The sequence below is a fragment of the Pantherophis guttatus genome, chromosome 7 (assembly GCF_059756535.1).
Source record: "Pantherophis guttatus breed Tessera chromosome 7, ASM5975653v1, whole genome shotgun sequence".
Taxonomy (NCBI): Eukaryota; Metazoa; Chordata; class Lepidosauria; order Squamata; family Colubridae; genus Pantherophis; species Pantherophis guttatus.
Genome location: NC_142069.1, coordinates 51,559,066 through 51,847,423, shown reverse-complemented (window position 1 = coordinate 51,847,423; position 288,358 = coordinate 51,559,066). Strand labels below are relative to the sequence as shown.

Genomic DNA, 288,358 nt, shown 5'->3' with positions numbered 1-288,358 from the left:
CTCTATCCAACAACGTGAAATTTAATGTGGAGAAAAGCCAGGTTTTACCCCTAGGCAGGAAAACCCAAGGGCACAAGTACAGATGAGGTGAGACCTGACTCAAAAACAGTAACTGTGAGAGGGATCTTGGAGTCTTAGTGGATGGTCACTTGAATATGAGCCAGCAGTGTGCAGCAGCAGCCAAAAAAGCTAATACAATCCTGGATTGTATAAACACAGGCATATAATCCAGATCATGTGAAGTATTACTGTGTTTCCCCAACAATAAGACCCAGACTGAAAATAAGCCATAGCCTGATTTTTTTTTGGGGGGGGTCTAATATAAGCCCTACCCCAAAAATAAGTCCAGGGGATGGGTGTAGTCAGCATGACAGGCAGAGAGAGCATGGGGGGCAATGGTGTCCAGCAGCAGCCGCAGCCCACTGGACCCATGGCACAATACAAATACCACTAAGTCTGAGCGTGGAGACACAGGCAGTGGGGAGAAGACAGGAGATCTGGACATGCTGCGCAGCTGCCTGACTCATGGGAGGCTCGCAGGAAGCTTGCATGGTGGCACCAGCAGCAGGCAGAGGCATAGGCATGGGGGATGAGGAGGCAGGCAATCTCGATGCCTGTGCGGGTGCGGCAAGCTGAGAGACAGTGGAATAGAGTGTGTGGCATGTTGGAATTGTCTCTGCCTGGCTCTGCTGCACACTTTTCACCAAGAGGAAGACGAAGATTCATCTGCTTGCAAAGGGGATGCTTTGAAACAGAGCTAATCACTCCATTTCAAACCATCCCCTTTGCAAGCACAAGCTTTCAGTCTCCATCATTTCTCCATCTGGGCAAAAAGTGTTTGGTTGCCAATTGGGTGCTTGGGAATACAGCAAATTGGAGATATGACAGAGACTCAAAACTTTGTATGCTTGCAAAGGGGATGGTTTGAAACAGGGCAATTAACTCCATTTCAAAGAATACCCTTTCCAAGCAGACAAAGCTTCATCTCCCTCTGGACGAAAAGTGTTTGAGCAGTTACCACCAATTTGGGTTTGGCTAGTCTAGAGAAAAGAAGAATTAGCAGTGACATGATAGCAGTATTCCAATATTTGAGGGGCTGACACACAGAAGAGGGGGTCAAATTATTGTCCAAAGCACCAGAGGGCAGGACAAGAAACAATGATTGGAAACTAATCAAAGAGAGAAGCAACCTGGAATTAAGGAGAAACTTCCAAACAGTGAGGACAATTAACCAGTGGAACAGCTTGCCTGAAGAAATCATGAGTGTTTCATTCACTAGAGGTTTTTAAGAAGAGACTGGACAGTCACTTGTCTTAAATGATATAGGTTCTCCTGCCTGAGCAGGAGGTTGGACTAGAAGACCTTCAAGGTCTCTTCTCTTCTCTTCTCTTCTCTTCTCTTCTCTTCTCTTCTCTTCTATTCTATTCTATTCTATTCTATTCTATTCTATTTTAATGTCTTATTACAGTACAGAATGAAGACCTATGATTATAATCAGATGAATATACATGAAGAAAAGATGAATTCTTGGGACTTTCACAGAACAATAGCAGATTGAACACAGCTCCAGAAGAGTAGAGCTGGTAGCCATGGCAAAAACAGGAAACAATGAATGGACTGGCTTCTCAAAACTCCACTCTAGATCAAGGAGAAGACTAAGATTACCCAGAGTTTTGCTCCACACAGATGAGCCCCATGAAGAGATAATAAAATAGCAATCTCCAGTAGTTAATTCTTCCAAGCAAAAGGAAGGAAAGAAGATCTGCATAAATATAATCCTATCACCAACTTTGCTTACTTCTTGGCCAGTGGTTCATTCCTATCATATCAGCTAAGCCAGGAATCTCGCCTTACAGATGTACTGGACTACAGCATTTACAATTCCCTTGTTACAAACCTTCTAGAGACTAGCAGCTAGCTTCCTTCTATGAGATATTTAGGCAGAAGATTGTTCATATTTTTTTCCCTTTCAGATTCAGTTTAACACTAAGTTATATTGTATCTTTTATATTGTAAAATGTTAATGCTGGCTATGATTACTCTTTTGTACAGGTGGTGCTACTATTTAATAAATAAAGAATATTATTTATCTTGACCAATAGATGGCACTGGAAGCATTTCACATAAAGCCACATTTTATCTATAAGTGCCCTGGTGTCTTTAAGAGAGAGAGAGAGAGAGAGAGAGAGAGAGAGAGAGAGAGAGAGAGAGAGAGAGAGAGAGAGAGAGAGAGAGAGTGAGAGTGAGTGGTGTCTTCGTGTGAAGGCCCTTCTGAGAAATGGTATGAAGAATATTATGTTATGAAGAAATAAAGTCATAAAATTCACATCAATTAAAACCAAGGAACGTAAAAATCCTTCCATTAAAAGCATATTTAAAATAAGGCTAATGGACTACAACATAGCGTATGGAACAGAATTCCTGGTAATATGAAAAGTTAAAATAGATTGCAGATTTATTAAAGAAAATTTGGTGGATGTGGAAACACAGCAGCAGTTTCACTACTTTGAAAATATTTACTCAGGTTACCTATTTTGAGATAAAAAATGGAATATGAGTGTATTAAATAAAGAAGTGTCCTTTACTAACTCACAATAGAAAATAATTAGAATGCCTAATAACCCAACAAAACAAAACAAAGCAAAAAAAAAAGAAAAAGAAAACAAGAGTCACACTATAGATAAACAGACTCTAAAAATATATCTGCCATGTTGGTTATTCTCCTCAATGTAATCAAAGCCTAGGAAACTATAATAAGAAAGAATTGAAATATCAGGGAACCAAAATACAAAAATAACACCTCTAAATTGATAGTATTGCTAATTCTCCATGATATCTTAAAAGAATAACCCAATTTACGTTTGTATAAGTTTTCCCATACACTTTAACACCACAAAATAGAATGTAAATGTTGCAAGTCTATCCTTCATAAAAAAGCTAATTTAACTCTATCCTTAGTTGGTTGGTCTCCATGATTTCAGATAAATCTACCACTAACCGAAACTAAATTTCTGATCAAAAAGGTTTTCACTATGGATTGTTTGTGGAAACAAAAATTAGTAGGATCGGGAATGGAAGAAACCTACTATCCAACAAGAGTTTCCATTAAATTAGGATGCCACAGTGCTTTTTCCAAGGAACTAAAATTGTTGAGTTGGGCGATTGAAGAGGCAGAAGCAAGGTAGTGACAACAGCTCTTTAATGTATAGTGTATAAGGATCGCCTCTCCTTCCAACTTAAGAAAGTACGAACTCTTGAAACGTAGTTGTTCAAAAGGATTCTTTTATTAAGCAGAAGTGAAAACCATCCAGCTAAAGCACAATCTGAATGCCCTTAGGCAAAGCAGTAGGATTAAAGTGGTAGAGACCCCTCCCTTTAGGTCAGAATGCGGATTTCAGCCAATACACAAGTGTGAAGATGTTTTCTTTACTATTTCCTTTGAGAACCCGAACATACATGCATTCCCACCACTTCCCTTTAAAGTGAGACAACCCACATGGCTATCATATAAATTCCTGCAGGTAAAGGGAATCTCAGGCTTCCTTGGCGCCAGGATATAGGTTGTAAAATATCTGATGACACAGGCCATCCAAGTCCCCCCTTCCTTCACTTGAATGGCAGTATCACTTTTAGGGATCTGACATGCTACCCTCCTTAGAAAACAAAAGGGTCCACCTGTAAAAAAAAAAAAAGAACAAATATACACAAAATTTCAAGATTTCATGATAGTAGATCAACAAGGTTTGTTAGGGTATTGGGAGTGAAATTTTCTCAGTAAGATTGGAGCCCTAACGTGGTGTTTAGCAACCCATTCATTGTGTGCTGATGGTAAATGTTTCCAAGCAACTAAGTATTGGACTTTCCCTCTGTGGATCCTAGAATCAAGGATTTCCTTGATTTCAAAGTGTTGTTCACCTTCAATCATGATGGGAACAGGTGGTGTAGATGCAGGTGGTCTGAGGGATGAGATTACTTTTCGTTTGAGTAAACTGATATGGAATACTGGGTTGGATCTGCCTGAGTGTCTTTGGAAGAAGTAGTTCAACTGCTACTGGATTGATGATTCTAGTGATGGGGAAAGGTCCAATGAACTTTGGCCCTAGTTTCTTTGATGGTTGTAATGATTTCAAGAATTTTGTAGATAAGTATACTCTGTCTCCAATATGAAAAGGTTTGGGTTCCATCCTTTTCTTGTCAGCTTGAATCTTAAAAGCTTCTCTAGCTTCCTGTAAGGCTAATCTAACCACTGGCCACGTGTTTTGCAAATTATCCATCCACTCCTTAAGTGAGGGGATGGTGGGTTCTTCTGTGGGTAGTTCAGGCATGGGGCTGAAATCCTGGCCTGTTGCTACTCTAAAAGGGGTAAAACCAGTGCTTGAATGTACAGCATTATTAAATGCAACTTCAGCAAAAGGCAAAAGTTCGGTCCAGTTATCCTGTTGAAAATTAATGAAACATCTTAAATATTGTTCTAGTACTGAGTTCAAAATTTCAGAATTACCATTAGTACACAGATGAAAAGATGTGCTCAACCCCTGGCCAGTACCAAGTAAGCCCAAAAACGCCCTCCAAAAGTTGGAGGTGAATTGAGCCCCTCTGTCGGAGATGATCCTTTGTGGAGCACCATGAAGTCGATAAATGTGTATTAGGAATAGTTTGGCTAAACTTTTAGCAGTTGGGATCTTTTGGCAGGGTATAAAATGTGCCTGTTTTGAAAATAGGTCTGTCACAACCCAAATAACAGTATTTCCCTCACTGTTTGGCAATTCCACAATGAAATCCATAGCGATCTCTCTCCAAGGCGCTGCAGGTTCAGCTACCTTCTGCAATAGACCTGGGGATTTCCTCTGGCGTCTTTTTGCTGCTGCACAAATGGGGCAGCTAGCTACATAGCTTTCTATGTCCTTTTTTAGTGATGGCCACCAAAATTGTCTTTTAATCAGGTGTAAAGTTTTCACAAACCCAAAATATCCAGCTAATTTGGAGTCATGACACCGTACCATTAAGCATAGTCTTTGGCTTGCAGGGACATACAACTTCCCCCCCACCCAAGCCAAGTCTTCTTTCATCAGACAGCTGGATTTGTTGTTCAAAAACCATTCATCAGTGGCCAATGCTTGTTTAAAATTTTGGGTGATGTCATTGTCTGTCACTGTTTCTTGTTTTTCCTAGGATCTGGTGACTACTTTAGCGGCTAGTTGACTGTTTTGTACTATAGGTTTGATTACATCTGACCTTGCACGAATGTATTGCAGTTTTCTGGATAGCGCATCCGCCAGAAAGTTTTTCCCCCCCGGGAGGTATTTTAGAGTAAAATCAAACCGTTTAAAGTACTGAGCCCATCGTACTTGTTTTGGGGAGAGTTTCCTTGGGGTCTTTAGGGCTTCTAGATTTTTATGATCAGTCCAGACTTCAAAAGGGGTCTTACTGCCTTCTAGGAAGTGCCGCCAGGTTAACAATGCCCAACGAACTGCATACGCCTCTTTCTCCCAAATAGCCCACCTTTGCTCAGTCTCATTCAACTTTTTGGATGTGTAAGCGCAGGGTTGTAGTTGGTCTTGCTCATTCTTCTGAAGCAGGACCGCTCCTATTGCCACATCGCTGGCATCTGCTTGTATGACAAATGGTTTCTCCGTGTCCGGGTGTTGTAGAATTGGTTCTGCTGAGAACAGCCGTTTAAGTTTTTCAAATGCTGCCTGGCATTCCATAGTCCAGTTCAATGGTTGCTTTGGTTTAGGGTTGTCCTCCCCCTTTGTTTTTAAGAGCTTGGTGATGGGGAGGGCAATCTGAGCGAACGCAGGGATAAACTGGCGGTAAAAGTTGGCAAACCCCAGGAAGCTCTGTAACTGTTTACGTGTGCGTGGAGGGTCCCAATCAAGTACAGCCTGCACTTTTAGAGGATCCATCTCAACCCCCTGGTGTGAAATCTTGAGAAGTCAATCTTCTCTTGATGGAATTCACATTTGGAAAGTTTGGCATAAAGTTTGGCAGCGCGGAGTTTGTTTAAAACTGCCCTGACTAGTTTTACATGTTCTGCTTTGGTCTCGGTATAGATTAAAATGTCGTCCAAATAGACCAGAACTCCCTTATATAAATGCTGATGCAGCACTTCATTTATTAACTGCATAAACACTGCAGGGGCTCCTTGTAACCCAAAGGGGAGCACCTTGAATTGGTAGCAGCCGAGGGGGGTGTTAAATGCCGTTTTCCACTCATCCCCTTCCTTAATTCTGACACGGTAGTAAGTCTCCCTTAAGTCCAGCTTTGAAAAATGTTTCCCTTTAGCGAGGTGTGCTAACATATCTTTCATAAGGGGGAGAGGATACACGTTCTGCATACTGATAGTATTAAGGTTTTGATAGTCAACACATAAGCGTTTTGAACCATCTTTTTTCTCTCTAAACAACACTGGGGCTGCAATTTTTGGTCGGGCTGGCTCGATGAAACCCCTTGCTAGGTTTTTCTCAATGAATGTTCTCAGCTCTTCCAACTCCCTCGGTGACATGCTGTACATCTTGGGTTTAGGGAGTTTCACGCCGGGTAAGATTTCTATTGCACAGTCAGTGGCACGGTGGGGGGGGGAGGTCATCTGAGGCTTTTTCGCTAAAAACCTCAGCTAAATCCTTGTATTCTATGGGTATGCCCTCAGTTGGTGTGGCATGACCAGGCATGGCTGTTTGTCGATTCTCTGCCCCCTCAAGTCCTTTATGTGGATACTCAGCAAAAGTCACCTTCCTCTGAAATTTTATGATGCCTTGTTTCCAATTGATTTGTGGGTTCCATCTTTTTAGCCACGCAAGGCCCAGAACCAATGGCCATTCCATGCCAGGTGCCACTATAAAGGTAAGCCTTTCCTCGTGGCTTCCAATGCCTATATGTAGAGGCACGGTGGCCAGAGAAGCTGGCTCCCCTCCTGCTATTGACCCATCTAGTTGGCAGAAAGCAATGGGGGTTTTCAGCTTTCTTACGTTAATCCCTAACTTCCCTACTAAGGTTGGGCTGATCAAACAACGGGTGCACCCCGAATCCACTAGGGTGGAGATACTTATCTCCCTGTCCTGGTTTGGGATAAATAGTCTTAAGGGGAGGGTAAGCAGTTTAATTGGTTTGCTTACCAGTGGCTCATCATCTGGATCACTTCCAAACGAGTGTGATTCCTCCTGTTCAGATGCCAGGGTTTCTTCCCCAAAGAGGGGAGGGGATGGGACTTCTACAGTCTCCCGGCTCCTCAGGGCAGTCTCCTTCCTATGCCGACCCGGTTTTCCAGGACCCTCCCTAGGTGGGTGGTTCCGGGCGGGTGTTTGCGAACGACACTCTGCAGCTCGGTGCCCTTCTTTTCCACACTTGAAACAGGCTGAAGATCTCGGGGAGAATGCGGTTTGTGGTTTGTGGGGCTCTTGCTTCCATTGGGGTGAGGATTTCTTCCACGCTCGCCCCTCGATACTGGTTTCTGGCCATATCGATCCCAGCTTCTTCGGCGGTGACATACCATTCATGTAGGTCATTCGGTGCCCCTCGGGCCACGCAGGCATTGTATAGATCATCACTCAGTCTGTCCTTGAAACAGCTCACCAAAATATCTTCCGGCCAGTGCACACGACATGCGAGGTCCCGGAATTCTTCAGTATACTCTGCTACTGGCCGTCGCCCCTGCCTCACCACCTTAATGCGGTCACATGCTTTGCGATCTGCCAGTGGGTCCTCGAACCGACATCGCAGGGCCATCATGAAATGATCAAAATTCCGCAGTTCTGGTGCGTTGGCATTATGTAGGGTCACCATCCATCTGGCTGCGGCACCCTCTAGGGCTAGGGTCACAACTCGCACTCGGGAGCCTTGGGTTTGGAAATCACACCCATACTCTTGCATGTAGGTGAGCACATGTGCCACAAAGAATCCTATTTGTTGCGGATTCCCATCAAACTTCACCCCAAGAGGGGGAGTTTCTCTTTCCAGCTGAGGAGCCCGGGATTGGTTGGGAATGGGCGCCGGTGTGCGTGCTGCCTGCGCGGGAGGGTTTGCTGGGTCTTCTCCCGCAGCTGCTGCACCATCTGCTCGATAGGCGGCCTCCAGGAGGGGGGTGCCTTCCCTGGCATCATCCATGACTGCTGCCCTTTCAGTGCTCTTTGGTTGTTGTCCTGGCTCCCTTCGGATGTTAAGATTTTCCAAAGTCTCCATCACCAATTGGGTTATATGCCTCTTCAGATAGTCCTCCCTCAGGGGTGCTTTGATCAGCCCCCCCTGGTCAGTAAGGGCTTCTAGTTCCAGTTTCCACCCTGGTTTTCAGTTGCCACGGTTGAGGGTGACTCCTCTGGTTCTCTCATCCCAGCCATCTTTCTTCCCAATGCCAATTGACCAGCGGGGCTTTTCAGGATTCTCCAGGGTTACCTCATCCTCTCCGATGGGTTGCACGAGACAGGCATCCGACTGGGTGGCGGTTGCTGTCTCTCCCCAGCAATCGGTTTCTCCCAGCTCTCTGCTTTGTTCAGACATGGTTTGCAAGGTCCTCTCAGTAGAGCAAAGATTGCTTCTCTGGGTTGACCGTTTTCCAGATTGTGCTTTCTGTAAGGATCGCCTCTCCTTCCAATTTAAGAAAGTACGAACTCTTATTTATTTATTTATTTATTTGTTTAAATTTCTATACCGCCCTTCTCCAATGTAGGACTCAGGGCGGTGAACAGCCAAAGTAAAAACAAGACATACATACAAACATACAAAATCTAAAAACTGTTTAAAATAATTAAATAATTTTGGCCGTAATTAAAACATTCCAATTTAAAATCCATTTAAAATTTGACTCAAGCCAGCCCAGCTAGTTGGAATAAATGGGTTTTCAGGGCCCGATGAAAAATCCGGAGGTCTGTTATTGTACGTAGCTCTGGGGGGAGGTTGTTCCAGAGGGCGGGCGCCGCCACAGAGAAGGCTCTCCCCCTGGGGGTCGCCAGCCGACATTGTCTGGCGGACGGCACCCTGAGGAGGCCCACTCTGTGGGAGCGTACTGGCCGGTGGGAGGCTATTGGTGGCAGAAGGCGGTCTCGTAAGTACCCCGGCCCTAAGCCATGGAGCGCTTTAAAGGTGGTCACCAACACCTTGAAGCGCACCCGGAAGACCACCGGGAGCCAGTGCAGCTCGCGCAGGAGAGGTGTCACGTGGGAGCGCCTCGTCGCCCCCAAAATCCCCCGCGCGGCCGCATTCTGGACCAGCTGGAGCCTCCGGGTGCACCCCAGGGGGAGCCCCATGTAGAGAGCATTGCAGTAGTCCAGGCGGGAAGTGACGAGTGCCTGAGTGACTGTGCGTAGGGAGTCCCGATCTAGAAAGGGGCGCAACTGGCGTATCAGGCGAACCTGATAAAAAGCCCCCCTGGCCACGGCCGCCAAATGATCTTCTAACGACAGCCGTGCGTCCAGGAGGACGCCCAAGTTACGAGCCCTCTCCGTGGGGGCGAGTGATTCGCCTCCAATAGCCAGCGATGGCGTCAGCTGGCTATATCGGGACGCCGGAAGCCACAGCCACTCGGTCTTGGAGGGGTTGAGTTGGAGCCTGTTTCTCCCCATCCAGGCCCGCACGGCCTCCAGGCACTGGGACATCACTTTAAGGGCATCATTGGGGTGGCCTGGGGTGGAGATGTACAGCTGGGTGTCATCAGCGTACTGATGGAACTCCACCCCGAAGCCACGGATGATCTCACCCAGCGGCTTTACATAAATGTTGAACAGAAGGGGCGAGAGGACCGACCCTTGTGGCACCCCACAAGCAAGGTGCCTCGGGGTCGACCGCTGCCCCCCTGTCAACACAGATTGCGACCGGTCAGAGAGGTAGGAGGAGAACCACCGCAAAACGGTGCCTCCCACCCCCAACCCCGCCAACCGGTGCAACATGATACCATGGTCGATGGTATCAAAAGCCGCTGAGAGGTCTAACAGGACCAGGATAGAGGAGCAACCCCTATCCCGGGCCCTCCAGAGATCATCCACCAATGCGACCAATGCCGTTTCCGTGCATTCTTGAAACGTAGTTGTTCAAAAGGATTCTTTTATTAAGCAGAAGTGAAAACCATCCAGCTAAAGCACAATCTGAATGCCCTTAGGCAAAGCAGTAGGATTAAAGTGGTAGAGACCCCTCCCTTTAGGTCAGAATGCAGATTTCAGCCAATACACAAGTGTGAAGATGTTTTCTTTACTATTTCCTTTGAGAACCCGAACAAACATGCATTCCCACCACTTCCCTTTAAAGTGAGACAACCCACATGACTATCATATAAATTCCTGCAGGTAAAGGGAATCTCAGGCTTCCTTGGCGCCAGGATATAGGTTGTAAAATATCTGATGACACAGGCCATGCTAGTAAATCGAATCCAAGTCCCCCCTTCCTTCACTTGAATGGCAGTATCACTTTTAGGGATCTGACATGGTGAGACTTTAGCAAAAGTTACAGGCAAACAGCCCTCCTTATATAGCCGGCCAGCCGGGCAGCTGACCAATCACAAGTGACCTATTGTTGTTTAAATCTCCCGCCAAAACTATATACATAACACCCTTCCCCTCCAGAAGGCACTTAGTCTATACATTTGCATACAAAATTGTGCAGGTGACCAGGGCATGTCTGGGCCCTAGTTGACCTGTGCAGTTCAGTCTGAGGCGTGGCGTTGAGCCGGTCGGAGGGACCCTTTGTTTCTCCCAGCTCCACCAATGGAACCTCCTGGATTTCGTCGGGGGCGTTGGAGTCTTCGGCTGGGAGTGGCGACTCACTGGGGTGGCGCTGGAACCCGGAGTCCGCAGCTAAGTCTTCTGACCTTCTCGGGCTTGAGTTAGCTGTTGTAGGAAAACTTTGGTAGTCAGGGCCTGGTTTTTCTGAGTACATTTTCTGGCTGTCCAGTCAACCTCTTTCTAAGTTGATTGATGTGCCTACGCCAGATCCTTCCATCTCCCACATCCACTATGTATGATTTGGGCCCCTTTATGTCAGAGATCACCCCTGCCACCCATAGGGGACCCTCTGAGTAATTCCTAGCAAACACCGGTGTTCCTATCTGAAACCCGCGTAACTTCTGGCCTGCCCCTCTAAACCCGTCCGGGGAGTAGTTGGCGTGCAATCGGTCCAAGGTACACCTGAGCTTTCTACCCATGAGGAGTTCGGCTGGACTGTGCCCCATGGTTGTACAAGGGGTGGTGTGTTGGACTGCTAAGAATTTATCTATTCGGGCTTGCCAGTCTCCCGCATCCAGCCGTGCCAGTGCCTCTTTGGCTGTTCTTACAAATCTCTCAGCCAATCCATTACTGGCTGGATGAAATGGGGCCAAGAGTGCATTCCAGATGCCTAATTCTGCCAAGTACCCCTCGAATTGTGTGGCGGTGAATTGGGGCCCGTTATCTGACACTAGGGTGTCGGGCAGCCCAGGGGTGGCAAAGAGTTTGCAGAGTGCCTTTATGACTGCTTCGGCAGTCATGGATGGCATGAGAATGATCTCGAGCCACTTTGAAAAGACGTTGACGATCACCATAAAGGTTTGGCCGTGGAAAAGCCCTGCAAAATCTATGTGAATCCTTGACCAGGGCCCCTGGGGATGCTCCCATTCCCTGACTGGTACTGTGGGGGGATCTGGCCTGGACTCTTGTCAGAGGTTACACTTCCCCACCCACTTGGTGATGTCGGTATTCATTTGGGGCCACCACACATAGGTCCTAGCTAGACCCTTCATTCATACAATTCCCGGGTGCCCTTCATGTAACAGTTTTAAAACTTTTTCCCTTAAGCGTAAGGGCACAATAATGCAGTCACCCCATAACAAACAACCCCCTTGCATAGACAGTTCATTTTTTTTTAGTAAAGAATGCTTTGAATTCCCCGCCCCCCCCATCTTTGCTGGCCAACCCCTCATGACCCAACACATGACAGTTCTCAGCACATGGTCTTTAGCTGAGGCTCTCGCTACTTCCATTAAAGTAAGAGGCCCCAAGTCCAAAACATCAATAAGGAGAACTGGTGCCTCCAGGGTTGGGTCTTCTAAGAGGTCCGGTAGTGAGCAGTGGCTGAGGGCGTCAGCATGTCCCAGACTCAGTCCTGGTTGGTGGACAAGTTGGTAGGAGTAAGCTGCCAGGAATATGGTCCACCATGTCATGCGTGGAGACAAGGCAGCGGGGGTGGGCCGATCCCCAGCCAGGAGGTCCAAAAGCGGGCGATGCTCCATGACCAATTCAAAATGTCAGCCGAATAGATATTCGTGAAATTTCTTGACCCCTGACACTGCTGCAAGGGCTTCCCTGTCCAGCTGGCTGTAGTTCCATTCCACGCTGGACAGGGTTCGTGAGTAGTAGGCGATGGGTGCCTCTAGCCTGTTCGGTAGTCTATGGCTCAAGACGACTCCCACGCCAAAGGGGGATGCGTCACAGACTAGAACAAGCGGTAGCGTCGCATTATACTGAATCAGGAAACTGTCCACGGATAGGAGTTTTTTCACTGCGTTGAATGCGGCAGCTTCAGCCTTCCCCCAGACCCAAGGTGCATTTTTGACCAGTAACTGGTGTAGCGGCTCGGCAACCGTTGCCTTGTCTCTTAGTAATATGGCGTAAAAGTTGAGGAGACCCAAGAAAGTCTGTAGCTCCGCTTTGTTTTTTGGTGTGGGCGTGTTCTGGATGGCCCTTATTTTGTTCTCGGTGGGATGTATTCCCGATCCGTCCACCTGGTACCCCAAGAATTCCACAGAGGGGACTACAATCATGCACTTAGTCCATTTTACATGCAGTCCAGCCTCCCTGAATTTGGCCAACACCCACCTTAGTCTGTCTTCTAGCTGTTTCTCGTCTGTTGCACTAATGAGTATATCATCAAAGTAGGGCACTACCCATGGCAGTCCTTGTAAAAGATGCTCCATGGTACTTTGAAACAGTCCAGGGGCTATGCTGACTCCGAATTGGAGTCTGGTGCACTTGAATGCACCTCTGTGGGTGACTATAGTCTGTGCTTCCACGGTAGCGCCATCTACCGGTAGTTGCTGGTATGCCTGCGCAAGATCGAGTTTCGCAAAGATCTTGCCAGGGCCCAGCGAATGGAGCAGATGATGCACAATCGGGACAAGGTATGCACTCTGCTGAAGGGCCTTATTTAAGGTACATTTGTAGTCTGCACAGATGCACACAGACCTGTCTGATTTGACCGGGGTCACTATTGGGGTCTCCCATTTAGTGTGGTCTACTGGGACTAACACCCCTTGCTTGATTAGCTTATCCAATTCCAAGTCAATTTTGGGTTTGAGTGCAAAAGGCACCCGCCTAGCCTTCAGTCTGATCGGAGCTACTGTACGTTGGGGTCTAGGTTTAAGGAAATAGGGGTCCCTATGTACTTGCCCAGCTAGTCGTCGAAGATGTCCTGGAACTCCTGCATGAGGTCAGCTTCAGGGTGCTGCCGCTGGCGCTGTGGACGCTGGTGAATCCCATTCCTAGGGCCTTGAACCAGTCCAGCCCTAGGAGGCTCGGTAGTGTCTCGCTGACCATGGTGAGGGGTAGCTCCTTCCGGTACTCACCATAGGTGACCTGGAATGTGCCGACTCCGGCCACATGGATGTTGTTTCCCTGGTAGTCTTGCAGCCAGATTCTGGAGCCAGCTCTTCTTGATGTTGGGAAGGGCGGGCTTCAGGGTAACCCAGGACATGATGGACAGGGACAACCTGGTGTCGATCTCCATCTCGCAGGGTTGTCCTTCGATCTCGACCGTTGTGTGGACTTTTTTCTCGATGGTCGCACTGGCCTGGCCGATCAAAGTGCTGCAGGCCTTGTGGCTTTGAAATTTGCACCTTTTCCTCTGGTCGCCATCTTTACTGGTCCGCTTGTGCAACGCCGGCTCTGATTGGCTGAAGCTGTCCCGGGGCTTGTGGCTGGCTGGTAGGCTTGCCCTGCAGACTCTCGCCAAATGTCCCTTCTTCTCGCAACGCCTGCAGATGGCATTCCTGAATTTACAGCTTTCCTCTGGTGTGTGCCCCTCCGCAGCTTGAACAGCTTCTGCGTCACTCTTTCTGCCCCCGAGTCTGCCTCTCAGTTTGGAAGACGTCCTCTTCCGACTCTTCCTCGCTGCTGGTCTGGGTGGCTTCTTGGTGTACCGGCGCCGACCTCGGGGTTTCCTTTGGGTTAGCTGGTTGTTGCAGTGTCTCTGCAGCCTTGGTTGATGACTCGTGTGCCCTGGCCTCATCAAGAGCGATGGATAGAGTCAGATTCTGTCTCGCGAGCAACCTTCTCTGTAAGCGTATATCTCTCACTCCACAGATTAATTGCTCTAGGAGCGCGTCATCGAGATCCTGGTATTTGCAGTGCATCACAGCCTTATGCAGGGCAGCCATGTATGCCCTGATCGGCTCTCCTTCATGCTGTACTTGCTGCCAGAGCTCGTAGCGCTGCACAAACTTCAATGGTACCGGGGCGTAGTGTGCCTTGAGTGTGGCTTGTAGCACTTCCCACAAGACGGTCTGGACTGGGGTCGGTTCCAAAAGTGACTCCACCATGTCAAAGACCTCTGGTCCGCAGTGGCTCAGGAACAGGGCCCTCTTTTGGTTCCCTGAGAGGCCCTGCATGTCGCTGGCTTCCAATGCGCACTCGAACCGGATCATGTACGACCCCCACTTCTCTCTGGCCAGGTTGAAAGGCTTTGGCAGTACCAATGCAGACATTGTGGTAGTTCTGCTGTGTACGGCTCGTCAGTCTGGCTGAATCCGCTGTAGTAGCTCTTCTTCAGCTTGCTTCTCAGTGCCTCAATCCCACCTTCGTCGCCAATGTTGAGTTGGGCGATTGAGGAGGCAGAAGCAAGGTAGTGACAACAGCTCTTTAATGTATAGTGAGACTTCAGCAAAAGTTACAGGCAAACAGCCCTCCTTATATAGCCGGCCAGCCAGGCAGCTGACCAATCACAAGTGACCTATTGTTGTTTAAATCTCCCACCAAAACTATATACATAACAAAAATGATAGTTGCTATAAATGTAAAAGTCTCAGAATTTCCCAATAGCATCACAGTATCCATTTCCCACATGCAGTTTGTATCCTGACTTCAAGGAAACCAAACTACAATAATGCAGATTTCCATCATAATAGGATATTTTCAGGAATTTTTCAAGGAACCAAAAACGTCAGAGGGACCCTGTGAATAAAGATCACCTAGGAATCCTTCTGTGATGTTTGTGTTTGTTTTTTTCTAAGAAAATAGTGAAAATGAACCCTAACCATAACCACAATTATTGAAATGGGATTTACTGTGCATTGTTGAAGAAAATAAAAGGCATCAGAAAAAGAAGAGACACCATATGAAAAATAATATTTCTATATATGACACTGATATTTCTTTTTCTTTTTGAATTAATGGAAGCCTAATCCTAGCCCTAAGAAGTTTTCAACAAGAGTTTTTCATACATTCTTCCAAGTCAGGAACCTAAGTAGCAGTAGTGGTTTTCACTTACCTTCGCTACCAGTTCGGAACTGTGAGCGCTCATGTGCGCACGCTCACTTTGCTCGCTCATGGTGCTTCTACGCATGCGCAGAGCATCCATGATGATGTCTGGGTGGGTGGGTGGAGTCTCCCGCCGCTGCCGCTACCAGTTCTCCCGAACTGGGGAAAACCGGTAGAAACCCACCACTGCTAAGTAGATTCAGCATGTAAGAAGCATCATATTCATAAAGGGCTTTTCCAAATTTCTCCATAATGTTGTTTTTATCTTTGATTTTATGGAAACCAGACTATAAATCTAAGTCGATTTCAAACCAATAATATTTCCTACTACATTTTTTTCAAACAAGAAATGGGAAGAGAATTGTAAATGTAAGAGGCTACCAATGCACAAAGAGCCTATTTTAATCTCAACCTCTCTTTCTTTCTCTCTCTCTCTCTCTCTCCCCTCCAAATCATAGAACCCTAACTACAATTCTAAAGGGATTATCAATATTATATAGAAAGTTCCCATGCATTTCTCCCAAAAACTAAAGTAAGGGGTATTGGAATTGGGAGAGGCCTCCTAAACATAACAAGCCTCTTCAAAATCTTCTGTCATGTTTGCTTTTCTCTTTGAATTCATGAAGCATAATCCTACCTCCAAGTGGATTCCGTACCTAATATGCTTTCCAACCATTTTTACAAATAATGAAAATAAAGGAGACTACAAATATGAGAGACCTACTAAGCACAATAAACCTCTCTGAACCTTTCTATAATTTTTCTCTGTCTCTGAATCTATATATAGTAATAGCATCTATATATACAGTAGTATATATTAGTAGTGAGATCTATATATCTGTCTGTCTGTCTATCTAGCCCTATCTATCTATCTATCTATCTATCTATCTATCTATCTATCTATCTATCTATCTATCATATTTTTATCCCTCTATGCAAATTCAAGAAAATGCAATCCCAACCCTAAATTAATTTCCATTCAAATAATTGTTCCCCATATATTTTTCTAGGGAAGTAAAATAGATGGTATTAGTAATGTAAGAGATATTTGGTCATCAAGACTTTGCTTGAAAAGGTAAAGAAGACTTCATCACTTATTGTCACAATTTGTTAACAGCTGCTATAATTAGGAAGTTATTCCCAGTATCTGGTCTGATGACTGTATATACAAATGCTTTCCATCGCAACTTGTTCAAGATACACCCTAGTGGGTCTTTCAATGATAGCTCTGTAATCTCTTTGATTTTCTCTACCATACTTGTTTCCTTCCTCCTCTGTTTCCCTTACCATGTCAAATAGTCTTTTTCTCAATCATCATCTACTTGCATTACATGACAAAAGCATAGGAATTTTGATTGTAGATCATCATTTTAAGAGACCATACAGTTTTTATTCAGTCCAGAATCGTGAATTGTTGTTGCAATACATAGGACTCTTCTCCAAATGCATAAAGACTTTTTTTCTGATGTTCAACTTTCACAGCTTTACATGCCTGCTGAAAAGACCGTTCTTTTAACTATTCTGATATTTGTTACAATAGATATATATTTAACCTTCATGATCAAATTTGACATTCTCTTGCTTTTTATTTCTCAAACATGCTATTTTATCTATTCTAAGTAATATTTTTCCTTTATGGAAAACTATAGGACCTGAACTGAACAAGTCTTCAAATTTAGATGGAAATAAGACAGTATATAGTAATATACAGAAAAGTTTATTATAACTGCACAGAGTTACTACCTAGCCATAAGATTTTTTGGAGTCTTTGAATTTTTTTTCCACTCATGTCAGAAGCACAAACACTTCCAGGTTGAAAGGATCAGCCAGTGACATAACCATTGCCCAGGGGCACCCAGTTGAGGGTTCCTTTCATGTCCCTAGAAGGAGCTGGAGCAAAGGATGGGAGCTCACCCTGCCCAAAAGCAGCAAATGTCAGGGTTCCAACTGATGCCCTAATTAAATAATGAGCCTTGAGCCAAGCTTCAAAATAAATCCAGTTATTTATTAGGAGCTTCATGTCGGCACTTTCCAAGTAAAGCCAACTCTGACCACTTAATTTATGTTCTGGCTCTGACCCTATTTTCCCCCTCCCCCAAAGGTGTGTCATCAGTCACATTCTCCAATGAAGCAATTTCGTGGGTTGTAGAGATCACTCCCCTCCGGCCACTGTGAGTAACCGCGGAGAGGGCCTTCAGAGAGATATGGCTGGAATGTGTTTTTGTTTTGACTGACATGCTTCCTTGCTGCGGCTGCAAAGTTCATTTTCCCATCCCCCCACTACCTATGGCAACTCGAAAGCAGGCCAGGGATGCTTTGCAAGTTGACATCAGGTCTTGAACATGAGCTTGCTACTCGTTTTAATCAGAATAAAGCTGGAAGGGACCTTGGAGGTCTTCTAGTCCAACCTTCTACTCAAGCAAGAGAGCCTATACCATTTCAGATATGTGGCTGTCCAGTCTTTCCTTAAAAACTTCCAGTGATGAAGCACCTACAACTTCTGAAGTTAAACTGTTCCACTGCCTACACACTGCCAGTGCCTTTCAACCCCAAAGAGGAGAAGTGGGGATCCTACATGTCCCAGTTCGAGTGCTTCATGGTGGCCAACGACCTGCAAGGGCTACCGGACATTCGGAAGAAGGCCCTGTTCCTGAGCCACTGCAGACCACGGGTGTTCGACACGGCCGAAGCCTTGTCGGAGCCGAATTCGGTCCACACCATATCATGGTCAATGCTGCAGACCCTGCTGAAAGACCACTATGCCCCAACGCCTTCAAAGTACATCCAGCGGTACGAGTTCCGGCAAAGGCTGCAGCAGGATGGCGAATCGATCAGCGAGTACGTTGCTGCTCTACGTAAGGCTGCAAACCAGTGCGAATACCGAGATTTGGATGAGATGCTCCTAGAGCAACTAATTTGCAGAGTGAGGGCCGGCCGGCTACAGAGGAGACTACTCACGAGATCAAACCTGACCCTGCATATCATGCTAGATGAAGCAAGAGCCCAAGAGTCTTCCATAAAGGCTGGTGAAAGACTGCAAGGGACCATCCATGGCCGGGCAGCGCAGAGGTCGACGACCGTGCACCGGGAAGCCATAAGCACCGAGAGTGAAGGGGAGTCCGAGGAGGAGGTCCACCACACAGAGCAGTCCAGGCCGGACCGGAGGGGACCCAGGGATGATTGCGCAGCTGCGGAGGACCCCATTCCCAACACAACTGTAAGTTCAGGGACACAATCTGCCATTTCTGTGAGAAGAAGGGCCACATCGCTCGAGTCTGCAGGGCCAAGCAGGCACAAGGCTATAAACCACGAGGCCAAGCTGGCCAATCCGAGACAGCACTGCGCCGGAGGCCCAATAAAGATGGCGGAAGCCGGAAGGGCGTGAAACTTGAAGACGTCGAGGCCTACACCAGCCGCATCGGCCAGACCTGCACCTCTCCCGGAGAAAAGACCTACACCGCGGTCGAGATTGAGGGACGTGAGTGCCAGATGGAGATCGACACAGGATCCCCCATATCCATCATGTCATGGGACAACCTCAAGAAAGCCATCCCCAGTGCACACAAGCGGCAACTCCAACCACAGCGGCGCTAAAGGACTATCAAGGAAACCGCATCCCCGTCGAAGGAGTAGGAGAGTTCCAAGTACAATATGGGGAATTCAGCGAGAAACTGCCCCTCACCATTGTCAGCGGCAAGCTCCTGAGCCTCCTGGGCATGGACTGGTTTCGAGCCCTGGGCATGGGATTCACTGGAGTAAGGAACATACAAAGCACCCTGAAAGATGATCTGATGCAGGAGTTCCAGGATGTGTTCGATGAACGGCTCGGCAACTTGTGATGCATCCCCTTTCGACATGGGAGCCGTCCTGAGCCATAGACTCCCAAACGGCCTACAGGCACCCATCGCCTAGTACTCCCAAACTCTGTCAAGCGCCGAGAGAAATTACAGCCAGCTTGACAAAGAGGCCCTTGTCACCGTCTCGGGAGTAAAAAAGTTCCACGAGTACCTATTCGGGAGGGACTTCGACCTGATAATCGACCATCGCCCGCTCCTGGGTCTCATCGCAGGAGACCGACCAACACTGGCAACCCTATCGCCCAGGATGACACGCTGGGCCATCTTCCTCGCAGCATACTCTTATCTCCTGGTACATCGACCAGGGGCGGACATGGGCAATGCCAACGCACTCAGCTGATGCCCACTACCAGACAAGCTGGAAGACCCCACACCCGGCATCCCCATTCTGCTGATAGATGTATTGGACTCGGGGCCTATTACATCAGCAGAAGTAGCGAGAGCCTCAACCAAGGACCATGTGATCTGGATGGTCGCAAGTTGGGTGACGAGGGGGTGGCTGGAGAAGACTGGGGGCGGGGAATTTAAACAATACGCGAGCAAACGGGATGAGCTAACCATGCAAGGGGGGTGTCTATTAGGGGCCATCGGATTATTGTTCCCTTGTGCCTAAGGGAAAAAGTCTTAACACTATTGCATGAAGGGCACCCTGGGATTGTACGGATGAAGGGACTAGCCAGGAGCTACGTCTGGTGGCCCAACATGGATGTAGACATTACTGAGTGGGTGGGGAGATGCCAGCCCTACCAAGAGTCTAGGCCAGATCCACCGACAGCACCGGTGCGGGAGTGGGAAAGACCCAAGGGGCCCTGGTCCAGGATCCACATAGATTTCGCTGGGCCATTTCACAGACAGATCTTTATGGTCGTAGTAGATGCATTTTCAAAGTGGCTAGAGATTAAGCTCATGAGGGCCACTACCACCGACACGGTTATTAGGGAACTGAGACAGTTGTTTGCCACTCATGGGTTACCAGACATCCTAGTGTCAGACAACGGGCCCCAATTCACGGCCACATAATTCGAGGGGTATTTAGCGGACTTGGGGGTCAGACACGTCCTCTTGGCCCCGTTCCATCCAGCTAGTAATGGGCAGGCTGAGAGATTTGTAAGAATGGCCAAGGAGGCCCTCTCACACCTAGGCCCCGGGGACTGGCAGGAAAGAATAGATCGGTTTCTAACGGCCCAGCACTCTACACCTTGTACAGCCATAGGCCAAAGTCCGGCAGAGCTATTAATGGGAAGGAAGCTCCAAGGGGTACTGGATAGGCTAAATCCCAACTATTCCCCCAAGGTTTTCAAAGGGAGGGAGAGGAAGCTCAGGGAGTTCACTATAGGGACTCCAGTCCACGCCAGGAACTACGGGAAGGGCCCACTCTGGGAGGCAGGAACAATCACAGAAATCACGGGGCCCAAATCATACAGAGTAGACATGGGGGATGGGAGAGTTTGGCGCAGGCACCTAGATCAACTGAAGAGACGAATCACCACAGACGCCGAGGAAAACTTCAACAAACCGCTCCCTGACTACCAGCCAGAACCACAAACTACATCAAGCCCGAGGGCAGCGGAGGACTTAGCTGATGATCCTGGCATCCGGAGCTGCCCCATCGAAGAGATTCCACCGACCGGAGAAGTCGCCACCCACAAAGAAATCTCGGAGGTTCCATTGGCGGAGCAGGGAGAGACAGGGAGTCCCTCCGACCTGCTCGATGCTGCCCCTCCAACTGAACTCCGCAGGTCGACTAGGATACGTACACGCCCTAGTCACCTGAGAAACTTTGTATGTAAATAACACCCAAAGTGACTTCTGGGAGGGGAGGAGTGTTATGTAAATAGGTTTTCTTGGCGGGAAGTTTGAACTAACTGACCATCAGCTGATTGGCTGACCACAACAGCTGCAAGGTCTATAAAGGGAGCTGTTTCCCTAGGTCAGTTGCTGGGTTCTCATCCTACAATAAAGAGCTGTTGTCACTCACTGCCTGGCTTGCTGCGTCCTCATTCACTCAATCTAACAAGTGTCATCTACAAATTTGATGAGTTCCATTTCTATTCCCTCATCTAAGTCATTTATGCCGTTTTTGTACATGGGTCAACTAGGCTTTTGAAAGATTGTTAGACCTGTGTCGAAAAATAGACCATTGGGTGGAGGAAAGATGAAACAGGAGGAGATGTCTCCAGAATTTTTTCTACTCTCAGATAGATTATTTTTGGGTAGAAATTTATCAGAATTTTAGGACACTGGTAGAAAGATTTACTAGTCTTTCTATGTCCTGGACTAATTGCTTCTCATTTCCACCCCAGCTCCCAAAATGCAAATACTGTACTTTTCAGAGTATAAGATGCACTCCCCCTCCACAAAAGAGGGTGGAAATGTTGGTGTGTCTTATACATCAAATACAGCCATTTTTGGCCTCCCGAAGCCCCACCCCATGGATCCCATTTTTGCAAAAAACGGGGCTCGCAGAGGGTTTGGGAGGCCTGCAGAGTATTTTTGAGGGCTTGGGAGGGCAAAAATGCCCCTGTTTTTGCAAAAAAAGGGGGGGGAATTGCCCCCCCCCTTTTTTTTTGCAAAAATGGGGCAGGCAGAGGCTTTGGGAGGCCTGCAGAGTGGTCCTGCGGCTGGGGAGGGCAAAAACACCCCAATTTTTGCAAAAAACAGGCCTGTTTTTGGCCTCCCAAACCCCCCACGTGTCACATTTTTGCCTTCCCTGCCCCCCAGGAACATTATGCAGGCCTCCCAAATCCTCTGCATGCCCCGTTTTTGTGAAAAACAGGACACGCAGAGGGTTTGGGAGGCTTGCAGAGTGCTCCTGCAGGGGCGGGGAGGGCAAAAACTTTTTTTTTCTTGCTTACCTTTTCGAAATCTTGGTGCCTTTTATACACCGGTGCATCTTATTGTCCTAAAAATATGGTAACTAAGTACTATACTAAACCTTTAACTCATTGGAGACAGATTTAGCAATAATTCTATTGGTGTTTAATGGAACATCTCCAGCACAGATAGTGAATTGTACAGAACAGCACATAGCATTTTCTAGTCATCCAAACAACATTGTGACAAGAAAACACCCTTTAACGAAGACATAATCTGCATCATTCCAGAAGTGGCTGTGTGATTCTATAATACAGTTTAAGTCATTGGTAAATAATCTGCTTTAATTAATTTCCTCCATTTGTAATCTCTTCAGAAAATGTTTCATTAATTAGCTATTGTTTTCATTATAGAACACTGTAATTAATATAGGCATGTGTTTATCTTCACGTCTTTGATTTTGGGACAGTAACTGCAACCAATTCTCATCCCACCAACATCTTACTCATTGATGTATCATTAGGGCAGTGTTTCTCAACTGTGGCAACTTAAAGATGTCTGGATTTCAACTCCCAGAATTCCCCAGCCAACCAATTCTGGGAGTTGAAGTCCAGACATCTTCAAGTTGTCAAGGTTGAGAAACACTGCATTAGGGTATTTGTCAATGCATCAAAGAGTTTTGAGAATGTTAGAATAGATCAGGATTCAGAGCAGATAAGCAGAGCAGTTTTGGAGTACTGGGGAGCAAGCAATATTGTAGATATGGCAAATAAGCCAGGTACCTTGAAAACCATGAACTGATTTTTATGGAATTTGAGATGCTTTTGCAGACTTTATTCCATTCTCAGGAACAGCAAAAATCTAATATACACGCTAATAAATCATATTTGAAGAGATTTTAATTCAAAAATCCCTGTATCATATTATATGACATTTGGTACACTTTGTCCTCTCAAGATGATCTAACCATATTGCAAATATGTTCATTCTTTGGGAAAACAAAAACATAATAAAAAAATATTTGTGCTCCAAATCTGGAAAGGGAAGTGCTTGTACCCAGACAATTTCAGAACAGATATGGTCATGGAGTAGGTAATCACTGCACAGCTGTATTATACAGAGGTGGTAAAATACTGAGAATCAAGAGTGAGTTTAACAGTATTCTGAGAGGGAAGAAACAGGAATGTGTCTATTAATTGTTTGATTTATTCCAAAACTGGAATCCAAAAGGTGTCTTTCAGCAAAGATAGATTTTGCTGCCAATTTGGAGGATCCAGTGATGATCATATTAAAGGTGACACAGCTTTATCCAAATCCCTGAAAAACAAAGTTCTTTGCTTCCATCAACTTCTTAGAAACTACTGAAATGGCCTCACTGGCTGTTTAGTCAATGCCAGTGAAATTCTAGCAAAATAACTATTTGAGTGTGCACAAGATACTTTCTTCTTTATTTCTTCATTATAGAATTTATATACTGCCCTCTAAGAGACCCTGTGCAATTCATTGTAAAACTTTAAGTCAAAATATAAACAAATCAATCATAATTCCATGACATTGTATTAAAAACAACATTAAAACCCCAGTTCCAAAGAAATAAGGAGAAAAACCTATCTGTGACTAGTTAGTGCTTAAGTGAATTCAATACTCTCTACCTGAGGAATGAAGAACAGTGGTGCAAGGAGTGTGAGTACAAGGGGTTCAGCTTTTCTTCCTAAATTCTAGTAGAAGCAGGTCTCATGGATTTTTGGAAATGTTTGGTTTTTAGTGGTAATCAGTAGGATATAATCAGATTATTGGTCAAATGAAACAGCCTTAGATCAGAGAGTGGTTTAATTTGTAGCTTTGTTAAGAAGAAAAATAATTAATTTCTACCAATAATTAATTTCTACCTTCTTATTTGACTCTGGAAAGTGATGCAAAGAGAGTCTGGGGTGTCTTGGGTAGGAAGCAAGTTGTTACTATGACAAACAAAGAAAAATATAAAGGGAAGAATTGGGCTATCTAACCTTCTGGAAGGGGAAATTTCAATTTGCTGCCAGCTCTCCCCTCTTTTCAATTGTGTCCAATTCTCAGACACTGCTGGACTAGTTCTTTCAGTTTCTGCAAAGTTTCTCAAAAGTGGTTTGTCATTACCTTCTTCTTGGGGCTGAGAGAAAGTGACTGGCCCAAAGTCAGCTGGCTGGCTTTGTGCCTAAGGTGGCACTAGAACTCACAGTCTCCTAGTTTCCCCTAGTTTCTAATCTGATGCCTTAATCCAGAGGTGTCAAACTCAATTTCATTTATATGAGCTATGGTGGTGCAGTGGTTAGAGTGCAGTACTGCAAGCTACTTCTGCTGATTGCTGGCTGACTGCAATTTGGCAGTTCAAATCGCACCAGGCTCCAGGTTGACTCAGCCTTCCATCTTTCTGAGGTGGGTAAAATGAAGACCCAAATTGTTGGGGGCAATAAGCTGATTCTGTAAACCGCTTAGAGAGGGCTGTAAAGTACTGTAAAGCAGTATATAAGTCTAAGTGCTATTGCTATTGAGGGCCACATCAGGGTTGTGTTTGACCTCAGGGGGGCTGGGGGGGCGTGGCCACAGTGGGCATGGCCAACTCGACGTCACTCCTGTCGGGGGCACCTGTGGTGGCCTGAGTGCTCTGCCAGTGAAAACAGGCTCCGTTTCGGGTACCACAGCCTCCTGCAACCCTCTGCCAGTGCCTGTGTGCAGCCCCCCCGAGCTCTGTTTTCACTGGCAAAGGGTTTTCACTGGCAGAGGGTTGCAGGAGGCCATGACACCCCTGCCTTAACCAATACAAACTGGGTCTCATCAATCCCCTTTTCTAATTGTGTGTCTTTAAAACAAACTGTACTGCTGTATTATATTTGTCATATTCCACCCTTTTTGTTTACATATATAAATGGTATAGGAAGCCAAAGATTTTGGGCTGTGGTTGAGAACCACAGGGAACCATTTTAAGGGAAATTCATTGGTTCAGATATCCCCTCATGAGGGGGCTTAGCTACCTCACTGATACCCAGTGGTGGGATTCTGCCAGTTCTAGGTGGTTCGGCCAAACCGTTTGTTAAATTGCTGGCTCGCCATGCCCCTTGCCCCGCCCCTCCACACCACTATTTATTGCCAATAAATAGTGGTGGGCAAGGGGCAGGCAAGCCAGCAATTTAACAAACGATTTGGTGTTTTTTTGTAATTTTATTGGCCCGCGGAGCTTCAGCATAGGCTAATTAGCCCGTTGATTAGATCGGCCTTCCAACTCTCAGCTGATTTGCTCTCAGCTGTTTTGCTCACAGCTCTGCTGCTTGCTTGCAAAGAGTGCTGGAGCAGTTTTTTTCCCCCTAGCTATGCTGAAAAATGAAACTGAAAGTAATGCAGACTGTTGGCTTTGCTGTTTGCTGCAACGTTGGAAAATTAGGCAGGCAGATTTCTTTTCTTTTTCTTCACCAAAAAAGGTAGGTGCAAACAATGGGAAATTTAGGGAAAAAGAGGAGAGTTCAAGATTTTAAAACACAAAAGAAAAAAAGCTCTATTTAACTAGGGAATTGTAATAATTGAGATACTATTAATTGTATATTGTGTTGAAAGCAGAAATGGTTAATATATTCCTCCATATATTTGGAGGAATATATGGGGGAAATTATTTGGTTTATTATTATTGGTAAATATAATTGATTTGTAAGAAATTGGATTGCATGGAAATAATTGGAATATTCATGTTCATATTGATTAATATATAAAAAAGATAGTTATATAACTAATTGATTTATATTAAAATGTTGAATTTATATTAAACAACTGTAATATTACATAATTAACCAATGTGAGGATGGATATAAAAATAGATGACAATGGGAAGGGGTATAATATAGAATAGAAGGGAAAAATGAATTTGATTAAGATTAGAGATGAGGATTGTAGGAAGTTAGCACCCACCCCTTTCCTAGAAGAATGAAATATTTTGGGAAATATTAAAAAGGCAGAATGTTATATTTCCCTGGATGAGAAATGGAGAAGCATATTTTACAGACAAAGCAGCTCCCACCTTCCTGCCCCCCACCCTTTGTTAATGGGCCAGAGGCAGAAACCCAATCCTTTGTTAAAGGACATTTGCAACACAATAGTAACAGAAACTAACACAATGGGCCCCATCTAGCAACTGAAACTCACCACATGTGACCTGGGAAGTATGTGACCAGGGAAGCACATGTGACCATCAGCTAGCAAGGCTAGCTAAGACCCCCACCCCCTTGGAGTCTGACAACCAATCAGGGTACTCTTTCGGGGCCCCAAGAAATGCAAAGCCAGAGACCATAAAAACCCGAGGATTTACTGTATCTGCCCTTTTTTCTGTTCAGGAACTCAAGCCATGTGATCCTGTCCACCATTAAACCATCTTTCCAAGCAGTATCCATGTTTCCAGTGTCTTTTTCCCCACTTGGAGCAGAACCCAGAAGGATATTTCTTCCTACAAGGATGAAGGGTAATATTGTTTTTTTTTAAAAAATAGATAAGGAATAAATATGGCAAAAAGGAAATATAGAAATTGTAATTTAATTGAAATGACTAAACACTGTTTAAATTTGTGAACCGGCCAAATACTCTGTTCAAAGAAAATAAATTGTATGTTTGTATGTGTGTTTCTAATTATTGCTATTTATTCATATTTGTTCTCTTTTATTCTTTAAAGTTTAACAATTCATTCTTTATCTTAATATCTTTATATTTGTTTGGGGTTGCCTTTCTTCCATTTCATCTTTTTTACTGTACAGCAATCTTTCTCCTCAAACCTACCACCTCTCTCTTTTCTTTCCTTCTTACTTTCTCCCCCCCGCTTCTTCTCCTCCCTACTTCCTCTTTCTTTCTCCTTCTCCTCCTCTCTTCCTCTCTTACCCTCACTCCTACTCTAATTTCCCTTCCTTCCTCCCTTCTCTTCCTTCCCTCTCTCTCCTTCTTTCTTCCATCTCTCTTCTCCTTCCTTCATCCCTCTCTATTGTTGTATCCTTTTGTGCATATGGATTACTCAGAGGGCTGAAAAAGTTATTTTTGACTGGTCCTCGCACTTTTGACCACTCCTTGAACTTACGACTGTCCTCACATTTTACGTTTTTCGCCCTATCTTGTCACCATGGTGAAAAGAAGCAGTTGTGAAATGAGTGACACGGTTATTAAGAATGCTACAATGGGAATAAATGATGACCAGTCATAAGGGTGAGGACCGGTCAAAAATGTGAGGACCAGTCAGAAATGACTTTTTTCAGCCCTCTGAATAGTCCCTATGTGCATATGGACTAGTCAGAAGGCTGAAAAAGTTATTTTTGACTGGTCCTCGCACTTTTGACCAGTCCTTGAACTTAAGACTGTCCTCACATTTTACATTTTGCGCCCTATCTTGTCACCGTACTGAAGAGAAGTAGTGGTGAAATGACCAACATGGTTGTTAAGAATGCCGCAACGGGCATAAATGTGAGGATGGTCATAATTTATTTATTTATTTATTTATTATTTCGATTTCTATACCGCCCTTCTCCCGAAGGACTCAGGGCGGTGTACAGCCTATTTAAAAACACAGAAACAAAACAACAATTAAAATTTAAAATCATTAAATAATTAGGCTCCAATTAAAATCCCAGAAATTTAAAATACCCCAATTTAAAACATTATGTTAATAGCCCGGCCTGGCGGAACAACAGGGTCTTCAGAGCGCAGCGAAACACCCGGAGGTCGGAGATCTTACATATTTCCGGGGGCAGTTCATTCCACAGGGCTGGGGCTCCCACAGAGAAGGCCCTCCCCCTGGGTGTCGCCAGCCGACATAACTTGGCCGATGGCACCCTGAGGAGACCCTCTCTGTGGGAGCGGACTGGTCGGTGGGAGGCTATTGGTGGCAGAAGTCGGTCTCGAAGGTACCCGGGTCCTATGCCATGGAGCGCTTTAAAGGTGGTAACCAACACCTTGAATCTCACCCGGAAGACCACTGGGAGCCAGTGCAGCTCGCGCAGGAGGGGTGTCACGTGGGCGCAACGAGTTGCACCCATAACCACCCGCGCGGCCGCATTCTGGACCAGTTGGAGCCTCCGAATGCTCTTCAAGGGGAGCCCCATGTAGAGAGCATTACAGTAGTCCAACCGGGAGGTGACAAGGGCATGAGTGACCGTGCGCAAGGTGTCCCGATCCAGAAAGGGCTGCAACTGGCGAATCAGGCGAACCTGATAAAAGGCCCCCCTGGCCACGGCCGTCATGTGCTCTTCTAAAGACAGCCATGCGTCCAGGAGGACACCCAGATTGCGAGCCCTCTCTGTGGGGGGCAAAGATTCACCCCCAATAGTCAGCGATGGCACCTGCTGACTATATCGGGGCGCCGGAAGCCACAGCCACTCGGTCTTGGAGGGGTTGAGTCTGAGCCTGTTCCTCCCCATCCAGGCCCGCACGGCCTCCAGGCAGCGGGACATCACATCAAGGGCATCGTTGGGGTGGTCTGGAGTGGAGATGTACAGCTGCGTATCGTCAGCGTACAGATGACACTTCACCCCAAAACCACGGATGATCTCACCCAGCGGCTTCACATAAATGTTGAACAGGAGAGGCTAGAGGACTGACCCTTGCGGCACTCCCCATGCGAGATGCCTCGAGGTCGACCTCTGTCCTCCTGCCAACACAAACTGCGAGCGGTCGGAGAGGAAGGAGGAGAACCACCGCAAAACGGTGCCCCCTATTCCTAACCCCCTCAACCGCTGCAGCATGATACCATGGTCGATGGTATCAAAAGCCGCTGAGAGGTCTAATAGGACTAGGACAGAGGAGCAACCCCTGTCCCGAGCCCTCCAGAGATCATCCACCAACGCGACCAATGCCGTTTCTGTGCTGTACCCCTGCCTGAAGCCCGACTGGTACGGGTCCAGATAGATAGCTTCATCCAGGTGCCGGGGAAGTGCGAAGACCAGTCAGAAATGACTTTTTTCAGCCTTTGAGTAGTCCCTATGCACATAGCCACACCCACCCGGTCACATGACCAGCTAGCCACGCCCACCCAGTCACACGACCAGCTAGCCACACCCACCCAGTCACATGACCACCAAGCCACACCCCCAACTAAGCCACGCCCACAGAACCGGTTGTTAAAAAAATTGAATCCCACCACTGCTGATACCTTAACAAAAAACCTGATAAAAGGCCATTTTCAAAGGAGAGCATATGAAAGAAAGCTCCATATCATATCAGTCATTGCTTAGGTCAGCAAGGTGCTATGGTTTCTGGCTATCAATCAGTAAATAAGCTATAGGTTTCAGCTTGTCCTGCAAGGAAACCAAGGCAGTCAGCTGCAAAGCAATAGAGGAACCAGGAAAGTAAAAGAAATGTGTCAGCTGAAAACAATTGAGCAACAATGACATGTTTTATTTTTCAACCTAAAACTATTTGAAAAAAGAATTTGAAATTTGGATATTTAATTCCCATACCCAGAACTGATGCACAGATCAATGAAAATTTATCCTTAGAACAAAAGTTTTTATGGCTATTGAAGTGATAAAACTGGAAGAGCTAGCTGAGAATGCTAATAATGTTGACAACAAAACAAATTAAATTAAAGATCATGCAATGAAGGAAACTGAAGAGAATCATAACGTTATATCATTTTTCAAGACAGATTAAAGTGATTATCAAAGACATGAAAACAGAAGAAAACCCACAAATATAAGGACTCTGGTAGAAAGCGTGAACATAAGAAAAATTCAAACAATAGAGAAGGGCTTATACTATTGCAAAAATGAGTAAAAATGAACTATTACAAGTTCTGAAAGGCACAAGGAGAAAATATTGAAACAACATATTAACCAAAACTAATCAACTAATTTATACCACAACAGCAGTAATAACACTAGACTTGGGATACAGATAGGATAACCAAAATAACATAATGATGATGCAGCAGATAAAGGCAATTGTGAAGAACATTGTTTCTCTCAAAAAGTGGTAGTATCATCATAATATTAAATAATTATGAAAAAGCAAGGAAAAAATTGGAGTGCAACTGAGGAAATAAATGGGGTTTGATTTAAGCATTTGACAACTCTTGATGAAATACTAAGTTCTTAATTTAATGATATATTATAAATTAGAAAACCTGAAGACCTGTTGGAGATGTGAATGTTTAGATGCTACGTATTATCATGTTTGGTGGACCTGCAGGAAAGTTAAGGCTTTTTGGATAAAAATTTGGTGGGTCATGCAGAATGTTTTGAGGAAAAAAATTCAATTTTCTCCACAGTTGTTTTTATTGGGTATAGTTAAGGGTTTTACACGGGGTGAAATAAAACTGATATTGTATATGATAACAGCAGCAAGATTGTTGATAGGTAAATATTGGAAGAATGAAGCTTTGCCCACTATCGAGGAATGGACTTTGAAGATGGCTAGTTTTGCAGAGATGGCGAAGATTTCAGCATATTTAAAAGACTGTTCACAAGAGACTTATGAATGGGAATGGAAAAGGTGGATAGAATATGTTCAGAACAAATACCAAACTAGGAAGTATCAAATAGCTTTTATTTGAAAATAATGTATTAGAAATATTTTAATGTAAAGAGACAAAGAGGAAAAATTATACAGGGGGAGGGATGGGTTCAAGCTTATATATCAGTGTTATTAGTTATGAGTACATAATAGGGAAGTCTGGGGGGGGAGGGTTAGGGAGGGTTAGGGAGGATGGGAAGTTTGGGGAGGGGGGGTGAAAAAAGGGGTGAAAATGTAATTGTAAAACTTTTGCAATAAAAGAAAACCTGAAGAATGAATGACAACTGATAGAACGTTTTCAAAAAACAGAGATTTGCAAACAGTTTATTATTTATTTATTTGCTTGCTTTGCTTACAATGTTATCTATTAGAATATAAATGAAATTAAGATACTGGATTCCAATTTACAGAATAAAATCTGGAGAAATGATAGTATTAAAAACTGATTAAGGGAGAGTGAGATGAGCTGGATCTTCAACTTAAAAATATAATTTTGTTTTCTTATAGTGATTTCTTCACTAGGGACAGGAAGAATTTTGTTCAACAGGCATTGTGTGAGTGTGTGAGAAAATGTAATTATCTTTGTCAAAGTTCACAAGGCAGTTATTCCATTCCAAAAGTGTTGAATTCAGCATTCTCTTTCTTCATAGAATAGCAAGAGCACCCTCTGCTGGTCTTCTTCTATGCACATCTTGCATTAATTCATAGATGTGATTCATCATATAGTAAAATGCTCTAAAATAACTGAAAGTAGAAAGTCTGGTTTACTGCTTCTGAGTCAGCCTCAGGCAATGCTAAGAAAAAAACAAATTAGTTGTGAATTTAGCAAGTTAGAAATCATTAAAAAAGTATAAAGGGTACCATGCCAACACATATAAATTTCAAGTCAGCTATTAAATAACTTCACTCCCCTGTCCTGCATTTTAAATATGAAGAAACAAATGAACACACATTTAACATCCAGATAATATCATCTTGCTGTTTGACCAAACAGCTGATGGGAGAAATTGCTTAAGAACAAATTCTTAACAGGTACAAAAGGTTCCTTGCTTCCTTGTTATTTAAGCATCCAGGGTTTTGAGATTATTGCAAGTGAAGACTTTTGTTTCCTTCTCTGCTCTTGCACTGACTTTAAACTAATACCATGGATTTTCTTGTTCTTCTGGTTTGTACTCATTCTTTGGTTGTAATCTTTGCTTCATTTCTTGCAATCTCCTTTGATCTTCAAGGGCTGAGATGGATTGGCTTTTCTCCAACACAACCTTTCTTAAAGCTTGATTTCTGATAATATATTAACCTTGAAGTTTAGCAGTGAGGCACTCACATTTTTGGAGTAAAAATGCCTTCAGACTGAATATTCTCTGTCTCTGTCTGTGTATGTATGTATGTATGTGTATATGTGTGTATATACATTATATACTCTCTTTCTCTCTAGATAGGATGGGTAGATAGATAGATAGATCGAGAGAGGGAGGGGGATCTGATTTTGGAAATTCTCCTCTCTCTCTCTCTCTCTCTCCAAAATCTGAATCATAATTAAAAAAACACAATCTCAGTGATATGAATTTTAATAGAAATATTTGCATTTGACTATTTCTGAAAGCATCTCAATTGATTTATGTTACTTCATAGGGAGATGTATGAGCTGGGCATCTATCAAACTTGTACAAAACTGACATATTCCAAGTCAAATATAACTCAGTCATATGTTGTGGCCACTAAGAATCAGATTAACCCTCCTGATTTTGCCAAGTGCCTCTGACTTAAAAATGAATTACTATATACCAGGGGTGTCAAACTCGCGTCATCATGGCATCATCACGTGATGTATTAGGACTTTCCTCCCCTTTGCTAAACTGGGCGTGGGCGAGGCTGCAAATTTGACAGCCCTGCTATATACAAGCAGGACTCAAAAGTTGGAGTAATGCTGGTGATTTCATGAATATAATCTTAGGTAAATTTTAGCAGCAATGAATAAATAATTTGTCTGGGATCTTTCCCTGGGATTTTTTAAAAAAACTCTCCAATATAATCTACAGTTCTGATACTCCGTGGAGTTTTTCAATCCAAGTCCTAATAAGGCCCAACCTTACTTTGTTTTTGAGCCCAGTCAATCCAGTCAGTCAACTACTGTCCACTGTTAAGATACATTTCACTTCTTATACTGGGAATTATCAACCGAGTTTATATCTTTAATGCTATTGAGACCAAAATCCATAGTGATCACAATAAAACAACACCTATCAAAATGCTACAAAGAATATAACTCAGGCATTCTAATAGGATTTGTTCAGATAATTCTGTTACATTAGCAGAATGCATCTCTATAAATGCTTTTCATATTACTGATGAAAGGCAGATTCTCACTCTAATGAGGAACTCTACATGATGCAGTCTGAAGAGGAAATATGTTAATAAACTTTCACTGAATGATCACCTGCTGCTAAGTGAAGAGGCTTGGCAGATGTAAGGAAGACATAGTTGTTTCCCAAACTATTAGTGAAATTTACACTGCAGTGCCAGGACTGCTACATAACATTATTAAGGGAAATGATTAGTAGTTTTCACTTATGGTAACTCAAAGAAAAGACTTTATCTCATGCTTCATTGCATCCTATCGCCAACTGCTAGAAAATCTTCAGAAAAATTTGGAACTCAGGTATATGTAGAAAAAATGTACAAGGGAAGAAGTTTCTTAAAGTTGCATGCAGAGGAACGTATGACACATTCTTGTGTTTAGTCACAGATATATGACCAGTAGTGGGTTGCTACCGGTTCACTCTGGTTCGGGCAAACTGGTAGCAGCGGCGGTGGGAGGCTCTGCCCACCCACCTGGACATCATCCAATACGCTCTGCACATGGGCAGAAGTGGCGAGTGAACCAGTAATAAAGGTAAGTGAAATCCACCACTGTGTATGAGTATTTCAGAAGTTAAATGTCTATGGAGATTCTCAGTCATCCAGGTCATGGTTGTCCCAAAGGTGCTTTTTCAAGAGGCAACTGGACTTTCTTGTTTTTCATTGAAGATGTTTTGCTTCTCATCCAAGAAGCTTCTTCAGCTCTGACTGAATGGTGGGGAATAGAAGGATTTATACCTTTTTTTTTTTTTAATTTGATTTATATGCCGCCCTTCTCCGGAGACTCAGGGCAGTTTACAATGCGTTAAGCAATACCTTGCAGACAGCTGGCCATTTGCATTCTTTTAGTGAGTCATTAAGGCCACCTGGAGATTTATCTGTGTCATCAGGATCACCTGAATAATGCAAATGGGTGTGGAGTCTTCTTGGAAGGACTGTTGAAAGGACTGTGTTGTAGACTGGAGATAGCTGATGTTGTATCCCTCTCCCTCTGTCAAAAGAGGGCTGTTCAATTTTGACATAGATGGTCTCTTTGACCCCTCTTTCAAACCAGTCATCCTCTCTGTCCAAAATGTGGACTTTGCTTCAAAAGGCCTTTGTCTTTTAAATACAGATGGACTACTGAATCTAATCCTGATGGGTGTGTTCCCAAAGAGGCCATACAATAAATGTGCAAACAAAAATATGTGTAGCTTTCCAAAGATTAGACACACAACAATGGAGCAAATTCTTTATTAAATCACACAACTTCCCCAACAGCTATTGCTCTGAGTCAATTCCAGCTTTTTAGGCTTTGTAAATTACTCTTGCCACATAAACATGTCAGGGAGGGAGGGAGGGAGGAAGGGAGGAAGGAAGGAAGATGTCTTATGCTGCTTACCAGTTTCCTACAGGGAAATGCAATGGGGAAGTCAGAAGTCACTCCTACTCTCACTGTTTTTTGCCCACCTGTGGTCATTCTGCTTCTCTGTTTAGATAATTAAATATCTGTCAAATGATGACCCAGCAGGGCATGGGTTGTCCAGTCTTTTAATAATTGCCAATCAGCAAAAAAAAAAAAAAAAATGAAGTAAGTATAGTCACAGGCATGTTGAACCACACACACATGAACCTATTCATATAACACACTTCTTCCTTTCTACATATGCCTAGCAAAATTAAAATTAACAATTTGCAGACAAAATCTTGAGATGACAAGAAGCCTTAATGACCTTTCCCAACCAGACATGTTTTGCTTTTTATCTGCCAAGTCATACACAAAAAACATTGCAGAGTTTAGGTAATAGCAAAGAAGTAGCTGCATTGGGACCAATATGAAAGAAGCTAGGAATTAACCTCTTCTGCTAGTGCTCCCAAAAACTGCTGTTCACAGGCAAAATAGGATAATATGCAGCCATAATGGGAAATAGTTATCAGAGGATAATTAGAATTGCAGAAAAAACAATTGCTACCAACCTGCCTTCCATTGAGGGCCTGTATACTGCACAAGTCAAAAAGAGGGCTGTGAAAATATTTACAGATCCCTTACATCCTGGACATAAACTGTTTCAACTCCTACCCTCAAAACGACGCTATAGAGCACTGCACACCAGAACAACTAGACACAAGAATAGTTTTTTCCCAAACGCCATCACTCTACTAAATAAATAATTCCCTCAACACTGTCAAACTATTTACTAAGTCTGCACTACTATTAATCCTCATCTTCTCATCATTCCTATCACCCATCTCCTCCCACTTATGATTGTATGACTATAACCTTGATTCTTATTTGTAACCTATGACTATCATTAAGTGTTGTACCTTATGATTCTTGATGAACGTATCTTTTATTTTATGTACACTGAGAGCATATGCACCAAGACAAATTCCTTGTGGGTCCAATCATTTGGCCAATAAAAATTCTATTCTATTCTATTCTATAATGGGAAATGAATAGCATTTTATATTTTTATTTACTTTAATACCACTTTTCTACTGAAAGGATTTATCCATAATTTTTTGTGAATATATCTACCTTCTTTTAAAGACTTCTGCACAATCTAATTATGTACTTCCTTTCATCTCTCCTGCATCTACCACCATGAACTTCGATTCCTATGATTATGAGATTATGAACAATTATGAGACAGGAAGAAAAACTCTCCCTATTTTCCATTTTAAGGATTGATTTATGAGTCATTACAAACTTCAATCATATCTATCTGTTCTTGTCTTCAGGCTAAACTAAACATCTCAATTTCCTTGTGTAAGAATAACAACAGCTCCTAGCTATTTTGTTTAGTCTTCTGCCGCCATTTCCAGATCTACAATAAACTTTTTGAGATGTGGCAATCATATTCAAACATAATAATGCTTCTATATCATTTGGAATTTTTCTCAGATTGTTAAATAATTATTGGAAATATAATACACGGCTAGTACACATTCATCAGTAGTATCCATACTCACATGTTGAAGTGCTAAACCTAATCCACACAACTACATTTTTGTATATCAGAGGTAGGAATCGTGTTGCTTTTCAGGTGCTACTAAAATCCTGGAAGCTCCAGCCAATATGAGAATACTGAAAGCTACTAAGAAATGTACTAGGTGAACACTGCTTTATCTTACAACCCTATTTTTCCTCTTCAATCAGGTAAATTTTTCTGTGTTATATGACTGAAAATAATCCATCTCTGTACCTGCACATACTGTATGAAATGTTAAGAACATTAACTGGTTCCATGTTATTGTGAAAACAAGATTTGGCAGATAAAGATGTTCTGGATCAGAAAATATATCAAACTTCTATATTTTCCTGCATCTCACAATTTGAAATGATTTGCTAATTGTGGTGTGCAACCTTTTTTTAAGTCTGGAAGCTTTCTCCCAACTGTAATTGTTTAATGATGACTTCAGTTGTTGGAGTAATAAAGCTTCATCACCAAACGTATTAGCACTTTTCCTCCATATGGTGCAGTGCATAGCATTGTTCTGTCAAATTGATTATGAATCATACATTCTTTGAAAATCATGGGAGAAAATTTGTTTACATCACACTGAATATTAGGAGACACTACCTATCAGACTCTGCAAAATAACATTTTTGTCAAACTCTTTTGCTGGAAACAAATTATTGTTCCTACTTCACCAATCATTTCGTGCAAGTAAGCCCTCCTCAAAATTGAAATTTCATTCATTATAGTCAATAATCCTTTGACTCAACCTTATTTATAATGTTTCTTAAATTTTACTGTTTATACTTCCATGCTCTGTGCAAGCAAAGAAATATATAAGCTACTTCTGCAATTTAGCACAGATATTTTAACAGAACTCTGCTTAGGTTTAGATAGCCTCTCAGGCAATTTAAATTCACACACACATAAAAAATCGACTGTTGGTGGTCATAATACTAAAAATATTAGTAAATCTGGTCAATTTAAGCAGTATTTTAAAGCTTGGTAATGGTGCTGCAAGGTACCATTTTAAAAAGCCTTACTAATCTACCTTATTTGAGGAACTGCTTCTGCTCAATATGGATTATTAAAGCTTGAGTGGAGTAATATTTCTGGACTGTTTTTATCACCAACAGATCAGAAAGGAGTTGGGTTTATGTCTTGACCTAATAACAAGCGGTATAGAAAATAATAATAGAAGAAATGGATCAGAAATGGATCAGGGCCTGGATAGCTGTGCAGACAAGGCACTGCAATTTAATACCAGCTGTCTGCAATTAAAGTAAGTTCGAATCTTGCCAGGCTCAAGGTTGACTCAGCCTTCCATCCTTTCTAAGGTAGGTAAATTGAGGAGCCAGTTTGTGGGGGCAATAAGCTGACTTTGTATAAAATATACAAAAGTATGAAGGCTATTGCTTAATGCACTGTAAGCCTCCCTGAGTCTCCGGAGAAGGGCGACATATAAATCAAATTAAAAAAAAAAAGAAGAAGAAGAAGGTCAGAAGATCAGCAAGATTCCAAATCAAGTTGTTGCAAATGAAGAAGCATTTTGAATATGATACTCAGTTCAGCAACTGCTCAATCACTCAGATGCATTTGAAGAAAGAAATTGGGGAAGATGAAATAGAGTAGAAAAAGACATAGAGACAATACTGAAAATATTTATTCATCTGGTATAAAGAAAAATTGCATATAACCAAGCTGAAGCTCCAGCTATACATACATTGCTGCACATGAGTGGATTAAAACTGAATGTTTTGGGGTTTGCAAATCCTACACTGAAGTATTAAATATTAAGTATTAAAAAAATGACTGCACCTGACTTTCAGCTTAGAAGCTAGGTCTAATTAATACTTAAGTAGAAGACTTTCATAGAATATTTGGGCTACAAATTAAATACTAAACAATAAAACAGAACAAAATTAGAATAAGACAACAAAAGATCAGTTCTTACCTCCCAAGAACATTACATGATGTTATGTATGAAATCATCAAGAATTGAGCTGAACTTGAAAAAAACTGTTTATGTGTACATGTTTTGTGTATATTATAATGTAATAAAATAATAATATATACAGTGGATATTAAAAGTCTACAGTGGATGTTAAAATGCCAGATCTTTGAGAAGTAAAAGTAAAACATATATATTTTAACCTGTAATATAACCTATAAGCCGTACAATTCAAGCTATACAATCTTTTAGGGAGAAAAAATAAAAATAATAAACTTACAACAATATGGTTGCATAAATGTGCACTCCCTCTTTTAAATAGGATGTGGCTATGTTCAGAATTAATCAATCAACCACATTCAAACTAATGTTAAATATTAGACAGTACATTAAAGTGATTCTGATCAAGCCCACATTAAATTTAGCTGTTCTAGCAGCCTTTGTCTGGCATTTAGTCAGGTGCCTCTTATAGCAAAAGGCATGGTCTTACAAAGATCAAAGTGAATTCATTGTTGGAAGGTATCTGTCAGGAGAAGGACATAAAAAAAAATCCAGGCATTGGGTATACCATGAAACACAGTGAAGACAGTTATCAGCAAGTGGAGAAAATATGGCACAACAGTGACATTACCAAGAACTGGCTGTCACTCCAGAATTTATGAGAAAAACAAGAATAAAACTGGTCTGAGAGGCTGACAAGAGACCTATAGCAACATTAAAGGAACTGCAGAAATTTCTGGCAAGCATTGTTTTAGCATTACATGTGACAACAACATCCTGTATTCTACATATGTTTGGGCTGTGGACTAGGTGGCAAGACAGAAGCCTTTTTTTTTTTTTTTACAAAGAAAAACATCCAAATCCAAGCTACCTTTAGAAAAGCCTACGTCAATATGTTTTTCTTCAACATGAACTGGGGCTTTAGTCAAGATAGAGGGAATTATGAACAATTCTAAATATCAGTCAATTTTGGCACAAAACTTTCAGGCCTCTGCTAAAATACTGAAGATGAAGAGGATTTTTATCTTTCACCAAAACATACCTCCAAATCAACAAAACAATGGCTTCATCAGAAAAATATCAAAATTTAGAAATGGCGCAATCATTCAGACATAAATCCAATTTAAAATCTGTGGGGTGACCTGAAGAAGGCTATGCATAGATGCTCCTTTCAATCTGACAGATTTAGAGTGCTTTTGCAAGTAAGAGTGGGCAAAGATTCCCAAGGCAAGTTGTGCCATGTTGATAGACTCCTATCCCAAAAGACTGAATGCTATCATAAAATCAAAATCTGCTTTAACAAAGTATTAGTTTAAAGTCATGCACACCAGTAGTAGGTTCCACTTACCTTCGCTAACGGTTTGGAATCGGGAGCGTGCGCGTGAGCGCACTTGCTTCACTCAATCGCAGTGCTTCTGAGCTTCTGCAAATGTACAGAGCGTCCGTGATGATGTCCGGGTGGGTGGGTGGAGCCTCCCACGTCACCACTACTGGTTCACCCGAACCGGGACAAACCGGTAGAAACCCACCACTGATGCACACTTATGCAACCATGTTATAAGTTTATTTTTATTTTTTCCCAAAAAAGAATTCAGGCTATTTTTCAACTGAATTATACAGCTTACAGCAGTGGTTCTCAACCTGTGGGTCCCGACCCCTTTGGGGGTCAAACGACCCTTTCACGGGTCGCCTAAGACCATCGGAAAACACATATTTTCAATGGTTTTAGGAATAATTTTATGGTTGGGGGTCACCACAACATGAGGAACTGTATTAAAGGGTCACAGCATTAAGAAGGTTGAGAACCACTGGCTTTGAGGATATATTAAGGCAGAAAAAAAATCTGAACTGATTTTCTTGGTCTGAATTTTTTACACCTCAGAAACCTGGCATTTTAACAGGGGTCTATAGATTTTTTTAAAGTATCCACTTATATCCACTTAGCTTCACCCATTTAGTATGGAAAACTTTTTAAAAAGTTTCTCCCAAGTTACATCAAGATTAGCATAGTTGCTAAATGTGTGCATTTTAAATAACCCAAGGGCAAATAAGGATTTATTAAGATAAGATTTATTTAGCAAAGCAGAACATGCATTTCTGACATACACAGAACAAAATTGAAGTAGAATGTCGATATCACAGAGCAGATAATTCCCAAAGCACATAAAATTGTCAAATATACAAAGCAGAGCATTAGTATTCCTCATGTTTTGATTACTATTCAAAGCCATCTTATTTTAATCCAATAGGAAAGACTCTGTAAGGTCTGCTTCCCCGCGCCTTTCAAGAAAGCACAAACTCTTGAAACTTCAACTTTTCAAAAGGAATCTTTTATTGAAAAGAAGGCGATTGCAAGAAAAAAGCAAAGCAGGCTCTAAGTTCCCCTTATGCAATTCCATTAGGATAAAGGAGTTAGAAACCCTTCCCCTCAGTCTGATGTTGAATGAGTCAATCCACAGGTGCGAAGATGTTGTAAGAACGGCTGTCCTGGGAAAGAGATAAGGGACAGTTCCCAGCTGCTTTTTTCAGGAGGTGTTGTGGCCCGCCAGTGGCCTGTACGGATTGTTGCTGATCCCGACGATGAGGAGGCTGGTGTGGTGTTGCGCCAGCAGCCTGTGCAGCCGGCACTCTAATCGGACAGCAAGGAGCTGAAGAAGATGTAGTGTCAGAGGCAGGGATTCAGCCAGGGCCTTCAGAACCTCCAGAGGCTCCTTTAAGTGAAGAGGATGAAGTGGAGGAGCCTCTTCTCAATGCACGGGCACGCAAAGCTGCCAAAAGGCAGGAGTGGTTACTCAGGAGGAGGTCTCCTTGACAGTAAGGCTTGGGGCTAATTGGCCACTCCCTTAGCCTATTTAAGTTTGCACACAGCTTGTAAAAATTGCAGGAAACAACGCATATTCGCTCAATGATCATTGAATCTGGATTTTCTTTGCAAACCTTGCTTCTGGGCTTTTTGCCAACTCTCGTAAGACTTTATCTTTCTGGCAGGTGGTTAAGGATGTTTTAGTTAACAGCCTGCATTTGTAAAAAACTACATTTGGAAGTAAATTGAGTTTAGTTTATAGTTTGTGTGTGCTGCTTTCTCTGGGATCCGTAGCTGGGCAGAACAGGAGGCTTCAGAATTGAGGCAAAACAGTTGGCCCTCCCCTCCTTAGATATTTCCCCAAAGGTAAATCAAAACAGGGCAAATTGGTGTCAGAGCTAGGATTATAAACTAAGGGATTATAGGATATGCAGGAAACAAGAAGAGGGCGATAAGTGAATAAAGGGATTCAGGCCCCCTCCACACAGAAATGGCAGTATCACAGTAGGGTTCTGACAGACTCAGACACACAAATGACTACTGTATAGTCTTAAAAGTTTTTTTGCCTGAGTCTGTTTCTTGTAGTACTTGTATCAATTATTCAGTAATTCCAATCTAGCAGAAATGATTATAGCTCTACTTTTCCTGACTGCTCACTAACTTTTTGAAGATTACTATTGGTGATCATAAAAAGTTATCTCAGCACACATTCCGATTTGTATTAAGTCCTTTGAAACATTGATTTATCAACAATTTAGCACACTGGAAATTATTTCTCCTGTTAAATTTTTGTATTATTTTCATCTCTCTAACTAGTTTTTAGTAGAGGTATAAACAGTGTGAGTTCCTATTGTAATCTAAATCTGTATTTCCCAAATGGTGTGCAACTGTATCCCAGGATGTGGCAGCAAACCCACAGGGTCATTATGAATTATTTTAAACTTTTGAGGGAAACATACTTGAGATCTATGAGATACAATGCAAACTCCTAGCACAAGGTAGTTCTCAATTTTGGCTTTGAGGTATTTAGAAAAAAAAACAGAGATAGTAAAGATGCTGTGAACATCTTTAGATGAGAAGAGTTTTGGAACCTCTGGCCCATACTTTGTTTTGAACATAAGCCATGTTTTTCCCCTTTGGTAATGGATCTGGCCTATCTCTGTCAAGGTCACCTTCTTGGTCAAGGTCATTTTGTGCAGAAACACATTCACGCATCCTTCATTTTACCAGAGCAATAATGTATCCATTAATATTCTGTGTTAATATATAGCAATGTGCAGTATACCTATATTAAATTAACTATCATGAACATATATGGTAGTTATGGATTTCACCTCTTATAGATCTGGACCTGCTGTTGTTTTGTTTTGAATCTAGTTCTGAAACTATCACACACTCAGCCTTGGGAGTTTTTCACCTAAGTGAAGCATACCACAATTTCCTACTAAAAGGTGAAATTGTGCTGTGCTATATAACTACTTATATGATATTTTATTTAAACTTATAATAGGATTTGTTTTCCATGTTCTGTCAAATAGTTCATTGTATTATAATGTGATCTGACACTTGAGGCAATATTATGAATTTGTGAACAAGTTGCATACAGAATTGCATAGTCCCTGAGGCATAACAATTTATTTAAAATTCTATGGTTTTATACAATGGAGTCTTCTCACATAAAAGAAAATCAAATGCATTAATGTGCAGCATCTTAGAAGAACCAAATCCGACTTGCCATTTTTGCTTATAGTTCTATAATACATAGTTCAAAATGCAGGAGTGCTTTGCCAGAAAGAATATAGTTCTGTATGCATGCAAGTAACCATTCCTATCTTGAGCTCAGGGGAACCTTACAATGAAACATAATTAATTATGTTAATATGAGCTAGAATGTAACAATCTAGTCTCTGGTTAATTTAATTCATGCTTTGTTCCAACTATAAAACTTTACATTTAAATTGTAATATATAATCAATTTTGCATTACTAAATTGGTTCTATTAGACTACTTCGATTATTTTTACTTAAATTTCTCTCCCCATTTTTCCTTTACTACAGTTGCTCCATATATGGTTGGCACTTGGGCAGGTGGACATGTATTTCACAACAGGAAAAATTTAAAAGTTCCCTTATCAAATAACATACAGTATAGCTGTTAATTCTGAAGTGTTTTTTATAAGGCATGCTTGTTATGATACACAAACATCTCAGGCAATCTATATAGAAGAGTATTATTTATTTGTTTGTTTGTTAATTGTTTTTTAATCCCACCTTTATTATTTTTAAGGTTGTGAACATACAACTGGCATGGTGGCACAATGGTTAGAATGCAGGTTAATTTTGTTGACTGCCAGCAGTTCGATTTTCACTGGCTCAAGGTTGACGCAGCCGTGGTAGCACAGTGGTTAGAATGCAGTATTGCAGGCTAACTCTGCTCACATTGCCAGGAGTTCAATTCCCTCAATCCTGACTGCCTCAAGGTTGACTCAGCCTTCCATCCTTCCAATAAAGCTCAATAAAATGAGGACCCAAATTGTTGGGGGCAATATGCTGATTCTGTAAAACCACTTAGAGTGGGCTGTGAAGCACTATGAAGTGGTATATAAGTCTAAATGCTATTGCTATGCCTAATACTTCTTTCTCCTCCCTATTTTCCCTACAACAATATCCCTGTGAAGTAAGTTGGGCTGAGAGAGACTGGCCCAAAGTCAACCAGCTAGCTTTTGTGCCTAAGACAAAACTAGAATTCACAGTCTCCTGGTTTCTAGCCTGATGCTTTAAACATTTAGTTAATGATATGAGATGGAGCAAGTCCTGTGGTGAGGTCATATTTGGAGTGATTGGGATGTACTTTTAGAAATAATGGAAAAGAACAGCTATATGACAGTTGGTTTGAACAACTCTAGTAGTATAGCATCACTTTTTCTATAGTCATAGTTCCATATGGCTACTGGCTACATAGTGTGTTAGCGTTTTAGTACTGTATGTAACTCAGTCAGTCTTTTGGCAGCTACATGACAAGAGCAAAGATTTGAAACAGCACGAAGAAAAGTGAAATGGGAATTCTGTAGCAGGACTGATACAATATAAAAATTACATGATTTTTCAAATTAAGTTACATGTATTTGGTTTAAAATTTGTCCAATACAGTCAGGAACCAATTCTCCCTCTTCCCTCCCCCCATGCAAAACAAAAAGCGCCAGACTGATTTTTAAATATTTCTTATCAGGCATGTTCTTATTGGTTGTACATAGATATGTACTGTTTTATTACAGGCTCACAGGGAAGTGTGCATATATGAGAGAGAAATTCAATAAAACAAGGACGAATAACATGAAGACATTTGAGTTTCTTACATTGTGGAATTTATAGAGAAGTCCAGGTAAGAAATAATTACAAATGAATATAGATGCAGATTGTACAGGTATTTTTTTACTTAGTAAAACAATCCAGTGAACCAGAATTGATTTAGGGAATAATATGGACCAGATTGTACAAGTTGTGATATCACTGAATGTGAGCCAATCATTAGGTTAGCAAGGTAAATATCTCAAGCAGCTGATTTTGAAAGTGTCATTAATTTTATTGATGTATTACAGTCATGAAGAAAACAGCCCTGTGATGTTTTCAGCCCCATCCTCTTTTGATGCCAAGCTTTCTTTCTTTCTTTATTTTATTTTATTGTATACCGCCCTTCTCCTAGTGGACTCAGGGTGGTGCATAGCCAGAACTAAAACACATACCAATACAAAATTTAAAATTATTAAAAGAATTACATGACTTTGGCCCAAATTTAAAACAATTCAAACTAAAACCCACTGACAATTTAAAAAGCTAAAAAACTAAAAAAGACTAAAAAGATAATTTTATTAGTCTTGATATTATTAATTTTGATTGGTGAAGTGTGACTACTAGGTTCACCATTTTTTGATAGAAGTGCTAACTCAATAATTTTGGTTTATGTTCCTGAAAACCAAATTATATTATATTCAAATTAAAATCCATTCATTTTTTTAATGAAAAAAATTCATCTTTACTTTTCCTTTACTAATTTATTTGGTGAAGATGGATCTTGCCAAGATGGATCAAAGCAAAAACTCCTGAGTCCTTCAGAACAGATATGCCAGACCTATCAATGCCCTCTTAAATAAGCTGTTTCCCATCCACTCCTGAGTTTGAATTACAGATAGTCCTCAGGGTGCAACCCTAATTGGGTCTGGATTTTCCATCATTAAGCAAAGTGGCTGTTAAGTGAAGCATCACATGACCACTCTATTTAGAAACAGCAGCTCTGGCAGTCTCAGATACAGTTTCAGTTGCATGGATTTGAAGTGGAAACTGTTTGCGTAGGTCAGAGAATATGATGGCTGGATCAGTGGTGAAATTCAGCTGGTTCTATCCAGCTTGGGCAAACTGGTAGCATCGGCAGTGGGAGGCTCCATCTACCCTCCTGGACATCATCACGTCCTGTTTTTGACCCTCTGCACATATGCAGAAGGTTCTGTGCATGCATGGAGGAGGTGCGTGCGTGCTCATATTTGCGAACCGGTAGCAAAGGTAAGTAAATTTCACCCCTGGGCTGGATGCTATGATGCAGACCAGTTGCCAAACCCCAAAACTTTGATCACATGGTTGTGGGATTGATGCAGTGGCTGCAACTTCAAGGAGCAGTCATGTATCCATTTTTTCAGCACTTTATAACTTTGAATGGCCATTGAACGGACTACCTGTATCAAGTCTTAAAATCCTATGATACATTGGACTGTCTTTAGCCCATCTTACCTCACTGGTAGGCCATAATACCTTTAGTTCTGGAGCAGTGTTTTCCAAACTTAGCAAATTTAAGAAGTGTGGACTTCAACTCCCAGAATTCTCCAGCAGACTGGGGAACTCTGGGAGTTGAAATCCACACATCCTGCCAAGTCCCCACATTTGAGAAACACTGCTCTAAAGAAAAGCTTATAGCATATAGCATAGTAGTAATTAACTTTTTAACTGATATAACAGCTTATTTTATATCAGGTATAAAGTTAGCCTAAATATGAATGCACATAATACTTTCATCTTTCAGGTTCTCCAAGTAATCTCCATTTCTCAATTTTTTGTCTCTGCATTACTACCACATAAATGTAAATTCCTAAAATATTACTTGATTTCAAAGCATTCCAATCTAAATACTTGCCTATTTGCAACAGAATTTGCAGAAGTTAATTACCTTAATTTAATCTCTCCCCATCTGTTATCAATTAAGTTTCCAACCCTGTGCTGTCTCAGGCCCAAATACTTGTGCATCTTCCTGGATGCCATTTGTAGAAGTAGTGGGTAATATGATCAAAGGATGATATTATAATTGCACCAGATAGTGCAGTAGAGATTTCTGTAAGATCCTCAGTTCCCTGAGGGTGGGCTCCAGTCCAGATGAGTCTGAAAGTTTGGAAGACAAAACCTTCTGGTCCCAGTGACCAACCCAGATTGGATCCTGCAACATTATCTGAACATATATTCGCCTTCATTTGGTAGATATTTCTGCTAAAATTCAAGCTTTTCTTAAAACTGTATCATCTCATGTGGACATCTCATATGTCCCTAAACTGACATATGGGAGATACAATACACTATTACTTCTCTGCAATTTTTGTAGGTTAAGATTGGCACTAAAAATAGATTTGAGTGTATGTCCTGATCAGGGGTGGGTTCTACTTACCTTTACTACCAGTTTGCAATGGGAGTGCACACACAGAAGCTTCTGCACATGTGCAGATCGTCCATTATGATGTCCAGGCGGGTGGGCAGAGCCTCCCGCCACTTTTACTACCAGTTCGCAAGAACCAGACAGAACCAGGAGCAAACCACCACTGGTTCTGATGATTATTAGCTAATTGGGCATTGTATTGCATTACTGGAACGTGGAAAATGGAAAATGTTTCTTTCCTCATTAACCTCTAAGTTATAATACAAGCCCAGGGTAGTAACTTACACTATGTATTAAATTTTGTCATGGCTTCTTTTACCTCTTTTCAACTCTCTGAATACACAACAGCAGTTAAATACTTTACATATTTTTAAAAGCAAGAACCAATTGGGGGTTCGTACATAGCAGGATTATTTTGCTAGCACAGAAAGGATCTGACAAATGGGAACTCAGTAATGATTGCTTTAGCTGCATAACAGACTAATACTGTTTTAATACTAATCATAGGCTAATATATGTCTTAGAAGTAAATAAAAACATAATTTATTTTTCTTTACATCAGTTAAATTCTCAGGAATAAACATGGATATATTTGTGAGGAAAAAACCAACTTGGCATCCATATATCCCTTGACTAGATGTCATTATTGAATTTATACCTAAATGTGGACAGTACACACAATTAAAGTAACAAAAACAAAACAATTAAAAAGCAAAACTGTTAAAATACAATTAAATAGTATTAAACACTATAAATGAAACAACAAACACAGTGTGGGAAGAAAAATTCAGTCTGGTTCCAAGCCAGGAGAAAGATGCTGGAAATAAAATGGAGGCTGGTTACAAGGAAAGAAGGTCTCGATTTGGTTTCCAGAAACTTCAATGACTGCAACCTGTTTCTGGGGTGGCTGACAAAATCGCTGAGTGAATGGATTGATTTTTATACGGTCCCGGGGTTTGGTGAGTGAGATGCTCCAGGGGGTTGTGCAATGTAGTGAGCCTTGTGTCTTTTTCTATTCCAATAGTGCTGGGTGTATATAATGTCCTATAATGTCCTATAATGTATATAATGTCCTATAATGTCCTAAAGGTCATGTCCTGTCCTTAGAATTTGGATGGGGAAATGTAAATTCTTAATACCCTCAACTCCAGCCTGGGGGAGCTGTGTATGAAGACGTTTTGTCTGTGAATAGATTGGCCCAGTCTTCCTGAATGGATGCAAAATCTGCATTCCTAAAGGTCAGCCTCTTCAAGTTTGTCAAGATGGGATTGAGGGTTGTCCCCGAACCGTGAACCAGCTCACAAGCAAACACACTAGGACTGAAATAAAACTAGCAGAGGAGTCTTGTATAAAAATATACTTTACTTCAAAACATTTAAAAAACACTATATCTTTAAAAAAAGGCACATTAACAACAAAGTCTTATCTTGGTTAAATGAAGCCAGGCCATCTCCCTAAATTCCTCTCCACAATACCAAAACAGTCCATAAGAAAAAACTAACATGACATTAAACAGCTTCAGTGTCGATACATCATCGAGGTGGTAGAAGGGCAGCAGCGTAAACTTCACAGCTAAAAGTCACCTGTGAAAAACAATTCAATCAGCAAATGTGACTTGAAGTTCCTGGCAGGGAAACTGTCCAGCTCTCCCTCCGATCGTAGCTCCAACAGCAGCAACAGTTCAGATGTTGGCTTGCGTGCTTCAACTCAGCAAAAGGCAAGCGGAAATTGGAGACTTCAAAAGGCTCCCAGCTATCTCAACTCAGAGTTGCAGCTAGCTCCATGGGAATATTTTTACACAGCTCTTTGGCTCCTTTTCTGCTGCTATCTCTGCTGCAGCCGTCAGGACTCCTTAGCTGAGTTCTCCTCCCTTCTGCAGCTCTGCTCTGGGCTCTGCATCCAGGTGCTTCAGCACTGGCTCTGCATCTAGGCCTAAACAGCGTCTAGGCCCAAATAGCAAGCAGAAAGGTCCGTTCTTATATGGGGAGTTAACCTGCAATTAACTAGGGTGGGGAAGGCTTGCAGTTAATTGCAAACAGGAGATGGCTTGATTGGGTCCATACTGTTTGTGACTGATCAAGTAGCTACAGCAATTCTGAAAACACTCGTGACAATCCCCTTCTCTGTGGCTATTTGATTTGATAACAAACATACATACATCATTGAATACATATGCACATCAATAGTCAGTACATTTTTTTATTTTTTTCATTTCATTTTATTAAATTTGTATACCGCCCTACTCCCGAAGGACTCAGGGCAGTGAACAGGCACAAAATAAAACACATAAATATAAAAGTTAAAACATGATTAAAACCCAATTAAATAATTTTTGCCCGAGACAATTTAAAACTCCCAATAATTTAAAACGAATTAAAATTTCAATTTAAAAACTTAAAAGAAGGGGAGAAAATTAGGCCAGGCCGGCCTGCTGGAATAGGAGTGTCTTCAAAGCATGGCAGAAAGTGCGCAGATCCAGGATCCTCCATATCTCCGGGGGGAGCTCGTTCCAGATAGTAGGTGCCCCCACAGAGAAGGCCCTCCCCCTAGGGGCCGCCAGTTGACATTGTTTACATAGCCATTGATATTTTACCCAGGAGATAATGATGTTGTTCACGGGGCAGCGGTTTAGTAAACACATCTGCCACCTGTTCCCTTGTTTCACAATAGATGGTTTTAATGAAACCTGTTCTCACCAATTGCCTTACATGTTTATTCTTAATATCAATATGGCGCGATCTCTGATCTACAGCATTGGCTTCCGATATGTTAACAGCAGCCATGTTGTCCTCATAGATATTTATAGGATACATGGGCTCCCTCCATAAACTCACCAAAAGATCATCAAACCAAACTAGGTTTGGAAGCTTTGGACAAACTCACATACTCAGCTTCTGCTGTGGAAGTTGCAATTAGCTTCTGCTTTCCAGAGTACCAATACACAGGGCTACCATTCAGATATACAATGTATCCCGAGGTACTTTTTCTAGATCTAACATCCCCTGCCCAATCGGCATCCGAATAACAACTCAACCTTAGTTCTCAGATTATTTCTGACTCCAACAACAATGAGTAATTCACAGTACCCTTTAAGTATCTTAGGACTCTTTTGATCCCATTCCAATGGTACTGTGTGGGATGTTCCGAATGTCTAGACAACACGTTTATGGTTAACCTGATATCCGGCCTTGTCCAATTCGCGATATACAACAGCGACCCAATCACGGATTTGTAAAGGGTCTTATCCTCAAACTCCGTACTCTCAGTGTACATGTTTTTAAGGAAATCTGTTGCCATAGGGGTATCACATGGTTTCGCCTCTACCATGTTGCACTTCTTAATTAATTCCAAGATCTTATCTTGCTGAGAGAGCCGAAACCTCTTCTAGGTTTTTATAAATTGCAGCCCTAGGAATTTGTTGATACGACCTAATGATTTTAGCGCAAAACTTTTGCTTAGGCCATCTAAGAACTTCTTACAACTGTCCTCAGACTTACAAATGTACAAGATGTCATCTACATACAACAGAATTGTTTCCCTAATGTCCTGATGGTCTTTAACAAAAACACATTCATCAGCCGATGATGGTGAAAAGCCCATCTGTTTCAGGCTTTTAGTGAGACACTAGTACCATCACTTGCCAGATTGTTTTAAGCCATATAGGCTCTTGTTTAACAACCAAACATCATCTTCCCGATGGCTTACTACCTGAGGAATCCTCACATACAGTTCTTTATCTAATTGGGCATGCAAATATGCAGTCTGTATATCAAACTGATATATATTTTCATCTTGCATGGTAGCAATAGTGAGAGCCGTTCTCACGCTCTCAGGGTGCACCATAGGCGAGAAGGTATCCTCGTAATCGTCAGGGAATCTCTGCAAGAATCCCTGCGCTACTAATCTCGCCTTATAAACAAAACCTCCATTTTCAATAGGCTTCTTCTTAAAAAGCCATCTGGTGCTGATCACCCTCTTATCCTTGGGCAATCTCGTTGGCATGAATACGTCTAGCTTTTTCAGGCTATCTAACTCCGTATCCATAGTGGCAAGCCATTTTTGTTGTTCATAATTAGGTAAGGCCAGCACATCCTCATATTTCTGAGGTGTGGCCAAAACCTGATTGACTGAGGTAATGAAATCATCATACCTCCTAGGTTTGTTGCCTCTGGTAGATCTAACTGGTCTGTCTCTAGGCGCATCATTCGCATCAGAATCATCTGATGGGTCATCTTCCTCGTGATCTTCATAGTGCATCTCTGAAGCTGGGTGCCTATCCTTCCCGGCCACCCCCATCTTACGCTTTAATATCCCTTTCAAGGGTACATGGGATGCACGCTTCCCAGAACTAGATGTATCCCTATCGTCAGGTAGGTTCTCTGATACATCCTCCGTCTGTTTACCAAAACTATGGGAAGGGTTCTGAGTGAGAATCTCATTAGCATAGATCTTACTCCAATTAGCCCCTTCATGAAAGGTAGCAGACCTCGATATAACCAGCTTCCTATTCGGGTACGCAAACCTAAGTGTCTTGGAGCCCTGCTCATAACCGACGAATCTCAGCTTAACTGAGATTCGATCTCCTTTCCTCCTGAGCGCCTTTGGGACATGAACATCAGCCATCACCCCGAAAACATGGAGGTGTGCCAAACTAGGCTTATGGCCATATAGCACCTCGTATGGGGTCTTCCGCACCATGCTAGATCACGCTCGATTTAAGGTGTAATTTGCGTATCTGACCGCCTCCACCCAGTACGCGAAGTTTAGTTCGGCATCCTCTAGGGCGCACAGCATCATCGTCTGCAATACGCCATTGCGTCGTTCTATGACGCCATTCTGAAACGCGGAGTAAGGCGCGGTGCGTAAATGGATTATGCCCTTACTCCTCAACCAGCTAAAAAACTGACTTGAATTAAATTCAGTCCCTCTGTCGATTAAGATCTTCTTAACCCTGACTTTATGTTGGTTCTCGACTAAGCTACAGAACTCTTTGAACTTAGCCAATGTTTCCTTTTTAGACGTTAAGGGAAAGATGAACCCAAATCTACTGTGGTCGTCAACTACGGTAAGGAAGTACCGTCTCTTGCCAATGGAAGGTGCAAATGGACCTACCAAATCCATATGGACAAGCTGGAACGCGTGTTCAGAGTACCGCTGAGACCTCTTGGGCACAGATTTCACTTTCAGTTTCGCACTCCTGCAAATTGAACAATCTAGAAACGTGTTACAATCATTGATCTTGGTTCCCCTTGAGTGTTCGGTTACCTTTTTCACTATAGGAAAACTCACATGACCTAACCTGCGATGCATCAGATGAGCACATTCATTGTGCAACGGTTCATCTATAGAAACTGTATTTGCATTCTCAGGTTCCTTATTATTTGATTTTAAATTAAAACTTACGAACCTTTTATTTTTAATATTAACTTTACAATCATTATTACAAGACTTCCTCTGTTGAAAGTCTTGATGCTCACTACCCAATTCTAGCTGGGATCCATTATTACTACCAGATGAGATAGTATAATTGCTAGCACCAAATGCCTCAGAATTCGCATTGGGGGAATAGTAAGGCAAACCACCTATCTTCAACACCTCCCCAATCACACATTTGTTATTTGTAATTACAGCTGTTTCTTCTGAAAACAGAATCTCTATTCTGGGATTCTCACATACCCTCATTAAGCTTAGCAAATTATGGTCTATCTCAGGTACATACTATGCTTCATTAATTTCTCCTATCCCAGGAATATAAACATCTCCAATGCCAACAACATTCACCTTTTTACCGTTTGCAACTTTGACCATGGATTTATGCCTTCTCATGTTAACAAACAACCTTCGGTCACTCACAACATGGTTACTAGCTCCACTATCCATTAACCATAGTTGTTCACAGTTCCCTCGTAAGTTCCGACTCAGTGGTTTCTACTATGCCTACAGAACCATCATTAAACCTAAGATCGTTCCTTTTGTTGCCTCTATTTGGCCATTTACCCCTTCTCTGGTTAGGAACATCTCCACTTGGTTTTCTGCCTGGAGGGAATGACCTCTTTTTGCACTTACTACCAGAAGGTGTCCTTGGACATGCCCTGGCATTCAAATTTTGTGGGCAATCCCTTCTGTAATGTTCTCTTGAACCACAGTTGAAGCATTCTCCGATAGTATATGCTCTATCTGAACTATCAGGCCTTCTTAAGGGTTTTTCTTTCTTGTGGAAAGATGCCCTACATTTTCGCAAGTTATCTTCTGCTATTAATTTACCAGATAGCACTTCTAGAGATAAATTGTTGTAATTGACATTATCCAATTGTGATATAAAATTATCCCAGCTAGAATCAAGGGAATTGATTATAATGGTAATGAGGGTTTGTTCAGACACTGTTTCCCCCCTCAACATCAACTCCTCCCTTTACCTTTTTAACTCACATAAGTGTTCATTAATATCTACTCCCGCCTTCAACCTTGCAGAATAAAACTCCCTGTAAATTCTGTTTGTGGCATGGGAGCTTTTAAAATAAAATAACTTATGCAGTTTTACCCAGACTTCCATTACAGTCAGGTTATAAGGTATACTGGGATATAAAGCAGGATCAATGGACATCAATAGGATACAAAAGGCCTTATGATGTAACAGATCAACTTCCAAGGACCATGGTCTAGATGGGGTTTTTAACAACAACGATAAAACATTCTCTTTCATTAAGATGACTTGAATACTCTTAACCCATTCCTTAAAATTTCCTCCACCCACACTTAAACTTTTAAAATTAGGAGGAAGAACCTGTACATTGTTAAACATAGAAACAGACATTGATTGATGTTCAGGGTGTGGTCCATCCTGGAACGGGCAATAAGGCATTGGAATGGAAGCACACAACACAGTGTCTTCCATCTGGCATTCTGACAATTGTTCCTCCCCAATGGGAGGGTTTAAAAACTCACATTGTGCAGATGCAAAACTTGTTCTGGTTTGATTACAAAAGTTCGAGGGTCCTCTCTGGTGCTCATCTCTAGGAAGTTTCGGACGTGCTCCTAGGTTCCTATCTCCAGTTGAGGCAGCCTCTGGAATCGCCCTGGATGTCAGTGTTGTCACGGATGGATATGTCCCACTCGTGGCGTGCGCTGAATTGGTCACGGACATCAGGGGTGCATTGGTACTATTCGTTGAGCTGATGGCGCCTGCGAACCATTGCCTAGAATGGTTGCTAGTGTTTCTATTGCATTTGCAACCCTACACTCAACATAAGAGTCTCTTGAGTTTTTAGCTGGAGTCATTGACGTCAAGGGAGCTAGAATTTTTTTTTTTATTGCAAAAGTTTTACAATTACATTTTCACCCCTTTTCCCCCCCCTGCCTCCCCCCCAGACTTCCCAACCTCCCTAACCGTCCCTAACCCTCCCCTCCCCCCAGACTTCCCTATAATATACTCATACTCATAAAAAACCCTTAATATAACACTTATATATAAACTTGAACCCCTCCCTCCCCTGTATAATTTTTCTCTTTACCTCATTACATTAAAATATTTCCAATACATTATTTTCAAATAAAAGCTATTTGATACTTTCTAGTTTGATATTTGTTCTGAACATATTCTATCCACCTTTTCCATTCCCATTCATAAGTCTCTTGTGAACAATCTTTTAAATATGCTGAAATCTTCGCCATCTCTGCAAAACTGGCCATCTTCAAAGTCCATTCCTCGATAGTGGGCAAAGCTTCATTCTTCCAGTATTTACCTATCAACAATCTTGCTGCTGTTATCATATACAATATCAATTTTGTTTCACCCAATGTAAAACCCTTAACTATACCCAATAAAAACAGTTGTGGAGAAAATTGAATTTTTTTCTTCAAAACATTCTGCATGACCCACCAAATTTTTATCCAAAAAGCCTTAACTTTCCTACAGGTCCACCAAACATGATAATACGTAGCATCCAAACATTCACATCTCCAACATTTTGGCTGAACATTAGGGTACATACATGACAACTTTTTGGGATCTAAATGCCATCTATAAAACATTTTATAGAAATTTTCCCTCAGGTTCTGCGACTGTGTAAATTTAACATTCTGAACCCAAATTTTTTCCCATGTTTCCAACATCACTGGTTCTTCAAAATTTTGTGCCCACTTAATCATACAATCTTTAACTAATTCAGTTTCTGAGTCCCTTTCTAGCAAAACATTATAAAGCCTTTTGATATGCATTGGACCTTTCTCTCTTATATGTCTAACCAATTCTTCCTCATGCAACATAATACCAGTTTTTTGGTCCTCTTTCCATCTCAATTGTAATTGATTATATTGTAACCAAGTTAAATTAATCCCTTCGTCCAACAGTGTCTGCAATGTCTTCAGCTGCCATCTGCCCGCATCTGTAAAAAGAACCTCTTTGTATAAAAACCCCCCGAGTGACATTATATTTGTATTCCACAAAGTATGACCAAGATCCAGCCATAGCGGTATTTTATAATCCCATTTGAGTCGATGCTTCTTCCAAACTCTCATCAAAGAGTCTCTAAGTATATGACTTTTAAATACTTTATCAACTTTGTCATCATAAAATAAGTAAGCATGCCATCCAAATTCAAGATCAAAAACTTTCTGCATTCAATATTCCAGCCTTTTTACTTCCAAACCAATCACTTGTTAAAGTTAAAGCTGCTGCATCATAATATAGCTGTAGGTTTGGAAGTTTAAGACCTCCTCTTTCTGGAACATCTTGCATAATTTTCAATTTCACTCTCGGCTTCTTCTCGTTCCAGACGAACTTATTCACTCCAGATTGCCAAACTTTCAATTGTTTATCACTTTTAAGCACTGGAATCATTTGAAACAAAAAAAGAAATCTTGGCAAAATATTCATCTTAACTGCTGCTATTCTTCCAAGTAGAGACAGCTGCAGTTTTTTCCAAGTCTCCATAACTTTCTGCACCTCTCGCCACAACACCTCATAGTTGTTTTGAAACAATTTCATATTTGATTCTGCAACCTGAACTCCTAGATATTTTACCTTAGGTACAGTCTCAAAACCTGCCCTCCTTTCAAGCTCATGTTTACGATCTTGTGTCATGTTTTTAGCTATCATTTTAGTCTTTTTTGGATTCAATCTAAAACCTGAAACTTTACCATAGTCTTGTATAATGTCCTTCATCAAGATTATTGATTCCATTGGTTGTGATAGGGTAACAACCAGATCATCTGCAAATGCCTTTATTCTGTAATCCTCTTGCCTAATCTTTATACCTTTCAAGATATTAGAGTCCCGTATTGCATTTAGCAAGACTTCTAGTGTTAAAATAAATAAAAGTGGGAACAACGGACATCCCTGTCTTGTTCCTTTTTCAATTTTAAAGTCTGTTGTCAGACTTCCATTAATAATGATCTGTGCCTTTTGCTCTTGATAAATTGCCGAAATCGCCTGTATAAATTGATCCCAAAGTCCATCTTTTTCAAAGTCTTTAATAGAAAATTCCAATCCACTCTATCAAAGGCCTTCTCTGCGTCCAAAAAGACCAGCACTGCAGGGATCTGTTTATTCTTCTCAAGATATTCCAATAAATCTATTACTTGCCTTACATTGTCCTTCATATATCTGCCCTCGATAAATCCCGCTTGATCATCATGAATCACCTTTTGAATTACTGGCATCAACCTGTTGGCTAGTACTTTCGCAAAAATTTTATAATCTGTATTCAAAAGAGATATTGGTCTATAGTTCTCTGGTTTTTTAGGACCGATTTGTTCTTTTGGTATCAAAGATATGTAAGCTGTTGTCCATGATGGGGGTATTTTACCCCCTTGCTGAATATTGCAAAATAAATCTCTAAGTTGTTCCACCATTTCAGCTTGCAAAGTTTTGTAATACACTGCAGTCAAGCCATCCGTGCCAGGAGCTTTGGCTGTTTTTAACTGTTTAATTGCTACTATTATCTCCTCCTCTGTTATAGGATAATTCATTCTTTCCTTTTGTTGATCAGTAATTTTTGTAACTCTTTTATCGTTTAAATATTTTTCTATAAGTCCATTCTGCACCTCCTCTTTAGCATATAATTTAGTATAATAGTCCACAAAAGCTTCTTTAATTAATTTTTGTTGAAAGATTTCTTTCCCTCCAATATCAATACTATCAATAGTCCGTATACTTTGTTTTTTCCTCAATGTGTAAGCCAACCATCTGCCCGGTTTATTAGCGTTACAAAATGTGTTATGCTTCGCATATTGTAAGTTTGTTGCAACTTGTTCCGCCATAAGCATTTGAAATTGGTCTTTCAAAAGTTTTATAGCACTACGTATTCTTTCATCTGTTGGATTTTTAATAAGTAACTGTTCTTTATTCTTTATTTCTATTTCCAGTTCAGATCTTTTCTTTTGTCGGAACAGTCTATGTTTAGAGTTCATGTAGATAAGTACCCCTCTCATATAAGCTTTACTTGCATCCCACACAATTTCAATTGGGGTACCTTTATTCAAATTTATTTCAAAAAATTCTTTCAAATGCTTTTTAAGTTCTGTTGTATTTTTTTCATATCTAAACAAATTCTCATTTAATCTCCAAGAATGTCTCTCAACCTTGTCCATCTCAATTTCTATCCATACTGGGCTATGGTCAGTCAAAGTTCTTGGAAAAATCTTTGTTCTTTTTGTCTTAACAAGTAAATCATCTGTCAACAAAATAAAGTCAATCCTAGAGAAGGATCTGTGTCTGTCAGAAAAAAAAGTATAGTCCAATTCTTTTGGATTATGTATTCTCCAAACATCTTTTAGTTCCATATCTTCTTTCATGTCAAAAAAGGTCTGTGGTAATCTGATTCTAGACTTTGCCAAACGTTTTTTATCTAATTTAGAGTCGATTACTCCATTCCAGTCTCCCATCATTAAAATAGATCTGTAATCCCATTGCAATATTTTAGTATGTAACATCTTATAGAAATAGTCCTGTTGTTGATTGGGAGCATAAATCCCAATCAGAAGAATTTGGCCATTTACTGTAGACAATTCAATTGCTACAAACCTACCATCTTCATCTGTTTCTATAACTTTAGCTGTTAACTTTTTATTTACATAAATTACCACACCATTCTTTTTTTGCGAAGTTGAAGATATAAAATGTGTTCCTAGTTTGGAGTTTATCAAATATTTTTGATCTTGAGTTGTGATATGCGTTTCTTGTAAACAAATTATATCATTATTAAATTGTTTCAAATATGTAAATAATTTCTTCCTTTTCTGTGCTGAATTCAACCCATTAACATTCCAGGATAAACACTTAAACATCATCAGCCTCTTTCTGGAGCAAAGAGCAAAATAATTGAAGATCATCCGAAAGCTTCGATCTCGCTCCTCCCATAGCTCCAGTCTCTTGTGCAGTACTCTTATCTGCCTCCTTGTCTTGTCTTTCCTGTTGTTGTTGTTGCTTTTGTTTAAGTAACTTAGCTTGAGCTCGAGTTATACGTTGATCCTTAACTTCAATCATCCGAACCGGGTCCAAGATTGGAGAAGATTCCAGCAAGGGCTCATCCAGAAAACCTCCTTCTGCACCTTGCACTTCTTCTAATTCCTGCTTAGACTGTTCTTGCAGTTCTCGTTGAGGTTGCTTCTCTTCACTCTCTTTAATCTCCAAAACTGTAGATGTACGTGGAGATGGTGTTCTTTCCTTAAGAATAGTAGTGTAGAAGTGCTGTGCCTTCTCCACGGTATTCAAACGGTATCTTTCTCCCTTGTATCTGAAAATTATGCCAACTGGTGCGTCCCACCGGAAAGGTATCTGTAAATTTTGCAATTCCTTAACAAGAAAGCCAAATTCTTTTCTAGCTTTCAGCATTTTAGGAGGCAATTCTTTATAAATTCCAATTCGTGAGCCCCCCACTTGTACAGAAGTGTAAAAGGATTTTTGCAGGATATCGTTTCTTATTTCTCTATCTGTAAAATATATGACCACATCTCTAGGTAATTGTCTTTGTCTGGCCACCCAAGAGTTCACTCTGTAAATTTTGTCTATTTTGTGAAAAACCACATCTGGATTAACTTGTAAAATCTTAGCCAGGGCCTCAGAACAAACTTGTCTCAAATCCTGTCTTTCCTCCTCTTGAATTCCTCGAAGCCGTATAGCAAACTCCATTGCCCTGAATTGTATCATGACAATCTCGTTTTCAACTCTTTGCATTTTATTGTCAACATCAGCAATTTTATAATCATTGTCTTTCATCTTAACATTAACTTCTGATTTAAATTCTTCAACTTTAAAATCAACTTTCCCAATAAATTCTGCCAGGCCAGATGCCACTTCTGATATTTTTTTGGTCACCTTGTTTTGATTCTGTTTCACCATATCTTTAACTTCATTAATTTCCTGCATAAACTCCTGATGTGATTTTTGAAGTTTATCATCTATCTCCTGTTGAGATTTTTGAAATTTGTCATCCAAAGTTCTAGAAATAAATTCTTTTAAATCTCCCACATCAATTTCTTTTTTCTGAGTCTGTAGCTGTTGAGCAGGGGGAAGCTGCGTTTCATGTTTGTGTGTAGGGGATCCCCCCCCTGTTGCCTTCCCTTCCTGCTTCTTTGAAGCCATCCTGCCACGTGATCTAGTTTTTCTAAAGAGGGAAGTTCCTTTTCCTTTCCCTCCTGCACAAAGACTTCTAAAAAAGTCCCCCAGATTTGATCAAATAAAGGTTGAAGTAAAGCAAAGTCAAGCATTAAAAAGGGAGAAATTTTCCACTTGTTTCTCTTATTACAAACAAGGCAACTTTGTAGCAACTTGGAAACTTTGTAACAAAACAAGATAACTTCACCAATCCACACTCGCTGGCTCGTTAACTCTAAGGCTGAGCGCCATGTTTTTTCAAAGCACTTTCACTCATTCGCATTTTTCTCAGTTTAAAAAGTCAACAAAGCGCTAATACTTGCGTTTCCAAGTTTCAGGATTCAGGTAATTTCGCTGTTTATTAAAGCTGGTTCTTTTCGCTTTGAGTTTCCTGCAGCCGGCTTGTTCTGCGAAAGCAGAATTGTCCCACGTCGCCCGGAGTTTCAGCAGGTTGGGAGGGAGCCACGCCTGTTCTCTCCCCCAGAAACTTCCCTGGGGGGTTGCAGGGGCTCGACCTGTGCCCTGCGATCTCTTCTTCCTCAATCCTACGGATTTGGAAGTTTTCGAGCCGCTTCTTCGTCTCGGAGCGGCTCTACGGGCAGCGGGGCTGGCGGAGCTTCAAAAGGCGCCGCCGTCGCCGAAGACAGGGAAACCGGAAGTCAAGGGAGCTAGAATTTTTATGGCCTGATCTATAATGGTTTTGACAGCAGGTGGCACTGTATCAACTTGGCCATGCTGGTCTAATGAAGAAGCAGGGACATTCAAATCAGGCAGTCTGTTATCCCCCATTCTCCACTTATAGTCCAAAATAGGGGTTTTAGAAAAGGATTGAAAGTCTCTTACCAGTCCGGTGTTTTCTAGGACTTCGATCTTCTTTCCTTTAGCTGTCATTATGGCTGGATTCTTCAATGATTCGCTAAAATCAGCAATCGGGTTCTCACTTATTACTGGCAAACCTAAAGCTTGAAGGATTGCCTTCCTGAGTTCATCATCCACCTCTAAGTTTGTTTTCGAGGCCTGAAGTGGCGTTCTTCTAGTCTTTACTTCTTTAGGTGATGGTGGTTTACTCACTGCCTTAGGCATTTCAAAAAATAAGGCTTCTGCTCCAAAACCTGCAGCTCCACTACACTCTTGGTCAATTAGAGTTTGGGGTTTTTCAGCCAAAACAGTTTTGGCCTGAGCCCCAGACAGTCCACTTTGTGACTCCATGCTTTTCACTGCAGTCCTAGTCAACATCTGTTTTTCCTGCTTTAATTCAATTGCAGACATTTCAGTCTAGCGTATCGCCACATGAGTGGAGGTTCGCTAAACCATCCTCTGCTACCAATTGTCAGGATGGGGTTGAGGGTTGTCCCCGAACCGTGACAAGCAAACACACTAGGACTGAAATAAAACTAGCAGAGGAGTCTTGTATAAAAATATACTTTACTTCAAAATGTTTAAAAAACACTATATCTTTAAAAAAGGCACATTAACAACAACGTCTTATCTTGGTTAAATGAAGCCAGGCCATCTCCCTAAATTCCTCTCCACAATACCGAAACAGTCCATAAGAAAAAACTAACATGACATTAAACAGCTTCGGTGTCGATACATCATCGAGATGGTAGAAGGGCAGCAGCGTAAACTTCACAGCTAAAAGTCACCTGTGAAAAACAATTCTATCAGCAAATGTGGCTTGAAGCTCCTGGCAGGGAAACTGTCCAGCTCTCCCTCCGATCGTAGCTCCAACAGCAGCAACAGTTCAGATGTTGGCTTGCGTGCTTCAACTCAGCAAAAGGCAAGCGGAAATTGGAGACTTCAAAAGGCTCCCAGCTATCTCAACTCAGAGTTGCAGCTAGCTCCATGGGAGTATTTTTACACAGCTCTTTGGCTCCTTTTCTGCTGCTATCTCTGCTGCAGCCATCAGGACTCCTTAGCTGAGTTCTCCTCCCTTCTGCAGCTCTGCTCTGGGCTCTGCATCCAGGTGCTTCAGCACTGGCTCTGCATCTAGGCCTAAACAGCGTCTAGGCCCAAATAGCAAGCAGAAAGGTCCATTCTTATATGGGGAGTTAACCTGCAATTAACTAGGGCAGGGAAGGCTTGCAGTTAATTGCAAACAGGAGATGGCTTGATTGGGTCCATACTGTTTGTGACTGATCAAGTAGCTACAGCAATTCTGAAAACACTCGTGACAAAGTTTCTTAATTTGAAGCTGTTTTCCTATGAAAGGAAGACAGGGGCTGTTTTCTGCCTTTGTTATGATTTTTTTCCAATTCTCCTCTGGGAAAATATAATATTCTGCCTGTTTTTAATATTAAGAATAAAGAATATTTTAATATGGGGGGGCACTTTCCTCTTTGTGCCATATAAGTCAGGGGTGGGTTTCACTTATCTTTGCTACCAGTTCACTCGCGCACACATGCTCACTTCGCTCGTGCATGAGCCACTTCTGCACATGCACAAAAGCTTCTGCGCATACACAGATCTTATTTGATGATGTTCAGACGGGTAGGCAGAGCCTCCCGCCACCACTGCTACCAGTTCACCTGAACCAGAATGAACTGGTAGCAACCCACCACTGATAAAAGTGTGGGTGACACACACACTTTTATTGGCACAAGATTAAGAATCGAGCTGATGAGGGAGACTTGATGGGTGCTTTTATTTTTTTGTGGGGGGAGTTCCAGGATGCAGGGAAGCAACTTCTTAGATTGTTAATCCAAAGGGAAAGGCATTGATAGAGGCAGAAGAAAAGGATCCCTACAGTGGCTCCCCAAAAGAGAGCTTTCAACCCATGGAGGTTTAGCAGCCAGGGCAAATGTTTTGTTAAGTAGAAAAGAAATTTATAGTATCCAATTTTCTATGCCAATTATTTTTAGATGTTTGATGTCACTTTCTGTGAGCTTTCAGTCAAGTTGAAGCAAGCATATGTCCCAAAATTCTTCACAGCCATGATTGTGCTCTCATGGCTGCCCATTTTCAAGAGTTGCTTCCTGAACCTGCCTTAACTCTTAGTTTAGTGCATCCACGGCTTGTGAGATCAAATTGAGATTAGCCAGTGTGCAAGCCCAGGCTATTAATATTTCTGAAATTGCACACAGTGCGTTCTAGGACTCCCCCTAATGAGATCGCCAGTACAATATATTCTGCCTTACTGGGCAGCATTATTTGTGAGTCACAATCAGGGCTTCAGGTTTGAAGATCTGTTTTCCGATACTCTTCAGTGAGGGCATAGGGATTGTTAATCACCTGAGGTGGGACATGGGCCCCCATTGAATTGGCAGGAAGGTATGCATGCATAGACCTTAGTGCCACAGAGCAAGAACCAGCCTAGGGAAAGTTTTATGTGGAGGTATATGAAAGGGATAGCCTTGGTGTGGTTCTGAATGGTCTGTGTGCAGTGGTGGGATTCAGCCGGTCCTGACGAGTTCGGGCGAACTGGTAGTAGAAATTATGTCTGGGCACGCCCACCCCACCCTGCCACTACTTGCAGAATCTAGCTGCTGCGTATTTCTGCTCACCGCTGCTCACAAAGGTAAGGCCGAAGGGCATGGGCCAGCAGGTGAATGGGGGAGGGCAAGCTGACGGAGGGGTGATACCAGCAGCAGGTGAACCAATGCGCGTGGGGAGGGAGGGAAGCATGCAGGACATTGTGGCACCGGAGCCCTTCCAGTGTGTTTCCCCAAGCCGGTCTGGCCTGTGAGGAAAGCTCGTGGGAGATCGCAGCATTGGAGCCCTTCCTGTGTGTTTCCCTAAGCCGGCCTGGCCTGCAAGGGAAGCGTGTAGGAGATTATGGCACCAGTGCCCTTCTGTGTGTTTCCCAAAGCTGGCCTACTCTGAAAGTGAAGTGTGTGGGAGATCACGGCACCGGAGTCCTTCCCGTGTGTTTTCCCAAGCTGGCTTGGCCTGCGAGGGAAGCACGCAGGAGATCGCGGCACCAGAGCCCTTCCTGGGTGTTTCCTGAAATGGCCTGGCCTGCAAGGGAAGCACGCAGATCATCATCACCTGGACTAGCAAGGTGGAGGGGGCTGGGTGGGCATCCCTTGGGAGAGTGCTGCGCTGGGGTGCTGTGCGCTCTCAGGCCTGTCGTCCATCTCTGTTTCTGCAAGGCAGAAAGAAAGCCGTAAAAGTCTTCGCCCGTGCCCTCCTGGGGCAGATGAGAATGAACATTGTGTTGTAGCCAGCGGTAGATCAGCCCCCTGCAAATTCTGTCTCTCGATGTTCTGCCCCAGCTACGGATCCCAAAGAATGCAGTACACACAAAATCTATAGAAAGCTTATTTTACTCAAATAACTCAGTCTTTTTCAACCAAAGGCTGTTAATAAACTGTTTTAACAGCCTACAAGAATTCTGAGATAAGGTAATCACAGTCTTACTAGGGTTGGCAGAAAGCCCAGAAGCAATTTTGCAGAGAATCCAGACGCGAAGGAGAATGAACTAAAGTTGTTCCCTACAGCTTGCTGCAATCGGCATTCCTCCTTAAATAGGCTAAGGGAGTGGCCAATTAGCCCCAAGCCTTACTCTCGAGGAGACCTCCTCCTGAGGAGCCACTCCTGCCTTTTGGCAGCTCTGCACGCCTGTGCATTGAAAAGAGGCTTCTCCTCTTCGTCCTCTCACTTAAAAGAGCTTCTGGAGATTCTGAAAGCCCTGGCTGAATCCCTGCCTCTGGCACCACATCTTCTCCAGCCTCCTCACTGTCCAACTCGAGCGCCAGCTGCACAGGCTGCTGGCGTAGCACCACACCAACCTCCTCGTCAGAAACAGTTACAACCTGCACAGGCTACCAATGGGCCACAACACTTGAGGAGCCCAGCCACTCACCAATTGCCGAGTCACCTGGACTCCCAGTTACAGGATGGGATCCTTCAGCCACTTAGTTTGGCCACCTGTTTAGTAGCTCCAGCCAGCGGCTACAACAGAAACATTCATTCCCATCTGTATTTGAGATTTCTAGATGCAGTTTACTTGTGAGCACCATTGGCTGGGAGAGGCAGGGGAAAAGGCCAATGGTGTTCACAAGTAAACTGCAGGTTAGAGGCAGCCAGCAGATCGCTGGCTTGCTCACTCAGCTGCTCGCCCCTCAGGTGAAGACGTTGTGAGCTGGGAGGTTCGACCCCCCTTAGGAGCCATGAAGTGCTCGCCACCCCTCTGACACCTGCCAACCCTCCTCCCACCGCGCTTCTCTTCCTCCTCACCATAAGCACTCGCAAGTGACAAGACATGTGTTATTTTTTCGGGATTGCCCCCATCTGGTCTTCAGTACATGGCTCGTTGGCTTCCAGACATCAGACTCCCACCATGCAGCACCAGTTAAGAAGTTCCTTCCCCCCATTGGGGATGGAGAGAGAGAGAGAGTGAGGGAGGGAAGGAAAGAGAGAGAGAGAGAAGAGACACAGAGAGGGGGGGAAGAGAGAGACAAGAGACAGAGAGAGAGGTGAGGGAAAGTGAGAGACAAGAGACACATAGAAGGGGGAGGGAAAGAGAGAGACAAGAGACACACACACACAGAGAGAGAAAGAGATGAAAGAGAGATGAGTGAGAAGAGATGTGTGAGAGAAAGATGAGAAAGAGAGAGATAGGGAGAAAGAAAGAAAGAGATGAGAGAAATGAAAGAAAAAGATGAGAGGAAGAGATGAGAGAGAGATAGGGAGAAAGAAAGAGAAAGACATGAGAGAGAAATGAGAGAAAAAGAGAGAGGAGATGAGAGAGAGAGGGAGAAAGAGATAAGAGAGAGAGGGAGAAAGAGAGAGATGAGAGAGGAAGAGAGGGAGAAAAGAGAGAGGCAGAGAGAGAGAGATACCTGTTTAAAAGAAAATAGAAAAATGGCTCTGAGTATTTAAGGTTGCAGATCCCTGGGTTAGGCAAACACCATGTTCATTAAATGAACCTTGTGGTCATTAAGTCATTAACCACATAACACTGTGGTTGTTAATCAAGTCCATTTTCCCCAATGGACATTTTTAACCGGAAACCAGATGGAAACTGACAAAAACCATAGAAAACCTCAGTCACATGACTGTGTGGGATTTGTAACTAGTCATAAATGTGTATTAATAACGTTTGGATGAATCAGTGCTTCCATTGTTGAAAGCCAAACTGGTATCCTCAAATAATGTTGTTCTCTACTTTTTTTCCCACACTAACAATAATGAATTCCTAATGTAATGTCTTTAGAAGTAACCATGTATTTTATTTTTCCCATACCACAAGAAGTCATGCCAGCCCAATTGCAAATCATGCCCCTCCAAAGTCAATAGTCTTGTATGCCTCAATACAGCCCATTTTTTCACCCATATAAGTACCGCAGTCTGATAATACAATTCCCAATTCAGTAGCCCAAAGCCTCCTCTATTGGTTGCATCTTGCAACATTTTTAAACTTATATTATATATATTAATATTATTTTATTGAGTTCCTCAAAGTATTTTTTCCCCCACTATTATTGGAATTGTTTGAAATAGATATAGTAATCTCAGTAATATATTCCTTTTATTGTAGCTATTCTTCCTATTAATGATAATTGCAAATTCTTCCATTTCTCCAGATCTGCTTTAATTTGTTGCATCAGTTTATAGTTAATTATCTTCTTTAATAGTTATACATCTTGCTGTCAGGTAAATTCCTAAGTATTTCACTTTCTTAGTAATCTGAATATCAATTCTTTTCTGCATGTCTGTAAGATTTTTAACTAATATCTTAGTTTTCTCTTTATTTATTTTCAATCCTGCCACTTTGCCATATTCCTCTTTTTAAAAAAAATTTAGGCCCTGTTTCTTGTGGATCTTCCAGAATGAAGACTAAATCGTCTACAAATGCCTGTAGTTTATATTTTTATCTCTGCGTCTTGTCTAATATTTCTATTTAATACTTCCAGTGTCAATATGGACAGTTGCACAGTCACTCAGGCACTCGTCACTTCCCGCCTGGACTACTGCAACGCTCTCTACATGGGGCTCCCCCTGGGGTGCACCTGGAGGCTCCAGCTGGTCCAGAACGCGGCTGCACGGGGGATTATGGGGGCGACGAGGCGCTCCCATGTGACACCTCTCCTGCGCGAGCTGCACTGGCTCCCGGTGGTCTTCCGGGTGCGCTTCAAGGTGTTGGTGACCACCTTTAAAGCGCTCCATGGCTTAGGGCCGGGGTACTTACGAGACCGCCTTCTGCCACCAATAGCCTCCCACCGGCCAGTACGCTCACACAGAGTGGGCCACCTCAGGGTGCCATCCGCCAGACAATGTCGGCTGGCAACCCCCAGGGGGAGAGCCTTCTCTGTGGTGGCGCCCACCCTCTGGAACAACCTCCCCCCAGAGTTACGTACAATAACAGACCTCCGGATTTTTCGTCGGGCCCTGAAAACCCATGTATTTCAACTAGCTGGGCTGGCTTGAGTCAAATTTTAAATTGATTTTAAATTGGAACAGTTTTAATTACGGCCAAGATATTTAATTATTTTAATCAGTTTTTAGATTTTGTATGTTTTGTATGTATGTCTTGTTTTTACTTTGGCTGTTCACCGCCCTGAGTCCTATATTGGAGAAGGGTGGTATAGAAATTTAAACAAATAAATAAATAAACAATATGAATAATAGAGGGGACAAGGGACATCCTTGTCTTGTACCTTTTTTAATGTTAACCTTCTCTGTCATATCTCCATTTATCATCAGCTTTGCTATTTGTTTATAATATATCACCTTAATCATATTAATAAATCTCTCCCCATATCGTTTAATTGTGCTAGCATAAATTGCCAGCTCATGTTGTCAAATGCTTTTTGTGCATCTAGAAAAACCAACATCATTTGCTTCCCTGGATGTGCTTTGTAGTACTCCAGTGTATTTAAAATTATTCTCATAGTCTTTGTCTCTTAGGTAAAAATCCATTTTGATCTGAATGTATAAATTGATTTAGGAACCTTTTTAGTCTTTCTTCAATTATTGAAGCATATATTTTATAGCCAGCATTCAGTAAGGATATCGGTCTGTAATTTTTTAGCCATTGTAAGTCTGAATCTTCTTTCAGTATGAGAGTAATATATGCTTCCGTCCATGAATTTGGTACTTTTGCTTCTAGCAGTACTTCATTGAACACTTCCAACATTGGTATACTTAAAGAATTTTGTGAGTTTTTATAGAGTTCTGCTGGTAGACCATCTGGGCCTGGTGTTTTACCATTCTTTTGTCTCTTAATTGCTTCTGTTAATTCCATCATTGTTATACATTCATATAACATAGCTTTCACTGTTTCAGGTATTTTAGGTAATTCCGCTTTTTTTAAATATTGTTTTATTTTATCTTCTGAAACTGTCTTTGATCATGCAATTTTTCATAGTAGTTTTGTATCACTTTCTAAACTAGACTAAACCTCTAATGTATGCCTTTGCTGTGTCCCATACATTTTTGTAATGAGGTCTCTTCTTTTCTATTCTCTTTAAAGAAAAAGTCTAATTCTTTTCCCATGAATTGAATAAACTCCTTGTCTTTTAATATTGATTGATTCAGCATCCATCTTGATTTCCTTTTTTGTCATTTCCATTTAACTTTTATTGGATTATAGTCTTCCCAATTACTTGTTTCTACCATGTTTCCCCAAAAATAAGACCCTGTCTTATATTTTTTTGAACCCTGAAATAAGCGCTTGACCTTATTGCTATGTGCTCAAAAGCCCAATTGGGCTTATTATCAGAGGATGTCTTATTTTAGGAAAACAGGGTATGTCTATTTCTTGTACATTAGATCTTAGTTCAGCTGTCATCCATATCATATCTATTCTTGAGCAAGACATATGCCAATTTGAATAAAATGAATATTGCTTTTTCTCGGGGTATACCTCGCGCCATACATCTTGAATACCTAATTCTTCTGCCATTTTAAGAAAAGCTTTTGGGAGTATCTTCCTAGCTTTTTTATTTACTTTCCTAGTTTTATAGTCCAATTCTGCATCCACAATTGCATTAAAATCTCCTACTGCACATATATTTTCATATTCCAATTCTATTATTTTCTTATGAAATTTACCATAAAAGTCCTCTTGGTTACTATTTGGTGCAACCAAAAGTATCTGTTTGTAATTCATTGTTATCTCCACCATCAAAATCTTCCCTTCTTCATCCGTAATAATTTGTTTAACATTTGTTGTTTCTTTTATGTAATTTCCCAATTTTAGAATATACCAACAATTTTTTATGTTGTTTTTTAATATGAACCTCTTGTAGGCAAATTATGTCCAACTTTAATTTTTCTAATTTACTAAAAGTCCTTTTCCTCTTTATAGTCAAATTCAATCCATTTATTGAATTCAATCCATTTATATTTATTGACAGTAATTTTATTTCTTCTTCCATCATTTTACTTATAGTTGGGTTTTACTGTTCTGGTTGTTCTTGTCTGTCTCTGATCTTTTGCCATTGCTCCTTCTCTCTTTGTTATTTCCTCCAACTCTCTTTCATCTTCTTTTTGTTGCGTTTCTCTCTCACCTATAGCTTCCTCTTGTTGCCTATCCTCTTTTTCCTCTCTTACTCTCCTTTCCTCTTGCAGCCCTAAATAGTGCTCATAAAATTGTTCTGCTTTTTCTATGGAAACCAATCTATGTCTTTGATCCATCTAGGTCACCAGTATTCCCTCTGGTATCAGCCATCTGAAATTTATTCCATAAATTTCTTGTAAATGTCTTGTCAAAAATTGATACTCCTTTCTTATTTCTCTCACTCTTTTGGGAATCTGTTTTAAAACTACTATTTCTTTCCCTTTATATTTTATGGGATCATCTCTCGCTCGTTGTAGTATCCCTGCTTTTATTGCTTTTTAAGTAAATCTCACATGTACCTCTCTAGGATGTCTATTTCTTCTCGCATATCTAGTATGAACTCTAAATATTTCATCCATCTCAGCAAGCACCTTTTCTTTGGTCATCTCTAAAGCATTTGCCAACAGTTCTGCCATTATCTCCACCAAATTTTCTCCCTTTCTTCCTCAATATTCTGAAATCGCATGTAATAATCAGCCTTATCCATCTCAAGTGATATTATTGTTCTCTCGTGACTTTTGTCTGCTAGGGTAAGTCTGTAATCAACCTCTTCCACTCTTTTCTCTGGCTGTTCAGCTTTCTCTTTTACTTTCTGGATGTGTTGTTCATTTTTAGCCATTGTTTATTGAAAATTCTCTATTTTATGCTCTACTTTTCCTATTCTTTCCTTAATATCTTCATGCATAGTCTGAATCATGGCTTGGATCATGTTCATTTTCTCTTGCTGCAACATAGCATCCAATGACCTTTGACCTGCTGGGTTAGATGCTGCTGCTGCTGCGGAAGATGGTGCAGATGTAGTTTTCTTCATTTTGAAATATTTTAACAAATTTAAGCGTAATTGTAACCCACAAAAAAAGGGAAAGTAAATCTATTAATTGTAATCCAAGAGTTATTAAACTGTTGACTCCTTTATTCTTCAAAAGATATTCTCTTCCTCTCTTGTTAAATTTATAATCCACATGCACCAAAATTCAAAATTCAACTGCCAACTATTTTATATCTTCTGAGGGAGAGTTCACAGGGCCAAAAATAAAAGAGAAATAAAATATTTTGCTGTTCTCAGCTTCTGTTCACTTTATCTGTTTAGCTTCCACTTGAGTTCCAAGAGCTACACTATTTTAAACAGTCTCAGTGTTTCACTCTCTGTCTCAGCTATCTAACATGAACAGCTTGTTGATACAATTATTCTTTGCTTTAACAGCCAGTCTTTATCTTTTTCAGCCTTTCCAGGTTATATTCCTTATTTCCTTCTGCCTGTAGGTGTTACCGTTGTTCTGTTTCTCTCCCCTTTCCTATCCAAATTTTCCAAAAAAAAAGGTTCTCTAAATCCAAATTTTATAATCCCCAAAATCTTCCAGGTTAGTCAATATTATATTTGAGGTCCCCAAATTTATATTATATTTGAGTCCAGTTTCCTAGTTTCAAAGTTCACTCTTTTAAAAAGTTCATTTATCTTTCTTTCTTCCAGTTTTAAAAATGGCTCTCAGGCTTGCTTGCCACTTTTCTTGGGAGATTGAAGGAAAACAATTCCACCTTTAGGGTCCCACCTTCACCCAAGCTAATTTCCAGGGGACTCATTTATCAGTATAAGTCGGAAATTAGAAATCTCTCACCCAGATCATTCACACTGTTTCTCAGCTCTTCTCAGCTCTTCAAGTTTCTTAGTTTGAAGTTGTTTTCCTATGGCAGGAAGACTGGGGCTGCTTTCTGCTTTTGTTAATATTTTTCTCCATTTCTGGGGAAATATTCTGCCTCTTTTTAATATTAAGAATAAAGAATATTTTAATCTGGGGGTGGGGTTTCCTACAACAGAATAGTACATCCCAAAACATATAGGGTATAACCATTTCACAGGATTCGTATTTTTATAGGATTCATGTGACAGATACATTACAATTAAATTTTTCTGGTACATAATTTGACGATACTGCTCCTTAATTATGTGACCTGGTAAATTCTTTAAAAAACAGGACATATCTTTTAAACCAATTAAGGTTTTTTAAAGATATAATACAAATAACTATTTAGTAGTTTCAATTCAATTGACTATAAGAGCTAGAAGGAGCCTTTTTGAATTATAGTAACTGATTTGACTTTATTTGACTTTGACTTAAGTTCTTTTTTCTTTTCAGGGATACAATTTTCTAGTAAAATTCATGCTATTTAAACTTTCTTCTTTCCACGCAAACTTTCTTCTTTCCATGCAACTCATAATTTTCTTAACTTTTTTTAAAAAATTAACTTTTCTGATATGCTTTCAATTTCATTCCTATTTTAATATGAGGATTCTGATTATTGTTCTGTAATAAATGCACTCTAACAAAACAATCAGGTCTTTTCTCAAAAATCTCTTCATTGTAAAATTAGGAATGTTGGCAAATATTTGAATTGAAACACAATTTTTGAAAATAATACCATTTGAAATGCTTATACTGTAAGTAGGCGAACAAAAATTTAAAAATATATTTACAGTATTTTGTGAAATATTGTTGTTATTTAAGGCAAATCAGTTTTGTGATGTGGCTCTTGCAAGAATTCCAGTTTTGAGTTTGTTTTAGCTGCTGTAAGCCAAAGATCCATAATGTGCAGAATGTTTATGAATAATCTATGGCCTGTAAATATATCAAAAGACAGACAGACAGACAGAGTAAGTAAGTAAGTAAGTAAGTAAGTAAGTAAGTAAGTAAGTAAGTGAGATTTGTTTAATTAGACCCAATGTATTTTCCATGGAGTGAAAAGATGTTTCTATAATTAGTTGTGGATTTTTAAAAACCCAATTATATGCCAGGGTTTATAGACAGTGCCACCTTGTAGATATTTATTCAGAAACAAGTTTTACTAAGCCCCACAGAATTTATTCAAAGTCAATCTATATAGAGATTTTTTATTTCATAGTCTTTCTGACTTTGGCCGTTTGTATGATTGTTTACCACCAAGGATTTTTTTCATTAACAGTTCGCAGGTTAGAGAGCCTGCAACCAGTTTCCTGTTGTCCACTATGTGAGCAAAAAGGTAATGAAGACAAATGACACTGTAAGCTCTCTTCTTCTTTCTTTCCTTGGAAGAATGCCATTTGCCTATTTTCTTCTGTTAGAGTTCTGTTTGTTTAATTGCCTTACAAAGTTATCCTTTGGCAACTTTGCCATCAAATGAATCTGACAGTTATTACAATTTTTTATGAAAAATGCAGTACGTGACGTGTGAAACCTTATTCACAAAACACATTTTCTACAATTAAGCAAGATCACTTAATTCAGAATTGATGTTTCTACATGCTCAATTCTTCTTCATATGTACAACATCCTAAAGTAGGATGAGAGTAATTTGTAGGTCAACATGTTATAAAAATTCAAATATTTTAGTTACATGAGGCTATCATGTTAAAGTTATCATATGTTTTATTTATTTTGGACATATCTTGTTATAGTAACTTGGAATTTATTAACCCAGGTTATAAACCTGAAAAAGACACGTGTATAGATATTAGGTCAGGGTTCTGCAACCTTAAACACTCAAAGAGCCATTTGGACCTGTTTCCTACAGGAAAAAAACAAACACTGGGAGCCACAAAACCTGGGTGGGTGTGGCCAACTCACGTAACTCATTCCCACCCAGTCACATGACCCCCTAGCCATGCCTACCCAGTAGGTCATTAGGGCAAAGAACCAGTTGTTAAAAAACACACAGGGAACCACAAAATCCTTCAATCTCTCTCTCTCCCCCTCTTTCTCTGTATCTTCCCCTCTATCTCTCTCCCCCTCTCTATCTCTCTCTGTGTGTATCTCTATCTCCCCCTCCCTATCCTCCCCCATCTGTATCTTTCTCTCTGTGTGTCTATGTCTCTCTCCCCTCCCCCTCCCCTCTCTCTGTATCTCTCTCCCTCCCTCTCTTCCCCCTCTCTCTCCTTCTCTCTATTCTCCTCTTTCTGTGTGTCTCTCTCCCCCCTCTCTCTGTATCTCTCTCTCTTTCCCCCTATCTTATCCTCTCTCCCTATCTCTGTATCTCTCTCTCTCTCTCTCTCTCTCTCTGTGTGTGTGTGTGTGTGTGTGTGTGTCTGCCTCTCTGTGTGTGTATCTCTGTATCTCTCTCTGTCTCTTCTCACTCTCTTGGAAAGTCCAGTGAGCTCTCCTTGGGGCTCTTTGCTACTCCTTTTCTTTCTTCTCTTTGGAAATTCGGGCTGGCTGAGGAACAAGCGCGAGCCATGGCGGAGGCTTCCCTCCTCTGCCTTCTCTCCCTCCTTCTCCTCTCGTGATCCCCTGGCCACCTGTGGTGGGGCCAGGAGCTTGTGCATGAGTGGGGAGACCCTCCTTAAGCAAGTGGCCACCCACCCTGCACACACCTTTGCTGCACTTTGGCCGAGCCCAGCCGCTCCTTGAGAAGGATCTCCCCACTCGTGTGCACTCTCCCAGCCCTGCCACAGCTGGCCAGGGGATCACAAGAGGAGAAGGAGAGGGAGAGGGAAGCCTCCACCATGGCTCACGCTTGTTCCTCAGCTAGCTTGAATTTCCAGAAAGTTGCCAAGAAGAAAGAAAAGGAGCTTCTCACTCTCTTGGAAAGCCCAGAGAGCTCTCCTTGGGGATCTTTGCTATTCCTTTTCTTTCTTCTTTTTGGAAATTCGGGTTGGCTGAGGAACAAGCACAAGCCACTTTCCTCCTCCTCCTCCTCCTCCTCCTCCTCCTCCTCCTCCTCCTCCTCCTCTTGTGCGCACCCTCCTGGCTCCACCACAGCTGGCCAGGGGGTGATGAGGGAAGGAGGGGAGGAAGGAGGAGGGACGCCCTCACTGCAACTTGCGCTTGTTCCTCAGCCAGCCCAGATTTCCAAAAAGAAGAAAGGAGTAATGAAGAGCCCCAAAGAGAGCTTGCTGGCTTTCCAAGAGAGAGAGAAGAGACACAGAGACAGGGAGCGCAAGATACACACACACACACACAAACATGCACACATACAGATATAGAGAAACACACGGGGGGGTGGATAACGGGTGAGCGTCTTTGGTGAGGGCCCTTCAGATTTCTCTGAGTCTGATCCCCGGGGTGGGCATGCGAGGTTCAGCAGGGCCAGCCCCCTTTTCCCATTGCCCTAAGCTTCTTAAAGCCACAGCTGGCACTGCAGGCCCATCACCCTTTCCGTCATCCCTTCCTCCCAGATCCCATTCCCATCCCACCAGCTGGCATTGGTCACGGCCAGGTCGGGCCAGTGTCTCAGGGCCGAAAGCAGGTTGCGCATCTGCCCAAGCGACTGAGGCATGCCCAGCACCAACATGGCTGGAAGAAGCTCTAGCAAGAGTGAGGCACCAGAGAATCAGCCCTGGCTGTTTCTCCATCCCCTGTTGCAGTGGTGGGTTGCTCCTGGTTTGGACCGGTTCACAAGAACTGGTAATAAAACTGGCGGGAGGCTCCACCCACTGACCTGGACGTCATCAGAAGTGATCTGTGCATGCGCAGAAGCATGTGCGCGCAGGCACAATGAAAACCAGGAGTAAAGGTAAGTAGAACCCACCCCTGCCCTGCTGTTACCTTCTCAGGCCAGACAAGAAATGACTGGTAGGGGAGGGTGAGGGATGGAGCCAGCCAGTGATGGTACAGGGAGACACAGCAGAGGGCCCAAAGAGCCACATGCAGCTCTAGAGCCACAGGTTGCTGACACCCAGTGTAAACAACTGAAACACTTTTAAATTCTGAACTGGTATTCAAGAAAGAGGGTTTTCTTAAAGCAGCTTATATGCTTCTGGCCAAAAACTGTTACTCATCTCAAGAATTTTGTTTACCTTGATAAAAAATGCTAACAAAATAATAATGCAGTAAAATGCATTAAAATTCTAAAGTTTGCCTGAAGTGTTTTTGGTAAAAACTCTTAGGTACATGTGTTTTACCTAAAAGCTACCTTATGGCAATAAAATGCTACTGAATAGTACTTTGAATTTGATCATCAGATGATGTTTCACAGCACACCAATCAAGAACATAACATTTGGCTGTCTTCATCTCTCCGACCTGTCACCACTTAAACCTATAAACAGAAACAATCTTTGGCTCCATTTGTTGAGAAAGGTATAGTTTATTAGCAGTCAAGTGTATTGCAGTAATGGATAGCCAGAACTGTTCCAAAATCCCTAAGTTCAACTTTTCTTCCCTTAGTTACCTCCTGTTTCCCACCCCATGTGACCAGACAGGTTGAGACAGGCTGTTTTTGTAATGGTCAGTCCAGGCACAAGATGGTATGCAGCTGGTATGTCAGATGACCTTGAAGCAGCGTCCCTAAGAGATACAGCTCTTACTTTCATTTTCCCCCTTGCCTTCCTCCATCCCCACAGTTCATGGCAGTTTGTCACCGTAATGTAGCGAAGCACAAGCAAGCATAAGGTGGCAGCTGACACTATCACTTTAAGGCAATCTTTTCCAAGATTGAATTATTAAAGCAACAACCTATTTTTTTCAGCCTTTTACATAAGTCTGAGGAAGACACACATACTTCAGTGATTAATTCTGGAAGTTTGCAAGCCCTACTATGCATTCAAAACAAACCACCACCACCACAACAAAAAATAGTGTTCTTTGCTTTGACCCAAAATTTCTCTTTAAGAGTTTTCAGGCTGCTGCAAATACTATAAACTGAATGCTGTTACAGGTTTAAGAATACCAGATTAGGAAAAGAAGACTAATTCCTGACACCCATGAATGTTAATTATTACTATTCAAACAGATTATGTCAAATATTTAAAGAATAGAACAGTTTTGAACACTTATGCTGTTGCTTCATAGCTGGAAACTTTCATAAAGCAACACTGTCATAGTAGAAAGGACAATGTACTTAAATGACAGGCTACCAGTTTCATAGACTGAAATATAACTATAATTTACTTTTTTTTCCCTTGGAAATTTAATGTAACATTAACAGAAAGTATTTCCAGAACAGAAATGCACTTCTTTTAATACATACACTCATATTGTATTTACTTCCTCTTTTTATGTTTCCCATTATACTGGTTTCTTTTTTAAAAAATAGTTAACCTTGCCTTTACCTTTGACTACAATTCTGTGGATCAAGTAATCAAGTTTTCTATTTTCCAGGAATGGCTTGCAGTTCTGTGCTATTCCTAATTTCCTTCAGAGATACACTCTGCCCAGCTAGTTATACAATGGAAAACAGCTGCCAATGCTTGTCACACCATCTGTGCAGTGTGACTTTGGGACATAAGCAGCAGCTCAGCAGAAAAGTTTGTGCCAGGTTCCATTCTTAGTTATAATTGCTGTCCCATTGACATCAGTGGGTTGGCACTGTTTCAACATGAAGGAATGGCCTATTGATTTTAGTAGTGAAAAAATATATGACCACTAAGGATAACTTTAGTATCAGATTTACTCTAAGTGTTTTACTATGGAAACACAGCAGCACATTCAGGTATCATTTTTTCATCACGTTCTTCATGAAACACTTTGTGGAAAGCAGTATGAACTGTTGGTAGAAAAGTCTGATGGCAGACATAGTTGTAAGAGATCCTACACAGTGCCATAAGACCAATATGTGTCTCACTGTTTATAGTTTTTCCTAATGCTCATGTAACAATATGCTGCAAAGTACAGATATTGGCAATCTGAAAAAAATATGGACCTCTACTCTTATCATCAAAGTAACTCTGGAAAGATTAGAAGTGATGGAAAAGGTTGCTTAGTTAAGTTCAGTTTCCATTTAGAAACTGGCTCTAAATAGACCACTATAACAGACACATAAATTGCAATTTCCCAGTATTCCCAGTGCTGACTGAATCCCATTATTCCTTTCCTCCACTTATATCTATGAGAGACACAGAACCAATGAAACAACTTCAATAATTGTACTATTTTCTTTTGTGTATCAATATGATTTAAGAAGCTTTAAGATATCTTGTCTGCCGTTCAGTCTGTCTTTTCCTTCTGCTTAGAAAACAAGTCAGTTGTTTTTATATCAAAGAAAGATGAAATTATTTTCATGAAGTCCAACCTCTAGATTATTTAACTCACAGTAGGAGCAAGGAAAGAGTTGTGAATAACCACACATTTAGGCTATCATCAGTTTAATGCAGAATTCAAGCCACCAGCTAGGTCAGTGATGGCGAACCTTTTCAGCACTGAGTGCCCAATTCGGAACATGCGTGCATGCACGTGCACACACTGGAAACCCAAAGATGAGCTGGCCAGTGCGCATGCATATGTTGGCCAGCTGGCCTTTGCACACACCAGAGCACCAGAAACCCAAAGACCAGCTCGCCGATGCACACATGCCTGTTTTGGGGGCTTTTTTTTTGGTCATTTGCAGGCCGTTTTCCAGGTCTTTTTCCAGCCGTTTTTCGGGTTTTCCAGCCTGAAAATGGCCCAAAAAACAGCCAAAAAACAGGAATGCATGCACCAGCCAGTTGGTCTTCAGGTTTCTGGCACTCCAGGCCGTTTTGGGCCATTTTCCAGCACTCTGGCACCCGCAAAGATCAGCTGACCAGAGAGCATGTGCGCGCTGGAAATCAGAAGATCAGCTGGTGACAGCAAGAATGCCCACATAGAGAGCTCTGTGTGCCACCTCTGGCACTTGTGCCATAGGTTCACCATCACAGACCTAGGTCATTGACCCCCAACAGCCACCAAATTAATGGACTCAATTCCAATCCTCACCTTGGAAACTCCTATCTCTTACTGGAAGGATCTTCATACATTTTACACTAAATCCTCCTAGAAGTTAAATTCCTTAGGTTCATAGCCACATAGGTGTTTGAAGTTCATTATCTTTTCACTACCTACATCAGCTTACTTTAAATGTAGGGTGTGTTAGTTGATTCCATTGTATGTTTGTTATGTTGCATTGGCTATTGTATTATTGTTTGCTCTTATTTTGTAATTAAGAGATTTTTGTTGTTGTTGTTGTTGTTGTCATTATATTTTGACCCATCTATGTAAGACGGATGCTCATACAAATTTTAAATAAATAAATTCCAGGCATCTCAGAGTCAGCCAGTTGTCATATGGTGACTATTCTTAGGGCATATTCATCAGCTGGCAAATAATGAGGCATCTTCTCTTTCATGCCTCAAGAAAAATTGTCATAATGCTAGCTTGCTCCTCAGAACTGGGTGGGACTTTTTCCAGAGGGGTCAACCAACTGGATGGATGAATTCTAGTGATATATTGGCCTCTTTGCTTGTCATGGTCTCCTGATCAAGACAACAGAAATAGTTTCAAATGTACTATTTGAAGTATTCCAGATGCCACCTTTAAAAAGTCAGCCCAGAATTTTAAAGCTCTATAAGAGTCTTAGGCTGTCTTAGGCTGTCATCAGGAAAATCCACGTGGCAGGCTGTAGGCTTAATTTGCTCCTTGAGTAAGATAAAAAGAATCTGAATATTGGACAGGATGTAGTTTCTCCTATCATGATAAGATACATGGTAACCTTTGGTCATTATACTATTCCTTATCTTTGGATGTTGGACATATATTATATAGCCTGCTGTCAGGTCATGTTTATGTGATCTAGTAGATTCTTGAATGCTCTGAGAAATTTTTGGAAGCCAGAGCTGATGGTTCTGTGAAAGGTTTTGTTAAATGTACAAACAGAACTGGCCACTGACATAATTTCTTCCAAGGTTAACTTCTTCCTGCTTTTTTGTGAAGCTGCAGGACATAAACAGGTCAGGAGAATAGGCAGATAGTTAGGATGATGTAAAATTTTCCAAACAGCTAATTATGAAATCCCATTATGCATGTAACTATGTCTATTGCATGACAGTGAAGACCACAAAAAAACAAAAACAAAAAAACACAAACTTGTGAAGATAAAATTATTTGCCTCTATGCTGTCTTGAACATTGTTTTTGACATAGTATGGGTAAAGTATCCAGTACACTTTTAAAATTTATATATGAGTTGTAGATGCAGATACAGCTTGTTCATCCTATTACATGCTCTCTTGATTCCTGTCCATTTTTCATTTACTTGAGTTAGTTGATGGGGTAGGCAGGGTTTGGGGAACACCTCTTTGCATTACTTATTGTTTATCAGATGTGTATGTTGCTTTTCCTCCAGCTATGGTCAGGCTTTCTAACATTAGCACAAACTAGCTATAACTGTCCAGAGACTTAGACAAATATGGGTAGGAATGAAATGTTTCTTGTGATCTAAAACTATAGCTGTAAAAGAGAGTTAACAGTCTCTCAGTAGGCAGAATTTATGATACAGAATTTATATCCAGCCCTACTTCAAATCTTGCATGTTTGCTCCTTATGCTTTCTTCCTCTTATATATAAAAATCTTAGCCTTTCTTTTCTCATATCCCAGGCTTTGTTGCTAAGCACTGCAGAAAGGCAGTGGCATTTCTGTTTTCATGCTAAGACAATTCCCTTTTGCTAGGTACTTCTGACATGAGCTCAAGGCAGCTTACAGAAAGATCTTTCATTTTAGCTCTACAACAACCCTGTGAGATAGACTGGATAAGAGGACTGGATAAAAGACACAGTGAATTTGCTGAAGAAGTTATGCCTGGATTCAGAAGATTTTGCCAACTACCACTGAAATATTAAATTTTTGAGCAAAATGCTCAACAGGATGGTCTCAGTACAACAGCAAACATCTTGGGAAGATACCAAGTAGTTTGATATTTTTTTTAGTTTTGGTTTGAGGACAATTTAACCAAGTTTGTCCTGACAAAGGGAATGTTCTGAAGCAGACATATTTTCCAGACTGATGAGCATCAATTTTTTTTACAGAGATCTCCAGAATGTTTTTATTATCAGTGTATATAATTTATTTCGAATCATTGCAGTAAGAACTTCACCGTGATAAGGAAATTTAATATATGTGAGATTTCCATAGGATAGGATTGCTAATTTAATAAAATGTTTACACAATTGAACAAGTTGTTTGTTAGAATTGACTAAGCCGAAGGGATTATTATTTCACACTGCCACATCTCATATTGGATGACTCAGTTACGAAATAAATGAAAAAGGCATTAAACAGTGAGTGATTTGTTGATAAATCTCTATATCTTAGTAGGACCCAAATGAATTTAGCAGAAAAGATATGCAGACATCCAGAAAAGGTAAGCGATGAAAATCCGAAAGGTTTTCTTGCCCCAAATTATACAAACATAATGTATCAGTTTGTACAGAAGGGTTCCATAAAGATTTCAATGATTTAGATTCCTAGTTCCTGATTTATCAATTGATTTATTGTGTGCATTATAAACCAGTACAGAATTAATCCAAGTTGGTCAGCATAAAAAGATTACACTCAAAAACAACTATGGGTAATAATATTTATGTACAAAATATGTACTTACTGTATAATCATATAGAAGATAATTCTGCACTCTTCATGGTAGTATTAAAAGGATCAATTGTAAAGCTAACTTTGGAAAAAAAGAAGTAGCATTATGTGCCAATAGTAATTTGGCATATGGACCAAAATGTACAATTTAAATGGACTCTTGAAGCACAGATACCTAACCAGAAAATTACAGAAAAACATATAGATGTTCTGCATTACTTACACTTTTTCACAACCAGAAGCATAATTACTTCCACCAGTAGTCTATTTAACTGATTTTACTTGTCTTGCTTTTCCTAAATGTTGAAGCATGGCAACTGGAACAAAATTTGTTAAACTGAGACATTTTGCTTCCCATTCAGGAAGCTTCATCAGTTAAAATAAAAAATTTACTTAGGCAGAGGGTCATGAGAGTCCTTGGAATGTACCAACTCTTGCAACACCAACTTCAGTGGTTTCTCCCCAAAAGTTTAACAAATTTTGGTCCAGTTACCATGATTCAATCTTTTACATACTTTTGCCCTGGATGATTGAGTCTTCATTGACACATTGCAATACATTTGGGGGGGGGGAAACCCTGACATTGGTGTGGCAATAGTTGGTACATTCCACCGATTTTCTCACACTCTAACTAACTAATTTTTTATTTTATTTTATTTTTATTTGACTGATGAAGCTTCCTGGATGGGAAGCAAAACATCTTAGTTTAACAAATGTTGGTCCAGGTGCCATGGTTCAACCTTTTAGATACCTTTGGCCTGGATGTGTCTTCATTGACATATTGTTTTGCTTTTAATTTTGATTTAGAATGCAATAGTTTTTTAGGTAGTTCTAAATGCACAACCATTCATTTAGCAACTGTTCAAAGTTACAATGGCATTGAAAAAAGTGACTTATGACTGGTCCTCACACTTATGACCATTACAGCATTCCCACAGTCATATGATAAAATTCAGGCTTTTAGTAACTGGCATGTATTTATGATGGTTGCAGTACCCTGGGGTCATGTGATCACCATTTGTGACCTTCCCAGCTGGTTTCTGACAAGCAAAGTCAATGGTAGAAGCCAGATTCATTGAATGACCTCTAATTCACTTAGCTGCAATGAGTTGCTTAAAAACTATGGCAAAAAGGATGTAAAATTGGGTATGACTCACTGCCTTGCTTAGCAACTGAAATTCTGGTCCCAATTTGGGTCATAAGTAAAGGACCACCTGTATATGCGATTTTATTATACTTGAGTAGAAAGAGTCTGTTGATATTTAGAAGCCCCATCCCTTTTGACTGCTTAAGGAACAGGTTCTGTACACCGAAAGAGTTTGAGCCAGGGGTGAAATCCAGCAGGTTCTGACAGGTTCTGGAGAACTGGTAGCGGAAATTTTGAGTAGTTCGGAGAACCGGCAAATACCACCTCTGGATGGCCCCAGAGTGTGGTGGGAATGGAGATTTTGCAGTATCCTTCCCTGGAGTGGGGTGGGAATAGAGATTTTGCAGTATCCTTCCCCTGCCACGCCCACCAAGCCACGCCCACCAAGCCACGCCCACATAAACGGTAGTAAAAAAAATTGGATTTCACCACTGGTTTGAGCCCCCACGTTTGAAGACTAGCAAGAATAAAAAATTGCCAAGTGATTTGGCAGTGTTAAATCTTAGTTTAAAGAAAGACAGCATATATTTAATGCTATTAGTATAGCAATGGCTCTGGGAAAATCCCATATGAAAAGTGTACTTCCAAAATAGAAATTAAAACAATACACAAAACCAATAGGATGGAGAGTTTCTTTTATATCAGATGTAGCTAATTGTAAAACATGCCTGGAATAACCTTTACATACAGTCAGTGAGGTTAATCTATCTAAAAATGTCTTGTAATATTTAGATCTCGATGCAAATAGAAGAAAATTTGAATCTATTGTTTTTTAATCCGTGGGAATTCTAAAGTGGATGGGGGAGAATAAATGTGATACAAAGTAAAGATAGTAAGGAGACAAGTCCGTTTTTTCCTGTGAGCAAAAGACAGCTTTCTATGATGTAACACATTAGGATTACTCCCACATCCATCCTTCAGCAGCTGAACCAGTTTCTTTTTGGCTCAACTGCTTTACACTTGAAAGCAACGTGAGGCTAGTTTAATTGCTTGATTTGCTGCCCTTCTGGGGAGCTTGCACAGAAGCAGTTTCTTCATTTCTGGAAATTCTTGTCTCCTGGAAGTTTGGCTGCAATGCTAAAAAGTCTTTCGAAGAGCAGAGCTGGATTGACTCTTCCAGCTCCCAGAAACTGGCACAGATTGTCAGACAAATAAACTTAAACCGAAATAAGGAGGTGGATTGGGGTGCAAGCACTGTAAAACATTTTACATCCCTTTATAACCTAGGATGCAGTTGGAAAAAGTGAAAAGCATTTCTGTACCCCAATCTCTCAAAGCTGTTGCACAAAATAAACTAAAAAGGCAACCCTGCTGTATCCTAGGATTGTTGGCAATGAAGGCAACAGCTAATCAGTTTAAAACAGCTTTGAAGGGATTGGGGACTAGAACTGATGGCAGAACTGTAGAAATATTTTCTACTAAGCATCCTCTAAAAAGATATTTAATTCTTCCCCTGATCTGAAATGGCCCTTTCTAACTTGGGAGGAAAGATCAAGTATTGACAGCAGCTTCAGTTTTCCTTTTCTCTCCTGCAGACCCTATGGGAGATAGAGGATGAAAAGCAAGAAACTCTCCCTAATCACTTGGAAGAGGAATCCTGCAAGAGGCGGCTCGCGATGAGGCCAGAATTTAGCCCCAAACATTGCTATAAATCAGGGGAAAGAGTACGAGTAATTTACAGTTGCAGTTTTAACATAAGTTTGCCAATAAGTCTGCCCTTTTGCTGCCTCTCAAGTGAAACCGGTACCCTCCCGCAAGCCGCGAAGAGCGGCTCATGAATTTTACTTCGCTTTACAACCTAAGATGCAGTTGAACAAGTGAAAAGCACTCCTATTTATCCTGACTCTGAGCAGGGAGATGCGGAGAACTGCTCTCCGGGATCTCAGGGCCCATCCAGACCATCGGAGGAAAACGCGGATACGCGAGAAAAGTAGGGTGGTGCTGTCTTTGCTCCGAAGTAGACCGATCGAGCGCAAAAGCGAGCGGAGGCGCTCGCTGTAACAACGGGACAGGTGGCTCCTCTGCCTTTGCAGCAGCTTCACCCTCCTAATAAAGGAAAAGGCGTTAAGCAAAGCGGCACCTCGAACTGTATTAGCGCAATCGGGTTACAGCCGCCCTGTCAACGGGACTCTCGCAGGGCTCTCCTGAGTCCCTTCGCAATTCCTTCGCCGCATCCTGCCAGACTCCGTCGTGTTTTTCACCTTTTCTTTGGCCGCCCAACGAGAAGGAAGAGCTGCCGGCTTAGAGACGGGAGCTCAGCAGCAGGCGCCTCCGCCTCCCTCCGCAGGCAACCTCCGCCCTACTTCGCCTAGGCGGGGGATGCTACTCGTGTTCCTGACTGCCCTTGACACCAATCCTTCGCAGCGGGAGCAACAGCAGCCGCAACAACAAAAGCAGGCGAGGACAGGTCGGGTGACCGCGAGCTGCTTCCCGCTCCTCCTCCTCGACCTCCGGTTGAAGGCAGCCTCAGACCGGCTGCACAAAAGGCCGCTCAGCCGCCGCCTTCTCCCCCTCACGTTGCGGATCACGTCACGGGAAATAAATAAATAATCCCATTCACCCAGTGACAGGGAGCAGGAACCGGCGCGGCAGCGGCAAGCTTAGAGCCAACTCAGCCCAAGCTAGAGAGAGAGAGAGAGACGAAGCCAGGTAACGTAAAAGAGATCCATGCAGTGGGTTCTTTAAGGCAAACCCTGTCCCCCTTGGCGCAGCTTGGGAAGGGCGGCTGGGGTGGAGGCAAGGGGCGGTAGCAGCAGCCTGCGATCTGTTTATTTCTAGCCAAGCGTGCCCGTTGCCTACCGCTTCGTGTTTCTGTCCATGCTCCTAAAACGCTGCTGACCTCGGAGTGCGTGTCACTGTATAGGAACGTTATGACCCGTCTGCCCACCGTTTCCCACCCCAGGCACGGAAGGCAGAGAAGAGTGTCCTTTTTGCCACCTCGCGGCGGCTGCTGCTGGGGTTGGAGCGCATTGCTTTGGATTGGTGGGCAAACCCCTCGTTCACCATGTGGATGCCTCCCTCATGGGCCGCTTTGCTAAGTGTACGTGTGGGCGAAAGCGGGAGATGCGTGGGAGAGGTTCTAGTGAACCGTTGGTAAAGCCGAAGGACTAAGGCTGCCACAAAATTGAACGAACAAAGAAACCCTCAAATCTTACCACCTTCTCCGGCACTTGCAGAACTGCTTGCCCTAGGACAGGGGAGGTAACCGCACAAACCCCGCCTCCCCCCTCCAATTTGATAGATGACCAGTGGCTTGTGAAATTGCCAATCGCCCCAGTAGACAAAAAGATACACCTTAGGCCGCGTACACGAGGGGGCATGGGGACACTTACTCAAGTTCCCCTTTTTTTCCCACCCCGACCCAGACATCACGCTATGGGGCGATACGGGAGCCTAGCCGAGGACCCTTTTGTTTCACGCCGAATGTCAGATTAACATCCCTCCTCTTCCGACTCCGCAACATTTTGCACCCGAATCCCCTATGCTAGGAAACTAAACAAAACCAGTTTTACCTTTATAAGAGGCCATAGCCTCTAGCATTGCAATTACGTTTCCCTCCACCCGGACCTAAAAGCAGCCATCTTGAAAGCACTTCTGAATGGGCTTCAATTTACTGGGATAAGCACCGCAGGTTGTTTGGGGACGGGTGACAAGGCCGGCGCACGCCGTCGTCTATACCTCTGGGGCCAGTCCGTTAATTGTGCGCTGCCGCAGGACCAGGACTAAGGCGGAGATTAAGGCGGCGACAGGAACAGCCGCAGCATCACGCGTCCTTTCTCCGTATCCAGTTCGTTGGAAAGTCCGGCCCTTTCCCCCTCCTCTTCAATTCCGGGAGAAACCGGTTGACCGTGATGGGCGAGGGGTGTATATTTCTGCCCAGGCCGATGTGTATCGAACCCTTTTGGGTCTGCTTGGCTTTAGTTCCTATCACATCCCAGGGTGGGTGGGTGGCAAAATCTCGGTGCCGCAAACGTATGATTTGGGCCACGATCGGGCAGTTCTTGTTTTCAGGCCCCACCTCGGACTTGGCCAATGGGAAACGCGCGGAAGCTGCCCAATGGAAAGGCACCGTCTTGATCCATCTGTGGAGGGAGGGATGCCGTGAGACGGAGGCTTGACTGACTTGCTGTCACCGGTTGGTTCTTGCTGGTTTGGAAGCGATCTGAGGCCACGTGGAGTGTCGTTGAACAGCTGGGATGCTATCAGCCAAAGGAGGTCAAGGGCATGTGGGGTGACCCGCTCATAGAAGGTTTTTCAATGCTACCCTTCCACCCAGGGTGGAAATTGTTGAAAGTACTACTTTTTAGGTAAAATGTTCTGGAGCTTTCAGAGAAAAGTGAATTGCCCTGTTTTTGGAATTTCTGTGTATGTGGATGAGGAAGAAGGATGTGTGTTTGTTCCTGTGTGTGTTACTAACTGAGAACACCCTGGTATATTTTTGTGACATCTTTTGTGACAATTTATGATGACATAAGCTTTCCTGCACTCAGTCTACCTTACAACCACCAAACCTGTATTTAGAATAGCAGTGAAAGAAGAAATGGGCAACATTGGTATTTTACTTAAATTTTAAGCAAAGCCCCAGCCATATTGTATGATACAGATATTTTTAATGAAAGCTCCCACTCCATGAGCACCTCAAATGATACGTCCATCATTAAACTATTTATTAATAATCAAATGATTGCAACTGGTTCAATTTCAACTCTGCTTTCCATTTTTCTCTAAACATACCACATACTCTGCAAGATTTCCAAACAAAACATTTAAGCACCTTAGCACCAGTTACATAATAGGTCGTATTTTTCGGAGTATGAGACGCTCTAGAGTATGAAATGCACATATGTTTTTGGGGAGGAAAACAAGAAGAAAAAATTCTGCCTCTGTCTATCAGCATCCATCGGTATTCATCTGACTACTGTCCTTGCAGCAAACAGCAAACAACCTGGTCAGCTTCAGCACGTTATCGCAGCCTGATTCAGCAGGAGCAGCTGATTGGCGGTTGGATCAGCTTCCTGGAATACCGCCAATCAGCTGTTCCAGGCTGCGGGGATCACCACAACCCATTGCCGCCACTGTGCATTGCATTTTTAGCCTCCATGTGTCGTGTTTTTGTCTTTCGCATGCCAGATTTTCAGCCTCTGCACTCCACGTTTTTGGCCTTCGCGAGCTGCATTTTCAGCTGGTTCCAGGTGAAAGGGATCAGGGCTACGATCATTTCACTTCACCTGTTCACATTGTTTGTTTGTTTTCTCAGTGAAGCAATATGAAAATGTGTTGACATGCATGAGAATATACTTTAGGAATAATGACCAAATAGGACTTTTTTGAAGAATTTGCAAAGCCCTTTCTGTTTCTCAGGATGAATATGATGGTCTTAATTTCAAAATCAGAATGCCACTAAATGGAGGAAAATAAGAACATAAGTGCAATATTGGTGGATCAGACCAAGGACTATTTTAGTCTAGCATATTATTTCTAAGAATTGTCAACAAAACTTGTCATTAAATATAATAAAGAGTATGATTTGATTAGTTGAATTATCAACCAGGTGTTGCAGAAGCTTTCCAGGAGGAGACATAGGCCTCTCCCTTTCAAGTAGTGTTTGCAGGCTTATATTTGTTTGTTTGTTATAACTCTTCTTCTAGTCTACATGATCCTTGTTCTGAAGTGTTTTGCCTCCCCTTTGCTATGAGCCTCTTGAGCAAAGGAGAGTATGGATTGTAGCCAAAGTCTGTGCCCATCAGCCATATTACACAAATGCACTTGAGCTGCTAACCCAACCAATTCAAAATGCACAAGCTATTACTAGAATTAACACAGGAAACTAAACATTAGTAAGAATCCAAATACTGATTATTTTCAAATCAGGACAGAGGAACAATCCATGTCCCGAGCCCTCCAGAGATCATCAACCAATGCGACCAATGCCGTTTCCGTGCTATACCCAGACCTAAAACCCAACTGGAACGGATCCAGATAATCCACTTCATCCAGGTGATGAGGAAGCTGTCATGCTACCACACTCTCAACAACCTTCACCACGAAATGAAGGTTGGAGACAGGACGATAATTTGATAAAACAGGGCACAGTAATGTGTTTGAAATAACTGATGTATCTAGATAATCAGCCCAGCTAGTAATAACTCAAGATTCTTCCTAATTCATGAGTCAAATGAGGGTTATTTTAATAGACTAAAAAGGAAACATGTTTTCTTTTCCTTTTTTAGGTAAGTCTGTTAGTATGCCCTTTATAGCCAAGGAATGTATATGTGAGTAGCAAGGCCTTGTCACTGTACTAAAACACCACATTTTATCGCTTTGTAAACCTACAATTGAATTTCCTTTTTAAAATATAATTGCTTAAGATGCCCCCTCTTTTTTCCTTCATCATCTCTGACCCTGAATGATAAATTGTTGCTATTGTTGGTTAATCATACTTAAGACTAAACAAACTTCTAGATTATGTTGATAGCCATATGGTATCATCAACATTTTAAATGGTTTGTTCAGGGCCGGATTTTCCTATAGGCTAACTAGGCTTCAGCCTAGGGCCTCAAGATCAAGAGGGGCCTACATTCCCTACATTCAAATTGTTAGCAAAATTAAAATTACACTTTCACTATAGGTGAAAGGGCCTCATAAGTGGAATAGCCTAGGGCCTCTTTTCATCTAAATCCGGCCCTGGGTTTGTTATATAGTTATGTCCTTAAATCCAGGATAGGATGGGGGACAGTTTGAAATATTGGTTATTAAGTCTTTTGTTAGGAATCAGTTAAAAAAAACCCTCTTTCTTCATTTATATTATATTGAAAAAATGTCACCCATTTCTTCATATCTTCAAAACAGGATGCTGTTTTTATATGCCCTTCTCAGGGTATGCAAGAATTTCTTTTTACTATGTTTTAACCTTTTTATTGCAAGATAGCAAAGGCTGTTGATGGCTCTGCCCTTTGTAAACCCACTGTGATTAACATGTATACAGATATTGCGTATCTCTCAGCATAGCAAGATCTCATAGGATATAAAATGACACACCTCTGAGTTATTAGTGGCTTCATTTCACCAGTGACAAGACCTCTGATGTATGAAGAAGGCCACAGTTTTATTACCATAACTTGTGCAGAGACTTCTTGGATCTTTCAATAGCAACTTGCTTTTGTTTCTGTTAATGGTTCAAGAATCTATCCAAAACTCCAGCACACACAGACTGAAAAAGATTCTGGAACCAGCTCTAGAAAAATGCTTGTCCTATCAAAAGCTATATTGTGATCTAAATTCTAGTTCTGTAGCAACAATTATAAATTCTATATATCTTGTTTTCTCCATTACTATACTCCATTCTTTTCCTATCCTCTATTTTAGAAGAATTATGTTAAGTGACATCTGTTCTTTCAGTGAAAAAAGGTTGTTAGCTAATTTCAGGATTTTGGTGCTTGAATTTAGGAATTGCTATTGTAGCTGAAGGAAGAAAAATGGTTCCCAGTAAAAACTTGAGCAGGAGTTTGCAGACTTTGAGGACTGAATGATAACCCACAGCAGAATAATCCAGATTTTTAGAGTGAAATTTAATTGATTTTATTGAAGAATAAAAGGTTGGAAGAAAGTTTCCATTATTCTCAATTGTTCTTTAAATTGGAAAAATATCACTGTGATTTAAGTGATTTGTGTAATTATATTATTACACAAATAATGCAAATCACTATACAAATTTAATAATTGGATATAAAGTTATATAAAGCGTTATAAAGGTAAAGTAGTCAAGGTTTCATAATATTGCAATTTTTCATGTCATACTAGAATATAAACATGTTAAAATTATTATGCTTCAATCCTACAGACTTCCATCCTATGATATAGCAATAGCAATAGCATTTAGACTTATATACCCCTTCGTAGTGCTTTACAGCACTCTCTAAGAGGTTTACAGAGTCAGTATAATTCCCCAACAATCTGGGTTCTCATTTTACTGACCTCGGAAGGATGGAAGGCTAAATCAACCTTGAGCCACTCAGGATTGAACTCCTGGCAGTCAGCAGAATTAGCCTGCAATACTCCATGTTAATCACTGCATCACCTTAGCTGTATGCATGATGGTATGATAGATAAATTTAGAGATGTCATAGTATGCACTGGATAAGATCAAGGAAACAGTTGCTACATAGGTGTCAGTAACTATCTTTCATGTTGGCTAATCCTCATTCATAGTGAGTTCATTGAGATGGATTTTCTTTGAATGATTTGAAATATTTCTTCCTAGGTTTCTTGCCATTTAATAAGTTGCCAATGGATTTGCCTTCTATCACTTGATTATTGTGCCTACTCTATTCCATTCCTTTCTCAAAATCCGCACGGTCTTTCCTGGCTAGGAAAGCAGATAAGTAGAACCTCTGATGGTACCCTTAACTTGTAAAGTGTTGATAAAGACTCAGTCATCCAGGCCAAGGGTATCTAAAAAGTTGAATCATGGCAACTGGACAAAAAATTATTAAACTGAGACATTTAGCTTCCCATCCAGGAAGCTTCATCAGTCAAAATAAAAAATTAGTTAGGCAGAGAATCAGAGAGTCTTTGAAATGTAGCAACTCTTGCCACATCAATTTCAGGGGTTTCCCCTCAAAAATTTAACAAATGTTGGTCCAGTTGCCATGATTCAACCTTTTGGATACCTTTGGTCTGAATGATTGAGTCTTCATTGACATAATACATTTTGGGGAGAAATCCCTGAAGTTGGTGTGACAAGAGTTGGTACATTCCAATGACTCTCTGACTCTCTGCCTAACTATTTCTTTTTTATTTTGACTGATGAAGCTTCCTGAATGAAAAACAAAACCTCCCAGTTTAACAAATGTTGGTCCAGTTGCAATGATTCAACTTTTTGATACTTAATTTGTAAAGTTTTACTGCAATTCACAAAATTAACTACATATTTACATGTGTTAAGAAGAACATGGTAACAATGACATACAACTACACTATGAATTTAGCAAATGGTATGGTAATACTATTAGTTCAAAAGTATTTAAAAATGGAAAAAAGTTAAAGCTTTAAAGGAACAGGTTTGGTGGAAATGAGAAGATAAGTTCTGGGAAGCTATATGTCAATGAAAGCCAAATGCTATATTTCAATGTGCTGAAATATAGTGGACGAAGTAGAAATATTTATTTAAATATAGAAATATGAAAAATTGTCGAGAAATTATAACTATTAAGCAATATGCAAAAAAATACAGTCCCTAGTTGATTAAAAATATTTGGAGGGACTTCAAGAGCAGTTGCTACTCCAGTCTGCCAACACTTGGATTTGTACTTAGAATCCATATTCACACAAACTAGGAACTATTGGATATTATGTTGTGTTGAAAGGTTATTGTATATATCAAAGTTAATTGGACTCTTGGACTTCTTACATGAAAGACTGGTAGGCCGGCTGCAAGAATTGGAGTTTGGAGCATACCTATTTACTATACAGATTTTCTACTTAGTTTGATTATTCTAAGATAAACAAAAGTAAATGTGAACAAAATTAGGCTTGTTTAGAATAAATTGTTGACCAATTAGTTGCACTGATTGATCCAACCTCTTAATAGTAGTCAGTAACAAAGTCCTAAGTTTCCTCTTTCACTTCACCATTAAATACAGAACTGGTAACTCATAATAGAGGATGCAAGCTACTGAGAAACAAAAATGATGAAAGGAGCTTATAAATTAACCTGTTTTATTTATGGAACAATCCCTTGAAGAAACATCATCAATAGGAAAAGATTTTGTCTCTGGTGTGACAAAATGTGGTATTAAAATACTTCAAGATACCAAATGTGGTATTAAAATACTTCAGGAAAGGTAAGGAAGACTTATATTAAAGAATTGGCCTAACCACCAGAATGAATTGTGCATGTGCACACAGCAGGTTAATGCTAGTATAAGATCTAAAAATGAGCCTACAAGCCAAGCTGATCTTATTTTGAACCACAAAGTAAGTGTGTTTGTGTTTAAACACAAAGACATGTTGATACCTAATCAAAATGAATCTGGATATATTTAAATTCAAAAGCAGTTACAGACTTCAGAACAAGAGACTCAGTGGCTATAAGGACTTTGATAAATTGAAACAAAGGGATAAATTGGTGAATTACTGGGAATGAAAACCATTCTGGGAGAAATTCCAGGTTACTTGGTTTTACTTAAACCTGTTAACTTGAATGCTGTAAGCCACTCTTTAGGAGAGTATTATAATATATATTATATATTATAAACATCCCCATGTTTTGATGGATTAACAAAAAACATTGGCAGTCAGATAGGTTTTTGTATATATCTGCAGTTCCATGAAAGTAACTACTTTCAAATTAATCAATAGAGGAAGTAAATCAACAATTAGATTCTGACCTTTTCAGGGCTCTCCTCTTGTGTCTGACAATCTTTGTATTGGTTGTGTTTTCCAGACTAGAATTGATTATTTAGCCAAACTGGGAGGAAATGTCAGTTAAATTCTGAAGTGCCAACTAACTGCATGAGATACAGTGTATCTGAAGTCTATTATAACCTTTTATTAGAATTCAGTCAGAACCAAATTGAAAATTATATTAGTTGGCTTGTCCATATGCAACTATTCCTGCTCAAGGCAAACTATAGCAAACTATAAAAGTTATAAAGGTTGAACATGGTTCGGTGATGGTCTTTGAGAATATGCTGTTCACATAGCACTTTACTATAGTAGGTTTATTTCAAGCTATTTCAAAGCTTATTGGAGTAAGTTATACTTTAATTATATGTTTCTATATTATATTCAGTATTAAATTATACATTATACTGGGAAGTAGAAGAAATAAGAAACTTATTTCATATTTCCCAAATATTAAATGCAGAAGCTCTTCTGAATCTCTAATTTTGCTATGCTTAATAAGATGTGTGTACATAAGCTGTTTTGCATGTATGGAAAAACCTTTGATTCCGTGTAATAACCGGAACATTCCTATGAGCAAAAAGCTACTGACATAATTTCTAGGGGTAGTTTTAAATACCACTTGAACAAAGTATGTATTCTAATTAAATTATGCAGGTACTTATTTCATGTGCATCCTGAGTTCTAGGTTAATTGGGATAGTCTTGAGAAAAAAAAATTAAATGACTATTGCATATATCAGAAATGATAATATTTTTTTAATTGCTAGCTGTGTCAGTGGGAGAAGAGTGCAGGAAAGTATTCATGTTCTAGAAGAAGCACCAAGTGCTTGTGAAAATGGAACTACTGGAAAATATATGGAAAATAGAGGCATTCAGAAAGGAGATCAAGAGAGTAAATATTTTATCAGTCTGAATTTATTTTATAGCTGCAAATAACAAAACAAATTAAGACTCTGTGATTGCTTACAAGTACCTATAATGTTGAACCACTAGTCAACAATATAAATTGTAAATGCCTAACATTAACCTCAGTATTTTACCACATCACAATACAGTTTCTGTTCAGAAGTGAAAAAAATAAATGATTTAGTTGGAATTGGGTATGTCTAGTCTAGTGAAAAGAGACTAAGGGACGACAAGATAACAGTGTTCCAATATTTAAAGGACTGTCAGAAAGAAGAGAGGGTCAATCTATTTTCCAAAGCCCCAGAAGGCAAGACAAGAAACGAAGGATGGAAACTAATCAAAGAGAGAAGTAATCTAGAACAAAGAAGAAATTTCCTAACAGGGAGAACAATTAACCAGAGGAACAAGTGGCTTGCCTTCAGAAATTGTGAATGGTCCAGCATGGGAGGATTTTAAGAAGAGACTGGACAGCCCCTTGTCTGGAATTGTATAGGGTATTGGACTAGAAGACCAAGGTCCCTTCCAACTCTTGTTCTCTTATAAATGGCATATCTGAACAATTCAATATTATTGTTCAGCTTACCTCTAACACTTGGTTCTGATTCTACTCACAATCAGTATTTCCTCCTCTTTAAAGACGCTGATGTTTGCAAAGGAAATAGTGGAAGGAACACTCTTCCCATTGGCTAAATTTAATGCTTTGCACTGCAGTTGGTGAATTATCTATTTGTTTTTCAAGTCACTATTTCCAGCCAATTGTTTTAGAGAAAAATAATGGTTCATAGGGACTTTGGTTTGGTACAAAAATCTTTCTTATTTATCAAACTAAAATCTGCTTTAGGTAATCACTCAAATGCATGTTTCTAATCTATTCTTATGATATCACTCAAGAAAATTCATTATATTAGGAACTATGTTTTAGGAACAGAGTTGCAAGGCTTGAAGGCATTTGTAACTTATTTGGATATGTCGCATATTGGGATATCTAAGAAATTTGTCCTTGATACTCAGCCTCTAATGTGTAAAATGTAGATAGTGAAAAGGACAAAGTATAATGCAGTCAGAGTCCTTATATTTCACATTGGCACCATTCATTATCTTTTTCAATGTTGTTTTTACATTTTTAGCCACATCATTTGTCCTCTCTCAAGCACCTAAATAACAACTCATTCCAGCTGGTGACGTAGGCCGAAATACGCTTCGTGTTTCATGAACAGGCTTATCAGCATGTCAGGTTATGTGGAACTTTTCAGATATGCAGCCTGACACAGTAATGCTCAATGTCATCTAGTGCCTGCCAGTATATATTTCTACATATTAAGGTAAACAATCATCAAATTGCCTTTTTGCTCAATTAGTAATCTAATTGAATCATGATGATATTTGCCTTTCTATTTCTTAGCATGTAACTTCAAATTAATTTAATTTCACATTTATTGTATACAGTGGAAATACAGCAATATGTCGGGTTACCAGTGACAGTAACAGAAACTTAAACAGAAATTAATTCACTAAAATAGACTAATGAAGTATTTATTTTACATGAAAACACCCAGTAACTATAAAGTGACGCTTAAATCACCTCTGTAAATTATTACTTTTATTCTGCTAATAGTGAGATAAACATGAAAGAGGAAATATATACTCATCTATGTATAGTTTATTATAATACATGTACTAATCTAAAAGGATGTATTTATATAAGCAATCTAAATTAGTGGGTTATAAATAAATGAGTTGTAAGTGGTGCCATAGAATATGCACAGCATCTTTTTAAAATAGCTAAGTAAGACACAGTTGCTTCAATAAATTGATTTCAAAGGTTAAATTTTAAGTCATTTAAATGACTACCATTTATAAATACTATCTACATCTAATGCATATCTATATTGAGTCTTTCTAAAACAGTGTCTTTCTAAATTACAGTTCAATATACGGAACTGATATTTGATTCTCCATTTATTTGAAATTGCAATGAAAATATATAGATAACATAGAATGAAATCAGAAAACATATTCATCTGTCTATCCATATTTTTAATTGTCTGTCATATTCAATGTTGTCTCATTTCTTTTTTTTAAATTACGAGTGTCTTTTCATAAGCTTTTCTGAACGCTATAAGAAAGTTTGAGTAGGAAGGATATATTGTTCTGATTACAGTTACCAATCAGTTTGGATGTTATTTTGCTTCATGTCAGTGACGGTATTGTGAAGTCTATAGTTGCTTTCCTGTGCTCATTTCCTTTCCAGTGCCAACCTCTTAGGAGGTTATCTAAAAGTTGACATTTGGCACTTTTGAAACTGTGGCACAGTATTGGGCTTTTTCATTGACAGTTAGATGGGATGAATGAATGGGCAAATACGGTGTAAAAAGAAATCATAAGAAGAAAGAAAGTACCTTTCTTAATGAAAAAAACCAGAAGAAAATATAATGAATATACTAAGAGACTTGGTGGCACAGCAGACTAAAGCACTGTTAAGTAACACCAGCTGCCTGCAATTACTGCAAGTTCAAATCTCACCAGGCTCAAGGTTGACTCAGCCTTCCATACTTTCGAGGTAGGTAAAATGAGGACCCGGTTTGTGGGGGCAATAAGCTGACTTTGTATAAAAAAGAACACCGCTGGGGGGGGGGTGAAAGCTATGAAGGCTATTGCTTAACGCATTGTAAGCCGCCCTGAATCTCCGGAGAAGGGCAGCATATAAATCGAACCAATCAATCAATAAATAAATAGATAGATATAATAAAAATGAACAAAATGAAGGGAAATAAGGAAAAACCATATAGTTACATACAGAACCTTATATGCCACCCTAGTTCATACAAAGTATATTGTGGATTACCATATAAGAAGAGAGATTCTGCTACAGCATTTCATGGAAAGCAGTCTAGATTCATATTCTTTTAGTTATTTACTTCATCTGCTTAAGATGAATTTTAGGCACTCACTTCTATGGGGTAAAAGTCCAGTTTTATGGATTTTAATTCAAAAGCAATTTTCCATAAAATACTATTTGTGTGATTCTGAGCCATATTTTCATTCCTGCAGAATGAAGGGGTTGGGGTCCCCCCCCTCAATTCTGTGTTTTGTCTGAACACACAGCATTTTTAGAAGTAGTGGACTAGAAACACTTCCAGAATTCTGTGATTTTTGTAAATTCTTGGCTGTTTTTCTGGAATTTACATCCAGTTATTATATAAGAGGACAGGTCACTTAAACATCTTTATATAAGAACAATGGAATGGAATGAGAATTAACTTTGTTGAAAATACAAGTTTGAGTTTCCATATTGCTGACCTATATTATCTTAATTTTTAAAGCACAAAACATATTTTTATATAATTTTTGGTAAAAGTAGGTAACGTTAGAAGCTATTTATTTAATTATGAGAGTTGTCCAACACCTGAAACCTTACAGCCTCTAGACCAGAGTTCCAGCCTTTCCAGGTCTGGTGGTGGTGGGGTTTTCCACGTGAGCACTCAGCAAATGTGCACAAATGGAGCACGCAATCACCTGCTGCTCATGCAAGTGGAGATGCATTTACGTGCCTATCACTTCTGGCTGCCCAGTTCTGAACAGCTCATGGCTTGGAGTGGGCCATGGCCTACTGGTTGAGAACCCCTGCTCTAGGCAACATACAGAATTTAGAAACTAAAATACAAAACTAACACTACAATTAATTAAAATAGTATCATCCATAATCTAATCTCTTAAATTAGGTTCTAAAATTAATTAGCTATTATTTTAAGCTGGTTATTATTAAGATCCAAAGGCCTTTTGAATAGTTACATTTTCACATGTCCAGAAAGTCACAAGGCCATTCTTGGTTCAAGGACAAATTACAAGGGAGAGGAGCTTTAGAGACAATGCCCACAGTTGGGTCCCTACCCATCAAACAGTAGATATAGAAAATCTACCACACCTCTGTTAAAAATTCCAAGTTTTTGAGATGTAAAAAAATTAGACCAAGATAAAACACTTCAGAATTTTCTCCACCTTTAATATTTTCAATTGCTTTTTTCAATGCTTATTTTTTTTCAATTTTTCAATTGCTTTTTAAGTTTAAATTCAATTTTTAATTTTTAAATCTTCAATTTTAAAATTCTTTTTTCACTTGTTTTAAAATTATTTTTTCAATTTTTCAATTTCCTTTTTCAACTAAATATTTGAAAAAAAACCAGTTTGCTTATTTTAATTCTTTTTAAAAAATTAAATTTTTAATGATCTAAGAGGAAAAAAATAAAAAATCACAGAAACGAGACAGACACTTAAAACAGAGAAGATAGTGATGAATTTTTCAAAACAGAGAAGAAAAGGGCCAAGAACTTTTGTAAGCTATTGCAAATTTTGTGACAGGGAAAATAATTTTTTAGAAATTATTTTCTAAAAAATGGCGCATTCCCCAACCCGTCGAGGCAAACAGCAAGTGGGAGGAGGCTCCGGGGCAAGGCCAGAGCTGGGGAATGGTGGATCCCTGGGCCCCAACCCAAGGTGAAGGATGAGTGGGCAGCATGCTTACCTTTGGTGAGCAGAGTGGGTGAGGCATGGAGGCGAGGCATGGAGATTAGCTGGGCCACGTGGTGAAGGCAAGATGTATAGGGTGGGGTGGGATGGGGCAGGACAGGGCGAGTGGGCAGGGTGAGCAGCAAGTGGGAGAGCGGATGGGTGGGGCGGGGCCAACCAGAGGTGGTATTTGCTGGTTCATAATTTCCGCTACTGGTTCACCCAAACTGGTTCAAACCAGCTGAATAACACCTCTGATGGTGGGATAAAACTCATGACTGGAATGCTCTGATGGAAGGATACAAACTATTCAAAAGAAACGGACCTAGCAAAAGAGGAGGTGAAGTTGCATTATGTTTAACTGATCACTACATCTCTATAGAAATCCAGAAAACCAAGGACTTTTCCTAGAGTCCATATGGGTCAATATAAAATGAAAAAAGAATAACATTGCTATAGGTGTATACTACAGGCCACCCAACCAAACAGAAGAAATAAAATGAACTTTTTGCTAAACAACTAACAAATGTACATAGGAAATATACCACAGTAGAAGTGAGAGATTTTAACTACCCTGATATCAACTGGGAGACAAACTCTGCAGCAACTGGGAGCTCAAACAGATTTCTAACCAACATAACTGACAACTTTGTCATCTAAAAGGTAGAGGAGGGAACTAGAGGAAAAGCTATACTAGACCTAATTCTTACTAATAGCAAAGAAGTTAAAGAGGGAATTGAAATTGCTTTCAACTTTGGGCAAGAGTGACCAGGTCATACTGGAATTCAATATAATGCAAACAAGCAATAGAACATAATACAGCCAGTGTATTAAACTTTAAAAGAGCTGATTTTAACAAACTCAGAGAGAGCCTAAGAAAAATTCAATGAATGAAAATCCTAAAGGGGAAAACAACTCAAGAAATGTGGGAAACTCTGAAAAATATGATCATAAAAGCCCAGTCCAGCAAAATACCACTAAAAAAGAAAAACAAGGAATCCAAGAAGAAACCAGCATGATTGCACAAAAATCTCTCTGATAAACTGAAAGACAAAAAGGACAACTACAAAAAATGGAAAGAGGGAAATATAACTAAGGCAGAATGCCAGCATATAGTCCGAATCTGCAAAGATGAAGTCAGGAAAGCTAAGGCTCAGAATAAACAAAGACTTGCAACAAAAGTCAAAGATAATTTTAAAAGTTTCTTTCAACATACAAATAACAAGAAAAAAGTGAAGGAAAAAACAGGTCTACTTAAGAGAGAAGATGGCAAGGAAGTAACAGGCAGTTGGGAGAAAGCAAAGCTGCTTAACTCACTCTTTGCATCAGTGTTCACTATAACCCAGCCTACTAAAAATCTAACTGTAAAAGACAGAGTAGAAATAAAAATTAAAATAAGCAAGAAAATGGTTAGAGAATGCCTATCTGATTTTGATGAATATAAATCACTGGGACCTGATGGTTTACATCCTGAGTTCTAAGGAGCTGGCAATTACCTTAGGAATTACCTGAGGACTGGAAAAGAGCTGATGTGGTTCCCATCTTCAAAAAAGGAAAAAAATAGTTCCAGGAAACTATAGATCAATCAGCCTAATATCAATACCTGGGAAGATACTAGAAAAGATAATCAATAAAGTTATAACTAAAAGCCAGCATGGGTTTGTTAAAAACAGATTGTGCCAAGCCAATCTTATTTCATTCTTTGACAAAGTGATTAAATTAGTAGACCAGTGAAATGCTGTGGACATAGTATACTTAGACTTCAGCAAGGCATTTGACAAAGTAAACCACAACCTACTTCCTGGTAAGCTAGAAAATATGGGATAGACAGCATCTTCACCAGATGGATTTGTAACTGGCTGACAAATCATACTTAAAGAGTACTTAACGGTACTACATGTACATGGAGGGAAGTAAGCGGTGGGATACCACAAAGTTCCGTCTTAGGCCCAATACTCTTCAATATCTTCATAAATGACTTAGATGAGGGAATAGAATAGAAAGGGAACTCATCAAATTTGCAAATATCCAACATCCCAGAAGTCCTAAAGACAAACTCAGGATCCAAAAATATCTTGACAGGCTTGATCAATGAGCTCTATCTAACAACATGAAAGTTAATGTGGAGAAAAGCAAGGTTTTACACCTAGGTAGGAAAAACCAAAAGTACAAGTACAGATTAGATGAAGCCTGGCTCAAAAACAGTAACTGTGAGAGGGACCTTGGAGTCCTAGTGGACAATTTCTTAAACATGAGCCGGCCGTGTGTGGAAGTGGCCAAAAAAGCTAATACAACCCTAGTTTGTATAAACAGAGGCATAGAATCAAAATCACGTGAAATGTTAGTACCACTTCATAAAGCCTTAGTAGGCCACACCTGGAATACTGCATCCAGTTTTGGTCACCACATTACAAAAAAGATGTTGAGACTTTGGAAAGAGTGCAAAGAACAACTAAGGCCTGGAGACTAAAACATATGAAGAATGGTTGCAGGATTTGGGTTTGGCTAGTCTAGAGAAAAGAAGGATTAGGGGTGACATAATAACAGTATTCCAGTATTTGAGACGTTAACAAAGAGAAGGGGGTCAACTTATTTACTAAAGCACCTATAGGCAGGACAAGAAATAATGGATGGAAGGAGAGAAGCATCCTGGAACTAAGGAAAAACTTCCAAACAGTGAGGACAATTAACCAGTGGAACAGCTTATCATCAGAAGTTGTTGGTGTTTTGTCACTGGAGGTTTTAAAAAAAAGACTGGAAAGTTATTTGTCTGAAATGATATAGTCTCTTGCCTGAGCAGGAGGTTGGACTAGATGACCTCTAAGGTCCCGTCCAACTCTATTCTGATTGACATATAAGCTGTTCAGTGATGAAAAAATAAAAATATAAAACTTGCAATAACATGGTTGCATAAAGATGCACACCCTTAAACTAATACTTTGTTGAAGACCTTTTGATTTTATGACAGTATTCAGTCTTTTGGGATAGCCTAGCAGCATTGCACATCTTGCTTTGGGAATCTTTGCCTTATGTTTCTTGCAAAAGCACTCCAAATTAGATAATGAGGCATCTCCTGTGCACAGCCTTCTTTTCGTTACCCCACAGATTATCAATTGGATTCAGGCTGGGCTCTGGCTGGGGCATTTCAAAACTTTGATCTTTTGGTGAAGCCATTCTTCTGTTGATTTGGAAATGATTTGGGTTGTTGTGTTGAAAGGTGAAATGCCTCTTCATTTGCAGAATTTCAGCAGAGGTGTTCTGACCCAGCTCCCCAAACACGACAAACCCTCTGACATGAACTCAAAAGATTCCTTTATTAGAAATGCTGGCAGCCCCAGCAAAAAGTTTATCTCGCAGGCTAACAAGTCCATCCGGCCAGAAGATGAATAGTTGTCTGCCACACCTATTCATCTCTGCCCCCTGCCTTTTATCCCCAGAGCTAGAGTGGGGCCTCGTTAGCAGCGGTGGCTCTTCCTTCCCCAGAATCGGCCCATGGCTTTCCACTGCTCCTCCCTTCTCTGCCTTCTGTGCAGCCACGCATCAGGCACTGGGCCCAGCTGTTCCTCTTCTTCTTCATCAACCACTCCAGACCTGGGGGCTATTGACTCTCCATCTGAGGGATGACAGAGGGCCCAGGCTCCGCTCCTGTCTCTCTCTCTCTCTCTGCCAGGTCCATTCCCTCTTCCCCCTCAGAGCTCCCAGGTTGCCATGATGCTGACCCTTCAGGCCACAACAAGAGGTTGTCTGAAGGTTTTGTGCTAAAACTAACTGATATTTGGCGCTGTTCATAATTTATTCCATTTTGATTAAAGCCTCAGTTCCAGTGGAAGTAAAGCAGCCCAAAAGCATAAAATCATGCTTCACTATGGGTATGGTGCACTTTTCATTGCTGTTTTTGTACCAAACCCACTTTTTGGAATTATGGTCAAAAGGTTCAACCTTGGTCTCATGAGAGATGCATGCTTTTGTCAGACTTGATGTAGGACTTTGCAAAATGTAGATGGGCTTGGATGTTTTTCTTTGTAAAAAAAAAAAAGGCTTCCATCTTGCCACCATACTTCACAGCCTAGACATATGAAGAATATAGAATATTGTTGTCACAGTATTAGAACTAAGTAATTAAATAAGATTCTTTATTTCTAGTAAAGTATTTCTTAAGTATTAGAGAAGATTGAGGCTTTTGGTCTATTTTTTTGTTTTATGAACAAAAAAGAATTCATAAATGTGTTTGCAACAAGAAGTATTAATATAAGCACAACTATATAGAATATAGCTTTCTATGAAACATGGAGGTATTAATGTAATTATTTTTGAATATATTACAATATGACAATTGCAGCTCTCTCCAGTGGATGTCATTTCCAATGTATGGAAGTGTTACAACTAATTGGATGAATCTATGAGTAGCTTTTTGGGACACACTCACCAGTTTGATAGATAGAATACCATTTTCATTTTCATATCTTACAGGTAGTTATAATACTGTGCAGGTGAACAAAATGGAGAAAATAAGAAAACTTACACATAATTTCAGTGACAATTTTTGTAACTAATTTTGGAGGAAAATATTGTTATTTAAAGACAGGATTACTGTAACAGAAAACATTTTCTATTTCGTTTCTATTTTCTAAAGTTACACAAGGACAGTGATGAAAGAATGGTTTCCTTATAAGTAAGAATTCATTGTCCTTAAAGTACAAGCCAAGTAAAATGTCAAGTTTCCAAGTATAGTATGTACCCTTTTTTAAATGAAGAACTTCAATTATGCTGATTCCTGCCTTTTGTTGCTTTCCCGCTCTGCTGCATACTATAGAGAAAAGAATTGTTTGCATTTGTTTTGCTAAAAGGGTGGACTTGAATTGTTGAATTGAGCCCTGCTGAGGATGGAACTTCTTGTGTTTGGTTGAATTCCACCACTGAAAGTGATATAGTTTTGTTTTGTTTTTAACTTGGATGAGAGAGAATACTATTTGTTTCTCCATCTGCAGCTATGGGTTTATTGATGCAGAAAAATGGACTCTCCTTCCTTGGTTAAAGCCCCAAGAAACAGTTCATTTTACAGAAGACAAAATGATGTTTTCTAGATGGATTGTATGTTTATGCATGTGAGGGGTCCCCTATATTTTAAGGATGACTGGAGCTCTGTATCATCCTTATTGTTTCCATGTCTTAATCTGTTACATGTCTACAAATCCTCTTAAAATGTAATGCTCAGCTTGGACATAATATTCAAAGCAAAATGAATACCAAAGCAGAACAAAGTGGAATAATTACATCCCATGATTTGGATTTACTTCTATTGATGCAACCTAAAATTGCATTTAACTGTCTTGAAGCAATCATTTGAGAAAAACCCTCATATTCTATTTCCAATTTCTATCTCAAATATCTGGTTAAATATAATTCTGTTATTTTAAACTACTTTTCTAGCTTGTTTGTATTATTTTGAATATTTGCATTTTCTAAAGCAGGTGCACTATTTAGCAATCCATATATGAAGACCAAAATATGATTCAGAGTTTATATCCTTTGCATGCATAACACCTGTTAGGAACACTTATATGAAATGCACGCTAGCTATGGGATCTCATTTATTTATCTTATATAACTATAATTCCTCTGAGTTGGTTTATATATACTTTCTTTGAAATCCAGGTCCAAATGCTTGAAAAAGTAGAAGCCTTTAAAATCAAGAGCTTCAGCATTATGGTCAATTTCCTGCACTGTTTCTGTTATTTTTATTTTCCTCAAGTAAAATCTTACTTAATGTTTAGTAAAGGATAGAAAATCTGCTTTTATCTTCCTCCATTGTCCAAAGGATAAGTTTGTCAATAAGATAAAACATTAATTTCCAGAAAGGATCCTACTTTGCAAATGTCATGCTTTAAGAACTTTTGTTTAGTAGTATACATTTGCAGAAAGTTTGGGAACATTGACATATCTCATGATACTTGGACACAGATCTTTTGCATCAACACTATCTTAATATTTTGGATATTCTTTATCATTCTGGTTCTTTTCCATGAGATGGATGTGCTAGATTACCATCTGAGATACAACACAGTGGCATGCAATACTGAAATACCATGTGTTAAGGATTTTATTTCCATGTATTGCTTTAGATAATTTCCAGACTCTTGGTAAGCCCAGCAGCAAGGAATTGGAATAAAGTCACTTGCTTATAAAAGTAGAGCCTAATTCTAGGTAGATATTCAAACCTGACCTTCAAGGAATGAACTGATTATTTAAGTTCTCATGAGCTTTGTGCTATTTTTAGAGGTACCAAAAGCAGCTACAAAAATCCAGATGACCACTAGATGACAACAATATCTTAATGCGCTGTCTCTACCACTTTGCTGCCATTTAATAGTGGAGTTTTTTTTTTGTTTTTGTAGGCCAGATAGGTTGACCTTACTGTTATTTCCAATATTATTTCTGCAATTCGTTTTTCTTTTTCTTTAATTTGAAATTTTATAATATTATTATATAGGATATTTCTAAAGAAGTTTTCTTTATGATTATGTAATTGTAGAAAATAAAATACTCTTCATCTTCAATATTTGCCCTTTGCCCTACTTAACAAATCCAAGAATGTTTTTAAGCATTCAGATATGGTTGTCCAGTTTTATTGCTCAGTTCTGACATCTCAGTATCTGAGCTAATAAATCTTCAGCTGTTTGTGTTAGAATTGTATTCAGAATTCATTAAAGCATTTTGTGGATTCCTTCCTTCCTTCCAAATTGTTGCAAAATTTCTGAATGGTAAAGCTAATTTTTATTGTGTTTTGCTTTGTGCAAGCCTTTAATCCAGGTTCCACCCAAATCCAATGGTAAAATGGTAATGTTCATGAAATTCTGCTACTGGTCCCATTGCCACTAAGGCCTTTATTAACTGGATATTACTAGTGATATCTAATTCATGCTGGCAGCTGCTGCTGCTGCTGATTTTTCACCCTTCAAATACTCTGTTAAAGAAATAATGCATATTATTTTATTTATTTAAGTTTATCTTCTTTTTCAAAATGTTTATTGCTCAAAAGGATTCCTAGATGGTATAGGGCAGTAATAGTTAACCTGTTTGGTGCCGAGTGCCCAAAGCGTGCATGTGCACGTGCAAATGCACACATACATGCCAGAGCCCCCAAAATGCAATGCAAGTGACCCCCAAGCATGTGCCCCACCCCCACGCCCTGTTTTAGCTTCCAGGTTGGTGCGGGAGGCTTTCCAGGCCCAAAATGGGGTGCGGGGAGCCTTGTGCCCCAATTTGGACCTGGAAAATCTCCCACACCAACCTGGAAGCCAAAATGGGGTACATAGGCGCTGCGCGAGGCTCTCCTATGCCCAGTTTTGGGCCTGGAAAGCCTCCTGCACCAACCTGCATCCCCCCACGCATGTCCCCCCATGCACCCCACCCCCCGCGCATGCACGGCAGTGACCCAAAGACCAGCTGGCCGGTGGGAGGCGCACATGCATGCACGGTGCAGCTGGGCTGGGGCAACAGCTGCCATGCCCACAGAGAGGGCTCTGCGTGCCACCTGTCGCACATGTGCCATAGGTTCGCCATCATGGGTCTAGGGCCTAGAAGGGAGGGAAGCAATCAGTTTGGACTTGCAACCATATATGGACAGCATATATAATGATTACTGTGAAGAAGACTTGTGTAATTGTAACATGATGGATTGTTAGGTGAAACTGGTCATGAAAGATCATTTACCAAAAGGTAACCCATTCCCTTAAGATGCTTCTTGTGATCTATCTTTGTGTTCTGGGAAGATGGGAAAAAAATCTAAATAAACAACAGTCACCTACCATTTTTGTTGTCTAAGAATGAATTTATTGATATCAATTTTTGTAAATAAGGATGATGTAGAATATTGGTATTTTTGTAGCATGACAGCCTCACATTTAATTTCAATTTTAAAAAATTAAAATTCTGTTTTTTTAAAAAAAAAAACAGTTGGGACAAGAAACCTAATGACAACACTTATGTCATTTCCCTAGCAAAGACAGCAAAGGCTGAAACTTTTATGGCATGCTTGAGTTTGACCTTCTGCTTTCACCAGCTCCACTAGAGATTTCCACAGTGGGGATTTCAGAAGGGAGCAAGTGAATAAAGCAACATGCGTCTGTCATGTTGCAAGCTCTGCTGCTTTATTATATGTGCACTGAGAGTGAATGACGTGCAAAAGGGTTAGAATATTTTTATCTTTTATTTGGAGGACATCAGTTTGACTATTTCTGATCTAATCTATTAAAAAAGGCTAGCTGATATGAATATTTTCACAACCAGTCAGAATCTCTTTAGGAGTATATTGGGCAAAGTTAAAACCAAAGCAAAGAAAACCCTATCACATGTTCTTATCACTGTATATTTGATTGAGGCAAAAAGAACATTCCTTTCAGTGTTGATATGAGTGTTCAACAGGTTTATTTAGGAAGAGATGTTTATTAAGATAACCTAGTTTACACTAAGGTTAGAAGTAGCTTGTGTTGGGAAATACATTTGTAGTGAATCAAGATGTAGCAATAATGCAGGAGTTATTTCCTTTCCTTTCCCCAGTTAAAGTTCGAACAGCTGCATATTGAATTACCTGAGGCTTCAACGATGGGTCATTCAGAGATGGGTTCTGAATTTCAGGATCTATCTACTTTTCCAACTACAGTAATTTAGAGCTCTAAAAACCATTAAAGTTCTTGGCATGTAAATATAGGATGGTGAAGTACACTTATATTTTCTTTTTAGGCATAAATATTTATGTTAGAGGTTTTCTTTATGTTAGATAAAAAAGAAATAAAAGCTGTTGAAATTAAAGAGAGAATCAGCCTACAAATAGGAGAATTTTTTTTTATTAGGAAAGTTTTACAAACAACAAATTTTTCCCCATTTTCCCCCCCTATCCCGGCCCAACCCCCCCAACCCCTTCCTTCCCATGACTTCCCCAAGGTGAAATCCATGGAGAATTTTTTTATAGACTAAATAATCAGTGGAATGGCTTTTCTTCAGAAATTGTGGATGCTCCATCACTGGAGGTTTTTAAGAAGAACTTAGACAATCATTTGTCTGAAATGGTATAGGTTCTCCTGCTTGAGTATGGGGTTGGACCAGAAGAACTCCAAGGTCCATTTCAACTCAATTATTCTGTTAAATCTGAATTGGTATAAATAACAATGTGCTTTTCATGCTTTATCACTAATTTGACTGATTACTTTTGCTAGACACCTTGCATTTAATGTCTGCTATTATTCATAGTATATATAGATAATTTTTATTTATAATTTATAGGGATATATATATATATATATAGGGTAATATTGCTATCAAACTTCTCAGGGTAATTTATCCTAGCCAGAGAACCATGCAATATGTTTGAACATTTCATAAAGAATTTGAAATTTGAATGTTTCTCATCATTTCTCATTCATCCTTACTAAAAGCACCCACCACACACACTTCGCTCCACAAATTATAATGACTTTCTCACTATTGCTTCTATGCTGCAATTGCCAAGTGATACAAAGCATGTCACAAAAATGTGTAGGACACATTGGTTGATTTCACACATCAGGCTACAATTTGTTTTTGCAATATAGTACCAAGGAGCTATATTAAATATCAGGCCATGAGGTTTGATTATAAATCTTCAGTATTTAGGTTCACACAATGCCCTAAACAAAACCAAATACCAACATTATGCAAATGAAGGATAATATTTTGCAGTTCAGGGTTGAAATGAGGAATCCTTGGTGCTCTCTGAACTTGGTTGTTTTCTTGCAGACATTTCATTAGCCAAACTATGTAACATCATCAGTGCTAGCACATTTTGAGTTGGCAACTTATGTTTTCCAGACCCTGGGAATCTTCATTACTGTCCCAGTTCAAGGAAGGTGGATATTCTTAGATGGAATTTCCTGTTTCCTAAATCTCAGGCTATTAGTAAAAACATTAAAATGACACACCAAACTCCTGTATATACATTGGCCTATTTCATGCATATCCATGTTGGGGATATATTGAGTCTTAGTGTAGAATATGAAAAGAAAATGGGAATAATTGACCAAGCAAGAATTAGAATTAGCCTTAAACTAACCAGTCTTGTTTAGACTAAAGTTATGTGTCTTAGCTATATAACACAAACTGTTGTCCACAGAGTTAAGTAGCATTTACCCTGTTTCCCCCCAAAATGAGACATCTCCTGATAATAAGTCCAATCGGGCTTTTGAGCGCATGGCAATAAAGCCAAGTGCTTATTTCAGGGTTCAAAAAAATATAAGACAGGTTCTTATTTTCGGAAAAACACGGTAGCTCAATATACTGGAAGAATATATCTAAGAATGTTGTTCCCATTGCATCCTGTTTTCTACTTCTCTGCATCTACATTAGATTTGGGTTAGAAATAGGGGCATGTAATTTTGTAACTCTTCGTTGCAAAATTACTCTAAAACGTAAATTGCTGTACTTAAATGCATGTAATAAAATGTATTTTTAAAAACCATGCTGGGACTAGAATTATTTGAACTTTTAACAAGAATAGCAGTCCAACTCTGTTTTTTTTTAAAAAAACAGTACAATTGTGAAGTAACACTTAAATATTTGACTAAGAAAAATCCTCATGCCCTATTTGCAATTGTCTCTATACAAATAAACAAACACCAACCAATGAGGATGGTGACTTTAAATACTCAAACTGTAGAAACTCCATAGCCACAAGAGTTAATTGTTTCATTTAGACAGGAATCTCTGTCAGGTAATCTATCACTTTCTTTTCTTGTTTTTGATAATTGCAGAATCATTTAAATGAACAGTTAAATATTAATTAGTAATGAAATGAGCAATGGATGTGCAATTTTGTGACTATTTTCATGCTGATGTTTAAGTTGCATATGTATAGTTTTTAACATTTTAAATCAGATTTAATCCTATTCTATTTCATTCATTATGAATTTAGTTGAAATCAGTCATAATAGTTCGTGTTTTGAACAATTTTTACTGAGCAAATGAAAGACCCAGTTAAGAAAGAACTGTTTCTTTCCAATTTCCTTTTTTGTTGTTTTTGTTTAAGTTACTTTTAGATATTGTTTGTGATGTAGTTTCATTTGTCAGTGAAGATGATCTTTTGAATGTTTGCTAGGTTTGTCAATTAAATGAAATCTCTGTGTAAAGGACAAAAAAACCCAAACCCAACCATTTTCATGAATTCTTAAAAGAAAATAAAGCATAAAGTTATGATCCTCTATCTCTTTCATCAGACTACAATACCTTTGAGTAATTAATGAAATGTTATTTCCTACAAGTACTTCACACATTTGACAAATGAGTTGCCAAATGCACCAGTTAACCAGGGGATTTGCTTAATTCTTTTTTCCTTGATTCCCAAAATTAGGCTATTCTTTTTCTTATTTCACAAATTATTAATTCATTGTTTGTTTTGTGAATTACATAAGGGCTTCATTTAAATGGTGGAGTTGAAATTCAGGGAGAATATTCTAACTATCAGACAACCAAACAGAAGGTCTTTTTAATTATTCTGCCACCACTGTTCAGACTTTTTCATGCATTGTTAAACAATATATAAGGCATAGAATAATTTTTTGTAAAACAATAATTTGATTATTTTACAAATAACAACACAATAGTAAACATTAATCTATGACATCAATTCTCCAAATTGTACTTGCTGAAAGGGCTACAATATGTTCATTTTCCTGGGACCAACTAAATGTAAGAGGATTTATAAGCATACATGAGATTATGATAAAAGGCTACTTTTAAATTATGTACACAAATATTTATACATTGTTTTCATAAAGTAAAAGCTCTATATTCAATGTATTATGTGTTTAATGAGGTGGAACAGGATAAAGAATTAGATTGGGTTGAGTGATGTGTGATAAAATGCATGTATATCCTACAATGTGAGGACTAAAAATAATAAATTTATAATGTGAAAAAGATAAGTGTGAATCATCAGCATTTGTGCTTGAAACAACATCTTATTATTTAATGATGCCACAGAAAAAGGCAAAACTCAAAATACAGCACACTTGAACTGCACAGTCTTTTTACATTTATACTACTTATACGCTGGATCAGAATTTTAATGAGTAGTCCTGTGTATCCCATTGAATAAATCTAAATGAAGTACTGAGGCAATAATCAAAGCATTGGAACTGAAAGATTCTATGGAAACTGGCTTATAAATAGACAGAAATCATACCATTGTTCTGAACTGATTCTAGAGAAACTCACATATGTTTTTGTAGATAATTATTGCTTTGGGGCAGCATGCTAGTTGGGGAATTCTGGAAGTTAAATTCCATACATTTTAGATTTGGCAAGATTGAAAAATATTGCTTTAGGATAAGAATAGTATGATCATTTCAAGTGGATGATCAAATGACTGCAGGGAATGACTGCTGGGAAGCTTGCAGAAGATACTGGGTTGTGTGGATCTGGATGTTCGGTGGACTTACATCTGATAGGTCTGCTTTGTTATTTTTCTATTATTTACTATCTGAAGTAAAACAGCTATTGCTAACACTGAGCACTGTCTGCCACCCTCAAAAATGGTACTCCCATTTACAAAATCAAAATGTTTTTTAAATGTCCTGATTTTCATAATATTTTATAATCTTATGAGTCTCTGGTTTTCTTGTTTGACATGAAAATTTCACCCTATTTGCATGAGACTGCACAAATCTAGTGAAGTTAAATTTAATCATATTTCCAGCTATAAGAAAGGCCACAAGGATTCTGCTTTAGACCATGCTATGGTATCTTGAAACAAATTTCAATTGAGGACATTTCTGGGAAAGCCAAGTATTTTAATGTTATAATATGCTCCCCAAAAGAAAATTAATTCCTTAGAAGGATGTATTACTTGAACATATGCAGTTCTACTAAGCAGTACTAGTAAAAATAAACTTCATAATAACTGAATAATAGTATTTTTAAAGTCATTTGATGGACAGTGAAAACATTTATTTATATCTTTATTTGATTCATTGATATCCTGCCTTTATTTACACACCTCCAGATAGTATACAATATTGACAGAAAGAAAAAACGTAATAAAATATGTGTGAGAATAATGAGTCTTAACTGACAAAGCATTTAAGTATTTTAGGCTACAGTCCTCTTCCAGGTAGTTAATCTCACTGAACCCAGTGAAGATTTTTTTTTTCCTGACTGAATTCATTGGTTTGAATTCCTACATTGTACTAGTTAGATTTGTAAATCATGGCTTATGGGTTAGCTTTAAATTGTGGCATGGTGTTAATATATTAATTTGGTCATTGTAATAAATCAAATACTAAGATGTATGTCATAGTAATTGAATGTGAATTTGGATTATTTTTCCTGACAGAAATTCATTGTCAGTCAGCATATTGTATATAATAGAGTAGAATTTAGGTCATTGTGTTTCTCACTAAATATACAGTCAGTTCAATTTGTCTTATTTTTTGACATAGGTATTCTACCAATCTTGTCCCTTAACTGTGCATACTATATAGCTACAATATTAAACATAATTAACATAGAAGTAAATCTATGATCTATCTCTCTCCCCTCACCCCTCCTTTCTCTCTCTTTTGCCTCAAATATATACATAATTTGCTTCCTTAATGAAAAGATTTAGATCAATAAAACTGTCAGTACATATGGATGACTGTACTTAAAATTGATATAATACATTGCAAATCAGTGAAAAGAAAAAAAATAGCATCATCCTGACTTGCCTTTTCAGTTAGAGCTTCATGTAGATATTGCCAAATTTGCCTTTGTAAATTAGATATTTTATTTTGACAATTGGTGGTAAGGATATGATAAAGGTGGACTTGAAGCAAGGAAGAAAAAGATCATCAGTGGGTTTTGCTGGGTTTTTTAAAAGATAAATTTTAAATCAGCAACTGTGTAAGTATTGTTTATTACGTTTAATGTATCAAAACATTGTGACCTACAAATTCTATTGCTCTTTAAAGTAATTGCTCTCAATTGCTAAACTTTCTTTTAAAGTAGTTATTTTAAAAAAATAACTATTGTTTTGAAGTCAGTCTTTAGGCAAATCTTTTAAAACCATCTCTCCGGTAAAAATAGTGGTTGATTGATCAAGACCAAAGTCTGCACATAATAAGTATTATGTTCAGTATGGAAGAATTTGATTAAACTATATGTTATTCAATTTGATATTCAATGTTATTATTCAATTTGATTCACAGTCTGGGTCTGGTAAAAACTTAACAGTTCAGGTCCTAACCAAAGATCTAAGAGCTGTTGAGACAACATCTAAGTATATAGGCAGTTTCGAGTAGAGTGTTTTTTTGTAAAGTCAGAATATTCAGGTCTAATAAGTTCAAAATGTTCATGTAGCTAGATAACCCTTTGGTATTGCTCCAAGGACTTCTATTACTATTGGTACAACCATTGATTTCTTCCTCCACAATTGCTCAACTTCAGTTTGTAAATCATGGTATTTCATTATTTTTCCTAGCTGTTTCTCTTCAATTCATGCATCCCCTGGTATTGCAATATCAATGAACCAGATTTTTTTCTTTTCCACAATAGTGATGTCAGGCGTGTTGTGGGCCAGATGTCTGTCTGTTTGAATCTGAAAGTTCCACAAGATCTTGACCTGTTCATTTTCAAGAACTTTGTCAACTTGGTGTTCCCAGTGACTTTTGCTGCATTCGAACCCAAACTTCTGGCAAAACTTCTAATGTCTGATTTTAGCAACTCAATTATAACATTGTAGATCAGGGGTGTCAAATTAGTGGCCCATGGGCCAGATGCGTCATGTGAAGGCCATGCCCACCCCAGCTCCACGAATGGGAAAAATGTCATGAAGCATCATATGACAGCAACATGATGCCACAAGTTTGACATCAAACTTGTGTTGTAGATCATCAATCTATGAGATTTTGCTGCAGCCACTGATAAGGTGATCCACTGTTTTATCTTTCTTACTGCATAAGCACATTTGCTGTTGTTGCTGATATGTTGAGTGTTTGTTTTCATGGAACTGGTCTGCAAGACTTGTTCTTGGGCAATGAAGATGAAGCCTTCAATTTCTTTCATCAGCACCCCTGATCTCAGCCAGCTCCGTGTTAGCTTTGTATCTGTCTTTCTTTCAATGTTCTTTGGGTATTGACCATGCATAGGCTTCTTTTTCCAGTTAGAAACTCGATGCTGAATTGTTTCTGCCACTCTGAGATCTTGCCTAGTACAATCGATCAATATCACTTTTTTGGGCGCAGAGCATAGTACATTGTTATTACTTTTCTTGCCTTTTGATCCAAGTTATCAAGTTCTAGCTGAGTCCCAAAAATTATTCCATCTGAGTATTGCATACATGCACTGCCCATTTGTTAATTGCCTTTATGATATTCTCTTCACTCACCTTTGATCTCAAGATTTTCTGAACTCGTTTTATGTATTTTGTTGAAATAGCTTCCTTGACTTGGTTATGCAACAGGTCAGAGGCTTCCAAAGTAAGTACTTTGGAACCTTTCTTGTACCTTTCTTGTAAGTACCTTTCTTGTAAGTACCTTTCTTCTGGTATTACTGCTTTTATCAACTCTTCATGATCAAGTTCAAATCCATCATCTTCAATAATTTTTCCTGCCTTAATATCAATTGTTGCACATTTGTCAATGCCAAATTTCATTCCAGTGTCCCCTCAGTGCTCTTGAGCAGTGAGTTCAATTCAGCTTTTGTTTTTCCAATTTTAAATCATCCAGAGCAAATGGAAAATTTTCAATTATGTTTTTTTTTTGCCAATTCATAGCCACAGTTTGTCTTGTTCAAAATGCTTGCTAGTGGCATCATAAATAGTACAAATAGCAGATGTGACAATGAGTCATCTTGAAAGATTCCTCATTATTATTATTATTATTATTATTATTATTATTATTATTATTATTATTATTATTGATCATTGTACAGTCAACCAGATGTTCAGACTGGGTTTGGCAATGTTGTCTACCTACTGTATCGAGTCCTTACCAAGGACCTGGGATAGGCAAATCTGGATGTTTGACAGTGTTACAGATATTGTTGCAGGATGGAAGCTGTTTCAAGTAAAGCCACCTTCTGCAATTGATTGATTGTGAATTTGACAATGCCAATGGTGTTGAAGTGGTGCTCCAGTTGTTTGCCTATTACTATTGGTACTGCCCTTGCTTGCCTTTGCCACAGTCATTCTAATTCTATTTGTGAGCCTTTGTATTTTGTTATCTTCTCCAGTTCTTCATCTTCTATTTTACTGTCTCCAGGCACTGCCACATCCACTATCCAGACTTTTTTGTCTTTCTTATTGATAATTGTTAAGTCCGGGTGTTATGTGGCCTTCCAATGCGCCATTGTTGCTATTTTGTCATGCCACTGCTTGTAGTCAGCCTGTGCGACCTTTTTGCAGCAGCTTACCAGGTGGTCTACTGTTTCTTCAGTTTGTTTGCTTAGGCGGCACTTACTGTCTATTGCTGTCTTCTCAATTCTGGCTTTGTATGCATTTGTCCTTAAGGCTTGGTCTTGTGCAGCCAGAATTAGTCCCTCGGTCTCTTTCTTTAACTTTCCTGCTCTTAGCCATTGCCAGATCTTGTTATTATCTGCTTTCCCTTCTATTTTTTTAAATATACTGGCCATGTATTGTTTTGTCTTCCCATGCCTTCATTCTGTTTTTCATTTGGGTCTTTCTTTAGGCTAGTTTGGTCTAAACTGGCCTAAAGAAAGGCCTTCCTGATTTATTATTATGTATTTCTTATTATTATTAAATAATAATAATGATAATAATAATACACTTTATTTGTATTTTCAAGCCACACATAAATTGGCTTGAAAATATAAATAAAGCATCTTTTCCTTGTGCCAGTAAAGATTCATGATAGTAGGTCCATCACTGACAAGAAGTATACAATCATTGCAAGAAGGACAATTGGACAGTTAGCAAGCAAGGTGATTTTAGGTTATACAAACAGCCAAGAAAGGAATGTGATGTATTAAAATACAATTTAAAAAATACTAACAAGAAATATCTGGTTATTGACTCCTAATCAATATAGTAAATATAGTATGTTAACATTATTCTCATTGGCTACAGTTTGTTAAATTGGTTATAACTATGTGTCCATTAATATTATCATGTCAGGAGGAGATATAAGGGAAAGAGGAAACAATTTGACACTGATTAGTAAGGTGTTGTATTACCAACTGATCTGCCAGAAAAATCCTACTTATATATTAGTTCTAGTGTTTCTAATGTCAGGGCCAATAACAATGGAAGGGGCTTTATAGTCAAAGAGTGAAAGAAAAATGGGTCATATGTGACAGGGTCCAATATGTACTAATTATGACAACATTCTTGCCTTAAGAATTCTGAAATAGAATAATCAGAAAATAAGCATTCTGTGAGAGCCAGTTTCATGTAGTGGTTAAGGCGTCAGGAGCTAGAAATGGGGAGATCATGAATTCTAATTCTGCCTTAGGCCCAATCTCTTTTTCATCAGAAAGAGTTAATGGCAAACCACTTCTGTAAATGTGCCAAAAAACCCTGCAAGGACATGTCCAGATGGTCTCTGAGAATTGGACACAATTGAATGCAAGAAAAAAATATGGCAATCCTTATAATCATTCTAACATGTTGTACACAAAAAGAATGTGTAAAGCTACCCTAAATCCCCTCCCTCTTTATTTTTACAATTTTCCATGAACAAAGGTTGATCACATGTATTGGAGAACCATAATTTCTTTGCAGACTTTTTTCAAGATTGACAGCCCTGATTATTCCAGTAGTCTTAATTCTGGAGTTCCGTAGAGGAAGCGTCTTACAAAAGGTTATTTCCCTCTGCTAATAATAACCTTTTCTCTCTATTTTTGTCAATTAGAAATAGATTTTTGAAATATGTCAGTAGATGTTATCATCATATTTTCTTATCTGTCTGTTTTTATTAGCCACTGCTAAAGGATGGCTTTTACCCATTCTATGGATATGAATCTCCAGATTGCCACAATGTTTGAAATGCAATTAATTTTGGTCCGAACTTTGGATATGGAATATCTCTGTCTCTGTCTCTGTCTCTGTCTCTGTCTCTGTCTATCTATCTATAATATGTAAATATGTAAAAATATATATGTGTGTGTATTACATATACCGTATTTTTTGGACTATAAGACACACAGGTGTATAAGATGCACCAAGATTTCGAAGAGGTAAGGAAGAAAAAAAAAGTTTTTGCCCACCCTGGCCCTCAGGAGCACTCTGCAGGCCTCCCAGACTCTCTGTGCACCCTGATATATATATGTTTTCTCAGGTTTTCACGGGTGTTTGTATGTAGGTCTTTGGTTATTCGGGTCTTCTCCCACGTAAAATTGGAAGTATCTTGGCGACGTTTCGACGAAGTCTCATTCGTCATCTTCAGGCTGGTGTTCTCGGCTTCGTGCTTCCAGGAGCAATGTGCTTCGTGCTTCCAGGAGCAATGTGAGATCGCAGCTGTCTCTTTAACTAGCAGTTAAAAGGAAGAGACAGCTGCGATCTCACATTGCTCCTGGAAGCACGAAGCTGAGAACACCAGCCTGAAGATGACGAATGAGACTTCGTCGAAACGTCGCCAAGACACTTCCAATTTTACGTGGGAGAAGACCCGAATAACCAAAGACCTACACACACACACACACACACACACACACACACACACACACACACATATATATATATTTCTTTTGATTCATAGGTATAAATGTGCGATATTTTTGCAATCAGGGTTTTTTCCTATGTTGAAAGATGTTAAAATGGCCATGGTGGGATGAAATCTCTATTCATCACTTTCATATCCCAGTCTCCCATAAGTCACAGAAGAAACAACATAAAATGTCTGACAGGTCTGAAAGTGATGAATAGAGATTTCATCCCACCATGGCCATTTTAACATCTTTCAACATAGGAAAAAACCCTGATTGCAAAAATATCGCACATTTATACCTATGAATCAAAAGAAATAAATATTTGACCTCTACAGGGAGGAGTCACAAAATATGGGTGTGTCTGGCTGAAGAGGTCTAAAAAGGCCGAAATAGTGCTATCCCAGTCTCCCATAAGTCACAGAAGAAACAACATAAAATGTCTGACAGGTCTGAAAGTGATGAATAGAGATTTCATCCCACCATGGCCATTTTAACATCTTTCAACATAGGAAAAAAACCCTGATTGCAAAAATATCGCACATTTATACCTATGAATCAAAAGAAATAAATATTTGACCTCTACAGGGAGGAGTCACAAAATATGGGTGTGTCTGGCTGAAGAGGTCTAAAAAGGCCGAAATAGTGCTATCCCAGTCTCCCATAAGTCACAGAAGAAACAACATAAAATGTCTGACAGGTCTGAAAGTGATGAATAGAGATTTCATCCCACCATGGCCATTTTAACATCTTTCAACATAGGAAAAAACCCTGATTGCAAAAATATCGCACATTTATACCTATGAATCAAAAGAAATAAATATTTGACCTCTACAGGGAGGAGTCACAAAATATGGGTGTGTCTGGCTGAAGAGGTCTAAAAAGGCCGAAATAGTGCTATCCCAGTCTCCCATAAGTCACAGAAGAAACAACATAAAATGTCTGACAGGTCTGAAAGTGATGAATAGAGATTTCATCCCACCATGGCCATTTTAACATCTTTCAACATAGGAAAAAACCCTGATTGCAAAAATATCGCACATTTATACCTATGAATCAAAAGAAATAAATATTTGACCTCTACAGGGAGGAGTCACAAAATATGGGTGTGTCTGGCTGAAGAGGTCTAAAAAGGCCGAAATAGTGCTATCCCAGTCTCCCATAAGTCACAGAAGAAACAACATAAAATGTCTGACAGGTCTGAAAGTGATGAATAGAGATTTCATCCCACCATGGCCATTTTAACATCTTTCAACATAGGAAAAAAACCCTGATTGCAAAAATATTGCACATTTATACCTATGAATCAAAAGAAATAAATATTTGACCTCTACAGGGAGGAGTCACAAAATATGGGTGTGTCTGGCTGAAGAGGTCTAAAAAGGCCGAAATAGTGCTATCCCAGTCTCCCATAAGTCACAGAAGAAACAACATAAAATGTCTGACAGGTCTGAAAGTGATGAATAGAGATTTCATCCCACCATGGCCATTTTAACATCTTTCAACATAGGAAAAAACCCTGATTGCAAAAATATCGCACATTTATACCTATGAATCAAAAGAAATAAATATTTGACCTCTACAGGGAGGAGTCACAAAATATGGGTGTGTCTGGCTGAAGAGGTCTAAAAAGGCCGAAATAGTGCTATCCCAGTCTCCCATAAGTCACAGAAGAAACAACATAAAATGTCTGACAGGTCTGAAAGTGATGAATAGAGATTTCATCCCACCATGGCCATTTTAACATCTTTCAACATAGGAAAAAACCCTGATTGCAAAAATATCGCACATTTATACCTATGAATCAAAAGAAATAAATATTTGACCTCTACAGGGAGGAGTCACAAAATATGGGTGTGTCTGGCTGAAGAGGTCTAAAAAGGCCGAAATAGTGCTATCCCAGTCTCCCATAAGTCACAGAAGAAACAACATAAAATGTCTGACAGGTCTGAAAGTGATGAATAGAGATTTCATCCCACCATGGCCATTTTAACATCTTTCAACATAGGAAAAAACCCTGATTGCAAAAATATCGCACATTTATACCTATGAATCAAAAGAAATAAATATTTGACCTCTACAGGGAGGAGTCACAAAATATGGGTGTGTCTGGCTGAAGAGGTCTAAAAAGGCCGAAATAGTGCTATCCCAGTCTCCCATAAGTCACAGAAGAAACAACATAAAATGTCTGACAGGTCTGAAAGTGATGAATAGAGATTTCATCCCACCATGGCCATTTTAACATCTTTCAACATAGGAAAAAAACCCTGATTGCAAAAATATTGCACATTTATACCTATGAATCAAAAGAAATAAATATTTGACCTCTACAGGGAGGAGTCACAAAATATGGGTGTGTCTGGCTGAAGAGGTCTAAAAAGGCCGAAATAGTGCTATCCCAGTCTCCCATAAGTCACAGAAGAAACAACATAAAATGTCTGACAGGTCTGAAAGTGATGAATAGAGATTTCATCCCACCATGGCCATTTTAACATCTTTCAACATAGGAAAAAACCCTGATTGCAAAAATATCGCACATTTATACCTATGAATCAAAAGAAATAAATATTTGACCTCTACAGGGAGGAGTCACAAAATATGGGTGTGTCTGGCTGAAGAGGTCTAAAAAGGCCGAAATAGTGCTATCCCAGTCTCCCATAAGTCACAGAAGAAACAACATAAAATGTCTGACAGGTCTGAAAGTGATGAATAGAGATTTCATCCCACCATGGCCATTTTAACATCTTTCAACATAGGAAAAAAACCCTGATTGCAAAAATATCGCATATATATATGTGTGTGTGTGTGTGTGTTTCCTCTAGCCAGGTTTTTCCTACGTAACCAAGGTTTTTCTGCAGCCCTAGCTCAGTGGAATCACATCCACTCGATTCTGGGCTTTTTTCTTTCTGGCAGCCAGCAAGTTCTTGCTGCCAGGTGAGAGACTTATATAGATCTATTTCTGGCTCGTTAGCCACCATCAGTAAGCCACACCCACATCTCATGTATCCTCCCTGTAAAGGTACAATATCTATTTTCTTACTTCTTCGTAGGATTTATGTGTGTTTTTCCTCTAGCCAGGTTTTTCCTATGTAACCTGGCTAGAGGAAAAACACACATAAATCCTAAGAATTGGGGTGAAGTGGAGGGAGGGATTTCTCCCCTCTCCATGAAGCTGCATGAAGGGGGTGTTGGTCAGTCTGCTGGCAAAAGTGAGAGGGGCAAGGAATTAAGTTGGTAGCACGATCAAAGCTGGGGCCAATGTAGGGAAAACTATGAGGTTAGTTTGGCCAGGCAAATTATTACACACACACACACACACACACACACACACACACACACACACACACACACTATCAAAGTGGATCCTGGGCGCTGCGCTGCAATGGAGAAATGGATAATGGAGCATCCACATGAGGGAAAGAGGAGGAACAGGGAGAAGAGGGAAATCAGCCTTCTCCTTCCCTCACGTCAGCTACTCTGTTGCCTGTTTCTCCATTGCAACACAGCGCAGAGCCCAGGATCCACTTTGATAGCAGGGAGGGGGGATAATTTAACAACTGGTTTGCCTGAACTGGTGCGAACCAGCTGAATCCCACCACTGTTAAAGGAGTGCCATATTATTCATTGCCTAAGGCAATAATATGTCTTGAACTGGTCCCTATGACCAAAGTCTTGTAAATGAAGAGAATGTAGGAAAAGTTATTCAACTTTTTTTATTGTCTAGTTTTCTTACATCTTTGCTACTCTGTACCTCCTTTTATTTTTATTTTTGTTTCTGGACAGGTCCAACTACTACAGAATTGCTAATAATTTGGACCAAAGAAAGTTTGACATTCCTCTGTTTGTCACTACTTTTCACTGGACATTTGTAAATGTACATGGTAGAATCCCCAAGGATTCTATGTATGTTTATCAAAATGCACATTTTTTAAAAAAAATTGAAAATAGGAGCATCAGAACTAGGTCTGCAGACAGGTTTGAGCAGTGGGCTGAAGTTAATAAGATGGAATTTAATGGGAGTAAAAGTATAGGATGGGGGAGATCTGTTTTGGCAGAAGTATCTATGGAAGGGATTTAGGTGTGCTTGTCAATAACAGTTAAACAAGAGTGAGCAGAGTAACTAGCTGTTAAAAAATAAATCATGTCTTGCAAAAAGTAAATGTTCCACTCTACTTTGATCAGATTTCACATGGAGTCCTGTGTTCAATTCTGGACATTGTAGATAAAAAATACAATAATGACCATCTGGAACAAAAGTTCAGAACAGATACAAGATGGTGAAGAATGCAGACAGCATATCCTGTGAAATATAATTTAAAAATCTAGATACATATACTTTACCAAACAGAGGATTCAACTAAGTAGTCTGTGGTTAGTTATACATTTTTGATTCTATGAATCGGATAGCATTTATCATGATTGCTCACTTATTATTGTATTTTTCATCAGGAAGGAAGTTATTAATGGCATCATTGGCTGCTTGTCTCTATTATTTAGGGTAAAAAGAAAAGAACCCATCTCAGCATCAGTTATGTACATAATATACTGTACGTTTGAGTTTCACGACACAATTCTAGAACACCAGGCACAGTTCTAATGTAAACTGAATTAAGAAACTAGAGCTATCTAAAAGCTGTTGGCATAATATATGAGACAGCAATTCAGAACTTGCTGTTGTGAAAATTAAAAAAAACCAGTAAAGCAGGATTTTTAAAGTATTAATACAGATTTTAGATTCTACTGTGCTTATATTATCATCACATATATTATCTCAGGCAATGTGCATGACACACTGAAATGTATTGATCTCTATGAATATGTATACCGAACATGGTATACATACTAAGTAGAATTTCAACAGACCACCTTATTGTTTCATTTTGTGTTCATTTTTCCTCTCTCCCTCAGTTCTGTTGTTAGCCATCACTTGGTCATCTGACTGGAAACTCATTATACTGCAAATTCTCCAGAGCAGGCACTGTGACTTTCATTTGTCTATGAGACACTTGTTTAAATAACAAAGAGTCTAAGTAATGTGTTTGAAGCTTAGAATGATTCTCTTGCAAAGTAGTACTGTTGATTCACCATAACCCTCCCCCTCAACACTCTTAACCCAGTATAGTGTTACAGCTTGATATTCTCATTCAACCCAGAACTTCCCTGAGTAGAACAGCTCCTCTATTGATTGCCATAGATGAAGAAAACTCTTGTGCATACAAATTAGTTATCTGATTATAATGAAAGAACACTTTGCACCAACCAGAGAGCTGTATCTACATCTGACTAGAACAATAATCTGGACTCAGCCTCAGGGTAGACTAGGATGGTATCACATATCAGTCCCAGAAAAAATAGGCTGTGATGCATTAGACCCTGATGTTTTAAGATATGTAATATAACCTTTGCATATGTTCAGGTGGAAAGAAATATGAAGGCAAATGTGAGGCTGATCATTACTATAACAATCTTGTGCCAAGTTCCCTGTTCTCTCCTTGCAGAATATAGTTATAGACATGTGTCATATAAAGGCGTCCATTCTATTACATCTGAGAAAAAAAAAACTAATGAAGGCTCACAATGTATTCAGATCATTACAATAACTACATAACTGCAGTATCTGTTAACAGGAAGTGGAAGAATTACTTCATAAGGAAATGGTATTTTTGGCAGCAGTCCTATGCTTACTGCCATCATTAACTCTGTCCTAGTCTTATTTAAGGTCACTGGGATTTTTGCAAGAAAGTATGCATGAGACCTAATATATATCATGCCTGTGAAGGCTGAAAAGGTAAACAAAAAGATAATGTACAATTTACATTCAAGTGCTTGCTGAAAATATTTCTGTTGATCTTGTCATTTTTCATCCCACAACACTACTGTTGGATTACTTCTGCACATTTTTATTATTTCTAGATTGTCTATTATTATTTTATTCCTAGAACATTTAATGTATTGATGTTTTTAATGGCATCCTTTGCCTGAAGTTGCTCTTCTATTGTCATTATGGCCTTATCCCCTTTGCCACCTTTAATTTTAAGGAAAGTTAGACTACTAGAATAAAAATATGGAGATCTTTATTTGGGGTCTTTTAAGGATTTTGTGACCTGTGTAACCTACTATAGTTAGAATACAGCTGATCCATGTGTGTGAAGCCTAAGAAATTCAAATGTGAAATTTACTTCATTTAAGTAAATTTTGAAATGATTTATAGCATGACAGAAGAGATTTCAGCTATCAGACCAATTCTAAGGTAAGTCACATAAAGGAAACATCCCTTTTTAAACGGTTAGTGCATTCCCCAGAAGGATCAAAACAGCTGCTTAAAGGCTTTTATCTGGTTATTCTCACCCATGAAATCCCAGCTGAAATATACATATGCCCCAAAGTGTGCAGACAACCTGGGAAGGTTTTTAAAGAGCCATGCCAAGATAAACTTTTCCAGGGAATGTACCATCTTCAACACATTTACTTTGATTGAGTCCAAAATCAGAAGGAAGAAGATAGCACCTTTTCAGGCTTACATATTTTACTAAAAGACATGCTTTGAACTACAGCTCATTTTGTCAAATTGGTGGGTTAGCTAAATTGATGTAGAATTTAAATTGAGATAAGGGAGGGAGATGAGGAAGTGGAGTCTGAGGGCAAGTACTTTATCAAATGACAATTGTAATGTTTAGAATCGAACAGAACACACCTTGAAGGTGTTCTAGTCCACTCCCCTGCTCAAGCTGGAGAACCTATACCAGTGATGGCTAACCTTTTTGCCATCACGTGCCAGGAGAGGGGGGGGCGGGGGAGATTCACGCGCATGCATTCTCATACCCATAATTCTATGCGCATGCGCACGCAACCCCCCCCCCCCGCTCCTGGCATGTGATGGCCCAGTAGGCCTGTTTTTCTTTCTCATCTGGCTCTCTATGCATCTGGGAAGGGCGAAAACAGCCTTTCCCATTCCCTCGGAGGCCCTCTGGAGGCCTGAAACGGCCCATTTCCCAACTCCCGGTGGGAGAGGAAGTGACGTTTTTTGCTGTCCCCAGCCTTTAGAGCCTCTCTAGGAGTCTCTGGAGGCTGGGGATAGCAAAAAACGTCACTTCCTGTCCCACCAGGAGTTGGGAAATGGGCCATTTCAGGCCTTTGGAGGGCCTCCAAGAGAGTGGGAAAGGCTGTTTTTGCCCTCCACAGATGCATAGAGAGGATCTGGAGCCAGATGAGAAAGAAAAACGGGCCTTCCCCACACCCCCAGGCCCTCCGGAGGCAGGAAACAGCCTGTTTCCCTACTTCTGGTAGGTGTAGAAGGCCCTAAAATCAGCTGGCCAGTGCGCACATGCGCGTCAGACCTGAGCTGGCGTGCCCATTGATATGGCTACATGTGTCACCTGTGGCACACGTGCCATAGGTTCGCCATCATGGATCTATACTATTTCAGATAAATGACTGTCGAGACTCTTCTTAAAAACATCCAGTGATGGAGTGCCCATGATTTCTGGAGGCAAGCTGTTCCACTGGTTAATTGTCTTCATTGTTAGAAAGTTTCTCCTTAATTCCAGGTTGCTTCTCTCTTTGATTAATTTCCAAGCATTTCTTGTCCTGCCCTCTGATGCATTGGAGAATAATTTGACCACCTCTTCTTTGTGGCAGCCGCTCAAATACTGGAATACTGCTAACATGTCACTCCTAATTCTTCTTTTCTTTAGATTAGCCAAACCCAAATCCTACAGCCGTTCTTCATATGTTTTAGTCTCCAGGTCTTTGATGACCTTAGTTGCTCTTCTCTGAACTTTTTCCAAAGTCTCAACATCTTTTTTTAATATGGTAACCAAAATTGGTTGCAGTATTCCAGGTGTGGTCTTACTAGGGTTTTATAAAGCGGTACTAATACTTCATGTGATCTTGATTCTATGCCTCTGTTCATACAACCCAAGATTGTATTAGTTTTTTTGGCAGTTGCTGCACACTGCTGGCTCATATTCAAGTGATCATCCACTAGGACTCCAAGGACTCCAATAAAACCTCTCAGTTTTATTATTATGTATTAAAAACCCATTGAATTTATTGAGACTTTTTGAGATGGTCTGAAAATGTTTGGTTATGTATATGTGACTTCCACAAACTCTTGCATACTTCAAATGCTTTGCCCTTATTTTTCATCCACTCTAAGAGGTGACATTATTTTCCATGAGTTGGTTAACCTCTGGCATGTCTGAAAAGTTGCACTGAAACCTGGGACCTAGAGGACACTTTATCCTATTCATTAATGATTCCTTATATTTATTTGGATAATACTTTATTATCCAAAAGGATGGATTTCATTTTCCACATTTTCAAACCTATCCTTGGTTATAAAATGAGAAAATTCAGAATTTAGCTTCTATTAGGTTCATTTGGGAAATTATTTTTGACATCATGGTAAAGACTAGTTTGACCTCAACTACTCTTGGCAATTATTTGTATCCTTGTTTGTTCAGGGATCAGTTTGATATTGATTTTTTTTTTATTCCTTGGCTTTCTCAGTGAGCTAGCATGCATCAGCAATAAATGTCTCTTGTTCCTTGGCTTTTTCTAAACCTGGCTGGAATCTGGCATCTTTTTTCCACATAGAAATGTAATCTGTGTGGGCTGATCCTAAGCATTATTTTCATAGCATATGAAATTTTGCTGATGCCTGAAATGTCAATGTGAAGCCAATTTATTTAATCCATTGCTCTGTTAAAGTTTCCCATGTTCATGCTCCCTATTTTCCATGTTTCCATATGTGTACAGCTTCGGGTTTCTTTTTTCTGTATTGCAACATTAGCAACTAAATGTCCCAAAGATTTTAATATAGCTGCATCATAAACACCAATAGTATTAAAAAAAAAATCCACAGCTTTTCCCAGATAGCATAGTGAATGCCATCAGACCTGAGAAGCCCATCATTTGGCACAATATTACAGTCACTTAATCTTGCTTATCCAGGTGGTTTTCCTGGTAAAACACAGGCATGTTTCACCATTGCTTTCTATTGTACAGCACACAACGATGCCTTTGCTGTTGTCCCCAAAGTGATCTTCAAGCATACTTGTATATTGCTGCTGCCCAATATACTGTAGGTGCTAGTTGCTTTAGCTAGCAACTGGGCTCACCTTCAGGTCTTGGGTGACCCAATGGAACTATAGCATGTACTCCCAGCATTTTTCATTTATATATCTCAAGAACAATTGCACATTCACATGCATCACAATGAGGCAACATAATAAGACTTGCAACAGAAAAAAAATGCCTACTAATAGATAAATAGGTTATATGAGTCTTATCATAGTATGTATAATTGAGAAGTAAACAGAACTGAGTCAAACAATGTTTTAATCCCTATTTATTGTAAAGTAAGTAAGGAGTTGACGAGTTTCAAACAAACCAATAAATGAACATGATTAAGAGAACAATGTAAATGTAAATAACTGGGCCTTAAAAAAGAATGTGGATGTTTTTTGATAAAAGTTGTAATAATAAGCAGTTTTAACAGAAGGCTATAATGTTGCAATGTGGTTTCCTCAAACTGTGACCTAACAAAAGTCACAGGAAACATAAAAAAAGCACAGCTTCCATGACTTCCAGAGTAACTTTAGAACAACCTTGAAAGAGAGATGTAGAATATCTGGCAAAGGGTCAGATAATAACAGACTATGCAGGTCATGAGGAAAGGTGAATGGCATGATAAGGAAGAGACAAAAATGTTTACATGGAACGGATGCTCAGCACTGCCAATATTTTAATGCTGATTTGGCAAACTTTTCAGCATCGATTGGATCCAAGATAACTAGGACTACTATATTCATAAAAAGCACAGTTGCATGGGACTTAGTTGATGCAGGATAAAAAATGAATTTACTTGGCTGAAATATTAATTTATTTATTCAACTAAACTCAACCAAGCTCTGGTTTATTAAAAAATAAGATGAACCACAGTTTGCTGATATAACCAATTCAGGCCACTTTGCATTTGAAGTGTTGCAGTGAAGGCATTCCAGTAAAAATAGAATAAAAGCATAATTAAAACTAGAAAGTCATACTTTATAGACAAAAATGACTTTACATTTTTAAAAGTAGCCTAAAAGATTATTAAAGAATCTAGCAATCTAGTTGGTTTGATATAAATCTATTTTCCCCCTTTTGGTGTCTTTTTCTACCACACCCATTTCTATTTATTTTGCTAGAATTGACTTCATTAGGTCACCGGTTCAAGACCATTAGTTTTGCGGAACATAATTATTTATTTTAGACTGGGTGGGAAATGTCATATTGTAAGTGTGAGCAAAACCAAGCAATAAATATTTAAAGAGCACCAGTTGAGCCCTTTTTTTCTATCTTAGAATAAATATTTATAACAAAAGGTCATCTGAGACCGTCACAAAATATTATGACTGAAACCTGATAAAGAAGTCAGTCCAAGTGGCAGTCATCTATCCAGTTTTCTAAGAGCAATCATCATTTAACTTAGGAGGATTTCTGTCATCATATATTATATCATATCATATATCATATATCATACATCATATATCATATATCAGATCATGTTATATTATATTTACATTTGCACTGAATGCTTCACAACAGCAATAACAAAAACAGTTGCATCCAATTCAATCAACTTTTTACCATTTACAAGTGATCCCATTCCTTTCCCAACAGGAAAGGAATTTATTCTTCAGTCCAATTCTAAACATATCTGTCAGCTTTAATAGTCAAGTTATGAACTAAACTGAAAAACTCAATTGAAATAACTTCAATCTTATGGGTCATGCATGTAAAATAAAAACAAAGCAGAAAGTAGCTTTCATGAGAATTCCAATTTCTTATTTTGTTCCAAAGCTTTTTTGGCTAGACTCAGGTTTTCTCTAAGCTGGGCAAAAGGAATCTGAGAAACCTGAAAAAATTGATGAGTCAGTCCAAGGGCTCAGAGGTGTGTCCATAGTCATAGCTACCTTTATTTTAGTCTCTAACCTCGTCTTCCACTTCTTTCCTTTCTTTCCTTATTAGTGGAAGTAATTGTAAAATTGCAGTGTAGGGGAAGAGATAAAGTATTTTAGCACCCCTGCTGGGTCGCCCAACTTTCCAGGAGCATGATGAAGATATACTATTAATGATACCACAAAAAAGAAATTTCCCTTTTGTAAAGGGAAAAGATTAGGTGAGGAAAATCTGTTGGGATATTATAGAAAAAAATAGCTTTGAAGATCGGAAGAAAACAAGGAGAGACAGATGGAATACTTAAAAAGCTGAGTTTTAAGGTGTCCTTAGTAAGTTTCTGTAGTACTGTATGTTTTCAGGCTTAGCTCAGGATTTCTCCAGCATTGTCTTATGCTACTTTTCTTATATGTCCATCAAATTTATGACTTCTTTTGTTATTTAGAAAAGTAGAATGCAAAGTAGACTAAAAAATAGAGAAAGACAGAAGACAAACTAAAGTAAAATGGATAGCAGGATTTCCTAAAAATTGCTTACTGAATTATTTGATAGGTAGCTCCTTACAGATTTTGGCAGAACTGTAAAACTGATAGGACTGTCTAATAATTGTAATTAAATTATTTGTCAAGATACAGATTGTACATTTTACTTTCTGTTTCTCTTCCTATTTCTACAAAGTCTGCTATGGGGTGATATTTTATTTATTTTAAAAGATTTGTAGGGCTGCCCACCTTGTGAGACACAATTCTGAGTGGCTAACAACACAAGAATAAAACAACAGAACATACAAAAACAACCAGTAGCCATATCCAAAGTATATCCTTTCAGTGCTCCAGGCTCCAATCTTACTACCTCAACTGCTCGGGGAGAAGCCAAATCTCAGTGGCTTTCTGGAAGGTTAAGAGAATGGGGCCTGGTAGATTTTAATGGGAAGGTGTGCCATAGGGTAGGGACCACTACAGAAAAGGATAGAACAGACAGTTGGCATGTTCTCCATGAATTCTTGCCATAACATAAGACAACTATTAACTTATCTTAGAACAACTTATACTTCCGTGACTCATAGTTTTTTTAAGTGTAAGCTATGCAATCAATTATTCTATATTTTCTAAGTTTAAGGGCTAAGGTAAAATATGGAGGTTTAACATTTAATTGCTTTGTGCAAAATTTAGTAAAAGTTCTTGGTCTACTACAATTTTTTTCCATAAATCATCATAAACAGTTCCCATTATATTGTAATTTGCTTTTTAGAACAAAACAGTGCAGTACAACTTTATACTCATGGCATTCAGAAATAACTTACACCGTGAAGACTACTTCAAGGAAACTGTGCATAAGATAGCAGTTTTCATTTAAATCTGGGTCAGATTTACTGTTTGCAGAAATTATACAGTGACCCCAAGAAAAACAGGGAAGATTTTTTTTTTCAATGCCACATCCATAGGAATTGAGAGGATATGAAATCATTTTGCCTTGGTCAGTGGATGGGCAATGCTTCTTTTCAAAATAAGACAGACGTCGAGTAGGCTAAACACGTGGCACAGCAGTACCTTGAACTGATGGTCCTTGTATCCTGTTTTATGGTGAAAATAATTCTAATATGAATTATTTGTAAACATTTTGTCTTGTGGTTTATATCTCAGTTCAGAAACATTAAACTTCATTTCCATTTCCATTCCCTAATGATCTCATGTTACCAATTTGGTAAGGATGATTTACATGAACAGCGTGTACCTAACACCTGGTTGTGAAAAGTTGCTTGAAAAATGTTATATGTAGCAGAGGTATGAAATGAAAACAGCAAGCTAGTTTATATAATTTGGGGGTCTAGTGCCCAGTTTTCCTAAACATACCTGGCCAGGCTAACAGATAAAGAAAACCAGCTTGAGTCATATTTGTGTGGGCAAATGTAATTAGCTTGAAATGAAAACACTAGCTAGCCCTAAGTTTTTTTGTGGATTATCTCTGGATGACTCAGGTTGGGTAGTTCAATCATCTTGGCCTCTTGGATCTCTAGGTGACTTTCTATACTAGTGATAGTGAATATTTTAGAGACCGAGTGACCAAACTGAAACCCATAACCCACTTATTAATTGCCAACACAGCAATTTAACCTGAATAATGAGGTTTTACTACCTAAAATAATGATAAAAAACACAGAGTTCAGATAATTGTTCTAAGAATAACATGATGAATGCACTTTTATGCCCCTTCATTTTTTTCCTGCTTTTGAAATATTACGTTTAGCAACAATAGCAACAAAAGTTTAGCAAGTTTAGCGGACAGAAAAGCTCTACAGAGAATAATTAAAACTGCCCAGAATATCATCGGGCTCCAGCTATCAGCCCTGGACGACATCTTCGAATCTCGCTGTTAGAGGAAGTTGCATAACATTCTCAGAGACTCTTCCCATCCTGCTTACAATCTTTTTGGACTGTTGCCTTCTGGCAGAAGATACAGAATAAAGACCACATGTTTTCTGAATAGTTTTTATCCCAGAGCTATAATTGCACTCAACAATGAACTAAAGGGCCACCATCAGTGAGCTGTTGGACAGAATTACTTGGTCTGTGGATGTTTTGGTGGTTTAGGGGAGGGGAATTTCTGGTGGATGTGGGGGCAGTATTTGGGGATTGTTATGTGTGTTGGACCTGGTCTTTGGGTATTAAGTGAATTTCGTTGTATGGGTATACTGTGTATAAATGTACAATGACAATAAAGTTATTATTATTATTATTATTATTATTATTATTATTATTATTATTATTATTATTATAAAAAAGAAACACTTTTGTAATATCATTTCTCTCTTTCCTTCCCTCCCTCTCTTTTTCCCCTCTCTGTCTTTCTCTCTCCCTCCCTTCCTCCCTCTCTCTTTCCCTCCCCCTCTGTTTTTCTCTCTCTTTCTCTCCCTTTCTCTCTTTTCCTCCCTCCCTCCCTCCCTCTCTCTTTCTCTTTTTCTCCCTCTCTCTCTTTCCCTCCCTCTCTCTTTCTCTCTCTCTGTCTCATCCAGGTATGTATGTATGTATGTATGTATGTATGTATGTATGTATCTGTCTATCTATCTATCTATCTATCATCTATCTATCTATCTATCTATCTATCTATCTATCTATCTATCTATCTATCCATGCTCTCCTGCCCAGCTTCATGTGTCATGTGAATCCAACCACTTGGGCTGTGGAGGGGGAGGGGAGGCTGGCAGGCAAAGCCAAGTGTTAAAGATCCACACAAAATAAGGTAACTCCAACCTGGATCCTGTCGAGGAGACCCTCGTGGTGGAGGCCCGGGCAGCCGGAGCGCAGCTCCCTCCTTGGAGGTGACCAGCAAGCAAACAAACCTGGCACTCTGGCTGGGAGGTGGCAGTGTGGAGCCTCACCTCTGGCCAGTGGGAAGCGGAGAGCGGAGCAGGTAGGGTGCGCACCTTCCCTGCCATTCTGCGGTGCTGGTGCTGGCGCCGTCCAGGAGGGACATTTGGATTGGAGCTGTGCGCTGGCGCCGTCCAGGAGGGACATTTGGATTGGAGCTGTGCTCAGTGGAATTTGCAAGCGGGCTTGGTGGGACCACTTAATGGGGGACCCCAGCCCATTTGGTTTGCTTCAGCACCATGTGGAAATGCAGAAGGCAGCATGGGGTGGGAATGCAGAAAGCAGAGGAAATCCATGCCTCTCAGCATTTGGCCCTCAAAGACTACTTTGGAGCGACTTTTTCTGCTTTTGAAACATTACGTTTAGCAACAATAAAAAAGAACTTTTGTAATATCATTTATCTTTCCATCCCTCCCTCTCTCTACCCCCCCTCTCTCCCTCCTTTCTCTGTTTTTCTCTCTCTCTCCCCTCCTCCTGCAGGGGAGGGAAAGGAACCCCTGAACTAGTGCTGAGTGGTGGGAATGACGTCTGAAGGCCGATGAGCCCAGGAGCGTGTCCAGGCCCACACTCAGCTAGCTGGCAGGGAGGTGGGGCATCCCAACATGGGCAGCTCTGCAGGAAATGAAACTGCTGTGTTTTGCTGAGCCAAAATGATGCAGGGTCACATTGTGGCTCTGCGTCATAATGGGCTTCAGGAGGAGGATGGGATCCCGTCTCCCCCATGGTGAAGCACATGAGTGAAAAAGTTCACTCAATCAATTCCAACTTCGTGAGATCTTTTTCTTTCACGAGAAGTTGGAATTGATTGAGTGAAATACAATGGAGAAACGCAATTGGAGCTGGGCTGGGGCAACTGCACGCATGCCCACAGAGAGAGCTCTGTGTGCCACATCTGGCATATGTGCCATAGGTTCGCCATCACCGTTCTATACCATCACCCATGATATATTTCTGGCACTGTTTTGAAATGCTTCTCCTCTTTCTGTGGACAGTTTCAGAGGTGTTGGTGGGGGGAAGAGGTCCAACCCTAGGTCTCTCTCACTGCTCATCTTTAACATTTATTTATTTTATTTATTTATTTGTTTAAATTTCTATACTGCCCTTCTCCAATATAGGACTCAGGGCGGTGAACAGCCAAAATAAAACAAGACATACATACAAAACATACAAAATCTAAAAACTGATTAAAATAATTAAATCTTTTGGCCGTAATTAAAACAATTCCAATTTAAAATCAGTTTAAAATTTGACTCAAGCCAGCCCAGCTAGTTGAAATAAATGGGTTTTCAGGACCCAACGAAAAATCCGGAGGTCTGTTATTATCCGTAACTCTGGGGGGAGGTTGTTCCAGAGGGTGGGCGCTACCACAGAGAAGGCTCTCCCCCTGGGGGTCGCCAGCCGACATTGTCTGGCGGACGGCACCCTGAGGAGGCCCACTCTGTGTGAGCGCACTGGCCGGTGGGAGGCTATTGGTGGCAGAAGGCGGTCTCGTAAGTACCCCGGCCCTAAGCCATGGAGCGCTTTAAAGGTGGTCACCAACACCTTGAAGCGCACCCGGAAGACCACCGGGAGCCAGTGCAGCTCACGCAGGAGAGGTGTCACATGGGAGCGCCTCGTCGCCCCCATAATCCCCCGCGCGGCCGCGTTCTGGACCAGCTGGAGCCTCCGGGTGCACCCCATGTAGAGAGCATTGCAGTAGTCCAGGCGGGAAGTGACAAGTGCCTGAGTGACTGTGCGTAGGGAGTCCCGATCTAGAAAGGGGCGCAACTGGCGTATCAGGCGAACCTGATAGAAAGCCCCCCTGGCCATGGCCGTCAAATGATCTTCCAAAGACAGCCGTGCATCCAGGAGGACGCCCAAGTTACGAGCCCTCTCCGTGGGGGCGAGTGATTCACCCCCAATAGCCAGCGATGGCATCAGCTGGCTATATCGGGACGCCGGAAGCCACAGCCACTCGGTCTTGGAGGGGTTGAGTCGGAGCCTGTTTCTCCCCATCCAGGCCCGCACGGCCTCCAGGCACTGGGACATCACTTCAAGGGCATCATTGGGGTGGCCTGGGGTGGAGATGTACAGCTGGGTGTCATCAGCGTACTGATGGAACTCCACCCCGAAGCCACGGATGATCTCACCCAGCGGCTTTACATAAATGTTGAACAGAAGGGGCGAGAGGACCGACCCTTGTGGCACCCCACAAGCAAGGTGCCTCGGGGTCGACCGCTGCCCCCCTGTCAACACAGATTGTGACCGGTCAGAGAGGTAGGAGGAGAACCACCGCAGAACGGTGCCTCCCACCCCCAACCCCGCCAGCCGGTGCAACATGATACCATGGTCGATGGTATCAAAAGCCGCTGAGAGGTCTAACAGGACCAGGATAGAGGAGCAACCCCTATCCCGGGCCCTCCAGAGATCATCCACCAATGCGACCAATGCCGTTTCCGTGCTGTGCCCAGGCCGGAAGCCGGACTGGAGCGGGTCTAGATAGACAGGTTCATCCAGGTACCGGGGAAGCTGTTGCGCCACCACACTCTCAACAACCTTCGCAACGAAGCGAAGGTTGGAGACTGGACGATAGTTAGCCAAAACAGCCGGATCCAGAGAGGGCTTCTTGAGGAGGGGCCTCACAACCGCTTCTTTCAAAGCGGCCGGCAGGACCCCCTCACTCAAAGAAGCGTTAACAATCTTCTGGAGCCAGCCTCGTGTCACCTCCCGGGAAGCCAGTACCAACCAGGAGGGACACGGGTCCAATAAACATGTGGTCACGTTCAGCTGTCCCAGGACCCTGTCCATGTCCTCGGGAGCCACAGGATCGAACCCCCCCCCAGATAACACTCTCAAGACCTGCCTCAGTCATCCCGTCCGGATATACCCAGTCAGAGGCCAGCCCTTCCCGAATCTGAGCGATTTTGTCATACAGATACTGCACAAAATCCTCAGCTCGACCCTGCAAGGGGTCATCCCGCACCTCCAGATGGAGGAGGGAGCGGGTCACCAGTGTTGGGTCAGATTCGGAGCGGCTGGTCCTCCAACTACTCTCCAGGCGTCTTTTCCGGCGCTTCATCTCCCTAAGCTCCTCGGTAAACCAAGGAGCTAGGTGAGTTCGGTGCTGGGTCAGAGGCCGCAAAGGCACGACTCGGTCCAAGGCCCCGGCAGCCACACTATCCCAGGCGGCCACCAGGTCCTCAGCCGAGTCATGAGCCAGAATCTCAGGAAATGGCCCAAGCTCCATCTGGAACCTATCAGGGTCCATCAGGCGCCTGGGGCGGAACCACCTGGTCAGTCCCGCCTCCCTGCGGCGGGGTGCAGCAGTTAGAAAGTCTAGTCGAAGGAGCGAGTGGTCAGTCCATGACAAGGGTTCGATGGCTATATCCCCTATATCAAGGCCACTCAACCACTGACCAGAGACAAAAACTAAGTCCAGAGTGTGTCCCCCTGTGTGAGTGGGGTCATGAATTAACTGAGTAAGGTCCATGGCCGTCATGGAAGCCATGAACTCTCGAGCCACTTCAGACGTTTCACCGATAGATGGCAGGTTGAAATCCCCCATGATGACAAGTCTGGGGGTGTCCACTGCCACCTCGGCTATAACGTTAAGCAGCTCGGGCAGGGCCGTTGCCACGTGGCAGGGAGCCAGGTACGTGACCAACAAGCCCATCTGTACTCCACGACCCCACTTCACAAAGAGGGACTCACATCTGGCTATCTGTGGAACAGTGGTCTCCCTTGGATCCAGACCTTCCTTTATAATAACCGCCACCCCCCCGCCCCTGCCCTGAGCCCTCAGCTGATGAAATGCACGGAAGCCTGGTGGGCATATATCCACGAGGGGGACTCCTCCCTCCTGGCCCAACCAGGTCTCCGTAATGCCCGCCAGGTCCGCCTCCCCCTCCTGAATAAGATCGTGGATGAGGGGGGCTTTATTAACAACGGACCTGGCATTGCATAACATCAGCCGGAGGCTCTGGCCCTGAGAATCTGGACAACCTGGGGAACAAGAAAAGCATTGGGAACCGGAGTGCGCAATCGCTCTAAGATAGCGAGTGCGCATTCCCCGAACATGATATGGTCCCCAGCTTCCGCCATATCTGCCCCTCCCACTCACTGTGTTGATGGAACAGCCCCCTTCAAATCGAACTCCAACCCCCTCCCCGACCTCCGGTTCTACGTCCCTAATGTCGCAGCCCTTCACTGAGGCTGGTCTTGCACCCGGTGGATTTCCCCCAGAACCCACCCTAATCCCCCCCAAACCGCTTAAAATTTTTGTTAAAAACCCACTAAAAAACCCACTTAAAAAACCCCTCAAGCTCTTCTTCGCCGCATGCCATCTCTCGGGGCTCCAACGCCCATCATCAAGATAGGCATTTACATAAAACTAGTGGATGAAAACATTTGGAAGCTTGAGATATGTAATATCATACACTGAGGTCAGTAAGAAACAAATAAAAAGGAACAAAGAATGCAAGGAAATTATCCACTAAAATTATTTGTGTGATTACCAGATCAGATATTATAAAATATTTTAAAATTGCAGGTTTATACTTGCTGTATGAATGGTACAGAACAGGAAGTGTATGGACCTGATATTATGGTTGTCTAAATTAGGCTCACAATTTTTTTTTTCTTCAGCATAAGAACAGTCACTTTAGGGATGCTTTCCCATTATCCCTCATTTTCCAATGATTTTGACTGGTTCTGAAAATCAGTTATGTAAAACTGAATAAAAATATACAAATAGGTTTTTGAGACCAATCTTTAATCCGAAGGCAGGTTTTTTTTAAAAAACTGACACTAATACATAGTAAAACTCCAGTTTTTAAGGAAAATTTACACTGACAGACAAGAATCAAATAAGAAGGTAGCACTTTTAAAAGAAATGAGTGTAGGAAAAATATTTCATCTATTGGATGATTCTGTTATTTCACCTCATTAGTTTTAATAATCAGTATGAAGGATCTAAGTCAGCCAAGCACTGTATAATTTTTTTTAAAAAAACTTGATCTATAATTGGATTTTACTTTTATATTATTATTATTATTATTATTATTATTATTATTATTATCTTTTAAACTCAGTCAATTGAACATTTAAAAATGTGTCACAAATATCATTGACTGGCTCTGATGGTTGATATAGGTTGCTGCCAGCATCCTTGATCAAGTATCTTCTTAAAATATATGTTGTTCTGAGTAGTACACTTTTTTTTCCAGTTCCACAGGTGTTATTGCAGGAAGCAGCAATTTCTTGATGTACTTTGTAAAATTCTTGGACATAGTGCCAAGTGCCCCGATGACAATGGGTATCACTGTCACATGTTTCATCCATAATCACGTAGTTTCGATGGCCAGGTCGTGATATTTCGTGATTTTTTTTCCAGTTCAGTTTCTTCAACTCTGGTGTCTCCTGGTACTGTGATATCAATAAATTGTATGTTTCTGTTTTCTACAACTGTGATATCTGGTGTGTTGTATTCCAAATGATGATCCATCTGTATTCGAAAGTCCCACAAGATCTTCACCTTCTTATTTTCGATAACATTTTCCACTTTATGTTCCCATGACTTTTCGGATATAGGTAAATTGTATTTTTTACATAATGACCAGTGCATTAATTAAGCAACTCGGTTATGTCTAGCTTTGTAATCAGTTTGCACGATTTTGCTGCACTCACATATTAAATGTGAAACAGATTCAACTTTGTTGTTGCAAAGTTGGCAGTTTTGTTGTTGTTGTTAAGAAATTGAAGAAAATAGTCAACAAACCCAATGAACAACTGGTTCTGAATAGCAGTTGTGCAGGCGGAGCTCAATTCTATTATTAAAAAGCTTCTAAGTATAGTCTGACTTTTTTTCTCCTTGAAAATTCTCATATGGCCTTCTGTTACTTCCTGTTAACAATCTCCAATTGCTCTGCTAGTTACTGATAATGAATCATTAATGGTCCACTGACTAAAGTGGGGTGGAGGGGGAAAAAATCACACATAAGAAATGAATAACAGTAAAATACCTGGCTAAGCCGCTCTCAGCCAGTTGCATCCAGATAAAAGAAAGCCTTGTTATTCTGTAGCAAAGCCAAGACAGTTTTTCCTACTTGAAAGCATGTGATGAACACAGCTTCGGGTTTCCAATACAGATCTGTTATTACAGCAACTGCAACATATGCTGAAGGATACCCATGAAAGTCATCACTGAGAAAATGACTGCAAACCAAGCATAGAAAAGGGCTTGCTTTGCAGTTTTCCCACTACCTTCCATTTTTGGCCACATGAGTCAATAAAAATGTTGGGCAAGCAGAAGCTGTGATTACACAGCAACCAATAAAAGACAATAGCCCAGTAAACATCTTTATAAGAATATGGATAAGAAGTTATTCCCACAGTGGTTGGGATCACATGCTACTCATTTCTCTTATCCAAATACAGAAACATCTTATGGATTGTGCAGGCTACATTTTTTTCCTCATGTTTCAGCAATAAAATGATTCATTGCATTGATCTCACAGTTGCATTCTATGTAAGGTAACAGCTTTCAAAGACATACATACAGAAACCATGCATGTTATGTGAAAACATACACTGCCTCTTGTACAATTTGCCCCTTTCTCAGTGCAAAGGTTTACTTCAAGCAGAAAAAAAATACTGGTACAGCTGGTCACCCACCATAAATATGTAAACAATATATCACAGGGTACTTTTTTCTGTAAATTTTTGGTGGCTTAAGGGGGCTTTAAAAAGAGATTGGCTCGCAACTCAGTCAACTCCAATGAAAGAGGGGGAGGAGGAGCAAGGCCGGGGCTGCTTCTGGTGTTACAGTTGGGGGGCTGGGGGCAGTCATGTAGGCAAGCAAACAGAGGTGGTATGCAGCTTGGGGGTGCCCTGCCATTGCCACTCCAGCCTGACACCTAACAGGCAGTTCGACTGCTCCCAAGGGCATGCCACCTCCATTCGCCTGCCGTGATCCCCCCATCCCTCTTGCAGTTGCAGAAACAGTGCCGGTCTTGCCACTCACCTGCATGAGCCCCCCAATGAGCCCTTGCAATTGCAGAAACAGCTTTGGTCTTGCTCCTCCTCTCTTTTTTTGTTGTAGCTGGCTGAGTTGTGAACCAAATTGTCTTTGGGAACCCCCTTGAGGTGCCCCTCCCTCCCTTTCTAGTGCCCCCCCAACACATTCTCACCTGTCCACCCCCCAGTGGCCCTGGTGGCTGCTAGTCTCCCTCCCTCTGGTTCTTGTGACAGATCTGCAGGGCCCCAAAATGTGCAAAGCAGCCACAATACTTTTTTAAAAAAAATCTTGCATCACAGGCTGCTCCCGCAGCACCCTTGCTTCTGCCTGCCACCCAGTTGGCTGGGGGCTATTTGTCCAATGCAGCCAAAGTCCCAGGTCAAAGGGTGTTTGGGTGAATGGGCAAGAATGAAGGGTAAGGGTGGAGGACCATTGGCCCATTGGCCATGGAGAATGACCAGGGGAGGGCCAGCAGAGGAGAAAAGCTGGCTGTAAATAGGCTGAGGCAGGTGGCTGCGGGCGAAGGAGGCATGGCCAGGGGTCCATGTCTAAACTTCCTATACCCATGAGGACAATTAACCAGTGGAACAAGCCTTCAGAAATTGTATGTGCTTCATCTACTGAAGGTTTTTAAGAAAAGATTAACCCTAACTTCCTATTAGAAGTAATTTCAGTTATTCAAAATTATTAGTAACAAAAATCGATAAGTCATGGCATGTTCCAAATTTAAGAAGGATTACATAATGCATGCATTCTTCAACAATTCTATACATATTGTTTCAGAAATTCCATAGAACTTATTCACTTGATAAATACATTGGGGATTGCAATCAAAATGAGCAATTCTTCATAAATTGACCAAGATGCTTAGCTGGATATAATACATGTGATAACCATGAATCACGTATAACATGCAAAATATAAAGTTTGTGCTCTGTTAATGTAGCTAAACATTAATTTCACAAATCACAAATCTTATACTATTTCTTATGAAATTGTTAAGATGCATTAGAGTTTTTCAACCTTCACAATGACACTACTTCATGCTATTCTCTCTTCCTGCCCCCTCCCCACTTTTGTTTCTGCTCTTTTGTTTTGAAATGAATGTTTTGATAACCCAGAAAGACCATACACTCTTCCTTTTTTAAAATCAGAAGTTTGTGTAGGCATAAAAACAAAGGGAACATTTTGTATAGGAAAATGTGTACAATTTCTTTTCAGGCATTAAGTAAGCATTGGGCTGGGTTATAAAAACAGTGCCATCTCTTATGAACAGCAAAAAGAATAATAATCCTCCTAATCCTCCAATGTGCTATGTGTTTTTTTAAATGTCAGTTGGAATTTCAGTGAAATAAAAGGCATTTATTTAACATAAATCAAGTCTAACCCTTCCCAAAATCAGTTGAATGTATCTATCCCACTTTCACATTGATTAGAAAAAATAGCTTATTTATTTATCCAATTTATATAATTAGTGTTTTCTTGGGCATCACTTTAAAATGTAAAGTGTAAGAGGGTGCCTGGGCTACTTTGCAAGGGAGCATTATTTCCTTCCCCCCATAAATCTGTGAAAGGGTAGGGGATGGACCCAGCATATTTCATGATCCTTATGGAACATCTGCAATGTAAGACAAGCATTGGATTTCATCATTGCGTTGATATAACCAGTCACCTGGCAAAGAGAGATGAGCCATATCCTTGAGTTACTAATAAAATATTCAGGCTGTTTTGGATATTAATTAAATGTAAAAATAGCAGTTTCTCATTTAATTGTAATCCTGGTTATGGTTTGATGTTTCCAAGTAATAGATTATCAATAGATATTCTGAAATTCTGGTTGTAAATAAATAAAATCAAGGTGTTCTTTAAAAATAACAACTGTGAACTCACGAGTCTTGCAGATGGAAAATCACTGCATCCTCTTGTTTCATTGAATCTAGTAGTTAATAAGGAGAAGGTCGAAAGATGTGACAGTTAAAAACTGAACAATGGAAACATGAAGAACATATGAATTTCTCTTTTTGACACTGACATCCACTATCTTATTCCAACATCATACAATTTGTGAAGCATAAGAAGTGGTTCTTTGTCATCCTGGTGAAGATGGGAATTACAAGTGCTAGGATAAAATATTCCTATATCTCAGTTCTTGCCTCTAAATTATTGTGTTAATAGGCAGTATGGTTGGGTGTAACATAGGAAGAGTGATTGACACAATGGTTAAGTTCTAAATAATGAAAGTAGAAGAATATTGAATTCCATAGAAAGATAATGTAACTAAAGTTTAAAAAACTTTCTATGTTATCAAGAGCAGAAAAGAGAAAAAATAATAACATGCTTATTGTTGATGTTATAAAGGATAGAATCTGCACAGTGATAAAAAAAATTGAAATCACTTCCATGACTGATAAAATGATTAGACAGAAGATAAAAACATTAATAGAAGTATGGCATCTCCCAAACTGATTCTATAATTAGATAATAATGGAAGTAGTCTATTTTACTTTTTGTATGGCTAAAGGGGCATGGCACTGGAATTATTTCAATCCATTAGATTACAATCTAATCAACAGAAATCTCTGAAAAACTGATCAACATTTGTAAATCTGATTCCTTATGCTGATCTATAACTATAATAAAGATTTGATTTGAAACTGATTCCACATAGCTGAAAACAAGTAATTTGAATATGGAACCCACTGTTGGGCTAAAAAAAGATGAACAGTTATCTCAATAATTATTGAATCTAGATTGGCCAGTCAGAGGAAATTGTTTTTTTAAGATCCCAACCTCTTGATTTCCACTTACATTAAATTAATATGCTACTGTATTTAATTTAAGTATTAAATTAAAAGTGCAGTGTGGCTTTTTTGACTTTTACAAAGTATCATATGAAAAAATAAGATTACAAAATGTGCAAATATTAGTGTTCCAATTATTAAAGCAATCCAAAAAGCAGTGACCTTTGAAATAAATACCAGAAAAGTAAGGTTGCCCTTACCTATTTCTTCATGCTGTGTTCATTAAATTATCTTAGCAATGATGTAGAATTTGAACTAGTTCAATTATTGATAATCTAAATCTCTTCATGGTATTTCTAAGTTTACATTCATCCTCTTTCTCTATCTTTAAGAGGAATCCCTACAATTTACATTTTATTAACTTTCAATGGAGATACAATTGATAAATATAACATTTGTGGGCTGACGACTGAAAAGATACATTCAAATCCTGTCAAATCCTGACTAAGTCAAGAGCCAGTCAAATCCTGACTAAGGGACAAAAAGAGACAAGTGGGTTAATGAATATAATGTAGTGGTCCTCTTTGCTATATTTGTGAAAAGGTCCACTGGTGTATCATCTTGCTAGTTGTATTTTGCCAAAGTTGTTTATGCATATGTTTATAGATGGCATGAATGTGTGAGAAACAGGCATTTAACAAATAAATAAATTTCAGGAATAAGTTATCCATCATTATTGAGGATCCATTTTAAATGGGCTTATTTTTTTTAAAAAAAATCTGTTCTGTTTTACATTAATGACAGTAGTTTATAATACTTCTCATGCTACTTGCTTATAATAGTTGAGGGAGATGACATATGTCAGGCAAAAGCAACCAGAAGCATTTGTGAAGAGTATCAACAGTAGTTTTATTACAAGTCAGCTATTGTATGTTACAAGAACCTCGCCAAACTGATTGCATTCCCTTGATAGCAAGATAAGGCTTCAAGGATTCTGGGGGAAGTCCAGCCTGTGCCATTTACTGCAGTGCAATGAATGTAAATTCAGGTCCCTCTTGATCCTTCCCTCCAGTCTAGCTGAGATTCTATCACACATAGCTGATCAGTTAGTGGTATATTGTATATTTTCCTTTTTAATATTTTATATTTGTTTTAAGATAGTTTTCTTGCCATTTATTTTGTAAGGAAACCCAGCACTTGTTCAAACAAATAAATAAAATGTCAGCTTCTTAAATCTTTGTCCAATTTATAGATGTTGTGGCTTTTTTTCTGGAAATAATCTTCCATCTCTTCCTTCTGCTAAAAATTGTATTCATGTTTTTTTTAATATGCATGAAGGAACATGAGAAACTTCTGATAATTGCAGGCCTCGTCTTAAGTATCATTATATGGGCATATTACTGAACTTTAGCAGGTCTGGATCTGAATTGGAGTTTGATTGGAAACTATGAAGATTAAAGGATTTATGAAGTTAGAAATTCCTCTTACCATTCCCTGTCATCAAGTCTGCCAAAAATGTGATTCCCCCCCCCCCTGTATTAAATGATAGTGCCAAGAAGATCAAAATGCAATATGCCCTAGGACATGCTGTTGATATGCTAAATTCTAAGGTATCTCTCTACCAGACCCCTATACTACAAGAAAAAACAGTGCTGGTGTGTACTGGTTTACATCATCATCTCCTTGCTCAAAATTGGAAGGAAATTCTTATATTGTTATTTTAAAATTTCATCAAGAAAGAAAGAAGATATATACTGGCCTGTGCTTAATATTAATTTTACATGACTTTGTTGTCCCTGATGAAATGGAATGCTCTAAAGGAAAAATTTAAATCACCCTGCCTAGTGCTGAAAAGCTGAATCACATGTTTAATGTTTCTCCATTGAATGGCTTAACATTTATTAGCCAATGAATATATAAACTCCAAAACCATCTCAGATAAACCATCCTTTGGCTTCTAATATACACTTATTCCATTAATAACAATGGATGTCATCTATGTAAAAATAAAAATTGTACAGTGATGGTGCAGTGATTAGAATGCAGTATTGCAGGCTAATTCTGCCAACTGCCAGCAGTTCGATTCTGTCCACCTCAAGGTTGACTCAGTGTTCCATCCTTACGAGGTAGGTAAAATGAGGAGCCAGATTGTTGGGCATAATATGCTGACCCTCTAAACCACTTAGAGAGTGCTGTAAAGCACTATGAAGAACCGAGGTGGCACAATGGTTAGAGTGCAGTACTGCAGTCTGCCGCAGTTGACTGCTAGCTGCAGTTCAGTAGTTCAAATCTCACTGGCTCAAGGTTGACTCAGCCTTCCATTCTTCTGAGGTGGGTAAAATGAGGATCCAGATTGTTGGGGGCAATATGCTGACTCTGTAAACCACTTAGAGAGGGCTGTAAAAGCACTATGAAGTGGTATATAAGTCTAAGTGTTATTGCTAAGTGCTAAGTATATAAATCTCAGAACCATGCCATAGATGTTTTTTTAGCTCAAAACCTTACATTGTACCTCGAAACCAATTAGTAAATAGTATAAAGCCTCCAAAATCCATGCCATGTGCTCCCAGCACTGAAACCTAGTAAACATGTGACCCATTGTATTCTGGACAAGTTGCAGATTCCAGGTAGTCTCTAATGGCAGTCTCATACGTAGCACATTGTAATAATTAGAGTGATAATAAAGATATTACTGTACTCAGGTTCTCCTGCATCAGATAAGATCACAACCAGATATCAACCAAAACTGGACATAGGTTCTCCGGCCATGGCTTCCACTTGCTGTTCAAGCAAGAACCGTAGCCATAACCATAAACTCTAGAAGTGTCTGCCTATCGAGATAACACTGGTGGCAATAAAGAATCCCAATATATCAACAGTAACTCTATCTTCTTGGGTTCAACTTTAGTCTGTCCTCTCCCATTCAGATCTCACAGCCTCCAAGCATGGAGAAAGGATATTAGCAGTATCTTTCCTACAACCTAGGGTTGAATGTACAATTGGGTATAATCTGTATTATCAGGTCCATATATGAAGGTCCAATTAAACTAATTTATACCTATGCACAAAAATCTTCTCGGCTAATAGCAACAGCACTTAGACTTATATTATTATTAGTTCAATTTATTATTAGTTCAATTTATATGCCACCTTTCTCCAGAGACTCAGGGCGGCATATATACCACTTCACAGTGTTTTACAGCCCTCTTTAAGCAGTCTCCAGAGACAGCATATTGCCACCAACTATCTGTCCTAATTTTACCAACTGCAGTCCTCATTTTACCAACTGCAGAAGGATGGAAGGCTGAGTGGGAATTGAACTGCCGTACTGCTGGCAGCTGGCAGTCAGAAGAAGCCTTCAGTACTGAATTACAACCACTGTGCCATCATGGCCTGCTTGGATTAGATAAGGGTCAATGGAATTCAAGGAAGGTTGGACTTAGTTCATAGGGATTCTAGTCTGATTCCACTTTAAACTCTAGCCCCAGGTTCTGCAACTCTTTCTCCTACACATATACTCATAATACCATATCCCCAAATGTCAGCTAATGGTCTTATATAGATGTTAAAGGCCAACCACTGCAGCACCCCACACATCAAAGGCTCTGGGCCATCCTCTCATGAAACTGTCCATTGAAGCACCATTGCAAAATAATGCATGTAATTTCGCCAGGTGAGTTGAGTTTACTTTATTGATTAGCCCTTGGGCCATATCGAAGTGCAGAGTTCCAGTTGCAAATTATTACTAAAATCTGATAACAATTTAAAATTAAATTGGATAAAATACAATAATTTAATATATAGATAAATAAAATATGATAAAATTATATTTCGGTTTCACCCCTACAATCTACCCCAATCAGTCCCATATATGCCAATCTTAACCAAACCATTTTGCTTAATACTCTGCTGTGTTAAATGTTATTTTTAGATTCTGGCCGCACATAAGTTATTTTGGTATATTTAGTTTATATATCAATGACTTGCCTAGAGTTAGTTATTTTTCCTCCAATGCTTCTAAAAGAAAGAAAATAACTGGCATAGTTTTTTACTTCTTGTGGATTCAATAAATATCACATCTTCATCCCTCATTACAACAGAGTGAAACTGTCCAATGAAGGTAGAGCAGCACCATTCAAAACAATGAATGTAATTCCACCAGGTGTATATGTTGTATCCCAGATTACTTGAAATAAGGCTATGGATACCATGGAGGCATTAACTCCTGGACCTTATTGGATCAATCACACAGAGCAGGAAAGGTTTATGGTTCCACCTGGTGCAATGAAATTATTTTCAGAAGTTTATAGATTATATAAGTAATAATTAAATCTTCCACACTGAAGGTTCTTCATCATAACCCAAAGATCAGATCCAGAAGCTTAAATAAGGATCCTGCTGGTCAGCAGGTAGTAGCTACATACAGTAAATAGGAGCCCATGTTTGTGTCTTCAGCTCAATATTTTAACAGAAGAATTCTTGATTACAGATAAGGCAGCCCTCATGTTCAAAGCCTTTCATCTTTCCTAACCATGTTGCTAAAGGAGTTTAAAAAAACTCTATACCTGGATGGACATCATGTATTGTTGCCTTTGAGAAACCACATTTTGTTAATAAATACTACATCTTCTGTCTCATCCAATACCAAATCATGGATGAGGATAGTCTTCTTGTGCACAGATTATGCTTTAATCATGATTATCTTGAGTCCAGGGTATCAGCAATCTGGTCAACTGATGCATAGAACGGGCTAATCAAATTAGAAGAGGAAATCAACACCAGTTTAGAGATCTCTCTTCTCCTGAAACAACCTATCCAATCCTTCCCACTATATTTTCTCCTGGTCAATAATACAGCACTACTTCAAGACTAAAAAGATTAGAATTGTTATGTTCATATAATGACTGAAATAGTTAAAGGGTTTTGGTGAACTTTAGCCTAGAAAAGAATAAATGCCAAACTGGTATATTTCTTTCATAAGCTGTATTTTTCTTGGCTGAAGATATGTAACAATCTATTAAAATGTATATTAGGAATATAAGATTCCTGCTGGGCCAGACCAAAGGTCCATGCAGTCTAGCATCCTGTTCCCCTGTAGTGATCAACCAGGTGCTTCCAGAAAATCTGCAAACAGGATTTGAAAGTAATGGCTGTCTCCTGCTGTTTGTCATTCATTACCCAGTTACCAGAAACATTCTGTCTCCATCTGAACATAGAAATCTGATGTACTGTAGCTATTGACAATGAAAAATGCTATCAAATAAGTCTGAAATTATTCTCCAGCTTGGTCTACTGCTTTATTGGATTATCACTTCAATATTCTCAGGCAGCATAAGTTCTGTAATACATGACTATGTTCTTAAATGTTATAAAATGGACAATTGGTGAAAAGTTCAAAAATACTTATCTTAGCATATGCTTATCTCTATATGGAATATGATAGGACATTCTGTTCAAAAATTTTAAGCACCAGTCCTCTTCTGTAAGGAGTATTTGGATTTGGCAGAGCTCAGAAAGGTACAATTGTGATTATTAAATTAATCATCATATTTTACTATAACAGCTATAGGACCTTACTGCATTTGTATGCCTTGCTAAGTGAAAATTTTAAATACAACCTTTCAAACTATTTTTAATAATCAGAATTAAGCTGGTATGGGGTTAAAAAGATAAAGGTTCCCTTCGCACATATGTGCTAGTCGTTCCCAACTCTGGGAGGTGATGCTCATCTCCGTTTCAAAGCCGAAGAGCCAAAGACTTCTCCATGGTCATGTGGCCATCATGACTAACGCCAAAGGCACACGGAATGCTGTTACCTTCCCATCAAAGGTGGTCCCTATTTTTCTACTTGCATTTTTTACGTGCTTTCAAACTGCTAGGTTGGCAGAAACTGGGACAAGTAACGGGAGCTCACCCCATTACGTGGCACTAGGGATTTGAACTGCTGAACTGCCTACCTTTCGACAACAAGCTCAGCATCTTAGCCACTGAACCACCGCATCCCCTCTGGTATGCAGTTAAGTGTGGTCAATTTTTAATACATTTAAATTCCTTTTACTGGCTGTTCATTCTATATTTATTTAGAAATGTATGTGGCCATTTGTTTTACATATGTAACTGGGTGACTATTTGTTGATTATATCTTTAAACTGCTCTTGAAAATTTTAAGTATACTGGAAATGAATTGGGAAAAAAACCCTGAAAATAAATTAGCATATTAATAAGCATTTTGTACTTTTATTCCTTTTATTTCATAAATTTATGCAGACCTATATTCTTTATCCAAATGCCACACCCTTTAAAATTTATTTGTTTTAATATTGTGAGCCACCTAAATGATTACTAAGATGGTAGTTATAGAAATCAACTAAATTAAGGCAAATAAATGGGAGGGCAAAGGAAATTCTAGAGAGTATAATTGTACCAAACTTTCAAATTTTCATTTAGGAGATTTTGTAGACATTTGGTTCTCATTATTCTGAACCTAGTGCCATTCTTTTTTTTTTTTAAATGTATTTTGCCTAGATTGCTCTGTGTTTTGCTTGGATTTTGCTTGGAAAGAACTGAGTATTGTGAAAGATATAAAATCAAGCAAACAACTAAACATTTGTGCAAATGCCCAAGATTCATAACCACATACTACGATATTTGCTACAGGAAATATCTGCATATTCATTTGAGGCACTGCTTTTATTAGTGGGCATAAATGCTGATTTACCATTCTAAAATTGAAGATTGTAGCTTCTGAAAAAATAATATTTATTGTCTCAGTACTGCTATTATGACTTGAACACAGAATGATAGTCACATGAATATTTTTTTATAATGCTCACAGCTCATATATGATATGAAGGGTAGAACACTTGTCTCTTTCATACCTGTTCAGTTTTACTTTAGTTTTTTTTTTTTTAACAGCAAAGAAGTTTTAGTTGTTTAAAAAGGCTGATCTCTTTCTCATCAGGCAAGTTAGAAGATTTGCCTATTCTAATTGCAATATTAGGCTGACATTGAAATGCATTTTCACTTTATAAATGACTTTCATTCACTTTCCGATTTGCAAAAACATTCAGATCTTTATCTTTATCTTTATTCAAATTTCTATACCGCCCTTGTCCTTTCGGACTCAGGGCGGTGAACAGCCAGAAATAAAACATTTTATATACAAAAGTTAGAATAAATTTAAAATAATTAAATAAATTTGGCCCATTAATTTAAAACATTCCAATTAAAAGCCATATCAAAATTTATTAAAACCAATCATAAAATCAGGACAGCCCCGCTAACTGAAAAAAATAGGTTTTGAGGGCCCGACGAAAAGTCCGGAGGTCTGGGATCACTCGTATGTCTGGGGGTAGATTGTTCCAGAGGGTGGGTGCTACCAAAGAGAAGGCTCTCCCCCTGGGGGTCGCCAGCCAACATTGCCTGGCCGACGGCACCCTGAGGAGGCCCTCTCTGTGGGACCAAACTGGCCAGTGGGAGGCAATTGGTGGCAGGAGGCGGTCCCATAGATACCCCGGCCCTAAGCCATGGAACGCTTTAAAGGTGATCACCAACACCTTGAAGCGCACTCGGAAGTCCACCGGGAGCCAATGCAGCTCGTGCAGGAGAGGAGTCACATGGGAGCGCCCCGTCGCTCCCATAATCCCCCACGCGGCCGCATTCTGCACCAGTTGGAGCCTCCGGGTGCACCCCAAGGGGAGCCCCATGTAGAGAGTGTTACAATAGTCCAGACGAGAGGTGACGAGCGCTTGAGTGACCGTGTGTAGGGAGTCCCGATCCAGAAAGGGGTGCAACTGGCATATCAGGTGGACCTGATAGAAGGCCCCCCTGGCCACGGCCGTCGTATACCCTTCTAAAGACAGCCGTGCATCCAGGAGGACACCCAAGTTGCGGGCCCTTTCTGTGGGGGCCAATGATTCGCCCCCAATAACCAGCGATGGCGCCAGCTGGCTATACCGGGACGCCGGCAGCCACAGCCACTCGGTCTTGGAAGGGTTGAGTCAGAGCCTGTTTCTCCCCATCCAGACCCACACGGCCTCCAAGCACTGGGACATCACTTCCAAGGCATTGTTGGGATGGTCTGGGATGGAGATGTACAGCTGAGTATCATCAGCGTACTGATGGAACTCCACCCCAAAACCACGGATGATTTCACCCAGGGGCTTCACATAAATGTTGAACAGGAGGGGCGAGAGGACCAACTGTTGTGGCACCCCACAAACAAGGCGCCTCGGGGTCGACCGCTGCCCCCCTGTCAACACAGATTGCGACCGGCCAGAGAGATAGGAGGAGAACCGCCGCAGGACGGTGCCCCCCACTCCCAGTCCCTCCAGCCGGCGCAACATGATACCATGGTCAATGGTATCAAAAGCCGCTGAGAGATCTAACAGGACCAGGATAGAGGAATAACCCCTACCCCGAGCCCTCCAGAGATCATCCACCAACGCGACCAATGCCGTTTCCGTGCTATACCCAGGCCTGAAACCGGACTGGAGCGGATCCAAATAGATAGGCTGAGAGAAGCAATGGAAACTACTTAAGAAAGAAAAAATACAGGCTCATACTATTTTTTGGAGCTACAATATGTTCTCATTATTGTAAGCTAATAGCATGCCTAATAGAATTTTGTTACCTAAGATAGTCTTTTTCATGTTGAAGAGTCCAGGTGAGAAATCCCTTGACATGGATATTAAAAGGCTTGAAGCTGCAGACAAAAGTTGATTAATTATATATGGACCATCCAAATAGATTAATTTTCTCAGTGGACTAATACAACAGTTCTGCTAGAAACTGATTCTGTGTATGAAAAAAAATCACATTTTAAGGATGAATGCCCAACTGCCACACTATGAAGGCCGAACTGCACACATTTATTTTATTGTCGGAGATTCTTTCAGAGATGTCCAGGAAGTGCCCTTGATCTATGCACAGAGTTTAATGTGAACAGACAGGGACAACCTATTCTCCAAAGCATCTGAAAGCAGGGCAAGAAACAATGGATGGAAACTAATCAAGGAGAGAACCAACCTAGAACTAAGGAGAAATTTCCTGATAGAACAATTAATCAGTGGAACAACTTGCCTCCAGAAGTTGTGAATGCTCCAACACTGGAAGCTTTTAAGAAGAGATTGGACAACCCATGTGTCTGAAATGATATAGGATTTCTTCCCTGAGCAGCGTGTTGGACTAAAAGATCTTCAAGCTCCCTTCCCACTCTGTGTTTGTTGTTGTTGTTGTTTAAGATTTAATCCAATTCAATTCACAGTCTGTGACTGATAAAAACTTAACTGTTCAAGTCCTAACCAAAGACCTAAGTGCTGTTAAGGTAATGTCTGCAGTATATAGACTATTCTGAGTAAGGTGGTTGGTTGGTTTGTTGTTGTTGTTGTTTTGCAAAGTCAGAATATTCAGGTCTAATAAGTTCAAAATGTTCATGTATCTAGGCAACCCTTTGGATATTGCTCCAAGGGCTCCTATTACTTTTGGTAGAACCTTTGATTTCTTCCTCCACAATCACTCAACTTCAATTTGCAGACTGTGATATTTTATTATTTTCCCAGCTGTTTCGCTTCGATTTGTACATTACCTGGTATTGCAATATCAACGAAACAGACTTTTTTCTTTTCTGTAATAGTGATGTCAGGCGTGTTGTGGGCCAGATGTCTATCTGTTTGGATTCGAAAATCCCGGCTGCTCCATTTCCCATTTATCCAGCGCATTGCCCAGGATCCAGGCAGAGAACTGGTTGTTAAATTATTTGAATCCCACCACTGGGTAAAGCTCCTTGGGAGGGGGGTTGTTGTTGTTATTAGCTTGCTATTCCTGTTACTTTAATTCCACATGATAAAGAACAGGTCAATTTTATTCTGCCTGACGTCTTTTGATATTAGAAGAAAACCTCCTCAGACTTCCCTTCTTAAAGCTAAGCATTTCCAGTACATTCATAGGCTCATCATGGGGCTAAGATTCTACTCCCCTGATCATCCTTGTTCACCTGATCAACTTGCCTATCTCAGGATTGGTAGGCAAGATCATTATTGCTTTTCTATGTGTTGCTCATCATTTCTTTAATAATCTGCTCAGGCCCAATTCACATGATGCACAGGTCATAATGTGGTTCTTTATTTAGTGGAAATTGTAAAAGAAACCTGTGATAGCTATGATAGATAAATAGGTATTTGACAGTTACAAGCGACTCATGCCTTTTTTATCTTTTTAAAATGGATCTCCTTAAACTGACAATAAAGTCATTATGCAGATAGATGTTCTCTGTCTCTAAGGTGACCAGACGTCCCGCTTTTGGCGGGACAGTCCCGCTTTTGAGCAATTTGTCCCACGTCCCGCAGCGTTTTAAAAAAGTCCCGATTTTTCATTCTGCCTCCTGAGTCCCGGCTGCCTCCTGAATCCCTGCTGATGGCTAGAGGGAAAAAAAACTGTTTAAACTCTTGCTGCGGGGCTTCAAAGGGCCGACCTACAGCTGATCAGTGTTAAAAAAAAATGAGTAGACCCATGCCTGCAAAAATAGAAAAAACAGCCCCTGTTAACAGCTTCTGCTAGGTTAATTAGCTGCAAAAAGCTGCGAAAAGCTGCAAAAAGTTCCTGGAGCAGATTTTTTTCCCCTAGCTATGCTGAAAACAGAGGCGAAAGCAAAAGTAAAGCTGCAACGTGACAAAATGAGGCAGAGAGAGATTTCTTTCTTTTTCTTTTTCTTTTTCCTCACCAAAAAAGGTAGGTACAAAACTGCAAACAATGGGAAATTTTGGGCAAAAGAGGAGAGTTCAAGATTTTAAAACACAAAAGAAAAAAAGCTCTATTTAACTAGGGAATTGTAATAATTGAGATACTATTAATTGTATATTGTGTTGAAAGCAGAAATGGTTAAGTTGTGGTTTGGAGGAATATATGGGGGAAATTATTTGGTTTATTATTATTGGTAAATATAATTAATTGATTTGTAAGAAATTGGATTGCATGGAAATAATTGGAATATTCATGTTCACATTGATTAATATACAAAAAAGATAGTTATATAACTAATTGATTTATATTAAAATGTTGAATTTGTATTAAACAACTGTATTACATAATTACATAATTAACCAATGTGAGGATGGATATAAAAATAGATGACAATGGGAAGGGGTATAATATAGAATAGAAGGGAAAAATTGAATTTGATTAAGATTAGAGATGAGGATGAAGGATAATATTGTTTTTTTAAAAAAATAGATGAGGAATAAATATGGCAAAAAGAAAATATAGAAATTGTAAATTTAATTGAAATGACTAAACGCTGTTTAAATTTGTGAACCAGCCAAATATTCTGTTCAAAGAAAATACATTGTATGTTTGTATGTGTGTTTCTAATTATTGCTATTTATTCATATTTGTTCTCTTTTATTCTTTAAAGTTTAACAATTCATTCTTAATCTTAATATCTTTATATTTGCTTGGGGTTGGCTTTCTTCCCTTTCATCTTTTTTATTGTACAGCAATCTTTCTCCTCAAACCTACCACCACTCTCTTTTCTTTTCTTTCCTTCTTACTTTCTCTTCCCCCCACCCTCTTTTTCTCCTCCCTTCTTCCTCTTCCTTTCTCCTTCTCCTCCTCTCTTCCTCCCTCTCTTACCCTCACTCCTACTCTAATTTCCATTCCTTCATCCCTCTCCATTGCTGTATCCTTTAATGCAAATGGACTACTCAGAGGGCTGAAAAAGTTATTTTTGACTGGTCCTCACACTTTTGACCAGTCCTCGAACTTATGACTGTCCTCACATTTTACATTTTTGCCCTATCTTGTCATCATGGTGAAGAGAAGCAGTTGTGAAATGAGTGACATGGTTGTTAAGAATGCTGCACGGGCATAAATGTGAGGATGGTCAAAAGTGCGAGGACCAGTCAAAAGTGCGAGGACCTGTCAGAAATGACTTTTTTCAGCCCTCTGGTTAGTCCTTTGGACTACTCAGAGGGCTGAAAAAGTTATTTTTGACTGGTCCTCACACTTTTGACCAGATCTCGAATTTATGGCTATCCTCACACTTTACGTTTTTGCCCTATCTTGTCACCATGGTGAAGAGAAGCAGTTGTGAAATGAGTGACATGGTTGTTAAGAATACTGCACGGGCATAAATGTGAGGATGGTCATAAGTGTGAGGACCAGTCAAAAGTGTGAGGACCTGTCAGAAATGACTTTTCAGCCCTCTGAGTAGTCCCTATACACATAGCCATGGCCACCCGGTCACATGACCAGCTAGCCACGCCCACCCAGTCACATGGCCTCCAAGCCACGCCCACACAATAAGTCACGCCCACAATGGTGTCCTTCTTACCAATGTTAAAATCTGTTCACCTTACCCTATACACATAGCCATGGCCACCCGGTCACATGACCAGCTAGCCATGCCCACCCAGTCACGTGACCAGCTAGCCACGCCCACCCAGTCACATGACCAACTAGCCACGCCCACAAAATAAGCCACACCCACAATGTCCCTCTTTACCAATGTTAAAATCTGATCACCTTATCTGTCTCCCATGTTTCAACCTATATTTTTCTTTGATTTATTGTATGTTCTGATACATGTGACTTACTTGGTTTATTGTGCGATTAATTAAATTGACTCTTTCTCTGTTAATCTGGAATCTAAAATATTGCCATCAATCTGGCAAAATTAGACACTTTTTGTTTCCTTCTTATTCACAAGAACTAATGTTGAAATCAGTGATTATTACTTTAGCTAGATCATGTCCTTAATGCAGAATTCCCTAATCTGCACTACTGTAACTCTTATTTCTAATAGTCATGCTGATTTAAAAATGACAGTTTCTATAATAAATTCAATGTATCATTTTTTAAAAGTATCTTTTTACTATGTATTAATCCTTTAAGGGCCGATTCAAAAGTCCTAAGATCAAATTGTTATTTTGTCTAATATGTTTTCTAAGAAACATTGAAGTATAAATTGTTTCTCAGTAATGGTGGCAAAATAGAAAACTACGCATAATTGATCAGTATTTCCAGAAAACCTGAGAAGAATACAATCCTATTAAATGGGACTGAATTGCCTTAAGCCCAAACAAGCTGACTCTAGATCAAGCTCATAGTAATGAGTAAAAGCCATATTTAGGGAAATAATGGAAAGGAATAAGCAGAATGTCTTGCTTACAATGATGTAATTAAAAATATTATCTCTTGTTTATGTTGCGCTGTCAATAGTGACTAAGACTTTCTAAAATATAAATGCTGCAAGGATAAGTGGGATTGACACAATTGTCACCCAAACAAGGTATCAATTCAAAATTCAACAATTTGATCTGAAAGTACTACTTTTGTCAGACAAAAATCAGCAACATCTATTGTTTTCTTAATGTGATTTACTGCTCCCTTACATTTATTCTTCATAGTCCAATTAAATATTAAGAAATATCTATCATGTAACTTTGCTGGCTTTTTCCCTTCATTAACCTGCACTGGTTGATAGCTGTGTGAAATGGGCCATTTTAAACTGTATCACAAATTTCTCTCCATTCTCTGAAAATATAAAGAAACAATTTACACAGACAGCACAGAAATAACCAACTAATGAAATTGAAATAAAACATTAACAGATCTACATGGACAAATTAGTGAAGATATTAAACTTAGCTGTGTTTGCGCATCCATATATGATGTGAAGTTACTATGTATCATAAGTATTCACTTTTCTTATACTCCGATTTTCTTCCTAGGTATGAGTCCTTATTTTCTCAATTATACTACTTTTGTAATTTAGGAAGAACCATAAACAATAATGGAAAAACTTGGCCTGTTTTTCATTGATCAATTTGGCCATTGTGCACGTGATAGGCCCATCTACCCACCTCCCACCTATAATTAGCTCTGTCGTTTTTACTTCAGACATGTTAATTGATGGAGGCTTAGCTCCTGTTGCTTCCTCCCCTATTGCACACCGTTTGGGCTAACGAAATTGCGATGTCTGTCTCTTCTTTTATAGCTACACCTGGAACTCGTATTTTTAGGATAGTTTGCAATATATATATGTGTGTGTGTATATACTGTATATATATTGTATATAATGCTCCACCTGGTGACGTTTTGAATGAAGTTGGAAGAAGCATGCTAAACTTCGACAATAGTGACTGAATCTTTTTTACAAGCGCTTAAAATCACTTCTGTTTATTTTCTTTTTCCACATATACCATTTCACTTCATACTTTCAAAAATATTCATTTTGATCAATAAAATAAAATGTACCATGTGATTAATGTGTGTGACAAAAATGTGTGTGTAGATTTATCATAGATGTCATTTTATTTTTTATTATATTAATTAATTAATTAATTAAACTTATTGCTATCCCATTGAAATTAAAAACCTGCTCAACAGCTAAGGTTTTTGGAACTAATGAGCCATTGTCTTCTTCCTAGGGCTGAGAAAGAATGATGGCCCAAAGTCACTTAACTGGCTTTGTGGTTAAAGAAGGACTGGAACTGAAACTAGCGTCCTAATTTTTAGCCAGCCGCTTTTAACTAGTACATCCAACTGGTTCCATTGTTTTTGAGAGAGAATTAGTTCTTAAAATAGTTTTCTATTCACAGCTTTTAATTTCTTCACTCTTACACATAGCTTTAGTAATTGAACTTAGATTGAATAAGGTGACAAAACACTGAAGTCCAAGGTTGGAATCTTTCAGAATCAATATCATGAAGAAGCCATTACAATAAACTATTTAAGCTGCCATTGTCAATTTTGTGCTAAGCATATGATTCACTCTAAATTAGATAGCTGGAATTTGTGGCAATTCAAATGTTGCTGAATGTGAACTACCAATGTGCCTTCTTATTGGTCTGTGCTGGCTATAGCTGTAAGGAGCTATAGTTAAGTGTGATCAGGCTTGCATATAAATGAGATGGGTAGCCATATAAATTTGATAAATAAATAAAATAAACATATCATGATGGCTATAATCTGAGGGACCAAAATTCTGAATAGTATTTGTTAGGAACAACAGTAGGACTGTGCTATTGTGTTTCTTTTCATGCTGCCCACATTTGGCCTGAAAATTAAATGCAGACATTATTTGTAAAATAACAAGGGAGTTCTTCTGACTTTCCTAAAAGATTAGAACGGTCTTTATCTTTTTTTTTTTAATTTATTTTTCAAACAAAAAACAACATAAAAGCATCATCCTTTCAAACAATTACAGACAGTGTTTCGGTCGGTTAAAATCTTTTCATGCTCACAAACTCTTCAAGATATCAATATATGACACATGTTTCTTTTTCACTAAGAAAAGAAAAACAAATTTTTACACATTTTATCTTAATTTCATTTCATATATCATATTTCATCTCCATGTTTTATTATCTATCCATTGATAAAATAAATCCCATATCAAATAATATTGTTTATCTTCCTGTTCTCTTATTTCAAATGTCAATTTACTCATTTCAGCACAATCCAACATTTTCTTAATAATTTCTTCATCAATAGATATCTTCTCTCCTTTCCAATTTTTGGCAAATACAATTCTAGCTGCTGTTAAAACATTCACAATTAAATATTGCAATTCTTTATTAAATGTCTCTGGTAAGATCCCTAATAAAAATGTCTCTGGTTTAAAGTCAATATGTCTCTTTGTCATTTTTTCCAACCATATATGTATCTTAGTCCAATACGCATGTCCACCACATATGGTAATATGATCCTGGGGTCTGATGACATTTCCAACACTTCTCCGATTTATTCTTAAACATTCTGGCTATCCTCGCCAGAGGATAGATGCCACCTGTAAAACATCTTATACAAATTCTCCTTATACAATGTTGTAGACATTGTCATTTTATAATTATATGACCACAATTTTTGCCATTTCTCTAAATCAATACCATAACCAAAATTTTTCCCCCACATTATCATTGATTTTTTAACTGTTCTTCTTCCAATTTTACCTCTAGCAAATATCCGTATAACTTTTTAATTACATGGTCATCCGAACCCATTAAAATCTTATCTAAATTAGTCAAAACATTATAATATCACTCTTGTTTGAGATCTACTCGATATCTAGAAAATATTTGCATATATGAAAACCAGTCCATCTTACATGCCTGATCTTCTAATTCCTGCTTTAATTTAAGTTCACTCTTTTCATCCAATAATTCACTATATCTAATAATTTGTTCCTTTTTAAATATTACTGGATATGAAAAAGCTTCAATTGTAGATACCCAGACTGGAATCTTCAGATAGTGATATTTTTTAACCTTCTCCCAATTCAACCGTATCTGATGTCTTCTAAAGTACCCCTGTATTTTAGTTCCTTTATACCATAGAAAGGCATGTTGTCCCATCAACAAATCATGTCCCTCCAAGTTCAATAATCTAGTATTTCTCAAAGTTATCCATTCTTTAATCCACATTAAACTTGTTGCTTGATAGTATAGTTCAAAGTTAGGCAGGCCAAAGCCACCCCTCATCTTGTAACAACTTTAATTTTATTCTCGCCTTCTTTCCCTGCCAAATATATTTCAATATCATTTTATTCAAATCTAAAAAGAATTCCTTACCCAACTTGATTGGGATTGTCTGAAATAGGTACAAAATTCTAGGCAAAATGTTCATCTTAATCGTTGAGATCCTACCAATCAAAGATAGCTGCAAATTTCCCCATTTCATCCAATCTTGCCCTATTTGTTGTTTAAGCTTCTTATAATTATTTTCTTTAAGTGTGCTACACCTTGCTGACAAATATATCCCCAAATATTTTACCTTATTTGTAACCTGCATCTTTGAAATCTCCATCAATTCCTCTTTTTGCCTTTTCAACATATTTTTAGTCATTATCTTCATTTTATCTTTATTAATTTTCAGACCAGCTACTTTCCCAAACTCTCCAATAGATTCTATCAAATTATTTATTGTTATTAATGGTTCCTCAATAATAAAGACCAGGTCATCTGCAAAGGCTTGTAATTTATATTCTTCTTCAGACGGCAAAAGTAATGATAAATGGTGAATTGAGTGACTCTATCGAAATAGAAAAAGGTACTAGACAAGGATGTCCGTTGTCCCCATTGTTGTTTATATTGACTTTAGAAGTTTTAAATAGAAATATCAGAGAAGAAAAAGAGATAAAAGGTATGAAAATAGAACGGTCTTTATCTTTTGTGTTCTCTAATGATAGCTTCTGCTGCCCTGTGTAAATAAAAAATGCTTTACTTAAAAGCAGAAAGAAAAATGCTTGTGGCTTTTTAAAGCCTCAATTTCTTACAGTGACAGACTATTTGAAAGTACTGTGTACAAAATGTATGAATATGTTAATTTAGTAATTTGGAAATAGGGGGAATACCGAAAGTTTCTGTGCTGTGTATTTACATTTGTCTTTGCCCCACTCCACAAACCCCTAAATATTTAATGCTAGATTATAGATTAGTTCTAATGAATGTTTTATATGGTCTTTTTTTTTAATTGAAAAAGTTTTACAATTACATTTTCTCCCCAATTTCCCCCCCCTAACCCTCCCTGACCCCCCTGACCCTCCCTAACTCCCCCTAGCCCTCCGCTCCCCCCCCCGGACTTCCACAAAATATAATCCAAATCAAAATCCCCTTTTTATAAAACTTGAACCCCTCCACCCCCTATATATTTTCACATCTTCACAAAATTCAATTATTCTATCCCTGTATAATACTTTCAGTTAAAAGCTATCTGATATTTTCTAATTTGATTTTTTTTTTAAATACTTTATTGAATTTTTCCAAAATATAAAAATAGTATACAATCTCTATCTTGATCAGAGGTACAGTGTTTATACAATTTGGTGCATCATACGTTGGATAAGTTCATCTTTAGCTATACAATGTTCTACGCAATTAAGTCCAATTCAAGTGCATAACAAGTCATATCCTATAATCATAATTTTATTTTGTTCTTCAACCAGTTGTACCAATTTCCCCATACTTCATAATATTTAGAATTCTCCTCATTTTTTAACTCGCTCGTCAATTTTGCCATTTCTGCGCACTCTAGAATTTTATTTATTAATATTTCTTCTGAGGGCGTAGATTTATTTTTCCAGAGTTTCGCAAAGGCTAGTCTAGCCGCGGTTGTAATCTGAATTATGAGTTGCGTTTTGTTATTATTGAGGCCGTCTTCAGTCATACCCAAGAGGAATGATTCTGGGGCTAGGGCTATCTCCTGTCCCGTTATTTCAGAGAGCCAGAGTCGGATCTTTAACCAGAACTTTTTGGTCTCAGGGCAGGTCCACCATAGATGATAGAAGGTGCCAACCGTTTTTCCACATTTCCAACATGTGGCTGGGAGATTTGGGAATATTTTCGCTAACCTAGCTGGGGCTAGGTACCATCTGTGTAACATTTTATAGTGGTTTTCTCTGAATGTTGCCGATTTCGTTATTTTGTAGTTCCTATTCCAGGCCATCTCCCAGTCATTGAAATTAAGTCTATATCCTAAATTTTTTTCCCAGATGCTTAACTGATTTTTTGCTATGGTCTCTGCTCTATCCTCATCTAATAGGAAATTGTAGATTTTCGATAGCATTTTCTTGTCTGTTCCCCAAATAATTTTATCAAAATGTCTGTGTTTCGCTTCAATACCAAATTTATCTCTATCTTTTTGAAATCTGGAATTTATCTGGAGGTAGTTCCACCAATCCAAGTTGAACCCCTGGTCCCTCAATACATCCAAAGGTTTGAGCTTCCCTTCTTCATCCAAAATGTCCTTATATGTGCCCAATTTATAATCATCTCTCCAATCTCTCCTGTTGGGGGCCACTAAAGCTTCCATGATAGACAACCAGCTAGGTACCTTGGTGTAGATCCTCTGTCTAATTTCCTCCCACGTACGGATAAGTGTCTCCCTAATTTTATGTTTATGAAAATAAGTTTTCCTCCTATTCTTTGTATCCCACAGATGAGCATGCCATCCTTCAAGGAGATCATGTCCTTCTAATGTCAAAATTCTCCCGTCTTGTAGCTTGATCCACTCCTTTATCCAGATTATTTTTGCCACCTTTTGATATAGTTCCCAGTCAGGGAGCCCAAACCCTCCCAAATTTCTTTTCCCTTGAAGTGTCTTAAAAGAAATCCTCAATTTCTTGCCCTCCCACAGAAAGTTCCTAATATGTTTGTTCAAGTCCAAAAAGAATTTTTTATCTAGTGGTATCGGAATGTTTTGGAATAGAAACAAAATTTTAGGTAGGATGTTCATTTTGATCGCTGCAATTTTGCCAATCAGGGACAATTTGAGCCTTTTCCATCTAGCAAGGTCTTGATAAGTTTTCTGCAATAGGGGGGTATAGTTATCGTCTTTTAATGAGGAGAATCTTGCAGTAATCCATATTCCCAAATATTTTATTTTCTTAACTGCCTGGAGGCCTAATAAATCTTCTAATTCTTTCTTTTGTAGATCTGTCATATTTTTCACTATTATTTTAGTTTTGTTCTTATTGAGTTTAAGGCCCGCCACCTCTCCATAATCCTGTATTTCCTGCATTAATTTTAAACCGGTTTCTAATGGATCTTCTATTATGAGGGCAACGTCGTCCGCAAAAGCTTGGGTTTTGAATGTTTCCTTCCTAATCTTTAGACCTTTAATATCTTTATTAGCTCTAATCTTTCTAAGTAGCACCTCTAGCACCAAGATATAAAGTAAGGGCAATAGGGGGCATCCCTGCCTCACTCCTTTTTGGATCTGAAATACCTGGGTTCTGTCTCCATTCACTAATATGTTTGCCCTCTGATTTTGGTAAATATTCTCTATCATCTTCCTAAAGTTGGTCCCGAATCCCATTAGGTCAATTTGGTTTATCATAAAGGTCCAATTCAAATTGTCGAATGCCTTTTGGGCATCGACGAACATTAAGGCCAGCTGTTTTTCAGGGTGTTGTTCATAATATTCTATGGTGTTAAGGACTGTTCTCAAATTATCTCTAATCTGTCTCCCTGGGAGAAAACCATTTTGATCTTTATGTATCCATCGATTTAAAATTTTTTTGAGCCTCTCCGCAATTATATTCATAAATAATTTGTAATCTGCATTCAGCAATGAGATGGGTCTATAATTTGATATCTGCTTCGGGTCGGCACCTTCTTTCGGTATGAGCGTCAAATACGCTTCCCTCCAAGAGTCTGGGATTGTTATACCAGCAAGAGCATCGTTTAGTATTTCTAGCAATTCTAATTTCAGGACATCATCGAATTTTTGATATAATTCCCCGGGGAGACCATCTGGGCCTGGGGTTTTGTTCTTCTTTATTTTAGATAGGGCAGTTTTTAGCTCCTCTATAGTGATCTTTTCATTTAACATTTCCTTTTCTTCTTCGGAGATTGGAGGTACTTTGGCTTCCAACAAATACTGTTCTACCTTAGTTAACTCAATTGCTTCATTTTTGTATAAACATTCATAAAATTTTCTTATGTTTTCTAATTTGTCTTCTTCCTTCGTCAGCAGGTTACCCTGAGGGTCTTCTAACACTAATATTTGGTTTTTTTCCTTCTCTTTCTTTAATTTATACGCCAGCCATCTCCCCAACTTGTTAGTGTTCTCAAAACAATAATGCTTGGATCTTTTTATTTTTTGCGCCATCTCCTCCTGGTCCAATAAATTCAATCTATGTCTCATCATCAACCACTGTTGTTTAATCACCTCATCTCCCGGGCATTGCTGGAGTTCATCATCAACTTGTAATAGCTTTTGAGTGAGTTCTTCTCTAATCTTTCTTTTTCCCTTATTTTTGAAGGCGGTATATGAGATGGCTACCCCTCTCACATAAGCCTTCATGGTGTCCCACACAATTTCTTTGGCTGTCTCTCGATTCCCATTTTCTATGAAGAAGCGTTTGACTTCTACATTCAATTTAAGTGTAAACTCTTTTTCATTTAACAAATTAATCCTTAAACTCCATCTCTGGTGTATTTTCTTGGTGTCATGAAGCCAACTGATTTCAAGGAGCTTATGGTCTGCCCAAGTATTCGTGCACATGTTAACCTTTTTAATTTCTAGAGCCAATTTTCTGGTAGCCCAAACCATATCTATTCTGGACCAAGAGTTCTGTGGCATTGAATAAAAAGTAAATTGTCTATCCTGGGGGTGTAAAGTACGCCACATGTCTGTTAAATTTATCTCGTCCACCAAATCAAAAAAGGTCTTTGGTAAGGGAGATCTTTTATTCTTTTTAGTTATGTCACACTTATAATCGTACTTTGGATCCACAATTCCATTGAAATCTCCTAGCATACATATTTCAATGTGTGCCCATTTTGCCAGCTGTTCATGGAGTTTCCGGTAGAATTTCCCTTGTTTTTTATTCGGGGCATAGACCCCTACCAATAACACCTTAGAATTGCCTCTCGTTATTTCTACTATAAGTATTCTCCCTTTTTCATCTTTGTATTTACATTCTGCCTCTATTCCTTTCTTGACATAGATAGCGACCCCCCTTTTTCTTTTCTCGGCTAAAGAAGAAAATACTTTACCAAATTTAGATAGTTGGCTTCATCTTTTTTTATATGGACCTCTTGAATACAAATTATATCGGGGTTTTGTTTCACCAGTTTCGACAATATTATCCTTCTTTTTTTATAATCATTTAAGCCATTCACGTTCAGCGATATGATCTTAGTATCGTTCATTCCTGTAATTGGTTTCTGGTCTCTTGTTCTTATTTACCTTTTAAAGTTACTGCTCTCACTGGTCTAGATTTTTTCCCTTTTCTTCTGTGTCTTCCTTTTTCTTCTCCTCTTCTATGTCTTCCCTTGTAATTTGTTCTTGGGATGTCTCTTCTTCTGTATTTACTATCTCGTTTTCCTCCTTACTGGTTTGTTCCTCTTCTCCTCCCCTTAGTTGGTCTAGGAAATCTTGAGCATCGCTTAAACAGTCAATTGTAATTTTCCTCCCTTGCCAAGAAATTAGCATTCCTTCTGGCAAAAGCCACCTAAATATTATGCTTCTCCTGTTTAATTGGTTTGTCAAGAATCTAATTTGATATTTATTCTGCACATAATCTATCCAGTTTTTCCACTCCCATACATAAGTCTCTTGTGTCCGATCTTTCAAATATGCTGAAATTTTCGCCATCTCTGCAAAACTGGCCATCTTCAAAGTCCATTCTTCAATAGTGGGCATAGCCTCATTCTTCCAATATTGGCCTATCAGTAATCTCGCTGCTGTTACCATATATAATATCAACTTTACTTCACCCAATGTAAAGCCCTTAACTATACCCAATAAAAACAATTGTGGAGAAAACTGAATTTTTTTCTTCAAAACATTCTCCATAACCCACCAAATTTTTATCCAAAAAGCCTTCACTTTCTTACAAGTCCACCATATATGGTAATATGTGGCATCTAGACATTCACATCTCCAGCATTTTGGTTGAACATTAGGGTACATACACGATAATTTCTTGGGATCTAAATGCCATCTATAAAACATTTTATAAAAATTTTCCCTCAAATTCTGCGACTGTGTAAATTTAACATTCTGAACCCATATTTTTTCCCATGTTTCCAACATCAGTGGTTCTGCAAAATTTTGTGCCCACTTTATCATGCAATCTTTAACCAATTCAGTTTCTGAATCCCTTTCTAACAAGACATTATAAACCCTTTTAATATGCATTGGACCTTTCTCTTTTATATGTCTAACCAATTCTTCCTCATGCATCATTATACCAGTTTTTTGGTCCTCTTTCCATCTCAATTGGAGTTGATTGTACTGTTTCTAAAGTCTTCAGTTGCCATCTGCCCGCATCTGTAAAAAGAACTTCTTTATATAACCCCCCCCCCCCCCGAGTGACATTATATTTGTATTCCACATGATATGACCAAGATCCAGCCATAGCGGTATTTTGTAATCCCATTTGAGTCGGTGCTTCTTCCAAACTCTCATCAAAGAGTTTCTAAGTATGTGGCTTTTGAATACTTTATCCACTTTGTTCTCATAAAATAAGTAAGCATGCCAACCAAATTCAAGATCAAAACTTTCTATATTCAATATTCCAGTCTTTTTCCTTCCAAACCAATCACTTGCTTGCATCAAAGCTGCTGCTTCATAATATAATTGTAGGTTTGGAAGTTTAAGACCTCCCCTTTCTGGAACATCTTGCATAATTTTCAGTTTAACTCTCGGCTTTTTCTCATTCCAGACAAACTTATTCACTCCTCTTTGCCATTCTCTCAATTGTTTATCACTTTTAAGCACCGGAATCATTTGAAACAAAAAAAGAAATCTTGGCAAAACGTTCATCTTAACTGCTGCTATTCTTCCAAGTAGAGACAGCTGCAGTTTTTTCCAGGTCTCCATATCTTTCTGTACCTCTCGCCACAACACCTCATAATTATTTTGAAACAATTTCATATTTGATTCTGCAACCTGAACTCCTAGATATTTAACCTTTGGTACTATCTCAAAACCTGCCTTGCTTTCAAGTTCCTGTTTTCGATCTTGTGTCATATTTTTAACTATCATCTTAGTTTTTTTCTGGTTCAGTCTAAATCCTGATACTATACCATATTGTTCGATAATGTCTTTCATCTGGATTATTGATTCCATCGGCTGTGTTAGGGTAACAACCAGATCATCTGCAAATGCCCTTATTCTGTAATCCTCTTGCCTTATCACTATTCCTTTCAGGGTACTTGAGCCCCGTATTGTATTCAACAAGACTTCTAATGTTAAAATAAATAACAATGGGGATAGCGGACAACCTTGTCTTGTTCCTTTTTCAATATTAAAGTCTGTTGTCAAACTTCCATTAATAATAATTTGTGCCTTTTGTTCTTGATAAATTGCTGAGACCGCCTGTATAAATTGATCCCCAAAGGCCATCTTTTTTAAAGTCTTTAATAGAAAATTCCAATCCACTCTATCAAAGGCCTTCTCCGCATCCAAGAAAACCAGCACTGCAGGGATCTGTTTATTCTTCTCAAGATATTCCAATAAATCTATAACTTGCCTTACATTATCCTTCATGTATCTGCCTTCTATAAATCCCGCTTGATCACAATGAATCACCTCTTGAATAACTGGCATCAACCTGTTGGCTAATACTTTTGCAAATATTTTATAGTCATTATTCAGAAGAGATATTGGTCTAAAATTCTCAGGTTTTTTAGGACCTACTTGCTCTTTCGGTATCAATGAAATATAAGCTGTTTTCCATGATGGGGGTATTTTACCCCCTTGTTGTATACTACAAAATAGATCTTTAAGATGTTCAATCATTTCTGCTTGTAAGGTTTTATAGTACACCGCAGTTAAACCATCCGTCCCAGGAGCTTTAGTTGTTTTCAATTGTTTAATTGTGGCAATAATCTCCTCAGCTGCTATAAGATGATTCATTCTCTCCTTTTGTTGACTAGAAATTTTTGTGACTCTTTTATTTTCTAGATATTTCTCTATAAGTCCATTCTGTGTATCATCTTTGGCATATAATTTGGTATAATAATCTACAAAAACTTCTTTAATTAATTTTTGTTGAGAAATTTCCTTCCCTCCACTATCAATACTATCAATGATCTGTGTACTCTGCCTTTTCCTTCCTTTTCCTACCACATTCATCTGCTTCTATAATTTTAGCTGACAGCCAACCATCTGCCCGGTTTGTTAGCGTTGCAAAATGTGTTATGTTTCGCAAATTGTCAATTTGTTGCTGTTTGTTCCGCCATAAGCATTTGAAATTGATCTTTCAGAAGTTTTATAGCTCCTCATATTCTTTCATCTGTTGGATTTTTTATAAGTAGCTGTTCTTTATTCTTTATTTCTGCTTCCATTTCAGATCTTTTCTTTTGTCGATTTAATTTGTGTTTAGAGTTCATACGAATGAGTACCCCTCTCATATATGTTTTACTCGCATCCCACACGATTTCAATAGAGGTACCCTTATTCAAGTTCATTTCAAAAAATTCTTTCATCTGCTTTTTAAGTTCTGCTATGTTCTTTTCATATCTAAACAAATTTTCATTTAATCTCCATGATCTTCTCTCGCTTTTTCCCATCTCAATTTCTATCCATACCGAGCTATGGTCAGTTAAAGTCCTTGGAAAAATCTTTGTTCTTTTTGTTTTTACAAGTAAGTCAGCTGATAGTAAAATAAAATCAATCCTAGAAAAGGATCTGTGTCTATCTGAAAAGAAAGTAAAATCCAATTCTTTTGGGTTATGTATTCTCCAGATATCTTTTAATTCCAAATCTTCTTTCATATCAAAAAAAGTCTGTGGTAGTCTAATCCTTGACTTCGCCGAACTCTTTTTATCTATTTTAGAATCAATTACTCCATTCCAGTCTCCCATAATTAAAATGGATCTATAGTCCCATTGCAATATTTTAGAATGCAAAGTTTTATAAAAATTTTCCTGTTGTTGATTAGGAGCATAAATTCCAATCACCAGAATTGGGCCACTTGCTGTGTGCAGTTCAATTGCTATAAACCTACCACATTCATCTGCTTCTATAATTTTAGCTGACAGTCTTTTATTTATATAAATAACCACACCATTCTTTTTTTCCAAATTTGAAGCTATAAAATGTGTTCCTAATCTTGAGTTTATCAAATATTTTTGATCTTGTATTCTAACATGAGTTTCTTGTAGGCAAATTATATCATTGTTAAATTGTCTCAAGTAATTAAATAGTTTCTTCCTTTTCTGTGGAGAGTTTAATCCATTCACGATAAAAACTTAATCGTCATGTACACTTTTTTGAAGCGACAAGCACATTTGCCGAAGATTTTCTGAGTCGGCAGTCTTCGGCTTTGCTCCCCCCATGGCTTCACATTCTTGTATATTACCCTTGACTCCTTTCTTATATTGCTGTGGCTTGGCCCTTTCCTGTTGTTGTTTTTCTTTAAGTTGCTTAGAAACTGCTCAAGTTATATGCTGGTCTTTAGCTTCACACATCCGGGCTAGGTCCAAAGCCACTTCTGTTGTAGTCTTAGGTGGTTCATTCACAATTTTCGAAGGAAGATCTAGCAGGGGCTCATCCAGAAATCCTCCTGTAGCTCCCTGCATTTCCATTACCTCCAGTTCCAGCTGCTTAGGTTGCTCTTCCATCTCTTGCTGAAATTGCTTCTCCTTATCACTCTCCTTTATCTCCAACACAGAAGATGTACGTGGGAATGGTGAACTCTCTTTAAAAACATTAGAATAGAATTCTTCTGCCTTCTCAACAGTATTTAATCGGTATCTTTCTCCCTTATACCTCAAAATTATACCAGTTGGAGCATCCCACCTAAATGGAATTTGTTGTTTTTTTAATTCATTCACTAGAAATCCAAAGTCCTTTCTTTTAACATCTTAGGTGGTAGCTCTTTATAAACTCCAATCTCCTTTCCATCCACTTGCACAGCAGAGAGAAAGGACTTTTGTAAAATATCATTTCTCATTTTTCTATCTGTAAAGTATATCACCACATCTCTAGGCAATTGTCTTTGTCTGGCCACCCACGAATTCACTCTGTACACTTTATCCATTTTGCAAAAGATCTCTTCAGAGCTAATCTTTAACAGCACAGCTAGAGCATCAGCACAAGTCTGTCTCAGGTCTTGTCTATCATTCTCTTTTAAGCCCCTCAGCCTTATGGCAAATTCCATAGACCTGAACTGCATCATTGTAATCTCATTTTCAAGTCTCTGCATTTTATTGTCAGCATCAAAGATTTTATAGTCAGTCTCCTTCATTTTGACATCCATTTCTGATCTAAGTTCTTCCACCTTATTATCAGTTTTAATAATTACTTCTGACAATCCAGTCACCACTGTCATTAATTTTTTGGTCACCTTATCATATTTTTCGTGCACCACCTCTTTGATTTCTTTGATCTCCTGCTTAATTTCCTATTGTGACTGTTTAAACTTCTCATCCAAATTTTCATCTTGCCTCATCAAAGCCTGAGTAATAAAATCCTTTAAACTTTCAAGATCAATCTCTTTTTTCTGGCTCTGCTGGCTGGGAGGCTGCTGTTCAGGTTTATGTGTGGGGGATCCCCCCCCCCTGCCGCCTTCACATCCTGTTTAGTCTGCTTAGAAGCCATCCTGCCACGTAGTCTGGCTTTTCCAAAAAAGGAAATCCTTTTTCCCTTTCCTCCACCACAAAGTCCTCTAAAAAATTCCCCCAGGTTTGGTCAAATTAAAGATGAAATTGAAGCAAAATCAGTCTTGTTTTAAAAGAGATTCCCTTTTCCTTCACTTATTACAGACAATGCTACTTTGTAACTTATTGAAATAACTTTGCTAATCCGCTCTCGCTTTCAGCACTTGTTAACGCTGAAGCCGGGCACCATTTTCAAGAGACTTTCACTCTATCACTCTTCTGTTTTAAAGTTAGTCACAGGGCTAGTAAATACTTGCAGTTTCATGGTTCAAGTTGTTATTCCACCCTGTTTGTTTGAATTTGCTTTGTTCTCAGTAGGAAGGTTGGTCCTGCCGCCTTGCTCTACGCTGTGTAGAGTCGTCCCACGCTGTCCGGAGTCTCGGCGAGCTGAATAGGGAGCTGCGCCTGTTTCCTCCCCAGAAGCAAAGGGGTGCTATCTGGGGGCTCACAGGGGCTCTACCTGCCTCTCGCTGCCTCTATTCCTCTAATCCTTCAGGATTCGGGAACTTCTGAGCCGCTTCTCTTGTTCGAAGCGGCTCTGACAGGCAGCGGGGCTGGCGGTCTGAAAAAAAGACCGTCTTTCGGCGACAGGAACCAAACCAGAAGTCGTTTTATATGGTCTTGAGGGGAATATATTAATTGCCAGTTTCAAAGTTTATCACCCCAAGTAAAACATTCCACCATTAAATTCATGGTTGTGATTTCATAATCCACAAAAATTGCATTCATTTTCTAAATTCAGATATTGCTAACAATTTAATTCTTAATTTTTGTTTAGTTTTATAGAGTTTGTCAGCCAATCTGTATTGTTTCTCTTTTCTTTAAATATTGCTGTGAATGTTTACCTGCGAATCCATTGCTACAGTACTGGTTGATGTGCTTCATGTTGATAAAGACCAATTAGAATTATTAATATAGACTAAATACAGGATCAGAATTTCTTTTTTATTGATAAATAATAGCTAGACCTATAAAAGTATGGTGAGCAAACTGTATTAAAACAAATATAGAAAATCTCTATGATCATTTTGGGGCCAATTTTAAAGCTTTTCAGAAAATCTTTGAATGAAAAAATGATGTTTTGTCAGCATTAATCTTAAACTATTTCTGACAACCTGGGATGCAAACATTAATTCATAAATAATTGCATTTATAATATGGCTACTGCTTAAAAGGGCCAAGGTAGATAATAGCATAGAATTCACAAGAGCGTTTGATATTAAGATCATAGAAGACTATGTACACTTTTGAATAATCAACATTACCATTACTATCATTGCCATAAAATTAAATTGAGTCTGAATCAAATAGTTCATTCAGCAGACATAGTATAAGCCATTACAATTAAAAATTAGAGAAGAAATCCTTCCTTGCCATTGATGAAGCTGAATCATAAGTAGTTGTATAATAAGTATATAACTATAACCATAAGTATACCATCAATCCATGGTATACCACAGGGAAAGGTTGGTCTTTGTACTTAGCTGGTATCCTCTTCTTGATTTTAGAATGGTTTTAAGTTTCTTTGTTGTTAATTAGCATTTTAAATTATTATTATAAAGTTTCTTTATATTACATTATATATCTATGTATTACATCTATATCATCTATCTAACTATCTATCTATCTATTTATCTATCTATCATCTATCTATCTATCTATCTATTATCTATCACAACTTCTACATCTTTATATTAAGTCATACATTTTCTTTACATCTTAATGAGTAATGAGTATAATGGTCATAAGTCAAGGACTACATGTAGTACTTTTTTCTCAATATAAATAACTAATAATTACATTTCTAGTTCTCTAGTGCTTTATTTGTGTTTAATTTCCTTTACATTGTGTGATGTGCATTATCTGTCCAAATGCTTGTTCAGAAAGGTAGTCTTGGCTCAGCTTGTATGACAATTTTGCCAGATGTTTCACTTTCACATCTAAAGGCACCCATGAACATTCAACCTGGGAAATTATCGTAATAGAACTAATAAATCCAAAGGACAGAGAGTTAGGAATTTTTAGTTTCTCCTGACAAGCTATTTATTGCACTGGGGGTTGATTTTGTCACTTGGCAAGCAAGGAATATTAATGAAGCATTTGCAAAAGAGGTTGACTATGATTGACTAAAATCTACAGTGCATGATATCAAGATGAATTATTTGCCATGACCTTTCCTCTGACCTTTTTATCACCACTTTCACCATTTTTAAAGGCAGAATATGTGTGCACATTGCTACTTGCCTTTGTCTACCAGGCCTATTGTATTTGCTACATACATTTGCACATTTTCAAGTTAGATCCAAATTGCATTTATTTGCCCTGATCCAGCTGGTGTTCATAGTATTCAATCATGATAAGAAAAACTCCAGGCAATATATGTACAGAATCTAACATACTGTAAGTATTGTAAGTTGCTCAAAACAGCATGTGCCAAAATGTGTTTATTATTTCCTCCAATCCTTGCATCCAGTAGCTGCTGTTTGGGATAAGGAACAGGGTGAAATTCATTTCCACTTCTCTCTTTTGTCCTTCAAACAGTTCAAAAGTGACATTTCTGTTCTTTTAAATAAAAATATTTTGCATGTACTGCTCTGTTCAATCAGAGGGTTTCAAATAAAATAATACAATGATAGCCCATTTATGATTTTGCAATTGTTCTTAAATTATTATTCACAATATTACTGGGGATTTAGGCAAGGTGTCTTCTGAACTTTTAGCAAAGTAAATGGAAGTCATCGTATCTATCAATGGAAACAGGAGAAAAAAAATATTTTCCATTAGCCTGCAGGGGATTATGAAACTAGAAAAGATGATTCCTATGAATGCTCCAATGGACTGATTCACACAGTGTTACTCTCCTGACAGTTTTAATTCTCACATTGGTAGTCTTGGGGGAGGGGGGGAGTCAGATGTCAATTTTCCACATGATATTCTTTTATCTGATACAAACAGTAGCTCTCAGTGAAAGCCAAATTTGGGGGGGGGGGGGGTGAAAACCAGTCTTTGATCTAATTAAATTTGAAAAAAAAATCAGAAAATCATGAGAACTAAAGTATCTTTGTGCTTTTTTGGATTTTGGCGTCCTAACTAGCCATACATTCCTAGAGCTATGTTTATTGTCCCTGATCATTATCCATCAATCATATGGAAAATACTTCTATCATAAAATGCTGCCAGCTGTGTATATAATTTAAAAATTATTAGCAATCATTTTTCTGGATCTGGACATAAAGGGAATTTTTTAATAATAACAGCTCATTTATTTGCTAGTACAGAGAATACTAACATGGGAGGAAAAAACTTCCTCCTATCCACCCCCCACAAACAGTTGCTAAACTGTGCAGAGCAAAACAAATGTGCTGGATCTAAAAGTCAACTTAAAAATTTGCAATTTAAGATTCTAGAAATATAAAAAGCTTCACACCTGGTACTGAAAAGCTCACACAAGGCACCAGAAACTACCTTCAGGGTAGATATTTCACAAGCAGAGTGCTATCACAAGCAGACACATTCTACATTGTGGTGATGACAGAAGAAAGGCTTTTAAAAGCAGTATTAAAATGTGGATGGCTATATTCAAAGACATTCAAAATTCCTTTAGTGTCACAAAAGTTGTATGATTTGCTTTGTTAGAACAAAGAAATAACACAATGTACCTCCACTAAGCAAATTGTGCCTCCTTCAACCACTTTGTGCCTTTAGTGTGAGATTCAGCCTTCAGGATAGCACTGAAATTGTCCTGCCTGAATGTGTGTAGAAAGTTTTGGTGTGTAGAAAGGTTGGCCAGTTTTGTGCAGGCAGAGATTCCCCCAATGTTTGCCAAAGTTGGCAAGCCTAGAAGCCGGATGGGGAGCTCTGGAGCAGAAGGATAGGAGGAATATAAAGGAGAATAATTCAAAGTAATAAACTTGCTCCACTCTCAGAAATGAGAATGCACATTGCTTTACCAAGCAGCTTAGTAGGTATTTCACTTGAATCTTCATAGAAGTGAATTAGCCCTTATGTATAACTAACCCTCTTCAATTTAGCTTGTCTGTGAGAATTCACCCTAACATAAATGGTAATGATTCAATAAAATGTATTCCACATATTTATCTCTAAGAAAAATAGGTTTTGATATTGACTTTGTACTGTTATAATATACATAGTAATATTAATAGTACTCTGGCCATATTGCACTATTCAGTACTATTAGTACCCTTCAGTACTAGAGTACCTATCTAAAGAAGAAGATACAATACCTATTTATTTTATTGGAAACATAAATATATTTATTGGACTTTTCCATTTTTTTATTTTTTATTTATTTTCAAATATGTCCCTTATTGTAAAATTGCTAAACTTGTGTATGTCAAGAAATAGTTGCACAACTGTTGCACTTTAATCCTGGAATCAACAACAGGTATATTTTATATAATGGGATTATGAAACTCCTATTGCTATTCTTCCTAATTCCTGTCTCCTTGTTTCAGGTAGTCAATCCTGAAAGCCCAAAATCAGTAACAAAAATTTGTAATATGTAGATACAAAATGGAGAATTTGGTATCAAAATTAAAATATGTATACCCAATTTTGAAAGTGTTTATCAATATTTGACTGCTGATGGCTTTACAGATTCACAAGACAAGTTGAAATAGTGGAGCTGATTAATAAAAGCCAAATAAGTTCAGGGTGCCACTGATCAAAAGACTTAATCAACTATGAGAAAGTGCATTTCACATTTTGTGCATATGTTTTGTAGGCATCACAGAAACCAGAAAATATTTTTGTAATATTATCACTTAGTCTAAATGGCACCTTGTACTAAAACCACATATTAGTATTTATCAAATAACTTGCAGATTACTGATATGAAAAAACAGAACAGTGGAGACAAGAATCTTCAGATTTAATTATGTTGTAAATTACTTTCTATTTTAAATAATTATGAGGTAATATGCTTCTTCAGGTCACGGGGAGTTCCAAAAAAATTGGTTATGAGCACTTGTCTGAGTAGAAAATCTGTGTGCATTGATCTTTCCCAAGAGATTTGTTACATTATGAAAGCAACATGAAATTCTCATTTCATAAGAATTTAGCAACTTGGTTCACAAACAGCAAAGTAAGCCATGGTTTGTTTAGCCTTCCTTCCTTTGTTAAACTTGTTATTTTGCTCAGTTTGTAAGCCATTGGCTATGGTTGCTAACTGCAACAGTTGGAGTTAGATCTCTAGATCCGCTTTGTGGCTTTCTGACAAATGCAAAGTATATGTCCATGTGCATTCCAAATCACTTATCTTCTTTCAAATAGAAAGCATTGCAGAGCTCCAAAGTGTGATATATAAAACCAGGTTTTCCATGGTTCTTTATGGCATTGTTATTTTTTTTAATGTAATATATTGAAACACTGCCCTGGATTGCATAACAATGCAATAACATAGAAGTTTATTAATGGTTCAACAAATACACTTGGAAATTCATATTAGTTGCTACTGCATAGTCTCTTAATGCAATATTGTTTGAGCTGTGTTTGATCATTATCTTTGAAATAAAGATATTTTTAAAATGAAACATAAAGCAATGGCTGAGATGGTAGGCTATATTGTCTATTCATAAAATCCTATTGAATAAGCCAATCTTACTTTGCCAGAAATAATTAAGGTAGATTGGTATTAGCAGAATAAAAGGATCCCTTTATCCCCTGTGATTAATTGCTAAATAATATTTTGGTACTGTGGATCAATGACCTGCAAAAGTAACATCCTACTTAAGAAGGATTTTAGCAGTTGCCAAGATTCATCTATTCCCACTCTTGAAGGCATCCTTGACTATTATAGACAAATAGTTGTACTTAATAATACAGTGATGGCAACTTAACAATGAATTGTCAATTCATGTGTGGGAAATAACAGCTTTTTGAAATTAAGTTTCAGTGACTGTGTGCTATAAAGGAAAACAGCTATTTAAAACACAATATCAACATTTTATTTCTCCCTACAGCATAGTTACAAGAAAAAAAAGAAATGCCACCTTCAACAACAGCACCGCAATATGCTCCCCCTGATGGAGGATGGGGTTGGGTCGTCGTCTTTGGAGCTTTCATCTCCATTGGATTTTCCTATGCATTCCCTAAAGCCATCACAGTGTTCTTCAAAGAGATACAAGAGATCTTTGGCACATCATATAGCGAGATAGCGTGGATATCATCAATCATGTTGGCTGTTATGTATGCAGGAGGTACCAGAAAACTTCTTGTTTTGTCTGATATGGGGTCAAAATAAAACAAAATTCACTTATTAGGTTTTCTGGCACACAACCCAAAGCCACTGAGCTATGTGGCTCCATCACCCAAATGCTTTGGTTGTGTACCTCAAAAATAATTGCAAAATTTACCACCTAGTTTAAATATGACTGAAATATAAATTATCTGCATTTGTCTCACTTACTTTGGTTTCTATTATACCATTGAAAAACTCAATGTGTCCTCAACTTGAAAAAAGAAAAATACCTTGCTTTTAGACTGTAATCCTATACCTGCTTAGCCAGAAATAATCTCTATTTATTGTAGAGAGTTGTTTATCAAATTGTGCTGTTTGGGAGAATAGCTGGTGCTTTTTCCTACTCTTTTTCAACCCCACCAATAACTTCTTTGAGGGGGAAAAAAGGAGGAAAAACCTACGTAGAATGTTTTGTCTGGGAAAATAAATTTATAAATCCAAATTTAATCAACGTAGTACACTTGTTAGAAAGAATCAAAATATCACAAAATATTGAACCCTAAATTTGAAAGCATTGGTTTTGTTGAGCAAAGGAGATTAAAAAGGGGCTAACAAGAATGGAAATATCATGCATACAGTAAAGTAAACCACACATTTTTATGTGCAAATGGAACTAGAATAGGATATCAGTGTCAGGGTTGCTTCCTTCAAAATCCAAGAAAGAATAACCCAAACTCCATTTTTTTAGAGATTAGTACTTTTACTGAAAATGAAGCGATCGCAACCCAGGTAAAGCTGGAACTAAGCAAAACGCGCGAAATTGCATGTAGAAAGCATCTCCCCCCCTCTTGTCCATCGTCCATTATCCAATCCAAAGGTCTCCCAAAGGTCAGGTGGAATCACGTCTGGCAACGTCATCCATCAGGAATGTAATGACGGTTGGTCTGACAGCTCCTTTGGAGAATCGGTTTCGTTTCGCCCTTCCCCCCCTTCGCCCCCCTGTTTCTTATGGCAGCTGAAGCAGTCAAAGCGGAGGCTGACAATCAGGATGTAATTTAGGATATTCTAAAGTTCTTTGGGCAACATCAAAAAAGCTTTAAGAGTTCTTGGAATCTTTATTTCAAGGAAGGAGATAGGACTCCAAGAGAAGGGCAACCTATCATTAGATCTCGCATCTTTTTTGTCCATCTGTTTACCAGTCTTTTCCTCCACTAATGTTTACCTGGGAAGATCTCTGAAACTGCTGTATTAAGGTAGAAGGAGATCAGTATCCAATATTGTTTTCCATTCTCTAATGTGGAAATCCCATTGCAGCTAAACTAATTTACCATTTTATTTAATAGTTTATATTGCCTGTGTAAATTAAATCTTGACTATTCATTTTGATAATTTCCACTTCACACAATAAACTGGGATTTCGATGGGTCCTTTGATTGTGGAAGACTGTGGAGATTATTAGAATGTTTTCACATCTCTTAAGATACCTAACATCTTGAAAATACTAGGATAACTCTTCTTTGGAAATTCATATTATAGTGCAGACATTTGAACTCTGTTCAAAATAAATTCTGCATCTCATAAATGAAATTAGAAGTACCTTCTACACTGTACATATAAAATAGGAATTGTAGCACAATTAAGCTGTGTAAAATTCTTTTGTTATCTTGCTGGAATCATGTGATTTTAACTGCTAGCAGCAGGTAAGTTTGCCAAAAGTAAACATTCTTTGAAGTTATAGTTACCACAAAATAGCTTCCTGTGAAATAAAGTCATTAAACAATCATTGGCAGAAGATGAAATAAGTAAACTATTCAAATAATGAAAGTTACTTCTTTGTGGGGCTTTTTTCTTATCAAAATCTGATTGTTTGATTTCAACTATTTGATGTACTATAGCTTGGAATAAAGCAGGCAGCACATATGGTGCAAAATGCCTTATTTATGGCAAAGCAGGACAGATATATTGGAAATGTTGTGGGCACACTCTGTATCTCTTAATACTAATTAAGAGAATCTGAAAAGCATTTGAGATCTGACACACTCATTATGATTTAGTGCTTTGCTTATTAATCTTCACAGTGGGGTCATCAGGTAAGTAAGAATCTAGCAGAGGATCTCCGCTTCAGGAGCATTCAACCTTCCGAGGTAATTAGCAGGCATCTGTGTTTCCATAACAAGGTATTAACTTACCTTTCAATATTAGGGAAAAAATGAAACTAATAAAAGACATCCAGTAAGGAGCTAAAGGAATGTTAATTATGTTTATCACTTACTTCATAGTTAGAATAAATGCCATTAAATTACATCAGGCCATCTGGCAAATCCATATGGCCTCCTAGATCATGGTTAATTCCAGCAAATAGGTCGAGCGTGGTGTTTACCCCTTCAAGAAAGCATAAACAAGTTCTGCTAAACTGCAATGAACAAGATTTGCATTCCTCATGTTCTTTCTTTAGCATGCTCTTGATGTGACCTCTCTGTTCAGATCAAACTCTTTCAATAACTGGAACATCCAGGAGTCTGTAGCAATGTGCCTCTATGAGCTTTCTTTTGCCATAAATGTGGAATGTATTGATTTGATATGTCATAAAACAAAATAAAGCTCAGGGATGCAGGCAAACAATAGTATTTGGAGTTCAGTACTGAAGTTTAGTCCAAAGAATCCTTCATTCTGGAAAGGAATAGTTAAGACTCCATGGAAACTCCTTGTTCTTTAGCCTGAAAAGCACAATTGATAACTTTGAGTCATTTTACAAATTGAAATTTAAAAACCCATTGAGTTTGTTTTATGAGAAATTTAGGTGTCACATATACAGATAGTCCTCCACTTGCAATCATTTGTTTAGTGACCATTTGAAGTTGTAACGGCACTGAAAAAAGCGAACTTAGAATAATTTTTCACGCTTACAATCGCTGCAACATTCCTATGATCACATGATCAAAATTTGGATAACCAGTTCATATTTATGACAGTTGCAATGTTCTGGGGCTATGTGATTACCTTCTGCAAGCTTTTACAAGAAAGGGAAGCCAGATTCACTTAACAACCATGTTACTACACTTAACTGCAGTGATTCACTTAACAACTTTTAAAAATCTTTTAAATATTTTAATTGGGGAATTTTATGGGTAAGGGGTTTTAAATTGGGGAAGCCAAAGATAAATTTAATTTCGTTTTTATAGTATTTTAATGTTTGTATTGTGTGTTTTTTAATTTTGGCTGTTCACCGCCCTGAGTCCTTCGGGAGAGGGGGCGGTATAAAAATTAAATAAATAAATAAATAATAAATAAATAAATAAATAAATAAATAAATAAATAAATAAATAAACAAACTGTGTCAAGAAAGGTTGTAAAATGGGGCAAAATTCACTTAACAACTGTGTCACTTAACAATAAAAATTTGGGGCTAAATTGTACTCAATGACTACCTGTACAATTTGATCTCTTAAGCGCTCTTTAATATTTTATTTTCTTACTATCTTTTATTCTTGGTTTAAATTCTGCATGATCCTGACTGTCAGAAACATGACATATGGAAAAGTAACTTTCTTTGTACATCTCCTTAGTGACTGTATCATTTCACCATAAAGTCAATAAAGAAACTCTCAATTAGTCAGATGATGCCCTTAATGAAATGTAAAGTATAGGAATTCAGTGACAGCTTGGTCATCTCATGCATATATGATCATTGTATTAGTTTAATGATAAGTCGAAAGGAAACCTGTTTTGCTGCTATTTTCTGCATCATTAACTTCAGCCATTTTCAACACATTGATTACTGTTGTGAGCTGGATAGTGGTTTATCAAGATAGAAAACTGCCACGAGGTTTTGGACATTCATTATGACACTTGACAGCACCGGAAAATGAATACAGATCAAAGGTTTTTTATTATTATTTTATATATTTATACCATATCTTCCTTTACTAAGAAAGTGGTTATTTCTATTCAATATTTATCAATATGTCACTGTTTCCAAAAAAAGGATACTTTGCAACTAATCTAGCCGTTTTATCTATTTGCAGTCAATGACCAGCATAGTAGATACAACACTAAAATAACCCATGGAAGCAGGCTCAAATGAGCAATAAAGTCACTATTTATAACTGCTAATTAAAATTATGGATTAGAAGAAAAGAGAATGAAATAAAACAAAGAAAAACAAAAGAGGAAAAATGAAATTAAGATAAAAGAATTAAAGGACTAAGACTAGAACACCTTAAACCTTGTTAGGTTCATAGTTGCCAGTAATAACTTGGCAATTCTGTTTCTTATAGCAGGTTCCAGTTGGAAAGAAGGAAATAAATCTCTTCTCCTTCACTGAAGACTTGATCTCTATTTGGAAGTGGTATAAGTTTACCAGCATGTACAGTACATTCTCATAGAAGAAGCAATAAAAAATACATGCACTAACGTCTCAGATTAATTTTGGTCACAAGGATAACTTTCCTCATTAAATGGGATTTTATGAAACCTCCACCCAAGGGTAGAATATTAAAGCAAGCCAAAAAGAAGGCTGAACAAACAAGATTTAACATATAATTTAAGAGGCTAAAGGTTTTCCAGAAAGGAACCCATCAATGTAGATTGCCTGTAGTGCTCGTTTGTCCATCATGTAATATCAAAGACTCTCAAAATCAAATTGTAGTCCTCCTCAACAATAACTTTATTTTAACTTTGAGGGGGATTGTTTAGTTTAGTTATTATGTATTGAGCAGTTCATTGAATTCCATGAATCAAAGGGCAAAAGGTAAATAAAATCATATAGCAAATGGTTCATTATTAGTCAGCCTGTTGTCTTCCTGTGGTTCCAAAGACTGAAAATGCCCATTTCTACAGGATATTGGGAGTTGGGAGTCATAAACTCATCCCACTGCTGGCTCACATCTTCGATAGGTATAAAAAAGCCCAGTGTGTCCTCAAAAATAATTTATTTGATAGTTGATGAAATACAAAATCTGCCTCTTGCCAAGGATATGTTAAGAGACATGGAAGGCCTTTTTTTTGGCAGAGCTATATCTTAAAATGGCAGTCCAAAATGACTATTTTCAACTACACTGCCATACAGTAGGTTTGAAATGCAGGTAGTCCTCAACTTACAACTACAATTGAGCCCAAAATGTATGTTATTAAGTGAGACATTTGTTAAGTGAGTTTTGCTTCATTTTACAACATTTCTTGTCACAGTTATTAAGTGAATGACTGCATTTGATAACTTAGTAACCTGGTTGTTAAATGAATCTGGCTTCTCCGTTGACTTTGCTTGTCAGAAGATCGCAAAAGATGATCACATGATTCTGGGACACAGCAACCATCATAAGTATGAACCAATTGCCAAGCATCTGAATTCTGATCACATGATCAAGGTGATGCTAGAAAGGACGTAACTATGAAAAATGGTCATAAGTTACTTTTTCCAGTGTCATTGTAACTTTGAACAGTCACTAAATGAACTGTTGTAAATTGAGTACTACCTGAGATGAACTGTTTCCTTTGATCTATATATTACATATGCCTAATGATACAGACAAGCATGGAAGCTGCACATGTAGTTTTTGAAATAAGGGAACTAATACATAGGAGTGATATTACTATATATCCTTGTTACTGTAGCAGGAGACTCATTTTCTTATGCTCATATCACTGTTACTGCAGTATTTTAAAGATAGATAGGAGTCCGTGTTACATGAGACATGCATTACTTTTTGTGTTGAGAATGTTCATTGTTGAAAATTTCTAGTTAAAAATCCCTAGTAGTATCAGGAAAACAGCTTTGAAGTACGTAGTAGCTGGACTGTATGTGTGTGTGTAGATATAGACACACATATATGCATACCTATATACATATAGAGCAAGGTGTGTTTCTGTGTGCATTTTCTTGCTTTGGCTTCTTGCTTTCGTTTAATTTTAATTTTGAGAGAAAGATGGCTCAACTTCACTGTTCTATATCTCATCTGTTTCCAGGAAAGGAAGAATCAACCTAAGGTTTTTGGAAGTCTATGTAAGATCTCTACATTTCTGTACTCTGGAAGTTTCCCCAATTTCTTTTTCACAGACATCTAAATTACATTATTTTAATATAAGAGGTAGAAAAGGAGAAAGAAAATTTTGCACTAACTTCTATTTTTTTGAGTCATCATGGATCATTAACTTTTTAATTATCTTAATCCCGTCATAGAAAATCCAGTAATTATTCTAATATAGCAGTATTACAAGCCCTTAAGATTTTATGTGACACAATTCTACCTCCTAAAACATGTACTAAGATGACTGCATGCTGAAAAATGGATAGAATTTAATTTTTGTTGTCCCAGTTTCACCCATGTAATTCTATTTACGTATACAACAGCACAACTGATAATGGAGATTTCTTTTATCATTCCACCAAGAATTATTGGGAAGTGGATTTAGTAACTAGATAACTTTTGACTGCATAGACCCAGGACCATACAGAGAATAACTTTCTAGTAGTTATTCTCTTGCAAATTACAAATGAGCTGCAAACCAAGTTGTCAGGAAAGTAGATATTGATTTCATTTGAAATTATGCATATGTGTTTGTTGCCTTCTTTTTTTCTGTATTTTCTTTACATTAATAAATACATTTTATATCAGTCTATTCATCATAAATACCCCATATTAAAAAATTCTTGGAAGAAAGTTTATAATGCATGACTATCTTACAGCCAAATTTAATATATTTAAAAAGAAAGAGTGTCATCAGGTCTTGTCAACATTGGAATAATCATATAGATTATCCCCACAATGATCTATCCTTAACTTGATATTTTAGTTCTTCTAACACACACACCAGAGGTGGGTTTCAGCAGGTTCTGACCAGTTCTGGAGAACTGGTAGCAGAAATTTTGAGTAGTTCAGAGAACCAGTAGTAAAAATTTTGACTGGCCCTGCCCCATCTATTCTCTGCCTCCCAAATCCCAGCTGATCGGGAAGAAATGGGAATTTTGCAGTAACCTTCCCCTGGATTGGGGAGGGAATGGAGATTTTACAGTATCCTTCCCTGCCATGCCCACCAAGCCAAGCCCACCAAACCATACCACGCCCACCAAGCCACACCCACAGAACCAGTAGTAAAAATTTTTGAAACTCACCACTGACACATACCCATTGCCAGTGTAATTAAGACCATCCACCTTACTGCTGTTCATCTTTTTCTCTTTCCTTTCATCTTTCCCAGGATTACAACCTTATCTATAGAGCTAGTTCTTCACATAATGTGTCTGCAGTAGGATAATCTGAGCTTTCTTGTTTGTGTTTCAAGTGAGAATTTTGAGATAAAAAAGGAGAAAGAAAACTATTTATTATGACTAAAATATCTTACTAGTATAAAACTAGTCAGCACAAGAAACCTAGAGAGAGAATGCAACCAGCTTCTGAGAACTACTCAGGTCATCAATTGTAGAGGAAGTACAACTGCCCTTCACCTATTCCTTCTTAGCTCACCAGATGGTCTCCTTTGTCATATAATAGCACAGTGCTCCTCTGCCAATTGTTCAAAAACACAACACTTTATGAAGCTTTTTCATGAGCCTGGGAAAAAAACCCAATTCATTTGACATCTCAGCTTTAATTAATGGATTTCTGTACTATGGTTCCAAATAATTTTCAAAGCATGCACAAGCCTACTTTTTGTCTTTGCAAGTCCCTGTAGAAATCCCTTGATGATAACACTATGTGTTACTGTGAATACATCCATGAATGCATTACTAACCTGCCTTATTAGATTACTACAGACTCCTAAAGGATTATTCCCATGGCAACTACGGAGTAGCTCACAGACAAATTCTTACAGTTTATTTTCATGTTAATTGGCAAAAAGAACTTTTGAAGGTCTATTCAAAATAATTACTGTTTTAAATTAAGGGACTATTTACCAATGAAGTAAGAAAATTTTCATATTACCAGTCTTTTCTTCCTGAAAGTAACATAGAATTTAATTTTACAAAAAGAAATGGTGACTTCAGTATCTAAAGAATATTAAAACAATAAAATTCACAATTAAACATATATTTTATGAATTAGTTAGTAAGCAGTTGAATCTTTTAGGATGTTTCTTTTACACTAAACATATGAAAGCACAGTCTCTATTAGAAGTAGAGCACATAGACTTAGATTTCTTCCCCCATCCAGTTTCCTCCCTTACCCACCCACTCAAACTTGGAAGAAACTTGGACAAAGTTGGAAAATCCCTATGGGTGACATCACCTTTTCTCTTTTTTAGACTGTTGCATGACATGGATGTTAGAGATGAAATTATTGAAGGAGCATTAGTTCCTGATTTGGATTAAAATTTGTTTACCTTTAAAAACCCACCAAAAGTCAAAATGCTGTTTGACTCCAGGTATATTGAATAAAATTGACATCAAGGCTGGAAAAATTATGAACTCATTACAATTCATTATCACAGGTGATAGTCACTATTATAGACTTATTATAGATTTATAAACCTACCATGTTTCCCTGAAAATAAGACAGGGTCTTATTTTCTTTTGAACCCCGAAATAAGGGCTTATTATTTTGGGGGTGCAGGAGGCCCTGGGTGGCCTGCCCACTCACAGCCGGGAGCCCAGCAGAGTGAGGATCCCTCAAGCCCCTCTCCTCCTGCAAGTGTAGAACTCAAGTGGCCCAAAGGCACCAAGCTGCGCGAGTGCCTGTCCCTACCACCTGCTTGCACTCCTCCCAGGCCTCACCACGTTGATGTGGGCGAAGTCGGTGAGCACGAGGTCCTTGAGGAGCTCGTAGCCAATGCCACCAGCGCCCACCACCAGCACCTGCATGGAAGCCTGGGCCAGTTCTTCCTGCAGGGTCCAACTCCAGCCATCCCCATAGAGTGGGAAGTGGCTGCTGCCACGGCTGGGGTTTGGAAGCTGCAGAGGCAGAGTTTGGGGGAGAGAAAGAAAGACTTCTTCTGCTTCTGCTGCTTTCCTTGCATGCAGATGAAAGAAGAAGCAGCAGAAATCTTTTTTTCTCTTCCCCAAATTCTGCCTCTGCGGCTTCCAAACCCCAGCCAGGGAAGCGGCCACTCTGGGAATGTGCTTCCCACTCTATGGTGATGGTTGCCGGAGGGCTCCCCTTCCCCCCTGCTCCTGTCCGCTCCAATTGCAGGTCCAGTTTACTCTTTACTGGCGCCCGGCAGCGAGACACCATGCAGCTGCGCCGAAGGCAGCCCTGACAGACACAGCTTGGCCAGCCCAGTCACAGCCAACACTTCTCGCCAGCAGCTGAGCTTGGCTGCAGGGGGCTTCCGGGCCTCTGTAGGCAGCGGCAGTGGCAGCAGCAACACTTGCAGCACCTCAGCCATCCCTGCCAAGACCCATACCCAGCTGCAGGGTGCGCCAGGCCTCCACGACTGCCCACCGTACATGGAAGCCTCTCTGCTGCCAGTGGCCACCCTGCCAAGGAAGCCCAGGCAGCAATGCTTGTACTGGGGCTGCTGTGACAGGCGTTCGGTAGCACAGGTTATGAGGACGTGGAGCCTGAGCACGGGGGTGAGAGCGGGCGGGCTGCCACCATGGCACAGGAACAGGAGCAGGCACTCGAGGTCTATGGTCGTTGCCGTGGGTGGCAAAAGGGGAAGGGGCGCAGGAGTTTGCAGGGATGTGGCTGCCTTGAGAAGGTGGGGGAGGGTGATGGACCTGTGTGTGCATGTGTATGTGTGAGAGAGGGGGGGCTTATTTTGGGGGGAGGGCATATATTTAGGCCCACCCTAAAAATCAGGCTTGGCCTTATTTTCATGACATGTCCTATTTTCAGGGAAACATGGTATATCTATTATAAGAGTCATTTCAGATTACTACAAAAAAAAGTTATTTAATATTTGGGATTGTGGTTTTAAATGATTTGAGACTATAGAAGTAATTGATACATTTTTAAAAAAATATAAACCTTTATTTGCAAGGATAGTGTATATTAGCAAAATTTACTAGCAAAAAAAATGATAAAGAAAGCGCTCTCATTTTTGTTGTAAGCTTTGGAAAATATGTGACAGACATTCTTCAACTCCAATTTCAAGAATGTTTTGCAGATTTTTTGGGTCTTGTTCTACCAAGAAAAAAAAATAGTAATATCAACACCAGATGGCTGCTTTTTTAAAACAAAACAAAAAAATTGCACAGGATTAGTTATAAGAATAATTTTAATAAAATAGCAAAAATAACTCTAATTGTTGAGACACGAGTTTAGAGAAAAGTAAATGTATAACAGTTGCAACCTTTTTTATATGTTGCTTGTGTCTTTAAGTGTGAGAGACAAACTTTTATTTACTGTTATTAGCTTATCCACAGCACTCACCTCATTTAATATGTTCTTGAAAACACAGCTTCCCATCTCATGGTCATTAGGGAATTCTTCACATTTAGGTTTCTTTTTAAAACATATGTTGCACTAATTTGAGATTTTGTTGGTAGAATAAAATTTTACAGAAGCAGGAATTGCAACTGTAGTTAATAAATCTAGGACAAACTTCTAAGAGTATAAAATGATACATTTACATTCTCAAGAATGGTACATTGAAAGGGAAAGTGCTGATTTAGTTCGGTACTATTTTTTCAATAATATTTATTCTAACACTTGACTAACTCTTATTAAAATTAACTTGCGTTGGCCTTGGTTAATAGTTGGACGAGAAATTATCAAATAATCTCAGGTAGCCTGAAAAGTCAAAAAGCAACCCAAAATAAGACAATCACAAATGTCTTCCCTATACTGTGGACAAAGTATCTCCTGGAATTATCAAAGGCTTTCAGCAGAGACTACTTTTTAATATAATATTTTTTTTTAGATCACAAATACAAAATACAGAACTAATCACAAAGATGCTCATGGGGAAGGTACGTAGGTGATGTGGAAAAGTGATACATAGACTGAAGGCTGGGAGAAAAAGAAACTCAAAATATATCTATCTTGATTTTGTTAATGCAAGATCAGATAGAAATTTGGACAGACTTTCATGCTTCCATTATTGTACACTACAATAAGTAGCATTCCTGGAATCCAGTTGTGTCTGTTTCTTGACTTGACTTAACTCACAAGGCTGATAAGATTATATACAAACCAGTAAAGGATCTATGTATTTAAATGTATTTAAAGCATTTATTTGTGTAAATGTAATTTAAAGAGTTAATTATGGTAGACCTACTTTGCTTTGTCTACTTTAGTCTCTTCTTCCTTTTTTTAAACAAGCAGAACTCTATTTAAACATGAGTTTCTCTATAGTTTGGGCAGATCTCTATTTAAAGGTGTTTAGAATGGCTTCTGGAAAGAAAAAAAAGTCTGTTTGAGCCATGAAATGGATTTATTTGTGTTATGTTTTGTTTTTGCTTTTTTCTTTCTTATCTCTTTATGTTGGATAGTTTATGAATATTTGATTGTTTTATTCCAGCCCAGCCAGTGGCACCAGAGATTTCATGCCATATATCCCATTTCCTGTGCACTAGTTTTGATAAAATGCGTTTGAACTCATAATCAGCAATTTCAAGTATATTTGCTTAGAACAGAGTTTTATTGAAATCAGCAGCACTTCAAAGGACATACATTGAAGTTATTTTATTTTAAGTCCATGCATCATTCTGTAAACAGTTTGTGAACAGCAGCAATAAATAAACAAGGGAAGATAAATTTAAAGACTATAATGCTTCCAATTTGTTTATGAAAGTTCAGGGGATAACTTGGTCTTTGATGAAAGTATTTCATTTTAAAACTGCTTTAAAGGTACGTAGACTATGTACAGACCAAGTTGGAATGCTGGATATATTCCAAGAAGAAAAAGACACAAAAATGGAACACATGGTGATTACAAAATGTTTGTCATAGTACTAAGAATTTATAAATGTTATAAATAAAATCTTTGGAAATTCAATAGATATATATGCAAGCACCTATAGAGTAAATTGGGGAGGAATAGACACTTTTCAGATTTTCTGAAATGAGGAGCAATACAAAGGAAATATAGGTGGCAATTTTAACCTATTTTCAAGGTTAAATGTCTTCTAATTACAGGTTTAATAGCTTGTCCAGAGATGAGAAATTCCTTCTCTACAGGCACTCATATCATTTAGAAAACTTTATGGCCAACTCAGTGCTACATTTTAATTTAATTAAAATCCCAATTAAATATATAGGTAGTTCTTGGCTTACAACTGGTCACTTAATGACTTTTGAAGTTACAACAGACCTCCTCAGAACTACTTACAACCCAGTGGATGTCCCCTACCACAGTCATGTAATTGCATTTTGGGTCTTGGCAACCAGCCCACATTTACACTATGACCAACACAAAAAAGGTTGTAAAATTAGTCTCAGTCAAGTAGTGATCCCCTTCATGACCAGCATGATTTTCCACTATAGATCTGGCCACAATTAGCATCATAAGTCACAGACTACCTGTACTCAACATCTTTTTGTCCAGCCTTCACTTCAGTTACAAAGTAGAATTCTCAGTCATAAAAGGATTACATAATATTTTATAAAGCAAAATAATAACAAAATTGTTCCCTCTTCTGTATGATAGAACCTCATGTATTTAAGTATGCTTTTCATGTCTGCCCTCTTTTAATTTTTCTCCATAGAATTTGGTTTTGAGACCTCATACCATCATGACTACAGATTTGCACACAAAGCAGAAAACACGTTTTATTTTTTCTGAAACCTAGGACAAATAGTCCCATTCAAAGCAATCAAAACATTTTGAGCTAGTTACATAATTCCAGAAGAAGACTCAAAACAGTTTTCATAGTCTGTGGAACATTTTAAATAATGGTCATAATAGATAGTGGGAACTCAATACAAAATCTTGTTTTTCACTTTGCTACAAGAGTAAGTGGGGTGGCTGTTTGTTCTTCTATTGGACACCTAATATTAAATGACAATTGTTCAAGAAAGTGATCTTATCCTTAGAAAAATATTTAAAAACACTTATGGCAGAACTGAAGTGATCACTGATTCTGTTAGCAAAAAAATCCATACCTTTGGCCCGATGAGATATATTGTTTCCTGGCATGTTCAATCAACATATTAGCACAAATTAGTTAATTATTCTCTTCAGCATTCTTTCAATTAGGACTTATTTAGTTATTAAACAATTTAGCAGCATCACATTCACCATGATGCTGGGAATTAAACCCAACCAGTTCAATTATATCCCTTTCTATATTTTTGTCACTATTTAAAACAAGTATTTAAAAAGCAGTTGCAGTTGTGCTGTTTAATTTATTGAACTTGATGGCATTCAAGATTGGGAAGGTTATAGCAGCAAAATCCTTTCTAAAAAGCTCATAGGACAAAAAAAGCAATTACACACACCTACAACTGAGTCAGTAAAAGGTTATAGACAACTAACACAGTTCTGCAACTGCCTATTGAAAACAAGTCCTCAAGCTTGACATTTTAAACTTTATTTTGAAAGTTTAAAGAGTCCAAAGCTCAACAAACAAGCCCCAGCCAACACTGTACTAATAGTTTTTGCCTTTATACAACTTTAATAGATTGCTAGCACAGTGTTGATTGGGACTTGTTTGTTGAGCCTTGGAGATTTTAAGTTTTCAAAATAAAATTTAAAATAGTCTTAGTTTTCATTTTAATAGTATCAGTAATGCTACCTGTGAAGCACAGCAATGTATACACATTATGAATGTAGGAGATGACCAGGTTGAGCCAAGGGAGGGGTCAAGCATGTCATCAGTCTTGAATCCCCTCGTGCCCACAAGAGATCCAAGTCCAGCCCACCTGGAATGCCTTTGTTAACTGCTGCTAATTTCCCTTGACCATTAGTAGCTTGTAGAGAGCTTAAGCTTGCAATAAATCTTTATAATCATTTGAACTGCCTGAATCTCCTGATTTCCCTGGTGCTTGACAATGAATACATTTCTTTCCTATTTGATACTTAGTGTCACTAAACTCAATGTATCCATCTACCTATACAACTTTTTCCCATAGCATTAAAAAAATGGAAAAGGATGACTTCAAGGAATCTTCTGGTGTCTGCCCTACTGCATAACTGCTGTTTTCCTCTCTATAATAAACTCTACAGCACCCATTCTAATCAACACCAACAGCTACAGGGAAATGACTGATCCCTGCTAAGCTGGAAAAAAATTGAAAATCTGCCATAATCAGATGCAGAAGTAACTGTTCACAGAGATAAAAATGTCCTGGGTGAATTGCCATTGGCATCCAGCTGGCCATTTTGGAAAAGTGATGTTTGTGAATTTGCTGTCAGCATTTGGTTGATATTGAAGAAAAAGTGGTATTTTTGCTCCATTTGAGTTTTACTTATGCTCTTTAATAAATGCCTTCTGTGTAGGACAATTTGGAATTTTTTGATTCCAAGAATGCATTCTTAGCAAGCAAATCTGTGTTATCATTGTAAGTCATAAAATCGCTGGCTTTGATAGATTCACAAAGGGGAACTTTAATGACTTTATCCTCTTCTTGTCTTTACCAAATATGTTTCTTGTGAAGTAATCCTCCATAAAGGATGTGTCAACTTCTTTGATCTTGTACTGCCTTCTACTTGTCATAGTAGGTAGTAGAATCAGGGGGGAAAAAACCTTAATAAGTTGGCACATCAGTACATGAAATGTTTTCATTTTGTGAAACCAAAGTATGAAAATATACACACATCTTTTACCTTTCAATTGTTTGGGGTTGGTAATTTTCAGGATAATTGACCCAAGGCTCAAACAAATATTTAGAATGAAATCTTCACCTGTTTCTATATTTTTATGTTACAAGATGGCAAGCCAGTTTCTATAGATCTAGCACTGAGAATAGTTAATCTGTCAGCTAAGTAACATTTATAGTTTTGGAAAACAATACGTCCAACAAAGAAGAAACAAAGTGATGTAAGTGTGGATGGTGCTATTTTTGTAGACAGGTAATAAATAAATGCAGTCCTGTTTATGGGAGTGCCTGGATTAAAAACAGATGGAAATTTACATTTCTAATATAACAAATTAATTACAGTGATTGCACATTGCAGGAACAATGAAAGCAATCATAATTGCAGGAATCCTTGCTTCAGGCTTTATGACAATGTGGAGGAGTGAATGGGATTATAGAGCAAATTCATAATACACCTCTAGAGATTCTGCATTCTATTGTCATACTCCTGAATTGTAGCATAAAAAACTAAAAAGAAATATAACTGTTCATTCTCTATAACTATAAAGCTGCATTCTAATCATAACCATCTCATTAAGAAGACTGACATTTATATACTTAATTAATTAGTTGCCTCTCACTTTTCTTTCTCTCTTTCTCAGACTCTGGGCAGAAAACAAAAAAGAAAAACAATTACAAAAACACACAATGAGGAAAAGTAAAAACTTTATATACCCTGTGATTTGAACTAAAACAGGGGTGAAATGCTCCCGGTTCAGACCAGATCGCCTGATCCGGTAGCGATGGCGGCAGGTGGTTCGGAGAACCGGTAGCAAAAATCCCTGCCCCCCCCCCACTACCACCATGCCCAGCTGAGCTGCAGGATCATCAAAGGCTTTTTTTTAACTTTTACTTTTAAAAGCATTTTTTCTACAACCTCTTCTGGCAAAAAAATGCTTTTAAAAGTAAAAAAAAAAAGCCTCTGATGCTTCCCTCACGCTGGCTGCTCTGTTGCCCTTTTCTCCATTGCAGCGCCATACCATAGAGCTTGCCCCACCCACCACCGCCCAGGCCCTTACTTCCCCCAAGCATTTCTTTGCCTACCTGATTTCTCCTCCGTTGCATTTTTCCATCGCATTTCTTGCTGTTTTATGCAGGGAAACAATTTTCTGGGACTAAAATACCACTTCAATCAACCAATTTTAACTTCACAAGATCTTTTTCTTTTGCGAGAAGTTGGAATTGATTGATTTAAGTTTTTTTTTAAAGTCCCACAAACTTTTGTTTCCCTGCACAGGACAGTGAGAAACATGATGGAGCTGGAAATCAGGTAGGGCAAAGAAAAGTGAAGGCCTGGGCGGTGGTGGGTGGGGCAAGATCTTCTGCCCACAAAAACCTCATCTTTGAGAGGCTTACACCGAAAGGCAGAGCAAGAGTTGCCTGGAAGAAGCCAGTCAGCCTGGGAGTCAGGAATACCCTTCCTCCCCTGTCCCACCTCCCCCACTCCCAAATTGCATCCAAAAAGGGGGCAGGTGACTAAGTGAGGGGCAGGAAGTCCTGCCATGCCCTGCGACGGGGTGGGTGGGAGAGAGACACCAAGAAGAGCTCTGTCTTGCTCCACGCATGCCAATGAAAAGCAGCGGCAGCCCATCCACTTCCCTTCCCTGCCCTCTCCAGCGCGGGAAGCCAAGTGTCAGCCACACACCCAGTTGTCTATGCAGAGATCAGCTGGGCCACAGGGAAGGCAGGTAAGCGGGCTGGGCTGGGCTATGGGTTCTGAATAGTAGGCTGCATGGAAGGCAGGCAAGCTGGATGTGCTCAGGATATCGGAGTTGCTCACAGGCAGCTCAGGGCCACTCAGTTGGGTTGCAGGGCGAGAGCCGTGTGGGATGCAGTTGTGGTGATGAAGGCAGGAAAGCTGGCAGCACCACATGGCATGGGACAGTGGGACACAGCTACCTAGGCCATGACTCGCAGGCTTAGCCAGGCCAATCAGGGCTGCTCAGTTGGGCCACAGGGCAAGCGCCCCATGGGATGCAGCTACAGCGGTGAAGGCAGGCAAGCTGGAGGTGCTCGGGATTTGTGAGTTGCTCGTCGGCTCCCAGGCAGATCAGGAGGGCCTGGGAGGGCCACTCAGTTGGGTTTTGGGCACTGCGTGGGAAGGCAGGGAAGCTGGCTGGCCCACAGAGAATGTGTGGTCAATGCAAGTTAGGAGCCAAACAGAAGCAACAGCTATGCCAGGGAGGTGAGATGAGGAGTCACTGGGCAGGGTGGGGCAGGGCAGGCAGGTGGTGACGGGGGGGTGGGAGCAAGCAGGAGGGGCAGGGCTAGCCAGCAATTTAACAACCAGTTTGGCTGAAGTGGTGCAAACCGGTTGAATCCCACCATTGTATGTATGTGTACACATCTTTCAACCCAGAATTCCCCATCTCTACTAATTCATTTGGAAATGTCAACCAATTGAGAGAAGAGGGTTACTAGTGCTTTTGGTAAAACTACAAACTATGCCAGTTCGCCACTTCGGCTGAGCCAGTTGTTAAATTGCTGACTGGCCCCGCCCACTCACCCCACCCTGCCCACTTGCCCCACCCTGCCTGACCCGCTCCACCCAGTCACTCCTCATCTCGCCTCCCAGGCATAGCTGTTGCTTCTGTTTGGCTCCTCACTTGCGTTGATCACACATTCTCTGCTGGCCAGCCAGCTTGCCTGCCTTTCCACATGGTGCCCGTGGGCCAACTGAGTTGCTGGGAGCCTGCAAGCAACTCCCGAATCCCGAGCACCTCCAAGTTGCCTGCCTTCACTGCTGTGGCTGCATCCCACATGGTGCTTGCCCCGCAGCTCACCTGAGCAGCCCTGATCGGCCTGGGTAAGCCTGCGAGTCATGGTCTAGCTTGCTGCCTCCCACCATCCCACACTACATAGCTAAGGTGACCAGATTTTAACATTGATAAAGCGGGACACCCATGAATTTGTGGGCGTGGCTTGGAGGTCATGTGACTGGGTGGGCGTGGCTAGCTGGTCATGTGACCGGGTGGCCATGGTTATGTGTATAGAAAAAAGTAATTTCTGACAGGTCTTCGCACTTTTGACTGGTCCTCACACTTATGACCATCCTCACATTTATGCCCATGCAGCATTCTTAACAACCATGTCACTCATTTCACAACTGCTTCTCTTCACCATGGTGATAAGATAGGGCAAAAAACGTAAAATGTGAGGACAGTCATAAGTTTGAGGACTGGTCAAAAGTGTGAGGACCAGACCAGTCAAAAATAACTTTTTCAGGACTTCCGGTTGGCTCCGCGAGCCTCGTTGACCCTCCTCCATGGGCGCCCGATCCCCGGCACCGTAAAAGCCACCAGAACAGCCAAAAAACAGCTGTCTGGCGGTTTGAAAACCCTCTCCCAGGCAAAGGGGAGAGAGAAGAGCCGACAGGCGAAGGTAGAGCCCCCCAAGTGCCCTAGGAGAAATCTTGGGGTGCGAAGGGTGAGAGCTCCCTAGAAGCCTGTCAGTCTGCTCTGGACCTGGGACGACTCCGCTATTTAGCGGAGTTAGAAGCCGCGACCAATTCTGCTGATAACAAGTGTGGGATTTTTAACATCTTCAATTGCTGCAGGCAGAACAAGCCAGGAGAAGTTAGACTGCAAGTATTTACACTTAACTCCAATGTTTATAGCCTCCTTCGGAAGTAACAATTTAGTAATTTGCAACAAAATGGCGATTGTCGCTTGAAAGGGCATGGAAAGTGAAAGTTACAAGAAAGTTTCATTTTGCTGGTAGCCTTTTGCCTGGAAAGAACTTTTGTGTTGAGAGAAGGAGGATTTTAAATGTTAATTTATGATTGGGAAAATCTTTTGACTTTGAGGAACTTTTCTTTTTGGCTTCTGATTAAAATATAATGACCAATTTAAACTGAAAATGGCCTCAAAACCTGTAAAGACCATTCCTATTAAAGGAACTGGGAGCGGTGGAAGCTCCCCAGCTCATACTTCTAGATTGCAAGCCTCTGCCCCCCCAACAGACCCACAGACTTTAACGTTTGAGATGATACAAGCCCTACAAGCCACACAAAATAAAATTGCTACTGTGATTAATGAAAAAATTAATGAAACTAATGAAAAAATTAATGAAACTAATGAAAAAATACAGGCTGTTTCAGAGGAGATCTTAACTCGGAATCGGCAAATTAGAGAAGACATATTATTGGCATTTAAATGTTTGGCAGGTGATATTGAAATGATGGATGATAAAGTGGAAGAAATTAAGCAATCCACGGAAATTTTGGATAATAAAATAGGAGAGACTCAGAACAGACTTGAAAGGGCTGAAGTTGATGTAACGATGTTACAATATAGAGATATGGAATTTGCTTTAAGATTCAGAGGGGTGAAGGAGAATAAACAGGAGAATTTGAGAGAAATGATGTCAGAGGCATTGGCACAGTTGCTGGGGGATTTTGATATATTTGAATAATAAATATAGAAAGAAACAGGGGGGAAAAAGAAAAGAATTAGAAGATGAGATTAATAAACAGGAACGGGCTTTAATAGCCAACCCAACAGATAAGAAAATTAAAGAGGCAATCAATTTATTGAAGGGTCAGTTTAATATGTTAATAGCAGATCAAGTGGCAACCAATTTACAATATGAAAAACATAATACTTTTTGTAACGCTAATAAACGAGGCAGGTGGTTGGCATATTTGTTAAGGAAAAAGCAGAAAGCAAGGACAATAGAGAAAATAAAATACAAGGGTAAGGAGGTTTACGAGCAAGAATTGATTAAAAAATCTTTTTTAGAGTTCTATTCAAGGCTGTATACTGGTGATAAAATTCAAGATACAGATATAGATAGATATCTACAGAAAGAGAATATTTATATAACTTCAAAAGAGCAGAGGGATAGGTTAAATCAATTGATAACTTCCGAGGAAATTATGTTTGCAATTAAGCAGTTGAAAGTGGGCAAAGCTCCTGGAACGGATGGTTTGAAAGCTATTTATTATAAAAGTTTACAGGAGGAAATGGTGGAACCATTGAAGGAATTATTCAATAATATACAACAGGGAGGAGAGGTACCTCCAACTTGGAAGACAGCATTTATTTCACTGATCCCAAAAGATGGGCAAGACTATACAGATCCTAAAAACTATAGGCCGATTTCACTTTTAAATACAGACTATAAGATTTTTGCTAAAATTTTAGCAAATAGATTAATGACAGTTATGCAGCAAATGATTCATCATGATCAAACTGATTTTATAAATGGTAGACAAATGAAAAGTAACGTAAGGCAAATTGTTAACTTATTAGAATATTTGGGAAGGAACAACCAGGTCCCCGCAGTGCTAGTTTTTTTGGATGCCGAAAAAGCTTTTGATAGATTGAATTTGGCAATTTTTATTAAAACTAATAGAAAGGATGCAATTTGGAGAACATTTTATACAATCTATTAAGGCAATATATCAAAAACAGTGCAAATAATAATCAATGGTGGCTTAACAGATAATTTCAATATAGAAAAAGGAACAAGGCAAGGTTGTCCCTTGTCTCCATTATTGTTTATTTTGACGCTGGAAATTTTATTAAATAAAATATGTGGGACGGATATAATAAAGGGAATTAGAATTAGACAGCAGGAGTATAAGCTACGAGCATTTGTGGATGACCTGGTGGTTACCTTAGCCCAACTGGTACAATCGATTACAGCCTTGATGGATATAATCTGCTCATATGGACAAGTATCTGGCTTTAAAATAAATACAGCTAAAACAAAGATAATAGCTAAAAACATGGACAGAAGCCAGAAAGAAGAGATAGAAAGGTTAACAGGATTTGAAATAGTTAAGAAGGTTAAATATTTAGGGATTTATATTATGACTGCAAATATGAAATTACATCACCATAATTATGAACCGTTATGGCAAAAAATACAGAAAGAGATGGAAAATTGGAAAAAATTGCAACTGTCTTTGCTGGGTAGGATAGCCACTGTAAAAATTAATATTTTACCAAAATTTTTATTTCTTTTTCAAATGATACCTATACTTAAAAAAGATGAAAATCTGAACGAATGGCAGAAGGGCATAAACAAGTTTGTGTGGGCAGGGAAGAAACCACGAGTTAATCAAAAGATAATGCAAGACACCCGAGAAAGAGGTGGTCTTAAATTGCCCAATTTAAGATTGTATTATGAAGCCGCTACCCTCTCAGCAATTACAGATTGGATAAATTTAACGGAGGAAAAGATATTGAATATTGAAGGATATGATCTGGTCTACGGCTGGCATGCTTATCTATTGTATGACAAGAAAGTAGATAAGACTTTTAAAAGTCACATATTAAGAAATGCTCTACTGCGTGTCTGGAAAAAGTATAAATATAAACTAAAGGATAAGTTACCAATATGGACAGTACCCAGACATGCGATAGAGAATATAAATTTGGAGCAAAAGCAAGATAAGATTACATATAAGGAACTCCTTTATAAGGAAGGAGTCAGATTAGAATTAAAATCTATGGAGCAATTAAGAGAAGAAGGAATTATTAGGACTTGGTTTCAGTATGGTCAGCTGCAGGCCAGATGGAGAGAAGATCAAAAAACTGGTATTTTGCAGCAGGATGAGAATTTGATAAAGCAAATAAGAGATAAAGGTCAAATGCATATTAAAAGGTTGTATAATATATTAGTGGAAATAGATTCGGAAACAGAGCTAGTCAAGGATTGTATGATAAAATGGGCACAAAACATAGGTGAACCAATAATGATGGATACATGGGAAAAGATATGGGTTAGAAATGTAAGATTCACACAAGCTCAAAACTTAAGAGAGAACTTTTATAAAATGTTTTATAGATGGCATGTAGACCCAAAAAACTAGCCTGTATGTATCCAAATTTACAACCTAACTGTTGGCAATGTGAGTGTGAAGATGCTACATATTTTCATATATGGTGGACATGTAAAAAAATTAAGGCTTTTTGGATAAAAATATAATAAATAAAAAAAATATTCAAAATATTTTAAGGAAAAAAATTAAATTTACACCACAGTTTTTTCTGTTGGGAATAGTCACGGATTGTACTGTAATAGAGACTAAGTTGGTTTTGAATTTAATAACAGCTGCCAGGTTACTGGTAGCACAGTACTGGAAGAAGGAAGATCCACCCACTATTGAGGAATGGACATTAAAAGTCGTGCATTTGGCAGAGATGGCAAAAATTTCATCATACCTCAAAGACCATTCAAATGAAAGATACATATCAGAATGGAGAAGATGGATTGACTATATACAAAAAAAGTATCCGAACAAGAAAATTCATATAGCTTATGAATGAAATATTTTTAAGTAGTTTATGTTTATAGTTTTGTGAGTTATAAGGAGTTAAAGACTTAGGGAGAATATGAATGCAATAATCTGTTAGCATATTTTAGCTTTATGTTTGTGAATGCTATACCCTGTGCTTGGGGGGGAAGGAGGGGAAGGGGGTGGGAGGGGTTGAGGGGGGAAGGGTGGGGGAGGGAGAAAATGTTTGTATTTCCTATAAAACTTTTCAATAAAAAAAATAACTTTTTCAGCCCTCTGAGTAGTCCATATGCATAAAAGGATACAGCAATAGAGAGAGATGAAGGAAGGGAAGGGAAATTAGAGTAGGAATGAGGGTAAGAGAGGGAGGAAGAGAGGAGGAGAAGGAGAAAGGAAGAGGAAGAAGGGAGGAGAAAAAGAGGGTGGGGGGAAGAGAAAGTAAGAAGGAAAGAAAAGAGAGAGGTGGTAGGTTTGAGGAGAAAGATTGCTGTACAATAAAAAAGATGAAAGGGAAGAAAGCGAACCCCAAGCAAATATAAAGATATTAAGATAAAGAATGAATTGTTAAACTTTAAAGAATAAAAGAGAACAAATATGAATAAATAGCAATAATTAGAAACACACATACAAACATACAATGTATTTTCTTTGAACAGAATATTTGGCTGGTTCACAAATTTGAACAGTGTTTAGTCATTTCAATTAAATTTACAATTTCTATATTTCCTTTTTGCCATATTTATTCCTCATCTATTTTTTAAAAAAAACAATATTACTCTTCATCCTCATCTCTAATCTTAATCAAATTCAATTTTTCCCTTCTATTCTATATTATACCCCTTCCCATTGTCATCTATTTTTATATCCATCCTCACATTGGTTAATTATGTAATTATGTAATACAGTTGTTTAATACTAATTCAACATTTTAATATAAATCAATTAGTTATTTAATTATCTTTTTTGTATATTAATCAATATGAACGTGAATATTCCAATTATTTCCATGCAATCCAATTTCTTACAAATCAATTAATTATATTTACCAATAATAATAAACCAAATAATTTCCCCCATCTATTCCTCCAAACCACAACTTAACCATTTCTGCTTTCAACACAATATACAATTAATAGTATCTCAATTATTACAATTCCCTAGTTAAATAGAGCTTTTTTTCTTTTGTGTTTTAAAATCTTGAACTCTCCTCTTTTGCCCTAAATTTCCCATTGTTTGCAGTTTTGCACCTACCTTTTTTGGTGAGGAAAAAGAAAAAGAAATCTCTCTCTGCCTCATTTTGCCACGTTGCAGCAAAGATCCTGCTTTACTTTCAGTTTTGCTTTTAAAGCATAGTTAGGGGAAAAAAATCTCCAGCACTCTGCAGCTAGCAACTACAGAGCCCTGAGCAAAACAGCTGAGAGCAAATCAGCTGAGAGTCGGGAAGTCGATCCAATCAACTTGTGCTAATTAACCTATGCTGAAGCTTTAAGGGGCTGTTTTTTCTATTTTTGCAGGCATCGGTCTACTCATTTGTTTTCTTTTAACACTGATCAGCTGTAGGGCGATCCTTTGAAACCCCGCAGCAAGAGTTTAAACAGTTTTTTTTTTCCTCTAGCCATCAGCTGGGACTCAGGAGGCAGCCAGGAGCAACCCACCACTGCGCCATGCATTCTTTCCAAAAATAGGGACTTTTAAAACGCCGCGGGACGCGGGACAAATTGTTCAAAAGTGGGACTGTCCCCCCAAAAGCGGGATGTCTGGTCACCTTATACATAGCATCACGCTTCAGATTTATTTGCTACAAAATTTATCTCTACTTTCTAGTTCTTGAATACTTATGAGATTTAAGCTAGGAATAAAAGTTATCTTTTCCATGAAAAATGGGCTTTTAGAACACTCAGATCTTCTTATTGTTTACTGAGAGTGTTCTACATTGCATTTCTTTTTATCTTTCTATGAGTTTATGTAGATATACAGATTATTATATATAGAAATACCGTATATACAAAATACAACACTGAAAAACATGTAAGCAAAAACATCTGGTATGATTGATTTTAAAAAGATCATAGTTTGCAAGAAATATTTTGTTAAACTGAGACCATATTTATATTTATAGGATATAGTGCAAATAAATTCTTGAGTGTGACTGTTAAATAAATAAAGCATCATCTGATTAAGAATTGCCTGTGAAGCAGTATATAAGTCTAAGTGCTATTGATATATACCTGCCCTGGGCACTTCTCCTAATTTTATCTAGCAATTTCTTAACAGGAGTTAAACTGATTCTGCCCCTTATACCTACTCACTTTGGTGGGTGTCCAAAGTAAAGTATTATTTACATGAGTCCTGTTCTAATGTCTCTTTGTAGGGAACTTGTTTAGACAATCAATGGTGCTTACTTTTTTGAGCTCCATTCATTCTGTTGAAAGTGCAGTTTATGACAAATAGTATGTTTTTCTTTTTTTTCTTTAAGCACAAATAATGGTTTTGGACAGTTTTGAAGCATATTCACTTCCAGAGATTTATGTATGCTAGGCTAAATTATCAAGTAGAGAATTATTCTGAACAGCATCATGATAGATAATTTGTAACACAATAGGGACCCTCAATGCATTATTACTAATATTATGGTTCATTGCATAATCAGCCAGGTGTTCAGACTCGACTTGGTATTTTTGTCCACCTATTGATCCTTCCCAAGAATCTGGGATAGGCAGATGTGTTTGATGGAGTTAAAGGTATTGTTTCAGGATGTAAGCTGTTCCAAGTAAAGCAGCCTTTTGTAACTGACTAATAGTGATTTTTGTCAATGCCAGTGTGTTCAAGAAGTGCTCCAGTTGTTTTGGGATTGCACCCAAGGTGTCAATTAATATTGGTACTACCTTTGCTTTCTTTTGCCACAGTCATTCTATTACTATTTTCAGGTCTTTGTATTTTGTTATCTTCACCAGTTCTTTCTCTTCTCTTCTGCTGTCTCCAGGTACTGCCACATCCACTATCCAGACATTTTTGCATTTCTTGTCAACAGCTAAGTTTGGAGTGTTATGTGGCAGTTGCCTGTCTGTTTGAATTCTAAAGTCTCAGAGCACTTTAGCTACTTAATTTTCTACTACTTACTGTATTTTGTAGTTATTATTATTAGTTTTAATAAGTAATAATAAAATATTGGGATGTGCATGTGTTCAATGGTATGAGGGACTGCTCTATTGTTATGATTTAATAAATAAAAGATTATGTAGAACAAGAGCAGGCAGAGTTGTGGGGTGGAGTTAAGTGAGTCATCAGCATAGAGTCATTATGTTTCCACAATCTAAGTCCAACCCCTTGTCAAACTTGACTCAACTCCATGTGAGTGGCCCATACCTGCTTTTGCTCACAGTTTGCAAAACGGTGATGGGAGGAGGGGTGGTGAATTCCTGGGGGTGGGGGAAGGCTATGGAATGCAAGAGAGCCTTCTGTTGCCAGAGAGATATTATTTACCAAGTTATGAAGAATGTTTGACTGGCACAGACAGTTTTTCTGAAAACAAAAGAACTGAACTCAGTTGGTGAACTATGAACTGAGATTGGCCCAGAGGGGAAAAGGGTTTTTCTATGTGGGTTTTCACAGGAAAATCCCAGAACTGACTTTGCTTCTGCTGTGCCTAGATGGAGCTTTCAATAAAGCTACACTCTTGGTCAATCTAAAGAGACTTATGCAAAGAACGAGTTAAGCAGCTCTGCCTTCTCCCTATTGCCTGTTACTTTCTTGCCATCTTCTCTCTTTAGTGGACTACTGTTTCCTTGAATTTTTTTCTTGTTATTGATATGTTGAAAGAAACTTTTTTTAATTATCTTTGACTTTTGTTGCACATCTTTGTTCATTCTGAGCCTTTGCTTTCCTGACTTCATCTTTGCATGTTCTGGCTATCTGCTGATAATCAGACATAGTTATGTGTCCCTCTTTCCATTTTTTGTACTTGTCCTTTTTGTCTTTCAGTCTGTCAGAGAGATCTTTGTGCAACCATGCTGGTTTCTTTTTGGATTTCTTTTTTCCCCCTTTTTCAGTGGTATTATGCTTTTATGATCATATTTTTCAGTTTCCCAAGCTTCTTGAGTTGTTTTCCCTTTTAGGATTTTCATTCAAGGAATCTTTCCCATGTTCTCTCTGAGTTTTTTAAAATAAATTCTTTTAAAATCTAAGACTCTGGAATCATTATGTTCTATTGCTTGTGTTTGCGTTATGTTGAATTCTAGTATGACATGGTAACTCTCACCCAAGTTTCCTGCAGTTTCAACTTCCTCTATCACTTCTCTGTTTGTAAGTATTAAGTCCAGTATGGCTGTCCCTCTAGTTCCCTCCTCTACCTTTTGGACAATGAAGTTGTCAGCTAGGTTGGTCAGGAACTTATTGGATTTCTCACTTAGTGTGGAATTAGTTTTCCTTCTATTACTGCTCCTCAATTTTTTTATTTAATTCCTAGAGTTGTTGACTTTGGATGCTTTTGTTTAAAAACAAATGTGGAGGAAAAATCATGCATAGTGCAAAATTTAAACCTGAACCTTCTCATGGCAGGTCTACAGTGCTAAAAGAAAAGTTAATGGATTATTGGAGTGGGTAAAATAAGTGGTGGAAGTTTAAAATCTCTCTTTTTCCTTCACATTTATTTTTAAATGGAGAGCCATGATATAAGGATATGAGAAGTGTCCAAATACCTTTTAAGCCTGCCCAATGGTACACATTGAATGATTTGAGCATTACTGATGTGCAATCAGTTGCTTCCATTTGCATGTTTGCAATCAGCTCTTACTTCTTGTTCCTAAAAGCTTTAAAAACAATATATTTTCTATATTTTCATTTGAAATCAAGGAAAATGTTGAAGTTAAATTCTCCTTGGAGAAGACAAATGTGCACATAGATATCTCTGGGACTAGACAGGACATGGATTATGAATGTAAAGCACCACAAAGAGTTGTGACTTTTGACTATTTAAACAGTCAATTATGCTGTCAATGGTATAGAATACATAGCAGCAGTTGATCAACTGTTGATCAAATGAATGAAAACATTTATTATAGCAAGATAATATTTATTACAGAAAGATATTTATTGGCAATTCATTACATTTCTTTAAGAAAGAAATTGATATGTTCAAATAAGTTGGTGTCAGCAATCATATGCACTATGTTCCACTACCCTTTAATATGTCCTTTTCAAGTCCCTGAATCCAATTTATTACTTGATCTCAGTTGGTAAGATATGATGAGCTTTTTCAGCAGCCATTTGAGGATCTAGAACAGGGGAATATGCTGGCTGAGGAATTATGGGAGTTGAAGTCCACAAATACTAAAGTTGCCAATGTTGGACACCCCTATTCTAGAAGATCTCACAACTTTGGAAACTTCCCTAGCAACTAAACTGCTTCTTGAGAGATGGTGGCCATATAAATGTGATTAATAAGATAAACTAGTTATCTCATATATCTCATGATGTTATCACTAGATCATGAGCCTTATTTCACTTCTTTGAGTGGGAAGAGAAGAAAAAATAGGAATGTGTGAGTGAGTAAGAGAGTGAGTGGGTGCATATGAAGTGTTTAAAAGTATGGTTTAAAATTCCTATTATTACTAGAAAATGCTGCATTCTTGGGACATGCCTAAGTAAAAAAATTGTATTTGAAATGAATATAATTTGTATATAATTAGATTCTTGGAGTCTCGTTCATTCTTTCATAAATTAATAGATGATCCTAATATATTTGGGCAGATAAATGTAATTCTAGCTGAGACTCATCAGAATATGGATTTGTTGTCACAGAAATCTTCCTTTATTGGTTTTTTTCTTTGTCTTTTTTTCAATCTGATCTCTCATTAACACAATTGTATGCAAAATTGTATGTTAAAAGAAAGCAGAAAATATTGTGCATCATTTAAACATATGGAAGCATTTCATACACCACTTGGGACTATTCAATATAAGAAGAAGGCAAACAGGAAATGTAATAGAGATCGGTACAAGACATGTTTTTGTTAATTTGGTGGGGCAGGTAAGAGATTAATGCAAGCTGTGTGTCACCAATTTGTTGGATTGGCATGCAAGCTGTGTGTCACCAATTTGTTGGATTGGCAAGCAGGGGTAAAAATGCAGCTTTAAGTAAAAGCTCTAGGAATTTAGTAAGAATGTTATTAAACTAATATTTCTAAGTAATAGCTTAGGCTACTTGCCAGAGCATATTTAATATTTTTGCAGACTTATTTTTGCTAATCCACTAGTAAGCTATCCATAGTTCAATCTTTCTGGTTTTCTGCTTTCTCAACCAGCACTGCACACAAGTGTGAAGACAGCACCAAAGCATTTCCTTTATATTTTAAAGGAAGCCTCATTATATACCAGAACTGCTCTTTGGCTGATGGAAAACTCTTTCTTCCGTATCTTTAAGTGAATCAATACAACTGCTATTTCTTGGATGACTGTGTGGATCAGAATAGAATTAGTTGTCCTTCAGAATTTCTATTTCTCTGGATATTCCAGTTTTTACAGAATAGTGTACAGAAAATTCTGTGTGTGTATGTTTGCGTTATATACATGCACACTCATTTCTAAGAAAAATAAGGAGCCCCAAATGATTCACTTTACCAGGGCCCTCAAAAAACCTTGGGCCACTGATGCTACTCTGTTGTCTCAGATGCTGCAGAAGGCACTGTTCAACTCCTAATGTTAAAGAAGGTCTCTTGTCAGCAGGTCAGCATCATTCATGCCTTTCTTTTATTTTGCCTTTGGCAGCAAAATATCTTGAGCCAGTCTTAGTTAGTTAGTTAGTTAGTTAGTTTATTAAACTTCTATACCGCCCTTCTCCCGAAGGACTCAGGGCAGGGTACAGCCATGTTAAAACACACATAAACTCACAAAACTTAAAAACAATTTAAAATGAATATATAAAATTTGGCCCACAAAGTTAAAACTTGACAAACAACCCAATTTAAAATTCATATTCTAAGCCAGCCCGGCCTGTTGGAACAAAAGGGTCTTAAGGGCACGGCGAAAGGTACGAAGGTCGGGGATCATACGAACCTTCAGGGGCAGGTCATTCCAGAGGACAGGTGCCCCCACAGAGAAGGCTCTCCCCCTGGGTGTCGCCAGTCGGCATTGTTTGGCCGATGGCACCTTGAGGAGTCCCTCTCTATGGGAGCATATTGGCCAGTGGGAAGCTACCGGTGGCAAAGGCGATCTCGTACAAACCCAGGTCCTAAGCCATGGAGCGTTTTAAAGGTGGTAACCAGCACCTTGAATCGCACCCGGAAGACCACCAGGAGCCAGTGCAGCTTCCGCAGGAGAGGTGTTACGTGGGTGCGCCATGTCGCACCCATAATTACCCATGCAGCCGCATTCTGGACCAGTTGGAGCCTCCGGGTGCTCTTCAAGGGGAGCCCCATGTAGGGAGCATTACAGTAGTCCAGATGGGATGTGATGAGGGCATGAGTGACCATGCATAAGGTGTCCCGGTCCAGAAAGGGATGCAACTGGTAAATCAGGCAAACCTGGTAGAAAGCTCCCCTGGCCACAGCTGTCATATGGTCTTCTAAAGACAGCCGTACATCCAGGAGACCACCCAAGTTGTGAGCCCTCTCTGAGGAGGTCAGGATCTCACCCCCAATAGTTTTTTTTTTTAATTTGATTTAATAGTCAGAGATGGAGCTAGCTGGCTATACCAGGATGCCAGAAACCACAGCCACTCGGTCTTGGAAGGGTTGAGTCTGAGCTTGTTTCTCCCCATCCAGATCAGCACAGCCTCCAGGCACCGGGACATCATGTCAAGGGCATCATTGGGGTGGTCCGGGGTGGAGATGTGCAGTTGAGTATCATCAGCATACTGATGGCACTTCACCCCAAAACCACGGATGATCTCACCCAGCAGCTTCACATAAATGTTGAACAAAAGGGTCGAGAGGACCGACCCTTGCGGCACCCCAAAAACAAGGCGCCTCGAGGTCGACCTCTGACCCCCTGCCAACACAAACTGCATATTTGCAGTTTGCAGTTGCTCTGCCAACTGCAAACTGCAGAGAGGAAGGAGAACCACCGCAACACGGTGCCCCCCACTCTCAACCCCTCCAATCGACGCAGCATGATACCATGGTCGATGGTATCAAAAGCTGCTGAGCGGTCTAATAGGACCAGGACAGAGGAACAACCCCTGTCCCGGGCCCTCCAGAGATCATCAACCAATGCGACCAATGCCATTTCCGTGCTGAAACCCGGCCTGAAGCCCGACTGGTACGGATCTAGATAGACAGCTTCATCCAGGTACTGGGGAAGTTGTCGTGCCACCACACTCTCAACAATCTTCGCCACAAAGCGAAGGTTGGAGACTGGACGATAGTTTGCTAATACAGCCGGATCGAAGGAAGGCTTCTTGAGGAGGGGCCTCACCACCGCCTCTTTTAGGGAGGGAGGGAAGAACCCCTCACTCAACAAAGCGTTAATAATCTCCTGGAGCCAGCCTCATATGACTGTCCAGGAGGCCAGCACCAACCAGGAGGGACACAGGTCCAATAAACATGTGGCAGCGCTAAGCCTACCCAGAATCCTGTCCATGTCCTCAGGAATCACAAGTCAAACCCCTCCCAGATAACATTCTCAAGACCCACCTCCGTTACCCCATCTGAATCTACCCAATCGGAATCCAAGCCTTCCGAATCTGAGTGACTTAATCATTCAGGAATTGCATAAAATTCTCAGCCCTACCCTGCAAGGGGTCTTCCCTCGCTCCCAATTGAAGAAGGGAGTGGGTCACCCTAAACAGGGCTGCTGGGTGGTTCTCTGCAGACGCAATAAGAGCGGAAAAATAATTTGATTTTGCCGCTCTTATCGCCACTAAGTAGGTCTTAATGTGGGACCTCACTAGTGTTCGGTCAGATTCGGAACAGCTGGACCTCCAATTGTCTCCATGCGTCTTTTCTGGTGCTTCATCTCTCTCAGCTCCTCGGAAAACCAGGGAACCAATTGAGATCGGCACTGGGTCAGAGGCCTCAAAGGCATGACGCAGTCCAAAGCTCCAGCGGCCATCCTATCCCAGGCGGCCACCAGTTCTTCAGTCGAGTCATGAGCCAGAGCCTCAGGGAATGGCCCAAGCTCTGTCAGGAACCTATCCGGATCCATCAGGGGTCAGGGACGGAACCACCTGGTCGGTTCTGACTCCCTGCGGCGGAGGTTAGCGGCTCGAAAGTCTAGTCGAAAGAGTGAATGATCTGACCATGTCAAGGGCTTGGTGACTATATCCCCTATTTCTAGATCATTCAACCACTGACCAGAGACAAAAATCAGATACAGAATGTGTCCCCCCATGTGAGTAGGGCCTTGAACTAACTGGGTCAGGTCCATGGCCGTCATGGAGGCCATGAACTCCCGGGCTGCTTCAGATGTTTCACCGATGGATGGCAGGTTGAAATCCCCCATGACCATAAGTGTGGGGGTATCCACTGCCACAACGGCTATTATGTTGAGCAGCTCGGGCAGGGCCGCCGCTATGTGGCAGGGAGCCAGGTACGCAGTCAGCAAGCCCATCTGCACCCCACAACCCCACTTCACAAGGAGGGACTCACACCCTGCTATCTGAGGTACAGTGGCCTCCCTCGGACAAAGACCTTCATTAAGAATAGCTGCCATCCCCCACCCCTACCCTGGGCCCTCGGCTGATGGAATGCACGGAAACCTGTGGACACATTTCCACAATGTGGACTTGAATTATCTTGAATTGCTACTTTTGACGATAAAGCACTAGGGTGTTTCATTTCCTGAAGTATTTTTCTTTAGATTCTTATGAAAACAATCCTCAGAGGTCACACATTTAATTTTGTAGCAGCACACACAGTTATTGAATTAACAACAAAAGTTAATCTCATAACTCATATTCTTAGCTCCTGGCTGCAGGATTAGGAATACGATGATTTCCCTAAAATTGTTGATCAGCATTTGATGGGACTTGAGGATTTGATTACAAGTAGTCCTTGACTTATGACATAATGAAGCCTGCACATCAGGATTGCAGGTTGTGATGGTTTTTAAGCAAGGTGCCATGTGATTATCCTGCTTAACAACTCCCATCCCTGCGGGCCCTGAAGTGGTCATTAAGGTCCTGGAAGACCTAATACAGGCCTATGCATGCGTGCTCTGGGCCTTTCAAGGCCTAGCCACCCCAAGCACCCCATACTCTGCTTCCTGGCCTATCAGGTCACTGGAGGTCAAATTTCATGCAGGGCATGAAATTCCAAAAAATAAAAATTAGTTTATAAAAAGAGGCAGACTAGATCATTATTTTTGAACAAATAATAGAAATTGTTAAATGTGCAATTGCATTTGGGGATAGCAATTATAACCTTGACTACAAGTTCATAATATAAATGTATATGATTTTATGTATTTGATAACTAGGCATAAAATTTTAGTATAATTTTAAACACTTAAAGAAGATACACAGTTTTTTACAAATCCAATTAAATGGACATACATTCTTCATTTTGGAACCTACGGATGCTTTTTAGAATCTACAGCTGCCATCAGGTATATAAATGGTTGATAACAGTTAGGATAATGACAATTATAGTGTCACCTCACCTGCAAACCCCTTTTGGAAAATATGGTTTATATGATCAGTAAAGTGGTATTATTCCTCTTTTTTTCTCAGTCTGTCTACTCTTGAGATAGAGATGAGAGACAGATGGGGGGGGAGGTGGGGAGAGATAGGCAATAAAATAGAGATAGATAGAATAGAAGGAACTTGTTTAATATTTTCAATTTGCTATCCCAGAAACACCCTAGAATGATTTCCTGTTGTTGGATGGTTCCTTCAATATCCCATATGTGGCCACCAAAATTTGATTGCAAAATGGTCAATTATTAAACTGCAATTTTTGCATGATTTGAAGGTTGCAGGCATTTGAAGACCATGAATGGGCAGGCGGGGGGGAAGGATAAACAGCTTCCATAATACAAAACACTTTAATTTCCATTTTAATCCCATCAGCAATTGTTCATATAGTGTAGAAAAACAGTTTGAAAAATTATGAAAATACTATTGGATGATCAAGTTTCCTATGATTCACCAGCAGAACAGAAGCTCCTGACCCAGAAAGTCTCTGTCCCCACGCATCTGAAATGAAAATTTTAGGCTACAGTAGAAAAATTGACCAAGTAGCTGGTACAGTTTAAGAATACTAAGAGAGGATCATGTAGCCTTACAAAATAAGCTGCCATGGAGCTTGTTTGTTCATATGGTGGATAACTGTTCACAAATCACCCATTGACAAAAAGGCAAACTAGTGAAATGGTTTTCTGCCTTCCCATCTAGTATGCTAGGATGTTCTTTCACTCCTTAATTTATCTTTTTTGTTTTTATGGATAAGTAGACACAGTATTGCTTTGCAGCTACAAACAAGTTTATTTTTATTTGTACTTATATGGCCAAGAAGCAGTATTGGGAAGATTGTGTTGATTATTTATTAATAATGCATCCCAAGAAACATTTGGCCCATGTAAATAGTGAGTTGTGACCATAGTAGCCTTAAAGAAGAGTTTAAAATTCAGGAATTCAGTCACTTTTATTATAAAGAAGAACCTTTTTAAACCCACACTACTGTACAGGTTACTTAACTTTCTATACAGTAGTGGAAATATTAACATAGTTCTTTGTCTAGAAGGGAAGAGATTAATGTAAAGCTTATGCCTTAGATAATATTGATGGGTTTCTTGTAAATCGAAAGCAGTGTTTGACATTTCACTTTATTCTAGAGTCATTTTCAGGGCTAGCTTTAAATGCTACAATCAATGCTTTGATTTCTTTTCATTCATTTCTACTTTAATTTAATGTAATTGATACAATACTCAGACTGATAATTCTGCTGCATTCTGAGAAAGCAGAACACAATGAAGAAGGTTTTCCAGATATGTCTGACAATAGGCCAGTTTGGATATTTAGCACACCCATTTCAGCTGGGCAATCATCATGCCAATCAGAGTGGTTTTATGTGCAGAAATATTTTGCCAATCTGTATGTTGAGATGCACCTGGGTCTGTTTATCACTCCTTTGCCTGAAGAAAGAACCACTCAAGCAGATCACTGAAGGAGCAAATAAAGATTCATTTTGTTCTATCCCAAGCCCTTGTGCTGCCTAAAGCAAATCCAAATATACATGCCACTCAAATTAATATTTCTTTGATTCACATACCTTGTCTTAAGTATCCATACCTAGTTGTAAGTTAGTTCTTTGTCTAGAATGAACAAAGGTAGAAAGAATGGAAAAAGAAGGAGGAAGGAGCGCTACAGCTAATTAAACCCCATGGAATGGGAAAAAACAAAGGGACATACTGCCAAATCTTATTATGCTTGATAGACAGTAAGGTCTTTGATGGAACACTTCTCAGGATGCCAATAGAATTGTTCTCCTGGTTCTAGGGGAGGAAAGCTGGCCACAGACACATATATGTAACCAGTTGCTTTATTCTGCTTCATAGAAGACTCCAGCATATATAGTTTGAGTTGCCATAGTGAATGCATGTTTATTTATTTATTTATTTTGTTGCATTTCTATGCCGCCCAACTCCCAAGGGACTCTGGGCGGCTTACAACAGAGAATAAAACAATGCAACAATATCTCATACAAAAGTTAAAAGAAGACATTAAAATGTTAAAACACATACACTCCAATTTGTCTATCTGATTTGTCTATCTGATCAGATAAACACAATCTGTTTATCTGATTGTGTCAATATTGAGTGATGTTAATAAGCATATAGTGAACATTTTGTGGGCTAAGGACAAAGTTTTTATTTCAGTCACTGAAAAGATCCATGCTTATTTTTTAATTTTCAGAAAATAGCTCAATTTTTGTTTTCCTGTCCACAGGCCCTGTGAGCAGTATTTTGGTGAACAAATATGGCAGTAGGCCAATCATGATTGCTGGGGGGATACTGGCTTCATTTGGAATGATTGCCTCTTCGTTCTGCAACAGCGTCTTGCAACTTTACATATGTGTTGGTGTAATTGGAGGTAATATAACAATATCCTTTTATTTTATTTTCTTGATGTTCTCCTTCAGCATACATCTTTGGATTCTGATTCTAATTGATTGATTGATTCATTCCTTTCTTCAGGTTAGGATGTTGTGTGTTTTGCATAATTCTTTCTGCAACATTTTGCAATTACAGGAAAATAATTGATTGGTTTCTGGCAGTAATTATCATAATCATCGACTTTCAATTTTATACAAGTTCTTTTAGCTTCTCATTATTCTACTGCAGGTATCCTTACAAAGTATTCAGAGTTTAGATAACATGCCAAAATACCCATTTTCCTTTTCCAAGTTATAAGTTTATTCTAAAAGTGGCCTATTGGGGCATTTGAAGGACAGGTAGTTCTAACCAAAAAATTTGAAGTAAACTTAAAGGGAATGAAACAATGTACTGAAGCTCAAATATAACTCATACTATATTGTCCTTAATAGAATTTCCTTTTCACTCAATTCTCAAAGTTAAAGCATTGATAACTTTATAAATATATTCAAAACATTTTTTTTGCTGATCAGCTACTATCTGGAAAATTGGATTAACCTGTTTACCAAACATACTTATGCAATAGTCACTGATCCACACATGATGATTATTTGACCATGATTGATCATTTATATATACCGTATATATTACATTATAGTTACAATTTTTGTGTCACTCCAAATTCACCATTCAGGCAAGTTGGATCATAACCAGCTTTAAGATTCAACTTAAACTTAAAATTCAGCCTTTTAAGCAATTCTTGCAGTACACTCAGCTGTTTACCAACTTCAGTCATAATGACTTGGTTGTCTGAAACCCCATAGGAGGAATACAGGTTAAGTTAATGCAGAACACATTTTATGATACCTTTCTATCCAAAGAAAGATATATAACAACTCTGATGAAAATTTGAATTATTATTATGACAATTAGAATTGAAAAATAAAGTTGACTTACCAAATGATAGGGCATATTATTAGCATATAAGCAAAGTAAAACAAAACAAAACAAAACTTGTTTCATTGTCACAAACATGTATTTTTTTTCATAAAATTGCCTTTAATAATAGAGGTTGGTAGAATAGGGAAAAAATAGATTTCCCCCATATTTTTATATCTAATGCTATATAATGATATATGGGGTAAATGAACTGTTTGCATGCTTGGGCCAATACCTTCTGCTCTTCCTGCAGAGATCCTTGTATCTGCATAAAGAAAACTACTGTGTATTTCCAGACTTCATGGTGAAAACTGAGGGTTGCATTTGCTGTGTAATAACCCATGTGTATTAATTATTTGAAGCTTATTTTATGTGTTCCTATTCAAATCTAAGTAAAGGATAAAACTAAAAGCAGAGGATTTAGACTTCTAAAATCTACCCTTTTTATAGAAAAGTGACATTTAATAACTCCTGTGCAATGAACCAAGAGCAAATTGGATTGTAGCATAGTAAAATATACAAACAGTGTCTTCAAGGTCTTGTTATCATTGTTCTCCTGTCATTCTGTTGTCTGCAACTTGGATTGGCCATTGCTAAAGCTTTTGCTTTTATTGCATCGCCATAGAAGAAAATGAGTGAGTGAAATGTACTGTGGCAGATTGGTGACATTAAAGCATGTGGGAAGCAATGCCTATTTGTTTTTATTTGCCAGTGTCAGTGGCTTTTTTGAAAGGCCTTTCTTCTGAATTACAGGTTGGCATTTTCACATTTGAGCAGGGGGAGATGGGAGAGGCAATTTTGATTGATTTGGAGAGATTTGTTGCAATGTATTAAATGCAGTAATTTTCTATTTTTTCTATTATTTTAGGTTTGGGTTTGGCTTTCAACTTGCAACCTGCCTTGACGATGATTGGCAAATATTTTTATAAAAAGCGTCCTATTGCTAATGGACTGTCCATGGCGGGAAGTCCTGTCTTTCTAAGTACTCTGGCACCCCTGAATCAGTTTCTTTTTAATGCTTTTGGTTGGAAAGGAAGTTTCCTCATTCTGGGAGGACTTCTTTTAAATTGCTGTGTGGCTGGGTCACTTATGAGGCCTGTTGGACCAAAACCTGTGCAGGCTATCAAAAAAGATGTGGAAAAAGCAACTGAAGATTCCACTTTGCACAAGAATGACAAGAAATCGGTCTGGCAAACCATCAACAAATACTTAGATTTAACCCTCTTCAAACACAGGGGCTTTTTGATTTATTTGTCTGGAAATGTTATCATGTTTCTTGGCTTCTTTGCCCCAATTGTGTTCTTAGCTCCTTATGCTAAGCACAAAGGAATTGATGAATATTCAGCAGCTTTTTTACTCTCTATCCTAGCTTTTGTAGATATGTTTGCCAGGCCATCAATGGGCTTAATTGCAAACTCCAAATACATCCGGCCCAAAATCCAGTATTTCTTTAGTTTTGCTGTTTTGTACAATGGGGTCTGCCACATCCTTTGCCCATTGGCTGAAACCTATACAGGCCTGGTTGTGTATGCTGTACTTTTTGGACTTGCATTCGGAATGGTTAGCAGTGTCCTTTTTGAGACATTGATGGATCTTGTTGGGGCGCCAAGATTCTCCAGTGCAGTAGGACTCGTCACAATTGTGGAGTGCTGCCCTGTCCTTTTAGGCCCACCTATGGGAGGTAAGTATGGAGATGATGAAGGTGATGATAATACAATTGACATTTTAAACTATTTGTACAATAAGAATGTGTACCCAAAACATTGATCTGGTACTTTGTGCGAAGATATGCAAAGAACACTGTTAGTATATATAATTTACTATTTATTTACACAAATTGAAATGAACAGATAGTAACAACAGGTAAGAAGAGAGTTGTCAGACTATAGGCTTGTTTAGCATTATTCATATAAAATTGATGGCATGCTCATCAGAAAGTTAACGTGAAAAATTGTTTGTTTTTTTTTAAAAAAAATTATATAAAGATTTATTTGGGTGCGGTTGCACCCAGAAATTCACACCACATAGCCTGGTCTGTCTTTTCATCCTTTTTGCATGTGAATCTTTTGTGAATCTTTTTATATCAATGCAGTCCATAAATCTGAACAAGTGCAACAATGTGCCTAGAATCTTGAGTGCACAGATTTCTTTTAATTCACATATTTACAGTGATTGCACAGATGTACTCATTGGGCAAAGCATGGATTTGAGCTCTTTGGTTGCCTTCCAAATCCTATTACTTTTTAAAACACCAGATTAGATTTATGAAATCCACTTTTTAGGTGCTACTGTTCTTCATTATTTTGATCTGAATTTCTTTGATTCTTCTTCAGCTATTTTTATCATTATTATATACTATATATGGCATATATTAGATTACTGTCAACTGTATATAGACAGAATCAATCTATCATGTACTTAGAAGATACCATTTTTATCGCTCATGCAAGGGAGAGAAATTAAAGGTTTAATTTACCTTGTCTATATTTCCTTTTTAATAATATAATACTTACCTAAAGTAAAGTAGGTTTAATACTTACTTAAAGTAAGCATGTTTGCATTAAAAAAGCACTTCTAATTAATTAATTATCATAGTGTTGGGGAGAGTCTCCTTTCAGTAGAATTTCACTACACAAGTTCTCAGTGTGCCACCTAGTGGAGTTAGTCCACAATGTGTACATTTAACAAGGCTCAGTCCCTCAAACATGTTAAAGCTGCTGTTTCAGAACCATTTAATTGGCCTGAGTGAGTTCCTGAATTTTTATGTAAATGTGCTTTTTTAGACTTCTCTGTTATACTCCAAACGTTTTACTAAAAGTTCCCAACTTCTTCTGTTATATTTCAGAGGAGGAGAATATACTATGTATGGAGAAGTCTTTTGTTCAGTCTTTAATATCTAGACTAAACTGCAAAAGCTCCTGCCTATAATTCTGGAGAGCTGCTACTGGTCTTTGTAGGTAATATTGTACTAATTAAATAAAAGTTAGACTAAGAATAAAGCATCTTCCTTGTTCCTATGCTCACCTTTGACTTTCTATTCCATTCTGATTGTGGCAGATAGAAGTTGAATAAAGAAATAACTAGGTTGGCTTTTAGTGATTCTGGAATACTGAGCCATCATAATGTTGGGTTATATTTGAAGACTTGTAGTAGTTCTGAATAGTCACAATCCAACTGCAACCTTACTATTCAGTCCCCACAAGCCTCAGCAGAATGGCAGTGGCAGTTTTCCACATAATAGCCAGCTGGGGACATACTCATCAGTGACGACAGAATGCAGTCCACCACATTATCTTCTCTCTGTTCCTGTGGCATCCAAAGGAAAGCCATGGGGCAGAACATAAGTTTCTCTTCCTGCCACTTCTTTTACTCAGTCATCCACTCAGATGGATTAGGATTAACTGATATCATCTTTTTTAAGGAGAACTTTGACTCCTTCCTTCCTTCCTTTCCTTCCTTCCTTCCTTCCTTCCCCTAATCCATCACAGATAAATCTAACCTTTCTGTTCAAGATGAACATCATTTATTGATAAATCAACGCAATTTTCTAAAACATTACTTATATGTATTTTAATATGTTATTTGCTATGTGTGAATATTGTATATATATTCACTATGGAGTACTGTAGTTAGGTTTACTTGAAAGCAGTACAAATTATAGCAGTTCTTATTATGACACTTCTTACTTTCAAAACCTTTTTAGATAGCAGCTACTTTCAAACATAATGGCATGCTTGCCACACATGGATCCTCTCTTCTCACTACTGTGCTTCACTGTACATGGATATATGCATATTAAAAACAGAAACATATTTTTGAAGGAAAAATTTGTATGCTTGAAACATCAAAAAACATTTTCTGCTCTGCACATACTGTTAACCCCTTCTTTCTAATTGTTAAGAAGGCAAACTTATCTTTTATGTTATCTGAGGTTACTTTCTGTTTTTTTTAATCTTTCAGGTTTGCTTGTGGACATAACCAAAGACTACAAATATATGTATTTTGTCTGTGGTATAATTGTTGTTGTTTCAAGCATTTGGCTGTTCATTGGAAATGCAATCAATTATAGACTTTTGGCAAAAGAGAAGAAATTAGAAGATGAAAGACAGAATGCCTTAAAGAATGCTGATTCCAAGGAAGTGGAGCCTTTGACCCACAAAGAGAGTGAAGAAGTTCTCAGCAGATCCAGCAAAATGCAAGACAGTCCTTCAGAAAAAGAAACAAATATTTAACATAAATATACATATTTATAATGTTCACAGTACATGCCAGATGTTTTGTAGTTATTATAATCAATTACAATACCAAATGGCAATAGGCATTTACAAAACCACATGTATTATAAAACACAGTAAATTAAATCACTGTTCTGTTCCTTCTAAAAAGAGAGAAGGGTACAGAAAGAGTCTTCCCAGAACTGCATTAAAATGTTTTTCTCTTCCATCACACTGCCCTGGTAACAACTGACTTCTGTTAAAATGTCTAGCTATTCATAGCTAGACTAAACTTTTTGGATCTTGCCTTCAAGCAACCTGTACCTGTCCAGGAGTGCACAATAATTGCAACAAGGAAATAATCTATTTCCTTGTATGTATCTGGTATAAGAAAGGAGGATTATGCTGGAGTCTTTCAAAATTCCATTGTTTATTCTGCTCTACATTAGTTGGAGCAGGATTTGGCATGGTATTTTATTTTGGTGTCATGTATGCTAGGGCTCCTGCAGAATTTGATGAGTTGCTTAAATATAAATCCCAAACAGGGTAGTGCCGTGACAGTAGGGTCTTCCTTTAACAAATATTCTTGCTCCAACAATGCCTCACCAAAAAAGTGCTACTATAGTAAAGGAAAAAAAATGACTGTATTGACCCATGTCTACTGATCGTTTCACAAGATTATTTTGTGTGGGAGGGGTTGTTTGATTTGTTGCTTTTTTATTGTCCACTAGAAGGAAACAGTTTAAAGTGATAAGTTAAAATATGAAAGTAAAAATGGAATAACTCTTAATAGCTACTTGAGTAAAAAGTGCACAAAAATGTATCACCACTGTTTTTATAATGCATTTTTGGTAGATCCAACTGGGTCTGTTATCTCTGATCAAACTTTTACTATGTGGCTTTTAAAGACGTATGAAATTGTAAGTTTTATTGCTAAATGCAATAATGTTTTCATTTTAGCGGATAAATAGGTTGTTCTCTCCGCTGTAAAATCATTAGACATTTAAATATATACAACCAGATATTAAATAATATCTGAAATAATACTTAGGATACATTGTCTCCTCATTGTATATTGTAGCTAGATATGCTCGCACAAATGTTAGCATCAGGGTATAACTTTTGAACAACGTATTGCCTTGTGATCATCACTTCACTCTGTTTGTATTCACACTTCTTGAAACAAGCTCCCTTACCTTATTAAATACTCTGCCCTTGGTGATCACTATTTTTTTCAAGATGTGAGTGTGAATCATTGCTGCAGACACACTGCTATCTATTAATAATGTTACTCTCAACATGGATTCAGAGTTTTCCTGTTGTAGACCATACAGTGTTTATAGGGATATCAGGGACCAGAAAAAATAATCAGGAGGGAGACTGCATCAGATTTGTGGATTGCCAACTGGCCATCTTTCAATTTTTTCCCATCTTTAGAAGCGAAAATATATATATCTGAATCTAAAGATCATAAAGCAGTAGAAGCTTTATTTTTTTTCTTTTCCTCTTCCTTTGTGCATGATTATCTGAAGAATAAATAATTGTTCTAATCGGTAACGTCCAGTTCCAGACTAGTCTACTCTGGAACAGTGGTCGTGCCTACACTGAATTTTGGTATAAAGACTCCAAAGATCTCCTGTCTGAAAATTAAAATTAGTTGATCAGTGCCTAGATCTAATCAGTTCCTCAGATCTGAACATCATCAGGCAGACCTTCTCCCTTTAAAATTCCTTTCCTTTTTAATAAGGCACCAAGAGATAGTAGGGGATTGTGGATCCCATGATCGTGGACCATGAATGATTCTTACGCCAAGCAAAGAGTTGAGATGGAGCTGGTCTTTCTCAATTGGCCAATATGCACATTAAGCAATGGCTTCTGTACATTTCTTGTAATTGTGCTGAACTACTTTTACAAAATGAAGCATTCATTCCACTATATTAATTAGAAATAGAACCCTTTGACTACCTACCCTTGTGAAGCTATTTTCAAGGGGCACTTCACTCAAGATCTTCATCTAAACAAAGTTTTCAAAAATCTGCACAGTCTAAATTGACATTGAATTTCATCATCTTACAATCATAATATAAAGCAAGATAATCAATTTTGCACATTAAGTGGTGAAATGCACATGCAGTCCATTGTTGATTATCTTATGTTTTCTCCTCATGAAACATAGTTTTAAAAAGATCTCAGACATTCAACTATCACTGATGTTCACTTTTCTTCTTGCTACATTATGACTATACTTTGTTCAAAAAGCAGTACTATAACTCAGCTATTTATAATCAATCCTAGTTGTAAAGATCAAGCTTGTTGTAATGGTTAAGGCATCAGGATAGAAATGGGGAGACAGTTTACTCTTGTCTCAATTTAGGCATAAAGCTAGCAGGATGACCTTGGGTCAAACCCAGTGGTGAAATCCAAATATTTTTACTACCTCTGGGCGTGGCTTGGTGGGCATGGCTTGGTGGGCATGGTGTGGCTTGGTGGGCATGGCAGGGGAAGGATACTGCAAAATCTCCATTCCCACCCCACTCCTGGGGGAAGGAAATTGCAAAATCTCCATTCCCACCCCACTCTGGGGCCAGCCAGATGTGGTATTTGCCGGTTCTCCTAACTGCTCAAAATTTCTGATGCTGGTTCTCCAGAACCTGTCAGAACCTGCTGGATTTCACCCCTGGTCAAACCCTCTCAGCCCTAGGAATTAGGCAATGCCAAACCTCTTCTAAAATCTTGCCAAGAAAAGTGACTGAAGGAATCATGCAAGTGTGCAGTGCACACACAGAGACATAAACAGAGCCATAAGAAATTATCCCTAAATAAGCCACAAGATATGCTGCTGCTTAATAGTTGACATCTACAACGCAAGCTGCTTAATTCAAACACAATAAAGCAAGGGGCAGTCTCGATACCTGGCTTTTTAAACTTTTAATTTTCTAACCAGATCAGAAACAGAGCAAGCAGGAAATAAATGTTGGTTCATAAAGAAATATTGATTTTATCATCCCAGATCACTAATGTAATATGAATTTGGAAGATAGCTTTTTTTTGTTCTATATGTAATTCTTGTTTCCATTCTACTCAACTATTCATATAGCTGCTACAATCCACTATATAATGAATTCCTACAAGATAAGTCTTCTATAATTAATTTGGACAGTTTCCTCCACTAAAACTGCATTTGCAATGAGATGTTAACATGATCTCTGTTCAGTAATTAAAGTCAGACCACTTTATTTTATCTCATATAATTCAATAAGATCCTCTAAAAGCAACTCAGATGTTAACTCATAGCTTCACCGTAGTTACCTTTAGTTCAGCTTCTTAATGTGTCACTATATACAGTAGCACTCAAATTCCATCCTACACAAATCTTGTTGGATTTAGCAGCAAGTCTGAAAGGATATTCTATTTCTATTCACTTCAGGATAACTAGAACATATTATGTCATCCACAACTTTGTGTTTCAAAATTCTTGATAGCAGAAGAGTATTACTTCTACTTGAATATTAAATATTACTTATATTCAAGGAAATGCCAGAGAAGCACTTTCAGGCTTCCTCGCTCATGCCCAATGGCCAAGAGCAGGATTTGTCAGGATAATTAGATGAAATTTCTTGTATTCATCTGAATAGGGCTCATACTGCTGTAGAACTTGTGTAAGGGTTCCATGAAGGGTATACAATTGTGAGGAATAATGAGAGCTATATTTATGTGTCAGCAGCTGGAGCTAGGATGAAGAAATAGAAGGTGTGTGGGGGATTTAAATTTGATTACATTCAATTTCAACCTAATTAGAATTAATTAAATGCACATGGGAATGCATGCATTTAGTATTTTCCTCCTGTCATAATAAAACATGCAATTCATTTCCAACTTTTGAAGATTTCTGTGGCCACACTCAAAGCTTTAGGAAGGTTTTACACATGCACTCTTCCTTATTTTTACATAATGGTAATTATATATTTTCATGCTATACAAAGCAATTGTCCATTGTAAAGTGCATATGGTATACAGGATGTACAATGTTGCCCATATAAGTATATGAAATTACTGAGGAGTGGTGACATCCCTGTCCCCTATGTCATGTTCATCTACCTAGATTGCACATAGATGAATAAAGAAATGTTAAAATTGTATGTAGATTCCATACAATTTCCCTGTGATTAGAACAGATAGTTCTGTAGGCAGACTTTTAAGTTAAAAATGACATGAAAACCTCTGTTTACATGCAGATAGCTTAAAAATAGTTATATTGTCTTTTTCATTAGCCCTAGAAATCTCTGAGGGTATAAGACTACCATCTGACCCTTATCAACTTCTTCCACAAAACAAAAACAGTTCTAAATCATTTCAACCCTGTCCCTTTCAAGAGGTTTTCAGGGCCATTACATTGGGGGGGGGGAGTGCAGGTGTTTGCATGTGGCCACAGTTGCCCATTTTTGCATGGAACACCATGCTAGTATATGGGCCATTTTAGGAGAGGTCAAGAAGCACATTCTGGTCAGAGGTAAGAATGCTGTCCTTGTGAGTGGTGTGATGCCTTCTGTGCATGTAAATGGTGATGAGCTTGGATAAATATGAAGTCCTTAAGGAAAGAAAAGTCTTAACAAATATAGCAAAATACATTTGTTGATTAACTAAGAGTGGAAAAAAAGACACAAACTGCCCATAGTTGGACATTTTGCCATAAATGTCTTCAAAATGAAAATTAAGAGCTTAGATTCTTAAAATATATGTTAGGTTTATGTAGCATATAGGCAGCTTGCTATTAGTGAGGCAGAATGTTTTCACATTTCAAAATTATTTTCTTATATCAAGAATTTGTGGTTATTTGGCAGATTTTGAAGCAAATTAGAGATAGAAACACTTCTAGGTATTTGGTTGGGTTTTTTTTTTCAACAACAATGAACTGTGGTGGCACATTTATCTCAGTTGTTTTTTCCCTCCCTGCCTTCTTTGCCTTAGTGTCTTTCTTTGTATCATTCGCCATTCTAACATTTTTCTGCTTAGCTTATAATTAAAATTGAAAATGTGTGCCATGAACTATTGCCATTTCAAGACCTTTGGCATTTAAAATACTGGCAGTTCAGTTTACTAGTAAAACAGCAAATAAAATTAATTAGCCAAACAATTGGTATTCTAGAGCAGGTTTGTATGTATGTATGTAAAAGGGACACGGTGGCTAAAGAGATGCAGTGGCTCAGTGGCTAAGACACTGAGCTTGTCGATCAAAAGGTCGGCAGTCCAGCGGTTCGAATCCCTAGTGCCGCGTAATGGGGTGAGCTCCCGTTACTTGTCCCAGCTTCTGCCAACCTAGCAGTTTGAAAGCACATAAAAAATGCAAGTAGAAAAAGCCTTTGGTGGGAAGGTAACAGCGTTCCATGTGCTTTTGGCATTTAGTCATGCTGGCCACATGACACGGAGACGTCTTTGGACAGCGCTGGCTCTTCAGCTTTGAAACGGAGATGAGCACTGCCCCTTAGAGTCGGGAATGACTAGCGCATATGTGCGAGGAGAACCTTTATCTTTACCTTTATGTATGTATATTTAGCAGTGACTGATTATAGATTGGTCAAGCTTTGTGTTATTGCTAGAGACAAAATCTAAAAATGGCACCATTTCTTGAGATTGAGTGGTCTTTGTGCTGAATTTTTAGAAGCATTTTCTTCTAGGTTTTGGCCATATGATTCTCTGCAGGTAACAACTGTTTGAGGATAGAAGTTATACTTAACCTTCTTGATGGTGATGGTGGTTGTGTAAAGGGTACATTATAGAGCTGGTTTGGTGTAGTGGTTAGGGTAGAAACCAGGAGACTATGAGTTCTAGTCCCACCATAGGCACAAAACTCACTGGGTAACTTGGGGTTAATCACAGTCCCAGCCTCAGGAAGCAAGCAATGACAAACCATTTTGGATAAACCTAGCTAAGAAAACTGTATGGATTTTTCCAGACAGTCACCAGAAATCAAGACTAACTTGAATACACACACACACACACACACAGAGGGAAGAAAGGAGGAGAGCAAAGTAAGCAGGAGAAAGAAAGGAATGGACAAAGCTCCTTTATTCTTCAATAAAGAAGAATATTTGTAACTCAGGATTGAAATAAAAAGTCCTTAATGCTCCTAAGTGCTGAGCTTGGTTGTTTTCTTACATATGTTTCATTACCCAAACTAACATCCCCAGTGCACATGATGATGTTACCCAATTTGGATAATGAAATGTCTGCAAAAAAACAAAAACAAAAAAAACAACAACAACCAAGCTCAGGGTGTAGCTATATGTCAAAACACGACAGGAACATTTGAAAAAAAAATGAGAGGAAAGTTGCATGTGTTCAAACCTTAGAGTACAGTTGTATATGTTAAACTATATAAAAATAGTCTTTGCTACTGAATTTCAATAGTTGAGATAAGAATTGTTTCAGGAACTACAAAATGTGCGCTTCATGAACAAATGCAGCCTTTGATGCATCAGTTTGCCTATATAATTATCCTACATCCTATGATAAACATAGATTTTGGAACTCTTAAGCTTGATGTAAAAACAAGCAGTTTTAAAAATAGGAGTTGAGTTAGAAAGCCATCCACCTATAGCAAAGTAATCTGTGGGTGGTTGTTTTTAGTTCAATTTAAATAAATCATCTTTTTATTTACTCCATTTTGCAGCCATATTATAAACATGGAAAAAATGAGACTGAAAGACTTATGGATTGTTATCTGTAAGTCACAGTATGTAAATTCATGACCCAGACTATTCAGTTCATCTTACCTTGGCTTTTAATTAATGATAATTTATACATTGCAGAACTGTAGCTTCCTTTGCAATTATGGCCAGGATTAAGTAAAAGCATTTACTGCCTGAGACAAAACAACAAAAGGAACTTTCCTCCAACATATCTAGGTCCACAAAATGGAAAACTAAGTATATTAGCTTAGCAATAGAGACAAAATCAATTGCATTCCCACATCCTGTTCCTTTCTCAGTAGAAAACATATACTCATCTTCATAATAAATACACTAACAATTTGCTGAAAATCAGCTTTGTTTTCCTGTCATATTTGCCTAGTGGTATGTCCAATGTATAGTACTTCCTCATAATGGGTACATCTACAACAAACAGTAAACCATAAACACTTGTTTATCAGTAAATATACTCATGTCCATTGATTTATCTCTCTAAGCAGCATAGTAATTAATACTCTTATTTCATGCTACCTATAGGATACTGCAGAAAAGTATCCCTATGGCTCCCTCTAGATTTATTTTCAGGAACTTTCTCTGGCTAGTAATTTCTAGGATTATCTGCAAATTATGACAATTGCATGTTTTTCTATCCACATCACCATCTAGTGGGTATGGGCAGACATAGATATTAATAGGCACATGCAATAGTAGCTTATTTATATCTAATATATAGCTGATAGTAAAAAATCTTTATGTAAACATGAACATATTTTATAGTCATCTTCCTGGTAAAATATTGTCTCATTCTAGACAAACCTAAAGAAACTAACTACATATGAACATAATGGGCAAATGGCATACACATCTCCTCATATTTTTATAATTAGTTACCCTAAAATTAGTTACATTGGCTGTGAATCCAAAAATTATGTTATAGGCATAACAAACAAAATACTTCCCTTCTAACACATCTATCCTCCTGGTCATGCCAGACAATGGGTGTTGTTTTGCTGGAATATGTAAGTAGTAAAGGCATTAAGCATAAAAGTACATGATGTAATTGAAATTATATGAATAGTTGAACAAATGTTAAGACCAAAACAAAAAGAATGATGTTGCCAAATTCTTTGCAAGCCTCCTTTCATTAGTTTTCATTATTAGTTTATTAGTTTTCATTAGTCATGTCTGCTAGAAACATTTCTAGCAGTGAGTGCATCAGTGAGTGTGTGTGTGTGTATGCATGTGCTTTGGATAAAATGTATTTGTAAAAAACAATGGTGTTTTTCTGTAGAATACTTGATTATTTCTTCCATTTACTTCCAGTCCTACTTCAATTAGCTATTTATTAAAAGTGATCATTGCAATATCTTACAACATTGCTTTGAAGCTCTGGCTCAGTGTGGGCTGAAATATCACCACATATATTTTAAATTCTGCAAAACTATAGCGACTGTAGTTTGTTTTTTTTTAAGTGTGTTGCAATGATAATTTCTGAACAAAATATATTTTAGGTTTTTGTTTGTTTCTATATATGTTTGAACTGAAGATGGACCTGAAGTATTAAATAGCCACAGAAGCAAAGCCTGTTAAGAAACAAATGCCATTTTATTGCTTGGATGTTCATAGTAATGGAGAATGCTTGAATTGAGAGGATTCTAAATTCATATAGCAAAAAATTAACCCATGACTGGAATCTAAAAGCTAAAAACCATTTAAAGGTAATACATTTAAACCACTTCTCCTTAAGCCTCTTCATTTATTGTACTCTTCATGCTGCTCCACAATATGGCCTCCGATTTTCTCTGTGAAGGAAGATGTGAACTTATTCTACTCAAACTACATAGAGGTTGTAGATTTGGATAGAACAATAATATAATGGTTATTAGTGAGTATATTCAAAATTATGATAAATGTTATCAATTGCATCTTAACTGTTTCTTCTGTTGAGGCCTACCAGTCTGGCAATCTGATGCCTGATAACATCGAAATATCTTGTGGTACCTTCAACACAAACCATTTTATTATTGCTGAATTTTTATTTCCAGGATATAGGAAATGGAAGCCGAATACAGAAAACAAATTTAATTTCCCCACTTATCTGTATGTCAGATAAGTGAGAGTAGAGTGAAGAAAATTAGAATATGGTATAAAGAAAGATATTTGGTACCATTCAATGCTTTCTCTTCTGGGTGAATCCGCATACCTTCCACAGGGAAAAGATCAGGCACACAGATAAGCTCTGTTGCTCTTTTATTCAATCTGCTTAAATAAATTAAATTAAACAGTTAAGATGCAATCTATAACATTTATCACAATACTGATTATAGTTATTAATAGCCATTATATTATTGTTCTATCCAAATCTACAACCTGCATGTAGTTTCAGTAGAATAAGTTCAGATAAAGAACAGATAAAGCTAGAATTTCAGGAGCATGAGTTGGCGATAGTTGCCTGAACTTGTAAATCTCTGGTTTGGCCAAGCTTCAGACAAACAATGGATTGATTAGTTAAATCAGCAGTATTTTAGTTCCCTTGTGCTAAAAAATTTTCTGTCTCCAGAATCTATGTGATTGTACAGACCCAATTAAACTAATTATTTTCTAAACATAGTCTTCAGCAATTCATTTAATTTGTTTCCTATGTCCCTTGCAATGCATATGAACATCATACCTGCTCAATTCAAGCATTAGACAATACTGGAAAATGATGGCAAAACTCTGATTAATAAGATGACAACATGCTGATTAGCTTTTTATTGATAAATTGGCTTGTAGTGAAAATAAAGTCAGGAATAACTTCATAGAAACTACACTTTGACAAACACAACCATCTTTCAACTGTTAAGTAAGAAGAGACAAGTCTATTAAAGTTTGTGTGCAATGTTCCATCTCCAGAAAATCCTTGCCCATTTCTCTTGAAGTTAAAGATTGGAGAAGGACTGATTGCAAATCAGTAAAGCTGCTTGAATTTTCAAGTTGATGGTTCACTTTAAAGGCATTTTGAGAAAATCACCCCTTCAGATTGAACCTCTGAATCACTGAAGCAATTTGATATGTCAAATAAAATTGGGTGTTCCTTTCTTGAATGCAATCAACAATTTGAATTAAACTTGACTGAATGAACTGAATCAACTCAAATTGCAGAGTTAAATCAATTATTTCAGCCAAACTTGGCTGATTTTTATATCTAAAAAAACAGTTACTTTTCAATTATGATCTTTGGATATATCGAAGGTGAACTATACAATGCCTAAGATGATTTTTTTACAATGGCACTAAGTTTAGGGTGTGAGGTTTGTTGGATAATTTTTGTGTTGACAACTGTCTGAGAAACAAGTGAATCAGTCATCTAAGTTTTTCTCTCTTAAGACACAATTGTGGTATTTTTTGCAGGTAGTCTCATTCATTTGGGATCTGTATAAAAGGTAGGGCATTTAAATTATAGCCCTTCAGAAATTATTGGACTGAAACTTCCATTGCTCCATATAATTGGCCAAATTGCTAAGGCTTATAATTGGGTTCAATAATATCTGGTGGAACACATATTGCTAACTTCTGATTTAGATTAATGCACAAATTTTATAGGGGGAAAAACAGGAAAAGGAAATATCTTTAAATACATAGTGCTGAGCACATTGTAAGCCGCCCTGAGTCTTCGGAGAAGGGCGGCATATAAATCAAATTAAAAATAAATAAATAAATAAATAAAAAATAGTGAACTAGGTAAAATTCTAGAAACTAACCCTAGAAAACTACAGTATTTTTTTGAGTAGAGAAATAAGATATGAGAAAGCCTTACAAAGTTTCCGATTCTTAGATCACTCCATGTAGTATTGATTAAACTAGCTTGATTATTGCATCTTTTTGTTTGAAAAAGAAATGTTACTTTTAAATTTCAGCTGACCTTATTCAATTTAATGGAACCAGATTTGTTGATATCTAGTTGTGCCTTGATTTGCCTCAGGTTTGAATATGTCTGTTTCACAATTACCAGTATTTAAATGGCATGAGTGCAAATTTAAATGATTGTACATACTTCATATATTTCTATACCTGGATGCAAATAAGACTGAACTGCTACTGTCAACATATAAAAGATTATAATAATAAAATCACTATAAAATGCCTATTATTTATTATGGTTAGTCTCATGTCAGCTAAATGTTTAGATTGGATTTGGCTTTTTTATTCATCTATTGAGTCATCATCATTATTAATATAGTAATTGCTATTTGAAATACTCCTTGTCCCCAAAGTCATTTGCCAGACAGAGAGCCAATTGTTGAAAATATAATGGAAATATTGTGGTCTGACTCTGCACTCTCTGGTTTGTGGCCCATAGAATTGAGATCAATGTATTTTACTTCCTTATTCAAGTTTGTAAATATACTCTTACTTCAGTAAACTGTTCTAAGCAATATATAATAGCCATTTCTATGTTAGCCATTGCAATGGTTATACCATTTTTAAAAATTTGTTACATGTTTGGGGCAATGACTTTTGTGTGTTTGTTTTTACTTGCAGATTTTAACTGTACAACTTTTGACAATCACTTTTTAGCTAAAGGTGCTATTCGCATTCCAAAGATGATCTGAATCAAACTTCTCTTTCCTGTCTCAATAAGAAGTTTTGACTTGACAAATGCTTACAGTTTATACTTTTAACCTGTATAACAACAAACACACCATTGTTGTGTTGCATTTAAACAGATATTTATGATTTTTCCTTAATATTAATTATTACAGGTCTATTTTAGCATCTAATGATATCTAAATCCCCATGTATATTATATGCTTAAAGAGCCTATCCACAATGAACAAGTTAAGAAGTGAAAAAAGCAAATAAAAACCCTATATAAAGTTCTGAATTGATTGTTAGCACTCACTATTATTTTATGTGCTACTCTTGTTCATCAGTAATATATTTCATTGCTGCCTGCATTGCTTGTAGGCTACAGGGGTGTAGATTTTATGCACAGAAGAGCAATTGCTTTCTGCCACTGTTCTTCAGTTGCTAAGGGAGACTTCTGCTTTAAACTTCAGAGAACTGTTTACTAGTCCAAAAAGATTGTCCTGAGGCAGAGAGGCCAGTAAATTTGACTCTGCTGATGCCTTTTTTCCATGGCTCATACTATTATTGTTCCAGAGTTCTCTGCACCACACATTTTACTTTTCCTGTCTTTCTGTTTAGTAATGTCAGGGGTGTCACCTGAGCCATAGGGACAAGAAAAAGAAACTAAATTGGACAGTCTGTTTCTTTAGACCTCATGGCTACCAATAACTGGATACCCACAAATAGGTGCATCACATCTACTTCAGTTTAAATTGACTGTGCTAAAATCCAGAGTTTGATATTAGCAATTAGTTGATAAACAAAGTTATTTAAAGAAAATACTTTTTAATAAAGCTGTTTCCTACTCCCCATTTTCCCCCTCAAGAAAAATCTTTAACACTTAATAATAATGGAGAATTTAATCAATTAAGCTAGACAGTTTCCTTACTGAACCAATGTATCCCTTGCATCTTCCATCCCACCTTTTTCAGATTTTACTATTTTCCATTTATGCTTTAACTTCAGTTATTTCCAGAATTCTCTATTTCACTAAGTCTATAACTTGATTTATTCTTCACTCCAATTCCAACCATTTCACCTTTTTGCCAAGCAATCATTGAGCCTAGTTTTCAGTTCCTTCATTCCTTCCTTTTTAAAAATCATATATTTCAACTGTATCTTTAATAACACAGAATCTTTAATTCTCTATGAATTTTTCCCTCAAAATGCTTGTGAGATTTAGTCCATTATATGGTTTCAACTAAAAGAATTATTAAAATTATTTCTATCATTTAAATATATGTGGTTGATGAGATCTTCTGCCATGTTTGAAACCCATGTTTCTGCCATGTTTGAAACCCATGTTTGGACATGCATCTTCCCTTATTAATGTTAGATATGTTCTTGGGCAATCAACCTTTTTTTCAAGCCAGCTAAATACCTAGCCTAATAACAATTCCCAAATTGGAAGAGCCCTGATCTGGCAATATTTAATATTCTACAACAGTTGTTTTGTGGAGTATTCTATTCAAACAGAAACTTTATGTCTGATAAAGATGAAGAAATTCCTGAAACATTAATCCATGTGCTTCTTTATTGCTCTCATAATAAAGCTGACTGGTTAGGGCTAATAGCAATCCATCTACTCAGACTTCAAGGCCACCACATTCATTTATTAATAGCTGCTACTATCTGACCAATTTTATTTTGTTCCTCTTAATGTGGCCAGGTTTTGTTTTGCAATTTCTAAAATATGTCACAACTTGAGCACAGTTGTTTTATAGCTGCTGGGTTTTACTATGCTTTTTATTTGCTATCTCACACTTTGTTTTTTTCCCCCCTGTTGTTAATCTGGTCTATGACTTAAAGTATCCTATCATCCATCCATCCATCCATATAATCTAATCGCTGATCTCTATCTCGTCTATCTCTTACATATTGTTCAATGTTTTCTTATATCTATTCTCCTACAAAGTAGGAAAAGCATGTAGAGAAGGGAAATATTTTTAATGTCACATAGGAGTAATGCTTTTAAAAAGAAAATTGATAATGCACTAATACGCATTAACATATATCAATAAAGTATGTAAGGAACAGATGTGGCAAATGATGCATTCGAAGAACTGTACAGAATTTTAACCAAGTTTTTTAAAAATACTGAGAGGAGAGATTTTTGATGCATTGTTTTTATGTTTGGATACATGAATGAAGACTTCAAATTACAAAAACCTTGGGAAAATTCATCTGAATATGTTAAGTTACTCTTAAATTGCCTAGGCTTTTTCTGAATATCCACTTACAGTCTTACATTTGCTAAAAGGTTAGTTAAAGGGTAACAAAGTTTAACATATCTCAGGGAAATCACTCTTAGACTTAATGTTAGTTTTGGTTGGATTATTCTGGAACAAGGCAGAAAAAACATGAATAGGTCTTATTTTTGTGATTTTCTCAATCATATGCTCAGGCTCATCCAATATTCTGATCTAATGTCTGGAGAAATAGCCAAGGTCTCAAGGCCTTTTGTAAAACCAACAGAGTTGAGTTTTAGGGCATGCTGTTCTGTTGGGCAGGCATGACAGAGAAGGAATAGCTCTTGGTTTGTTTCATAAAGGTGATCTGAAGCAAGCCCACACTGTTGGATCCTGTGGACTTGCTTCTGCCTTTCTGTTGTGATCCAGCAGAAAGGTAGAAACAATTGAAGATAGGTGATTCCACAAATAACACATCCCTGGATCATTTGGTGGTAACCAACATCTTGAAGTGTACCAAGAAGTCTGTGCTGCCCCACTCTCCCTCACACCTGGAGTTCTACTGGTGTTTATTGAAGCCCCCCCCCCCCAATAGGTCCTTGGAAAGCACCCCTGTTGTGCTGGTTTGATGGACCCTAATGGAGCAAGCTCAATACAGTAAGAATCACTGGGTAACCAAGTCCAATGGGCACACACAAAGTCCAGGAAAACAGTCCAGTATAAAAGACATGAGCACACAAAACATAGAACTGGCTATGTTGCTCCAGCAACACTCAAGTTCTCAGGACAGGGTTAAGTAGGCAATGCTGGTGCAGCCCTTCATGAGAGGCAAAGTTGCCTCCTCATGAGTAATCCAGCTGACCAGCATTGTGCCTGTCTCCTCTCTGTTGGATCCTCCTCTTTGCTAATGGGCAGCAGTTGTTCCCAGTCCTTGCCTGGAGCCTCCTGGCCAGCTTGCCGCAACTGTGGCTCACTTCTCTTAGCCTCAGCCTGTCCTTGTCTGAGGCTGCTCCATCATGCTTCATCAGGCTAGCATTTGCTGAGCCCGATCCTGACCAATACTTGGCTACACACTTTCCTCTGCAGACTCAAACTCACCTTCCTCCTCTGAAGTTGCACCTAAAGTGGGGTCCAGAGGCAGATCCATGACAAAGTCTTTTGGGAACCAGTACTGTTCACAGAATAGTGATATTATTGTGGTATGCCCATTACTATGTGAACTACTGCATTCTGGATTAGCTGCAATGCCTAGATAATGTTCAAAACCACCCTCGTATAAACTGTATTGTAATAGAATACACTTTGTAGAACCAAAGTTAGGCATGCCAAAATTACTTTTATTTAGAGTAACAGAATCTTTCAAATCTGAATGATCTTTCTCATGCCATTATCATTGTGAAAACTAGGGAGGAGGAAACTTACTCAGGTAAGAGATCTGACCCATACTATTGTTTTTTTATCTGACCATTGTCCTGATTGCAGTTCTTCCTCATGTTCCTCAAAGTTATTCCTTCTGCCCATTACAAATTTAAACAGGAGGTGATCAAGGATGAGTGACTATGACCAAGGTATACAGTATTCCTTGACTTATGACCACAATTGAGCCCAAAATTTTTTGTTGCTAAGTGAGACAGTTGTTAAGTGAGTTCTGCTCCATTTTATGACCTTTTGTGCCCCGGTTGTTAAGTAAATTACTGCCGTTGTTAAATTAGTAATATGGTTTTAAAGTGAATCTGGCTTCCCTATTGACTTTGGTTGTCAAAAGATTGCAAAAGATGATCACATGACCCTAGGTCACTGCATTTGTATTAGCATTAGATCCTCCCATGCTATGTAGCATATTGGGCAGCAAGCAATCTCCAGCATTTTCGGTTTTGGGCGAGTACTTCAGCATCTTCCCATGTGATGTTTAGAAACTTTAAGTCTTCCATGAACATTCTTTGCCATGTATTTTGAGGGTGTCCTCTTGGTTGTTTGGTATCATTCTTCTTGCTGTTTCTTGCAGTAGTTATACATTTTACAGAGATGGGTTGCTAGCCTGATGCTCAACCTTCCTTCTTTCATTTGGGCTTGGGACTGGCAATGGCAGAATTCCAGGACACTGCAACCATCATAAATATGAACCAATTGCCAAACATTCAAATTTTGATCACATGAACATGGCTGTGCTGCAATGGTCATAAGTGTGAATAATTATCATAAATCACTTTTTCAGTGCTGTTGTTACTTTGAATGGTCACTAAACAAATGGTGGTAAGTCAAGGACTAACTGTATCTCAGTTCAGAAATGGTCACAATTCATGCATAAGATGGATTTGTGCAAAGGTGCTCATGGTCATGGCTGCCATCTACTCTTCAACAGTCAAGAGGATTCCCAAACTGTAGACCAGTTTTGTTTGGAGGAGTGCAACTCTGTCCAGAACCAATGATGGAAACACTCAGGCACTAAAACCCCAGGCACTCAGTCCTGTAAGGGTTAAACTGTTCTTCTCATCCAAATTCCCATAGCTTCAGACTGAGAAGAATGCCATCTATTGGTTAGCTAAGGGTAGAAATATATAGCTAAGTATCATCAGCATACTGTAGATATTTACTGTAACTCCATTGTTCATTCTGTTCTGTTCTGTTCTGTTCTGTTCTGTTCTGTTCTATGCACTTATTTTCAAAAATAAAGGGAAAAGGGTGGAATGGCTTTGGAAAACAGAGAACAGAACAGAACAGAACAGAACAGAGCATAGAATAGTTTGGCCAAGTTTGATTAGGCACACGAGTAATTTGTCTCCAGTAGAGAAGCACTCAGTACCTGATCAAAAATAGAAATTGTGAGAGGGATCTTGATATTCTAGTGGACCAACACATAAGTAAGAGACAGCAGTGTGCTGCAGCTGCCAAAAAAGCCAATGCAATCCTACAATGCATCAATGGAGATAGCACCAAGATCACAAGAAGTGATAGTATCAATCTATACTATACTACTGAGGCCACACTTGATATGCTGTGTCCAGATTTGGTCAGTGCAATACAAAAAAGATGCTGAGATCCTGGAAAATGTGCAGAGAAGAGCAACAAAGATGAAAAGGGATCTGGATGCTAAACCATCTGATGAATGACTAAGAAAACTAGATATATTTAGCTTAACGAACAGAAGGATAAGGAGTGACACAAGTACTTGAGCAGCTGTCACAGAGAAGAAGAGGTCCACGTATTCTCCAAAGCACTTGAAGGCAGCACAAAAAGCAATAGGAACTAGATTTTCTCTTTCCTGATATCACAATGTTGAGAAGGAAGAAGTTCATTAAAGAGAAATCCAATTTGGAACTAAGGAGAAATTCCCTGATACAGTATTTAAGAACACTTAATCAATGGGATAGTTTGCCTCCCAGAATTGAGGGTGTTCTATCACTAGAGGTCTTCAATATATCTATCTCTATCTCTATCTCTATCTCTATCTCTATCTCTATCTCTATCTCTATCTCTATCTCTATCTCTATCTCTATCTCTATCTATCTATCTATCTATCTATCTATCTATCTATCTATCTATTGAACAACATTTGTCCAGTATGGAATGAGGTGTCCTGCCATGGTCAGGGGGTTGAACTAGAAGACTTTTGAGGTCCCTTCCAGCCCTGTGATTCTATGAACTTCTATGAACTAGTGAAAGGGATCCCAAAGGTGCTTTTTCAGGAGGCAACTGAACTTTCTTGTCTGCAATTTTTCTGGAAATCAGTTCATACTCCCACTATTTGAAGTATGTTCATTCCAAAGTGCATAGCTAAAAGTCTAAGGAAATTCTGAGTCATCCAGGTCATGGTTGTCCCAAAAGTACTTTTTCAGGAGGCAACTGGATTTTCTTGTTTTTCTTTGAAGTCATTTCACTTCTCATCCAAGAAGTTTCTTCAGCTCTCACTGGATGGTGGGGAACGGAAGGATTTATGGGAGTATAGTATGGGAGGTGTGGGAGTATGAACAGATTTCCAGAAAAATTGCAGACTACAAGAACCACAGGTGACCTGAGGACACAGATAAACTTCCAAGTGCCTCTACAACTCTCTAAAAGGATGCAAATGACCAGCTGTCTGCAAGAAATATAAATCTTTCCATTCCCACCATCCAGTCAGAGCTGAAGAAGCTTCTTGGATGAGAAGTGAAACATCTTCAAAGAAAAATAAGAAAATCCAGTTGCCTCCTGAAAAAGCACCTGTTGGAAGATATGAGAAACTCAATATTAAAAGAGCAGGGGAATTCCCCTAAAAGAAAATAAGCAGAAACTCAGGCAGAGTTTCAGCCCCCACCTTTATCAATGGGCCATTAAGAAGCTGAAGCCACTCTATTTTCCACAACAAAGGAACGAAAAAATTACAGGGGCCTGCAACATCCAAACAGATATGGGACACAGGAAAGAAAAACAAACACTCAAAAAGGAAAAGAAATCAAGCCAAAGTAATTTAAACACATGAGAAAAGGAGATATTCACTAAAACACAGAAATAGCAAACTGAACAATTATAGGGAACGAACAACTACAAAGGCTAGGAAAAACAGAGAGTGGACTATAAAACAATTATTTATTGCCAGATCCAGGACGGAAGAACCCAATCACAAACAAAAACAGGATTTAAACACCATAAAACAATCACACACACAAATCAAAGGATTCGCACGCCAAATCAAAAGAATTTCAAAAGACTTTAAGGGGTCACATAGAAAATCAAAAGACGTTTTAGGATATAAAAAAGGGTTACTCTTACAGTTCAAACAGGCTAGCCTCGCTGTGCTTGTATTTGTTTCTTGCCTGCCTTCCTATAAACAATAAACTAATTCTGCTCTCAAGCAGCTGACCTCCAATCATTTCGAAGTAATCTTCCAGCTGGGAGTTTTGAATTTGTTATGTCCTTATAAGGACACCCATCCGGATTGGCTGCCAGCCTTGGGCGGGAAGTTTGAATAGCTGTCTTAGGGGTGGTGCGTCTGCCGGAGCGAATATAAGGAGAGCTCTGGCAGTGCAGCGCCAGTCTTGTTACGGTTGCAATAAAGTTACTAAATGTATCGAGCTGGTCATGTCTTCTTTCCCTGCGCCTGATCCAACACTGGCGACGAAGGACAGAGAAGAGAACCTGAGCAAGACGCGTGGCACGATCGCCTTAACCGAGCTGAAGTCACCCAACCGCGGCACCCTACAGAATGGCAACCCCGCAAGCACCGATAACTTCACTGAGCCCATTCGACCCGGCAAGAGAGAAATGGAGGTCGTATATGGTCAGATTCCGGCAATTCCTCTGAGGAAACGGCTACCAAAACCTTGACGACGAGCGCAAGAGAGCCCTGTTCCTGGCCCACTGCGGTTCTGATGTTCTAGAGATGGCCATCGACCTCGTGGCGCCCAGAGATATTGAGGAGGTGTCCTGGAGTGACCTGCAGGAAGTCTTGCAGGAACACTATGCACCCACAGGCACCCCGATTGCAAACAGATTCACCTTCCAGTAGAGAAATCAACGGGACGGTGAATCCATCAAGGAGTTCATGGCCGCACTTCGTCAAATAGCTGCCAACTGCGAATTTGACAACGTTGACAACGCCATACGAGACCGCATCATCTTCGGGATGCGGGATGTGGGTCTTCAGAAGAAGTTCCTGAGCCGCAAGAGGATCCCACTCAAGGAAGTCCTTGAAGAAGCCACAGCTGCTGAAACTTCCAAGAAAGCGGCTGCCGCAATGGTGAAGGCGAGGGGGATCCACAAGATCCACAAGTCAGGCCCCAACTCCTCAGATGACTCCGCCATGCCATCTGAATCTGATGAGGAAATGGCCGTACACAAGGTTTCCCGCCCACCCAGGCGGGAAAATCCCCAACATGGTGACCGGGGGGAACGCTGCGGCAGCTGCAAAGGTGACCACCCCAGAGCAAACTGCAGATGGAGGGACGCAACCTGCCGTCGCTGCTTGAAGAAGGGACACATAGCCGAGGCCTGCAGAGCAGCAGATCCAGCTCCCGAACCACCCAGGCCAAGATTCTGTGAAAATCGCAAAGATACCCAGAGGACATCCAAACGGTCCTGGTACCAGTCCAGGCACGGAGACGAGGAATACCCTCACAGCAGAGCGGTGCACCAAACCACAATTGCTCACACAAGCGACGACGGTGCCACCAAATTCAATGTGACACTGCTGGCAGAGGGGTCACCGTGCACAATGGAAGTAGATTCAGGCTCCATCTATTCCATCATGGACTGGCAGCAATTGAAATGCCTGAAGCCAGCCTGTGAGAAGAACCAATTGAAGCCCTTGCGGTCGAGGCTAGTGGACTTCAGCAGGAATCCCATCGGTGTCCTGGGCAGAACCATACTCCACATTGAGTTCAAGCAATTCCAAGGCAACCTTCCCATCACAGTCGTGGAACACAGCTGCCCGAACCTGCTGGGAGTGGAGTGGTTCAAACCACTAGGGCTATTTTTACCAGATATGAGTATAATATAGGGAAGTCTGGGGGGAGGGGAGGGTTAGGGAGGGTTAGGGAGGTTGGGAAGTTTGGGGTGGGTGGTGGGGGGGGAAAAAGGGGTGAAAATGTAATTGTAAAACTTTTGCAATAAAAAAAAAAAAAACCACTAGGGCTATCAATCGGAGGCATCCACCAGATTCAGAAGGACGAACTCAACAACCTCATCGAAGGGTTCCAGGAAGTCTTCAATGGTAAGCTTGGTAGATTTGTGGGAAAGCCAATCTCCTTTAATCTGGACAAGGGAATCACCCCAATTAGGCTGAAGCCCCGCCGGGTTCCATTTGCCTTGCAGCCAAAAGTAGATGCTCAGCTAGATAAGCTGATCGCCCAAGGCATTCTGGAACCTATCGATCATGCTTCATGGGAAACCCCCATTGTGATCCCAATGAAGCATGATGGATCTGTGCGCATCTGCGCCGACTATAAGTGTACAATCAATAAGGCGTTGCTGCAGAGCGCATACCCAGTCCCAGTGGTGCAGCATCTGCTGCATTCCCTAGGGACTGGCTCAATTTTTGCCAAACTGGACCTGGCCCAGGCTTACCAGCAGCTGCCAGTAGACGAAAAAACGGCGGAGGCCCAAACGATCGTTACTCACAGGGGGGCATTCAAATGTAACTGTCTCCAATTTGGAGTCAGCGTTGCCCCAGGAATTTTTCAATCAATGATGGAACGCCTTGAAGAAGGCGTTCCAGGGGTAGTGCCGTACTTCGACGATGTACTAATCTCCGGAGAGTCCAAAGCCCAACTCCTTGAAAGACTCAGGCTTGTCCTGCAGCGCTTCAAGGCCAAGGGCTTGAGAGTCAGGAGAGATAAATGCATCTTAGGGGTCCAGGAGGTCGAGTTCCTGGGCTATCTCATAGATGGCACAGGCATCCACCCCACCAAATCAAAAGTTAAAGCTATCCATGAAGCTCCCAGCCCAAAAAACAAAACGGAGCTTCAGGCATTCCTTGGATTGCTTAACTTCTGTGCCATATTCCTCAAACAGAAAGCTACGATTGCTGAGCCACTCCACCGTCTACTGGGGAAAGTGGCTTCCTGGAAGTGGGACCAAAAGGAGGAAGCAGCATTCCGGGCCATCAAAGAACTTTTAACATCCAAAAGTGTCCTCATACAATAAAATGAGATGCTCCCAATCAAGTTCACCTGCGACGCATCACCATACGGGGTGGGAGCAGTACTCAGCCATGAACTACTGAATGGCTCAGAAGCCCCTATAACTTACTTCTCCAAGACGATGTCCCATCAAAAGACCCAGTGGAAGACCTAGCTCCCATGCTCGACCTCTTCCACATCGACAATGACAACAGCTGCCCAGTCACATCTGCAGATGTGGCCATCCACACACAAAAGGACCCCACACTCTGCCAAGTCAAGTCCTGGATCCTCAGAGGGTGGCCGACGGAGAAGGCAGAGGAGAAATTCAGCCCCTTCGCCAGAAAGCAAAAGGAGCTGTCCACTATGAGAGGCTGTTTACTATGGGGAGACAGAGTGCTGATTCCCAGCACTCTGCAACGAAGAACGCTAGAAACGTTGCACAACGGGCACCCCGGCATTGTCCGCATGAAAGCCCTGGCACGGAGTTATGTCTGGTGGCCATCACTGGACAGAGACATCAAGGAATGGGTCTCCAGATGTGACCCATGCCAAGAAGTACATTCAGCGCCACCCCAAGCCGAACCGACAAAGTGGGAGACCCCCAGCAGCCCCTGGTCGAGGATCCACATCAACTTCGCGGGTCCGATGCAGGGGCGCCACCTACTCATCGTCGTTGCCGCCTTCTCCAAGTGGCTCGAGGTGGTACCCATGGCATCTACCACAACAGAAGCGACGATCCGGGCCCTGCGCCAACTCTTTGCCACCCATGGATTGCCGGACATGTTGGTTTCCGATAACGGGCCCCAACTCACGTCTTTGGCCATGGAGGCATTCCTGGCTGGACTGGGCATCCGCCATGCCCTGTCAGCACTGTACAGGCCGGCGGGAAATGGGCAGGCGGAACGGATGGTGAGGCTCACCAAGGAAGCGCTCACCAAAATGGGCACGGGTGATTGGCAGGAGCGGATTGATAACTTCCTCCTCACCCAACACATCACCCCACATGCCACCACAAGAAAATGCCCGGTGGAGCTGTTGATGGGCAGAAGACTCCGGTCACCACTGGACAGACTGCACCCTCAATATGACTTAGAGGTACCCGCAACCGCCAGCTGCCAATTTCGCACCTTCGCCATAGGAGACCCGGTTTTTGCTTTGAATTTTCACGGCTCTCCGAAATGGCTGAAGGGGAAGATCGAGAGCACAACCGGCCCGAAGTCCTATCGGGTAGAGCTGGAAGATGGACAGGTCTGTAGACGTCACATCGACCAGCTCCGGAAAAGGTGGAGGGGAGTGGAAGAAAACCAACCCAATGAGGTAGGCCTGCAACACCCCGAAGAGGTAGGCCTGCCTCAGCCAGACGTAGGCAGGAAACACTCCGACGAGGTAGGCCTACCACACCCCGTCAAGGAAGGATCACCACACCCCGCCGAGGTAGGACCGCCACCCAGAGGGAGCACCGATCGAGATGCGGCGTGAGTAGACTGGGGACCATCCACGGGGGGCACCCCGCAACACCCCGGTGAGGGCGGCCGGTGACACCCCGGGCCCAGAGACCAACCGATCTGCAACCGGGGGACAGTAGACTGGAACCCAGAGGCCAGCCGCACCCCACAACGCCCCGGGAAGGTCGGCCTACAACACCCCGAGAAGGGAGACCCCCACAGAAAGGAGCCAGTAGACCGGTACCAGACCACAGAGGGAGTTCCACATCGCCCCAGCAAGGTCGGCACCCAACCCACTGGGGAGGGAGACCTACAACGACCCTACCAAGTAGACCAACCACACCCCAGACAAGACGCAAACCAACCCTGCGAGGAAGGCCTACACCACCCCCGCGAGGGAGGTCTGCACCAACCCGACAGGGATGGCCAACTCCAGCAAAGCGACAGCAGACATCATCGACCACTCGGGGAATGCCGCCCCAGCAGAGAGGGCCTACACCACCCCTGCGGAGGAGGTCAGCACCACCCTGGAGAGGTCGGACAAGAGCCACCACATCCCAGCAGTCACCAAGGGAGGACACCGGCCTCAACCGAGGGACACCAGGACCAGAACCAGAGGGAGCCGCGAGACCCGAACTGCCGACCAGAACCAGCCACCACCGAACCGGTAAAAGATAAATGGGACATTAGAGACTTACCAGGGTTCAGTAGTTCCGTACCGGGCGGTGACAACAGCCAGCGGCAAGTAATCCACAACCCAAGCGGAGAAGAAGAAGACCAGCATCGCCAGCGGGTGGAGGTCTGAGACCCGGCCGGAGGCGTGGGAACCCAGCCCACACACTCGATGGCCAAATCCTACCTGGTTCCCAAGAGGGGACCGGGAGATGCAGGAGCTCCCTCCGTCCACGAAGACGGCCAAACCAGAATGGGACTGCACAGGTCATCTAGGACTTCGCGATGCCCCACGTACCTGCGTGATTACGTGGTTGATGGACAGACTAAGAACTAGGAGTGTTATGTCCTTATAAGGACACCCGTCCGGATTGGCTGCCAGCCTCGGGCGGGAAGTTTGAATAGCTGTCTTAGGGGCGGTGCGTCTACCGGAGCGAATATAAGGAGAGCTCTGGCAGCGCAGCGCCAGTCTTGTTACTGTTGCAATAAAGTTACTAAATGTATCGAGCTAGTCACGTCTTCTTTCCCTGCGCCTGATCCAACAGAATTGAAGAAGGGAAAGCTCTGTCTTCCAACAATCCTTAAAGGGAAAGGCTTCTTTTTCCTTCCAACACACCTTTGGGAGAACTATGACCTAGATGACTCAGAATCTCCATAGACTTTTAGTAAAAGGAATATTCTTGTTGCAGTAGCAGTAACCAATTGGAGTGGAGATATTTGCCCATACTTGATCCAGGGCAAGCTAGTCAAGTGGATCAACTCTAAGAACACTGCTTAATATTTCTGTCTATCATATCTAGGTAAGTTGGTTTTGTCGCTCAGAAAGTTGGGAAAAGAGGAAATCATGGTTATGGTATAACATGGTCACAGTTTTCCTATGAAGAAAAACTATAGCAATTGTGTTTTTATAGGTTAAAAAAAAAAGCAGGCAAGAAATGGCCTGGTAAAGATTTAACAATTCCAGTACATAGAAAACATTGTTACTGAAAAGTTTTTCCCCTTTCTTACAATTTAGAACTCAGCATCACTCACTACATCTAAACAAAAAGATATTCATGGCCATAAAAAGAAAGTATTTTAGTTTAGGAAATAAATTACGCTTCCTGCCATGGCCACAATTTGTTTAAAACAGGGTGGACAAAGTCATAGAGTACCAGGCTGTCCTGGAGCATTATTCTTGATGTCTGCATATTAACTATTGAATCTAAAGCAGCATATTTAAAATAGCTTCTATTATTAGGAACCAACAGTGAAAGAAATATGCCCTTCTTTTCTTCATTCTTCTGAGCTTTCTGAATATTTAGTTGGCTACCCATGACTTAGGGTCCTAGATTAGACAGGTCATAAGCCTAATTCAGTAGGGCTACTTGATTATAAAATACAAAGTATGTGTTTTAGTGGCAGGAATTCTCTTGTAATAATTACACAATGCTACTTCTAAGTTACATCTAGATGACAGAATACTGCATAGACTATATGAAAGTTTTATCCAGGTGGCCAAACTAAAGACAACCTGCTCCTGGCATGAGTTTGCTATTTATCACAGTCATAAGAAACTCATAAAGTATCCAATTTCACTAATCTCCCCTTGTGATGGCTATACATATACTTTCAAAGGGAATTGTAGAGAGAAAGAAAGATCAATACTCTTTTCACTTTAGCAAACAAACAGGTATATGAATCTGTTACAGAAGTGTGTAGATTATTGGTTCAGTGACTACTCTGTGTGGATCTGTCTGTGTATACAAATGCACATACACACAAACACACACTTCCTTTTTTCCTCATTAACTTAATTAGCCTTTGTGTATAGACTATTAAAAATATGATAAATTATGCAAAAAACTGTTGAAAAAATTGTGATTTAAAAGTTTTTTGAGTGCTATTGGAAGTGCAATTGCTCATCCATTCACTACTTGTCATTTCTATAGTAATTCTGTGTGGCACATAGGAGCTTCTTGAGAATCCTTTGTTTATGGTAATGGAACTCAGTAGCAAACGTACTGATATCTTGTCCCATTTTTGTCACCAAAATAATCCTCCTCAGCTGCTCACCCAAAAGCAGACAAAAAAGTATAAACTTTCTATTTCTGACCTATTTTCAAACTATTTTTTTAAAGTGCAATCACTGACCTTAGTATTCCCAAATTATTATAGAAATATTAAGAGCCAATAGCCACTCTTTGAACACTAGGAATATTCATCAGAAATAGGTGGGGTACTTATTAAAAAATATTAGCAAGACCAATATGCCATTTCCAGAATCATCAGAGCAATAAGGTTTTACAGCTTTGCTAAGTAATTATTCTGAATAGCTGTACTGTGTACTGTATTCTGGCCTTGTCTTGTGGTTATGTTGTGTCTTGATTTTTGGATAATTGTTTTCAAGAACATTTATTGATTGAGAAATGTATTTGGAATGAGGAAACCAACTTGGAAAAGGTAACACTTCTTTCTCTTCAGGTAAAAGGGAAAGGAGGGAACGGAAAGAGAATCTTTGGGGGACAATCAGAGACAGATTACTAGATGTATCTAGTAACACGGATAGCTTGAGGCAGGGTGGCTGATTTGCTTTTGTAGTAAGACTATTCATGCTGCCATTATACAGGAAAAAAAATACAAAAATAGTGAAGTTTTCAAAAGGCAACTGGACTTTCTGGTTTTTCTTTGAAGACGTTTCACTTCTCATCCAAGAAACTTCTTCAGCTCTGACTGGATAGTGGGGAATGGAAGGATTTATACACCCATATTTAATTTATTTAATAATTTAGATTTATAGACATGAAGTTTTTCAAAGTTCTTCCTTCATAGAAGATCAAAACTCTGGAAGCAGTTATTTAGAATATTTAATTATTGAAGGAAATAAGGAGTGTATAACAGCCTTACTCTCACATGTTATAATTTAAAAATTATAAGAAAAAAAAAGAAATATAGAAATATAGTATTCTTTCTTTTAGCTTTAAGTATGATATAAACCATATTCTGCTGCAGATTGAAAAAAATTACTAACCTGGATCACACATCAGACTGTATTAACACTTGGCTTGCCTGTTAGTTGTTATTGTGTTAAAAGTGCCAATGGGATTTCTGGCTGTTTTGAGTAACTATTTAAATTAAACCACGAATTAAATAATTTCTGCCAAATCCATTACTTCCTCCCAACCTTCTCCTGATTTTGGGAAAAGGAGGGACAATGTTATTTCCTTTCTGCAAATGGTAACATTGAGTTTTTGTTGCACTTTGTGTTGCTAAAATTGTTTTTCAAAAGAGGAATGAGAATGACATTAATAATTGCCACTCAGTTTCCTTTGAACACTCTCATGTTTATGGCAAGCAAATAATGAAATCCCACTAAAGCTGCAGGCTATTTGTTCTTGATTATTTACATGTACATGAAATTTGTTGGAATAGCAACAACCTGCACAGTTTTCTTGAGTTACTGCCTACTGTGGCAATAGATTTCTTCTCAAAATTTCACTCCAGTGGGAAGGCAACAGACAGATATATTATTGACTCAGAAGTTGTGGGTAAGACAGGATGCTGCAATGGAGACAGGCCAAAATAAACAAGGTTATGTGAATGATGAAAACACTGTCCTATAGAAATTATATTTTGTACCAGATGAAACTGATTTTCTTACTAAGTGTTGACTGGAAGATGGAACATTCATCACCTATTCAGTTTTAGTTTTTTTTCCATAGGGCAAGTTATTGTCCCAAATTGCAGCCTGAATAATATATCCAATCCTTAGCTATGCCAAGCAAGAAAATTTGTGGTTGGGTAAAGGGAAATAAAATAAATAGGAGCTTAAACAATGATTGAATTTACAACTATAAAATTTAAAATAGAATACCTCCTTGTCTTATAGACACTCTGATAGCTATAGCTATCCAATTCTATACAATGTGTAGTATATTTGTATTTCCTCTGAGGTATTCCTGTATTTGAATAATATAGCTGACTTTGAATATTCTCATTTCAATGAACAGTTCACTATGAAAAATAGAAATATAGTACTTCAAATGTTAAATCTTGTACGAATAATTGGACAATTTTATTCCACGTATTTGCATCCTGAAAATCTTCAATTTCCCATTCTTTTTTCTTCCCTGCTATTCTGATGTATTAAGGATGCTCAAAAATCTTGTTAGAAGCTGTAGTTGGTGTCTTTCAGTGATTTCATTCTTCTTTCAAAGCAGACTGAAGGCATATATAAAACAAAAGAAATCAAAATACTGGTTTCCTAAATGTGACAGTTAGAGAACAGCTATAGAGAACAGATTCCTGAGAATCTGAGATGCAGATTAATTATGCTACACGGCCTAAGTCAGACAGGTACTAAATATCATTGCTGATTTCCAGCTTAGATGTATATGAAGTTAGCAATAATAAGTGTGCATCAATAAGTGTGAAAGAGTCAATCCAAGGCATCGTATGTGATAGGAATGGAATATAAATAATAATAGATAATTAACATGTAGTGCATTGGCATCCTATGACTGAAGCCAAACATGTTCAAGTCATTAATACAGTTGACTAATGGTTTTTTTATTCCAAGCTGGTAATTACCAGAGCCAGAGTATGCCAAGAATGTGTATGAATTTTTAGTTTACTCATTTATATTGTGCATATGACCATAAAAGCATATAGAATAGAATAAAATAGAATTCTTTATTGGCCAAGTGTGATTGGACACACAAAGAATTTGTCTTTGGCGTATATATGAACATTTAATATTTAGATAGTTAACAACAGTTCTATATGTAAGTATAAAGGTATTAAAGTAGGCAAATGTAATGATGTAATCAAGTAAAATAATTGCTAACCAGGAAAAAATGCTGTTGTTACCAAAAAAAGTCAGAAGACATCTGGTAACACTTTTTTCCAACTACCATATTTTATCAAAAGACATAATTTTTCCTGAACTGCAGCTCACTTCATCAGATGCATGAGTGAGTAGACTGTCGTAGGATTTAAATTAGAATACAGAATATATATTGTCACATTTGTAAAGCTGATGCTCAAAACCAATGTGTATGGAAAGAGCTGAATGAGGAATAAAAGATACATTAGTCACCAGAAGCATCTGTGGTAGGTATGGCCAGGGGTGGGTTCTACTTACATTTATTACCGGTTCGCAATGGGAGCGCAGATCTGCACAAGAGCAGATAGTCCATTATGATGTGCAGGCGGGTGGGTGGAGCTTCCCGCTGCTTTTACTACCAGTTCGCAAGAACCGGACAGAATCAGGAGCAACCCATCACTGGGTATGCCTTGACAATAATTGGTTGTAGCATTTGATAATAGTAGATAGCACATTAAATTTCTCACATTTGACAAGTTTGGGGAATCCATTCCAAAATTTATAACTGACCAATAAGTGAATTCCACTGGAAAAACAGAGTTTGGCAAATTGGTACTCTTCAAAGCAAGAAAAATTTAGGTATTACAATATATATGTACAATCACCTTATCTGATTTATATATTTTAAAATAAAATTATGTCTCTATCTTTTAAAGTATCCCTGGAAATCTAATTTGTCTTAGAAAACAGAACTAATGCTTCTTTTTTCAATGTTTTTCAGATTTTTTAAAAAAAGTAAAAATCTTACTATTGATGAATTGAGACAAAACCAGTTTCATGTAGTTTTTCCTCAATATGTATTTTTAAAGCCTTTACAGTATTTCACACCATAATAAATGAAAGGATTCTAATATTACTGACATTTGGGATTTGGGATGTTTCTAGGGGCTTTCAAAATAACTATCAGCTGAAACGGAATCACTAATAAAACATATTTCCACCTTACTTGCATCTTCAGAATACTAGAAATATTTAATTTTTAAAAATAATTTCTTGATGTTCATAATTAACTAATGGGCTTTAAACTAATTAAATTAACTAATAGGGCTTTAAACTAAAATTGGGGGGGGGGGAGTGCAGCAATCTTTACGACCTTTAGAACATAAGTCCTAGCAAAAACCACTAAATAACCAATCATATAAAGAGGTAGGGAGTAAAGATAAAGAAAAAAGAAAAACATAATAAAGTAGAGATTGAGGGAAGGATGTAAATTCCAGATACAAAGTAGGATATATAAAAACATACCCAAGATCCATAAAGGACTCAAATGCCTATACACTAAAGCTCAAAATTTAGGAAACAAACAGGGCGAACTTGAACTATTAGTACATGAAGGCAGATATGATATAGTTGCCATTACCGAAACTTGGTGGGATGAAGCTCATAGCTGGAATGTACTGATGGAAGGATACAAACTATTCAAAAGAAACGGACCTAACAAAAGAGGAGGTGGAGTTGCATTATATATAAAAGATCACTACATGTCTACAGAACTGCACAAAGCCAAGGATGAAAATCTCCTAGAATGCATATGGGTCAACATAAAAGGAAAAAAGAATGACATTGCTAGAGGCATAAATTACAGGCTTCCCAACCAAGCAGAAGAAATAGATGAACTCTTTGCTAATCAATTAACAAGTGTACATAGAAAACATATTGCAGCAGTAATGGAAGACTTTAACTACCCTGATATCAACTGGAAGACAAACTCTGCAGCAAGTGGGAGATCGACCAGATTTCTAACCAACTTAGCTGACAATTTTGTCATCCAAAAGGTAGAGGAGGGAACTAGGGTAAAAACTATATTGGACCTAATTCTTACTAATAGAGAAAAAATGATAGAGGGAGTTGAAGTTGCCAGTACCTGGGGCAAGAGTTACCATGTCACATTGGAATGCAAACACAAGCAATAAAATATAATCCAACCAGTGTCTTAAGCTTTAAAATATCTGATTTTAACAAACTCAGAGAGTGCCTAAGAAAAATTCCATGGAAGAAAATCCTAAAGAGGAAAACAACTCAAGAAGCTTGAGAAACTCTGAAAATAACATCATAAAATCCCAGTCCCAGTCCAGCACAATAACACTAAAAAAGAAAAACAAGAAATCCAAGAAGAAACCATCATAGTTGCACAAAGATCTCTCTGATAAACAAAGACAAAAAGGATAAGTACAAAAAATGGAAATAAGGCAGAATATCAGCAGATAGCCAAAACTGCAAAGATGAAATCAGGAAAGCAAAGGCTCAGAATGAAAAAAGACTTGCAACAAACATCAAAGATAATAACAAAAATTCTTTCAACATATAAGTAACAGGAAAAAAGATCAAGAAAACAAAAATTCTTTCAACTTATAAGTAACAGGAAAAAAGATCAAGAAAACAGTCAATCCACTAAAAAGAGAAGATGGCAAGGAAGTAGCAAGCAGTAGAGAGAAAGCAGAGCTGCTTAATTCATTGTTTGCATCAGTCTTCATGCAAAAGGAAAATATAGCTGAACTGTAAAAGACTGACTAGGCATGAAAGCAAGAAAATGGTAAGAGAACATCTATCTGATCTTGATTAATTTAAATCACCGGGACCTGATGGATTGCATCCCAGAGTTCTGAAGCAGCTGGCAGATGTTATCTCAGAACTATTGTACAATATCTTTAAAAACTCATGGAGCATTGGAGAACTATCAGAAGATTGGAAAAGAGCTGATGTGGTTCCCATTTTCAAACAACAACAACAACAAAAAACAACAACAACAACAAAAACCCACCAGATCTAGTTAACTACAGACCAACCAGCCTAATAACAATACCCGGGAAAATACTGGAAAAAATAATAAAAAAGCCAGATCTGCAAACATCTAGAAACAAATAAAGTTATAATTTGAAGCCAGCATGGGTTTGTTAAAAACAGATCATGCCAAACCAATCTTATTTCATTCTTTGACAAAGTGACTAAATTAGTAGATCAGCAAAATATTGTGCACATAGTATATTTAGACTTCAGCAAGGCATTTGACAAAGTAGACCACAACCTACTTCTTGGTAAACTATAAAAATGTGGGATAGACAGCATCACCACCAGACGGATTTGTAACTGGCTGACAAACTATAGTCAATGAGTAATCCTTAATGGTACTACATGTACATGGAGGGAAGTAAGCATTGGGGTACCACAAGTTGATATATAAGTCTTTTGCATAGTATTCTTCAAATTCTTCATAAATGACTTAGATGAAGGAATAGAAGCGGGATTCATCAAATTTGCAGATGACACTAAACTGGCAGGAATAGCCAACACCTCAGAAGTCCTGAAGACAAGCTCAGGATCCAAAAAGATATTGACAAGACTTGAACAATGGGCCCTATACAACAACATGAAATTTAATATGGAGAAAAGGTTTTACACCTAAGCAGTAAAAACCAAAGGTACATGTTCAGATTAGGCAAAACCTGGCTCAAAAATAGTAACTGTGAGAGGGACCTTGGAGTCCTAGTGGATGATCACTTAAACATGAGCCAGCAGTGTGTGACAGCAGTCAAAAAAGCTAACACAATCCTTGGTTGTGTAAAGAGAGGGATAGAATCAAAATCATGAAAAATATTAGTTTTGACTTCCTGTCTGGCTTCCGTTGCCGCCAGACGGTCCTCCGTGACCACCAGCCCCGTTGCCTGTAAAGCCGCCTTTACATCTGAAAGGCGGCTTGAAAAACTCCATTTCCTAATGGAAATGTGAGTCAGAGCAGGCGAGGGTAGGTAGAGCCCTCTGCGAAGTCCCCAGAGTTTTTTTTTTTTTTTGCTCTTGGGGACGAGCAGAGCGGGGCTCCCTATTTTCCCTCGCCGATGCTCCGGGCTTCGGGAGGACTCTGCTTTTTTTTTGCAGAGCTAGGCGCCGGGACTGGATCAATTAATAAAATAACAGATGTTTTAATTGAAGAGAGCGAGATTTGTACCTGGGACCCTAATTGCAAGTATTTTTAATGATTTTACAAGTGTTTCTATTTGAACGGAAAAAATAAGTTTAAAATGGCGACTGCTGAGGCTTGAGAAGAAAGCCGAAAATGAAAGTCCTTCCGTAATAAGCTACACAGTAGCGAAATATACAGTGCCGGCTAGACTAGAAGGAAAATATCCATTTTAAGTTTCTTTTTTCTTGGAGATCTGTATTTGATCTTGTTTGGGGAAAAGTTTTCTTTTTAAAAAAAGAGCTTTTTTGTGTGACAGGATGGCGTTAAAGTTAATGAAGCCTGACAGACAAGCAGTGGGGGGGGGGGTGCTCCCCCATCCACAATTATCTGAACAAGCTCTGAGCCTACAGACTTTGCAGAATGGTTTTAATTTAAAAGAATTTCTTCAGGAGGAAATGGCAAAATATCATGAGACTGTGAACCAGAAATTTGAAAAATTAAGGCAGGAAATTAAAGAAATGATACAACTAAAGTATGATAATCTTCAACGAAAGATTGTAACTGTGACTAATGCTTTTTCAGAAGTTGTTATAAAGATGGATACAAATATCAAATTATTAGAGTCTAAAATGGAGGAAGTTGATGATAAGATTTATAATTTGGACAATAAAATACAAAGAATTGAAAATGATTTGATAAACATTCAAGACAATAGTTTAGAAGTAAAGTCTAAAAAGGAAGCTGGTCACGAGACTTACAATGCAGAAGATATAAAGCAAGGGATTGAAAGAGAAGTTGTAATGATGCAATACAGGCTCACAGAATTTGCGGTCAGAATGAGAGGGTTACAGGAAAATAACAGAGATGATCTAAGAAAAATATCTGCTCAAGTTCTGGCTGGGATTTTAAAGGTTCATCCTGAGGAGGTATCTTGTAAAATTGACAAGGCCTATAGAGTAAATTCTTGGATTGCAAAGCAAAGGCAACTGCCTAGAGATGTGGTGATTTACTTTACAGATAAAGAAATAAGAAATGATATTGTGCAAAAATCCTTTAATTCTACTCCACAACTGTATGGGAGAAAGATCTGGATATATAAAGAATTGCCGCCTAAGATGTTAAAAGATAGAAAGAAATTTGGACTCTTGGTGACTGAGCTAAAAAAACAAAATATTTTATTCAGGTGGGATGTTCCAGTGGGTATAATATTGAGATATCAAGGAGAAAGATATCAGTTAAATACTGTTGAAAAAGCGGAAGAATTTTACTACAAGGTCCTTAAAAAGCAAAATCAACAAGAGATAGAAATTCAAGAAAAGCAGAAGGAGATGGAAGTAATGAAGAAACAACAAGTTACAGAGGTCTCTACAGATGAGCCACTTTTGGATTCTCTTTCAGAGGTCTCAGCTGGACTATTTAATACAAGAGAGGTGGTTCTGGATTCTAATGTAACGACTCATCAAGTCACAAACCAGCATGGAAATCAATCAGTTGATATACAATTTATAGAACCAGAAAGATTTAAGCCACAAAAGCAAAACCAACAAGATCAAGTTATAGATCAGCATGAAAATCAAATAATCGATATACAATTTACAGAAAGGAATTCAGGATGGAGATCCAACCCACAAAAAGTCAAGAAAAGAAGAAGCAAGTCTCACAAAAACAAAAACTTTTAAACTAAACAACAGTGTAATGCCAGTTGTTTAAGAGATGATTGAATATATGAAAAGATAATTGGCAAAGTATTGGTTTATTTTATCCTGAGGAGAGTGACAGACCTCTGCAGTGCTGTACTTTTGGGATGTGAAAAGGGCCTTAAATTGAATGGATTGGAACTATCTTTTTTTTTCCGGATTCTTTGATAAATATACTACGTTTATGCTGAGTTATAAGGCAAGAGAGTTATGGGATTGGGGCACGCAGAAGATCTGGTTGTTACCCTATTACGGTGGTAGGAATTAATAATTTGGATAAAAGATACCTCTACAGACACTATATGGAATACAAATATAAAGTCACTCGGGTGGTGGTGGTTGTTTTTTTAATATGAAGATATTTGCTATTGATGGGGGCAGATGGTAATTGAAGATACCGAACATACTGTTGGAATTAGGATGTGATGTTACCCTAACATGGGTGATGGAGTTTACAATCCAGCTGAAAGACATTACAGAAGATATTATATGGATTACAAGCCTAAAGTCTTTTTAAGAGGATTTTATTTACATAAGGGAATATTTTTTAGGGGAGTGGGCAGAAGAATAAAGATATTAAGATTTATTAAGTATGGTAGTCTTGTAGGAAAGTGGGTGGAGACAGGTTAGTTTATTGATTGTTTAGTTTAAGAAAAGGGATATTATGTTTAGATATGAATATATGTAAAAGATTTGAGTTAAGAGATATAACGATGAGGGTGAAGGAAATGGGTAGACTATGAACTGAATAAATGTTAAATTAGGATTTATTATATAGTTTTATAGCGGAAGGTTGTTTTGAAATGTTAGATTAATATACATAAAAGATTTGATTTATTATGCTAAATTAGGAGTTATTATATAATGTTATAGTAGAATGTCATTTTGAAATGTATAGTATAAGGGGGATATGATAATTTTATTAGAAATAAAGGGTCAGTATATGGGGATGGAGTAAGGGGATGGTAAAGTATTATATAATCTGTTATGAATTTGGGTTTTATTATGAAGAAGTCACAGGGGGAGGGGAGGGGGAGGGGGGTTAGGGAGGAGGGGGGAAAAAGGGGGGGGGAATTTGTATTTGAAAAACTTTTTCAATAAAAAAAATAAATATTAGTTTTAAGAATTCTTAGTAAGACCACACCTGGAATACTGCATAGCAGTATTCCAGTATTTGAGAGGCTGCCACAAAGAAGAGGGGGAGGGGTCAACTTATTTTCCAGAGCACTAGAAGGCAAAACAAGAAACAATGGATGGAGACTAATCAAGGAAATAACCAACCTGGAATTAAGGACAAACTTCCCAACAGTGAGAACAATTAACCAGTGGAACAGCTTACTTCAACACTGGGGGTTTTAAAGAAAAGACTGGACAACCTCCTCTTTGTTGTAGGGTCTCCTGCTTGAGTAGGAGGCTGGACTAGAAGACCTCCAAGATCCCTTCCAGCTCTATTCTGATTCTGATTCTAAAGTATTTAAGCTCTTTGCATCTTTGTGGTCTGTATTAGAAAGAGGGATAGCATAAAGATGGTAGGGAAGGAGTAAGAATGAATTAGCATGAATTAAAATATAGATTTGGAAATGGAAACCTTAGCTTTCATTTCAAAGATACAGTAGTTCCAAACAATTAGGTTTGGAATTTTAGTTGTAAGTTCTGATGGTCATAAGTCAAGGCATCCATGTGATCAGACCTAATTTTAAAACTGTTTTTACAGTGGTTGTTAAATGAATCATGTCATTGTAAGTCCAAATCCATTCCCCCAAATTGGCTTATTTTTGCCAGAAATGGGCAAAAATGCCAGAAAGTTGCAAAAATGTTGCAAATGTTGGTCATGTGATCACAGTTGCTGCAACCAGTTACAAATGTGCGCCAGTTACCAAGCCCCAAAATGTGACTGTGAGGAGGAGTGTGTCTGTGACACTTTATGGCTGTTGGAAATGCTACATGGGCATAAAGCACTGTTTCCAAGGCTGTTGTAAATCAAGGATTCCCTGTAATCTAATTCAATGCAAGTTCAAGGAATACTTGTAACTCCTAAACCCTCCAATTTTGTAAAAGGAATAAAGCTTGTGCGGAGTCTCTGGAACTTGAGGCTCTCCTGTAGGTTTTGAATTAGTATTTGTTCAACAAACTTGTCTTAATCCTTCAGCAAGTGAGTGTTTTCTTACAACTTTGTAAATAGAATCTAAAATAAGTCAGTTAGGCTGAAGAGAGACAATATATCTAGAACTAGGATTCTGTACGTTGAAATTCCTGTCATGTCACAGGAGAACACGAAAAAAATATATTAAGAAGACTCTGGGATTGTTCTTCTTCCTGGATATATTAATCTCACTGGTTCAGATGATTCTTTTAGTCTTTTACATCTTTGGAAGTAATTAAATCCTTGGCAAAGTGCTACTAAATTAGATGTTGCTCCTTCCCTGATTTTGAACTTAGGTTACCCCCATGTCTCCTTATCTTTCTCATGTTATGACTGATAGTTTCTTATCTGTATTCGCTCTCTTTCTCTCTTCTGCCTTCCTTAACTAGTTTTGGAAATCTCAAACTAGTTAATGTAGAACTTGTAAAATTTATTTTATTTTATGTTATTTTGTTTTATGTTATTTTATTATTTTATTATATCATTTTATATAGAATAGGATCAAATTTGCAGAAATTTTAAATATTTATCATTCCAAATATATTCAGACAACTAAATTAGTGCAAATAGTTTTGGATGGAACTAGAGTCCTTTGCTTTATTGTTAAGAAAAAGTGCATGTGACATGTTTGAGGAGGCTTTGATTAAAAAACTTTTTTTTTTTTTAGATACAATGCATTTACTGGGAGTTAAAACCAAATTTTATGCAGATAGTTTGAGAGAGTTTGTGAAAAGGGATTCAATATGAGTGCACAGTTTCTAATCTCAGTTGCCTATGATTATCACCAAGCAAGTTAATGTTAATTTTAACAAAGGACAATGGAGTGAAAGCAATTCGTTTGAAGCAGCAATATTTACTTTGGGCTTGTCCCACTTTCTTCTTTACTTGACCAATATATGACCCTAAGCATATTAATGAAGACCTTCACGTTCATGTACTTTACAAATTATGTATCTTCTTAAGCAAGATATCTAGAAGTGAAGAAATTTTCCTCCAATAGTGAGTCACTGCAGTGCATTAGATAGGAAGAAGCAGCAAATACATAAGACAACAAAAGATGAAAGAGTGGTCACAATACACCATCATTTCCTGTTGAGAAAATGCTGATACACGACAAGTATAGAAACATTGAAATAATGTCTATGGTAATGCTGAGACATCCATTTCTGTCTTTTTTCTTCTCCTGTTTTCTATTCTTGAAACAATTTGCAAATGTGGTCCACATAGCATCAAATCATTCCCAAAGATTCATAGCTAAGTTCAAGCTGTTTGGTAGGAAAGTGAAGATGACCAACATGTCAATAAAATAATCATCTGGCATAGACACAAATACCATTGTGAGATGTAGGACACGATAATCACTGATCTGCTATGGCCGGACAAAAAGGGATTGCACCTCTGGCTGAAGTGATCCTGTGATCCACATCCAACCCAATCCAGTGTATTCTTTTTTTGTAATGCAGAGAACTACCTCATTTCACTTTGCTCTTTTGAACTCTCATATTTATACTCAGCATTTTGAGTTAATGATAACATCCTACCATCACATTCTTTTTCGATGCTGAATTTAAATTAGGAGTTTCTAAGAAGGGTTTAAAATTTATTCTGATGGACTTAATTCATTGGTTGTCTAGAGACAAGCCTATTAGCTTAGCTGTCCAAAAGGTAAACAAATGACAGATGCTGTTTCATATGTGTTTTGAAAATAGTTATCTAATTGGTACATAGACACATAATTTGAAGAAATCCCTTCTATTATAAAAGATGTATAATTAGGAGGCAAAACATCAAGGCCAGGCTTAATGAATAGATAAGCCCTGTTTCCTTATGTGCCATGATTATTTAAACTATTTTGAAGTTGCAATTTTTTTCCTTCATATTTTCCAATAAACTGCCTAAAATTCCTAGTATCTCTCTCTTTTAGAAAATACAACAATTGCATATAGTAGAAACCATAAATCCATATTATTATCAATTCTGCTGAAAGAAGTAATCATCGATTTTTTTTCTTTATAATTGAAAGGAGGATAGAAGGATACTTGCAATTAATCAGAATTTATTGAATGCTGCTGCCTAAAACCAATCCAGGAGTTCATCCAGATGAATGAATACAAAGACTGTCAGACTAAAATTTATAGTGGAAGTGTTGTGCTCTAAATTTCAGGTATTCAAATATGTTAATTATCTCTCATTCATGTGCTATGGACAATATCTAAATATTGTATGTAGAATTATTCGTTGTTTTATCTAGCCTTTATCTTAAAAAATAAAGTTATGCATTAATTTTGGAAAGGAAAAAATAAATATGAACAGTGAATATACCAGAGTACTCAGGCAGGATCCTATTATTCCCTCAAATAATTTCTCTCCAAATGTATTACAATATAATTCTTATAGCAATATCTCTAGACAGCATGGCCAGTAGTTGGACCAGCATGGCACATTTGAAGGGGAGAAGTCAGAGGTGGGCTGCTGCCGGTTTGGACCGGTGAAGGCAAACCGGTAATTCTGATCACAGGCTGGGCCCGCCCATCTGTCCCGGTGCTATCTCGTCCTATATATTTCTCTCTGGCTCACTCGTCCTGCCCACACAGCCCAGCTGATTTCCATGCCTCACCTGCTCTACTCACCGCAGCTGCCCGAGAAGGTATGCTGGAAGCCGTGCGCAGAAAATTGCTGTGTTTGAAGCTGCACTCACATTTTCAGTTCTGTATGTGAAGCCCACCTCAGGGGTGAAGTGTTGGAAAGATTATACTGAAATGTACATCTTAAACCATAAAAAATATGCAAATTGCTTAATCATTTAAATTCTTATTATAAGTATTAATGATGTATACGTAGAAAGGATTTCTTTTAATTTTTTCTTATGGATAAGAAAAAGAAAAGAAAATTTGATGTTTTATAGATGTCCTTATAGATAAGGAGTAGGATGCAGGATGAAGATATATCTGTTTGTAACTTTATAGGAGATGAAGAGTTACTAAGTTTGTTTATCCTTGAATTGTGATAAAGGTTGAAAGTCATTTCTTTATATATTTCTTTTCTTTGTTTTATCCTTTCTTTCTTTCTTTTCTCTTTCTTTTTCTTTTTCCTGCACTTTTTACCGCTTTTTAAATCCTTTCTCTTTTTCTTAGTTGTATTAATTTTTACTATTGTAATCATAATTATTAATAAAAATTGTACACAAAAAAGAAAGAAAAGGAATACCAGAGAGAATATGTAATAAGTGATACATAATCCCACTGAATAAATTATAATCTTGTGGGGTTTTTTTAGTCATTTAGTCATTTTAGTCATGCTGATGAGCTGGAATTTCTCTCACTCTCTCTTTTCCCAACTTTAAATAACACTCTTTGTTCTGGATTTTAATTTTAAATGGATCATTAAATACCATTTTCACTTTGGCAGTTAACAAATCCATAACTCTTCGCTTCTCTGCTTTAAAATTTAAAAGTTCTACTTCCAACGTAACCATTGGAAAAATCTAAAAATATATATTATTATTAGTCAATTGGTGAATATGACATTGGTTATCATTTGTGAATCTTAAACTTGGGAAAGATAAAGTTACTTAGTTATTTTATTTTAATTAACTGTTCATATAAACAAGGCAATTGCTTTGGAAGCCTTTTTCCCTGACGGAAATGTTTTTAGTAGGATAATTGCAATTTATTTTTGCTGCTTCAACAGTTTTAAAATCTTAACATATTATGTGTTTTAGGCTACAATTTTGTAATCCTTGGAAGACCATCCCAGGAACGTATGGTAGTTCTTTGGCTGGGATGCTTCTTTTCCTAAGAAGGAATTCTTTTTTCAGAGGATCTCCACTGCAGTAGAAAAACTGAATTCCTATTGCTTGATATTATTGAGATGGTGGTAGATGGTCAAGGATAGATTGAGAAAACATGCATCTAATGCCTTCATGTTCTCTCAGCATCCCTCCATTAAGATAAAGAAAAATAACCTACTAATAAGATTAAAACAAAACCAAACAAAAACAGAATGGAGAAATATTTGAAAATACCAGCACTTTCCTACCTGTGCAAGAGTTTGGCATGAAAATAATAAAAGATGTCAACAGTAAGTAAAGCTGTAACTTCTTAATTGAGGCTAATGGTTTCATTTGTTGTAAGTAACACCAGCTGCCTGCAATTACTGCAAGTTCAAATCTCACCAGGCTCAAGGTTGACTCAGCCTTCCATCCTTTCGAGGTAGGTAAAATGAGGACCCAGTTTGTGGGGGCAATAAGCTGACTTTGTATAAAAAAGAACACCGCTTTGGGGGGGGGGCGAAAGCCCTACTAAGCAGGTATATACAAAAGTATGAAGACTATTGCTTAATGCATTGTAAGCTGCCCTGAGTCTCCAGAAAAGGGCGGCATATAAATCGAACCAATAAATAAATAAATAAATAAATAAATAAATAAATAAATAAATAAATAAATAAATAAGTCTGAGATGAGTTTCAATTTATTCTCTCATACAGTTTTATGCTGTAGTTCATGATCATTGTGGAAGGGGATTTTGCTCTGGAAGTTGGAGCAGCGGTTGGATGGCATTATTAAACCCAGAAGATATTTTCTATTCAGAATCAGTAAACAAGAGAAACAAATAGCTTGTTGAGGATGTTGAAAGGAGTTCCCAGCAGGTAGGTCAGCTTGTCAAATATCCTAGCTCTATGAAGACAATGAAGAGAGCAGCTGAGGAAGTATGAGGTTAAGGAGAAATAAGAAACACAATCCTCCTTTGGGAATTGTGTAAAAGCTGATATGCCTGAACAATGTGTTCTTATGCAACTACAGGCCATTGACCAGTGCAGGAAAAGATTAATCTCCAATATTCAGACTAAGATGGTTTTTTGATCATCTCATGAACTGTCAACACAGTGGGAGGTGGCTACAAGTTTTTCTGATAAAGGGAAAATGTACAGAAGTTCTAAAGTCATAATATTTGCAACTGTCAGATCCACCACCTTGTTGGCATTCTACAATCAACCAGGGAAGCAAGGGAGAACAAATAGGCAATAAAGCCGTGTTGAGGACTATCCATACTTTTCTATCTTCTGCAAGTAGTGCTGTCTGATTTTCCTGTTGCATTGCAATTTGTTGTAGACAAACCTTTCCTCTTCAGTTAGCTACTAGGCATTGTGGCATGAATGTGTCCAGTTCCTTCTAGTCACTTGTCTCTGACTTCACATCCTCATGCCCTGTACTAAAAACCTTGGGCTACAAGCGTACTACACAGTTCTTTGTCCCGCAGCAACTGACTTCACACGTTCACCAATAAAATAATGAAACATGAACTGCTCTATTTTTAAACAAGGTGGAACTTATCCTGTTAGCTCAAGTGACAGGAAGAAAGGTAAACCTGTGGTTCTGTATCTCTCTTCTTCATTCCCTGAGTTCACTGATGGAATTTTAAAAGACATGGACTTTTTTATTGTTATTCTCATCATCTGAAGTGGATTGAAAACATTGTATTAGAATGTATGTACTCTGAATGGGTAATAATTTGGTTTCCACAAATCTCACTACTTGTGAAAAAGGTTTCATTCTTGAAACAATCAAATTTGAAATTTATACAGAAGCCTTCAGGCTTATATTATAGCAAGCATTTGAACAATATAAATAGCACAGACCTGTCATATTTGGAAGTACCATCTTAGCAACAGGGATATTAATAAAAAGGGTATTTACTTTCTCCTGAGTACACCTGACAATTCTAGTTTGTGTTCATGACTGAAAATTGTACATGTTCCATTATACAGAGATAGCTGGCCTATATTGTTATGAAAGTTCTTAATGTAAGAATTATTAAGTCTTACAGCTATATTTAGAATAGAATAACAGAGTTGGAAGGGACCTTGGAGGTTTTCTAGTCCAACTCCCTGCTTAGGAAGGAAACCCTATACCCGTGATGGCGAACCTATGGCACACATGCCAGAGGTGGCACACAGAGCTTTCTATGCTGGCACGCGCGCTGTCGCCCCAGGCCAAATCTCCATGGAGTTTTTTTTGTGAGCTTCTTATTTCTCTGGAGACAACGAAATAGAAGCTCATAAAAGAAAAGGATCTTACCTCTTGCTGCCTGCCGGTGTTGGGATGCCCCGCCTCCCACCGGCCAGCCAGTCTTCTGGTCTCTGCTGCACATGAATGCATGTCCACGCATGCACGTGCACATGTCTGTGCATGCACATATCCATGCATGTCTGCAGATGCATGCACATATGTTGGTGCATGCACGCATGTCCACACATGCGTGCTCGTATGTCAGCGCATTCGCACATGCACACCTTTCAGTTTGGACATGTGCGCACGCGCAGTTTGGGCACTCAGTGTCTAAAAGGTTCGCCATCACTGCCCTATACCATTTGTTTTAGACAATAAATGTATGTTACATTTTAATGGATTATTTCTACTTTGATTTGAAGATTCCCTTTCTTTTTTTTTTTAAATAGTTTTTATTAATAATAAAAAGAAAAAAACAAAACCAACATAGATACATTGAAACAACATACAAAACGAACACACATCAATTCAGTCCAATGACTGACTCTTAGAAGATATTACAACGGTGGGTTATTTTTCATATTTCTATTTGTATCAATATTTACAGTCACCTATTTACTTAGTTGTATATGTACATATATAATTGACTCTTTATTTACTTCTATGCATTTCTATTGAGTACTCGAAAATTATCTTTATATTCCTATTTTTGCCTCCAGCCAGTTGTACCATCTTTGCCATACTAAATAGTAATCAGTATCATCTTTCTCTTGTATTTCTTTTGTGAGCTTATCCAATTCTGCACATTCTGTGATTTTAGCTATTATTTTGTCTTCTGTGGGTAACTGTTCAGATTTCCAATGTTGGGCAAAGAGTATACGTGCTGCTGTGAGGATATGGATGATCAAATATTTTATTTCTTTGGTATATTGTGTTGTGATTATTCCCAATAAAAAGGTTTCCGGCCTCATTTCCAGTTTTTGTTTCGTGATTTCTTCAATCATTGTTTTAATTTGTTGCCAGTATTGTTTTGCCCTTCGGCATAGCCACCAGAGATGATAATATGTCCCTTTCTGTGATTTACATTTCCAGCACATCGGAGATGTATTTGGGAACATCTTGGCTAGGCGCGCCGGTGGGAGGTGCCATCGGTAGAACATTTTGTAAAGGTTTTCCTTGTAGGGTATAGACAATGTCATCTTGTAATTTATCTTCCACCGATTCTCCCACTTATCCAATTCAATAGTATGTCCTATATTTTTGGCCCATATTATCATATTCTCTTTGACAACCTCCTCTTCTAATTTGTATTTTAATAGGTACTTATAAATTTTGGTAATCATTTTCTCATCTGTACTTTGTAATATTTTATCCAATTCATTTGGTTCATTTTGGAATCCAAATTGTGCCCAATCAGTTTTATATCTTGATTCTATTTGCATGTATGGCCACCAATCAATGTCTATACCCTGATTTTGTAATTCTTGTCTTGTTTGTAATTCTCCTTCACTGTTCAGTAATTCTTTGTAAGTCCTCATTTTCTCTATGTTGGGATATATTAGTGCTTCCATTGTCGATAGCCATCGTGGGATCTTAGTATAATGTTTCCTAATCTCTTGCCATGATTTGTACAATGATTCTCTGATAATGTGTTGCTGAAAGTATCTGTGATGCTTGTCCTTTCCCTCCCACAGAAAGGCGTGCCATCCGCGTTGTAATTCAAAGCCCTCTAGTGATAGCATTCTTTTATTCTTAAGGTCTATTCAGTCCCTTATCCAGTTCAGCGACGCTGCTTTATAGTATAACTCCCAGTCCGGTAGGCCTAAACCTCCTTTTTCCCGAATATCTTGCATACATTTTATTTTGATTCTGGCCTTTTTCCCATTCCAAATAAATTTTGTTATTATTTTATTAAGGTCCTTAAAAAAGTTCTTTCCTGGCCAGATTGGGGTTACTTGAAAGAGGTAGAGTGATCTAGGCAGTATATTCATTTTTATGGATGCAATTTTCCCTAGGAATGACAGTTGTAATTTGTTCCACATTTCCAGGTCTTTTCTAATTTGTTTCATTAATTTATTATAATTGTCTTCTCTAATTGTTATTGCTTTAGCAGTAAGCCAGATTCCTAGATATTTTATTCTCTTTACAATTTGTATTCCTAATTTGTCTTCTAGTATTGTCTCTTGTACCTTTGTCAAATTCTTTGTTAATATTTTAGTTTTTTGTTTGTTAATTTTAAGCCCTGCGACTCTTCCATATTCCTCTATCTTCGCTAGAAGTTTGGTTCCTGTTATTTCCGGTTGCTCCATTATAAATACCACGTCGTCAGCGAAGGCTTGCAATTTGTACTCTTCTTTCTGTGTTCTCAAACCTTTTATTTCGGCATCTTTCCTGACTTCATTTAGTAATATTTCCAATGAAATTATGAACAATAGTGGGGATAAAGGGCAGCCCTGTCTCACACCCTTTTGTATATCCAGATTTTCAGTCATATCTCCATTAATCATAATTTTGGCCGTTTGGAGGGAATATACTCTTCTAATCATATGTAAAAATTTAGCACCAAAGTCCATGGTTTCTAGTTGCAATATGAGGAAGTTCCAATTTAGATTATCAAAGACCTTTTGTGCGTCTAAGAAGATTAAGGCTACTTGTTTGTCGATTCTTTTCTCGTAATATTCCAAGACGTTGATAATTGTTCTTATGTTGTTTTTGATCTGTCTTCTTGGAACAAAACCGTTCTGTATGTATGTATTTATGAATAATTGTTTTCAGTCTTTGCGTTATAAACAACATGAAGAGTTTATAATCTACATTGAGCAATGAGATCGGCCTATAATTTTTAACTTGTGTAGGGTCTGTGTCTTCCTTAGGGATAAGTGTAATAATGGTTTCAGTCCAGGATTTGGGAATTTCTGCTTCTAACAGTGCATCATTGAGGACTTGGAGTAACAGTTCATCGATTGCGTTTTGACAGTTTTTATAAAACTCCGTTGGTATTCCATCCGGGCCTGGGACCTTGTTGTTTTTTTGCTTTTTCCTTGCTTCCACCAGCTCAGACATCGTAATTGGTCTATTTAATGCTTCTCTGTGGGACTCCTCTAATTTTGTAATGTTTGTTTTACATAAGTATTCCTTAATGTCTTCATCTCGAATCTCTTCTTTCTTGTAAAGATTTTGAAAAAAATCTTTGACTATACGTTTTTTGTCTAGGTTGTTATGGTATTTTTGTCCTGTTTCGTCCTGCAATTGAAATATTGTTCTCCTTTCTTTTTCTTTTTTCAATTTATACGCTAACCAGCGCCCCGTTTTGTTTGCATGCTCAAAATGTTTCTGTTTTGCTAATTTGATTTTCTGTGCGATTTCTGTCTGGGTAATCAGATTGATTTTATGTTTAGTAAGGTTTAATTTTTCTTTTATTGTTTTGTCATGGGGCTCCTTCTGCAATTCTAATTCATATATTCTAAGTTCTTCTAACAACTTATTCCTTGACTGTCGTTTTTCTTTATTTTTTTTTGCCATATACGCAATTGTAAGACCTCTTATGTATGCTTTAATTGTGTCCCAAAGGTTTTGAAGCGATGTCTGTTCTTTAGTGTTTATTTGTAGGAACATTTTAACCTCTTTCTCAATCATCTGTATGTATTCCTTATCTTTTATTATTCCGGTATCCATCATCCACCTCCTTTGCTTTCGATGTCCTTTCCATATTATTTCAATGGGGTTATGATCTGCCCAGGTATTCGCTGCTATTTCGATATTTTTTACCTCCTCTCTGAGGTCTGCAGTCATCCAGGCCATGTCGATCCTAGACCATGACTGGTGTGGGTTCGAATAATATGTATACTGTTTCGTTTGCATGTTTGCCTCTCTCCATACATCATGTAGGTGTAGTTCGTTGCTCATATCTTTGAAAGGTTCTGGTAGAGTTTTCTTTCTGGTTTTACTTTGTTTATTACTCCGATAGTCTTTTTCTATGTCCATGATTGCGTTGAAATCTCCTACCATACAGATAGTTTCGTATTCCAAGTCTTTAATTATATTATGTAGCTTTTTAAAAAAATCATTTTGGTTTCCGTTGGGTGCATATATGGATATTAATAATATTGTTTTGGATCCTGTTTGTATTTCTATTATTAAGAAACGTCCTTCTGTGTCTGCATATATTTGTTTTGTTTTTAGGTATTTCTTGACATATATTACGACTCCTCTCTTTTTTTGGTCTCCTAGAGCTGCATATAGTCTTCCTAATCTTTGGTTGTCCAATAGTTTTTGATGCTGTCTTTTGATGTGTACCTCTTGGAGCGTTATAATATCTGTTTCTAGCTTTTGAAGTTTTGTAAATGTCTGTTTTCTTTTAGCTGGTGAATTAAGTCCGTTTATATTGATTGAAATGAGTTTTAGCTCTTTTTCCATCTCTCTTTATTTATCTATCCGTTGTTTGCAGTCTTTTTGTGTTTCTAGTGATCATTTGCGTCTTTTCCCTCGCTCCCTCTCTCTCCATTCTTTCTCTTTCCAATCTTCTCCCCTCTTCTTGGTCTCTTTCTTCTTTCTCTGTCCGCTGTTCCTCTTGCCTCTTAAGTTCCTCTTCTTTTCTGCTCTCCTGCTCCTCCTCCAGCACGAAGTGTTGGTCAAAGAAGTCCTGTGCTTTTCCTACGCTATCGATTTTGTATTTTTTGTCTTCCCAGGAGATTAGTAGACCCTCCGGTATTAGCCAGCGGAACTTTATTTTAAATTTATTCAACTGTGCCGTTAAAAAGTTGTAGTTCCTTCTTTGGTCCCTTGTCCTTTTTGGTATCTGTTTGAGGGTTAAGATTTCTTTTCCTTTATACATAGCTGTATCCTCTCTCATCTTCCTATAGATCTCTTCTTTTAAAGATTTTTTTGTGAATCTGATGTGTATTTCTTTTGGTAACTTATTTCTCCGGGCGTAGTTCGTGTGAACTCTATAGATTTCGTCTATTCCACTTCGTATCTCTTCCTTGTCCCTCTGGATCACTTCTGAAAGTATCTCGGTCATGATTTCTCCTAGATCCTCCTCCTTTTGCTCTTCTACGTTCTGAAACCTTAAGTAGAAGGATGCCTTCTCCATCTCAAGATATGATACCGTGTCCTCTAAATCCTTATTTGTGGCCACTTGGTTGTATTCCATCTTCTCCATTCTCCTATTTGTATGTTCTATTCTCTCCTCCACCTTATAAATCCTCTGTTCATTTTCCTCTATTTTATGTTGTATCTTTCCTATCTTCTCATCCATGTTCCTAATATTATCCTTTATCTCTCCCACATCCATCCTAAGTTCCTCATGATTTTTCCTTGTCTCCTCATGGTTGTAGACCATGGTCTCTTGCATTTTATTCATTCCTTCCTGGATCATTGTTAGTACGGAGTGAATGTTTTGCATACTAAGGGTGGGAGTTGCTTTATCTTTTTCCGTGGTTTCAACTGTTTTTTCTTGTGCTGGGGAGGCCATGAGTATCATCTGGCTTGATGGTATTTTCTTACTTAACTTAGAGATTGTTGTTGAACTTGTAGTTGCCATTTGTATTTCTTTTATTATCTTCTCCCAGAATTTCATATACTGATTACTATTTGGGCTGTTCTATTTCTTTTAGTATTTATGTTTGATTGGTGGCTTTCAGTAATCCCAGTAATCCCAGGGAGATAAGTAACCAAAATGAGTTCTCTTGTCACACTATCACTGTCTATATATAAATTTATCTATAAGCTCTATTTTTCACTTTTCAATATTTTACAGAGTTTTTCAATTCATGATGGCTATCTGGCCTATATTACTCTCTAAGCATGGGGTGAAATACAAGGGTAGGGAGTGAGGGAAAAGTCTAATACTTCAGCAATTCATCAGTTAGCTATCCTTATAATTAATTACTTACTATCTAATTTGAATTTATTATTAATTACTATTTATCAAATCAATTACTCTTAATTTCTATCCTAGATTCAATTAATCTATCTAATATAATTTTTCAAACCTAAACATACAAAACAATATAATATTTAACTACCGAGGTAAAATATAGCACTAAGATAAGTATAAATATATATTTAGAATAAATATGAAATTAAATTAACAGTTATATATATAGTATATAGGATTATATATGAAATTTCACAAACAGTACATTTAATATTAATGCTTTTTATGCTTCTTAATCACTAATTTGTTATCAGCTTTTAATACAATTAATTATACTTTACAGTTAATTCTTCTTCGTCTGGATCGCTCTCTTCTCTCTCTCTCTTTTTTTTTTCCAAATTTGTATCCTTCTTATTTATTGTTCAGAGTCTAGTGTCCCAATACTTTTAGATTGAATGTCCAACGTCCACCAAAGCTCCAAGACTCCCGAGTGTCCACCTTTCAACAACAACAACAACAAAAAAGAATAGAGGGTAGAATAATCCAAGTCCCAATGTCTAAGTCCAAACCTCCAAATATCCAAAGTCCAAAAATCCAAAAGTCCAAGAGTCCAAGGAAAAATATTCCGCTTAGGTTGATTTGATTTAGCTCCAAAAGTCACTTACTTCCACTTTAAACAGAGTTTTTCTGCCGCCCTCTCTTCCGGTATCAGCTGCTTGTTAATTGTCTCGTTGTCGCCTCCACAAAGGGCAAAGTCCATCAAATTAATCTCTTTCTCTCCTTAAGTTCAGTCTCTCCTCTGTAGCAAAATATTCAAAATCCAAGTTTCTCTGGGATCACTTTCTCCTCCTGGGTTTCCCCTGGATTTCCTCCGCTTTCGCCGGCTGCTAATTTATGCGCTGTCACTGTCAAAATGGAAGCCGTCTCCGCTTATTTCTCAGTCGCCACTTGTCTAGCGAAGGTTCGCTTCTTAGTTGGAGTTTTATCTTCTTCCGCCTTCGATTCTCACATTGTGGGTTGTAAATGTACCTTTTGAGCTCTTTTTCTTCCCGATCTTTCCACCGAAGTCTTCTTTATTTGATTTTCGCTTCCCTCTTAGTCAGCTGTCAACGTTTCTGGCCAGCCGGGGTGGCTGGTTTTTCCCCGATCAGGATTAAGGGGGATTTCCTGAACCTTCGGGGGGATTGCTGTCCTCCCCGAGGTCCTCGGAGTTTCCCCTTTTTTCTATTGACCTCTCCGAGGTCAGTAGTGCCTAAATCGGCTCCTAAATCGGAGATATTAGGGACTTGGAGAACGGAGATCCGTTCCTTTCGTCCCTAACACGCTGACGTCACCGCCGGAAGTCTTGAAGATTCCCTTTCTATCCACCATGCATATTAGAGAAAAATGGCAATTTCCTAGAAGATTAAGGTAAACTTTTTAATCATTTTAACACAGAGAGATGAAGTGAATTCACATTCTAGAAATAAGAACTGTTGAGCATCGAAGACACTATGAATATGGCAAGTCAGTGTTTGAGCACTAGATATGTTAAAGAAATGTATTGTCAAGCACCAGTGAAAGCAGAAGATTTACTGGTGCTTGAGGAGAAATCAGAAGAAAACAGCAGTTCAAGTGAGTTTAAAGATTTATTGCAAGCTTAAGCTCTCTACAAGAATCTGAGCTACTAACGGTCAAAACAAATTGGCAGTAGATCAGAGTCAAAGAAATTCAAGGTGAACTGGAGATCTCTTGTGGGTACACAGTGAATGATGACTGATGATGCATTTGACCCTTTCCTTTGGGCTTGGCCAGATCATCTCCTACAAGTATTCCTTAAATATGATGGGTGACATAGAGGTACATAGGAATTAAGCTAGAATAAAAAAGAAAAATAATAGTATACTCACATAATAATTAGACAGAGCCAACCAGATAATATAGCCATGATTACCTGTATTCTTGACTTTTGGACCAATTGAGGACTAAACAATTTGTTTACAAATGGATTTTTGTTCTGATTCAGCTTATTCCAAAGAACATAATAAATATGAATAACTGGGAAAATAAAATGAATAAATCATCTAATTAATCATCTAAAAGGCTAAAAGGAAATGCTAACTAATTTTGCTTGATCTGAAACATTTTATAGCAAGTTCAGCAATGTCCTGCTTTTTCTGCTTAAGCAGCATCAAGGGAATCAAAGCAGAGAACTCATACAAAATGGATGTTTTGCTGAAAAAGTAACCCAATTCCTCAAGCAAAGGAAAATTGTAATAATCAAATAGTTATTGATCCAAATGTCCCAGACACCCAAGCCAATATCTCAAAGGTGAGAGATATTAGGAATTGTCATTCAACAATACTTGCAGGAAAGCTTTTTTTCCCCCTGACAATTATTTGATGATCAGCCAACCAACAAATAAAAAAGCAACATCATACCAGGAACAAGAACATATCAGACTCCAAGGATTCATTTCTCTATATAGCTTAAAGAGAACTATTTCAAAGGATAGAGAGAATCAGAATAAGAGTTACAAGAGCATAACCTATAATATTCTGCTACTAATCAAGAATTTCTAGTATTGCCCTAACTGCAAGCCAAAGCACAGCTGAGTCTTTTTGCAAAATAAATAAATAAACCCTTTAGTTTAAGGTGGATAACAAACTATCTGTGGTAATCCAGTGAACCAATATAGATAATGTTTCTGTAGCTTGTTCTGAGCTCATATACACACTTTGCAACTCAGCTGTCACTGAAGGAAAATATTGTGGGGAAGGGTCAAGAGGATTTCAGAAATACCCTTGGAATGAATATCAGTAAGAGATAGATTATTTCAGAATTAGCTTTAGGCTTAATTGAGTAGGACCTAGAGGACCAAGGCTTTGGGCTGCCAATACCTCTTCTTCTTCTAATTCATTCTAAAAATGTAAATCTTCACATTGGTGGAAAGTGATGATGTCAGCCAATGTAGTCTAAGGGGGACATTGAGTCAACGCTGGATATACACTATTGCATTAAGAAAAAAATCTGAGTAGGTCAGAAGAGGGGCAGCCAGTAGATAATAATCAGTAAAATTAATAACAGTAACAGAGTTGGAAGAAATCTTGGAGAATATTTAGTTCAACCCACTGCTCACACCAGGAGACCTATATCATTTCTGACAAATGGCTGTCCAGTCTCTTCTTTATTAATTTGTCCCCTTACTATTTTAGCCAAATAGTCAAATGTGTTCTCCTGGGCCTTACCTGTTGTTCCAGTTATGGTAGAGAATGTGCCATATCTAAACTCTCAGACTTAAATGAATACAACATAGCTCTCAGAGCAGTCCTGCTGAGAATAAAACTTTCAGTATCACTATCTATTTAAATAACTTTGAACTGAGATAAGAACCTCACTGGACTTTGGCTTTTTACTTCACTACTCAAATTATGATTGGAAGGTATTGCAACCAATGAACCCTTTCTCTGTGAATTGGTAGCCTTAATTGTGCCTGACTGTTTCTAATAAAGCTTTTCATCTGTGGGAGAAAGAAAAAAGACATAGTCCACAATTTCACCATCTTTTTAACTAATAGCTAATAAAAAGAGCTATCTAAAGCTCTATTCGTTCAAATATAGCTCAGCAATTTGGGGTTCTCTGGTAGCTCTACTATGCACTGTTGGACAGATTTTGTAAAGTACTGTGATTTTCTGATGATCTGAAATTTAGCTGAGTACTTTTGCTCCCAGTTTCAGCAGATCTTTTCTGTCAAATGGGTTACAAAAGAGACAAGAAAATATCCCACAGAAAAATTAAAAGAGACCAAATGAAAATATATGATAGTGAAATTGAAAATTGTTATGAATGCAAACCATTTTTGAAAGAAAAAATGCAGTTTGAAAGCCAGTGTAACATACTTCACTGTAAATTATTTTTGCAAAACTGACCATATCAGTGAGGTCTTCACAAGTCAGTCATGGAAATAGGAACATAGTAAATTTTGACTGGGAGGAAATTTTATAGTTTTGGTGTTATTGCTGAGAAAGCCAAGATCCTTACTTTTACCAATCTGGAATTATTCTATAGATCAGAAAACATTGTTCAATGATGAAGTTAAAATATAATATGTGGTTATCCTTCAGCATTTGTAGAATTGCAAGAGTAATCCATACAACATATAAATATATGTATGGAAAAGAAGAGGCAATGAGAGGCATCATTTCACAAAAGGTCCACTTGATTATAAAAATGAAACTTGTCAACCCTTATCTGCATTTACACAGAGAATGATCACTGGAAAAGCTCATTGTCTGAGCCCATAGGTAGATGGGTGAGAAGTTATTGAAAGAAGGTTAGAGTGGGACTTGGCAGAAAAAACAGACATACTAAAACCCTGAATGAAAAAGGATGGAGGGAGCCCCAGATTCATTATGGAAGGAGAATATAGGAAGAGAAAGAGCCAGTGCAGCTGTGAAAACAAAGTAGAAGTATTTGCAACACAAAAATAGGAACCAGATAGAGATCAAGAATGTGAAGAGTGGCAAACAGATGCAAAGTATAAGGGGGGGAAAATTCCATTCAGGATAAATTATGAAATTAGAAAAAGACTTAAAAGGAGGTGGATCAGAGATGACTTATCTTCTCTAACAGAGACCTGTCTTAAGCTAACTATGACTCTGAAGAATCAATTTACTCTGACTACATTTCCTCCCTTTTTCCTAGTTGCTCCAGGAAGCTGATATTTCTTTTGGCTAAAGAGTAAAACAAATTAATTAATTAATTAATTAAATTAGATTAGATTGCAATTAAATAGAATAAAGTTACTAAAAAAAAGCAGGTTTGCTTGCTAAATAAAAATGATTACACTTTTTTTACACTATCTAATAACAATTATTTATTCAATACTATAAATAAATCAAAGAATCTTATTGAATCATAACGGAAGGGATGGCAGAGCCTGGGAGCAAAGTCAAAAGAGGGATCAGCCTAGAGCCATGATGGCGAACCTATGGCACGCGTGCCACAGATGGCACACAGAGCCATATTGGTGGGCACGCGAGCTCAGCTCTGGCCAGCTGATTTTTGGGCCTTCTGGGCCCACCAGAAGTCAGGAAACATGCTGTTTCCAGCCTCTGGAGGGCCTCCAGGGTGTGGGGAAGGCTGTTTTCACCCTCCCCAGGCTCCTAGAAAGGCTCTGGAGCCTGGGGAGAGTGAAAAATGGGCCTACTGGGCCCACAGTGCCATTGTGTGCCAAAAGCGGGGGGAGTGCAGGGGGGTCCTGCACGCATGCAAGGGGGAGCGGGGCTCATAGAATTAAGGGTGTGGGCACACACGCGTGTGACCCCCCGCACTCCCCCCACTTTCGACACGCGATGGCAAAAAGGTTAGCCATCACTGGCCTAGAGTCACTGTGTAGCCACAAATGGACCAAGTGCAACTTCTCTTGAATTCTGTACAGCCTTATCTACTATAGTACCAAAGTAGTGCTGTTAGTTCAGTAGATTCCTGTCTAGGCTTAAGTAGTAACAACACTAGCACTTAGACTCGTATACCTCTCCATAGTGCTTTACAGCACTCTCTGAGTGGTTTACAAATGTCACCATATTGCCCCAACAATCTGGGTCCTCATTTCATCAACCTCGGAAGGACTGGAGGCTAAGTCAGCCTTGAGGCAGTCAGGATCAAACTGCTGGCAGTTGGTAGAGTTAGCCTGGAATACTGCGTTCTAACCACTTTCATCACCACAGCTCGTAATAAATCAGTTTAATTCATGTGTGGTCCTGTTATTTCATGACTGACAAAATTTGTATACAGATACATTTGCATAACACCTTCTGATCCACAAAACCTGAATCAGATAATGGGGACATTTTTTAAAAAACAACAACAACAACATATTTAAGATTTTTTGATATGTCTGGACATCTATTCAGTCATGCGAACTGAGATATTAATATAAAGAGATTAGGGAGATTTTTGAAAAGATCCTTTAGACACAGATTACTGAAACCCCAGCAGGAAAATGTCAGTAATTGAATATTGGAAAATTATATCATTAATTTCAATCTACAGCCATATTATTAGCAGATCAATACAACAATCAGACAGTATTGACAAATACTTTTTGACAGATGAGTACACTCTGGAAATAAAGAACAAGGGCTTCTTCTCTTTCCCCCTTCTGTTACAGCCCCTTGGACGAATCTTTTCTTCTTCATTCAAAGCTACAAAAGGTGTTGTGGGAGTAGAAACATATGCATCGAAGAAATTGTAAGGAAAGATGTGATAGCCAAATGAACCTTAGTGAAAATATGTTAAAAGAATTAATTTGGTTTTACAAATGGATGCATTTAAAAGACATTGCTAAATTAATTTTTAAAAACCCTAAACTCCAGAACTGTGACAGATATTTAGTCTGAGGGAACACAGGGAAGAGCATAAGTACCATTTCACCAGCAAAAAGGATCAACCCGCTACCATAACAGGATTCATATCACAGCTGTTGTAGCACAGGATCTATTATAGCACAAATGTCCCAGAAGTTGTGTTCTATTGGTACTAGGAAATTAAATGTGATTCTCCAGGAGTGAGCCCCTAAATGTTTTTTTTCCCTCCAGTATTCTTCCAACTGACACACAATTATGCCAATTCTGGGGATCATCATAATAACAGTTAAGACAACATGAACAAAAGAAGGTAGAATGATTTCTCCCCAGTTCCCATACTCTGATATAGTCTTATTTATTATAATATTGCCCTGGCAAAACACTTTTTGATAGGATGTTTTGCTGTTAAAGCTTTTTCAGATAAAGAAATCTCAATTTATTATCTGCTTACGGATTTTCCTAAGAGCAGTGAAATATCAGTAGTAAAGTAGCTATGTAGCCAGATCTTCCAGCCCAAGTTATTAGCTCTTAAAAGTAATGAGATGGGTCTAATGTACTTTTCAATTTGGTAATTTTAGAAAACGTGGACTTCAATTTGCAGAATGCTGGGTGGGATTTAAAAGTTGCCAAGTTTGAAAAACACTGATTTAATGTATCTAACAATAAGGTAATTTAGTTGAATTTTCTTTTCAAAAATCTCTAAAGAGTTGCTCTGATTAAGTGAGGGCTGCCAATTTTCCATTTCCATAAATGCTAAATTAGTACATGAATACATAACACAAAAATAAAAGCCTATTCCGCATTACCAGATAAAAGGATTTCTCTTTTTTCTACACTGGCTCATCTTTGTTAATTATTAACATCTGGTATGCTTATTAAATAGATTAAATATATTAAGGTGTTCAGTTTCAATCTTCTACCCAGTAGACAGAGAAAGAGAAAGAGAAAGAGAACTGCTTGCAATAACTCCAAAAGCATCTTTTGCAAGTGGTAAATTTGAAATCAGTTTGTAAATAACTATGCCACAGCAGACATTAAATTATTTAACAGAATAACAGAGTTGAAAGAGACCTTGGAGGTCTTGTAGTCTAACCCCTCTGCTCAAGCAGGAGATTCTATACCATTTCAGACAATTGGTTGTCCAATCTCTTCTTAAAAACCTCCACTCAGGAACACAACTTCTTAAGGCAAGGCATTCCATATTTAAAGGAAAGAATCAGGATACAATACTAGAGAATGCTTAGCTGTGTATCTAAAGTAGACCCCAAATTCAGAAGTTATCCAATTAAAATAGTTTAAGAGTATAATGCACTTCATTCACTCAACTTGCAGTACTTTTTTTTTTGAAAAACCTTTATTAACACTTAAAATCCAAAAATACAAGTTAAAATACCTCTATAACAAAAATACATCCGTAATAATTATACAATTCAACATCTTTCTGACAGTACTTAATTCTTAACTTTCTTCATCTATTCCCACAACTTGCAGTACTTTAATACGATTAGAATTAGTTGAGCCATGGTGGTGCAGTGGTTAGAGTGCAGTACTGTAGGCTACTTCTGCTGCCAGACTGCTGCCACAATTTGGCAGTTCAAATCTCACCAGGCTTAAAGTTGACTCAGCCTTCCATCCTTCTGAGGTCGGTAAAATGAGGACCCTAATTGTTGGGGGCAATATGCTGACTCTATAAACCGCTTAGAGACAGCTGTAAAACACTGTAAAGTGGTATATAAGTCTAAGTGTTATTGCTATTGCTACTTGGGACTCAGTTAAGACTGCTAACTCAAATTCTGACAAAAGCAACTATTAGAAGAAACTTCCTTGGTCCATTTCACCTTGATAGTTTGACACGACCTTAAGGAAACAAAAATAACATTATCTATTTACAAATAGATAATCTACAAATATATCTACAAATTACTATCATTTATTGGAAAAGACCCCAAATTTAAAAGCGGCTGTTGGACTGTGGGGTTTAAAGATTGAAAAGAAAAAAAAATGGGTAAAAGACCCGAATTGAATTTTGTTGCAGTAAACTTAAATTGGATGATTTGGCATTAATAAATTTCTGAAATTTGACTGTGCCTTTAACTGGAGTGGATAGGAGAAATGGATATTCCTGAGAATTAATGCCTCTAAAAGAAAATGAAGCTAATGAAGCTAATGAAGATAGACAGATGGATGGCTACAAAATAGCCATGGAGTTTGCAGTGACTAAGCAGGGAAGTGGATTGAAGAGATTTCCCTTTCTGGTTGGAAAAAAAAAACATGTTAATTGGCTTTTTACCTTGGATTACTTGAAATTAATATTGGATATAAGGATTTTGGAGATTCCTACTCTGTCCCAGATAATTTTAAGAAAGAAGAAAGAAGAAAGAAAGAACATTTTGGATTTTAACAATGGAGACTGACAAAACTGTAAACAAAAGCTAGGTGTGGCGTAGTTAACAAAGACAGGAAGCTGATGCATTACGCTTGGAACAGTCATTTTAAAACTTTTAAAGGGACATACAGAAATTCTTTACTTTGAACTGATGAACCTTGAAATAGAGCACTTTGGACAGAGAGGAAAAGGAAGAATTAAAGTGGATAAATTTAAATGTGACTAACTGTAATGTAAAGTTTAAAAGCCTATGTATATATGATAAAGTTTAAAAGCCTAGGTATATATGGTTTTTGGATAAAAACAGGAAGGGTTGTGAAATAATAAAAATAGAAAATAAGAGGTGGCTATTAAAATAGTGGATGATATCAAGGGGATAAAAATAATAAAGAAGAATATATTTTGAGGCAGGAAAATTTTAAGAAAGTGTACTGTTTGATGTAATATGTTTTAATTTTAATTTGCAAACAAATGTTAAACTGATGAATAAGGATTGATTGAATAAAATACAAGATATACAGATGCTAGTGATTAGTCTTGAATTAAGGTAATACATGTTGGAAATGATGACTATTATGAAATATACTGAGATTTAAATTGAAAGAGTAGGATGGAAAAATGATATAAAACAGATAATTATATTACAGTTAAAATGTGTGGGATGGATACCAACTAGATAAGAGTTTGAGACTTGGTGGAAATACGTTGGAAATTAATTAGAAGTGCTGGAAATCAGCTAAACAAATAGGAGGAGTGCTGGAGGGAATTATGCTGGACACCAGCCAAACAATGGAGGGAGATTAGAGGAGATTATGCTGGAAATCAGCCAAACAATTGAGGGAGTTAAGGAGGAGATTATGCTGGAAATCAGCCCATAAAATGCTGGAAACAGCCAAACAAATAGGAGAAGAGTTGGAGGAGACTATGCTGGAAATCAGCCCATAAAATGCTGGAAACAGTCAAACAAATAGGAGGAGAGTTGGAGGAGACTATGCTGGAAATCAGCCCACAAAATGCTGGAAACAGCCAAACAAATAGGAGGAGAGATGGAGGAGAGATGGAGGAGATTGAGGAACTATTCTGAAATTAACTAAATAGTTGGTGTTTTGGAGGGGATCAAGCTGAGAATTAATCAAATAGAATAAGCTGGAAGATAGTTAAATATTAGAGGAAGATATAGTGGAAAATATATTAGAAATTGGAGTAAATAAAATATGTCTTTGTGAGAAATCTGTGTAATATGTAAACTAGGAGAAAAAAAACTAAGGTAAACTGATTTGAGGATAAGGGTCAAAGGATTGAAATTAGACAAAATGTTGTTTTATAAAATATAAAAATGGAGTGGTATTGAATTGAAATTAAGAATAAATGGTGATAAAATTGTACGGTAAACACTTAACAAGAGGTTAGAATATTGTAAAAATTATTTTGATATGACTTGTATAAGATATAGGTAAAGAAGAATAAAGATATGTTTAGAATTGTTATGCAGATGTAAAAATGAGTGAAAGTAAATTTGAAATTAATTTTGGATAGATATAATGGATTTATATAGATGAAAATGTTAAATTTGAGTTAAAATTGGTTTTTTTAAGTTTTGAATTTCTTTATCTTCTTTTCTTTTCTTTTTTGTTTACTTATAAAAGATGTAATGGAAATTGTGAATTGAGCTTGTGAAAGGAATGTAAGCGTGGTAACCATCTATGACCGGATCGAGATTTTTGTTCTTGAAAGTTATGTTTTATGTTTAAATTTGGAAAAAATAAATAAAAAATATTTACAAAAAAAAATTTACTATCATTTAGTCCCCTTGGCCTAGATAAAACTCTGGTAGAAGATTTTAGACTTAGATATTCAGACTGATTGTCAATTTTTGAACTTTTCTACAATGTAATTATCCAGCGCAACTGTCTCTAGATATGTATATTTAATATATATTACTTATTTATTTTCAAACCTTTATTACTTTATAAGTAACTGAAGGTGGCAAACATACTAATGCACCTTCATTCTCGTATTTTGTACACAACAACAACTGTGAGGTGGGTTGTGCTGAGAGTTACTAGTTCAAAATCACCCAGCTGGTTTTCATGCCTAAGGCAAGGCTAGAACTCACTGTTTCCTGTCTTCTGGGCCACCACCTTCACCACTACACCAAACTGGCTTTTTAATAGAGGTAGTCCACGATTTACAACCATAATTGAACCAAAAATCCCAGACCTCCGTACTTTCCGCCGGGCTCTGAAGACTTTCTTGTTTCAGCGAGCTGGGCTGGCTTAAGATTTTAATTGATTAATTTTATGGGTAAGGGGTTTTAAAATTGGGAAGCCAAATTGGATTTAATTATTTTTTAAATTATTTTAATTTTCATACTGTATGTATTTTAACCCTAGCTATTCACCACCCTGAGTCCTTCGGGAGAAGGGCGGTATAAAAATTTAATAAATAAAATAAATAAATAAATAAATAAAAATGTATGTTGCTAAGTAAAACATTTGTTAAGTGAATTTTGCTCCATTTTATGACCTTTCTTGCCACAGTTGTTAAGTGAATCTGGCTTCCCTATTGATTTTGTTTGTCAGAAGGTTGCAAAAGGTGATCACATGATCCTGGGACACTGCAACCATCATAAATATAAATCAGTTGCCATGTGCCAGATCACATGACCATGGAGATGTTGCAATGGTCATCAGTGTGAAAAACAGTCATAATGTTATGGCCCGCCAGCGGCCTGCATGGATCGTGGCTGATCCCGATGAAGAGGAGGTGGTGTGGTGTCGCGCCAGGAGCCTGCACAGCCAGCGCTTGCATCGGATAGCGAGGAGGCTGAAGAGGATGTGGTGCCAGAAGCAGAGACTCAGCCAGGGCCTTCAGAACCTCCAGAGGTTCCTTCAAGTGGAGAGAGCAAAGTGGAGGAGCCTCTCCTCAATGCTCGAGCGCGCAGGGCTGCCAAAATGCAGGAGTGGCTACTCAGGAGGAGGAGGTCTACTCGAGAGTAGGGCTTGAGGATAATTGGCCACTCCCTTAGCCTATTTAAGTTGCATGCAGCTAGTGCTTTCTTGCTGGAAACAACTCGTATTTTATTATCAGAGTATTTTGGTTTATCATATCTTGTTTTCTGGGCTGGTTGCCAACCTTTGCCGGTCTTGTTTATTCTTGCTACTTAATAAATTTCATAAGGACCGTTGGTGTGTGTCAATATCCTCGGAAATCCGGAGCTGGGGCAGAACACATAAGTCACTTTTTCAGTGCTGTTGTAACTTTGAATGGTCACTAAATGAACTGTTGTAAATTGAGGACTAACAGTATGCTATTACATTATATAGTGTAATATATTCTTACATAGTATTATATATCCTAATATGGAAAAGGAAAGCTCAAGATTGTATTGGTTGGAAACATGAAGAAGAGGCCTTCATCCTGCAGTCGATAGATAGACAATGGCTAGAATGATGATGATGACTGTAACAAACTATTACATTGTCTATTATTATATACCGGATTGCTATCAAAACTCATTACTTAAATTGTAATTTTAATTGCTCCTGCATATATAATATTATTGCTTTTATTTTATGTGATCAGTTGCCAGAAAGCTGTAATAAGATTGCAAATTCCATATTGATATCCATGGCTTTTAGAAACTATCTAGTGCCTCCTTCACACTATTAACTGTTTCAGGGTATGTTCATGTGTGTGTGTGTTTTATAAAATGTTTTAATTTTTTAATTAAATTTAATTAAATTTAATCTTTACTGTATTTTGCAAAGTTTCATTTTTCTGATTGGTCTTGGACCATAAATAAATAAATAAATAATTTTTTTTCTCTTTCCTAGCAAAGAAGCAAAAAACAACAACATTTTACTTATTTTCATCAAAAGATTCCATGTGGTTTGATATGTTTTAGTGAGGCTTGTAAATGAAACTTTCATAGTTAATAATAAGTTCTGGTGAAAAAGCAGGATGCAATTTTATTTGACCATAAAACTGCGAAAATATTGTATGCATGAAGTCTACAGCTATAAGAACCTAACAAGGACCAAGCAAAATGTAAAGCCTATCTAGTCTAATATTCTGTTCTCGCAGTGATCAACAGCAGGACGTGAGCTAAACTAATCCTTCCACATGTGTTGCCTAGCAACTGATAGGTAGAAGCATGCTCCCTTTGGTACCAGAGATGACATATAGCTCTCCTGATGAGCATCCATTGATAATGTCACAATATGATATGTGAACTCTTCTTTTCTTTTATAAAATCTGTCCAGATTTGGTGACAAGAGGTACATCATTTTTGTAGCAAATTTGGAATATGCTCTGTGACAAACTTCTTTATTATCTACTGAGCATTATAGATGTCACTTAGCTGGTGACAGTTAAAATGACTGAGATATTTTAATCTTTTTTAAGACTTTAAGTCAAAGTTTCATTTTTTTTCCATTTGAAGCAGAAAATCCAGAAACAGCTTCCAAATGGAAACAAATTTAGATGTGTTTTTTTTCTTTGATTAAAGTAGTCAATTTAGCCATCTCTGCTAGTTCCATCAGTTTTTCCAACCAGTCATCCATTGGGGGAATTGAAATATTTTTCCGCTTTTGTTCGTAAAGCATTTTTGCTACTATCGACATATATAACAACAAAGTTCGAAACTTTATTTCAAGTTCTTTATCCAATTAAGCCTAAAAGAAAACTCTCTGGTTTTATCTTTATATTCATTTTGTATCTGTATTAAAATATGAATCCTACCCCAATATTTCTTTGATTTGTTGCAGGTAATCCTTGACTACATGGAACAGTAAGCCTGTCAAATATTCCTCTGTGCAGTTAAGAATGCAAATAATCAAAGGAATAAAATCTAAGAGCTAAGTTTAATAGACAATTTTAAAAGAAAATTAAAATTACAGCACAAGAATTTTCGTAAGTGCTCTGTTTTCAAATGATCCATCTATATTTTAGCTATATATGATTGCAAAAGTCTTGTCTGTAATTCTCATAAAGTCTCTGCAAAGACCATAATGGTAGCATTGTACAGTATATCCATTTGTGAACATAAATTGACATCCTTGTTAATTTAAATTGACATTACATATTTTAAAAGCTCCGCCAACATTGGCTGACTAAAATATTAGCATAGTTTCCTATGCTTTATCTGTCTGATATTGGTTGATCAGAGTGGCTGCCCAATTCTGACTATCTTAAATGTATAATTTTCTCTTATATTAATAGTCATTATTGGTGATGGTATTTGTAATTAAATCAACCTTTCAATGGGATACTACTGTAAATATTTGCTGTATTTCTCAACAGTGTAAATTTAAATCTTACATTGGGAACACTGAAATTACATCTGAGATAAAGATCATATTTGCAAGTAAGAGAGCACAGAAAGAAGATTCCTCATAAGCATTGTCTGGAAATATCTCCAAGTTATGGAATTGAAAACTAGTGTGTATCTATGATTACATTAGTTAGGTTCGAATGAAAAAAATTGGGTGACTATATATAAATAGCTGACAAATCTTCAAAATATGACAGATCAGGAAATAGATTTGATAAGGATTGCTGTTTTGTTGTTGAAGATATAATTACAGAATCTTGAAACCTGCCCAAGATTTTCTATCCCTTCTGTTATAAAAGAAAATCAAGCGAGGTTGCCATGAGTTTCTTTCTCACTCCTTCCTCCCTTCCAGAGCCAAGCTGGTCTATATTACCTTCTTCAAGACCATCTAAATATTCTTCTACAATAACAAAGGAAATCCATTTTAGGAAGTAGTTGCATTGCAGTATTTAGGCTGAATTCTTAAAAAGCTGACAAAATGATAGAGAAAAATTATGATGTGAAAAGTGATACTTGTACATGGTCTGTTGCAAGGAATGAATGTTTGTCAAAAGAGCAGCCATTTTGGTCTAATGGTTAAGGCATCATGTTACAAACTAGGAAACTGTGTGTTCTAGTGCTACCTTAGCCAACCATGAAAGCCAGTTTGATGACTTTGGTGGATCTTTCAGAGAGAATGAATGAGGATCAGTGGTGGGTTGCCCCTGGTTCACACCGGTTCTATAGAACCGGTAGTAAAACTGGCAACCCCGATGTCATCAGAACGCTTCTGCGCATGTGGCCCCATTGTGAACTGGTAGTAAGGGTAAGTAGAACCCACCCCTGCCTGGCTCAGATGAACCAGTAGTGGTGGCAGGAGGCTCCGCCCACCCACCCAGACATCTCTGCACATGTGCAGAAGCGTCACGAGCAAGCAAGCCCATGTGTGCCTATGAGCGAACTGGTAGCGACGGGATTTGAAATCCATTACTGATGAGGATCAAAATACTTAAGAAATAAAAAATTAGTAGGTTGAGAGGAATAGGAAGACCAAGAATTTTACAATTGAATGAGATCTTCAAAAAGAGAGAAGTGTTTAAGGAACAAAAAGCAATGTATGAATTAACATGTAGATATATTAGAAATAAAACTATTTGGAAGGATAAAATAGAATAGACAATTAAAGTGAATAGTATTGATGTAGACTACATTTCATTAGGTCTCCTTTACTTACTTACTTTCTTTTTCTTATCTCCTTCATTACATTTCTTTGACTTTCTAAATCTATATTTATACATCACAAAAAGTTTATATTAATCAAATGAAAGGCAAAAAAAAAAAAGAAGGGAAATATTTTTTATTGTAGTAAGGCATATAGGCTAATCTCTTGCAACTTGCTTCCAAAAGTTGTGAATGCTCCAACACTGGAAGTTTTTAAGAAGAGATTGGATAATGATTTGTCTGAAGTGGTGTAGGGTTTCCTGCCTAAGCAGAGGATGGACTAGAAGACCTTCCAACTCTGTTATTCTATTCTTCAGTAAGAATAGAAAACTATGGTCTTCAAGCTTGTGCCCGATTTTTAAGCAATGTATGTTACTCTAAGCAGAAAAAAATAAAGACCAAAAAGAAACCCAACAGAACAATTCAAATGATTCAAATGATTTAAATGAAATTTCAAGCACCATATCTATTGTTTTCTTGGATAAAAACACAGGGCATATTTAGGGCTTACCTTTGCAATATTCACGTCACTTCATGTGACTTGCAACCTCATCATGGAGTTGTCCAGTGGATAAGGTTTTTTTTTTATGGTTTTAAACAAAATAAAATTGAGTCTGGAACAGAATTATTTATTAATGTGAAACATGATATTGATAAAATGTATAAAATTGGTGAGATATGAGTCAGAAGAAAATGAGTGAAAGAATTTATGATAAAGTTGGTTAAAATGTTTGGCTATAATACACAAATAGACCAATGGGAACTATGTGGTCAAAACGATTGAAATTTATATTATGTTCTATCTTAAAGAGAATGTTTACAAAGTATGTGATGTTGGTATTTGTCACCAAAGAAATTGTATAAAGGTATTTTGAATCTGCTGGAAAAGTAAACAACATGATCAGACATTTTATCATGCCTCATGGACATGTAAAAAAACCTATTTTTTAAAATACAAATGCCTTAATTAATGCAAAAAAAATTGTAGGTTAAAAAACAATTGAAATCAGAAACTTTTTTTGGAGGGATTAATGGATAAACAACTTTTAAAAATTGGAACTTTGTATTTATACATGATAACTACATGTAAGATTAATGGAAAACTTCAAAAAATTCTAAAGCTCGATAGTGGAAAAAATTCTACAATGTCTAAAAGGGAGGAATGGTTGGTGAAGAGAATGGAATTTACAGAGAAATGTAAATTAACTTAATTACATATTTAGAGAAAAAAACAATATCTACATTTACGTTTAACTGAAAACCCACTTTGCATAAAATGGGGAAAATGCATTGATGATTTATAATTTTGATAATTAGGAAAAAAACAGATAATAGAAAACAGTGAGGTGTCAGACCTGCCCAGTCTGATCTCTTAGGAAAGAAAAATCCTTGACTCCATTTAAGGCCTTGAAGATGCCTGGCACAAATTGGTTCCATGTTGATCTGCTGTTTCTCAGCTATCATTCCCCCCTCCCTAATTCCCACAATAGATACGTACAGGTTTATTGTCCATTTGTCCCTCCACCCTGGTCCTTTGATCACAGGATGCTTAGTGAGGCAGGGGACTGGACTAGAAGGTCCCTTACAGCTCTATTATCATTCTAGATTCTAGATTTGCTGCATAGACACCTTAGGTAGAATGTGTGCAGAAGGGATTTTTTTTTTTTTGACAAAATGCAAAGTGTACTTGTTTAGAAAATAGATCAGTTATCACCCAAATCACTTCTTCCCTGAACTTTCAGGGAGTTCCACTATAAAATCCATGGAAATTTCCTTCATGGGGCGTTGGGCTCTGCCTCTAGCTGGAGAAGTCCTTGTGTTTTTCCCTGTCATCATTTTGCCAAGGCACATACTGGGCAACTGGCTACATACCTTTCAATATTTTTTTTTAAGCAATGGCCACCAAAATTGCCATTTGATCAATTGTAGGGATTTTACAAAACCAAAATATTCCATGGTCATGACTTTTTTTAAAGCACTAGTGTCAGGTTCCGAATCAGGATAAGAAAATAAATCGCAGACAACAGGGTGGATGTTGTTCTAAAGTTTTATCTTCCTAAATTCGGCATGCTCTAACAATAACCTAGTGCAATTACAGTGAAATATTGTCAGCTCTAACCTTATCGTGCTTTCCTTCCCGTTTTAAACCTAACGCTACTCCTCCACCAGATTCCACCCCAAATCCCTGTGCTGATTGGAAGCCTCCAGCTGCCTTCCTCTGGCCAGTAATTCAGTGCAATTAGTCCTGGTTCGTTGGGGCCGTTCTGATCGGGATAGGTCTGGTATGCCTCCATTAATGCTGGCTAACACAGCCGGCACCTCATCCACGCAAGTGCAGTCCTATCTGCCCTCAGCTGGAGGCCCTGTGAACAGCTGAAGGAAGAGGATTCCACCGTCTGTATGCAGGAAGAGGCAAGTGACGGCAAGGCAAGATATCCGGGCAGGAACATGGGCTGCACACTCTGTGTTGAGTCCTCAGGGTTACGACCTCCCTTGGGCTGTCCTCCGAGGGAAGGTGCTGATTGGCCCATCCGTTAGCAACAGAGAGAGCAGGAGTGTTATGAGTGTTTGGATTGGTTAAAATGTATCTGACAGCCGCTATTTAAGCGCCTGTCAGAAGGGGGGAGTTGTTCTGTCAGCTGAGAGTTCTTGTTATGAAGTTGTGTTAATAAAGACTCGTTAGAAGAAACCGGCCTCCAAGTACTGTTTGAAGATAAAACAACTGGTGACGAAGGTACAGGTGATTGTGCCTCACTATGGCGTTCGCTCTTCCACCGTTCACGCCGTTCGAGCCAGGTTCTGAATCCTGGGACAAATATCTGGAGCGTTTTGAATGTTTCCTCCAGGCAAACGATCTGGTGGATTTGCCTAGCACTAGGAAGCGGGGCTATTTTCTGAGCTCTTGTGGCCGCGATATTTTTGTGACCACCTGTGCTTTGGCCGCCCCGCAACTGGTTTTTTCTGTGCTGTGGGAGACCCTGCTCTTGAAACTCAAGAACCATTATTCCCCCACACCTTCCAGGATCGCCCGCCGCCATGCATTCCATCAAAGGTCCCAGAGGGCTGGCAAGTCTGTAAGTGATTACGTTACTTCTCTTCATGCGGCTGCTGTCCACTGTGACTTCCGTGAGCTAGACGACATGCTGCTTGACCAGCTGGTTTGCGGCGTGAGGGATTTAAAGCTACAGCGGCGCCTGCTGGCCCGTCCTGACCTGACCTTCTCCAGTGCTTTAGATGAGGCCAGGGTGGCTGAGATGTCCGCTCAGTTGTCTGCGGAGATTCAGCGCTCTCAAGCCACTGGCCCTTGCCCCCATGAGGGCATCGTCTCTCCTGCCACCCCACAGGCGATCCATTATGAGGATTCGGAGGAGGAAGGCTCCGTGGCACTGGAAGACGAAGTGTGCCGTCTTAAAACCGCGTGCAAGACGGGAGGGCTCGCTCCGGCCAAGCTGACCCAGGGCTCTTGTCTGGGATGCGGTGGTCTGCATAGCCGTGCTGACTGCAAATTCAAGTCAGCTGTCTGTCGGCGCTGCGGGAAGCGCGGCCACTTGTCTCGAGTTTGCCGGGCAGCGCTCCCATTTCCAGATGTTCCAGGGGAGCCCAGCTCCAAGCGCAGGAAGATGAAGCGGGTTGGCCACAGTGAGAATGCTGGAGAGGTGTCCCTGGATGCTGAAGTCGATGCCGTGAACGTCAGTCAGGCCTCCACACCGTCCCCAGGGTCCAAGATCTACCTGGAAGTCTTGCTGGAATCCGTTCCCTGCCGCATGGAGGTGGACACGGGTTCTTCTTGTTCCTTGATCACTTGGTCCACCCTCAAGAAGTTGGTTCCTGCTTACTCCAGATGACGCCTGAAGCCATGTCCAGTCAAGCTGCTGGACTACCAAGGCTGCCCAATCCCTACTCTTGGCTGTGGCTCATTTTCTGTTGTTTATGGTTCCTTTGCAGGTCGTCTTCCCTTGATCATAGTGAGAGACAGTCTCCCCAGCCTGTTGGGGTTAGACTGGTTTGCGGCTCTACATCTCGGGGTGACGGGCATCCATACAACCAGTGCGGACATCTCGGCAGAGCTGATCCGCGAATTTGCGGAAGTGTTTGATGGGCGTTTGGGTAAATACGGGGCAACCAATTTCATTCGCCTTAGACCCACAGGTGACCCCAGTCCGGCTTAAACCTAGAAGGGTGCCACTTGCTCTGCGGGCCAAGGTAGACCAAGAGTTAGACAAATTAATAGCTCAAGGGGTGTTACAGCCGGTGGAGTTTGCAAAGTGGGAGACCTCAATCGTTATTCCCCTAAAGCCCGACGGATCTGTAAGGATCTGCACAGACTATAAGGTGACCCTTAATAGGGCCCTTCAGGCCAACCACTATCCAGTGCCTGTGGTGCAGCATTTGCTGCACTCGCTGGGACAGGGGCGTGTCTTCGCGAAGCTGGATCTTGCTCAAGCATATCAGCAGCTTCCAGTTGACGAGGACACAGCCCTGGCCCAGACCATAGCAACCCACTGCGGAGCCTTTAAGTGCACGCGGCTGCAGTTTGGGGTGTCAGTGGCTCCGGGAATATTCCAGTGCTTCATGGAGCGCCTGCTCCAGGGGCTCCAGGGTGTTGTACCCTACTTCGATGACATCCTGATCGCTGCTGCGGATCAGGTGTCACTCATCTCCAAGGTTAGGGCCGTCCTCTCCTGTTTTAGGGACGCCGGGCTGAAACTCAAGCCCAAAAAATGCCATTTCAGGGTGTCACAGGTGGAGTTTTGGGGTTTCCTCGTGGACGTAGCTGGTATTCGGCCAGCGCCTTCCAAGTTAGCGGCCATCAAGGAAGCGCCAATGCCCAAGTCCAAGGCCGAGCTGCAGGCTTTCCTCGGCCTTCTTAACTTCTATGTGGTTTTCCTCCCGCATAAGGCTTCCCTCGCAGAGCCTCTTCACCGGCTTTTAGAAAAGAGGACTCCCTGGGCGTGGACCAGGGAGGCAGCAGCCTCCTTTCAGGCTGTCAAGGATGTGCTCTCGTCAGATGCCGTCCTTGTACAGTATGACGCCGACTTGCCCCTGTTACTGACCTGTGACGCCTCCCCATATGGGGTGGGCGCCGTGTTGAGTCACCGTTTGCCTAACGGGGCGGAGGTCCCGATAGCGTATTACTCCCGCACGCTTTCTGAGGCGGAGAGAAATTACAGCCAAATCGATCAGGAGGCGTTGGCAGCCGTAGCAGGAATCAAAAGATTCTACGATTAAGTTTATGGCCGCCAATTTTTCCTCATTACTGACCACAAGCCCTTATTGGGCTTACTGGCGTCTGACCGCCAAACGCCCACCGTTTTGTCTCCACACATGTCGCGGTGGTTGGAATTCTTGGCCGCCTATACTTACCAACTGCAGTACAAGCCAGGGAAGGAAATTGGACACGCAGATGCCCTTAGCCGTTGTCCCCTTCCGTTACCTGTCCTCGACCCATTCCCCACAGCCTCACTTTTCTTGGTGGGGGAGTTAGCTCCGTTAGTGACGGCGGAAGACGTCAGATCCCAGTCTTCGTCTGACCCGGTTTTGGCGCAGGTTCTGGACTGGGCGCGCCGGGGTTGGCCACATTTGCACCCAGATCCTGTTTTTGTACCATTTTTCCGCAGACAACACAAGTTGTCTGTGCAGGCGGGGTGCCTCCTTTGGGGGCATCGGATTGTGGTCCCTCCCATTTTAAGAAAGGGGGTATTGGGCTGTCTTCACGACGCACACCCTGGGGTGGTTCGGATGAAGGCATTGGGCCAGGCCTACGTCTGCTGACCCGGCCTCGATAAGGATATAGAGGACTGGGTCGCTAGGTGCGCCACGTGCCAGCTGTCTAGGCCAGCCCCACCATCTGTCCCGGTCTTGGAGTGGGAGAACCCCAGAGCCCCTTGGGCGAGGGTTCACTTGGACCTTGCAGGCCCCTTCTTGGGCCGTACATTCCTAATCCTCGTGGACGCCTATTCTAAGTGGGTGGAGCTAGCACTCATGTCAAGCACTACCACAGAGGCTGTGACTAGGATTTTGGGGAGGCTCTTCGCCACCCATGATTTGCCAGACGTAGTAGTCACCAACAATGGTCCGCAGTTTACGTCTGCACCCTTCCAGCTCTTCCTGGCTAAATTGGGGATCCGTCACGCTCGCACGGCACCCTCCCATCCTGCGGCGAATGGGCTGGTAGAAAGGGCTGTGAGGTCAGCGAAAGAGGCCTTATGCCAGCTGGGTGGGTCCGATTGGCACAGTAGGATATATCAGTACCTCCTGGCCCAGCACTCCACGCCGACACATACCACTAGGCATAGCCCCACTGAGCTCCTCATGGGCCGGCGACTCAGGATCACTCTGGATCGACTGCATCCTGAGTATGCAGTATCGGGGCAGCAAAGAGTCCCTTTTCCCACTAGGTCTTTTGCTGTGGGCGACCTAGTCTATGCCTTAAACGTTAATCAAGGGGAAAAATGGTCCCCGGGATGGATTATGCAACTAACGGGCCCCTACTCCTATAGGATCCAACTCACTGATGGGAGAGTGTGGAAACGCCACATTAATCAACTAAGGCGGCATGCAGGTGAGGATGTGGCTAACCCGCAACAGCGTCCTGTAACATCAAGTTCTCTGTCTTTGGCCGAGCCGGATCCCATCAGGTCTCTGACCGCACCAGTCCCTCCAGTCGCCTTGCCTTCAGTTCCTGAGGGGGTCACCGATCCTGCCGTCCATGGTCCCAACAACCGGAGTTCCCCTTCTTTTCCCGAGGCCGAGGTTACAGCTCCGCCCTCCACCTCGGCCAATCCTGAGCCAAGAAGATCTGGGCATTGCCGCCGCCGTCTGGCATACTTAGCTAACTATTCCTGCACGGTCCGGGTGGGAAGGGGTGTTGAGTCCTCAGGGTTACGACCTCCCTTGGGCTGTCCTCCGAGGGAAGGTGCTGATTGGCCCATCCGTTACCAACAGAGAGAGCGGGAAGTTATGAGTGTTTGGATTGGTTAAAATGTATCTGACAGCCGCTATATAAGTGCCTGTCAGAAGGGGGGAGTTGTTCTGTCACCTGAGAGTTCTTGTTATGAAGTTGTGTTAATAAAGACTCGTTAGAAGCAACCGGCCTCCGAGTACTGTTTTAAGATAAAACACTCTGTCTCCCTCCGTTCCCATCGGAATAACAGCCCCAACGACGTGGGCTGACACTAGTAATCTTTGACTTTTTGGAATGTATAACTTGACTCCTACCCAAATCTAGCCCATTCTGCATTGTACATTTACCTTTGTGGGTTTGGAACCACTTGTCATTTTCCAGTGCCACCTTTACGATCATTTCTACATCCTCATCTATCTGAGACTTCATTTTTGCTTGCATTGGTTCTGCAAGCTGGCATTCTGAACAAAGCATCTGCTAGGAATCCCCCCCCCCAAGAAGTACCACTAGGTGAAGTTGAAATGGTTAAAATATTGAGCCCAGTGGATTTGCTTGGGCAACAACCTGGAGGGGGGGGTGTTAGAGCTTCTAAGTTCTTATGTCCACATGTCAAAAGATGTTTTTCACCCTTCCAGGAAATGCCTCCAAGTTAAGAGCACCAGCATACTGCATAAGCCTCCTTTTCTCAGACCACTCACCAACATTCAGTCTCAGTAAGTTTTTTGGAAATATATGCACACAGTTGTAGGGCACCATGTTTGTTATGTTGCAAGAGCATGCCCCCTTGGCTACATTGCTAGCATCCGCCTGAATGATAAATGAATGTTAGGGTCTGGATGTTTCAATAACAGCTCAACTGCAAATAGGCATTTAAGTTTTTAGAATGCCGCTTGGCATTCCACTGTCCATTTCAGTGGCTGGCTCAGCTTGGCCTTTCCTGCCCCTTTCATTTTTAGCAAGTTGATGATGGGGAGGGTGATCTGGGCAAATGATGGAATAAAATGGCGGTAAAAGTTCACAAACCTCAAAACAACTCTGCAATTGCTTCCTCATGCAAGGTGGAGCCCAGTCCAGTACAGCCAAGACCTTTTGGTCCATCTCTATTCCCTCAGAGTTTAGCGTACAGCTGAGCAGCCTGAAGGTTTTTTTTAGCACTGCCCTAATTTCACATGTTCTGCCACAGTTTTGGTATAGATCAGGATGTCATCTAGGTAAACCAACACTCCCTTGTATAAGTGATCATGGAGTACTTCATTTATTAGCTGCATGAAAACAGCAGGGACCCCTTGCAGTCCAAAAGAAAGACCTCAGAATTAAAAACATCCCAAGGAGCAGTTAAATGCAGTTGTCCACTCATCACCCTCTTTAATTCTGATTCGGTAATATGCTTCCCTCTAATCCAGTTTAGTAAAAATCTTCCCTTTAACCAGATGGGCTAGCATGTCCTTCATTAGGGCAATGGGTAGACGTTTCCAATGCAAACAGTGTTTAGTCCTCTGCAATTCATGCATAGACAAAGGGACCTATCTTTTTTTTCCTGGTACAGGATTGAGGCAGCCCCCTTGGTTCAGGATGATTGGATGAACTCACATTTTAAATTTTTGTCTATAAAAGTCCATAATTCCTCCAGTTCCCTAAAAGATGAAACTGAGAGTCTCTGTGTGTGCCCCCATTCGCATTTCTATTGGCTCTGTGATGAACATCATTGGGATCCCTTCTACTACAGAACTATCTAGCCATCAAAATGCCACCAGCACCTTGCACTGTTTAAGTCTCATCCTTAGCTTTTCAAGTAGGGCAGGATTAACCAGGCATCTGGTGCACCCTGAGTTCACTGGAACATTTGTCTTTCTATTTTTTTCTTTCTGTACTTTTCCATTTCTTTTTCTTTTCTCTATTTTCACCTTTTTTCTTTATTAGTTTGTGTTAGTTTTTATGTACTTTGTAAAACTGTTAATAAAAAAATATTTTAAAAAAAGAATAGAATTTTTTCTTCCCAGACTACTGACAGCTTGGGTTGAACTGTCATTTATGACTAAGCTACTACATACAGTCTCCCCACCCCCATTTTTTAAAAAAGAAATTTTTATTACGAGCATTTGCATAGATAAAAGACAAATAAGAAATATTAAAAAGAGAGAAAAAAAACAGAAAAGAAAAAGTACAGAAAACAGTACAATTAAAGAAAGGGCAAAGATAATTAAAGAAGTGACTTCTACCCTGCCATGCAGGGGTGAAATGTAAAATTTGTTACTACTGGTTCTGTGGCCATGGCTTGGTGGGGGGGGGGTGTAATGTGACTGGGTGGGTGTGCCAACTTTTTTTTTTACTTTTCAAAACATTTTTTCTGCAAATGCAAAAAAATGCTTTGAAAAGCCTCTGCCGATCAGAAACACAGCTGGGATCGTCAGAGCCTTTTCAAAGCATTTTTTTAACCACCTCTTCCACTGAAGAGGTTGCAGAAAAAATGCTTTAAAAGTCTCTCTGATGATCCCAGCTGAGTTGCTTGATTGTTTTAAAAAATGCAACCTCTTCCGGGGAAGAGGTGGTTAAAAAAATGCTTTGAAAAGTCTCTCTGATGATCAGGCAACTCAGCTGGGATCGTCAGAGAGACTTTTAAAGCATTTTTCCTTGCAACCTCTTCCAGGGAAAAGGTGGTTAAAAAATGCTTTGAAAAGGCTGTGATGATCCCAGCTGTGTTGCCTGATCGTCAGAGCCTTTTCAAAGCATTTTTTAAACCACCTCTTCCCCAGAAGAGATTGCAGAAAAAAATGCTTTGAAAAGCCTCTGACGATCCCAGCTGAGCTGCGCGATCATCAGAGGCTTTTTTTTTTTATTTTTAAAAGCATTTTTTCGTCGGAAGAAGTTGTAGAAAAAATGCTTTTAAAAGGAAAAAAAAGCCTCTGATGATCGTGCGGCTCAGCTGGGCATGGTGGGGGGGGCACAGGGATTTTTGCTACCGGTTCTCCAAACCACCCGCCGCCATCGCTACCGGATCGGGCGATCTGGTCCGAACGGGGAGCATTTCACCCCTGCTGCCATGTTTATATCTCTTCCTCCTGTTATTTTTCCCACCTCCCCATAAACTCTCTTTTAAATATAACACCTCTATCCTAACTATATGGTTCTGAAGAGCCCTTCCACATATTGTGTGCACTTTCTCCAGTATTTGCACATCTGTAAGTGTTTTGAAGTACAAGATATATAATAAAATTCAGAAAATTGCAGCTATTTGTCAATAGCCATATTCACCTTTGTCTCTGCTGAAGTCTTGGAAAATCCACCCCAAAAATCACATTAAAATATAAATTAAATGAATAACTACCCCATTTTTCTTAAAATAAAAGTTCAGCTGCAAATATAGAATGCTGAGTCTGTATATTATGTCCACATGAAATAGTTTTGAGAGAAAGTCATATTTTAGAAGATGCACATTTTTCTTCATCACCATTTCAAATACAAGCCTTGCTCAAGTGGCAAATTCTTAAAGACTTTAAACTTTCCCCCCACTTTTGCTAATGGCAGCTCTTCAACATCTTCCTCAGCTGAAAAGAGACATTGTCAACAGTGAATCAAGCTCACAGACAGGTATTCTCATTAACAAATGCTGTTCATTTTTTATAGCAAGAAAGGCACAATCCAGAATATGAACACTGTCACCCACCAGAAAAAAGAGATGGTTGTAAAGTGCAAGTCAGTCTTATGGCTGATATGATTGTGAACAATGTCCCCATTATCTTTAGGTATGGGAATTCTTATCCCATTATTCTCCTTTTAGTTTGAAGATCCTACATACATTATTTTGGCATCACAAATGCTGAGGTTCTGCCTGCAATATTGGTCTCCTTAAAGTTCAGTTTTGCTTTAAAGCTGTTCAACATATGAAAATTCAAACTCAAGCTTTCAGGGAGTTCTTAATGCTTCTAAATTCTTGTGGTTGATTCACACTTTGAAAGGGATTCTGCTGCCTTTCAGAAAGTGCCTCCATGTGAGGAGACCCCAGTAGACCAGATAGGCTTCTTTCTTCCAGACAGCCCATCATCATTCCATCTTGGAGAGCTTGTGGGAAGTGTAGGCACAAGGCTGCATGTTCCCCTTCAAGTTCTTCTGGAGGAGCACTCTCATAGCCACATAGCTGGCATCCAGTTGAATTATGAATGGCTGGTCTGGGTAAGGATGCTTTAAGACTGGTTTGGCAGAACCCGGATAAGAGAACCAGAGAGGAAAGGGATTTGACCAAACATAAAATAAATTTGCTCTCCCAGGAGGAAATGGCCCAAAAGCTTAAAACAGTGAAGCAAATACACTTTGAACATGCTAATAAGCCAGGAAGATGGTTTGCCTACAAATTAAAAAAGGATAAGGAAAAGAGATTAATAACACAACTACAGGACGAAGAGGGGAACATCCAACACTGGTTAGAGGAAAAAAAAGAGAATAGCCCATAATTATTTTGAAACACTCTATAGCCAGGAGAAGGTAGAAGAAGAGGATATAAAGAAATATTTGAAAGATAGAGATCTTCCGATGGTACCAGAGGAAATGAAGGAAATGTTAAATAATAGAATTACTATGTTGGAAATGGAGGAGGCTATTCAGAAACAAAAAATAATAAAACACCAGGACATGATGGCATCCCCTCCAAGTTCTATAAGGAAATACAGGGCCCACTGGAAGTATTACTATTGAATTTATATAATGAAGCACTGGAACAATCTAAACTACCACAGACATGGAGGGAAGCACTAATATCACTTATCCCAAAGGATGGAACAGACACATAACAAATCAAGAACTACCAGCCAATCTTGCTGCTTAATGTGGATTATAAAATTTTTGTAACAATAATAGCTGAAAGGGCCAAATTGTTTTTAAAGGAAATTATTAATTCGGATCAGAATTGATTTTTGCCAAACAGATACTGTATATAAGAAATAATATAAGGATGATCATGGATACATTAGAATATTATGAGGCCCACCTGGATAAGCAGCTGGCATTAATGTTTGTAGATGCTCAGAAGGCGTTTGACAATCTGAACTGGAACTTTCTTATTAACCAATTAGAAATTATGAAATTTGGGGAGAAATTTACAGATTTAATTAGAATAATTTATTTGAAACAATCGGCCAGAATAATAATGAATGGAGAAATGACAGAGAAGATTAATATAACTAAAGAGGTAAGACAGGGATGCCCCCTGTCACCTCTATTATTTATATTATCTTTGGAAATATTGTTAACACAAATTAGGAAAAATCAAACAATAAAGGGTTTGAAAGTCAAACAGGAGGAATACAAGGTCCAAGCATTCACAGATGATCTAGTTTTTATTATGGAAGATTCTTTGGAGACGGGAACCATCTTGATAAATGAAGTTGAAGAATTTGGTAAAGTAGCGGGGCTTAAAATAAATAAAGAAAAAACTAAAATGTTTATTTATTTATTTATTTATTTATTTATTTATTTATTATTCGAATTTCTATACCGCCCTTCTCCTTTCGGACTCAGGGCGGTGAACAGCCAAAATAAAAACATTTATACATAAATGCGATTAAAAATAGATTTAAAATAATTAAATTTGGCCCATAGTTTAAAATTTATCAATTTAAAATCCATATCAAAATTTAAAACCAACCATAAAATCATAAAATCAAGA

General features: G+C 38.9%; 2 protein-coding genes across 7 annotated transcripts; one reads left to right on the top strand and one right to left on the bottom strand.

Annotated features, from left to right (window-relative positions):
- Window positions 1-56,877: 56,877 nt before the first annotated feature.
- Window positions 56,878-86,842, bottom strand: LOC132711246 (uncharacterized). 3 transcript variants are annotated; one of them, XM_060689739.2, is made up of 3 exons: window positions 84,396-86,842; window positions 64,123-64,727; window positions 56,878-63,028 (listed from the first exon to the last, which is right to left on the bottom strand). In XM_060689739.2, exon 3 carries the CDS (start codon window positions 58,930-58,932, stop codon window positions 57,628-57,630), a length of 1,305 nt encoding a protein of 434 aa, XP_060545722.1. In that variant the 5' UTR covers window positions 58,933-63,028; window positions 64,123-64,727; window positions 84,396-86,842; the 3' UTR covers window positions 56,878-57,627. The 3 variants fall into 3 exon arrangements, 2 of the variants coding, with proteins under 2 accessions (XP_060545722.1, XP_087730262.1); XM_087874136.1 differs by having other exon boundaries at window positions 56,878-64,727; XR_015728977.1 differs by lacking the exons at window positions 56,878-63,028; window positions 64,123-64,727 and adding an exon at window positions 81,502-83,504.
- Window positions 83,193-214,063, top strand: SLC16A7 (solute carrier family 16 member 7). Of its 4 annotated transcripts, XM_034402682.3 has the most exons (6): window positions 83,220-83,532; window positions 93,323-93,517; window positions 172,512-172,748; window positions 207,537-207,680; window positions 209,490-210,302; window positions 212,582-214,063. In XM_034402682.3, exons 3-6 carry the CDS (start codon window positions 172,535-172,537, stop codon window positions 212,851-212,853), a joined length of 1,443 nt encoding a protein of 480 aa, XP_034258573.1. In that variant the 5' UTR covers window positions 83,220-83,532; window positions 93,323-93,517; window positions 172,512-172,534; the 3' UTR covers window positions 212,854-214,063. The 4 variants fall into 4 exon arrangements, with proteins under 4 accessions (XP_034258572.1, XP_034258573.1, XP_087730261.1 ...); XM_034402681.3 differs by lacking the exon at window positions 93,323-93,517 and having other exon boundaries at window positions 83,193-83,532; XM_087874135.1 differs by lacking the exons at window positions 93,323-93,517; window positions 212,582-214,063 and adding an exon at window positions 211,467-211,573 and having other exon boundaries at window positions 83,343-83,532.
- The last annotated feature ends 74,295 nt before the right edge of the window (window positions 214,064-288,358 follow it).

What these genes read in the sequence shown, in the direction of transcription:
- LOC132711246 (XM_087874136.1), bottom strand. Translation starts at nt 58,932, where the DNA reads ATGGCTTCAAAGAAGCAGGAAGGGAAGGCAACAGGGGGGGGATCCCCT.
- SLC16A7 (XM_034402681.3), top strand. Translation starts at nt 172,535, where the DNA reads ATGCCACCTTCAACAACAGCACCGCAATATGCTCCCCCTGATGGAGGA. An exon ending in GGCTGTTATGTATGCAGGAG is followed by an intron (nt 172,749 to 207,536) that starts GTACCAGAAAAC and finishes TCCTGTCCACAG; the next exon opens with GCCCTGTGAGCAGTATTTTG. An exon ending in TTTAGGCCCACCTATGGGAG is followed by an intron (nt 210,303 to 212,581) that starts GTAAGTATGGAG and finishes TTAATCTTTCAG; the next exon opens with GTTTGCTTGTGGACATAACC.